The sequence below is a fragment of the Bicyclus anynana genome, chromosome Z (assembly GCF_947172395.1).
Source record: "Bicyclus anynana chromosome Z, ilBicAnyn1.1, whole genome shotgun sequence".
NCBI classification, from domain to species: domain Eukaryota; kingdom Metazoa; phylum Arthropoda; class Insecta; order Lepidoptera; family Nymphalidae; genus Bicyclus; species Bicyclus anynana.
Genome location: NC_069110.1, coordinates 17,127 through 305,484, shown reverse-complemented (window position 1 = coordinate 305,484; position 288,358 = coordinate 17,127). Strand labels below are relative to the sequence as shown.

At 39.6% G+C, this 288,358-nt stretch overlaps 10 protein-coding genes across 20 annotated transcripts in view; 4 read left to right on the top strand and 6 right to left on the bottom strand.

Annotated features, from left to right (window-relative positions):
- LOC112053753 (GRB10-interacting GYF protein 2) overlaps positions 1–8,682 on the top strand; it is a 62,653-nt gene extending 53,971 nt beyond the window's left edge. For all 6 annotated transcript variants that reach the window (XM_024093292.2, XM_024093296.2, XM_024093295.2 and 3 more), the window contains one exon: positions 841–8,682. In XM_024093292.2, the coding sequence (XP_023949060.2) occupies positions 841–957 (117 nt within the window). In that variant the 3' untranslated portion in view covers positions 958–8,682. The remainder of the gene's footprint in view (positions 1–840) is intronic.
- A 1,462-nt stretch (positions 8,683–10,144) lies between these two features.
- LOC112053749 (cubilin) lies at positions 10,145–21,821 on the bottom strand. The gene is made up of 4 exons (XM_024093286.2): positions 21,662–21,821; positions 13,235–13,369; positions 12,702–12,827; positions 10,145–10,284 (listed from the first exon to the last, which is right to left on the bottom strand). Exons 1-4 carry the CDS (start codon positions 21,795–21,797, stop codon positions 10,226–10,228), a joined length of 456 nt encoding a protein of 151 aa, XP_023949054.2. The 5' UTR covers positions 21,798–21,821; the 3' UTR covers positions 10,145–10,225.
- A 5,149-nt stretch (positions 21,822–26,970) lies between these two features.
- LOC112053746 (phytanoyl-CoA dioxygenase domain-containing protein 1) lies at positions 26,971–52,274 on the bottom strand. Of its 2 annotated transcripts, XM_024093281.2 has the most exons (6): positions 52,020–52,267; positions 34,196–34,342; positions 33,425–33,541; positions 29,007–29,157; positions 28,361–28,606; positions 26,971–27,852 (listed from the first exon to the last, which is right to left on the bottom strand). In XM_024093281.2, the coding sequence occupies exons 1-6, from the start codon at positions 52,041–52,043 to the stop codon at positions 27,665–27,667; spliced, it is 873 nt and encodes a 290-aa protein (XP_023949049.1). In that variant the 5' UTR covers positions 52,044–52,267; the 3' UTR covers positions 26,971–27,664. The 2 variants fall into 2 exon arrangements, with proteins under 2 accessions (XP_023949049.1, XP_052746508.1); XM_052890548.1 differs by lacking the exon at positions 33,425–33,541 and having other exon boundaries at positions 52,020–52,274.
- Positions 52,275–70,285: 18,011 nt separating this feature from the next.
- Positions 70,286–169,484, top strand: LOC112045523 (otoferlin). Its single transcript, XM_052890549.1, has 29 exons — positions 70,286–71,314; positions 80,990–81,048; positions 86,710–86,901; positions 113,648–113,901; positions 135,289–135,471; positions 135,871–136,050; positions 139,642–139,825; positions 142,753–142,815; positions 145,793–145,877; positions 147,093–147,193; positions 148,132–148,187; positions 148,455–148,641; positions 149,152–149,338; positions 149,390–149,392; positions 149,730–149,853; positions 150,147–150,412; positions 151,186–151,379; positions 154,045–154,242; positions 154,616–154,732; positions 155,841–155,993; positions 157,363–157,563; positions 157,963–159,345; positions 159,463–159,597; positions 160,785–161,212; positions 161,761–162,050; positions 162,520–162,718; positions 163,399–163,637; positions 164,955–165,234; positions 166,070–169,484. Exons 3-29 carry the CDS (start codon positions 86,839–86,841, stop codon positions 166,248–166,250), a joined length of 5,934 nt encoding a protein of 1,977 aa, XP_052746509.1. The 5' UTR covers positions 70,286–71,314; positions 80,990–81,048; positions 86,710–86,838; the 3' UTR covers positions 166,251–169,484.
- Positions 130,784–132,665, bottom strand: LOC128199707 (uncharacterized). Its single transcript, XM_052890546.1, has one exon. It carries the CDS (start codon positions 132,515–132,517, stop codon positions 130,784–130,786), a length of 1,734 nt encoding a protein of 577 aa, XP_052746506.1. The 5' UTR covers positions 132,518–132,665.
- Positions 169,485–170,434: 950 nt separating the features above from the next.
- LOC112045526 (insulin-related peptide 2-like) lies at positions 170,435–183,180 on the bottom strand. 2 transcript variants are annotated; one of them, XM_024081734.2, is made up of 3 exons: positions 182,861–183,180; positions 171,691–171,787; positions 170,435–170,735 (listed from the first exon to the last, which is right to left on the bottom strand). In XM_024081734.2, the coding sequence occupies exons 1-3, from the start codon at positions 182,921–182,923 to the stop codon at positions 170,509–170,511; spliced, it is 387 nt and encodes a 128-aa protein (XP_023937502.2). In that variant the 5' UTR covers positions 182,924–183,180; the 3' UTR covers positions 170,435–170,508. The 2 variants fall into 2 exon arrangements, with proteins under 2 accessions (XP_023937502.2, XP_023937503.2); XM_024081735.2 differs by lacking the exon at positions 182,861–183,180 and adding an exon at positions 173,140–173,467.
- LOC112045525 (Y+L amino acid transporter 2) lies at positions 175,837–198,117 on the top strand. Of its 4 annotated transcripts, none has more exons than XM_024081731.2 (9): positions 175,837–176,138; positions 177,301–177,403; positions 177,626–177,741; positions 178,377–178,502; positions 192,098–192,197; positions 192,289–192,658; positions 192,879–193,028; positions 195,561–195,732; positions 196,661–198,117. In XM_024081731.2, the coding sequence occupies exons 1-9, from the start codon at positions 175,934–175,936 to the stop codon at positions 196,720–196,722; spliced, it is 1,404 nt and encodes a 467-aa protein (XP_023937499.1). In that variant the 5' UTR covers positions 175,837–175,933; the 3' UTR covers positions 196,723–198,117. The 4 variants fall into 4 exon arrangements, with proteins under 4 accessions (XP_023937499.1, XP_052746883.1, XP_023937501.1 ...); XM_052890923.1 differs by having other exon boundaries at positions 196,272–196,803; XM_024081733.2 differs by lacking the exon at positions 195,561–195,732.
- A 364-nt stretch (positions 198,118–198,481) lies between these two features.
- On the bottom strand, positions 198,482–234,145 carry LOC112045524 (carnitine O-palmitoyltransferase 1, liver isoform). Its single transcript, XM_052890925.1, has 17 exons — positions 233,911–234,145; positions 228,799–228,973; positions 224,819–224,955; positions 224,232–224,340; positions 221,517–222,014; positions 219,944–220,065; positions 218,947–219,145; positions 218,032–218,231; positions 217,201–217,379; positions 213,451–213,584; positions 212,175–212,200; positions 209,309–209,371; positions 207,592–207,971; positions 204,762–204,967; positions 204,102–204,300; positions 203,558–203,718; positions 198,482–202,736 (listed from the first exon to the last, which is right to left on the bottom strand). The coding sequence occupies exons 2-17, from the start codon at positions 228,937–228,939 to the stop codon at positions 202,644–202,646; spliced, it is 2,847 nt and encodes a 948-aa protein (XP_052746885.1). The 5' UTR covers positions 228,940–228,973; positions 233,911–234,145; the 3' UTR covers positions 198,482–202,643.
- Positions 234,146–240,072: 5,927 nt separating this feature from the next.
- Positions 240,073–244,780, bottom strand: LOC128199725 (WW domain-containing oxidoreductase-like). The gene is made up of 6 exons (XM_052890704.1): positions 244,772–244,780; positions 242,017–242,136; positions 241,423–241,676; positions 241,160–241,339; positions 240,802–241,069; positions 240,073–240,373 (listed from the first exon to the last, which is right to left on the bottom strand). Exons 1-6 carry the CDS (start codon positions 244,778–244,780, stop codon positions 240,146–240,148), a joined length of 1,059 nt encoding a protein of 352 aa, XP_052746664.1. The 3' UTR covers positions 240,073–240,145.
- Positions 244,781–245,011: 231 nt separating this feature from the next.
- Positions 245,012–266,631, top strand: LOC112045512 (ubiquitin-conjugating enzyme E2 G2). Its single transcript, XM_024081712.2, has 5 exons — positions 245,012–245,346; positions 252,281–252,362; positions 256,351–256,469; positions 257,999–258,139; positions 261,536–266,631. Exons 1-5 carry the CDS (start codon positions 245,301–245,303, stop codon positions 261,658–261,660), a joined length of 513 nt encoding a protein of 170 aa, XP_023937480.1. The 5' UTR covers positions 245,012–245,300; the 3' UTR covers positions 261,661–266,631.
- Positions 266,632–288,358: the final 21,727 nt, after the last annotated feature.

Sequence of the window (288,358 nt, the reverse complement as noted above, 5' to 3'; positions counted from 1 at the left end):
AGTTGTGCGTAGCCTTAGTTGTCGAGTGAGTGATAGGGAGACCGATTTTATTTTTGATTTACTTTATCACGCATCTCTTGCTGCGTAGTAGGATTTTTTCGACTAGAAAGTCCCTTAATTTATTTATAAATGCAATTTATTTTCCTCATTTCGTGTATGATGTGGTAGGTTATTGTAAATTGACATAACATGGAGCTGTGGAGTATTAATTTTGAAGAAGGGTAAATGAGTTTATTTTATTTGTTTTCATGGAAACGCCGTGGTTTATAAAAATATTTTTTTTTGTAACAAATTTGCACATTTCAAAAATATGTAAGCAGGGTAGGGTCAATATTTTTAGTTGTTTAAAACACGAATGGCGTGATTCAGTCTTTTCTATATGCGCGAGGATACGTGTAACACTTTTTTTGAAGTATAAACAAATCTTGGACGTCAGTGCTATGTCCCCAAAGGATTACCCCATAACTTAACGACGCGTACCCATAGGCATAATATGTAGCTAATGCAGTTTTCGTGTCAGTTCTGCTTCTTAATTCTAAGTCCGTATACAACATTTAATAGTTTATTATTTGTTTCTTGTACATGATTTTTCCAATTAAAATAAGTATCAATTTGAATACCTAAAATAGTAGAACTGTTAACACATTCTGTATTCATGTCATCATAGGAACATTTTATATTCAGTTCTGTTTTTTGATTTATTAAACTGTGATAATTCATCCATACATTATTTAATACATTATTTATTTTGTCAAGGATTTTCGGCAAGTCATTTATAATGATGTAAGAAAGAAAATTTATTTAAAAAAAACATCGAGTAACGGGTCGTATCCTTTACAGGGTAAAGGCAAGAAATCAAAAAAGAATAAAATGCTCAAAGTGGACGCCCGTATACTCGGCTTCTCCGTCACAGCGTCCGAAGACCGCATCAACGTAGGAGACATCGACACCGCATAGTGCGCCGCCGACGCGTGCGCACACGCGGCGGCGCAGTGACTGCCTCGCGGTCGCCGCTGTGACTACAGTCGCATACGAACAGTTGACACCATCAGTTAAGTGACACCATTTAAGTTTATTATGAAATTAATTAATTATATTTACAACAATAGGGTGGTTGACTCATATCAAATTAAATTTAAACAATATTAATTTCGTATAGTACATAAATTAAGGGTCCGAAATGTATCTATATTAATTAATATAAGTCAATAGTTTCTTATGAAACTTAATTTAAAAATTATGTATTTTTATTTTCCAAATGTCAAAAACGCTGTCGTCCATTTTGTGATGTCACAATGTTACTTATTAGGGATGCAACATCGATGTGCAAAAATATCAATGATAAGGGCGACATGTCGATGTTATAATAACAATAATAATTGTTTATTGATTCACAAGTATCTTTCATTAAATCATTAACATCCTAGTGTGGAGATCACGGTAGATCCGTGATCTCCGTGAGTTAACGTCACTTTTGACACGTCAGTTTTCTTTAAAAATATGTCAACTAGCCTATTATTTTAATTGAATTATTTTAATTTTATCGATTTCAATTTTATTTTATTTACTTACCTACTCAATGTTATTATTTTAAACTGCATCAATGAATTAACCAATATAAGTTGAATAATTTCAAGATAAAAATTATTAATATTTCTATAAAATTAAATAACAAGAGCAGTGATAGCCCAGTGGATATGACCTCCGCCTCCGATTCCGGAGGGTGTGGGTTCGAATCCGGTTCGGGGCATGCACCTCCAACTTTTCAGTTGTGTGCATTTTAAGAAATTAAATATCACGTGTCTCAATCGGTGAAGGAAAACATCGTGAGGAAACCTGCATACCAGAGAATTATCTTCATTCTCTGCGTGTGTGAAGTCTGCCAATCCGCATTGGGCCAGCGTGGTGGACTATTGGCCTAACCCCTCTCATTCTGAGAGGAGACTTGAGCTCAGCAGTGAGCCGAATATGGGTTGATGACGACGAAATAACAAGACAAGCTAAATTAGGAAATCTGTGTAAAATATTTTAATTATATTTAAATGGGTATATACTCGTACATATATTTTATTTATTTTGTAACTTTTAGTTAATTATTTTAATTTACAATTAAGTTTTAAAATATTTTAACTGTTTTCAGTTTAACTTCAATTATTTCAATTTTTGTTTATTAATTCCTGTAATCCATATTAATCATTTACTAAGGTTATTATTTTATAATACACCAACGAATTCAAAATTATGAACTTCGATTGTAAACTAAAAGACCGATATTTTTGGACCCAGCATGTTATGAAAAGAAAATCTTTTATGTTATAATAAATCAAACCACCAAAAATTTAATTTGTCTTTTTATTGAAATAATGCTTTTTTTTAAACAAGTTTAAAAGTGATATAAATAAATGACAAAAATTTTGGCATTGTAACATTTCATTCATCAAATCTGGGCCTATCGATGTGTAGTGTTGTTGTATAAATGTTTAGTAAAATAACTTGTTAATATAAATTTTATATTAGGTACCGTTTAAAATTGAACTATATTTTATGTTAAAGAAATGAAACAAATCGATATAGTTATTGTGGCATAGGATTGTCGGTTGTATTTTGACGTAACGCCACAACTTGCCGTGTGCGTCACCGCTAAGGAACGTCGGCCAGTGATGTTAAATACTATTAGATGTGTTACAAGATCATGAAAAATGAGGCGATCAAAAGAGGAAATTTCCAAATCTCAATGTTACTTGTGGTCATCAAAGAACGTTCATCATCTTCATCTCCTTACCCTTATCCCACTTAAGTGGGGTCGGAAAAATATGTCAATCTTTTCCATTTGTCTCTATTACTCGTCAACTCATCATCCACTCCTTTTACACACATGTCCTCTTTCACACAATCCAAACATGTCTTCTTTGGCCTTCCTCTCCTCTTATGTCCTTCCACTTGCACATTCAACGTTTTTCTAGTAATATGACTTCTACCTTCTACTCCTCAATTTTTCTGTCACTGGCGCCACCTTCAGACTTCCTCTTATATACTCATTTCTTATTTCACCACACATCCATCTCAACATACGCATTTCGTTCACATGCATTCGTTTAATATCCGTCCCTTTCACCGCCCAACATTCTGATCCATACAGCACGACAGGTCGTACAACCGTTTTGTATATTTTACCCTTAAGTCTAAAAGGCATTTGCGGGTCACATAGTACACCTGAGACCTGTCGCCATTTCATCCATTCATTCTACTTTTCACGTCTCGGTCCACATTGCCATCGTTTTGTAAAAACGACCCGAGGTACCGAAAATCGGAGCAAGCTGGTAGGGTTACACCAGTTAAGGCAATTTTGGAAGATTGAGATGTGCCGCCAAAGTCCAAGAATAAATATTCAGTTTTCGTTTGACTGATTCGTAGGCCAACACTCCAATTTCTCCTGCCATTTTCCCAGTCTGCTCTGTACCTCAGATGCGTTTTCTCCGACAAGCACAATATCATCGGCAAACAGCATACATCAAGGTGCTTCTTCCTGTATGTCTGATGTCAGAGCATCCATTACTAGGAGAAACAAATAGGGACTTAAAGCCGATCCTTGGTGTAAGCCCACCTCCACTTGAAACTTGTCAGTAACATATACACAGCTTAAAAATACTGCAAAAGACCGGAAGAGTTTTCTACACATGACCGCCAAACTTCAGCTGGAAGAAGGCACCTAATGATGATGATGAACACCAGCTTCTGACCGTATGCTCGTGCATGCATCTCTATACATTTCTTTCACTATTCTAACATACTTCCCAGGTATTTTCTTCACGTTCATAGCCCACCATACAACCTCACGGGGTACTCTGGTCATCAAAGAACGTTATTTAAACAAAATAATACCTAAATATCGCCTACAATGTCGAGTTGTGTGTTCAGGAAGTGTAAAAACTATATATACATAAATATATAATGGAATTAAAGAGAAAATTGTGCATGTGTGCGCTCAGTTTTGTAGCCTATTGTTCGGATCACTTTTTTGCGGTGATTTTGTAGGGAAGTAACCGATCTATAGTATAAAATGATCATTGACGTCGGCACAGCTGAAGTGCGTTGTTGAATTGTTATAGTGCGTGTGGCATAGGTAGCAACCATGCACACACGTGATCATTATAAACATATTTCTGTTTTGCTAACATTTCTTCAGTTTCACAAAGTGACGCGACAGTCGAACGCCTGTCTATTACATATACACAATAAAATGTATGGACTAGCAGACACCCTGAAATAGAATATCTATCACTGAATTTGTAAATTTATTCAAGTGTAAATATTATACTGATAAATACAGTAAAACTAATTACTTTTAAATTATGTAGTTACTAAAAAAACATTTTATTAGCTTTATAAAATAAGTAATAACTAATATATACTTGTTTGATCGTTAATTTTCAATGTGCATGATTGTGATGTAAATCTCTATGTGATGTAGATATATAACAGATGTAGCTCAAATGATAAAACTTGGAGGCTTATATATTGTAAACTTTTTTTCACTAACTAAATTAAATTTGTTTTATAAATTTATATTTAATTTATAGTATTAATGATATTGTAGGCCGATTCGGCGGTGAAGTGATGATGCAATCTAAGATGGAAGCGGCCAGACCTGGACCAATTAAGAAAACCTCAATCGGCCCAGCCGGGGATCGAACCCAGAACCTCCGTCTTGTAAATCATCGCGCATACCACTGCGCCACGGAGGCCATCTAAATGTGCATGCAATATATCTATATAAGCTTAATTTAATTAATAATATAATAATGAGATTGGTGTTTTAGTTTTGCTGTATTTATTTAATTTTAATTTAATTATTAATATTAATATATGTGTATGAAAAGCCACATCGCGTTATAAGTAATGGTATGTTATTTTGTAGTATAGTAATGAATGTCGGTAATCCATGTACATTGTATAGCTAGGCAGTGCCTTTGTTGTTACGCGAGTGAGAGATATTTTCTAGTTACTGAACAAAAATATCTGATTGTCTACATCGGTAGTTAACGTCTATTTTTATCGATTAATGAATTCAATTTGCAGTTCAGGAAATTGCGTGTTGAAGTCGATGGAATTACAAATATGCGCCCAGTACCCGATGTAGCGCAATACTTTAGAAGCAATAACGATGTGTTGTATTTGTTTTCTTCTTACTAGGTTTAGTGTATGAGCAATTGAAATATGAGATAAAAATGTATTTATTGATACAACGCTATGGTGGTGGCCTCTGGTGTGCCTGAAATAGTTCAAAACAGGGCCAAGACTTAAAGCTGTTCTCGATACTCCACTTAATGATACAGTTTCATTATTTCAGTGATACAATATTAGAAGACAAATGAAATGCTCACCGTGTGGTGATGTTTTGTCTTACATTACATACACATTGCGTCTTCTGCGGTCGTGTTGTTGGAACGGGCGGTCGGGGAATGACTTCGTGAGGCACGACGTTCACAGTGACAGTGAAGTACTAATCGCTATCTTAATATTGTAGGATGCAGCCCAATGTTCTGTTACATCGATAGAATATGTTTTAGATAGAGTATCTATAGTAATACGGTAACAACTTACTATAGTCGCACATAATTTATTTTAACCTGGCGTGTGCAATAATTGTGACATAAACTTATTCATAACCGTACGTCGTACCGGTTTTATTTGTATGAAAAATGTTGGTGAATGAAGATGATTATTTGACGTCAAGGGCACAATATGATTACGCGCTAGGTGTAAATAGTTTATCCATTCTGTATATTTTCCTACGCATATTTTAGTCAAAAAAGCCTCCCCCGATAGCTTCGCTTATGATGTGTTCCAATAATCCGACCAGTACTGGACGAATGTGTTAATGTTGCGATAATTATAATGATGTCAATTGTACACGATTACCTGTGCACCTGTGCGCTGCTCTTGTAGCGGGCCACTGTCTCGTGGTGTGCTGGAGTGGTGCCGGGGGGCGGGGAAGGTGTCTCCACACGCCGTCACCTGCCGAGTGCACAGTGATGGCGGCGCGTTCTCTATCGCTCGTCATAATATTGCCATCTATTTACGTACTGTTATATGTTAGCTATTTGTAATTATATTTCTTGTTATATTAATAATAATTCGATAAATAATAACATGCACTAATGTGTCTGTTTTCAGAAGGAAATGTAAATACAAATAAATATTTAACAATTAATAAATAATAATAATAATTATAATAATAATTTTAATTTCTGTATGGGAACACCTTAGTTGGGTGACGTTGGTAATTACTTTTATTGTTGTTAATTTTAATTATAAGTTTTTAAAAATGTCTGTGGGTAATTAAAGTAGAATATTATTGTACAGAATAACAACTTTTGTTTGTGTTTTATGCAATGTATTGTTGTGTAACCATTTGTAAATACTCCCAATAGCTATTGATGACTCATGTTTTACTTTGTAGTCAAATGTCCTAACAGATACCTGCTATGCAATATTAGGAGTTAAGTTAAATGCAAACGACAGGTTCCTTCCATCCGAACCACTCGGCCCTTCAAACAACACTGTACCTCGTTCGCACGGACCTTGATGACCATTGTTTCGAACATGTTATCGCGTGCCGCTTGTATTTACTTCTGAATGTATGTGGTTTCTATCTCTTCAGGGGCGTGGCTACCGCCGCATAAGCCGTATCAATGATAAATTCGGAAAACACGGAGAGTCACCTTTGGGCGGTGGGCAAACGTTTAAGAGGTAGCCGATAGAGCTTCAGCTTTGAGAGCTCTCGCCAAGCCTAGAATGCTACGTGCGATGGGTCGAGCGGTCTTAGCATATTGTCCCATTGTCCGTTACGGAGGCGTCCATCGTCTCTGGAGATTCCCGAGTAAGCCTGCATTTCGTCGTGTCGGTTATTCTGATTGTTTTCTATCTGTATCACATACCAGTGTCTAGTATCAACGAGCAATCGAAATCGATGCCGATGCACAAACGCACGAAAAACCCAAATGGTGCGCTGACGTCCGTCCGTGTGCCGGCGCGCTCGCACCGTGACCGCACTAGTGCGTCAGCGCACGCTCGCTCAATTTGTGAATAGTCATGCGAAATTTTGACGTTGACTTACGAAGGTACTTCTTGTTTGCATTTATTAAATTTGACCTTTCTCACATACGCTTTTATTTTTAATAGTAACATTCTCTTTGTAGTTGACACTTGATTGTAGTATAGTTCGTCTGCTTTGGAAGTCTGGCTTTGTTGCCAAGCGTTGGACAGTGGACAGTTGACAGACCGTTGTGTAAAGCTGAAGGGACGTTCTTGACAAAACGTTCCGTCAGTTTACACTCACAGCCGCGTTGATTGGCCGAGGCTGTCGGCTGTCGTTGGACGGAGTTTCCGAAAAAGACAACTGTACAATAATGCCGGTAGGTATATCTAGTAATAAGCTAAAGTGAATTGGTGTGAAATCTGTTATTTTTGATGTTGAAATTCATATTGTTAATGTTAATTGTTTGTCGTAGATGGATTCAGCAAAGTGTGTACTCTGAAAGTAATTATCGCAAACTATATAGTTGTAAAATAAAAATGTCCTCATCATGTCTAATGAATTTGTGTCACGAGTGAGAAAGGATAAATTTGTAAATAACATTATTATAATTATAGTTTGTGTTATGTTGTGTAGCTACGTACATAAATATAATGTAAGTACGTAATGTACGTTACGAAACCAGATGTCAAACGTTTGCACCGGATGTTTATTGATTCAAAATGGATTATTTGTTTCAAGTGCGCTTACTGTAGGCACTTGGCAAGTGAAAAGTGAAGTCGGTCTATGCAGAGACATCGTTATATGCCTACTAGTATACAACAACAATATGTAAATTTAATAGTGTAGTAATGAATGTTCAAGTAAACACTAAACACTCGCTGCAGATGTATGTACTCTTGACCTTTCTAGTGTTCTCCACAGTGACGCACGTAACATAGCCCAAGAGCTGGTACACTTGTTTGAGTTTTTTAAGCACCGTGAAAAATTATTTCATACTTCTGACATATGTGCACAAATGGAGACCAAGTAAAAAGTTTTTAGCAACCCTTTAAAGTTGTCACTCTGGCTAAATGACCTACTTGAAATTGTTTTCTAGTTCTCCTCTACTGCTATAAGTTATAACATGACTATTTAGATAACATGACATGAGTTATAAACTTATAACTTGTTAAATTTTAACTTCCTTTATGACTGAATGATTAGTGAAAAATCGACTTATTTTAAAAACAGCACGCTCCTGTTTAAATTTCATTTTTTATCACAAAAATACCAGTGAATAGTTGTCACTAAAATCAAATCTAATTAAAACTGCATATACATATACATCTGTCAATTTATATTTATCACAAAATGACTAGAGAAAAATCGACTCTAAATAGAAATCTAATTATTAAAAATAGCACTTATGTAAATAAGTGTGTCCACAGAACTTGTGTCGTGTTGCGTTTACCTCTCGGAGCTCACAAAGCGTTTGAGCGGCTAACATTAAGATATAGTGACTAATTAATTTTATTATTATTGTAAATGATTTGTTTTAGAATCGTTGTTTGTATAATGAATTAAAATTTTCTCATCATCAATGTAAATGCTTTAGTTTGAATAAAGTAAAAAATGAACGATATAAATTCTTAATGTATAAATCATTTTGTTTTATTTATTACCGACTGCACCATTTCGCCGCTAAACCGGTGAACTGATTTTGATTAATTTTAGATCAAAATAACTTTTTTCGTTGAATTTTAAATAGTAATGTTCATTTAGAATCTGTTATTTCTGTACTAGCTATGGAAGAGCGGAGCCTTCTAATACAGAGGTAGTTTTTACTACACCTCAAACCTCGAAAGAAGGTTTCATACTTGCACTAATTTATCTAAATTTAGAAACAACTAAACGATTTTTTTTATAAAGATTTTAAAATTTTGCGGGAAAGTTAATAAGGATTAACTCGGACATTCCGTGAATGTCCAGGTATTTAATATGAATTCTGTTATATCGATGTCTAGACATTTCCAATGTGTTCCTACAGGTATACACACTGCACTAGAAGGAAGACTTGGCTGCGGCCAATAGCGACGCCCAGTCCTTGGAACTTCTACCTCCCAAAGCTACAACAGATAGTTGCCTACCTAGTACCTGCAGTGCTTGCCTCTTTGCCTACTCGTATGACGAACTCTGCTAATAAAAATATATACGTAAATTAAAACATTGGATACCTACACAAAATATATACTTACATATATGATTGATCTATGATCCATTCAGGAGGTTCCGAGCTGGCGAAAATTAACAATTGCCTGGCGCTGTACAGGGCTGTTATAATAGGACAGATTTGGTATGCGCGTAGGTACCTACAGGCTACAAGTAATATGGCTGTTGGTAGGCTAAGTTTAAAATATTCTTTTCTATATACGTTTTTCTGCACTTATGTTGCGGTAAGTTACATTAAACAGCTCTTTCGAAACTATTTCGACAGAGCTGCCGTCCATCCCAACCAACTAGTTGTTGAGGCCTGCAACTACACTCCCAACCTTAACGCTAACTTCAAGCAGAGGCGTCCCAAAAACGTCCTTTACGATCCAGACGATGACAGGACGAGCGACAATGCTTCCCGGGCAACACAGCGTCTTCGCCGGCGAAGACGAGGTCCCCGATATCTAACGTCACCCGGACGTGGGTTTTCTAACTCACGATCTCGGTGGCGTTCGGACTGATTCACTCAGGTCACGGTTACACCCTCCCGAATGGCCCTCGTAAGCCGAGGTCCGAGTCTCATAGAAGACGTCCTTAGAGAGTCGTTCCGTTCTCTATCTTTATTTTAGCCTTCGGGTCTCATCAGGCGATGCTTCTGCGCTCGCCCAAACCCCACGAAAAAAAAAAAAACATTATGTTGCGGTAGGTATTCGTTTAAACGGTTTATTCAATACGTCCTGTGAACGCTTCTATGTCCAACGTTTGAGCCACAATTTATTCTCTAAGACGTATAACTACTGTAAAAACCGTGCAGGCGTAAACGTACTATGTGAATCTAGCCTTAGTAAAATCAACCATCTTTTTACATTATAGTTTTAATGACAAACGCCTAAATAAGTATAAAAAGGAACATTTTATGGTACTCATTGTTGTATTCATAATAACAGTGATTCAGGTATATAATCTAACGAATAATTGCTTAATTTATTGACTTCAAATGACGATACATTCGTGAGGAAATTCGAGTCCGTACACCGCTGCCGTGGGGCAAGCTGTAACAAAACAGAGCATTACTTAATTTAGCTTAATCAGCTTAATCTCTATTCAAAATATATGGCTAGTAGGTACACAAATAATGGTGGTTTACAGGAACTCAAGAAGATATAACTCAGACTATTTACTTAAGGACTATTACAAATTCCAAAATTATCTATCATTTTCTGAGGAATACGAGCTTAGATTTGGCTATATTACTAAAAGTTAGAGCCCATTTTTACATCACTCACACAAACTACATAAAAGTATTTTTACGTAACTCTTTAACTGACGAACACGACTGGGTGTTGTACCTACAACCACCACGTACAACTATGAAATATCGATTCTATAGAGACAGTTTTCATAACATATTAGATATTTGATCATATGCTTTGACAGAAAGGTAACTTATTAAGCGAGGCAGGTCCTTAACTAATTAGTCTAAGAATTTTGAAAAAAAAATTTTCATTTTAGATGACGTCTCTGGCGTAGTTGGTAGTATTCTTGTTCTCAACGGAGAGATCCGAGGTTCGTTCCCACCTCGGGTGAACGAATTTGAGATTCTATGTAAAAAATGTCATCCGGTCCTCACTGGATATCACGCAGTAGGTAAGTGACATTTTGTGAATTGATTTGATGTTTATTTCAATAGGTTAATGATAAAGACCAAAATAGTGAATAGGCCAGCTGGTGTCAGTATGAAGTAAAAGTATAAATGAATAATATTTTTAAATTTGGTGGTAAATTCGTTAGTTAAAATAACACCATCTATGAAAAATTTAATGAACTATTCTACTTTATTGAAACTGCAATAGATGGCGCTATGGTAACTATTTTCAACTTGTGCTTCATGAAATATGCAATCGGGAAAATCGTTACACAGCCTACGGATACGCCTCCATTCAATACAACTCTTATAATGTATGGACGTCTCGCTCATTCGTATTGAAATCGTAATATACCGCAGTCCATCGGCGGTGCAGTGATAACTGCTTGCTGGTGATCTATCACCACGTAGTAAATACCTTCGACCGAGTATCTTAATGCGGTGGTCAGCATTGGTGCGGCAGCGACAGTTTACAGTTTATTGTGATCTCTGTCCACCTTGTGTTACCGCTGCTATAGGTACTCAGCTCTGTATGGACTATGGAAATGGATGGAGTTTAGCGGGAACATCGTAGTAATCACAACATGTAGCTCTCGTTTTATTTTTTATTGATTTGCTGCATTTTAGACAAAGTCGAATGCATAAACGGCAAACAAGCCGTGATTGCCCAGTGGGTACGACATCTGCCTCTGATTCCGGAGGTGTGGGTTCGAATCCGTTCCGGGGATGCATTTCCAACTTTTCAGTTGTGTGCACTTTAAGAAATTAAATATCACGCATACCAGAGAATTTTCTAAATTCTCTGCGTGTGTGAAGTCAGCCAATCCGCATTGTGGCAGCGTGGTGGACTCAGGAGTGAGCCAAATATGGGTTGATAATGATGAATGATGAGGACGAAAATGCATTTCATTCAATAAAATGAATATGTAAAGGTGCACAAATGAAGTGGAGGTTGAACAAGAGTGTTCTATGTGATTATTTCGATTTTCTCGATGCACTCTATCAAAAGTTTTAGTAAAGCCTTTGCCGTACTGAAGCATGACATGACTTGACCACGACTGACTGCTGCCACGTGCCAGCGATGGACGATACTTTCGTCCGAATAGTGCAAATTATTTAAAACAAATTATTACGTCTTGATGACTGGCTATGGCTAAATGCATATTGAAACAAAACAAAACAGCTGTGTACAAACGGTTGGTCTATAAATTATTTCTTTTTAGGTAACTAAGTCCATTCTAGTACAACACTGTTCTGTTATTTCCATTAAATATTTACGCCCTTCGGAATTCACCTAGTAATATTAAAGAGATAATGTTTGAGTTTTTTGTATGTAGAGGTAATCTCTGACTCTAATAAACCGATTTTTAAAATTCTTTTACCACGAAGTATGTGAATGCCCTATGCATATTTTAATAACTATTGTGTATATATTATAACGCGTAATATTACTATATAACGCGCCACCGACGCGACGCTTTCATTAAAGATAGTTAGTTTTGCTAGTTATCTACTCAAAGCTAAATTCTATATCATAACATAAAACTAAAACTACGAGGGCAGACTACTGACGAGGGTGCCAAACGAATTCCGCTAGGTATTTTATTGTCTTATTTTTTAATCCCTCAGAGTAATTTTTATCCAGGGCTCGGAATTATCTAGTCATCAAATCGGACCTTGGATCTCTTGGATTTGCGTCTGGCCCTTTAAACGTAGGTATCTATAGCAATTGATGCTTTCACTATACACTGTCTTTCGTCAGCTGAGTTGATAGAAAAGGTTCAACTTGATAGAGAGTAAAAGAAATGAGTATTTATGAGTCACCTTTCTCACATCGCTGGCCGTAATACCCTGAGCCTTCGCATTTGCAGGTGAAGCCTGGGTCCTGTGTAGTCTGGCTACATATGCCTCTCAGGCACGGCGTTCTGGAGCAGACGTTGGCACTGCGTTCTGTGAAACAATCGTTACGACATCTGTCGGGCGTCTGCTGCTGGACATAGGCTGGGCTCCTAGACTTAACATCCTTGAGCAGCCTTTGACCAGCGGCTCCGTGCCACTCATATAATATCTGTTCACTTAATTGGTGAATTCACCATTCTCTAACCTTGGGACCCAACACCAGAAGAGCTCTTTGCGACAAAGTTCGTCCGCGGAAGGACCTATAACCCTCCTTACTTCTGCCACCAAGCACCACTGTTTTGTTCCGGAGATGGGTCGTTTGTGTAGGTGCTTAAGGCGTATATATTAATCATCACATTTACGACTCAGGTTGATAGACAAAAAGGGCCGCATTTTAGGTCATCAGGTGGGCCGTTTGCTCGGTTCGTCAATTATTATTATCTACTATAAAAAAATACCTCTCAGCGCATTAAGGCAGATTCTCCTACTCTTGTAGATAAAGTCGGTCTTGCACCCGTAGCCGCAAGAGCACGCGTTCCCGTAGATCTTGCACCCATGCTGCGTTTGGTTAGGTTCACATGCCTGGACAATGACTGGAACAGAAAAGCGTGCATATATGTTCAACGAGTCACATAGGACGGCTCAGCGGACCTAGCGGGCTATGCTCGCAGTATATCTGCGTGATCTAATCAGACATTATGTAATTCGCAGAGTAATCAAAGTTACTGACATAACCCAATTTATCAGTCGCAAAGCTGAAGAGACAATGGACATGTGGTAGTTCGAGGAGGATTTTTTTCAAAGTGATTGAAATCTCCGATGTTAGGTACTATTTTACTGGCCTGCGTATAATCAAATCCTGCAAATAAATTTGACATGGTTTCCGTTTGGTATGTTACGAATTACAATATTATGATGACATGGAGCTGATCTGGACTACGTCGACGGATCGAGTTTGGGTATGATTCCTCTTGGTAAGTACTTTGATCCTAGATAATATTCGTCACATAATGAATGTGAATTACATATTTGAAGGAAGAATATGGTGAACACGTGCTAGGGGCAGAATGGCATGAGGGTGTACAACCATGTCTTATAGCTAAACGTTGCGCTTCAGGATACCAGTGCGAACTTTGTTGTCCGTTTGTCCAGAAATGTGGATTGGTTGGAGCGATTTCTGGAATCTTTTTCTGCGAGATAAACGAAATTATTGAGCAACATGTACCTAGGCTACTTTTTATCCAGATCCACAAATCCTGCGGTACACGCAAAACCAAAAAATCAAGTTGGGCTATTCTTGCTAAGCTTTTCGCTATCAGAAAATGAAAATCACCGAACTTTTTAGATAAATTTATATTAAGAAAAATAATAATATGACGATGTTTTCTTCCTACCACTAAATGAAGTTACAGGTAATTTATTTCATGAGTAACCAGTACCATACCATACCATAATGCATTCGGCTTACGCCTTTTGTAAGTTTCGATAGTAAATTATGTAGATGTGCCTACTCACTCATATAACTATCCATTGCACGATTTTAAAAAGTTTTCTTAATAAATTATTTAACATGTAATGCCGCATGCTAGAGACGCAATTTTACATCGAAAGAGGTAAAGTTGTGTTTTTTGCATGCGGCTCGCGAGGTTGCCGACACCTGAACTAGACAGGTTAGTAGTTGGCCATTAACTCGCTGACAATTCACTTTGAATGCATAAAGCCGGATTTACATTCGTCTGACGTGTCATGTTATGACGCATCAGAACAGAATCAGTTTCATACATTTTGTGTGCGCACATCAGAAGCCATCACGAAATGTCACAACACATAAGTGTAAACGTACGTTGCCGTACAAAATGTATGATACCGATTCTGTTCTGATGCGTCACGACACGCCATGTCAGACAAATATAAATCCGGCTTTACACTTTTACGAGTAGGTAGGTATATCGATATCGACCGATGCCATATTCCTTACTTCGCAAATGTCTTCATATCTTGTACATACATTATGAATACACCAACCTACGAGTATGTTTTGTCTGCGCGGGCTCACAAACCTACATTTAGTGTAGCTCTATACAAATAGTGCTCTTATTTATTTTTTGGATTGATTAGAAATCGTAAAAAATTGCTAGTTATAAAATTAGATTATTATTTTTTATGTAATAAATAATATGAATTAGTATCGTGGTGTTTGGAACTCCCTTCAAATCGCCCTTGTCCGGCCCTTGTCCGGCCGTGGACGTCCGTTGGCTGATATGATGATGATGATGAATGAATATAATTACTGTAGCATTCGATAAGTCACATTGTAAACAATATTATACAATAAAACAAGATAATAATTAACGGTAGTATGATGTAACCGTAGTTCCGCTGGACGGTGTCATCCACAGAACATTGATCTATGGTCAGTGGTCAGTGGTCGTCCCTGGAGTACCTGTATTTAAATATATTATATTATATACAAAATTACAAAACACTGTTAAAAAATAAGACAAAAATCCAGTTCTCCCGGTACGGCTTTTGAGTGCACAAATATCCGGTGACTAGAGCTCTAGAGTGAGGAACATCTTCAATAATTATGCGCTGTTTTAAAGCTTTAGTATAAAAGCCTTCAGTACCCGACCCTTCATACAACAACCAAGCGAAATTAGTCGAAGCTTTTCGTTTTTGTTTTTGGCTGAAACGACTATCAGAACAACAGCGGTCGAGTCAACATGCCGTCATGCTCTTCTCGTTACTGTTGAAGTTCTTCAGTTATAAATTTACGACGAAATGTGGCGTTGGTTTTTATTTCAATACCTATTTTGACATGGTTATAGCAAAAATATTGTCTAATGGAGTTTGTTTGAAGCTTTTCTCTAAGATGTGATTTGTCGGTTGAAAATTAACTTTTAATAAATAAACGTAATTCAACTTCGACTAAAATAGGCTTCTAAATTGTTATTTCTTTTCTCCTATTTTTGTTCTTACTTACCAAATATATATATATATTAAAAAGAAACGGCTTTACTGAATTTTATTACGGATCTTTATTACTCACACACTGGTTACAAGTTACAAGTTACAATGGCGGACACCGGAAGAAGCAGAAAGAATGAAGATTGACAATAGACTTAAGCATAGATTATATATACTCGGAGGATACATAATTTAGTGAGTGTTTATTTTGGTGATACCAATTTCTAACACCCCAACTTCAGCAAATAAACTAAACTCATAATTAAACAAATTCAAATCTGACATAGTCCTAAACCCCCCATACATTTATAGTGTTTATCTATACTTAAAGCCTTTGTAAGAAAATCAGCAGGCATGGCTGTTGTTGGCAAATATTCCAATTTTATAATTTTTTCACAAACTGCATTCTTAATGAAATGATATTTAATATCAATATGTTTACTTTTTCTATGATATGAATGATTATTTGCCACCAACTTCTGCGCACTCTGGCTATCATTATATAAAATTACAGAACTTGAATTTCCAGTTAATTCATACAACAAGGATCTTAAATACATAGCCTCTTTGCATGCCTCTGCTATAGACATATATTCAGCCTCCATACTTGATAAAGCAACAGTCTTTTGTTTCTTACACTCCCAGGAAATAGCCGAGCCTGACATCACAAAACAATAGCCAGTATAGGATTTGCGGTCTATGATATTACTAGCCCAATCAGCATCAACAAATCCTACAAGATCAGCTTTTTCCTTAACATATTTTAAACAATAATTTTTAGTATTCTTTAAATATCTTAGTACTCTCTTTGCATAATTCCAATGAACACTAGTATAACACTTATTAAATTGACTGAGAAAACTTATACAATAAGTTATGTCAGGTCTTGTAAGGACTGACAAGTACATGAGACTACCTATTAACTGTTGAAATGGAATATTACTATCAAAACTTTCTGATTTATTGATATTTAACTTACATTCCATTGGAGTACTAGCTTCTTTACAGTTAATCATGTTAAATCTCTCTAACAACTGCTCAACATATAGCTCTTGGTCTAAGGTAATAGAATTAGAATTTTTATCAATTTTAACTCTCATGCCTAAGCATTGCTGAACCTGTCCTAAATTTTTAATCTTAAAGTTAGAACACAATACAGAAATTAAATTATCAGTCTCTTGTTTGTTATTAGAATAAACAAAAAAATCATCCACATACAATGCAATAATAATTTTACATTTATCATTCATTTTTGTGAAAACACATGGCTCTAAATTACTCTTTTTAAACCCCAATTCACATAAACATTGCTCTACTCTCTCATACCAGGCTCTAGAGGACTGCTTTAACCCATAAATTGCTTTATTTAATTTTACAATATTTACCTTTTTATCAATATCACAATTTATGTTTGGTTGAACCATATAGATATCCTCTTTGAGATAACCATTTAAGAAAGCTGTTTTCACATCTAAATGAGTGATTTCTAAACTTAATTGTACAGATAAAGCAAATAACAATTTCAGGGTAGAGTGTCTTACCACTGGTGAAAAAGTTTCATCATAATCGATACCTGGCCTCTGTGTGAAGCCTTTAGCCACTAAACGTGCCCTGTAACGCACACTGTTATCACTATCAACTTTTCTTTTAAACACCCATTTACACTTCACTAAGGTTTTATCACTGGGTAATGAGTCCACGGGGACCCATGCATCATTTTCCTCAAATGCCTGTAACTCCTCCTTCATTGCATCAATCCAATAGTCTCTGTCAGGTCCTTTTAAAGCCTCCTGAACACTAATGGGATCACAACTCATAACTGGAGGTGATGTGGTAGCTAGGTTTGTATAACCGTAGCGCTCTGGTATTTTTCTTGTACGCTTTTCAACTTCAGGGCCTTTATCTTCTGCTTGCTCATCAAGCTTCTGAGATTGCTCTAAGGTGGTATCCAAATCAGTCATAGCGTTAAGATATTCTGACTCCGAAGAAATATTAAGATCTGGATTCAACGTAGATTCCTTCTTAATTTCTATGTCTATACTCTTAACATCACTGCTCGACTCCTCTGTTTGGATAATATCCCCAACTGAAACTAGTACATATGAGTCCTGCTGATTTTCTATATTCTCATGAATAATTACATCTCGACTCGTAGTAATACATCTTTTACTAGGATCATACACCCGGTAACCTTTGATATTATCAGCAAATCCAACTAAAATTTGCTTTTTGGACTTGGTATCCCACTTTAGCCGCTTCTCTTTTGGCACGTGAACCATCACCTGGCTGCCAAATATTCTTACATGACTTAAATCTGGTTTTGTATTTGTCCATAGCTCATATGGCGTTTTATTATTTAAGCCTGATGCAACTGACCTGTTTCTAAGATAGACGGCAGTATTGGCTGCCTCTGCCCAAAACTTTTTATCTAGATCTGCATCAAATAATAAACAGCGAGCCCTCTCAACAATGGTTCTGTTAATACGTTCACTTAAACCATTTTGTTCAGGAGTATATGCATTAGTCTTCTGATGAAGAATGCCGGCCTGCTTCAAATAGTTCTCAAATTCATTGCTACAAAACTCTAAGCCATTATCCGTTCTAAAAATTTTAATTTTTTGGTTTTGTTGGTTTTCTACCATCGCCTTATATTCTTTAAAGTATTTAAATGACTCACTTTTCGCCTTAAGGAAATAAATATGAACCATACGTGTATAATCATCAACAAAAATTAGGAAATACCTTGCTCCACCAATCGAGATGGTCTCCATCGGCCCACACACATCTGCATGAATGATATTTAAAGATGCACTGCTCCTTGTTCCTGTATGGCCAAATGGTAAGCGAGATTGTTTTCCTTTACAACACACTGCACATGTATTCATATTTATATCTGACTTGTCTGTATATGACATACCTGTCACTGCTCCGTCTTTCATTTTGTTCAGATCGTTTATATTCAAGTGACCCAGTCTCCTATGCCAAACTTGACTACTGACTGCTGGAGTTGATGTAAACAAACATTGTTTATGTTCTATGGCTAACTTGTATACACCATCTATCTCATTTGCTATGGCCACCAAATTGTTGAGTTTGTTGTAAATATAGCAGCACTTTTCTTTGAATTCCACTCTGTTGCCATTTTTGATAAGTTGACTTACTGATATTAAGTTCGTAGTGAGGTTAGGTACACATAAAACGTCTTTTAAAATCACTTCATATTTACATTGTGGAGTCAAAGTAACTATTGCAACGTCACCCGAACACAACACTGGCATAATACTTTGATTTGCTGTAATTATCTCTTTTGTGCTAGGTGTAAAACACTCATTCTGCACGATGTTTACATCCGTGGTCATATGCGTACTCGCACCGCTGTCTAAATAATAATCATATTTACTGTAGTTTCCATTTAAAAACACTGCGGAAAACGCGTTCGTTTTCTTTATTGGTTGTTTCCTGCACTGTGATTTATAATGTCCAGGCGATTTACACCGAAAGCAAATGATATTACTTTTATCGGATTTCATAGATAATCCGGCATCTCCGGCGCCATGACGGTTTGACATTTCATTGCCTTGTCTGACAAATTTTTTATTAAGTTGTCGGCCATGTTGTCCTATATTTTTATTATAGAATGCACTTCCGGCCACGCTACTTTCATTGTCTATGTCGATTAACTTGGTTTTAATGACATCGGCACTAATGGTGATTCCAGAATGTTCTATCGCCATTATCATGGGAAAGTATTTTTCAGGTAGCCCTGCCAACATCAAACATCCTATCCACTCCTCGTTAACAGTAAAACCGGTTCCGGACAATTTCTGAGCTGTTTCCATTATTTTTGTAATGTAATTTGTCATTGAATCAGAGTCATCCAGGCGTATAGAAATTAAATTCCGTAATAATGTTATTCTTCTTGAAAATCCTGAATCGTCAAACATGGTTTTCAGCTTCATCCATAGGTGCCTTGTGCTGGAAGCGTCCTTAATATGGACATATAAAGATGGATCTATTGTTAAAATTAACTTAGCTTTCGCTTTTGCATCTTCTGCGGCTACTAATTCTGGACTCTCTTCTTTAATGCACTTATCCATGCTCTCCAGAACAAGAAGATTCTCCGCTGCAAACGCCCATTCGTGATAATTCTCGCGTCCCTTCAGCTTGGGCACGCTAGTCAGGAATGAACTGGAACTCGAACTAGCCATCACTGTTAATTTGTATTCAATTACTTTATACGTTTTACTTTAATATTAATTTCGGGCTTACTGTGCCCATAACCTATTAAAAAGAAACGGCTTTACTGAATTTTATTACGGATCTTTATTACTCACACACTGGTTACAAGTTACAAGTTACAATGGCGGACACCGGAAGAAGCAGAAAGAATGAAGATTGACAATAGACTTAAGCATAGATTATATATACTCGGAGGATACATAATTTAGTGAGTGTTTATTTTGGTGATACCAATTTCTAACAATATATAACCGTAATTGAATAATCAGTAATGATAGCACTGCAAAAATTCGCAAGCAGGCATACAATTAAAAATTCGCTTAATTATAACATTAATTCAATAATCATGAAACAAATTGCCCACAGTATTATTATTATTATCTATACTAATATTATAAAGAAGAAAACTTTGTTTGTATGATTGTTTGTTTGTTTGTAATGAATAGGCTCAAAAACTACTTGATCGATTTTAAAAATTCTTTCACCATTCGAAAGCTACATTATCCACAAGTAACATAGGCTAAATTTTATTTTGTAAAAACTAGGGTTCCGTAAGATATTTAGGTTTTTCGGACACAAGGTGTAAAAAACCAACCAGAAAAGTAGGGTAGGGGTAGGTAGGAGTAGGGTAGGGGTAGGGGTAGGATAGGGGTAGTTGAAAATTTACATCGAGTTTCACGCGGACGAAGTCGCGGGCGTCGGCTAGTTAATACTATAACATTTGCACTACGCAGACGAGTGCAGGAAACTTTATTTTGAGCTTCATGACTTCCCGGGCCGGACTCGCCCCTTGGACCAGAGTCGTAGGAAGGTAAGCAGTAGTACTACCAATATATTGGTTATATTTAAAAGATACGACTAATATTTTTTATAAAAAGTGTGCTATATATTTTTTATCGTTTTTTCAAACTGCAATGAAACAAAAATAATGATTAAACGGTTGAGAACGACCAATTATACACAAACCTTTACTGTTTTATTTATAAAGTGACAAAATATGTTCATCTCCAACTAGTCGGAACGAGAGAAGTTAGGAGCGAGCGGATTTGGAACCGATGACCTCTCGGTGTTTCGTTTGGCCTCTTTACCACGGAGCTCTTGAGGCTCCATATTATAGTTACAACTATGTGGAACAACATGCGATAGTGATTAAAGCATCATCGTGTTAGTTCGTGCGAGGCAAAGATAACAAACACTGCTTTGAAATTGAAATATTCAATCAAAGTGTACTCGTATACAGAAAATATTATAATTCAATCCGAAAATGAATTAATATATGGCAGCTTTTGCTCAGGGTATAATTTAGTATTGACTTTGCTTTATTGAACCATTTATTTCTGTAGTCATTTATATCTAAATCTATTAACAATTCGGATTTTTGCTTTAATCACCTTATAAAAAGCAAAATAAATTGAAAATTAAAGTTTTTCTACTTTATTTTGTATTCTGTCGACCCGTCTGTCTGCTGGGTGAACCATACTCCTAGAGGGCGTATATTTTTTGGAAATGTTTTCTTTTAAACTTTAATTTATTACCATTTCGATCAATGAAATAGAAAATAACAATCTCATTGCTTTCTCTGGATACAAATGCAACGAATGGCTGTTGAAGCGTTGGTAATACTTGTAGTATTGTCCCTATGAGGTTGGGAGAGGAGCTGGAGAAGAAGGTGAACTCACCGCATACGCAGACAGCCGCTGTGAGCACGAGCAAGGCGCCGCTTCCACTCATGGTGTCTCCGACGGTGTGTGACTGCCGACTGGTGAAGCACGGCCCGCGAGTGACGGCTCGGCAGCTCGCTTCGATACGCTGCATCCTTTGATACGAGTGAATGTCCGCTGTAGCGGCCTATCGTTATCAGCCAGGGCTGTCGGTTTATAAACAATTTGTACTATCACATTAATATTATAAAGCGAGTGTTTGTGAGCTTTGTTGTTAGGTATTCATTGACGCAGCGACTGCTTTAAGCTGATAAAATTTAGAATGGAGATAGGTTATGCCTGGCTTGACACGTAGGTAAATATGATGGTTTTCGCGTGATTTATGAAAATCAGAATAAGTATCACATGAACGGAGTTTCGGGCGTTCGCTATTTAGATACTCGTGTCATTAACATTGAATATTATTCAATTATTAGTTTTTTTAAATTTTCATCAATGCATTAATGCATCAATGCATTATACATTTGTTTCACAACAAATAATAATGAAAATGTATTAAAATATCTGGTTCTCATGTTAACACTGTTTGTAGTTTATAGTTAATATTTTGACATAAATTTGATTCTAAAGTCTACATATTAATGATTGATACTTTATATAATTATGTTAATTTACTCTTTGTTCTAGATCTCCATTAAATAAAGTATAAAAAAGAAATTAGATTTAAAAGTTAATTTAGTACACGACAACGTAAAAGTGTAAGACAATGTAAAATGAAGTATTTAATACGGACAGCGCAGTAGCCCTACGTCGTGTAGAGTAAAGTGCGACCTCCCCGTTACCACAAGAGTGTTCGTTGTGACCATTTTTTCGGTGAACGATTATCTTTCGGTAAACATGTTAGTTATTATTTGTTTTATCGCCACGAGTACGAGTACGCGAAGTACAACAAGCTCGTTGTTTGTGAACAGAGTCCCGTATGTTGCATGTCCAGTTCAGAGTGAACGATGAACCGCCTCGTTGGCTGGAGGTATGGAGGCCCAGGATTAAAATAATGTTTTGCTGCTATATACCACTTTCATCTATATAAAAATATAACGTATGAAATGGTTTTAAGCGCAAGTTACGAGTACGGCTGGACCGATTTAGCTAACTATTTTTTAAGAATATTTTAATGGTAGGGTAGAGGCAGGCTAGGGTAGGGGTAGGGGTAAGGGTAGGGTATGTGTAAGGTAGGGGTAGGGAAGTCAAAGTAAGTCAAAGCGAAACTTGACCGAGTCCGCTAGTTCATTATACATTCATAGGTATCTAGAATATTTTACTTTATATTTACCTGTTCATACTAAGTTATCTCATGAAGAAACTACGAGGGCTTCCTTGTTTACTACGGAATCCTATAAAGACATGGCATAAATATGTTAAACAATTAATTAAAACTTACATAGATATGTGTTTTATTGCACCCTGCCGGCACCCATGATGTGCACATTACCCGTAGGTACCTCGAGTTGACGCTTAAGTGACAAATGACGAGATCTAGGTGAGATGTGCATGTGTGCAGACAGTACATCCCTGCCGTCGGATATCATTCATTAATTGTTATTGGCGTTAGTGGGTCAAATGTGCACAACGGACGGCATCGCACAAATTGCAGCCGTGCAATATAAATGGTTTAAGTTGCTCGCCCACCAGACCTGTCACCTGAGAGAGATTAATATAAAGAACCACTGACTCTAGAAATTACGCCGTCTTCGTCATTTCAAAGTAAGAAAGTAACAGTAACTTGTGAATTAGATACTAATCGGAATGTCGGCACTAAATTCTTTATCATTATATTTTATCGTTTTTTATTATTATATGTATTATACAAGTTAGTCCTTCACTACAATCTCTGCTGATGTTAAGTAATGGTGCAATCTAAGATGGAAGCGGGTTAACTTGTAAGGAGGATAAATATCTACCCCTCTAAAAATATACGTGTTTGCCTCCCACCAGCCAGACCTGTACCAATTAAGAAATCCCAATCGGCCAATCCACCGTGCGCCACGGAGGCCGTCAAAAATATCAGCCTACATTAACGTCTAACTACAGGGCTACCGGCCGGACCTCTCTCCTTATTATGAGACCGAATTTGAACCTTAGACCCATCATAGTGCATAAATGCGGATGACGCTCTTAGGGTGGTTATGTTTGATTCTGTAACTATCAGATAATAACAGAAACGAAGGCTTAACGTGGCCTCCGGGGCACGTGACACGAGGTGTAACACCACACAAGTTCTAAATGAAGAACGACGACAGAACTGATTCCTTCATAATCTTAAAACCCCCTCGAATAGTACCTGAAGCTTTCGATGCTGAACCTGACATTCGCCAGTCGTGTCGATGCGTTGTCCAATCGGACTGTGAGGATGAGGGAACAGACTTGTGTCTGCGCGTCGGTCAGTCGGTCAGGAGTATACAAGGCTCCCACCTATACGAGGCATCCACCGCGCCTGCTGCGGTGGAAGGTCGGCCTTATTTCACTCCGATATTCAGACAGGCGTCTACGGTACCTTAAAGGTTACCAAGTGTTCTATTTATAGCAGCAGAAAATCGTTATGGCCTACTTACGATAGAATATTTTTACAATTATTCTTCGTTTATTTATATTAAAATTTGTCTGTAGGCTATTCAAGATTATAATCTATCTCTGCGCCAAATTTCATCCGGCTGCTGAGCTTCTAACCTGCTCTTAGTCACTATAACCTAGAGTTTAGGAGTCATTAAATCAGATTTAACTTTTCACAAGCAGCTCAAAATAAATTTCTAATTAAATTAAATAAAATTCATTAGAAGTCAAAGTATTTTTTTGAAACCAATAACGTTGACATACCTACTCTTAGTCTCGGAAACAAGCTTCGGAAAGAGCTCACTTTAAAGTCCCGAACAGGGACTACAATACTTACATCGATGGCACAGTTCTCGGCGGATCTACGTTTTTAATCTGTGCTGTAATGTATAATATTACTAGCGGACGCCCGCGACTTCGTCCGCGTAAAAATCGATGTCAATTTTCAACCCCTATTTCACATTATATTTTGCACCCTACCCTTACACAACCCTTAAACTACCCTACCCCTACCCTACCCTACCCTACCCTATACCTTCCCTATCTTACCCCTACTCTTAGCAAAATCGGTCCAGCCATATGAGCGTGGTGCGATGACAAAGGGAAATAGAGACTTCTATGCTAAAATTATAATGAGGTAAAGTTTGTGTGGTTGTCGGAGGTAATCTTTGGATCTACTGGACCGATCTGGAAAATTGTTTTACCAATAGAAAGCTACGTTATTTGCGAGTGTCATAGGCTATGTTTGATCCCCATATTCACACGGGAACGGGAACTACGTAATTGAAAGTGCGGGGCGTCATGTAGCGGAATTTCTGCGTCTTTTAGAAACTTTGTATTATCTTCGAAATTATTTAATTAATTAACATACTATAAAGGGCAAATCTTATCTCCATAATATCCTTGTGATTATTAAATAATTTATTTTGATAAGGATTTAAGTTTAGTAGTATAAATAATGACGTAAACCTAAGTATATAAAATTAATAATTTTAAAAACACAAAAGGTACTATATCTGCTAATATATAGAAGATAGATATATGGTGTCGCGGACTTTTTTGTAGAACTTTTAAAGATACATAAAGCCTCCATTCATTAATTTCAATTTTACACAATGGTTAAGGCAGCGCATGCGAATAAGTCTGCTTAAGAGGATTTTCGGGCCGACATGTATGACAAAAACTGTGTTAACTCGGCGAATATATATCATACTAATATAAAATATAGCCTATACTCTCCCGATAATGTAGCATTCTACTGGTGAAAGAATTTTTAAAATCGGACTAGTAGTTCCGAAGATTACCCCATTTAAAAAATGTGACAAACTTACAAACTTTACCTCTTTATAATATTAGTATAGATATAGATTAGTATAGATAAAGAGGAAAGATTTGATTTGTTTGTTTGTATGTTTTGAATAGACCCCGGAACTACTGAACCGATTTGAAAAATTCTTTCACTGATGGGAAGCTACACTATCCCCGAGTGCTCTAAACTACATGTCATCCCAATATTCTTGCGGAAACGGGACCATACCACACCATACAGATGAAACGCGGCGTCAGCTAGTCTATATGTAATATCGAAAGTTTATAACAAAATATAGAAAAGCGCTTGATGTACAAACATGACATCTAGCAGGCTGGTGAAGTTACCAACGCTTCCGTTAAGAACGGATTTTGTGACAGCGGCTCGATAAAAGTAGTTCTAAGACGCGGGCGTCCTCTGTTTAGAGATAAAATCAAACACTACACTGAAGAAGCAGAGACGCCTAGCTTATTGTAATAATTAATAAAGGATCAGATCAACGTTACAGCACATGAACATTAGACGTACTAGTACTACCAAAACATAGTTTATAGAAAGCGTTTGGTCTACTTTCTTTCAAACACTTGGACACTGATTATTACCAGCTGCTGGAGATTATAATGCGAAACACACTGAATCTAAAAAATATTTATCACATCAAATTTAGGGGAGTTGTTGAAATCTATCGAGGGACTAAGTACAACTTGACGTTGCGTCTTCAGGAGAACCAATCTTATGGTTTTGGCCTTCTGATTTATATAATAAACCAGATTGTTCACAGCTGACGTCATAGATACAAAAGATGTATCTGGTTCTAATACAAGATGTTTGTCCTGATATGATTTAACCTCTTATCACTCCCCAAAGAAAAGTATAAGAACTTAAGCTGCAGACGAAAAAACAAACAAGATACAATTCAAAGTGATAATATAGACAACTCGCTTGAACTCTGTTTTTGAAGTCAATCAAGCAGTTCACGATCTTACAAAGAAGCATCAGGTTAGTAAAATGGCTATCTAGAAAATATCCACCAGATCAATTTGAATAAAATGTCTCTCCTCTATCTCTCTGGAAAGCAACTAAGCAATCGAAAAGATCAATTTGGTCGTTAATCTCTTATAAAAAAGATGACGGAAGCTACCCGTAGGCCAATAGTGACCGAGATAGTATATTTTTTTTCGAAAAATTAATCTGTAATATTATCTACTGCTCACGAGGCTCCGTGGCTCATGAGGGTTTCTTTTCAACTAAACAAAATAAGAAACGGTAATTAAACAACAACAAGCAAATTAATACTTCGCAGCTTGCAAGCTCTGTTATAAAAAGCTCTACTGATGGTAAAAATGACGCAACACTGCCCACCCACAATGACCGTTGGTGAAGCGTGTATTAAAATAAATAAACAATATAATTGTTTGATATTTATTTTATAAGAATATCACAATATGTATCAATATAATTTGGCAGATTCATCTTTCTCATATAAGCGTGGGACGCCGTAATTAAACATATGTTACGCTCAAAGATCGACAACGCATAATGAGCGGAAAAACTTCGATCAGTGCCTGTTTCCTCAAACTCACGTAGGTAATTTATCGTAAAACACTTCTTTTTTTATTCGCCATAATTGGCGCTGACATGAAAATTCACTCTCATATACAGAGAAGAAATGAATAAAATTGATGTTTAAATCGTTGTGACCTGTTTTCCCGCTTACTGAGCGTTCTTGATCTTTGAGCGTAACACATATACTCTTAGCAAGTTTTATACAATCTTAGCAACATATCTTACATAACGCTGTTTATTTTATTTAAATCATCGGAGTATCGTCCCATTAGAGACGATACTCAGCATCATATTAATAAATTTGCATATTAATGCTAAATCAGCAAAATCTTAATTTAATCAATATTTTATTGATCATGTCACAAGATAAATTATGTCAAATATTAAATAAAATAGGTAATACAAATGAATGTATTTTACTTTTTTTTAATTGTATAGTTAAAATCTCTATGATTGTGACAAAGACCTACAAAGATTCGCAAGAAGAATCTGCGGGGTTTTTATAATGAGCTGCATAAGCGGGCAGTAAAATGTGTTTATTCCATTTGCGGCGTGGTGTAAAGGTTGACAAAGGGTGCCCCACGCCCTTCTTGCAGCCAGTTGTCCGCCGAGTACGAGTTGTTGTGTCGTTCCACGACGTGGAAGGTGTAGGCGTGGCGACTCTTGTCCGACTTGTTGTGCGCGCTCTTGTGGACCACGTGACCGTGTATCACGACGCATGTACCTGGATCGAAAGCATACATTTAAACTAATTCAAATTCACAGTATGTAGTTTGTAGAAAAAAATATGTTGCAGCAAATTTGGCGAAACTTATCCTACTATTATAGAGACTATTTGGGGAGGACACAATTATACCGGAAAGGGATTCACAGTTCAGAAAGCCTGGATGTCAAGTACGGAGGGCAACAATTTGCTGTAGAAAGGAGGCGTAACACGGTTGTGGAGTTACTAAGCACACTCTCGAAAGTATATTCAACTACAAAAACCAACAAGCGCGGAATATTGCGACGACTACACAATATTACACCGTTACCGATTCATCGTCAATCTGCCTGGCGATCGGTCGAGTCTATTGCATCGAGGTGATATTTGACATAATTATCCCATAGGTGGTTACAGTACTCTACGTTTGTTCGAACCTGAGCCTAGTAAAAGATAAGAAGTTGTTTGACTTTGAAGTGCCGCTTAACCTAAGGATATTTGTTATCTTAATTCAGTGCTATTGTAATACCTTTAGTTACAGGAACTGCTGAAAACGCTGACTGCGGGTAAACTGGTGCTGCTCTGTCGTATACCAGCGCTTGTTTGGCATCTTTGTCTGGGTTGCGAATCAGTCGTCTGTGCACCCCCGACTTGTGTGACCCGGCCGCCATCCAGAGACAACCGTTTTGAACTGTTGCGTCTTCCAGAGCTATCCAAAGGCCGACGGGGGGGATCGGCTCCGTGTATAAGTATGAAGCGTCTTGGTGGGCTATCACTGCAATAGGAACATATTTTTAAAATGAACTGTCATCATTATTAACTCTTGGGTTTTTGGTTAGGTAGTTTTAGCTGAACCTACGTTGATTTGATGACTTTAATAAAAAACAGCTGGATAGGAACTCTCACGAGTATTAGTCTCATGCGATTAATATATCTTCTATCGATCAACTATCTTAGTACCCATAACACAAGCTACTGTATGCTTACTTTGGGGCTAGATAGTGATGTGTATTGTTTAAGTATATTTATTTATTTAAAAAAATGAAATTTTATGTAGAAACTTACCTAGCTCTTATAGTGGGTAGGCAAATGGCTCTCAATGGAGCTCAAGTACAAAAGATCCAAAAGTAAGTTTACTGGAACTTTAATATAAAAACTTTATGTATAGTGTATACCTTCACCGCCAAGTCCTGGGTTCTTGTAAATGTACATGCTCTGCACTACGGACGGCTCCACCAAGTCCAGTTCCCGGCACACGGCCTTCACCCTGTCGCTGAACGTGTAGCATCTGAAGATCGGATGCAGCAGGTGAAGCGCGTGTCCTACCTACGAATTACAATTTCTTTGAGTTTACTACTACTAGCTAGACTAGGATAAATAACAATATTATGCCCCTGCCATCAAGTGGGGTGTCAGAACCAGTAATTTATTTCAAATTATTGTGTATCTCATTTATTAGTACCTTTACTGTAATATGAGTAGAAAGTAAACAAAGGAAAATGTTCAAGATCGGTAAAGCCGCTCTCGTTGTTTTCTTCGAAGAGAACTTTGTGCAAGTAATTTTTATGATAAGGTAAATAAAATAAACTAGAACTCATCAACTAGAAGCCTTTGATGGTAGAATGAAATTACAGTTAGGAACTAGGTAGAAATAAATATGAATAACGCTTGGTGGGTTGCAGACATTGTGAGCGAGCCGCGAGGGGTTGATTGGAGATTATATTATGATTGTCGATGTTTTTAAGGTTCCTTCCCTAGATTTGATTTGTTCAAGTATTATACTTATCCATGTTTTCGTTATTTTATGTTATTGTTTGTTGCGCTTTCACACCTAAACCGATATTAAAAATTCTTTTCACCAAGGAAATCTATATCACCAGCGAGTAAAATAGGCTATGAGTCGCATGGACCAACTTATGTTACACCTCTCACTGCGCTTCAATGCGGGTTGATAATATTTTTACTCTTGCAACGACGATTGTCAGATGTCTATGATAAAGACCAGGACTGACGACTTTATCTTTAATGAATTCTTTGTGGTCACAGAGTAACCAGAGTGTCTTTACTAGCAGCGTGGAGAAGCCGGCGAAACCCATAAAAAAACAAAAGTCACGCGTGCGTCTGCTTGACATCCACAAAATTTGTAAGGATCTAGCGGACGCCCGCGACTTTGACCGCGTGGAATTCAGTTTATCACAAATCCCACGGGAACCATGGATTTTTCCAGGATGCTTATGTATTAATCCAGAGTGAAATCTAACTCCATTCCAAATTTCAGCCAAATTGCTTCAGTAGTCGCAGCGTCAAGGAGGAATAAACATACACACAAACTTTCGCCTTTAAAATATTAGTGAGATACCGGTGCGAAGCCGGAGCGGGTCGCTATGTTTTTATAAACAACGTTCACAGTTTTTCTGTAGTGTATTTAGTATCAGCATTGCACCCTTATAAAGCCGGGGCGGGTCGCTAGTTATATTTATAAACCTTCCTATTTAATCACTCTATCTATTAAAAAAAAACCGCATCAAAATCCGTTGCGTAGTTTTAAAGATTTAAGCATATATAGGGACATAGGGACATAGGGACATTGGGATATAGGGACAGAGAAAGCGACTTTGTTCTAAACTATGTAGTAATAATTATAAAATATATTTTTTTTTCGAATCATGTTAAATATTAATAAGTGTGTACTTTAGCAATTTATTTATGTCAGATAACTACATGATGAGTGTATATTATATTTATTAGATCTATCTATACCGGCTAGATGTTAGAATAATAAGAATATATCTAAATATAAATGCGAAAGGTTTTCATTCATCATGAAATCTCGAAAAAAAACGAAATTTAGCAGGGAGGTAGTTTAGGTATAGCTAGTTTATAGTAGGTATCTACTAAAAACGGATTTTGTGATTTGGCCGGACTAAAGAGGTCTAAAAGCTCTCGCAAGTTTGTATGAAAGTCCTTCATTTTCAATGCTACAAACTTGAAATTTGACAGGAAGGTAGTTTGTAGTTCGCAATCGACCATTACGAACCAATTTTGCGACAGGGCCGGATTAGGAAGCTCTAAGAGCTCTCGCAAGTTTCAATGAAAGTCCTTCAACTTCCATGCTAGAAACTTGTAATTAGGCAAAAAAGTAGCTTATAATGGGTAGATGTTCTTTACAGACCAATATTGTGACAGCGCCGGATTAAGGAGGTCTAAAGGCTCTCGTAAGTTTGTACGAAAGTCCTTCATTTATTATGCTACAAACTTGAAAACTAGCAGAGAAGCAGTTTACTGTTGGTAGAGCTCCGTTAATAATGAATTTTAGCCAAGCACATAAAACGCGCGCTAATTCCTCCGGCCGTGTTCGCCTGCCCAAACTTTGGCCGAGTCTGGTACCTAAGTACATATGCGCGGCCTCCTGTCCGAAAGATAAATAATTATTGATTATTGCACTGAAAGCTTCTTCTACTAAACAAATAAAACATTGACGAAAAATGCCGTCTTATGTATAAAACCACAAGACGGCATTTTTCGTCAATAATATTTGAAATTACTGCGACGTTTGAACAATGCGACACTTTATGACTTCGTGTTCTACTAATTCAAGTATGTATCGTTTTTCTTCTTACAATACGCATACAACGTTGATTTTGAATTTTGTATTTGGAGCGGCTACGACACCGTCGTATTCCGTACGCTCCATCTGTATATTATAGATTAATCTGTGTTTGTGGTACGGTTTACGAGTATGTTCTAAAAGACTCGACCTCTTCTTTAGGACTCTTTGTTTTTAGGCCACTTGAAGGCTTAAAGACCAAATAGCTCTTTAGCCTCCTTAGCCTAAAACGGATTTTATCTTCAGTAGAATTAAAAATCGGTATGATGCGATGCGTCAGTTACGTGACGATCAGTGGACGCCTACCATTAGAGCCGGGAAAATTGGCACGCGACATTGTACGACAACAAACGACATCGCTCGTTATTAGTTCTATAACAGTATATATAAGAATAGTTAAAGAAGTAAAAAGGAAAGCTTTCATAAGAGCTTACAGTGTGTAGGCTTTGCTCGCGTGTCGGTAATACTCTGCGAGTACCTATCGGCGACAACTACGGAGTTTTACGCGTGCTCTGATGCGCATTTGTCCCATATTTATTTTTAATACTGCTTTTTTACTGAAAATATTATTCAGAAAAATACGAGCAAGGTTTTAAATTACGAAAAATATCACTATTCTCAACACTCACTCAATGCATTTAGAACTAAACCAGCAGATTACATATTAAGTAATCCACATCAGTTTAAATTATGACTGAACTGTGCATTGAGTGATTAAGAGTCAAAAATATGATGGCGAAGTAATGTAAGTTAAAAATTATGTTCTCATGTTAGCGGTTAAGCCGTTTTTATAAGAATAAATATCATCTTAAACCCTATACCTTAAAAATATTATATTAAATCCTCGTTAGTTATTTCTAGTATACAGGAAGGTAATCGATATATATAAATTTAGAAAAATTGTATTGTACTTGAAGGATAAATGTCAGAGTGGAAACCCAGATAATAATAAGAGCGCATTTACATTAAACGAGGGAATGCTCATTCTATCCTGACTTCAAATTAATTTCGTGTAAACAGAGGTAGAACATTCTCTCGTTGTTCGGGCGAAGTTCACGTGATTATGTGGAACACGACTGCTCGCTCACTTGATGTAATCGATAGTGAAGCGGGCGAGCAATTGCCTGGAGCGATATTTTATTAGAGAGTAAAGCCTCAAACAATGGTCGGTATTTATCTTATGTAATGATTGATGTCAACTTCTTTAATGAATGTCTACCCGATATAATGATGGTAGTCTTCTTATGCAATGATCCTTCGCAGCATTATCATCATCATCATCATATCAGCTGATGGACGTCCACTGCAGGACATAGGCCTTCTGTAGGGACTCCCAAACATCACCATACGAGCCACCTGCATCCAGCGAATCCCTTGATATCGTCAGTCCACCTGGTGGGGGGTCGACCAACACTGCGCTTTCTAGTGCGGGGTCGCCATTCCAGCACTTTGGGACCCTAATGTGTATCGGCTCTTCGAACTATGTGCCCTACCCATTGACACTTCAGCTTCGCAACTCGTTGAGCTATGTCGGTGACTTTGGTTCTTCTGCGGATCTCCTCATTTCTGATTCGATCACGCAGAAATACTCCCAATATAGCTTGTTCCATCGCCTGCTGTGTGACTCTGATCATAGGAGGCCAGGCCCATAGTTAGCGACCAAGTCTCGCAACCATAGGTCATCACTGGCAACACGCACTGTTCGAAGACCTTTGTCTTCAGGCACGAAATTTCGGACGAAAAGATGTCGCGAAGTTTCCCGAATGCTGCCCAGCTGAGTTACATCCGGCGGTTCACCTCTTTCTCGAAATTGAATCACCAAGCGATTTAACGTTCCAGTACGATGTCGTGTAGAAGCCGAAAGGGGTACAACTTTCAAGTAAGCCAGCTTCCATCTTAGATTGCATCGTCACTAATCAGGCGAGATTATAGTCAAGGACTAAGTCGTAAAGAAAAAAAGAACCTTATTAAATGTTTAATGCCTACCTTATTCAGCGACACGCTTGGATCCACCTGCAGCTTGCCATCGGAGCCGACAGCACCAGACTCGAAGAAGAATCTAATCTTGTCATTGCTCTCCAGGAAATATGAATCCGATAGTTGCTGGAAATATTCATCGTTTATATAATTGCTATCGAGATACTCGTACCTACTTAGCTTCGTGGCAACGCTTCACCGGGCATCGTCATAGGTATAAACTTTAAAGCCAAAAAAAACAGCAAATGGTTCATAAAGCTGTATGTCTTGTGACTGACAATATGGTTTGTCATTATTATTAATTTCCCAAATCCATCATACAACTAACCACAGAACGAGGCAGATAAGGCCCATAGTGGCCCGTTACAACTATACAAATAAGAAACAGAAAGAAGTTTATTAGATTAAATAATTACAACACAAATAGAGAGAGCTATGCTTGGAGTTTCGCTGCGTGATCGAAGTAGGAATGAGGAGATTCGCAGACGAACCAAAGTCACTGACATAGCTCAGCGAGTCGCGAAGCTGAAGTGGCAATGGGTAGGCCACATAGTACGAAGAGTCGATGGACGTTGGGGTCTCAAGGTGCTGGAATGGCGATCTCGCACCGGAGAGTGCAATGTTGGTCGACCCGCCACTAGGATATCAAGCGGGTTGCAGGGAGCCGCTGGATTCTGGCGGCTCGAGACCGTTGTGCTTGGAGGTCCAAGCAAGAGGCCTATGTCCAGCAGTGGACGTCTATTGGCTGATAAGGTATGCTGAAGATATTTGGTTATGTACCTGTTTTTCTCCTTCCAGAGTGGAGAAGACTGACTTGTCCGCAGCATGCGCGGCTTGCTGCGCCAGCTCCCGGCCCGCCGCCGCCAGCTCGTCGCACTCGGCTGGGCGGAGGAAGTCTTCCAGCACCACGTAGCCGTCTTGCTCCAACTGGAACACGGACGTTACCACATATACTTACAGATTATACATAACATATGTTGTACTTGCCTTGTTACCAAAAAGGACAGTCTGTGATAGCCATACCTACAGCATTTTATGGAACCGACTTCAAAGACGTATTTCATTTATTTAGACTGTAAAACAAAATTATTAAACCGATTTTCATGAAATAAAATGGGACCAATCTGGAAGGATTCTTTCAAAAAAAAAAAGAATTTTCAAAATTGGTTAATGAATGACGTAGTTATGAGGTGACAAACATTAAAAAAACATACGCGTCGAATTGAGTACCTCCTTCTTTTTTTTAAAGTCGGTGAAAAAGCTTAAAGTGTTCCTAAAGCTACAGTCCCTTACCTGTGGCTTTAGGAACATTTTAAGGTTTTTCACAAGTCCAGAATCTTCGACGCGAATGTACTGATTCCCATAAAAACTCAACAAACAACAAAACAAATAAACAAACTGTCATGACCCATCGACCCCTATATTTGGGGTACTGGAATCAATAAGGAACCCTATAGGGCATGTGCGTGTCCGCCCGAGGCTCAGCTCAGAGATTATTAGTACTAGAAAGCTGTGGTTTAGCATGAGTATGTACATTAAAATTGTGGACTAAGTTGTACAATAAAATTATTAAAAATGTTTTTTATGGTACCTACCTCCTCCACATGTAAAGTGACGATGTTTTCAGTTACGGACAGGTTTAGCTACCCACTGAACATACAAAATGCTAAATATATATCGTCATATTATCACAATTTAACAATAGCTTCACTATACGCACCAAATACTCACATTATAATACAATCATACAAGGACATCGCAATATTTAATCACTAGCAGACGCCGCGCGGTTTCACCCGCGTGGTTCCCGTTCCCGTAGGAATACGGAGATAATATATAGCCTATAATTTTCAACTATTAATGGGCTATCTAACACTGAAAGAATTTTGTAATCGGATCAGTACTTAATTTCTGAGATTAGCGCGTTCAAGCAAATAAACTCTTCAGCTTTATAATATTAGTATATAGATATGTATTTCATTATGTAACTTTTCCTCTGCTAGCGCTGATGGCCAGAGTCGAGCACATCTCGCTCGTCTTCCCACGAAGTCTATTTCAGACCAAAACATAACAACACCCTATTCTTAGAATATTTCACCTACTCACATTTTGTGCGCTGTGCAATGATTATGGCATTAGATAACTGCATAGATTGCACTCATCATTTTTGTTGCATCACAAGTAAATAGTAGTACCTAGTTTAGTATTGATGTTTATTTTTTCTTTTTGTTAATAACAATCTGAAAAGATGAAATTTCACTTGTGAAAATTGCGTGAAAATTTCGACACTTTAATTGCCACAGAATAAACAGTCTAAATAATTTTATCTTATCTGTATAATAATATAATAAAGTATATAATTTTGATTATTTTAAGCCTCAATAGCTCAACGGTTAAGGGGCCTGACTCAAGTCGAAAGATTATAGGTTCGAATCCAGCCCGCTGGACTATTTGTCAAAACCTCTACTAGACAGTTTTTTCCAGACCAATTGGAGGGGAACGGGTATATTAGTCATATTGAAAATATGTGGCGATTGGTCTTAAAAAAAGATCTATCTACATATTTACCTCATCAAAGGTTTAAGTTATAATAACATGGTACCTTGCTTATCAATGTGTTAACGTTCACCGACTTATCGCGGGCCTTGAATGAACAACGAGCAACAGCTAGCTGCTAGCTAGCTACAGGAGCTAATAATAATTGTTGTTATTCCATACATTTCTACACTCATATGGTATATGGATGGTCTTATATGGTGTAGATGACAAAAGCGATGTCGACTGAGTACGTAAGTCCCTCTGATTCACACGGCGGTGTCTGTATCCGTTTTGTATTGTACGATCTCAATGAACTGAGAGTGGCAAATATATTCCCTTACCACTCACACGACGTCTCGTCTTAGACGTTTAGTAAGTATACGTTAAACGACATGCAGGACTTTTCTATATGGACGTATTACAAGCTGTGTGCATCCTAATAAAGGCTACATCTGACATAGGATAGCATACCTATTGTATGTCTGATGTATTAGCCTTTTTTAGGGTTCCGTAGTCCATAAGGAAAAATAATTTCGCCGAAATATATTGTTACATTTAAAATTGGAAAAAAAGCATTTTTTGGGTTTCGCTTTATGCAAAGTGACGATGATTTTTTATCGCATGGTGTAGGGGATCGTTACCGGCATTATTGTGCAATAAATAAGAGTTCATACTGCTATAGTTAGTTACTAGTTACGGAACCCTATACTGCGCGTGACCCGACATGCACTTGGCCGATTTTATCGCTCTTTAATTTAGATAATATATCGCCAAGTTACAATGTTATATGAGTCGTTATGCCGCATATCATTAACGAATCCAATGAATTGGCAAAATATCGTATTGCGTCAGTAAATTACTTCTACATCAAATAAACCGTGTGAAAAAACTTAGTACTTATGTTAGTACGGAGTTGGGATGTTGGTTATGAGTTATGTCATACCGCGTACATCGGAGAGCACTATCGGTCGTTATCATCAACATCTATAGTAATAGCTAAAGAGGCGACCATCATCACCAGTCATCCAACTCTCATTAGATCAGTGTGGACGATCTAAGCTTCACTGAAGGGAGGCCTAAAATAGCTTGATAATGATGGGACTGATTGTATACGCTTGTTAAGAATGCAATAGCCTAAAGTTAGGTTTATCAAATGAATATGCTTCGGCCGAGCGCATGAATTACTCGTAATTATTCTGTTGTATTTTAGGTTCGTTGGTGAATCTGAAATTCGACTAAATAATCGCGCTTCACAAACTGAAATCCTTGCTAATTTGGCTGTGCAATTAGTTCACTGGCGGGTAATATTATACGTAGAGAGATTATTGTATTTATAGACATATACACCCTTTTGAACGTTTAGTTTGGTCGAGAACAGCCAAACTTGCGAATATTCCATAGAATGGAAGGAAAAATAAAACGACACAAAAGACAATGGGCGTCAACTAACTTTAATAAAAAGGAGGAGGTTTCTCAATTCGACCGTATGTAGGATGAAAGGAGATTTTCTGAAGGTGGGTACCATGTACCTACCATGATAAGGAAATCAGGATCTGAAATTGACATGAAGAAATTGAGGGAAACTTTCAAAAATTGTAAGAGTGGCCAGTGTGTTTATCAACTTTATCATGAAGTATTTTAAAGCACTACAACTTATTGCAGGTCTAGAGTCGATCTGATGATGGAGCTGAAACACAGACGAGGGAATTCGTCAACGATTTACAGCAGTCACCTTGTGCTTTGGTTTGATTAATTTATATTATTGACAATTTTACACCAAGATAGGTTGTGAATGTTATTAGGAGTCTAGTACTGGAGACGAGGGATAGTTGAGGGAACTCCTCAAGGGTTTACAGTAACTACCTTTCGTCTGGGCTTATATAACCTGCATTGTTGTGAACCTTAAAACTAGTTGTGTCGTGACTGTCATTAGGAATCTATTAAGAAGAAAGTTAAGAAAAGTACACGTTTTAAGTTATATCACATGATGTTTTTCTACAATTATTAGAATTAAAATAGAAACATTCCGCGAAATGGTAACACTAAGGTTTCAAAATAAGTAAACCATATTTCACTAATGGACGCGAATTTAGAAGTGCCCAATGTCCGTTACAATTTCACTGACAGTATTATTTATCGTCAAAAATCCCAGGCCCTATTTTACAAGCTTTTATTTAATTCCACCTGTCCCGTTCTGTCTGTCTGTCGGTCTGCAATCAAATTTCACTTGTTATATTTGATCCACTTTTCGGTTTTCGAGTGAGCTGAAATTTTGCATGCATGTATGAATCGGATGACAATGCAATATTATTAACACATAGAGCTGATGTGATGATGGAGCTGCAAATTCGCCATCGAATTTAGGCTTATTTGATTTGTCTTGACGAGTACTTTGATACCTTTTGATCTGATGATGGATTTGGAAGGTGGCCATAGGAACTCCGTAATTGAACGACGTTATAATAAAATAATTTCATGGTAGACTTGTTACAATTTTGGTTTTAGATTAAGTTACGATAATACGGTAGTAGTAGCTGACAAGGAAAAAGTATCATAATACAATAATTGGACCTTCCCCACGAGTTTAAGTTTATTTTCAACCTGCTGAATTTGAAAAGCCGCCGTACCTAAGCTTTTGAAACTAATATGAAACTTTTCATTAATGTTTCACAAATTGAAGGTGCACTTTTCGAGAAACGTCAATCAAATGCTTTGAAAATTCATTAATAATGACCTACTGCCCACATCGAATGACGTACACATACGGTACTAGCGGACGCCTGCGACTTCGTCCGCGTGAAATTCAATGTAAAATTTCAACCTTTATTTCACCCCCTCTTAATGTTATTTTCGCATTTTTTATTGTTTATTCCACTAATCATTTGACAAAAATAAAACAAAAACGATTTCTATTAAAAAAGCCCACACCTTTTTAACCTCTAATGGGTAGAATTTTGAAAGATCTTGAATTACATTATTTTAAGTACCTATTGTTCTGGTAGTAGGTACTCATCAATTTTTACAAATATAACTTTCTAAATTACCCCTATTTCACCCCCTTCTTATTTTCTTTCCGCGACAAAAAGTTCCTATAACCTTCTTCTTATTGTGGTCTCAAGTGCCAAGTTTTAGTTGAAGTCAGTAGTTTTAGCGTCGCAGACAGGGCAGAACAGGGCAGGACAGGGCAGGACAGGGCAGGACAGGCCAGGACAGGGCAGGACAGGGCAGGACAGGGCAGGACAGGGCAGGTAGAAAGACAGACAAAAATGAAAAAAAAAAATGGTTTCAGTATCTGTTCTACAACGCCCCCCAAAAATTTTCAAAATATCTTCAATATACAGAATTGGACCTGTTACAGTTTTTACCTTTACTGCGTCAGAAGGAGGCTAATGTTTTTCGAGCGTATGTGTGTGTAAAAAATTTTATTTAGATATTGTCATACTTGTTTTTCTCTTTTCAGTTCATTACGCTGAACCAGGCGGAGTTTTAATTCTTTAAATAATGTTGTTTATTATAAGTAGGTATAGATAAGACATAAGAATAGGTAAGATAGATACCAAACGCAATATTCCAAATCGAAAGCGAAATCAATAAATCCGTTTCAGTTCCATATACAAGTAATGCAGTGCGCAGACACACAGAGCGGTTGGGTGCAGTAACAATAAGGGAGACCGAGACATACGAGTAGTAAATCCATTTTACAAGAAGATGAAAAAGACAGCTACGAATGGAACGTATTTTTTATTCAGATATACGATTAATTGAGCTTTTACTACTCTACTTGCGCTAATAATCACAAGACCGACAAAATAGGGAGCGGTGGGTCGGACGAGCGGCGCGCGGCCTGCGGCAGCACGAGTAACATGTTAGGCGACGTCGGCCTTCCCTCGCCACTCGTGCATTGCGTGGCGGGCCCGTTTATTTATTTATTTATTACGTTTATTTACTAAAACAATAATATTTAACTAAATTATAATTCAATATAAGTGTAGTGGTTATTTACAAACAAACACAACATGGAATTAAGAAGAAAAGTAAATAAAGATAACTTAAATAAAACATACATATTCAATTAAAACGCAAAAATGAAAGTAAGAACGAAAGAAAATAAAGTAAAATGAGCAAATTTAGTCACAAGAGTTTCAAGAGATGATTTTTTTCCGAAAACTACGAAAATAGAGAAAATGAATCACACTAATATTATTTTAATATTATTTTAATATTAATTATTTTAATATTAATTTAATATTATTTTAATATTATTATTAGTCACAAGAGTTTCAAGAGATGATTTTTTTCCGAAAACTACGAAAATAGAGAAAATGAATCACACTAATATTATAAAGGCGAAAGTTTGTGTGTGTATGTTTGTTCCTCCTTCGCGCTACTGAGGCGATTTGGCTAAGATTTGGAATGGAAATAGATTTTACATTAGATTATCACATAGGCTACTTTCATCCCGGACAAATCTATGGTTCCCGCGGGGTTTCGGAAAAACTCAATTCCACGCAAACAAAGCCACTTTGCTTAGGGCGTTTGTTTACTATGTCTTTACTGACTATAGGTACATCCAAGTGTTGAAGTGTTTGTATAAAAGCACCACTATGTCATTCCATATACAGGGACAGACTACGAGGCCAATTGAATTGCAGCGAGGAATGCGGCAGGGAGATGTCATCTCTCCGAAGCTATTTCCCGCCGCATTGAAGATGTTTTTAAGCTTTCGACCTGGAACGGATTTGGCATCAACATCAATGGTGGGTACATCACTCAACTACGATTTTCCGACGATGTGGTCATAATGACAGAGACCCTGGATGACCTTATGCTCAACGACCTTAACAGAGTTTCTCAACGTGTGGGTCTAAAATGAGCATGGATGAATGTACCGCTCCACCCAGTTATTGTTGAGGACTCAGCGCTCGAAATTGTAGACGAATATATGTTCCCCGATCCCGCACCGGAAAGCGCAGTGTTGGTCGACCCTCGACTAGGTGGACCGAGGACATAGAGCGGGTTGCAGGGAGCCTCTGGAGAGTCCCATCGGCTGATAATGGTGATGATGATGATGAACTACTACTTGCTCTGATTGCGGCGTGGGCTTTACATTGAATATCCGAGTATATGCTGCGACTTCCAAATAATACATTTACGTTAGTATTGGGTACACTCGACCTACGCTCATAGCAGTACGTAGTGTGTGTTAACAGTTATCTGTAATTTTATTAGGAAATGCGATTTGCTGAGTAGGGTTGCTGATAAAACTCAGTTTCGTGATTTTACCCAAATAAAGGCATCTCCTAACATGAGCAAAAGAGCGAGCTGTAGTGAGGTACGTTAATTGCTGCACGGGAGATATTTATTTGGTCTGTATGTATTTTATTTGTATTTGTTACGTAGTAAATATGAACTTATTCTGACCAAATAAAAATTACTATTATTAATAACGTACCCATATGACTGACATAGTCACTGCTAGACTAGTGTATTTTAGCTACTTTCACTGCATTATGTCTGGTATTTTACTATGGGGTAATGCTGCTGATATTGATAATATATTTGTTTGGGACCTAGAGAGTAGTTAAGGGAGAAATTTAAAGATATAAAAAAATTACTGTACACAGTCAGTAGGTATATATTTGAGAATTTAGTGTATGTACATAAAAAACATGGCAATTTTAAAAGGTGTGATTGTATTAATATTAATGTCAGACATAAAAATGAAATTGTTGCACACCACACTAAGTTACAAAAAATAGTAATTATTTTAAGTAACCAATATTCTCCTTTTTCACGTATTAGTTGTAGTGATGGTTGTCGTGTTAGGAGTGGCAGGGGGCAGAGGGCACGACAATAGTCTAGCGGTGGGGACACAACCGATGCGCTAGCTTGTAGCGCTGTTCTGACACCGATGGCCTCTCGGCGTTAAGTCCGCCCTCACCTGGACCTATTGAGGCATTCATCTATACTTATAATAAATCTGTAGACGTCAATTCTGTACAGGAAATATATTTCCAAAATGTCTATCAGGGGGTGATTAGTGATCGATACTGATGCCAAAAATGCAATTAGTAAAATTTTTGTCTGTCTGTCTGTATGTTCGTTACAGAAACAAAAACTACTGAACGGATTTTAACGAAACTTGGTACAATTCCTCTACTTAATCCTGGGCAGGTTATAGTATACTTTCACATCACGCCAGGATCAATAGGAGCAGAGCAGTGAAGGAAAATGTTGAGAAAACGGGAGAAGTTAGTCCATTTTTTTAAGCTTCCGTCACGTGTGCAGCCTTAATGGTCAAAGCTACAAGAAATCATGTATGACGGAAATGTTCTCCTTAAAGTTATATAAAAAAAAACACAACAGCATATATATATATATATATATATATATATATATATATATATTTTATGGTTGACTCACAATAACACGTGTAACTCCCGATAGCTTAGCAGTTCGGAGCTTTCTAATTATATTTGACTACTCTTATGTTTATAACACTCATCAATTTAACATTATTACCTATTCAATAAAAAAAGAATTATATAAATCGGTAAAGAAACACCAAAGTTTATACATGAAATACGCGAAGCCATTGCGCGTGAATACTGATTCATGCTAAAAGGATTATTTTTGTGTAAAGGTCGCCGCGCTCGACGCGACTCGCGGCGGGAGGAATAAATAGGCGGATAAATAAAGAGGTGCAGCTTTAATGGGTAGGGTTGCGTAGGGTAGGGGTAGTGTAGGGATAGGGTAGGGTAGGGGTAGGGCAGAGATAGGTTAGAGTAGGGAAGGATAGGGGTAGTTGAAGGTTTACATCGATTTTCATGCGGACAAAGTCGCAGGCGTCCGCTACTTCCAAATAAAATAACAAATAACTGCATGTTTTGGAAATTTTTCCTTAAGCGCAAATGTTAGCAAATTCAAGAATGACCGGACGCCGTATAATTTGCCGGACGCAGAATTCTAGCTCTGTCTACGAGTATATCCGGAAGCGTGGCAACCCTGACAGTGAATACAGCAGGGGGTGTGTTATTGGAAAATATTTCTTGTAAACTGAATGTCATATTCCGATATAGAAATACCTTGAGTTTATTTCTAGGATTCAATTCCCAGTTAATCTGAGAAGAAGCTTATTAAATAGAACCTTTGCAAAAGTCAGGAAATCAGATAAATTATTTACTTACCTAGCTTTTCTATATTTTTATAAATATGTTTACTGGAATTCAAATGGAATCAGACTTTTGCAATAGGATAATAATATAATTATATGGACGAATGAAATAGTGAATCCTTACTTACTCGTAGTTTTTCTTCAGATTATTATTTACCTACTCGAGAGTTGTTTGGGTCATCTATTCATGATCCAAGAGCTAGTGGGAAATTATATTTTGTACAATCTACATTGGATCTACATTAAACCTATATTCCTCCGAAACGGTTGACCGATTTTGATTATATTTTATAAATGTACTAGCGGACGCCCGCGACTTCGTCCGCGTAAATTTCGATGTCAACAGTACTACTACCCCTACGAACCCAATTATACCCAGGTGTATAACGAAGGATCTGGTTAAATAATTGGCTTAATAAAATTATGTTCCTTGAGGAAAAATACAATTTTTATATCACTCTTCCAGGGCAAATTGTTCGCCGGTGTACCAAAGTAGCGAAGTAACATTTGAACTGTATTATTTTTTTTGAATTATTTCTTTCTGTTACCAACAAGCTTAACAAACAAGAAAACAAATAAAAAGAACAAACAAACCAATCATAAGCGGGGGGAGGCCTGGCTCTACAATAAAGGTGATGACAGCTTTTCTTAATGTATATAAATTAGGAGTATGCTAACAGTAAAGCAACTTTGTAAAAGTTTTTTTTTTTATTCTTTACATGTTAGCCCTTGACTACAATCTCACCTGATGGTAAGTGATAATGCAGTCTAAGATGGAAACGGGCTAACTTGTTAGGAGGAGGATGAAAATCCACACTCCTTTCGGTTTCTACACGACATCATACCGGAACGCTAAATCGCTTGGCGGTACGTCTTTGCCGGTAGGGTGGTAACTAGCCACGGCCGAAGCCTCCCACCAGCCAGACCTGGACCAATTAAGAAAATCTCAATCTGCCCAGCCGGGGATCGAACCCAGGACCTCCGTTTTGTAAATCCACCGCGCATACCACTGCGCCACGGAGGCCGTCAAAAAAGTAACAGTATCTGCGATTATTATTTTCAGAGCTACAGGGATTTAAAGGGCAGATTTGCGGAGCAGCCGTGGATCCCTGAAAAACGCCCCGCCGTAGGTCATAATGATCGTTAGATTTGTATGAGCGAGCGTTCAAACAAAGTTACTAACATCTTTGTTATTTGTACCGTGCGGGTTTATATTTATAGTTCATTTATTAAAACGTGTCACATTTTATGTAAGGAAGTAGATTTTGAAATTTTATAATCTTATTTATTTTGCCAATATCCAGATATTATTTTTTTATGTATAAATTAGTTAAAACATTGACCTTATTTACCCGAATGTATAATAAAAATCAATATATTCAAATCTAGTCATCGTCCCTTGGCTGTTAATAGTAATGATGACTAATGTCTTTATTGTGGATTCCAAAAAGAAATAAAATATTTTTAAATGTAACAGCGCTATTTACAGAACATTCGCATTCGTCGTCAATCCAAGTGCCACAAAGAAGTGAAGCAGATGTCGCGAGTCACGACATGTTCACAGGAACACATCTCGAACGTGCCGCAGCTCATGTGATTTGTTCAGGACCGTGGGAGATAAACAGATGTCTTTAAAACCTTGCGTATGCTACATACTTATTTGTGTAAGCCACAACAACTATTTTATTTACAATATTTTGGTTTATTTATTTAGTCTTGTTAGCATAAAAAAATTATATGTCGTCTTGTTAAGAATATCTATATAAACAGTTAGTCAAAACCAAAACATTATATTGCATTGATGATGTAAATTAATTTATCAAATAAAACACGGCATACAAACATAAGTACAGACATTAATAAAAACCATGATTTTGTAAGAAGATTCTAAATTGCGAACGACCAAAGTGCGAGTGATTCTTGGGCAGTAGCAAGTAGTTTAGTACCTACGTTACTCGACTCAAATGCTTTTTTGCAGACAAGCAGGCACGTGAACTATTGGATGGTGAGTGACCAGCATTACGGGCTTCGCCTTCTAGACGAGTTTAGAAACGTGTCTAGAAGTATTACCATGACCTTACGATTATTCTAATAATAATTATATTAGCGAACGCCTCACGGTTTCTCATCTAGTACGAAGTACCAACGAACAAAAAAAAAACATTTGAAAAACAATTGGGTAAGTATTCCAATGCCCATAATGTAGTTACCTAGCGAGTATTTTTTTTTTTTTGGGAAAATGGTAATTAGTCGCATATTTGTCGCACACAGCAAACACACAGCCCATTGAAGCGAATAAGTTTGCTATTTCCTCATATAAAGACTCTGAAACCTCATAAAGAGAAATTAGGCTTCCTCACAAAAATATGGATTGGTAAACACTGGATAATTCTAAATACAAAAGGTAGGCAGGTAGATTCCTACAATTCGTACAATACTCAGCCCGGAGTTTGAAAGTTAGTGGTTAGTTGTAGTGGTGTAACACCCGTGCTCCGGAGAGCATGCTGTGCCGTCAATTCCGGTCATCACCATTAGCGCTCGATAATGTATTTCACAGAATCACTCCGAGTCTGAGCCCACCAACCGGTATTAGAGTAGCGTGGTGGGTATAATGACAGTGATGATGTGAGGCCTCAAGGATATTATGAGAAAATTTTGCGGGAACTAGCAAAACATAAATCAATAGGTATACAATTACATGTAGGTACAAATTGTAGGTAGGTACATCACGAGCATTCACAAATACATGTATAATTAAATACCTAGGTTAAGTATATTTATAGTTAATATTTAATGTATAACAAATCAATCATTCGCGAAATGCTAATAAATACACCCGTCACCCATACTGTCTACATCATTCGTACTTATAATAATAATTGTTAGATTTTTAATTATTTAATATGTATAAATACATAAGATAACATATAAAACTCCTTCTTCCACATAAATATTTTAATCTGTACTGTTTATTAATGATTATGGTTTTATTCTGAGGTTTGGTGGGGTAGTTGTTGTCTAAAAAAAGAATGATGACATGTCATGTGGTGATAAGTTAAATTGAACTAATGTAATACCCATATAATAAAGTAACGATTTGTTTAAGAATGAGTAATAAGATATTTGGAATACAGTTTAATCATTTCAGCTTGTGTTTTTTTATGTCAATTTAACATAATAACATAGGTACTTTTACATAATGTATCAAATGACATTTTTAAATATATCTATAACCAATAAATTACTTAATTAGGTACACACGCGGTTGGCAAGTCGGTAATTGCTTTCGAATGGAGAATCCATTTTTCAATCGGCATTCTGTAAGAATAACAGACAGAGCGCACGGAACACAGCATTCATTCGTAAATTCGAAATGCAAATTCAACAAAAAAAGAAGGAAATTGAACAAAATATTCAAAATCGGCCCATAAATGACAAATTATCGCTGGACATACATAAAACTTGTCGCGTCAGTATTTTCCAATATTAATCAAGAAAAATGGCGACTTATTTTTTTTTAAACTGTTCATAAATACTGAAAATTAAGATGGGGTATTTATTAATAGGTAGTTATTTGATTATTAGTTTATCATGATATTAATTTACGTACCTAATTGTTGTTAGTGTTATAGGGTAAATGTGTGTCCCTATTATATAGGCTGAATAGAAAGTCCAGTAGAAGTTAAGAAGGAGCGAGAAATGATAGTGATAGGCACGATAGAAGAGTTTATTGCACAAGCACAGATATAGGATATAAGTATAAGAGTTCACAACACAAGAGTACACAAATACGGAAGTAATATTGAAGACAAAAGTTTTATAATAGACTAATTCGTTCGCGGTTAAATTGTCGCCGACTGCAGCAGAGCGTAGGTACTGGTGCGGAGTGTCCGCCGGGCGGCGGGCGATCGGCCGCGCGTACCGCCCGCGGCTTGCGCGTGTGTGTGTCTCCTCGTACATGACTACGCACACTAATGCCGCGCGCTAATATTTTAAATATTACATAATATAATATGATATGGGCGAGAGTAGCCCACATCACTCCCCCCCAAGAGACCTGGTTAAGGTCGATGAGATAAATGTATATTTTTTAAATTACAAATCCCTTGACTGCAGTCTCACCTGATGGTGAGTGATTGCATGGTGCTAACGTGTTAGCTTACTATTACCAAAACTTAACGGATTATAAGACTAAAGATGATACAAAAAATATAAATTTTAAAACTACATTGAAACAAATGAGTTGCAAAAAAATTGATAATTATTTAAAAATCTAAATGAGAAAAAAAATATTGTGAAAGCGATAACACAACTCAATACCTATTTGCAGATCAAAACATGTAACACAGTAATTTATTACCTAATACAAATTAAACTAAGTAAAAAGAAATAACTAAATACAGTTAAATTAGAACATGATTACTACTACTATAACAAAATATAAGAGAAATAATTTATATTTTAACCGAAAAACGTCACTATATGTAAATAATTTGCGAGCGTAATAACAAAGTTGTAGGTAATGAACTAGGCGCTCGCTAAAACATCGAAACAGCGAGCGCTGTGCTTCACCTTATCTATAACCGGTTTACCGGTGCAACGGCGAAGTGCGTTTCGATTGCTCGACACTTGTGAAATAATATTTAATTATTGTATGAAATTATATTGGTCTGTAAAAATTAGGAAAACGTACTACGCGTCCCGAACGCGTCTTTTTGACGTTTTCTTGAGTCGGAGTGTTTTGTTTATGTTGTATAGGGTGTTCTGTGTTATGTTGTATAGAGTGTTCTGTGTTATGTTGTATAGGGTGTTCTGTGTTATGTTTTGTTTTGTGTTTAGGCTTTGGTAGGGGATTGGAATTAGGTTTAGAAGGGGGAGGTTGGGTAGGTTTGGGTATAGGAGAAGTGTCATTTTGTATGTAAGCAGGTTTAAGGCGATCTATAGATACGTTGACACTTTTACCTCTAACTGAAATTGTGAAAAATTTATCGTTACGCTCGATTATTTGGTGGGGGCCGGAATAGGGTGGTTGTAAAGAGCCACGCACTGCTCCTTCCCGTAAAAATACGTGCGAAGATGTATTTAAATCTTTAAAAATAAATATTTTGTCTTTGCTGTGCCGTGCTGCAGGTGATGGTTGTAACCTAAGAGTAAGTTGACGCAACCGAGTGGTAAAATCAGTAATGTCGGTGGACTCGGGAGCTGTTGGCTGGAAAAATTCTCCAGGTAGCCGTAACGGCTCGCCATAGACCAACTCGGCCGACGACGTCTGTAGGTCCTCTTTATATGCGCTCCTTACGCCGAGTAAGACAAGCGGCAGGGAGTCAACCCAATTCACATCAGCATGGCACATTATAGCCGCTTTTAGCTGTCTGTGGAATCGTTCCACGAGGCCGTTGCAAGCTGGGTGATACGCGGTTGTTCTGCGGTGTCTAAATCCAATCACTTTTCCAAGGTATTGGAAAAGAGCAGATTCAAACTGTCGCCCGCGATCTGTGACAACATCCGTGAAACATCCAAATCTGGATATCCAGGATATTAGTGCCTTCCCAACTGTTTCGGCAGTCATGTCGACCATTGGTGTAACTTCAGGCCAGCGTGTGAAACGATCCACTATGGTGAGACAGTAGCGGTATCCCTGTGAAATGGCGAGGGGGCCGATTATGTCGCAGTGAATGAATTGGAATCGGGCACGAGGGAGTTCGAATGTGCCCAACGGAGAGGAGACATGCCTTGTCACCTTTGCGCGCTGACAAGCAAGGCAGTGTTTAGACCATTCTCTGCAGTCTTTACGCACGCCAGGCCAAACGAAACGTCCAGCAACCAGTTTGGCGGAAGCGTTGGCGCCTGGGTGGCTGAGACTGTGAAGATTCTCGAAGAGTTGTCTCCGAAAGGGTTTGGTGATGAATGGCCTGGGTGTCGGTGTACTGATATCACAGTACAAAGGTACGTGACTCCCAGGTAAGTTCATCTTCTTGAGACGTAAGGATGTGTTGTCCTCAAGATAATTAGCCAACTCTGAGTCGTCGGCTTGAGATTTTGCCAGGTCTGCGAGACTAATTGGAGCTCCCAGTTCCTCGATGCGCGACAGTGGATCGGCGACAACGTTGTCTTTGCCAGATATATGTCGTATATCGGTGGTGAACTGGGAGATAAAGTCCAAGTGACGGAACTGCCTAGGCGAACAGTTCTGTTTCTTTTCATGAAACGCGAAACTTATCGGTTTGTGGTCCGTGTAGATAGTAAAATGTCTCGCTTCGACCATGTGGCGAAAGTATTTTATGCCCTCGTAGATCGCTAGAAGCTCGCGATCGTAGGGTGAATATTTTTGTTGAGCTGGACTCAGCTTGCGGGAAAAGAAACCTAGAGGCTGCCATGCATCATCCTGTAGCTGTTGTAAAACAGCACCCATCGCAGTGTCGGAGGCGTCTGTTACCAGTGATAACTTAGCTTGACAGTCTGGATGTGCTAAAAGAGCAGCGTTGGAGAGGCTTTCTTTGGTCTCTGAAAATGCCTGCAAAGCATCGCCGGTTAGGTTGACGGGAGTGGAACCTTTTGCCGTTCCCATGAGAAGGGCGTTAAGGGGAGCCTGAGTCTGGGCGGCGTTGGGCAGGAATCGCCTGTAAAAATTGACCATACCCAGGAAGCGTCTCAGTGCCTTAATGTCCTTCGGCGGAGGAAAGTCGCGTATGGCTTGGATTTTCGTGTCCAAGGGTTTGGTTCCGGCCTCCGAGATGCTGTAACCTAGGAAGGTTACCTCGGGCGCACCGAAAACGCACTTGGACACGTTGATCACCATTCCGTAGTCCCGTAGCCTGCTGAATATCTGCCGCAGATGGCTCTCATGTTCAGCCTCGTCTCTGCTGAAAATTAGAAAGTCATCTATGTAGCAGTAGATGAAGTCCAGCCCACGCGTCATCTCGTCGACGAACCTCTGGAAGGTCTGACCTGCATTTCGGAGACCAAAGTTCATGTAGGGGAACTCGAACATCCCTATCGGACTTGAAATCGAAGTTTTAGGGATATCTTCCGCGCAGACCGGTATTTGATTGTAGGCTTTCACCAGATCAATCGTGCTGAAGACCTTGCAGCCAGCGATACTATGGGTAAAGTCGTGTATATGGCGGATCGGGTACCTGTCAGGGATGGTCCGGGCGTTCAGTCGCCGATAGTCCCCGCAGAGCCGCCACCCATTGTCCTTCTTCGGGGCCAGGTGAAGAGGAGACGACCACGGGCTATCCGAAGGCCTCGCAGTACCGTTGGCGAGCATGGCTTCGAACTCCTGCTTAACGATCTTCAGTTTGTCTGGAGCGAGGCGTCTGGGTTGGGAAGAGACGGGAGGGCCTGGTGTTGTGCGTATGTGGTGTTGTGTGTTATGAGGTATAGTGCGATGAGTGCCGGCTGGACGAGTGATGTCTGGAAAATCACGTGCCAATAACAAATGGTATCGTGATTCTCCAGTGACCACTTTGACAGAAACTATATCCCTGAAAGAAGAAGAAATACATGCAGTGGTTGATAATGATGTAAGATTATCAATAAGTTTCTTATTTTTAACATCTACAACTAAGCCGTAATGCACTAGAAAGTCAACACCAATTATGGGTTTAGTTACGTCTGCTACAACGAAACGCCACGGGTATACGCGTCGAAGTCCTAGGTTCAGCTCGAAGTAAGCGAAGCCGTAGGTCGCGATCGTTGAACCGTTGGCTGCTGCCAAGGTGTAGCCCGTGGGTGCTCGCTTGTCCTTCAGGCTTGACCGTGGGAAGACGCAGAGATCACTGCCGGTGTCCACCAGGAACTGGGTCTTCGTTTTGCGATCGGTAATGAAGAGGCGACGCGACGACGAAGGGCAATCGTTTGAGGCCACTGTCGTGTTTACCGATATTTTGTACTCGCATGGTTTTTTACATTTGCGTGCTTCGTCACCATATTTATTATGATAATAACATACCGGGTTATTCTGCTTGCTCGTGTTAGATTTTATGCTTTGTCGCGGTGTATTTTTGTGGTGTCGGTTGTGAGATCTGGAGCGGCTGCTAGAACGATATGACGGTTCCGTGTCGTCTTCAAGTTTTAGGGTAAGTTGCCGCACTATCCTTTTTAGTTCTGCGATTTTTTTCGACAAATCTTGTACCTGGTTGCTCGTTGATACGGCGGCGACGGTCTCTGATGATATTGTATCATGCACTCGGTCCGCTAAATCTGCCATCGGTTCTGTATAAAATGGCTGCGATGTCCGTACGTGACCGCCCGTTGAAGCGCGAAACTTGTTTGCGCACCGCGTGGCAATGTGGCAATCGTATTTCTTTCTTGCTGGTGCAATTTTCGTACCGTTGTCACTCATTGTTGTTCTTAATCGGGGTCACCAGTATAGGGTAAATGTGTGTCCCTATTATATAGGCTGAATAGAAAGTCCAGTAGAAGTTAAGAAGGAGCGAGAAATGATAGTGATAGGCACGATAGAAGAGTTTATTGCACAAGCACAGATATAGGATATAAGTATAAGAGTTCACAACACAAGAGTACACAAATACGGAAGTAATATTGAAGACAAAAGTTTTATAATAGACTAATTCGTTCGCGGTTAAATTGTCGCCGACTGCAGCAGAGCGTAGGTACTGGTGCGGAGTGTCCGCCGGGCGGCGGGCGATCGGCCGCGCGTACCGCCCGCGGCTTGCGCGTGTGTGTGTCTCCTCGTACATGACTACGCACACTAATGCCGCGCGCTAATATTTTAAATATTACATAATATAATATGATATGGGCGAGAGTAGCCCACAGTGTTATATCTTATGGTATATAGTAACTAGGTACAAATATAATAGATAGCCTTATAGGTAGGTAGGTGCTACTTTTTAGATTAATATATAATTTTAAAATCGTAGGTACCTGACTACGTATTGTACTGGGCATGGCGAATGTTATCGAAGACACTTCTCTTCAAAATAAAACAAGTAACAACTGTACGTTACAGAACACGGGCCACAACTGTCAACTACTAGTAGTTAGTTAGTACTAAACTAAGTACTAACTACAACAAGATGTCACGATGAATCGAAAACGAATACAATATACATCCCATACTGGAGCCGAGCTACCCGCACACTGAATTTTCGATAAATAATCATACAACGCTTGCCAAATTTCCAAGCAATGAGTAACTGTTCTTTTGAAACCCGAATTGGATATGACATACATGTATACCACCTTGTGTACATATAGAAAGTCCGGAGCGTGTGCGCACGATGCTCGATGACGCAGCGCGAGCGGGGGCGAGGGCGATACAACTAATGTGTATGAAATCAGTCGAAGTTTTTATAAAATCCACTTTAAAGTTATGTACATGAGGTTTGATTTGCAATGGGAGACATAAAAGCAAATATGGACGTGAGACATTAGCTACGATATTTACTTTGATAGCGATGTTTAATTTATTTATTTGATGCTTACTTTGTTATTTGTATTTGGTACTAAGTAATATTTAACAATACAGTTAGACTAAGTAATAAATAATTACTGAAACGATAGAGATTCTTGTCTTCAAAAGCTCGTCCAGCTTCCACATTGTTGCAATCAGCAATCAGCAATAAAAGTAGGTATAACTTTTAGCTACAAGTTTGTACGGAACCCTCGGTGCGCGAGTAGTAGTCACACTTGTCCGATTAATATAATCTTATAATTAAGTATAATTATTCACTCCATTTTAGGAAAGCGTAAATAACTTCACTTCACAATGCTCGTAACTAGTGGTCCGGCTCGCGTATTTTGTATAAATAACGTTTTTCTAATTGTAATTATTATTTTTAATGGTCATGATATATAATTTTATAATCCTTGTAATGAGCCTTGGTTAATTTGATATCGATATCACCGTGTTTCTTTTATAACTTCACCTATCTATATTCTAAGAACACTTGTGTTAGCAAGATAAATCTGACGATATCTGGAAGAGTCTAGTTAATGAGAATATTGCATAGATACGAGTACATAGGTACATACTAGATACGCGCGAAAAACATAACCCTCCTTAGCAGTCAGGTAATAAAAACACAAAGAATCTTTTTAATATTTTTTATGACCGCCTGTCCGTTTGTCCGGGCTAAATTTTGGAACGGTTCAAATCGATCAAACCGATTTTATTCGATTTTTATATCGATTATATTCGATCGATGGTACGTTCACGGGAATTATATAGAGGAGGTTTAGGAGAGGAAAAATTCATTTCTCCCGCGGGATGAGAACTGAATTTTACGCGGACGATAATGATATAGTAAACGTATTCAATTTGTACCTACTGTATGCTATGTATTACAGAATTGAAATAACGCGCTCAACAAAATATCAGGTGTGGCGCTGCTGCAGGGCCTGAGAGGGGAGAGGACAGGGGGAGCGGGGGCGGGCGACTGAGCGGGGGCCGGGGCATCTCCTTACTTATCAAACAGATATCTGGTAAAAATCTTCATCACATGTCTGCCGTCACATTCACAAGACATCCAATCATGTTTTTATTTTTAAAGAAAGTGAGTAAATATCTTATGCACTATTACTTGTGACGGTCTCTGCACTAATTTTTAGTGAATTTAATGGATATACCTACACATACACAACACTTACCTACTATTGTACCTATGTAGCTATTGTTAGTAGAAGTCACGTGATTTCGTATTCGTTATTTATTTAATGCTAACTGGTCAAAAGTAAAATTGTAGGTAAAACATGTCATCCGGTGGCTATTGACAACTATTCCAGAATGCTGCGTTACCAATGGGCTTATCGGACATTTGTATTTTGTCGGAATCACGGAATACGAAAAATGCAGATGTTATTGATTTTATGCTATTTGTACTAAATACGTCAAAGTTACTGAATAGGCCAGTTTTACACCCTAAGCATATGTTTTATAATTTGTATAGGTTTTACAGATTAATCAATGATATACAGATGGAGCGTTCGGAACACGACGGTGTCGTAATACATTCTCGAGTCAGTGCGACACGGAGCGCCGCATCAGTAACTTTCAATTTTATTCCAGAAAAATATATTTTTAATTATTTTAAAAACTGTTCGCAAAATCTAAAGAAATAAGATGGAATATTTTTTATTGGTAATTATTGATTATTATATTAATTTACGTAATTTTTATTAGTGTCAAATTTTGAAATACAAATTATGAAAAAGGTTTGTATGTGCGGTTGTCAAGGAGACGCGTGACGTTTTTTTTAATGGGGTTCACCGGCTTTAGTAGTTGCTTTAAGGACTCACTTCATTAGGTTGCCTGGCAGAGATCGCTTGTAGTAGTAGTAGGAGTAGTAGGAGAAGTGGCTACGACCGACTGAGCGTGTCGTGCCTTTTTGAACTGTTTTCATCATTTTTGTATTCTATGTGAAATGAAGCTTATTTATATTTCATTTTAGACTGCTACGTAGACAAAGTAATAAAGTAAGGTATTACGAGTGTATGGGTTTCACAGAGTAGCGATACTCTCTACTGTACATTTGCTTTTAAATTATGGCAGGCGCTTAAAGATTAATTATGTAGACAGGCTACGGTAGTAAAACACCAACCGACTAAACGAAAACTTTTGAGAGTTGTTTTGAGTTCAGTGAAAAAAAAAATTATTATTATTATTATTATTAAAACATTGAGAAAAAAAAGATTATTATGCTACTAGCAGACGCCCGCGACTTCGTCCGCGCGAAACTCGGTGTAACCTTTCAACTACCCCTACCCTGACCCTAATCTACCCCTACACTAGGCCTATAGAAGCCTGCTGCAGACTAACCCACTTACTTTGACGGCCTCCGTGGCTCAGTGGTACGCGCGGTGGATTTATAAGATGGATGTCCTGGTTTCGATCCCCGGCTGGGCCGATTGAGGTTTTCCAGTCAGGCCAGTTACCACCCTACCGGCAAAAACGTAGGTAAAAAACCGGCAAAAACGTACGATGTCTTGTAGAAACCGGAAGGGATGTGGATTTTCAACCTACTCCTCACAAGTTAGCCCGCTTCCATCTTAGATTACATCATCACTTACCATCAGGTGATATTGTGTTCAAGGGCTAAGTTATAATGATTTAAAAATTAAAAAAGAACTTTGACGTATGTTATTTGACATATACGAAATTGAGATTGTATGTAAATCTTAAATGGTGAAATTGTCATTTGAATCATTAAATACTTAATAAATAATTTGCATGCCAAATTGGCAAATACATTTACCATCTACATCTACCGACCATCTGTATTGTATGTATAATGCATGTATCTGCAAATAAATAAATTGATTGATTGATAGATAGATTGATTGATTGTAACAAATGGTCATCCGGTGCCTACTGACAACCCTTAGTGGATATCACACAGTAGGTAGATGACATTTCTCAAATGATTTGATGTTTATTTTAATAGGTTGTTAATAAAGACCAAATTAGTGAATAGGCCAGACATGATGATAATATCAATAACATTTAGTTTATTTCAGAAATCACTTTAGCAGTTTAATCTTCAAAAAACCTTTAACTGAAGCTTTTAGGGTCAGTGGTATTATTTAGGGTTGTTACAGAGTTGCTATTCCAATGTTCACCGCTGCACTTTCTACCTTCTGCAATATTATATAATACCTCATCAATGCAACTCAAGGGCCGGGGATTATTTGGGCGAAAAGCTCTTCTCCCTCTTCCCGAAAGCTCTTAGGGGCTTACATTAATAGTTTTGATCATAGATTTACGAGTGTTGTGATATAATAACAATAATGAGTTAGTCGGTCCGTAACGAGGATTTATTTTATATGCGATCAAAATGAGAGTCAAATTTTCCTAAAATATTTTTACAATAAAGAGGCATTCTACAGTAACTAGAACATACAGCCGAAGACGTGTATTAACCTCGTCCGTATGTGCATTTTTTTAAATTACAATCTCTTCAACGTTTGAGTTACTGAAGCTGAAATTTGGTAGAGGTGTATGCATCTACATGCACAAACGAGGATGAATTTTTTATCGTCTATCGTGTCGGGGTATCGTTCTAAATCCATTTTTATCAATCGTGTAATACCGAGATATCGATGATATCGAAGAATACTTTGAATGAAATCGGTGCAGTGGAAAGAAAGTTAAAAAATGGCATTTTTTAAATAACAACCTGCACGTATAAAACAGGCAAAACGTTAAATATACTCATCTATAGATGGTAGAGATTTCTACTAATTGACTGTAAACTGATTAAAAGAACTGCTACAATAAAATGGCTAGTCTTGTTCCAGAAGACCGGAGTCTAAACAACTACAAAACATCAATACGAGTATTTTTTTAAGGCCAAGGTTTAAAATAGACTCCTAATCTTAAACATGGGCTACAGGGCTCTAGTCTTTTGGAACCAAAGCTCATTAAATCTGTATGTATAGAGACTGTTGCCCCAGACTCTCTTTCTTTTGTTAATTAATTAACACCTTGTATTGAGACTGTTCTCGATATCATTTGTTAATAATTTATTAAATACATAATAAAAAATGTAAAATTATATTTTTGACGAAGACCGGAGATTTAATATGTACATAGAGAGCCGCCGCGAACAAAGGGAACTACTTAGAAAGCTATTACAAATATTTTGAAAACATGTTTAAACTGAACGGATCTCATCTCATCTGATGTAGCGCTGGTGCATACAAACTGCTGTTTGTTTGCTTTACGTGAAATTCAGATTTTCACAAACCCCACTGGAACCACAGACAACATATGTACAAGTACAGAAGATTCACTCCGCAACGTCATCAGAACAAATAGCGACTCTCGCTACGACACAATACGGCGCAATTCAGTTCGAACTAAATTATTAGCGAGCCGTTTTATTTACCTTCAGTTTTTATTTTTATTATATTTGCTCAAACAACGTTAGGGTTGTCTTCAAATAAAAAATCGGCGAGCGACGAGCGGCGAGCGTGCTCAGACATGTACCTGTCGGTAGCGCTGTGATCTCAACCTGGGTCCAATTTCCTGCAAGGGTTAGTTTGGGCGTCGGCCGTGGCTAGTTACTACCCTACCGGCAAAGCCGTACCGCGACTTAGCATTCCGGTACGATGCTGTGTAGGAACCGTCAAGTAGCGTAGAAGTAGTAACTCTTACATCTAATGCTAGCCATACTCACGTTGCTGCAGCGCTTGCCGCAGCGAAGACATTTCATGTATGCGTCAAGTCGTGTCGTCATACACGTAGCGACAAACAAATGATCAATTATAGCCGTAGGTACTGCAGAAACATGGATTTACTTGATCGTCAATAGCTAGTTAGTTACCACCCTACCGGCAAAGGCGTGCCAAGATATTTGGCGTTCCGGTTCGATGTAGTGTGGAAACCGAGAGGGGTGTGGATTTTCATCGTACTCCACCTTTTCATTACGTTGCATCATCACTTACCATCAGGTGAAATTGTAATCAAGAGCTAACTTGTAAATAATAAACGAAATATTACATTGCACTTCTGATTATTGTGCGTTGCCGTAAGATGTTTCATACAAATAATACTGGATAGCCAAATTAAGTTGACCTTTACCTGCAAAATTAAAAACACTGCGCCAAAAATATTTCAATTTAATAGCAATCATAAATAATCGAGCTTCAGAGATGTATTATCATTTCATCATTCACCAGCAGGAAACTAATCTCAAAAGTAGGCTCAGCGCAGGCGTAGGCCACAACGCTAGGCAAGAAAGGCGGAATTTTATTGCATAAAATAACACGTAGAATAGACCTACAAAATACCAAACCTAAATCAATATCAATGAAAAACGAACTAAGTTCTATCTACAAACTTATTAGCAAGTGTATAAGGACATGACTACAATGCCCACCGACACCAACCCATAAAGAGACACCTCAACACATCAGGGAGCTTAAAAAGAGCATACAAAGCATTAAAACCACATAAGACGTGGATTAAGGGTCTCAGCGAATCGGATAGAGTCACACAAAATAGAAAAAAAATACTCCATAATATAGCCTCTACGTTTTATAAAACCTTATACGATGCCCCAGAAATAGAAAACGCAAGCACTCTGCATTTTCATGTCTCAGGAAAAACATATTAACACTACTGAAATCAATCCAATAGAAGAAACAGAAATTAAGCGCCTTAAAGTAGATAAAAGTCCAGGGCCGGACAATATGAAATGTAAAAAAGTGGCTTGTATCTTTCTTGCCATACCGCGGATGATTCTCTTCAATAAAACACTAGACACCTCTATTTCGCCTCAGCAGTGGTCAGAGTCGGATATTATATTGTTATATAAAAAGGGCAACCCCAACGACATAAGCAACTACAGGCCCATCAGCCTTCTGCCGTCGCTATATAAACATTTCTCTTCGGTATAAAAAATAGAATAAGCTCTACACTCGATTCACACCAGCCAATAGCACAAGCAGGCTTTCCGAAAGGATACTCTACAGTCGATCACATTCTCTCGGTAGAGCTACTTATTGAGAAGTACCAGAAATTCTAACGACCGCTCTACATAGCGTTTATAGATTACTAAAAAGCGTTTGACTGTATACTACATTCATCAATATGGGAAGCTCTATACTCGCAAAAGGTAGAGGCCAAATACATCAAAATGATAAAATACATTTATAAAAACAACACCAGTAGAGTAAAGCTAGAGTCAACGGGAACCCCCATTCCAATTAAAAGAGAAACCAAACAAGGCGACCCGCTGTCACCAACGATTTTCATTGCGGTACTAGAGACCGTTGTATGCAAGTTAAATTGTTAAAAGTAAACGGAAATTATATTAACCACCTGTGAGAATCGCTGACGATCTAGTCTTGTTCTCTGAACAAGTCTGAAAACAGCGTAGAGCACATGATTTACAATCTACAACGATCGAGCCGACAGTCTGGCCTAGAAATCAACTTCAATAAAACAAAATTGAATGAAGAAAAGAAATTTAAGTTGAAAATACTTCAATAGAATTTTTCGATACGTAGGCACACTTATCTGGCAAACAAGTCTCTTTAGATAACAAAAGCAAGCAATTGAATAAAGGATAAAGGGACATGGAAGAAATATACATTTTCGTTTTGTAACAAAATGATAATGTACAATATTAACCTATTTTTACATATTATCACTATAAGTTCTCTATGTATCATTTACTTATGTGCGAAATAAAGGGCTTTTTATTTTTATTATCTATAGTACATCACATCATCACAATTTCTAGAGCTGAACCGCGAGGCCTCTCCAAATAGCAATGAAACACCCTTGTCGGTCAGCGTTGACATGAGAGCCAACAAAATTAATAACCCGGATACCTAAGGTCGGTCAAAGTGGTATAGATCATGACGGACATCACTTAGTGGGACAACGTTATAGAACCAGAAGAAATACCCATATTCTTGGCAGATATATTCGACAGTCTAAACAGGATGCTCACCTGATGGTAAGTGAACAATCATCGCCTTTAAGCAGAGTAGTCCACAACATCTGCGTAACGCGTCCTACACATTGCCGGCCGCCGCCGCCGCCTGCGGAAATTAGGAAAGAAAAGAATATAAATTGCTTTAAAAATAATTTATATAAATACCTAACTCAACAGGCATTCTACAGTGTAAATGAGTATTTAACTTAATATTATTGTTATTTTCATACATATTTTAATTGTAAAGATGTAAATTTTAAATGGTGAAATTGTCATTTGAATCATTAAATACTTAATAAATAATTTGCATGCCTAATTGGCAAGATACATTTACCATCTACATCTACCGACCACCTATATAAATAATGCATGTATCTGCAAATAAATAAATTGATTGATTGATTGATTGATTGATTGCGAGTATGTCCGGACACATCGACACACATCACAACACGTCGCGGAGCTTCATGTGCCTGCAGTACACCGTACACCAGCACCCTCACACCGGAACAACAATGTTGCTCGGCGGCAGACATAAACGTCACAAAAAGAGCTTTGTCACAAAAAGCTGTACTACTAATAAATAAATCTGTAGAGAGGTAAATTCTGTACATGAAATATATTTCCAAGATAACTATCAGGGGGTGATTAGTGATCGATACTGATGCCAAAAATACAATCAGTAAAATTTTTGTATGTTCGTTATAGAAACAAAAACTACTCGACGGATTTTAACGAATCATGGTACAATTATTCTTCATCACGTTACGATCAGAGCAGTGAAGGGAAATGAATGTTGGGATAACGGGAGAAGTTACTCCATTTTATACAGCGATACTACTGTAATGGTTTTATTAAAGAGGTCTAAGGGCAAACGAAGTCGCGCGCGTCCGCTATTATTTTATAAAACATATTTAAGGACAATAAACACCCCCCCAGCCCTCAAGTAAGCGTAGCTTGCGTCGTAGCACAAATATTTCCCAGTGGGAATGGAACTCGCGACGGCTGCTGCGGCAAACGGCGCCAGCCACTGCTCCAAATGTCCGCGCTAAAGCCGGGCTAGATCCGCAGAACAGCCGAACTGCAAACATAAAGTAAATACAGTTGATATACGCGCTACTCACTCGTACATTTGTTGGCATATCGTCGACATGGCTCTCTGTACACGAGTATGTACCTTCTACCCGAATGATTCTGCAAACAGATTCCACACTGCGAATCACCGATATTAATTAAAGCTACGGATATGCGTTTCACAGGGTCTAAATCCTCCTTTACAGTGAAATGAGAAAGCTTAAATGTACTGGGAAATGGTAGTAATAATATAACTGTGAAAGTTTGTATGTTTGTTTAAAATTTAGTCACACAAAAGCTAATGAACGGATTTCGTTTATTCGGCATCCGAAATGGTTATTTATTGAAATAACGCATATAGTTATATATTTTCTTAACTTTTTGGCCAATTTATGTTTTCAAGAATTTTTTGAACGGATTATAATGAAATTTGGTAAGGAGATAATGATAATCCTTGTAGCAGTCCATAGCTACTTTAGATCTCGGACAAATGCACGGTTACGCAGGATTTGTGAAGATCCAGTATTAGACGCGGACGGAGTCGCGGGCGTGTGCTAGTCGACGTGTTGGGTATGTATCATCTGCACAGTTGCACACATTGAACAACAAAAATGCACACAAAGATATGTATTTATAGTTGCGTGGGTTGATACAGAGAGGTTTATATAAAAGTAGTGGGCGATGTTCACATACAAATGAAGAGTAAGCTCTGTCTTTCTGTTTGTAAAGGTTTCACGCTTAAATTACTAAAATTGTTACAAATATAAAACTAAAGGGGTGAAACGGGGGCGAAATTTGTACGATGAATTTGTAATTTTCAACCTATTATTTATGATTTTTTTGGAGATTAAACTTTATTGATACATACAATAATTTAATACAGTATTTGTTGAAGAGTGTAACTCACATAATTGGAGATTTGTTATTTAAAATATACTACTATCAAAAATTGGGGAACTGACGGAAATCGAACCCTGTCTTTGGGTCTCACGGCCAGGAGTTTAAAAAAATTATTTACATTAGATAACGTAAATAAATGTGCCGACGGATGAACAATATTAAGGTTAAAAGATGTATAGGTCAGAAATATTTCGTTTGGAAAATGTTAAATGGAAGCAGACAGAGTCGGGTGCATCAGTTGGTATTTCCAGGAACAGCAGTGGGCGGACGCATTCGAGGGCCTGCCCAGGCCGCCAGGGGTTCGGGGCAGGTGTAACGGAGTTTAACTGCGCTTCAACTCGAGAAATCCTACACTCCGTCCGCGAGTGGCATCGTGAGCTGAGCTGTCACTGCGATGCACTACTAGTGTCAGACTCCGAACTCTTAGAGGCACTTATCTGAATACTTTTTTGGGGTAGTGTTAAACTTAAACAGTTAATCCATCTGTAATTGTTCCGCTGAATTATCTACTCGTACTACAATGTCCTTATTCGTTCAAATAGAAAAATATAGAGTCCGAGCGCCTGGGTTCGGCCAAAAGTTTGCTGAAATTAGCTTCCGTGGTAAGTTTGGTGTCGTGTTAAATGTATTATTTTTTTCATGTAGCTTACTGCGCATCGTTTTAATTATTTTAAATATAATTTTTCATATTATATCATTATTGTTGAATGTGATGTATTTATTGTTGAATCTTTATTGTCTATGAATAATCAAGGCTTCATTATTTTGATGTGTTAAGTTTATTGATGTTGTGGCGAATTTCAAAGAGCTAGTGGTAAAGGCGCGCGGCATGTGGTTGGTTGCGTTTGTTGAAGAGCAAAGTTCTCTTCCCGCGAACTTCGTAACGTAACTTCTCGCGAATTCACAATAAAATGTGTAATTAAATGTAATGTGCAACGCGTGCAATTTAAAAATGCAATTGTATTTAATTTATGTATGTAAAAATTAACTTTGGTGTTTTCGACGCGAGGCCTTTTCCTTACAACAACAAGCAACACTGACATGTTACAGAAATGCAACAAAGACGCTAACCACGAAAGTGCAAAAAAAATAAATGTTTCAGTCTAAGTCGTAATTTTTTATTGATTTCCCGTCATACCTGCTTTCAATGATACAAGTCGAAGATATGACATCTAATGTAACGATGTATTGCTAACATAATTATAGATTTCCGGTTCGAAAAGATACCATACAGGAAACTAATAAAATGATAAGTACAACTCTGTTGGATATTTTTATAAAGAGATCTATTACTGTAACGAAGAATTTCAGGGAAGAATATCGGTTTGTGCGTATCTCTAGCCTTCCAGTACACCTGAACAAGGAACAGAAATTATTATGTTCTCAACTCCGGGCAGCTAATAAGAACTTCTTGGAAGAAAAACAAATTGACAGCCTTTTTTTTTAATTCTTTACAAGTTAGCCCTTGATCACAATCTCACCTGATGATAAGTGATGATGCAATCTAAGAGGGAAGCGGACTAACTTGTTAGGAGGTGGTAACTAGCCACGGCCGAAGCCTCCCACCAGCCTGAACCTGATCTCGAACCCAGGAATCTATGATCCAAAGCACTAAATCGCTTGCCTTTACAGTCAATTATTGTGTAAATATTAGTGCAATTATTCATCTAGATCTATGTTTGATGTTTGATGTTTGATCTGAGAGGTTCTGACTTCGGTAGCCGCCATTCATCATCCAAAGGTCTCTTGTTTATTGTAGCAGAAAGGAAATATTGCACAAATTAAATAAAAATAATATTTCATACTTGAAAAATATAAAATAGCTTTCTATTATAAATATATATAAATCTATTGACCAGTTACAAACTCGGAACCTTACAACTCAAGACTTAAAATTGACGAAATGGCAATTCACACACAAAATTACAAATTGAGCTATTCTTCTTTCTCAAATTGACCGGTAGGTTTTTTTTTTCATGATCGATTACTTGAAGACGCCTGAACTTACTTGAAAAATCATTTATTTGTTTTAAAGGTAATCCCCATGTGGTCCCATATTCATCATGTCAGGATCTGATGATAGAAATCTGGAGAAATTGAGGGGAACTTTCAAAAATTATATGGATAACTAGTGTGTTCGTTAATTTTTTCATTGAGTATATATTATTTTGAGTATATAGTATTTTTTATAGAGTAATATTTTTAAGCACTACAATTTAATGAAGGTTTGAAATCAAATAGTGGAGCCAAAATACAGACGAGGGAACTTCTCAACGATTTACAGCAAATGCCTTGTATTTGGGCTTGTTTGATTTGCATTGATGAGATCTTTCCATCTAAATTGTGATTGTGATTGTTATTAGGGGTCTGGTGATAAAGACCAAGGTCAATTAAGAGAACTCCTTAACAGTATACAGTACCTACCTTGTGTTAGGGCTTGAATAATTTGTTTTGATGAGAATTTCCACCTAGATGGGTTGTGACTGTCATTAGGGGTCTGGTGATGAAGACGAAGGGCAGTGAAGGGCACTCCTCGTCGGTTTAGTAATGTTCGAGATTTAGCTATGATTATATCGGGCTTTCCTTTTTTTTTCGTGATTAAGTATTGTGGTTTTCTATTTATTTCGAGTATCGGTATGAAAATATTGAATTTTTGTATTTTTTTGTGGTCGGGTTATGAAAAAAATATATTTGACTTTTTTTTCGAGGTTCGGCTAACTTATTTTTCAATGTTGCGGTGCTATGAAAAAAATAAGTAAAGTAATAAGGTTAAAAATCAAGTCGAATATAATAATATCCGGCATTGAGAAGTTGGCGATCTCCGTGCCGTGGACGACTCGTTTGCCGTCGGTCCTGGTTATTGTTAATATAAAGTCAAACTCACAAACTTAACGTATGAGTACCAAGACTTCAAACTCGAATTTGTGATAATGTAGCGTGATGGGGTCAAACTTCAAATTTCGTGTTCTACACGGTGGGAGGCCTGCAACGATGGTCGGCCATGGAAATATGTTGATAATGATTATATCGTTGTCTATTTTAATTAGAACAACTATTGAGTTTCGCGCTTGCTCTTATTAATAGTACCTGCCTTCCGAACCGGTAGTTGAATCGCTTAAGTTGTCAGACATGAGATTTTATTTAATACAATTCGGTATAAATGAATTAAAATATGATAAGGACTATATACGAGATTCATTATTTTAGCTTTCACAATAACGCCTACGGGGTATCTGTAAACGCCGGCGGCCTGACATGTGCGACCGCACGCATGGAGCTTTCACAATAAAGATTATTAGTTCGTATGATGTAAAACATCAAAAATATGCACGTAAGGCTGCTCACACACAATCAATATTATTGTTTTCAATATTATTGCCTGAAATTGTACCACATCGTGAGTCGTACAATATGAAACACGCAATCGTTTGTACATATTATGTAAAACTTTGAAACCGTCCAAACCATTTCACTACAAAGCGAAGTTTTCTCGTAGCTTATTTTCTCATGTTAATTTTGTCAATCATAAATGTAAGCTAATTATAACTAGAATATTTTTATGGCATTTGTTGCAGTCTAGTTCTTTATTTCTAGATATAGTTATGCTTTTGTTAAGTTTGATTTGTTACAACTGCTCTTTTTATGGGTTGAGCTCTAACAACTCAAACTTAACAAACTAACAATATTACAGAAAGTTTACTTTTTTAATATAAACTAGCGGACGCCCGCTACTTCGTCCGCGTGAAACTCGATGTAACCCTACCCTACTCCTACCCTACCCCTACCCTACCCCTAGCATACCCTACCCCTACCCTACCCTACTCTACCCCTACCCTACTCCTACCCTACCCCTACCCTATCCCTACCCTACCCCTACCCTACCCTTACCCTACCTCGACCCTACACCTACCCTACGTTGAAATTTTTCCTGAATTTTCTTTGCTATAACCTCACGGAGCCCGAGACCTTTTCAACGAATGCAAAACCGTGGAAATCGGTGCGTGCGTTCTGGAGTTATATCGTCAGGAAGGAATTCCCGACTTTTATTATTTTTTTTTTTCATTTTTTTTTCCTGGCTCTAAACTACCTACCTGCCAATTTTCAGCTAAATCGGTTTAGCCGTTCTTGAGTTATAGCTGGAGTAACTAACACGAATTTCTTTTATATATATAGATTTTCATAACTATTGGTTGAGTTTTTAACGAGTGAACATAGAAACATACATTTTTCTTTGTGGTAGGTATTAAGAAATACATACCAGAGCATACGCATATTACAACTATGTCGAAAGGCCGAGTGAAGACAAAATATTCATCTTGCTATTATTTGCGCCGTCGTTGACTGAATAATCATACCTTTACCTACATAAGTAATATAAAGCTTTTATTATTTTTTACTGATCTATATCTACTTAAAGTTTGCGGCATTCTTGGGGTAATCTCCGAAACTACTGAACCGATTTTGAAAATTTGTACTTAAGCAGTATTCTAACGAGAACAAGAACTACGCGGGTGAAAACACTGACTAGTAAATCTATAATACAAAAATGAACCTTGAATGTGCTCCTGAGCGCATATCTCGAGAACGGCTGAACCGATTATTCTAATTCTTTTTTTAGAATATTCCTTAAAGTACGAGGATAATTCTTTAAAAAGTCTAATAAAAAACTTTTCTATATATCCGTACAAACAATTTTTAATAACAATACTTAAATGTCAATTTGAACCCATGTGTCCATAAAGTTCAAGTCATTTGCCTTGCCTTGCCGGGTGAGTTAGGGAGAATTAGGGTAGGGTAAGAGTAGTGTAGGGTAGGGTAGGTGTAGGGTGGGAGTAGTGTAGGGTAGGGGTAGGGAAGAAAGTGCACACAAGTCAAAGCGAAGCTTGAAAAACAAAATAATTAGCGTAGTATTACACATATTTCGAAGAAGTTTGTTTAATTATTACGAGTTTAAACTTAACTCTGTCAAAGTTGAAATATTGGTTGATATTTCAACTTTGATGGAGTTCAGACTATGCATTGCAATTATTGCTTTAAATATGCAACGTGCAGAACTCCGTATGCCGTTTTAACAACAACTTAGCCATAATAACCGGGATTGAAGAATGAATTACAGTTTTCCTAGACGCTCTCAATTGTCAACTATTTACATTATTTGTGACGTTTTTATTATTTCTGACTCACCCAGACTTCAAGGACTGCAGCCGAATGTTGTGGCACCGGGCGAAACAATTATTTTCAAAAACCAATATTTTTTTATGCATTTGACATTGATTATATGCATACTGGATATAATGCTTTGTTTTGAGGTCGGAATTTCACCTAATGCTAAGTGTACAGTGGCAACTTTAACAAAGCAATATCGCAGGGCAAGTGCAAAACGTATACTTATACTAGCGGACGTCCGCAATTTCTTTCGCGTGGAAATCAATGTATACTTTCAACCCTTATTTCACCACTTTAGGAGTTGAGTTTTAAAATTTTTGAATCATATTATATTTCGTAATTTTTTCATGGTTTATGAATAAAGTTTTAAAGTTGTGACTCTAAAAATTAACGACTTTCCAACTACACGTTCGAAACTTTCAACGCCGATTTGACCCCCTTTTATTTTTATTTTAGGGTCAAAAAGTACCCTTTGTTTTGTTCCAAGGTCCCTATTACCATTATACTAAAATTCATCTTGATCGGTTCAGCCGTTTAGCTGTGAATAGGCAACAGAAAGACAAACAGACAGACTTACTTTCACATTTATAATATTAGTATAGAATAAGCAACAGTAGTATTTAGCCGGACAAGTTCTCTCGGTAAAACTCCACTCTTGAACTTCGGATACACTTTGGCGAACTGAAGCTTCCGCTTCCTTGTTTCAGAAGCGCTTCATGGCAACATTGTATTCGCCGAGGGTTAGTCACTTGCTCGGTTGTTTTGATTTAATTTTCACTTGAATTTATTTTCACTTTATTTAAAATTTCCTTTAGAATCCTGATTTGATGTTTAGTGGTTTTCCATTGAAAATATACTAAATACACTGATCTTAAAAATACCGAGATAATATTTCAGCTGGCAGTTTGCTTTAGAAATAAAGGTTAAACACTTGGACTGAGAGATATATCATAGTTTGAACGCATTACGTGGTTCCCTGCGGCTCTACGGGCGCTCCCAGTTATTCCAGCGAATATTCTACCGTATTAATATTAAGGCTGTGTGGTTTTCATTATGTAGGGTACTTACGGGAAAAAGCAGCTGCAGAAAAGCTTTTTTACACGGTACGATTCGATCGCACATATGTTTACTTTGTATAATTTTTTTATAAGTATACATTTTTGAAGCTATAACTTAAAAACCTATATGCAGCAGAACAATATATGTCATCTATAGTATAAGAATACAATTGAAAAGAACCAATCGTTTATTAAAATTAATTAATTAATTTAGTCTAATTTCCTTTGTGTAACTTTTATTTTAATTGCAGTTTTCTTTGTTAATGACCATGCTTGTGAGCCAGAAAGTAGTTGATAACTCTTCCTTTCATATCCACTTTATTTATTTTTTTAAAAATAAATTTCAGTGATCAAAATATTTTCCAAGCGTTTTCTGCACATGTACTATTCCATTCTTATCTGTTCCATATTATTGTTATCGCTTAGTGTCATAGTTTGTCCTAAATTTATAAATTCACCTTTGTGTATAATATCAAATTCACCTATGATTTGAAAACCTGCCAATTCGTCACGCATATGAGCGGATGCAACAGACTGAGATGCCAGATGCCAGGGGCTTCATTGTTCTTTAGCTTCACTAATAAAACAGCCATTTTGGAGACAGTGGATGGGTTTCAATATTTAGTATAGGAACTGGCGCTACTACAGGACCAAACGGCAAAGATGGTAAGACCGGTGTTTGATTTAGAATCTCTCAAAGTGTTCACGCCATCGGACTAGTTGTTGTTAGTGTACGATAGGCGTGCTTGACAGACTTTGACGAAAAACTGTAATCGTAAGCCTTTATAATGATATGATCTATTTGGTTTTTGTGTAACTCATCTGGATGCTTCCAAGTTTTCTTATGACAATCTTTATTAGGAAAGAATGAGCCACCGATCGCCAGGTCACGGTTAACACAGAAATCAATAAATCTCTGTCCATTGTCTATTCTACTACCCAAAGCATGCTTGTCCATAAATTCTTCAAAACTACTATTTATTGTCACTACTAGTTTTGGTTTCTTGGAAAATTGTTCCTTGATAGCACTCGATGTGCTGTCAGCGGGTGCGTAACCTTGTACAACGCTGGCCTTATGAGATGTTTAATCATGATTCTCTCTGATATTCTCTGATGTTATGGCTTCAAATCCAACAAGCATTTACAAAACTTGGATGAAAACAGTAATTTCACATCATAATCTTTTCTATTTGTCCAGATTTTGCTTGCTAGATTAAAGCAAGGTCATATTTCTTTCAATCAATCAATCAATTTATTTATTTGCAGATATTCTAAGATAACAAAACATTACCTTTGCCGCTGTTAATAGCTTATGCGGTTACCAAAGCGCCAGTATGCGACAAAAGTTTATTATCGATCGGATTTCTCTTTACAATTTTTGTTCCTTTAATAATTAACTATTTTTTAAAGATATATGTACACAGCACTCGAGTCCACAGGTGGCCATCTAGAGGCTTGCGTACAGGCCGGGCCTAGGTAGGTCGTCACCTAATGTAAACGAGGCCCATCTCCCCGAGCAAAGAACTTGATTTTACAGTGGCAGGTCTTATTTGCCACTGATATTTACCATCACCGGGTTGTACACCGCTTCTTGTAGGACTTAATTTTATTTATTTATTTACTACTAGCGGACGCCCTCGACTTCGTCCGCGTGAAAGTAGACGTAAACTTTTATCTACCCCTACCCTACCCTTACCCTGCCCTACCCTATTCCTTCCCTACCCTACCCTACCCATTAAGGCTGCACACGCGACTTTATTATTTACGCGATTAAAAAATGGAGTAACTTCTCCCGTTTTCCCAACGTTTCCCTTCACTGCTCTGCTCCTATAGATTGTAGCGTGATAAAAAGTATACTATAACCTGCGCAGGAGTATGAAGAACGATTGTACTAAGTTTCGTTAAAATCCGTCGAGTAGTTTTTGTTTCAATAACAAACATACCACGCAGCAAAAGCTTAAAAAATTGAGTAACATCTCCCGTTTTCCCACATTTCCCTTCACTGCTCTGCTCCTATTGATCGGAGCGTGATGAAAAGTATACTATAACCTGCCCAGAAGTATGAAGAATAATTGTACCAAGTTTCGTTAAGATCCGTCGAGTAGTTTTTGTTTCTATAAAGAACATACAGACAGATAGACAGACAGACAGACAAAAATTTTACAGATTGCATTTTTGGTATCAGTATCGATCAATAATCACCCCCTGATAGTTATTTTGGAAATACATTTCATGTACAGAATTGACCTCTCTACAGATTTATTATAAGTATAGATTTGGACCACCTAGTTTAATTTTTTTTTTTTGATACTGTTTATATTTGTTATATAAACAATATCAAAAATAATTTAAACTAGAACATTGACACACACATAACTCTTTATAAAGGTAGCCACATCATGCTTACAAAATTAAAAAAGACATTTACATAAATAAACACTAATTAATAAGCAGAAAAAGAGAAAAAAGCAGCAATAAAAATAAAGAATAAATTTAAAAGGAAACTGTACATTTCACAACTCTAAGGTTATTATTTTTAGTAGGTAACTTACAGCTAAAAGTAATATAGCTAAACTTAAAACTAAAACTAAGAATTAGATGAAACACGGGTAACATCTCCCTGTGACACTACCGATGACAAAAACCAGATTTGATGGGCGAATTAGTAAACAGAACTCCCCTTACAAGTATTAATTATTTTTGATTTAAATTTATATATCACAAAAAATATCAATGGACTTATATTTGTAAGTCAGTTCCCTGTATAGTGTACCCAGCCTGGGTACCATGGAGTGATGACCGAGGTTTGTTCTATGAAATTTGGGTCTCAGGAGGTGAACCCGGTACCGTGGCGTTCGACGACGAATGTTAAAAGATATCTGGCCAACAACTCTGCATCTATAGTCCCAGTTACAAGCTTGTAAATTATATATGTGTGGAGGTATTATTCAAACGAAGAAAGACAATAGTCGAGGGACAAATGAGACGGTTTTCACAACAAATGCTCTGAGTCTCTCCTGTCTAGCTTCATCAGAGGTCATTGCTCTAAAGCTGAACTTCCCGCCGTTACATCGGGAGCAGTCGGGTCGCAGCCTGTAAGGTAGTTGTAACGACGAGTTGGGTTAAGGTGGGGAACGCTGCGCGGTCTCTCAGAGCTTCCAACCACCCCTCACTCCGGTGTTGCTGTTTCAGTGCGTGCCACGTTTCACTGCCCAAACTGCGGGAACTTGGGCGGACAAAACAAACGGTCTGTGCAAAAGTTGTGTGAGAAGTGACGATACGATCTTACTGCGGGACGTTAATAAAATGACATTAGACTCAGTGTTGACCGACGGAACGCTTGACCGATCCGCAGATCTGTAGAAAGAAGTTTGCGACGTTAAAGTGTAATGGTGAAACTCTACTAATCAATGTGTTTTTTTAATTTATCAATAGCTTTCATTCCTCTTTTTTTGTGCAAGAGCGACTGTAATAATAGTTTGGATGTTTTCATTTGCCATTTGTGCGTATTGGAGTGATTACTTGCATGTGCATTGTGCGTTGTGCGTCTGTCTGCATTGAATAACAATATAAAAGCGTAAGACTGAATTTATTTTCTTTTTTATTACTCTATCTTAAAAAATATTTCTAAAGTCTTCTTAAATCCACTTGAATTTGCGAATAATATTTTATACTATTATTGCTCAGCGAAATCTAGATAATAGTTGATAATATATATAGTCATTGGTAATCTGCAGTATTCAGTTGGCACTTTACAATATGTGTGACATTTTAAAAAAACAACTTATTAAATAAACAAAAACAGATAACATAATATGGAATTACACAAATACAACGTATTATTATTTTACGGGATTTTCAGTTTATTATACATATAATTATATATTTTTTTGGTTTGTACGTTTTCATTTTCTTTAAAAAAATTGTCTCTACTATCATATTTACCTACCTTCAGGAATATCTATGTAAGTAAATTTTTTTATTTATTTTATTTGTTTTTTGCGTGTTTTCGTTTCATAAATATATTTTTTCTGAGCTTATTCCTTAAAATACGATTTTCATATGAAGCAATGTATGTATGAAAATTATATGAGGAATAAAATTCGTTTAAACAAAGCAAATACTGGCTATATTGTATATATTATATGAACATACTATTGCGAGTATGTAAAATACGCATTATTTTAATTGTTAAAAATAAGTAAATAATGGAAGTATCTTTTTATCAATTATATGTATTTTTAATAATATACACTAACTAAAACAATAATATCTAACTAAATTAAATTAGTAAATAATAAATTCTATTATTTGCTATTACTAATTAAACCTACTATTATTTGCTCTCATTCATTTATTTGTATTTTTTTTTAATTTTTAATGAAATACAAAATTGTTATGCCCTAACTGTTTGTCAGGCATATACAATTTCACTCGAGAAGTTAACTCCAGCCGTTCGTCGGAACTTACACAGACACACTCTTTTTATTTCGCCTTTGTTATTTATTCTTGTTACGTATAATTTAGAATAAAAGCGGGGTATATTTGTAATTTGTAATAATTATAATTATAAAGTTATCCATTTTTCAGGTCCAGGTTCAGTAAATTTGAAAATAATTGAATTTGAACGTTGAATCGCAACCGTTTATTAAACTGTAATCGTATCTTATTATCACTTAGACCCCTGGCATTCGGTTGTTGTAAACATGCCCACTTGAGCTGTTGTGCATTCTACACTACTAAATAATTGTAATTTCGTTTATTTTCACTCGAAATGCACTATTGCATAGAAAAATGTAAAAAAAAAATATTTTGTGCGCTCTCAATTTTTTTTTACTATTATAATTACTAATTTTTTGAAGTTTGAAACAAATATAAATGAAGGAACCATTGATATTTGTTTCACCCGCGTTGTTATTCTTGGAATTACATTAAAATTAACGAGTAAACATTTTCCAAATGTATAATGGAACCATTTTTGAAATAAAAAATAAAATCAGACCACTCAAAAGTTATGCTTGGTTTTAAAATATAATTAATGGGAAATAAATCAATCACCCCTTGTTTCATGCCGATTTTGATAATTATTTTTTAATTGGAAGGAATTTAATTCGAAGATGATGTTTTACCTTGAATGAATACATTATTAACTTGGTAAGTACCGCCTTCAAACTGATCACAAGGTATAAGTAATACCGTGATATAAGTGTAAAAAAAAATATTCAACATTAACTATAAGTCCTTTGCTCCTATTTTCTTATGATTAGTACCTCAATACCATCAACCAAACCAATTTTAAAAATACTACTTACTTTAATCTTTACTCGCAAACATCATTCGCCCTTTAGGTACCCCTACGAAATATGTAACATTAAAAATCTTCTTTGTTTGTTTACCCGTCTAGATTTATAGTTCTTATCAATATAAATTAATGAAACCCAAACACAAGGTAGCCAGTGACTGTGAACCGTTGAGGAGTTCCCTTAACTGTCTTATGTCTCCATCATCAAATTGACACCAGACCTTCATTGAATTGTAGTGCTTTAAAACACTTAATGTAAACATTAACAAACATCCCATATCCCATCCTCATCACATAGTTATCCCTATAATATACGAAAGTTTCTCTCGATTTCTCCTGGACCCTATGATCAGATCCTATAATGATTAGGGACCAACTGGAAAGCATACCCTCTCAAAAGAAAATATAATTTTTTAAATCGGTGCAGGCGCCTTCGAGTAATCGGTGAACATAATAATAATAATAATAATAATAATAAAGCTTTATTGAATTCCATATAAATCTTAAAAACTAACACACAATCTTAAATAACATATCTAAAATAAATTTGATTTTTTTTTTTTTTGTTTATATTTACACGTTTTTTATTTATTTATTTTTATATGGACCCCTAAGGGTAAAAGCCTCCTCCAATGTTTTCCACCTTTCCCTATCTTTAGCGGTTTATTTCCCTATCGGTGAACATACTCGTACATAAAAAATGAATTGAGAACTTCCTCCTTTTTTGAAGTCGGTTAAAAAGTTAAGTTAACACAGTCTTTTACATGATTATTCTTACACCTACCCTCATAACACCCGACCCTGAAGCGGACTACCCCTGTAGCTACTGCCGCCTACTGCCGCCCACTGCCGCCCACTGCCGCCCTGGGACGCGCTAATGGCTGTCATGGTAATTGTACTTGTAAACCTTCAGAGGACAATAATTACCTTCGTGCCATTTGAAGCAAGCTTTACACATGCTTCCGTAAAACAATTAGTAACCTAAGTATACATTACTTAGGATACTAATTGTTTTACGGAAGCATGTCAACGTTAAGTAACGAGACAACGATAAGCAACAAACGGTCTCCCCGGAATATATATTGACTAAGGAGGGGTATGGGAGGGGTAGAGTAGTGATATGGAAGAAGTGCACAAAAGGCTCTTGGCTGGTGGGAGGCTTCGGCCGTGGCTAGTTACCACTCTACCAACAAAGACGTACCGCCAAGCGATTTAGCGTTCCGGTACGATGTCGTGTAGAAACTAAAAGGGTTGTGGATTTTCATCCTCCTCCTAACAAGTTAGCCCGCTTCCATCTTAGATTGCATCATCACTTGCCATCAGGTGAGATTGTAGTGAAGGTCTGTAAAAGAATAAAAAAAGGCAAAGCGAAGCTTGATTAGTATTATTAATTTTAATAAAACTAATTAAGTTTTTGAGTTATTAACTCCTTGCCATCCTCGATCGTGATGAATGACCTGTCGCTTTTATACATTGATTTATATGTATAAACTTTTTTAAAAAGAATATTTGCCATATCTTAAAAAATTTAAATATTTATTCCGATTACCCTCCAACTAGTCGGGAAAGACTGTGCTAGGAGTGGGTACGACAATAGACCAACGGGGCGGGGATCGAACCACCACCCCTCGGTGATGAGTCCGACCGCTCTTACCGTTGAGCTATTGAGGCTCTATATAATTAATTATTACTTTTTGTTTATTATTGAACAGTAAAATAAATAAATAAAAATTAAAGTATTTGTATATATTAGTAAAGACAATTTTAATAGAAGTAGCGAGCGCAATGTAACTACATATACTAGTAGAAAGTATAGTGGTTACAGCCATCAGCTCGTTACATTAAAAGCTTTATCAAAACATTCTTGTTACAATCTTCAAACGCGAACTATGCATTTAAGAAAGTAGTCATCGTCATCTGCTGGACATAGGCCTCTTTCATGGACCTCCAAACACAACGGTCTCGAGCCGCCAGCCAGCGGCTCCCTGCAATCCACTTGATGTCCTCGGTCCACCTAGTGGGGGGTCGACCAACACTGCGATTTCCGGTGCGGGGTTGCCATTCCAGCACCTTGGAGCCACTTTAAAAAAGGAGGATCAATGTGTCAATTGCGAGAACTATATTCGCTCAACGAGTCACACCATAATATATCGATACAAAAGTTTTCAACATTGTTGCTAGCTCCTGTAATCTTTGTCACAATAAAAAAACCGGCCAGTGCGTGTCCGGCCACGGGCAGTGTAGGGTTCCATAGATTAAATTAGCACTTTAAACCTTTATTTAATACACAACAAAACCGATAACGATACCCCACAACTTTGGGTTAGACATTATAAAATCATCCTCACTTTGCATGCATGGAAAGGGGGTTCCTTCCCTACGTGCTGGTTAATGAAAAGACAGCCAGACAAAAAAAAAAGAAACATAATGCCCTAATTTTAAAATTTTCTAAACGTCTTCAATTATATTACATTAAGTTACAATTTTATATTTTATGTATAGAGAAATAAGGCCTCACACGTGGCGACGCACTGCTCTGCTGTGTGGATGAGCCCTTACAGCCGAGTAGAGCCGAGAGTAGAGCAAATAAATCGTTAGGTACGTTTCGTTTCACAGCCTCGTTTGTATTTCATTATTCCCCTCGGCAAGCTTTTGCCGACTCCTATAATAAGAGTCATTTAAAACATATTACACGACTCATTGTCTACATGTACATAAGTTGAAATTCTAGAATAGTAAAAGAATAGTCGAAATTATTAAAATGTATACAGTACATTTTTGCAAATACAATCCATGGGTGAGTATGTACTAGGCTTAACGCTAATTAAATAATAAAGACATGTTCAATATTACTTTTCATTCTTCTATTTAATCTTAATTTTTGCGAATTTCATATTTTGAACAGTCAAGTCTATCTACAGAGATCGACTACCGCTTCCAAATACAGATTTGACTAAAAAGAGCCGCTAAGGTTTTTCGGTTAATCTCTCAAAAGTATGATTTTTCGCAGTTTACGTCGCATTCTTATTTCATTTGTATCTGAATTTAAATAGTTATTTGTTCAACAAGGAAGCAAAGCTCGTTCTCGCTGCGAGTGCTGAGTTTGAATCTTGAGCCTTGTGAGGGATTCAAAAGCGTAAAAAGCTAAATACTTTGCTCTCGTGTGACACATAGAATTTTTTACTATACTAGCGAAAAATACAAGATGTTAGAAAAATATATTTTTACTTTTATAAAAATAATAATCTTAGATCATAATAATCATCCACATATCTAAATAGTTTTAATTTACAGTTACAGTTACAAATTTAAATTTGTAGAATAAAAAAATTACTAAAAATTGAAACAAAATAACAGAAAACCAAACGTTATTTAAAAATTATTTATAAAATTAAACAATTATGGAATTCAATTAATGTTACTTGTTTTATTTGAAACTGTTAATTTATTGGTTAATGTTTGCGTCATACATTATTTCTTTGTATTTTTGCTGATCCTGGGAAAGGGCATCATCGCCTCTGGTTTTGGGAGCGGGTGATGTGGACGACGTTCGTGGAATAATATTATTACAATTAACATGCTTTTTAATAATAATAATATATAAAGATTGAATCGAATCTTAAAAGTTCTTGAATCAGATTATATTTCGTATTTCTTTATGATTTATGAACAAATTTACTACTAATACTGTAACTCTAAACATGAAGGACACAATGCAATTTCAACCCTTATTTCACCCCCTTCTAAATAATGTAAATATATAAAACAGAAAATAATATTTATTCTTCTATTTTTTTAAGTTTCTTTTTCTCTGTCATAGTGAAAAGACAAAAGTGTTACACCGTACATTCAAATAAAACTTTTTATTTTTAAGATCGGATTATTGCTACAACAGTATAATAAACAGTACAATAACAACAATTAACACAGCCTATGTGTTACTTAATCCGGAGTAAAATCTATTTCCATTCCAAATTTTAGCCAAATCGCTTCAGCAGCCGCAGCTTTGTCTGCGGAGGAGGAGCAATAGCAATAACACACACATACACACACACTTACACACACAGTGGTCATCTCCTGACGAGAGCGTCGTGGGTACGGACCTCGAGACTTGGCCTCCTTGCTCGAGTAAGACGCAGGGGAACTAGCTCCTCCAGTGATTTTTTCCAGCCCCTCTCGGGGCCGAGGCACTAGGGCCTATGACTCAAATTGCCCCTGCACGGACTGCGATTTCTCGTCATCGGGCACTGGAGTGGTGTCATATACGGTAGTTTGCCCCGTGCTGGTAGTGATGCGGTGGTCGCCCTGCGCTCGGTCGGTGGATTTTTGAGCTAGAGAGGTGAAAAACATATTATACTAGCGGACCCCGGTCAAGCTTCGCTGTGACTCATTCCCTACCCCTATCCTATTCTACTTCCACCCTACACCTACTCTACCCTACCCTACACCCAAGCTACCCCCACCCTACCACTAGCATACTCCAACCCAGCCCTACCCTAAGACCTTCCAAAATTATTCCCATATTTCGTATTGTACCAGCCAGCCAGCGACCTACTTACCTAACTCAGACCTCTCGTTTGTGGATCCGGCCCATAGCCCGACCGGCTCAGTGGCCCGAAGCTACGAGAGATGCTTAAAAATTTTATTGCTTTCATTTTGATATCAAAGACATAGGTACTTAATTTCCTACTTATATTTCTTGCTGCCTATCGCTTGGTATAATAATGATCAAAGTATACATATAAAATTTAATATCAGAAATATTGAATTTTATATAATGCTTTCTTTTTATTGGAAAATTATTTCTCCTTAAAAATACGAGCACTGGGAAGGGAAGCGTGGCCAATAAAGATGAAAAAGTTTCTTCAAAGAAAAGATCCGCTTTCCTTATTTTTTATATTAAAATAATCCTTCAATACATTCTAGAAAATTTATTGTAAAGCGCACTATTATTATGAACACTTAGATGGATTTATACTCCTTTCTTAGAAGCTCTTCTTGATATTCGTATTAATTTTATAAGATTTTTAAAGAATATAATTTTAAAGCTAATTTGAAAAAAATTATGTATAAAAGCTATAAACCGACGTATAAAGGGGTCTAAAAAGGACGTAACAAGGCAATATTTCTGAAAAAATAGAGAAATGCTTAGGTACACAAATGGCCAATGTAGAGCCGTGTCACACCCACTGTATCTACTTACCATGTGCCTGTGTTTCATGAAGGTATTCCTGACATAATACAGTAGGTAGTAGTTACACAGTAGAAGCGACCACTCTCTCACACAGCTCTGCCGGGGACATTTTTGAACCATGCATGCATTTATCTATTTCTATCTGAAATATTTTCTTGTTTCCTCAATATTTACTTTTTCGGGTTATAGTTTATATACTTTATTTTTAACCGACTTCAGAAAAGGAGGAGGTTCTCAATTGGCCAGAATCTTTTTTTTATGCATGTTCACCGATTACTCGAAGACGCCTGAACCGATTAAAAAAATTCTGTTTTCTTGTTGGTCCCATAGTAATCATGTCAGGATCTGACTGAATATGGGTCCTGGAGAAATCGAGGAGAATTTTTGAAACTAGTGGGTTTGTTAATGTTGTCATTAAGTATTTTAAAGCAATACAATTCAATGAAGGTCTGATGTCGATCTGATGATGGTGCCGCAGCACAGACGAGGGAACTCCTTATCGATTTACAACAGTTATCTTGAGTTTGGACTTAATTTGTTTCGATGAGGATTTTACGTCTACATAAGTTGTGACTGTCATTAGGGATTTGGTGATGGAGACAAGGAACAGCTAAGGGAACTCCTCAACGGTATACAGTAGCTACCTTGTGTTCGGGCTTGAATAAGTTCTGTTGATGAAAACTTTGGTTTGGTTGAAAAAAATCTTTTGAAAACTGGTGATAGAGACGAGGAACAGTTACGGTTACTCCTTAGCAGTGTACAGTAGCTGCCATGTGATGGGGCTTGATTTATTTATATTGATGATAAATTTTCACCTATATGGGGTGTGACTGTCAACACAAACAAAGAAGATTTAGAATTTTCATTGGTGTAAACGAGGCAAATGTATGTAATTAAAGTATTATTTTTAAAATTGGTTTGGTTGGTGGTACCGAGGTATTAATAAGAAGAAAATAACGTCGTGGTTTAAGGACTTTTAATCAAAATGTTTAAAAATTTTTTTAACTTATAACTTGGTATCACTAAAAATGGAATAATATTTTTTTTAATAAAAAATACAACTGGCTTCAAAATCATAATTTTTTTTTTACTAAAGGAAAATTTAATAAAAAAATACAATCGACTTCAAAATCATAAAAAAAATATTATTTATCAAAAAAGCGAAAAATAACATCGTATGTGCTACCTTCTGATCCGTTTGAAGGCGAAGCGAGGAAGTTAGTGATTTTCAAGCCGTTTAAATCATAAAGATTTAGTATTTTCTGACAGTTCCTTGAGAAACGGCTTTAATTAACACGGCGCTAATATGGAAGGTACAAACACATTCGATGTTATTTTTCGCTTTTTAGTTAAGTAATAAAAACATTTATATGATTTTGAAGTCGATTGTACTTTTTTTATTAAATTTTATGTTTTTAAATTTTATATTTTTTTTATTTTATTTTATTCCTTTTATTTCGTTTATAATTTTTCGTTTCCCAATTAGTGATACTAGCTGCACAATGATCATCGTCGCTTTCTTATAAAGGTGTACTGTACTTACTTACTTATTTTTATTTATTTATTCTTTACTAGTACTTTTTTATTTATTCTTTATAACTAGTTCTTTGCAACCTAAGATGGAAGCGGGCTAACTTGTTAGAAGTAGAATGAAAATCCACATGCCCTTTCGAATTCGACTACGATACTCGACATCGTACCGGAACTATAAATGGCTTGGCGGTACGACTTTGCCGGTAGGGTGTTAACTAGCTACGGTGGAAATCTCCCACCAGACCTGGATTAATTAAGAAAAACTTAATCGGCCTACCTGGGGATCGAACTCCGGACCTCCGTCGTGTAAGTCCACCACTCAATCGTACACTACAGCAATAGGTAAGTGACAGACTTCAGCCTAGTGCCTGTTCATCTTCTCCTTCATTTGGAACATCGTACCTTAAATCGAGTTAAAAAAAATGTGTTTCAGCTCCGATGCACGAATGGAGTTTACTCTTTTAGATCGACTGTCTAAATAGGTGTATGTTGCCCCGCAGCATGCACTATGTAAGTCTCAATACTTACGCCTGAGAAGTAAAAAGGTGCGCAACCGAGTAGCAGAAGACCGCGACATTTGCGCCCGTACGCATGTGCGTGCTGTTGGCGCCAGCGCAGGGTGAAAGGTGCTCAGAATAGGTTGCGCACAAAAAACGTAACGCTGGCGTTCGTTCTTCGAATTTCACTGCTCATATTTTTTTCATACCGGGGGCTATATATGAAAAATTGATTCTTAAGGAGTAAACTCCAAAAACTTTCGATTACAGTACAATTAAAAACTTGTCTAATATATAAAAGTTTGCAATTCAGTTGTTGATTGTCGGTCAATTTAATTTAAACAACAAGCTATAAGTCGTCGGGCACGATTTTCGCTATTGGTCTACCTTGTTCAGGTCTTTATGATGTTATCGAATCGTTGTGACGACCTCTGGCGTAGTCGGTAGTGCCGTGTCTCTCAACAACGAGGTCCTGGGTTCGACTCCCATTACTGCTTCCGTCCTATTACGGTGTTCAACTAAGATGCAGTTATCGTTTATTAAATGATACCTAGGTTTATTTATTTTACATCTTTCTTTTTTTTCTTATATTTTTTTCTAAACATAAAATTCCGTTTGTTAGAAAAGTATTTTATTATTCCTATCATCTAACCTACCAAATAAATAGAATAGGTCGCTTGAGTAACTGAGTATAATTTGGAACTAAGTATAATGTATTGTTCACAGGCTTGAGTGAATATTCAGCCCCGGAGCGTACAGACCTCGATATCGCCTATGTGAACGGAGTAAGTAACTAATTCTATGTAAACTATGTACATATTATATGCAAATGATTTCCTATTTTCCTTGCTTACGCCATTCTTCAGAAAGACATAACCGATTTCCTTCAATTTTATTTAATACTATGTAGAAAGTTTTAAAGCTATCCATAACATAACTAATATATTATATCCTTAACGACAGGACAATATTTGTTGAGACAGTTATAGAAATTAATGAATAGCTTAGTTTAATTCCATTTATAAGAAGCCAACATTAATACGTACATAACTATACACTAGGTATATTCGTTTACATGTAATAATATGTTTACATAAAGGGATTTACCGTCCTTAGAAGAAAAAATGACTCCTCAGATATTTTTAGTCTGTGTGTCGCTGCCACAGATAAGATAAGAAGAAGGTTGTCTATGTCGCAGCGAAATTGTTATTAACCATTATTCACTATTGTCGTAATGTTAGTTTTGAAATAAAATATTATTATTTATTATTATTTAAAAGTTTTGCTTGGTTTTATATTACAATGAATAGGAAAGCAATTAATCATCCTCTGTTTTCCCACCCTTAGGGTTGGAATTGGTTTTCGGAATTTATATGGGACCATTTTCGAAATATATTTATTTTTTTAATAAAAAAAATACCAAAATCGGATAACTCAATAAAATGTTAAGCATATTTATAAAATAAAAGTCTTAGAAACGCATGTTTTAAATGAAAATTAAAGTTCCTTTTTTTGTATATAAATTATTAATAAAAAGTTATTTAAACCGGGTCGGCCAATATTGTTTTTAACTTTTTTTATTAGAGGTTTTATACAGTCAACCACTTGGTATTCGGATTCATTGATTCGGATTCATTGGTCGCGGAGTCCGTGGTTTTACCAGTTATATGCCTATCGGGCTACGGCACTCCACTCATTCAAAATGTAAATGAGCCAATAAATACGTTTTTTTTTTTGTTATTTAAAGTAGTAATGTAATGGTTCGCTTAATATAAAATATCAAGGATATAGAGTGTATTTTTGCAATAAAAACATTTTTGTATTAATTTTGAAGAAACGAAACCCTGGCGTGCATGCTCGCGTGCATGCTCGCGTGCATGCTCGCGTGCATGCTCGCGTGCATGCTCGCGCGGGAAGCGATCAGGGGTCAACTTTATACGCACCTGACTATGACTAGGACAGCAAAATTTAAACAAATGACTAAAACGAATGTATCACATTTCCACTGCTGATTTTCTGAGAAATGTAATTAAAATATATTTGTTTGAATTTATTCGTTAAAATGTAACGTTGAAAAATTGAACGTTATATTTCCGTTAAGTTAAACATGTCCCAATTCTGTGTAACATCGTTTAATAAGTTTTTTATGAAAGTTCTGTGACTGGTGACGTGCGGGCTGTATGATAACGAAGCCCTCAAAGCTAATGAAGCTATTTTCGAGCGAGAGGCATAAACATATTCGCATGCGAGTACCACAAGTAGCTCGGTGCCGCATTCTATTATTTTGCGAATTAACATGCGAGTGTTGAGCCGAAATACAATTTGTCTATTAAATACATTTTATGCTCCGCGCTTGCAGTCCGATGCTAGCTCGTAACAATATTATTTTGTTCGTATATTATTTTTTATAAAATATAAATAAGTTTCGATGTACATTGTCTGTGTGTTATGTAAACACTGTCTCGTGTCTCCTATATCAACATATTAATGTTATGTATTGCCGCCATTTATCTGCCCAATTTCTAGTATTTTGCCTTGTTAATGAAAGGCAGAAAAACCTAATTTTACTCTCTAAGATTTACCGACTAATGGCGGTATAACCATTCGAAACAGGTTGGATTTTTATAAATGGCACAGGCTGGTGTCGGGCAGCAGCGACACCGGTGCGACAGAATCCAGCCCTGCGAATAGCCAACCTGCATGCCCAGCGTGGTTATATATTGGGCATTAAACCTTACATGGACACATCACACAGCCAAAAACAAACAGCCCCTAGTCCCCGGTGGCCCCACTATTCCCTGCTCTGGCAGCTCTTGTGGTAACGGCGAGGCAAGGGGTGTCAAGAATCTCCGGGGGAGATTCCACTGTCAACCCCGACAACTAGACCTGGCCACGTTTAACCCACGCACTTTGAGGAGGGGGAAGTATTGTATGAGGACATATCAAAAGCCATACATGCCTCGCACTCCTTCCACAATATTGTGATGGGGGATTTCAATGCAAAGCTCAGCGTGAGGAGTGGTTCAGAGTTGAGAGTGAGGTAATTTGGTTATGGGCAACGGAACCAAAGGGATCAAATGTTGGCTGACTTCATAGAGAGTCTCTTTATGATGAACTCCTTTTCCAGTTGCCACAGAGGAAATGGACCTGGATGAGCCCTGATGGTTCCGCGAAAAACTAGATGGATTTCATCTTTTCTACGAGACGGCATATATTCAACGACGTTTCTGTGATCAACATTGTCAAAACCGGTAGTGATCACCGAATGGTAAGAGGCACGTTGAATATTAACCTACAGCTGGAACGGCACAAACTGGTAAAATCTACGCTCCAACCTACTCGTGCCCAAATTCAAAACCCCGATAGCTGTCAACTGGAATTACAATTGCCTAGCGTATTGCGTTGATGTCGACGGTCTAAACAACAGGCTTGTGGAAACTTTCCATACGGTTTTGTCTAAGTTTTTCAAAATCCACCGTACAAATAGAACCAATAAGTTCTCGGACAATACACTCAAACTCATGGAGGAGAAACAAGAAATGAGATTACAGTCTTCAACAGACGCATTAAAATACCGTCAGATTAATAGACAAATCTCTAAATCGAAGACCTGCGACTTGATACAAACGAGAAAACTCGAGGCTTGAATGTGTTCGCGAGAGATCTGTCTATTGGACGAAGACAGTTGACGCGTTTGAAGACCGATCAGGACAATATCATTTCTTCGAAGCCCGAGATCTTGGTCACCCAAGATTCGATCGAGAAGTTCTACGAACGGTTATACACCTCTACTCTACAGTTATACACTACTACTGTTGACAATTTGGCCAAAGATCCTAGAGCCAAATTGACCCGACACTGTACCGAAGATATCCTGGACGTCAGCTTATACGAGATTAGTATGGCTCTCAAACAAGAACAACAAGGCACCAGGTGATGATGGAATCACAGCAGAACTTCTGAAAGCGGGTGGAAAACCTATACTTAAGGTCGTTCAGCGATTGTTCAATTCCGTCATTCAAGAGGTCAGCACACCCAAGGCATGGCACAGGAGCGTAGTGGTTCTGTTCTTCCAAAAAGGTGACAATACCTTGCTGAAGAACTGCAGACCCATCTCAGAGACTGTTGAGTCATGTCTACAAGTTGTTCTAGAGTGTCATCACGTATCGTCTCGTTCGTAGATTTGACGACTTCCAGCCGCCCGAACAAGCCGGTTTCCGAGCGGGCTTTAGTACCATAGACCATATCCATACGCTGCGGCAGTTTAAACAGAAGACCGAGGAGTATAACAAGCCACTTTGTTTAGCTTCTGTGGACCATGAGAAAGCCTTCGATTCAGTGGAAACTTGGGCTGTGCTGAGGTCTTTGCAGAGATGCCGGATCAACTACATGTACACCAAAATGTTGAAGTGTTTGTATGAAAGCGCCACTGTGTCAGTCCGTACATAAAGGATCATACTACGAGGCCAATCAAATTGCAGTGAGGATTGAGGCAGGGAGATGTAATCTCCCCGAAGCTATATACCGCCGCATTGGAGGACGTCTTTAATGACTTATGATAATGTTTCTAGACTGGAACGGATTCGGCATCAACATGGCAGAGATTCTGAATGACCTTAGCAGATGACCTTATCATGCTTAACGACCTCAGAAGAGTTTCTCAATGTGTGGGCCTTAAAATGAAAATGAGTAAGACGAAGATCATGTCTAATGCTTATGTACCGCTCCACCCAGTTTTTGTTGAGAACTCTGCGGTCAAAATTGTAGACGAATGTATATACCTAGGACACACAGTCCAGTTAGGTAGGTCCAATTTCCAGAAAAAGGTGAATCGCCGAATCCAGCTCGGCTTGGCAGCGTTCGGAAAACTCCGCGACATATTTTAGCCCGAAATTCCTCAGTGCTTGAAGACGAAGGTCTTCGAACAGTGCATGTTGCCAGTGATGACATACGGATCCGAGACTTGGTCGCTACCAATGGGCCTTATTAGCCGAACTAAAGTCACTCAGCTCAGAGAGTCGCGGAGCTGAACACCCACAAGTGGGCCGAGAATATCAAGCGGGTTGCCGAGAGCCGCTGGATGCTGGCGGCTCGAGACCGATGTGCTTGGAAGTCCATGAAAGAGGCCTATGTCCAGAAGTGGACGTCCATCGGCTGATAGTGATGAAGATTTACAGCTAAGTGTGACGATAGGAGAAATATTGAGCCGAAGCAAATTAAAAGAAAAAGAAAACGCTGAGATTACCTGCGCGAGGGTCAATGATCCATAGACCATAGACAAAAGTTAGCCAGCTTGGTTCAGAAACCATAGTTGTCTACCTAGCTTCTAGCTCTAGCACTGAATTCGTGTAATCTATACTAATATTTTAAAGCTGAAGAGTTTGTTTGTTTGTTTATTTAATTGATTGAACACGCTAATCTCAGGAACTAGTGGTTCGATTTGTAAAATACTTTCAAAGATTTAAGATATTATAGAGATAAGCTTTGCCTTTTACAGTATGTCAATTAGTCATATTGTTTCGGAGATAATACAAAATTTGTAAAAGACGCAAAAATGCCGCTAACAGACGCCCCGCGATTTCACCCACATAGTTCCTGTTCCCGAAAGAACACGAAGTACAAACATTTTAGTAATCGGTTCTGTAGATCCATAGATTACCCCCTACAACAACATAAACTTTACCTCTTGCAATCCTACTAATATTATAAACGCGAAAGTTTGTATGGATGTTTGGATGTTTGTTACTTTATAACGCCGCTACTACTGAAGCGATTTGGCTGAAATTTGAAATGGAAATAGATTTTACTCTGGATTAACACATAGGGTACTTTTATCCCAAAAAATGATGAAAAAAAAACGGATGAAGTCGCGGGCGGCCGCTAGTATTACTATTAAACAAAAACCCGACTGCTTATGCGTAATAAACTGAAAAAAGAAAACCAAGTATCACAATATGTATTTAAGGATCTGATTAAATTCTTTGTGGTGCTGCAGGCGGGGACTAATAATACTTTCTTACTGGCAAAGAATGAAATACCAATGTTTGTCACCGCATGCGGCAACATAAAGAATTTGGTCAGAACTTTATATAGATATTGCGATACTTTATACTGTATACTAAAAAGTTTACCCATAAAAATAACTGCTGATGATATATTTTTTAGAGGAAACTTTTATAAAAATAATGCAAGTTTAAGTCTCATAAATACATGGGGAGTGTCATAAGAAATGAAAAATTAAAAACGTGTACAAAGTCATAAAATAAATATTTTATGACTTTGTACACGTTTTTAATGTTCATACTCAAGCTAAAATACTGCTTTCCAGTAGTAATAGTCACTGCGATAAATCGCGGACGGACGGACAGACAGATGGACATGGCCAAATACCTTGTGGACTACGGAACTAACTACTATTTACTTTCTAATTTGGGTTAATTTTGCAGGTATTGGAGTTTCCACTGAGACTCCCGTTCACGCCCGTGGAATCCATAGTAGTACGAATATGGCTGCAACGAAATGCTTCGTGGGAACTCTTCTGCGCCGGGAAATACGTCGTGAATCTTGGCGCCCTTATGTACTCTCGGATAATTACTGTCAGTGACTACAGCGAACACCAAATTTATCCAACATTGAAGGTAAGTGCAACTATTGTTGGCTACCCATTGAAGACAAGTTTATTCAAATCAGAAACTGTACCACCTCCCAAGTGCGACCTCCCAAGAAGTCTCGATTTTAAATTGTAGTGTTGATGCAATAAGCAGATAGCACTAAGTATGTAATACGTCTACAGTGCGCCACGGCCACGCCAACAATGACAGCACTCGGTCAGGATTCGTTCCTTGGCCGGCTGCCCAGATGACCGGCATCTCTGTGGCGGCAGTAGCTTGCATGAGCAAAGCCACGTGTACTATGTATAACATCATATCATCAGTCTGACTTTAACTTGACTGTAGCTAGGCAGACCAGCAGTGCTGGCTAATTCACTAATGTGGTCTTTATTATAAAAAAAAATTTAACTGACTTCAAAAATATAAAACGTACCGACCAAACTAAAAAGCGAAAATTAACATCGTATTATGTTCTACCTATTGATCAGTTTGAAGGCGGTGCTAAGCCGGTGTATTAATTCAAGCCATGACAGAATATCATAAAGATAAAGGTTTTTCAGATTGTGTTCTTTCATGTATCTCTTGAAACGGCTTAATTATGAGTATCAAAAATTAAATTCATATGCTCCCCCTATGAAAGTCGAAATTTTCGCTAATGCTTTCTCATTGCTAATACGCTACTCAGCAATCTGCATTAGACTCTGTGAATCGACACTTCTATAAACACTAATATTACAGGTAAAGTTTGTGGTGTTGTACAGGGTAATCTACTGAACCAAGTTTAAAAATATTAGAACTAGAAAGCCCCGTTATTTGTAAGTGGCTATATTTCACCCTTGTATTCTCACGGAAACTGAAACTACGGGGATGAAACTGTAAGGTGTCGGCTAATGACGAATATATCACTCCTATTTCCCCACCCTTAGGGTAGATTTTTTTTTCAAACTAATATGGGACTAACTTTTAAGTCCTATCTAATAAAAAAGAATTATCAAAATCGGACTAAATAGTGTAGTGATTGTATACCCATTAATTGTAAAGTAAAACGCGTGGTTTTACTTTACAATTATGAGTATACAATCAATCCTCTTCTATTTTCCTTCAATTATTTCTAATTAAAATAAGTATCGAAATCGGATCACTCAGTAAGAAGTTCCACGTGTTTTGTTGACCTTCTCCACGTTGTTCGTCGGTCGATAACGAAACCTGTTTTATGAATCGAGTATTTCACATTTTGTCTCAATATTATCAACATTAGTTTTCGCCTCTATTCAATCGTAATACAGATCGCCTCCGGTGTGCTATACATTTGCCGGCATTGCTTGAAATACCAGATTATACAGATTACCGCTGACTTGCACAACTTGGACAAGGTCCCCTTAATTTACTTTGACATGCTTTTCTTTGATCGCGTTCACTTAAAAGCTCCCAAAAAAAATATTTGATATTTTGTTTAAAAACAATAAAAATTTTAATAAAAAAAATTCAACCGACTTCCAACTTAAAAAATAACTTTAACTAAAAAGCAAAAAATAACATCCTACCTATGTGCTACCTTCTGATCAGTTTGAAGGCGGTGCCAAGCCAGTGATGTTTTAATTAAATACGTTTAAACTACAAAAATTCTGTGGTTATTCCAGAAACAGCTTTAATTAAAACACGACACTGGCTTGGCACCGCCTTCAAACTGATCAGAAGGTAGCACATAGGTAGGATGTTATTTTTTGCTTTTTAGTTAAAGTTATTTTTTAAGTTGGAAGTCGGTTGAATTTTTTTTATTAAAATTTTTATTTTTTTATTTTTAGTATTAGCATACCCACTGCGTGTGTACAGTCACAATCTATCTAAGTGGAAAGTTCTTATCAATACAAAATTATCAAGTCCAAACACAAGGTAGCTACTGTGAGCCGTCGAGGAGTTCTCTTCACTGTGCTTCGTCTTCATCACCAGACCCTTAATACAGTCGCAATCCATCTAGGTGGAAAGTTCTCATCAATACAAATTTATCAAGTCCAAACACAAGGTAGCTACTGTGAACCGTCGAGGAGTTCTCTTCACTGTCCCTCGTCTTCATCATCAGACCCTTAATACAGTCACAATCCATCTAGGTGGTAAGTTCTCATCAATACAAATTTATCAAGTCCAAACACAAGGTAGCTACTGTGAACCGTCGAGGAGTTCTCTTCACTGTCCCTCGTCTTCATCACCAGACCCTTAATACAGTCACAACCTATATAGGTGGAAAGTACTCATCAATACAAATTAATTAAGCCCAAACAAAAGGTGACTGCTGTAAATCCTTGATTCCATCGTCTGTGTTTCGGCTCCATCATCAGACCAACTCCAAACCTTCATAAAGTTGTAGTGGTTTAAAATACCTTATGGAAACACTAACAAACGTACTAGCCGTCTCTACAACTTTCGAAAGTTCCCCTCAATTTCTCCAGGATGCCATCATCAGATCCTGACATGAAAAAAAAGGGACTACCCTGGAAGTAAACCCTACAAAACAAAAAAAGAATTTTCAAAATCGGTAAATAATTGACGGAATTATCGTTGGACATACATAAAAAAAAAACATACATACAGCCGAATGTAGAACCTCCTCCTTTTTGGAAGTCGGTTAAAAAAAAACTTTTGTGGCCTGTAGGTTTGATTCATATTCATATTTTTCCAATTGTTTAAACGAAGCTACCTAATAAGCAAGTAAACGAGTAGGCGTACCTAGGATTTAATTTAATCTTGTTGGGAGACGTGATTTCCGTTTATTATGAACAACATTACGTTTAATGGTATAATATCATATTGTCAGATGCGGTTTGCGAGCTAAGCGTATCGTGTTTGATGCTGGATATGGTTTGATTGATAACTACAGTAGATGTCACGCTCAAACGACTGACCGCAGTATACCACATACATACGCACTGTACGAGTATATTTGTCACCAATGCTCATGATTGGTGTTAACTTGTAATTAACACAATTAGCCATGTGCAAAAACCTGTGTGAACGTGACCTTCCAAAAATTAACCAACAATTTATTTGTATCATTCAAAATTTCACTACAAAATACACACCAATCAGTTATCGGCGATTTTGAGAATTATTTACCGAATTTTTGTTTTCATTCGTCATTTGTGTGAAGTGCATGTTGTCAGCGTATATTAAAGCCTCAATTGATAGGACAGACAGAGGGGACATAGAGCTCGAACCCATTAGTGAAGTGGTCGCCGGGTTAGAGTGATATTGTAATTATCAACATATTATGTTAATGACAAACCGGGCAGCGGACTGCGGGATCTCTCTTTCATTTGATGTGTCACAACATGCAGTTTGAATTTATATTCAAAAATTTCAGAATTTTCAAGTTTTCCGGAAATTTTCAAGTAGAAAGCTAATTATTCGTATTTTTTTCATAATTTATGTAGTAGTTGCGGAGAAAAAAGGGGATGGTCAATTTTCGTCTATTTGTGTAAATAACTTGAAAGTTATTTATATTAAAATTCCAACAAATAATTAAAATTTCTCTTATCACGTTCTTTTATTTTGATGTCTCACACGATGAAGTTTGCAAAAGGTTTTTCTTCAACTTTTCATCTTACCCCTCATATTCCAACACCTGTTCAAGGTACATCACTGCCTTTGGGTCACAAGAATTGATATGTGTACTACTGTCAACTGAATCGGTGACAGTAAGTACATTCGGAGAAAACAGACAACATTAAAATGTGCGCGAGTGATATTAAAAGGGTTCCGTTTTTGTACTACGTACGTTGGGATCCAAAAAATTACGAATGTAAGTTCAAAAATATAATAGCAGACGCCCGCGACTTCGTCCGCGTGAAAATCGATGTAAACTTTCAACCTCTATTTCAGAGCATTTTAAAGAAGTTAAAGTATAATAAATAGTCCATTTTACATTTACAAATGCACTTAAAAACTGAAGAAAAGCGAAATAGGTCTGTCCTCGAGATTTGCGCTTATCAACACATTCAGTGATTTATTTATGTAGACTATTGTAAGAGGTAAAGTTAGTGTGGTTGTAGGGTAATCTCTGGATCTACTATTTTTTGTTCCGTGTTCTTTCGGGAACAGGAACTATGTGGATGAAACCGCGGGGCGTCTTTTAGTGGCATTTTTGCGTCTTTTACAAATTTTGTATTATTTCCGAAACTATATGACTAATTAACATACTGTAAAAGACAAATCTTACCTCTTTAATATTATTAACTAATTCATTTTGATTCCTTCAAGGATTTAAGTTTAGTTGTGTAAATATTGACGTAAACCTTAGTATATGACTTAAATAATTTATTAAAGTGCAAAAGGTACTATATCTGCCAAAATATATATAGAAGATGGATATATGCGATCGCGACACTTTTTGTATAAAAAGATGTGTTCTGCAAAGATGTAGTATATTGTTTTATTCTAACATCAATAGTTTTTGTAGCGCACGTCATGTAAACAAAACTTTTGTACACTTTGGGTTACATTTGCATTTATTTAGGTTATGGTCTATAGCCTTCCTCGATAAATGGGCTATCTATCACTGAAAGTATTTGTCAAATCAGACCAGTAGTTCCTGAGATTAACGCGTTCAATAAAACAAACAAACTCTTTAGCTTTATAATATTAGTATAGATAACTAAATACACAATGCTTAAGGATAATAAAATCACGCCATACAAGCCTGAGAAAAGCCTCTATTAAATGCTGGAACTATGACTACAAATCTGCTTCTGTAAGTTATTAAATAAATCACAGACAGACGCTTCAATTTTATTTATATGTATTGATTACTTCGGAAGGAGAACAAAAAACTTATCGGAGCATCGACTATATTCCACTTCTGATATCGGCGGAGTTGTAGTCTAAGAGCAGGTTCTAAGCTTTAAGTGTCAAGGATGGCAGATACACAAAGTAACACTATCAATCATCACCGAATCGATCATTTAACTTACAACTACAGGTCTACCCTCTAATTACACCCGATCAAGTATAGCGCTGATACTATCAGATGTAAACCAGGATTAAACTAGCGTACGGCAGTAAGGCAGCCAAGAGTGAAATCGCGGGCTGGTAACCGCTAGTAGCAAGGTTTAAGTATACTAATACTCCCTTTCTCCACTCGTGTTGCCCTCCAGCTAAGTAACTAACAATGCAATGGTCTTACTTCTATTAACTCACCCACTGAAGTTCCGAAACACTATCACTATTTTAACACTGCACCATTACTATTTAACAAATGGAAGACGAGTATCCATTCCGAGATCGCGATTACAACTGAGTTACTCAACTAGCAGGCTATAGTGGAGGAGGGTGCCCCACTCTTAAGCGTACCGGTCACCCGCCATATTGGACGCAATGCTATTGGACAAGAGTGACGTGATCATTTCCTATTGGTCGAACACCGCACGTCCGGCATAGTGGATACCTTTTACAGTCTTATTTATTTAAACAGTAAATAATTAAAACCCAATTACACGAAAACCTGATTCGAATATTATCACAATGATTAACGTAGATTTTGCTAACCGATCAAATAACTCATTCGCCGGCAAACTGGTTAAGGATGCCGTTTAGTACCAGTGGCACTGCCACGGCAAAAATAAAATCTATTCATTTTTCAAAACTCCCGGAAAACAATCCAGGTAACCTCTATTTATGATCCCAAGTGACTGTAAAGTGTAAGGGGCAGATTATATAAAAAATCAAAGGAAGTTCAAATTGCTGGGCAATTTGTTCTAAAAAGACTGCAACAATCTCGTCTTCGTAGTAAAGAAAAACACAAACGCAGGTAGTTCAAGGCAAGATCGCCCCGGTATGACGGGCAATTTGCTCGCTCGAGTAACAAAGGGTTTTCCTATTATATTATTTCCTCGTAAGCTTCTTAACTTTACGTTATTCTATTGCTAAGGTTAGTTTGTTCGCACATGCAACAGGATTGTGAACTAATAGGTACTTAGGTATGATTTTGTCATCATCATTAACAACCCATATAGATATTTGATTGATTGGTAAGATCCTTTTAGAGCAGCTTTGGATACCTGTTCTAATATAGAACTTGCTGCACTTCTAGAGAGACTTCTTAAAAAAAAAGAGAGATCTTTAAACAAATTAATTGATTATGAAACACGGCTAAAACTCACGTGATATTACGTCGGAGTATGCCCGACTAGTTTCGAACCCATACGGAGCCCTTAGTCATGAGCTGGTTCTTGCATCGCGGCACGATTCAAACGATAAAAAAAATCTTTAAACAAGTTATAGAGAGAGAAATTTTGCTGGCAATCCTCTCGCACCTACTTCTATGGCGTACAGACTAACTACATAGCCATTTTTAGTTAGTTCATTTGTTAGGTTATAATATTTATTCACTTTTATAATGTGGTCCTTTGGAATGTTAGTCTCCCACAGCACAGTAAGCTCAACAAGTACTTCGCTTAGTTTGTTTGAAAAAATGGAAAATGTCTGGTCTAGATCTTGACATAGCGACATCCTCTGGGATTTTATAATGTTTTTCATACGAATCCATTAGCAAAGTCTAATCAGGTGCAGAACCTAGGATTGAATAGGGGTTACTAGAGTTGACGAAGTTAATTTGTCTTTTTGTTGTAGTCAATCCTTTTTGAGCTCTAGCTAATGAGAGGCTTATAGCTTCACGTATAATTTGAAGTACTCTATCATGACGACGTGAGTAAAGACCCCTATCCAGGATCACCTTGCATCCAACCAACAAGTGCCTTGCTGTTCCTATTGCCACAAGTATAGCAAGATTTTTCAGTGGCTTTCCCCCATCGTACAAAGTTGCTCTGATCTGGGAGAGTCATTTGAAAGGCATTATGGTAGAATTTTAATAAGGCAGGAGACCAGTCATAAAGCAAGGAGCGCCACCTTCGTGCTACAGGGATACAGAACTCACCTAAATTCATTGCATGCACTTTGTAGCTGTCCTTTTCATCTTGTTGTAAAAAGGATTTTAATATGTCTCGCTCTCCCTTATTCTTACTTGCACCCAGCAATTAAAAATAAGGGAGAGCGAGACATAGTAAACCCAGCTCTATCAGTCTGTGCGCCTGCCATAAATTGTTTATGGAATTGAAGCCTTGAATTCAATTCACTGGTACACTCATCTTTTGGGAGTGACGCTACTAAGTCTGAGACTTTGCCAGGACATGCGTTTTGGTAACTCTAAGGTGTTTGTAGAGTTCCGATGGCTTCTTCATTTCAACCCAAAACTGTTGTGAGCCCTGAATAAGTTGAGGGGTCGGCCGGGTGTGCCAGTCCAAACCAAAACATCAATGTCTTTATGACGTTTGCATCCAATTTAGCTGGAAGGGTTTTATTAATATCATACACAAGGAATGGCCAAGTCAGACGTGAAGTAAGATTGTTATCGTAAATGAACCTACGAACCGCCGCAAACCCTACTTCCCGCATTTAAGTCTGTAATATCTTTGAAAACATTCATTTATATCAGATGCTGTAAATTGCCATGTAGATCTATATTAAAACAAAAATATTATTATTTTGGACATCACAATAGAAACAGTAATCAAAAATAAGAGTATTTCTCCACTATTTAATGGATGTTAACATACCTCTAGAATCACTCTATCTATTAAAAAACCGCATCAAAATTCGTTGCGTAGTTTTAAACATTTAAGCATACATTGGAACATAGGGACAGAGAGAGTGACTTTGTTTTATACTATGTAGCGAAAATGTAAGTACGCAGGTACATAAAGCAGAATTGCTTAAAACAGCAGCTTGTGTATGTGATAAGATAAACATTTCGAATTATGTTCGCAGGTATTTATCTCGTCCGCTTGCTTAGCATTCAACGCACGCACGAAGGAAATAATAAATTTTGCGTAAAATAACCAAGTACGCGTACTAACGGACCCAAAAGACGTTGCGTTGGCTAAACATTGTTAACTCTCGCTCTTGGGTGGAGTGTACTTAACAGCAAGATCTCTCACGCAGTTATGGAGCTCGCAATCCATAAGTTTATTAGTATTAGCCAGTACCTTCTCACAATCAGTATCACATCAGTTGAGATCGCCGTTAACTTTCTTGTCATTGCAATAAAGGAGGATTACACGATTGATAAATTTCTTAGTGACCATCTGCTTCCTTAATATTCGGCTTTCATTGTTACGCAGGAACTAGAAGTAATAATAAATTGTAATATATTGAAGTGTCAGTACACTTGGTATTGAGACAAGTAATATGAAACAGATAGTCAAGGTACACTTCTTAAGCCGCTTGAGAAAAGTCCTAAAAAGTCTTTACTCAAGGTGCGAGCCTGCAACAGCTTGGTCATGCTCTTACTCACTAACACTTCTATAAAGTGAACTCGAACTGAACCGGATTCCCTGGACTGTTATGTCCGCTAACTGTAGACCCCATGCCGCATGCATCACCCCCGTTCATCTGTAAATATTGTTGTGGTTGGTTGTACCTCCCACTCAGCTCAGTCAGCTGACTATTGGTGTTCGTCAAGTTACAACTATATTAGGCTAGATTATCATCATCATCATCATCATTATCATTATCAACCCATAATCGGCTCACTCCTGGCTCTCAGAATGGAGGGGTTAGGCCAATAGCCCACCACGCTGGCCCAATGCGAATTGGTATACTTCACACACGAAGGAATGCAGGTTTCCTCACGATGTGACGTGCGCATTCCACTACCTACGATATTTCCGCCGACTAATTTTTTTATGCAACATATATGGTTAATAACTATTTCCTCTGGCTTGAAGATTTACCAGACCTCCTCAACCCACTAACGGAATCGCAGCTGACTGTTGTTGTTGTGGCTGCATACTACAACACAGACAACAAAGCCCATTATATACTTCTATGGCTCTAGCGTGGGTTATATTGCTCACATTAAGATTAACTTCCTCAAATGGACTTGATATACAAATACTTGTAGAGTACATAGGTACAAGAGTATCATATTCAGTACAAAGTTCCGGTACGACTTGTCCATAGTTCCAAAGTTGGTTACAAGTTCTAATTAGTACAAATTGTATTGTTCATTAAATTAGAGATATGCTTGATACACCCCACCGCATCAATAGCCTAGATAGGTAGTTAATACGAGTAACTATCTACAACAAAGCAAAGCATATTGGCAAGACGCAAAGCTTTGATTGTTGTTGTTGATTATACCGTTGTTTATCGAACTTCGTATTGGAATATCTGTTATACCCATAGAGTACTTTAGACTGAGGTTTATTAGATATGTCACTGACGCGACGAAACTGAGGCGCACAAAGGTAGCTAATCTTGATTTCATTTAGTCGCTTATTAAACAACGAAAGTATTTTCAACAAATAATACCTAAATATTGTCCATAATGTCGAGTTGTGTGTTCAGGAAGTATAAAAACTATTTATTATATATAACGGGGAAAAATTAAAATTAAATTGCACTTCTGATAACGGAGAAGCCTCAGAGCAGGTTCTAAGCTTTACGTGTCAAGGATGGCAGATACACAAAGTAACACTATCGATCATTACCGGAGCGATCGCTTAACTTACAAATACAGTTCTATCCTCTAACTTCAATATTGATCAAGTATAGCGTTAACTTCAATATGATTTTGTAGTCAAGTAACATACTCGTATCTATAATTTAAACTATCGTTGGTAGTAGGTACATTATTGTGAACTCGCAACTATCGGTTAGCCGGAATAACGCTTTGACGGTAGTTAATTTGATTTCAGAATATTCGGATTTGTAGTTTGATTCAGTATTATCGTAGTTCATTACAACGAAAATGCCTGCGGGCTCACTAATTTGGTCTTTAATATCAACCTATTGAAATAAACATCAAATCAACTGAAAATTCTTGGTCATCTACCTATTGTATCATATCCACGAAGGGTTGTCAGCAGGCACCGGATGATGTTTGTTACATACAGCGCCGGCCCGAAGTAAATTTTAGAATGGCGCCTCTTCTGTTTGCTTCTAATAATATGTACCTATACCAATTATTGTAAGTGCAAAGTAAGTATGGAACGTGAAGATCTCGAACGCACTCTGGAGTGACCAACGTTCTTTACCATTTAGAGTTCTAGGTACGGGCCACAGGCGGGTACATCGATTCCTTGTTGTGCAACAAATTGTCAGCAGAAGCCCGAAGTTGTGCAGAGTAGGTGTTCTCAGTTGACGTGCAGAGACATCCTCATAATATGTCACGCAGATGTCATCTGTGCAGCGCCGGTGCCGATCTCGCCGTTGATATTTGATAGTGATCGATTGCATTGGATATTTCTCTGCGTCATAGAAATCAAAACATCAAACTTTTTAACCTTCTATAGAATCTTCAGGTCTCCTAGTGGAGGGTCTGCCTCGGCGGACGCCGTTGGCTGGGTTGCGGAAGATTAACTTTTTGTCCCCGGAACACGACCGTCAGGCGAGGTGATGGAACATTGGTGGGTTTAGTGAGTATTCTGGCTGACTCGCAGCCGGTGTGTTGTCACACATACTCCAACGGAAATCGTGCCAGCTCATGCCGTGCCAGCTTATGCGTAAAAGCATTTCTCAGCGTTAAAAAAAAACAAAAAGGGTATGTGTAGGGCGACAGGGGTAGGGAAGAAGTGCACATAAGTCAAAGCTAAGCTTCGTTTTAAAACATGTATAATATTCTCTATATTAATCTGAAATGCATTTAAGCTGCTCATGTCGGTCACATGAGAACTCACCACTGCGGTTGTGAGATCAGTAGGTACTAGAAAAGCAATTATAACTTTACAAGTTCTCCAGGCGTTTTGTGTAATATGAAACTAAACTCGTTTCTAATTACCTGGATAAGCTAGACGTCCTCGGTGGTTGCAACGCTAATATGTACCCATCAAACTTTGGTCAAAGGGAGTTTTAAATGACGGTATATTAAATTTCTCTGGAATGTGGTTTCCAGTGGGTGCTCATTGCGGGAATGTTTTACAAGTATGCTCGACGATACTCTCCGAGGACAGGCAATCGTGCACGGACATTGTACATTGTGGACAGACAGTATAAGTTTTATTGAAACACAAATTAATTAGTCGCTTCTACTTACATCGGCGGGAGACAAAAGCTGACCGCTACTGTCGTCCGGATTCAATTATAGCAAACGAAGTCTATTGTTCGGAACGTGGGGATAAATGTTTACAAGCTCGAAATAACTAACATTTTAATATTCGGGTCAGGCTTCTGTAGAGTTGATTTGTTTGAGTGGAGAAGCTTGTCATCAGTGCGCGGCTGGTAGACAGAAAAATTATTTCCGCGTTAATAGACAAATAGTTACGTTCATGACACAATTGCCAGAGGTCATGGCTTCGATTCCGGATTGTGTTGGATGGTCGTACCGTTCTTTAAGAGTAAGATTTATGATTTTAGTTTTTTGTACTGAAAAATATTGGCTCGGTGGATTCTATGATGTTATAAAGCCTTTTTTTTATTCTTTACAAGTTAGCCTACATATATTACATATTGAACATTATCTCACCTGATGGTAAGTGAAGATGCAATCTAAGATGGCAGCTAACTGACTTGTTAGGAGGAGGATGAAAATCCACGCCCTTATCGGTTTCTACTCGACATCGTACCCGAACGCTATATAGCGTGGCGGTAAGTCTTTGTCGGTGGTAACTAGCCACGGCCGGAGCCTCCCACCAGCCAAATATTATAGCCAAAGGTAGGATTGAGATTAGGTTGAATGCATCCCTATCGTAAATCCCTTTATTTAATGGCAGAACGTCTGTCGGTTCAACAAGTCCAGTTATAAATTAAGAATATTTTACCATGAGCGAGCCACGAATCAGATGAAATGGCAAAACATATACATATATAGATAGAGGCAAAAACTGTATACGTTTTGAATCTGTGTGTGTAAAAATTTGATGGAAACTAAATAAGTGCGTGTAGCGATCGTGCACGTACAGCGGGGCGCTACAGCACACACAGAGGGCGCATCGATCGCCGCCGCCGCGCGCCGCCCACACGACTCTCGGCTCTCTCACTCAAAAAATAAAAACGGGGCTCTGAGCTCAGCATCTGACCTCCGAGTGTTTGCATTCATATTATAAAGAGGAAAGATTTGTATTTTTGTACGTAACAAAAAAATTAAAACAGTTTGTTCACTAATAGAAAGCTATATTATCTGGGAGTAATATATGGGCTATATTTGATCCCCGTATTAAAAATAATAATATGTCTTTAATTCAGGCTATAAAACCATTTAAAATATACAAATAAATTAATTAAATAATAAGTCTACAGTAAAGTACCGAATAATATAAATATTAAACAATTTGGTATGTTAAAACATTACTCTAGGAGAGCAAACATTTTTTATTACCTTTTTTTGTACAATATAGGCTAGCGCTTGACAACTAAGCCTGATGGTAAGCATGAATGCGGTCTAAGTTGGAGCGCGCTTACCTAAAAGATGCCTGTCCTCTCTTGCTTTGAAGGTGTTCAAATTATAAGCGTGAGGAAACACAAACGCCGGAAGGGCATTCTAATTTTTTGTTGTACGAATTAGAAATGTGGATGCAAATCGTTTCGGCCGAGTTGCCTGGACATCCACAATATATGGATGCCACCGTTCGCGACGTCTTGCTGTTCTGTGGTAGAAAGGAGAAGGAGGAACTAGATGGTGAAGTTCCTGAGCACACTCACCAAAGTATATTCGGTAAAAAACCGACAGACAAGCTGCATTGCAATGTTACAAGGTCTGCAATTTCGCCTGTGTCATGGGTTCATTACCAATTATTAATAATAATTCCTGTTCCAGTCGCGATGCACGGTGTGGGTTTTCAGGGCACGCGGAGCGTACACTGAGGATTTCAATTCGAGAATTTCGGAGAAATCTTGTAGTATGGCGTCGGCAAACATACGATGCACTACAGTATTTAGGCAGTTTCATCAGAATGCGGTATGCGTTATTATACTGCACTATCTATATTTTTTTCTAAACAATATGCCCCGCCAATAATTGCCCCTTCAGCTTTGCGACTAATAACTTCGGATCCCTTCATCATCAGTATCACGCAAAGAGACTCCGACCGTCGCTCGCTCCATCGCCAGCCGAGTGACTCTGAGCTTTCATATGAGACTCAATGGTTAGCGACCAAGTTTTGGATCGAGAAGTCATCTCAGACAAATTGCTCTATTCGAACATTTTCGTCTTTAGGCATTAAGGAATTTAGGAGGAAAATTTTTTTTGGAAAAAGGAGGTCTAACTGATTGTTCAATTCCGTCATGAGGGCACAACGTGCATCTTTTACATATTTACTTACGTATTACTTACATATTGTAAGTATTGGCGTTTTAGTTACGTTGATTTTCTGTGTAGTTTTTGTTTTTTAAACTTGTTCTCAATACATCGTAGGTGGGACGTCAGCTTTGCCCGAAACCGTTTTTCCAAATCCGGGCTCCTTTGTGCTGACTATTGTGCTCACTGTTTGGTATCCTGTGATATGTCAGTGACGTACACTCGTAGGATTCCGTCCGACGCCGCGTCTCTATTGTTCTTACGCTGGTGAACACGGCGTTCGCAAAGGCGCCTATGCCTTTGACGTGTTCTGACATTCCGCAGTCGACGCTATTTCGCTTTTGATGTACAAGTATACGTACAAAAATCGTACTTTTTGTGTCGTAGGCTAATCTAATCTCTCTAATTTCTTTAAAATTTAAAGTTCGTTGCTGGTGTATGCAATAAGATGGATTTGACTGTCGAGTTTTTTTTTATTAGCTAGCTGACGCCTGTAACTTTGTCCGCGTGAAATTGATTTACGAGAAAGAATTACTAATTGAGTGTAGTAAGCTCTAAAGATAGATTGTCATCGCGGACTTTTCTGTATATATGTATATAAAAAAGAGGAATAACCCATTATACATTGTTATGTTATAGCAATGTCACTAGAGAACAGTACCTTTGTACCTAGAGACAGGCCAGCGGCTTAGCGAAAAATATTTTTAATTTTTGATGTACTTACCTCTAATTTTTGAATCACAATGTAAATTTGGTTCCAAAATCAAAATTCAGTAGTTCAAAATTCGGATCCCGACCAAAGGTGACCCGTTGATCTGGGTCCAGAGTTAGAAACCTACTTATAACCTCAAAATTTTTTTTTTTTTTTTTTTTTTATTGGTTTGCTAAACTGGCACAAATACTTAATCTAACATATATTAAAAAATAGCTTCTTCTCATCCTCACGTAATTGTGCCTACTTGAAGCAAACACAACATGCTTACATAGGGTACAACGCAAATTATTTGCTTACTGTAATCAAAAAGGAAAAAAGACAAAGAAAGAAAAAAAAAAAAGACACACAACAAAAAGTAAATGCGAAGAAGAAATCCATTTAAGGAAACCTAGTCTTAATACTGCTAATTGAGTCACTGAAGATATCTATACGGTCTCGGACACTGTTTGCAAAAGATTGCATGCGGTATATTGGACTATGCTGACCAAGATTGGTCTTAGTACATGGCAAACAAAACGTTTTACGGTTATGTAGGCGGCTTCCTCTGCGAGGTACTATAAACTTTAAGCGTTCAAGCAACTCTGGTGCATCAATGAGACCTCTCAAAATCTTGGCCAAAAAAATTACGTCTGTAATTTTTCTGCGCTCCATGAGTGATCTCATTTTGTAATGCTTAAGGCGAGAGTTGTAAGAGAATAGTTGCCTACATTTCAGGTCCGCGTATGACAAGTGATAAAGAAAACGTTTTTGGATGCGTTCTAGTTTGTCACTGTGCACTTGATACCCTGGACTCCATACCGTACTACAGTATTCCAGAATACTGCGAACAATACTGTTGAAGACGAGTATTGACAAATTAGAATCATTGAATATTTTCATTTGTCTATATACCAATCCCGATATCTTAGATGCCTTTGATGTTATGTGTTCAACATGTTCACGAAAATTTAACTTAGAATCTACAATGACCCCCAAATCCCTAATACTAAACACTTCTTTAAGAGCAAAATTATTAATTTTATAAACATAATTAGTTGTTGTTTTCTTTCTGGTAAATTTAATGTGGTAACATTTATCTATGTTCAAAAACATGCCATTTCTAGTGCACCAGGAATAAATCATATCGATATCGCCTTGTAACTTATCTGCATCGTCTTGGCTATCAATAGTTTTGTATATTTTTATATCATCTGCAAACATTTTGAATTTTGAGTTTAAGTTTAAGGCCAAATCATTTATAAATATTAAAAAAAAGGTAGGACCGAGATGTGAACCTTGAGGAACACCTGATGGAATATTACTTTTGTAGGATTTATAACCATTGACAGCAACAAGTTGCGATCGATTTTCTAGATAAGACTCGCACCACCGTAATAATGAACCATGTATACCCAAGTACTCAATTTTTTTAATTAAAACACTGTGGTTAACCATATCAAAAGCTTTGCGAAAGTCAGTGTAAATTGCATGTACTTCTCCAGCAGCGTCAACAGTTTCAGCGACATCGGATATATAGCTAACTAGGTTAGAAGCTGTAGATTTATGAGGACGGAAACCATGCTGATGTGTATTTAAGCAAGGAGCGATATGGTAATAAATCTTTTTTTGGACAATACTTTCTAAAATTTTTCCACAAATAGATAATATTGATATGGGCCTGTAATTTTTAATATCTTTGGGATTACCAGACTTAAAGATCGGTGTGATATACGCAATTTTCCACTTGGTTGGGAATATACCGGATTGTAACGAACAGTTATATATATGGCTCAGTGGCTTAGCTAGCAGAGAAGCGCATCTTTTAAGAAAAAATGGAGCAAGAAGGTCTGGACCAGGTCCTCTGTTTGAATCTAGAGTAGATAACTGCTTTAACACTTCATTTTCAGTGACTCGACAATCACTAAGTGGTGCACCGGAAACAGTGTTAACTAAAAGTGGCATAGAGTAATTAACAAGTTGAGAGGTGCATGATTCCAGATATACTGATGCAAAATTCTTAGCAAAAGCGTCGCATATAGCTTGGCCTCCTTTAGCTATATTACCACTTTGCATCATTTCATTTGGAAGACTATTAGAACCATTTCTTTTTTGTTGTTTGAAGTACCTCCAAAAGTAGTCTGGATCTTTACGTATATTTTCTGCAATGCGTTTTTTAAAATTATCATAACATACTTTAATCATAACTGAACAACGTTGTCGCAGTAGCTCGTAGGTAACTTTATCCATGGGGTTCTTATATTTCTTCCATTTGTGATGAATTTTTGCTTTTTCTTTTATTGCTTTTAATAAAGGAGCTGTATACCAAATAGGGTAGTGTAAATCGCGTGGTTTACGCATTGGCGTATTTTTATATACAATAGGCATTATTGTCTCATAGAAAATATCTAATTGGGCATCGACTGATTTTTCATGATATAATAATGAGTACCAGTCAACTAGGTTTAGCTCATTAAATACACTATCATAGTCACACAAAAAGAAGTTGAGAAAAGGAGTACGGGACAGTTTCATATAACATTCATTCTTGGTGATTAGTAACTCAATTTCTAACGGTGGGTGATGATTATCGGGTGTAACCAAACCATTTACTTCCTTACATTCATTTATACAACTAGCTTTATTTGTAAGAATAAGATCTAAAATACGGTTGTTTGTGTTTGAAATTGAATTACATTGTTTAAGATTGTTAAAAGTCATATATTCAAGAAACAAGCTGTCGATATGACTACTAGTATGATCAGGTACTAAATCACGACTGTTATCATCTCGCACCCAGGAAAGGCTGGGCAAGTTGAAATCCCCTACGATAAGAATTTTTGATTCTAATATTGTTTTATTATTAAATATATTGGTAATATTTTTGAAAAAGCTTTCAATATATTCTTCTTTAACCGGTGGTGGGAAATAAACACCGCATATATATATGAAAAAACTATGACTTATTTTGATAGATAACCATAAGTCCTCACAGGCTGATTCCCACTCATATTTCCTCGTAACTTCATATTTTTTATTGATACCAATAGCTACACCACCACCATCTTTTTTTAAATTAGTAAGTGAACAAGAACTGCGATCTCGTCTGAATAAAACATACCTGCTATCAAGTATTTCATTATCAAACACCGTATTATTCAACCAAGTTTCGGTCAAAACTATTAAATCATAGTCATGCTGTAGGACCGCCGAATAGATATCTTCAGTTTTAGTGCGCAAACCACGAACATTTTGATAAAAAATATTTAACAAGAATTTTATTGTCAAACAATGTTAATACGTGCTTAACATAAATAGTAAATAAAATTATGCTACTTAATATTATTTAGTGTTTCATTGTTTTTTATCCACAATGCTGCGGCTTCATTATTTTTACGAACAAATATTCGACCATTTCTAATCCATACAAATTCATATTTTTTTTCTTTAGCAGCAAGTCGTGTGGCAGCATGTAGTTTTTTATTTTTTAAGGACAAATGTTCCAAAACGTATATCGATTTCTTCTCTCCAGCAATACCTATATGAGATGTATTTAACTTTTCCTGTGGATGTTTCTTATTGAATCGTTTCACTGCTGCCAGTAGTTCATCTCTTACCCTGGGGCTCGATAATTTTAAGACAATACTTCGCGGCCGCTGGGAGTGCGTATCAATTTTAGCAACTCTGTGGTAGTTTAGTATACTCCCCACCGGCAGGTCGCAAGAGACAACTGCAGCCATCTGCTGAACAATGTTAAGGATGTTCTCGTTTTTATTTTCCGGAATACATTGCAATTCTATGTTACAATCCCTAGCCTGTTGTTCGAGTAGATCCAATTTACTATTAAGTTCGTTCATTTGAGATTGTAATCCTTGATTTTCAATAGAGAGATGAGAAATTGTTGTTGCAGTATTTTCGATAGACCCTTTTTGCGTATCATGAGCATCAGACAGGAATTGCACTGATTTGGTTAGCTCATCTACATCTTCCCTTAGGGTGCTAAACTTTCCTCCAAGAACTCTCACTTCCTTTTGAACTTCAGATAGTTTGAAATCAAATTTATCCAGGCTTGCTTGCTGATTATCAAAGTGTTCTTTCATTTCCCGGCGTAAATTCCTAATTTCCTGTATTATAATACTCTGATCCGAATTCCCCACACCTAATTGTGGTAGTGGTAAAGGAGTATTGTCAGGAGACTGCTGTCTGCGAGTTTTGTTTTGAATGGGCGTATTAGAATTATCTTGTTTAGGTTTACTCACTGAACAGGACGGACAGATCCATGTAGCTCGACTAAACGAGATAGTGTCATCATAATTAACACATTCATGGTGGTACCAAACAGCACAAGTGGGTGTGGAACACTTAATCCTCTTCTGAGTAACAAGTACATTGTTTTTACAAGCACCACATATGCCAACCATATTGAAAAGTTCCGCTCACCTTGCTTATATTTTATATGTTTAATTTGTTAACAAAACTTTCCTTGCCAGGTTTAGACCATGTACTCATTCAGATCACTGCTGGCCACCAGCTCGGTGCGCCCTGAGAGTTATAGAAAATGAATAAATTGACAAGTAAGTCTCAAAATTTACTGCTTCCAGTAGACCCTAATGCCCACGGCTCGATAACTATTATCAAGCCGGAGGACCGGCGAGCGCGGAGGTCGTACTCACGAGATTGCCGCCATAGGGAATCATGAGCCTATAGTCAGACAACTGAAAAGTTAGAGGTGCATGCCCCGGACCGGATTCGAACCCACACCCTTCGGAATCGGAGGCAGAGGTCATATCCACTGGGCTATGACGGCTCTCTTTTTAATAGTATTGTGTATTATATTTAGTATTTTATAAACATTTTGAAAAAGTATATCCAAAAATAGCAATTTGATTGTTAGGCAAGCGTTCGTATATTTCGACTGTTGAGACACTTTACTGGCTCACACGAGAAGGAGCTGCACCCCGCTATCGATCTACCCTCACCGAGACGCGCAACAGGTCTGAGTACTCTACTTGAGCCACGTTATGATACCTCTAAGATCTTAGGCAGCGTTTTCTATGAAAGCTCTCGTACAGCTTAGCTTTCTACTCTCTTGGCTCTTCCATACACACTTCCAACAATTTATGTAAAATCTTATCAAATAATATAGCTAAAACGTCGTCGTGATCACCTACCTATTGCTGCAGATGTATCCATCCCTTGCCCACTCGTTCAGTGTTTGAGTTTATCGCGGACACACTGACAGACATACACGGAACACGTCGTGCACTCAAAGTGCTATGAAGCCCATCGCCCTGAGGCATATCGTCGTCGTCGAGCAGCAGTACTGTGCGATGTGCGATACATGCCGGAGCAAACATTTGCCATCTAGTGACGGCAAATAAACCGTAATCCATACCTGTGTGTTTTAAACGAGAATGTGAGTTTGTTTGTCACACTTTGAAACCTAAACCAGTGAGTAATATTGGCTATATTTTATCACCAATACCTACGGGAACGAGAACTACGCGACTGAGACCGCGAGTGTCACCTAGTCGATTATATTTATCTGACAGGGATGTTGTATCCACTACTGGGACCTGAATGTTCTCGCCGGCGGTGCGGACCGGACCACAAACTTTGTATCGGCGGCCTGTCGCCAGCTGACGGAAGAAAAACACGAAATGATGTATTTTCTTTGTCCGTTGGGCATTGCTATAAAATACATCAAACTAGAAAACATGATCAGGATGGTAATAGCAACATCTCTTTGATAGCATTATTTGTGGCTAAGGAGAAATATTTTCGTTCCGTCCCTAGAGGCGAAGTTACGCGAGGGCATCGAGCAATAAATTTTCTTTTCAAACACATCTTTTTTTTACTTACTTACAATATTTTTTCGTTTATGTTTATATATCATTTATATTTAGCACATTACGTCTAATTTATCTTATACGAGCAGACGCTGTGGCTTCACCCGAGTAGCTGCACTTCCTGTGAAAATGTGGAGATAGAATATATAGTCCATGTCACTTACAAATAATGTGGATTTATACTGATAAAAGTACTCCTCCTTTTTTGAAGTCTGCTTCTAACAGACTTCAAAAAAAGAGGAGTACTTTTATCGGTTCTCAATTCGACGAGTATGTTTTTTTTTGTTACCTCATAACTTCGTAATTTCTTAACCAATGTAGAAAATTCTTTTGTTGTTTGATAGAGTATACTTCCAGATTGGTCCCATTTAATTTTCTCCACTGGCTTGGCACCGCCTTCAAAGTGAGCAGAAAGTACCACATACGATGTTATTATGTACAGGCAAACGAGGCAATTAGGTTAGGTCTTTAAATTAAGAGGCATATACGTCATTGCTCATTTGTCTTTACTTATTTGCAAATCGATAACATCTTGTAGCACCCCTGGGATGTTGGTCGATACCATCGATACCATCGATACCATCCGTAGCTTACCTCAGCAAACCTTGCAAGGTAAGCTACGGATGGTATCGATTTGTGTTGAAGTAGAGCGCAGTCGTTCAAGGTTCAAGGTGCATCCAGCAGATGACGTCGCTGGATTGCCCACACCTGATCCGATAGTCGCTGCGCAGTCACGGTCACTGTTGGTTCAAGAGTCTGAAACAGAGACATCATCCTTGACCGGTACGCAGTAAGGTTAGTTTCCCATTTTGTCACCCCATAGTACGCTCGCATGACGCTCTCATTGAGCGGGCGAGACCATCTCATGCGGCGCACTACACCACCGGTAGCGGCAGCACTCACCGGAGCCCGCAGTCTTGATCCAAGCTCTCCGGTAGTGGTATCTCATCGACGTCCTGCTGGTGTTGTTGTTGTTGTTGGTGTTGCCGTCGTCATGTGGTGACACTCCGTTGAGTTGTCCGCACTGCAGTGGTTGTCACATCCCCCGCAGATGTTGGCGGGGTCTTAATCTCGTCCGACGACGACGGCGACGTCGACGATGATCTAAAGTTGTTGTTTCGTGCGCTTGAGCTTTGGCCGCCGACTGGTCGCATATTTTCTGGATTTTCTAATATTGTTTGGATTCTGGAATTAGAAACAGTACAATGTACTGTTTGTTGATTTGGCTTGTGTGTAGCGTTTATATTTAAATTATTTTAATTTTATTTAGTTGTTTGAAAAAAAATATGTCGCTCCCGACGGACGGCAGGCGTCAAATTTTCTTTAATTATTGTGAAAAATACTGGTGACCTATCCTAGACCTATCCAACGACACCCTACACTATGAGATGGCATGAGATTGCGGTCAGACAGACGGACATGGTGAAACTATAAGGATTAATTGTTAACTACCGAACCCTAAAAACAAGAAAAGTGGAAAATACGCTTACGTTATCGAATGCCCCGTTAAAGACACTTGTTGCGTTGCCGACAGTCAATGGCCCGGTTTGCCGGGTTGGCGAGTTGCCAGCTCAGACTAGAGGCACCCTTCTCTCTTGCCTCTTGTGTACGGTTATTTCCTCACTACAAATTTAATGTTCACAATCGAAGCTAGTAAAAGTTCCATGAGATATAACTAAAAACTGCGATGTCCTCCCAGATGAACCTACCGACCCATACATGGGTTCGTAAAAATAAAAAAATCTACCCTCATTATATTTTGATTTATTTAAACAAAGTTTCACATTTTTTAGAAGCTTTAGCCTATAACTGTTCACTGTAATGACAAGTCACGCAGTGAATTGATTATTTTCTTGGTGTTTCACGTGATTGAATATATTTTTATTGGAAAATGTACTACATGTTCTCAAAAAGGTACGTTTATACTTTTAAAAATATAGAAGTAAAAATAGAAACTAAGTAACATTTTAGTATTTATGTTGAAAATAAAATAATAAAAACCTCAGTTATTGTCACTTTTATATAAATGTACAACCATAGTTTGACAAAACATTTTGTTTTTTCCGGTTTCAAATCAAAATCTTTATGTGTCGAAATTTACTTCAACTTTAAAGAACAATGAACTATTAAATTTCGCCAAAATTGGCACTAATCGATGCGGTTTCCTGATGTTCAGAGCTGATTAGTTTTTTGAATCGATCTATACAGCCATATGAAAGTTATTAAAAAAAACAATTCTTTAAATTTTTCTTTTTGAGATTTCTCTAAACAGTCTAAACCAATAACACCGAATTTAGAAGGCTTCAAAATTTACCAAACAATCAGGGCATTACTTATGTACCTATGATGATTCTGTTAATAAAGTTTTATAGTAGGCTAGTACTCATAACATACAAAAATTAAAAAAACTAAATTACTTTAGCCCCTAGAGGCTGAAATGGTTATTTAGCCCCGCTGTGGTAGTGGTAATATGACAGTGTTTTTAGTGAAAACTAATTTAATAATCACTTGAGCTTTTGAAATATTTTTTGTTCAAAAGTAATAAATAAGTTTTACTAAAATAATAATAATTTCTTTAAAATCGAAATTACAGCTAACGCATCGCTGGGCGTTTTGGTGTTACGATTGTGTAGCTAGTTACTTTGTTACCTTGAGTACTCACGACGGGTTTAAGATTTCATCTTTCTCATAAACACAACTTGTAATGAAAGCTCTGAAGACCTTACAGAAATCTGAAACTTAATGAGTTTGTTTACTTATTTATTGCCTTCGTTTTCGTTAACTTTCCTCTTTTACAGAAGCGCAGAATCCTTTGGAAGTTTAATTACTTTCTTAATTGCAGTAGGTATTTTAGTTTAACTTTTGTATTTAATATTACAAGGCTATTTGCATTATGTATGGACGTGTAATTGTGGTAATTGCGGAGCCGTGATAGCCCAGCGGATGTGACCTCTGCCTCCGATTCCGGAGGGTGTGCCGGTTTTTTTTATCTTACTCTGGTGTAGGTACGTGAAGAGGGTTTATTTATTAGCAGTATTTAAATTTTATCAAGTTTTACAAAAATATTAAAACTACGTACCTACATATCTATAACATCATATTATAAACATTAAAAAGGAAATATACTAAATTTAAATTATATCTAAAGGCTCGGGCGTCGTAGAATTCGTCCGAATCGACGATCATTGGTAACGGCCCAGAAGGCTGGCAGTATTGCCACGTTGTATTGCAATACTAAACGTATGTGAATGATTAAAAACCGCTGTTGTATTCAAAATCAGATCTTAATGAGTACTAAATATTTTTTGAAATACCTACCACATTTTTCAACAATCAGCTAATCCATTAAATCGACACAAAATTCCCTCGATGCTCCAGTTGAGCCCCATGGGCTCCTCCAGAGGATCAAGTTCAATATAACATCGGCAAACAGATAAGATACCAGATGTAGGTATATTCGTCTCTCTTTCGTAAGCCCACAGAACACTGATCTGATATTCAGTCGTAATACCGAAGGCCTTACGTGCTCTCTGGAGCATGGACAGGCTTAGTTGAGCGGCTGGGGCATTCAAATCATGGAAATCTCGGATTTCAGTAGCAGTACATAAAACTTAGTAAGCAATTCCAAATGGAACGTTGTGCTGAAAGATATGAAAATAATGGTCATTTTGTACGAAATTCATTAAAAATTTATTGGTCTCTGTGTTAACTAATTGTTCTAGATTACAGACTAGCTAACGCGCTCGACATCGTTGGTGTTATATGTTGAATCACTTACAACTTACTTTAAATCTATACTAATATTATTACCTATACTAATATTATAAAGCTGGAGAGTTTGTTTGTTTGTTTGTATGATTGAACGCGATAATCTCAGGAACTACTGGTCCGATTTGAAAAATATTTTCAGTGCTAGATAGTCCATTTATCGAGGAAGGCTATAGGCTATATTTTATTTTCAAAAAAATTGGGGATCCTTCCTGAAACTCCAATGATGTAACCCAAGGTGTAAAAAAATTTAGTTTACATGGCGTGCACTGCAAAAACTAATGATGTTAGAATAACATAATGTACAACAACTTTACAGAACACATCAAATTCTAAAAAAAATACGAAGTCGCGGGCGACTGCTAGTTACTTAATATGATAAATCATGTCCCGGGTCACAACTCACTTAATGTTACAAATTTACGAAAACACTAAACGTTCAAACTTCTCTAAAAAGGCATGAAGCTCAGCCACTGGCAATTAGGGACATCATTTCCCAAGATATCCCGTACAAATTACTTTTGATACTTGGACAATTGAGGGTCTGGACCGTTAAAACCTGCTCCCTCCCAGAAGTCCGACGAAGCAGCTCCATTGTTGCCTGTTCCACTTGTCTGTCCTTGCCTATGGCAGGTTAAGCAGCATTAAAAAATACGAAAGTATAAGACCATTACAGGTATCTTTTGTGCAATATGTACTACGTAGCGTTGGGATAGCAGCTTAGAGTTGGAAAGTTTTTAGCGTCACATACCTTATACAGGGTGCTCGGGAGTATTTTCCATAACTTCAAGTCGTTGACGAGTCCACTTATAGGAGCCGAACTGCATAACTTTTTTTTATCTGAAAAATAAAAAACTTATTATGTTTTCATACAAAGAAATTCAAATAATTCCGACTATCCAAATTCAAATTCAAAAATTTTCAAATTATAATCCATGTAACATGCGCTTTTATCCTTTCATTTTTAACCGACTTCCAAAAAGAAGGAGGTTCTACGTTCAGCTGTATGTATGTTTTTTTTTTTTATTATTATTATGTATGTCCAGCGATTATTCCGTCAATTATGGACCGATTTTGAAAATTCTTTTTTTGTTTTGTAGGGTTTACTTCCAGGGTGGTCCCATTTTTTTCATGTCAGGATCTGATGATGGCATCCTGGAGAAATTGAGGAGAACTTTCGAAAGTTGTAGAGACGGCTAGTACGTTTGTTAGTGTTTCCATAAGGTATTTTAAACCACTATAACTTTATGAAGGTTTGGAGTTGGTCTGATGATGGAGCCGAAACACAGACGATGGAACTCGTCAAGGATTTACAGCAGTCACCTTTTGTTTGGGCTTGATTAATTTGTATTGATGAGTACTTTCCACCTATATGGGTTGTGACTGTATTAAGGGTCTGGTGATGAAGACGAGGGACAGTGAAGAGAACTCCTCGACGGTTCACAGTAGCTACCTTGTGTTTGGACTTGATAAATTTGTATTGATGAGAACTTTCCACCTAGAAGGATTGTGACTGTATTAAGGGTCTGGTGATGAAGACGAGGGACAGTGAAGAGAACTCCTCGACGGCTCACAGTAGCTACCTTGTGTTTGGACTTGATAATTTTGTATTGATAAGAACTTTCCACTTAGATAGGTTGTGACTGTACACACGCAGTGGGTATGCTAACACTAAAAATAAAAAAATAAAAATTTTAATAAAAAAAATTCAACCGACTTCCAACTCAAAAAATAACTTTAACTAAAAAGCAAAAAATAACATCCTACCTATGTGCTACCTTCTGATCAGTTTGAAGGCGGTGCCAAGCCAGTGTCGTGTTTTAATTAAAGGTGTTTATGGAATAACCACAGAAATTTTGTAGTTTAAACGTATTTAATTAAAACATCACTGGCTTGGCACCGCCTTCAAACTGATCAGAAGGTAGCACATAGGTAGGATGTTATTTTTTGCTTTTTAGTTAAAGTTATTTTTTGAGTTGGAAGTTGGTTGAATTTTTTTTATTAAAATTTTAAAATAAGTAATCGTAATGATAAGACTGTCGATATTGACGAGATATTGCAACTGGTACCTACTCCGTATTTTACTGGTAAGCTACTTCATGGTATTTATCAATAAATAAGTTTGGCTAAATCATAATATAAGAATACGATATAAGAGACACTATTTAAGATCTATTTACAAGAGACATTACATTTTCCTTAGACATTTTTAATTAAGTTGTGGGAAATTCTCCCGAGTACCCTGCAATAAACGTTATAAATTGAACCTAGAAAGTTCTATCGTCAGTGACAGATTTGTAATCTTGGCCGCCCTAAGCCTGGGCCTTCTGGGTCTTGGGGTACATCCACCTCTGTCTATCGCCACGCCGCTACATGCCATGCAACATACTCGTAGCTGTGTTCAGTCTACATACGAGCTGCACACCCGTGTCTCCCGCTGATGTACGTTGGACTCGGGGCGGCTCTCTGTTGGAGGTTCTGCTGAACCACGTTTGTCTCGACACCATGAGATGGTTCATCTGCTCGTTCCATAGATTATTACCTAATATAAAAAATATTAAGTTAGTTTCTGTCATTTTAACAAAAATCCGTAATGGTCATTACAGAATCAAAACTAATCAATACCGAAAGAGCTTGAAACGTTCTTCAGTTAATGTTTCATTCAATGTTTCAGTCTGGGATTGTCACTTTGATAACATTGCCGTGCGTTGAAAATTATGAAATTCGTTAGTTGTTGTTAGTTAATTTTATCCTTAAAGGATAAAATTTCCAAAAATGTCTTGACGTCATATTGAGTTTCCTATTCAATCCAATCAATGATTTTTAATATTACGCGCTTGACTACAATATTGCCTGGCGGAATGCGACGATGAGGTCTAAGTTGGTGCGTCCTTGCCTAGAAGATGACTATTCACTCTTGCCTATGAATATTATGTAGATGACAGATTGGCAGGTGGCAGGTTTCGGCCGTGGTTAGTTAAAGATGTACCGCCAAGCGATTTTGCGTTCCGGTACGATGTCGTGTAGAAACCAAAAGGGGTGTGGACTTTCATCCAACTCCTAATAAGTTAGCCCGCTTCCATCTTAGATTGCATCATCACTTACCATCAGGTGAAATTGTTACGAAAAAAAGATGAAAGATATTGTAATTGAGTAATAAAAAAGTTTTCTCCTTTTCCACAGGCAAATGTATATATGAAACTTTTCTACAAACCGCATACTCAACGACGCCACTCTTCGCAAGAGGAAATGCAACCCCGCTGGCGGTATTTTCAAAGTACCCCGTTGAGCCACATGCGAGCGAGCGCTCCGCCCCAGGAGCTCAGCTCCACGCCTACGAACACGGAGGATCAGCCCGGAGATGTCCACGAGCAGGCGCAGAGCACCCGCCGCAGGTCGCACTCCGAGCCGCGGACGACCACTCAAACATCTAGCAGGTATGGCTGCCAGTGCTCACTCCAGGAGACCGAGTCATGTACGCCTCGGTTTGCCGTTAGCGTTTCGCCCTGCACAACCTGCCCGCCGTCGTCGAGTTGCCACTGGACCCGCCCAGCTACCAGTGGCATCATCGCTTCATCCTACTATCGCTACATCCCACTTTCGCTACATCCCACTATCGCTACATCCCACTATCGCTACATCCCACTATCGGTACATCCCACTATCGCTACATCCCACTATCGGTACATCCCACTATCGCTACATCCCACTATCGCTACATCCCACTATCGGTACATCCCACTATCGCTACATCCCACTATCGCTACATCCCACTATCGCTACATCCCACTATCGCTACATCCCACTATCGCTACATCCCACAATCGGGTGCAGGCACCGGAGATTTGCAGCTTCACCGCGTCGGCCAGCGAATCGCCGGGAAACGTTGGGGATAGTATAAAACAGAATATTATTGTAGAACTCTAACAAAGGAGTGAGTCATGTATACTAGAGTCATTATACCAAAAATATCGGGTAGAAATGCAAATGAACCTAGAAAGCTTATCTTCAAATTATCGACCAAGATTTCCTGTGTGGCTTTTTCGCATGAACTACTTCTACATTAATCTATACTAATTTAATAAAGAGGTAAAGTTTGTAAGTTTGTAACATTTTTTAAATGGGGTAATCTTCGGAACTACTGGTCCGATTTCAAAAATTCTTTCACCAGTAGTATGCTACATTATCGGGGAGTGCTATAGGCTATACTTTACATAGGTATCACATATATTTTCACAGTTTTTGTCATACAGGTCGGACCGAAAATCCTCTTAAACAGACTTATTCGCATGCGCTGCCTTAACTATTGTGTAAAATTGAAATTAATGTATGGAGACTTTATGTATCTTTAAAAGTTCTACAAAAAAGTCCGCAACACCATGTATCCATCTTCTATATATTAGCAGATATAGTACCTTTTGTGTTTTAAAAATTATTATTTTTATATACTTAGGTTTACATCATTATTTATACAACTAAACTTTAACCCTTATTAAAATAAATTATTTAATAATCACAAGGATATTATGGAGATAAGATTTGCTCTTTGCAGTATGTTAATTACTTAAATAGTTTCGGAGACAATACAAAATTTCTAAAAGACGCAGAAATTCCGCTATATGACGCCCCGCGCTTTCATTTACGTAGTTCCCGTTCCCGTGTAAATATGGGAATCAAACATAGCCTATGACACTCGCAAATAACGTAGCTTTCTATTGGTAAAACAATTTTCCAAATCGGTCCAGTAGATCCAGAGATTACCTCCTACAACCACACAAACTTTACCTCATTATATTATTAGCATAGAAGTCTCTATTTCCCGTGGTCATCGCACCACTCTCGAAGGGCTGGACCGATTTTGCCTAAGATAGAGAATTTATAGAGTAGGGTTGGTTACGGGTAGGGAAGTGTAGGGGTAGTGTAGGGGTAGGGCCGGGGTAGGGTAGGGGTAGAGGTAGGGTAGGGGTAGGGTAGAGGTACGGGTAGGATAAGGAAGTGGTAGGTAGGGGTAGGATAGGTGTGAGATAGGGGTATGGGTGGGATAGGGGTAGGAAAGGTATAGAGTACTGGGAGGGTAGGGGTAGGATGGGGGTAGGGTGTGGGTAAGGTAGAGGTAGTGTATGGGTAGATTTGAGGTAGGGTAGGGATAGGGTACTGGGAGGGTAGGGGTAGGATGGGGGTAGGGTGTGGATAAGGTAGGGGTAGTGTATGGGTAGATTTGAGGTAGGGTAGGGATAGGGTAGGGTAGGGGTAAGGTAGAGGTAGGGTTGTGGTAGTGGTAGGGTAGGGGTAGGGTTGGGGTAGTGGCAGGTTAGGGGTAGGGTAGGGGTAGTAGTAAAGTTGACATTGAATTTTACGCGGACGAAGTCGCGGGCGTCCGCTAGTCAAATATAATGTCATTGACATCAATTACTCGTGCCTCACATCAACTTGAATCAAATTTATCGATCACTTGCAGTAGCTTGCCCATAAACTTGCCCATAAACTTGCCCATAAACTTGCTCATTTACTTTCACAAAATTAACTACCTGTAAACACAAATAAGATTACAACTACCAGATATCTATTCACCATATTAAATACATAGACTTTCCTGTGGTGCGAAGGCCGTAACTTTTATTCGGTTTATTAATAAAGTTCGGCCTCCGCTTATTACGTAGGCTCACTTCACGTCGGCATGTGCCGACACGGGCCAAGTCATGTTGTTCCGACGATAGGCGAGCGTTGCGGTGTTTTGTCCAGTCTACACTTTTCCAACTTGGCCACTCCTGACAGTGGTTCGCCCTTGGGCCTGGCACCTCGTGAGAAACGACTGGGACCACCGACAATCCTAAACAAGCAATCCTTTGCGTTTGCTATATACATCACCAGAACAATGATGCCCTAGAAGCGGCGCACGTTAGTGTTGGACGACTGGCGATGGAGGAAAACCTCATATGTAAGGACCTAATATATTTTTTGTCTCCAAGAAGTATATATACTCTGTTGAAAAAGTAAGGTGACTTTATAAAATAAATAATATTTATTTTTTATTTATTCATCAACATTTATATTGTAGCCTTTATAAATAATTCTCCTTTACACAATGCTCTTTATACAATGCACTAGTGCCGACGCTTTTTCTAATCTTCAAAGCACTTCTCCTGCACTTGCACAATGCACCTATTGGTATAGCCTTGAGCTCCTCTGGCGCTTTCAGTCTTGTGTCTCCTGGGTGCTTTCATTGGGATGATTTGACTTTGGTTTGGATGTCATAATCTTAAACTCGTGATTCCTTTTCATCACCAGTTACCCTTTTGAGCAAACCAGGATCATCACTGATGTCATTCGAGAGCTCCTGACGTTGCGATGGGACGGTTCTTATGATCAAATGTTTCGAAACAAACCTCGCCGAACACGTCTCACGGCTAAAACATCTGAAAAAATTTTATAACGCGAACCGACTGATATGCCAACATCCTCAAAACTTCTCTTTTACGTAATTCGACGATTTTCAAAAACAATTTTCTTCACAGCTCTGAAGATATCTTTTGTTGTTGATGTGCTGAGGCGTCCAGACCGAGGCTCGTTGTTGGTATCTTCTCGGCCATCTTGGAAAAGTTTGTACCATTTGTAAACATTTTTTTTTACCAAAAGCGGACTCACCATGCGCCATTGTCTACATTTCAAAAGATTTTGTGCCTTTGATTCCATTTTTGATACGAAGTTTGATACGAAATCCGCCCACTTTAATAAACTTGCGTATAATAAAGTGTGCGGATCAACAGAAGCAACCAATGACATTCAAAAATCGTATAAGTCTTATCTATACTTCTATACTAATATTATAAAGAGGTAAAGTTTGTAAGTTTGTAAGTTTGTCACATTCTTTAAATGGGGTAATCTTCGGAACTACTGGTCCGATTTTAAAAATTCTTTCACCAGTAGAATGCTACATTATCGGGAAGTGCTATAGGCTATTTTATATTGGTATCATATATATTAGCCGAGTTATCACAGTTTTTGTCATACAGGTCGGACTGAAAATCCTCTTAAACAGACTTATTCGCATGCGCTGCCTTGTCCATTGTGTAAAATTGAAATGAATGTATAGAGACTTTATGTATCTTTAAAAGTTCTACAAAAAAGTCCGCGACACCATATCTATCTTCTATATATTAGCAGATATAGTACCTTTTGTGTTTTGATAATTATTAATTTTATATACTTAGGTTTACGTCATCATTTATACAACTAAACTTTAATCCTTATTAAAATAAATTATTTAATAATCACAAAGATATTATGGAGATAATATTTGCCCTTTACAGTATGTTAATTAGTTAAATAGTTTCGGAGATAATACAAAATTTCTAAAAGACGCAGAAATTCCGCTATATGTCGCCCGGTGCTTTCATTTACGTAGTTCTCGTTCCCGTGTGAATATGGGGATCAAACATAGCCAATAACGCTCGCAAATAACGTAGCTTTCTATTGGTAAAACAATTTTCCAAATCGGTCCAGTAGATCCAGAGATTACCTCCTACAACCACACAACTTTATCTCTTTATATTATGACCGATTTTGCTAAGGGTAGGAGTAAGATAGAGAAGTTATAGAGTAGGGTAGGGTACGGGTAGGGAAGCGTAGGGGTAGGGTAGGGGTAGAGCCGGGGTAGGGTAGGGTAGGGGTAGGGTAGGGGTACGGTTAGGATAGGGAAGTGGTAGGGTAGGCGTAGGATAGGCGTGAGATAGGGGTACGGGTGGTATAGGGGTAGGAAACGGATAGGGTACGGGGAGGGTAGGGGTAGGGTAGAGGTAGGGGTATCGGGTAACATTTGTTACATAATCTTATCATCTCATCTTAATTTCATATATGTCAACTAACATACGTCAAAGTTAGTGAATAAGCCTGCTGACCCTTTCATTAAAAAGGCTATTAATTATGCCTAGCCTTTATATAAAGCGCCTAGTTCAATAAGCCGCGCGAGACTACGTTGCTACGCAACTCACAGCTACAGACGGATTGTTCTGGACGATGTACGAGTAGGTAAGTACTAAGCTGAACGCGTTGATATCTTTTAGACCACGTTTTGTTCGTCAACGGATTATCAAAGACGTTCGGACATGGAACTTGTGTATATTTGTACATATTTTCAATCAATCTCTAATTAAGAGTTTTTTTTTTCTTATGCGCTTTATTTTTGCACCCTAAAACTAACTAAAATAAGAAAACAAAGTAGGTACAAAAAGAAGTATACTTATTGTATGTATGCTAATCGTAATAGGATTTTGTTTAAAGAAACAAAAATTCACATAAGAAGAAAAAAATACGAGTTTTTTAAGATTAATTTTTATTTAACTAGCTATAATGAAACTAATACAAACAATTTTGTTTGCAAAATATAAAGAGAAAGTAAGTAAAGCCAAATTTTAATGGAAACCGCCATGCATCATGTAATTCCCCTAAACAAATAGCAAAACCAATAGCAGCCAGTGGCTACGGTCGATTCGTCTGAGGTACAAGAAACCTCTGGGAAATTACTACAGTAGGTTTATTAAAATTGAACCAAACAATTACTTCAATAAACTTCTACATACAGTGTACGTTTAAAGTGCAAACATTATTGACCTTGTAAACAGGCTTCTATTTACTAACTCTCTCAAGGGTCATGCAGGAGAATTGAAGGTAGGGATTTTTGTTTTTTGTACAAAATACAATATTACTTAAAAACCGAAAAAAATCGGCTAACATATACATTGCAGTATTTTAGTAGGCCTTGATGTCAGCTATCATCCTGTAGAGTATGTCGTACTGTTTACTTGTACATCCTATATAAAGTAGCAAGTAAATGTAAAAAAGAGATTAGACGATTGTGTTCTAGGTACTTGACATGCTAGCTCTGAAAGTGACCACGGTCCAAGCTTCATTATTGGCTACCGTACTTACCTTAGATAAGAGTATGTGCTGATACACTTTTAGCTTTTATAAAATGACGAATATTTGGCTGTCCCTGCCTCTTAGACTATAAAAGGGCCGGACTCATCACCGAGAAGTGATAGTTCGACCTCCGCACGCTGGATTACTATTATTATATATTGCTCATTTTAAAAATGATAATATATTTTTATTCTCTATGACGATAATCTGGTTAAAGCCGAAGAGGGAAAAAATACCAAAATACTTGGACCTTGCTCACGAGATAACCGCCATGCGGAATGTTGAGTCAACTATTATTGTTCTGATAGTTGTTTCAGTCAACGGTCATATAGCGAAAAGATTCGACCAACACCATAAAAGCTTTCGTTTAGCTGTTGGATCAAGAGTCGGATACAGAAGGCAGTGTTTCTTAAGACGGCGCGCATTTTGAGGAGATCTCTCACTCTGGAGCCGTGACCACCGGTTGCTTGGGTACTCAAATGTCCCGCAGCGGTAGGGTGAATGTTTTTTATAAATTTTTAATAGTGTGTTGTTATAATGTTTATATTTTGTATTATTAACATTGTTAAAATTTAAAAAGGACAATTAAATAAATGAGAGAACAAAAAATAATTTCTTGACCCGTAGAAATTTTGTTGAAGTCGAAGTATGTCCGGCTAGTATGTATATATATGTATATATTGCAGACTAAATTTACATGAAACATGAAAACCTGATTCTAATATTATCACAATAATTAACGTAGATTTTGCTAACCGATCAAATAACTCACTCGCCGACATATACAATCCGTGAAAGCGTCAACACATTGCTAGCTAGGAAAAATGAAGATCGAATCCATTTTTTTGTTACAGACAAAGTAATAAAATTGATTTCAGAAAGAACTGAACTTAAAGGCAAAGTAATAAAAACAGACTTGGAATAGAAACGTTTAAATAATCTTTATATACAAAGTAGGGAAATTCTAAAAAAGAACAAATACAGGTTAAAGATATTTTGAAGAGGAATGTAATAAAAAGAGATCTGTAAAACGATATACGCTTATACAATACTAAAGAGTAGATACCAACTCCAAAAAGCTCATCAGGCACGACCGCTACAAATAGAAATACCATTATAGAGAAGCTACTAAATTTTACCAAAATTTATACAATACGCCAAATAAAATGGAAATCAACATGAAAAAAAGTACCTAATGTAGCAGAGATCCTTGTTTTTCTAGATCGTGAAATCCAACGCGGTATCAAGTCCTTGAAATGTATGAAAAGCCCAGGTGAAGACAACATAACAAATGATACTCTCAAAGCAATAACCGAGCCACTAATTCCTATATTAACCGAATTATTCAACGATATTAAGAAACAAAAAAAATACCTGAACAAAGGGAAACTTCTGTCATAATATTACAATATAAAAAAGGGCAACCACCAGGATATTATAATAACTATCGTCCTATTAGTCTATATACAGGGGCTTTATAAGCTATTTACAAATATAATACTCTATACGCTAAAGGAAGAGTTCGAGATTTACCAACCCCGAGAACAGGCAGGCTTTTCGAAGTAAATACTCTACCTTGGATTATATCTTTACTCTATGAAATGGGAGTGTGGGAGTATGGAAAAAAAATGTCTAAGGAGTATGTGTCTGAACTCCAAACTAGAACTAAATGGAAGAGTCCAAGTCGAGATATCACCGAAGACATGTTAGTCCTTATAAAAGAAGATAATTCTCCACCCTTGAAATTGCGTCTTGGAAGAGTCACTAAAGTCTCAAGAGGCAAGAATGGAGTAGCTCGGGTTGTCTTTATTCGCACATCTGAAGGTATAATTCAAAGGGCTTGTTCGAAGATATGCCCCATCTTTCCAGAGAACGAGGACCCTGAAGAAGAAGACATTGGAAGAGCTCTTCTAAGGCTGGGGACATGTTAATGCGCAACACAAAACACAATTAAACGTCAATGTCAACTGTCTGTCAAGTACAAGTCATTTCAACGTCAACTGTCAACTGTCAACTGTCAACTGTCAACTGTCAACTGTCATTAAATGCTATGTATCTGTAATTTATTTTCGCTAACTGGAAAAGTGAACGCTTGAAAAATTAAATCGCATAAGTTAATCCTGATAAATTTATTAAAATAATCACCAAATAAACAAACAAGAGATAGTCACATTCTCCTCAACACCAATTTACATAGTATTTATTGATTACAAAGCCATTATTCTAATTTTTTTACGAATCCTTATGGTGCGCTTTGAGAAGTCCAAACATTGCCGAAAAATGTATAAATGTCTCAAAGAAATATACACGAAGAGTAAAGTGATAGTGAAACTGGAAAAAAGAGGATAAATCTTCGAAGTAAAATGCCAACTCTTTTATACGGCTGTCAAACGTGGCCAATTACTAGAGACATAATTGATAAAATACAGTCCCCCGTAGCCAAGTGGCACGTCGATTCTCTTTCTAAGATCGCTAACGCTTCGAAAACTAGAGACATGTATGGGAATGACAGATCTTGATCACGTGACCTGTCGATAGCTAATGTCATTCCCATACATCTTTCATCAAGGACAAAAATCATAGACGCGGCAAAACTGGCATGTCTCCTTAAGTGGCGTTGGGCTGGACACATATCATATTGGCGACAGGCAGGGACACATGAAAAAAAATGGAGGAGGCCTATGCTGCTAAAAGTGGGTGTTACAAAAATTAATGACATTATAAATGAAAATTATAATTGACGAAATGGACGACTGAGAAATTTGCTTTCTGAGTCAAATTATAAATTGACATGTTAATTATTTAATGGAATGAAATGTTAATGATTTTTTGTATTTTTGTATTTACTTGGAAATAAAGGCTATATTATTATTATATTAAAGTGAGTATAAATACATAAAATGTAAGCGTTTGCCACCCGGCGGCATCGCATCACTACGCGACACACTCGCAGGGTCCACGTGTATTGAGTACATGTGATGTTACAAATGTCGGATGGGGAGTGAGAGCTTTCTTACTCAGATGTTGTAACATTTTTCAGCTGAGTTGAGCTGGTCAATGAAATAACTGACTGACGTTTCTAGGGTAAAACAAGACTCCACGCAGATTCAAACAGTTACGTCACGTCAAATAGTAACTGTAAAAAGTTGGGCTTTCTTACCATATAACGTTAGCAAGACTTGACGTGTCCTAGTTAACTCCCCTCGATTAGGTTAGTTAACCTAAGCATCTGGTTGTGTTGCAGCACCTAAGACGGCGTGCATCAGCTTGCGGCGTAGGTCAACATCAAAGCTCTACGATCTGCTGGAGAGTTCTGCAGAAAAAAAATCTTACTTTAAAATTTAAAATTTCATATTATTTAATGTTCACTATATTTGTGATCTTTATCATCATCATCATCATCAGCCATCATCCTGCTGGACATAGGCCTTTTTTAAGCAGCTCGATAATTTTATGGCTTTTTGCATCCAATGGCAGCCATCTTCCGGATGTCGTCGCTCCACCCGCACACCGCCACTTCAATGTATTAGCCCTGAGGAGAGCTATGTTGGCTACTTTTGTCCTTTGGCGAATCACTTCGTTCCGGAGTGAAGTTCGTTCACTCAAAGAGACTCCAAGCATAGCTCTCTCCATAGCACGCTGAGCGACTTGGATTTGTAGACTAGCCTCTAAGTAACTAAAAGTGTAAAATTAAAAAAAAAAAACAATTAATAAAAAAAATTAAAACCCGACAGCATTAAATATGAGTAATAAAACTAAAAAGATAAAACTGAAAAGAAATAAAACTATTGTAGAAAGCAATCATAAAATAGTCAGGACCTATTAAATAATATAGTAGGTAGACTATAATCAGTCTATCCAATATTGGTACCAAATACTTCTGGTTACAACTTATTTCATTTCTTTTCAGTTTTTATATTTTATGCAGTCGGGGTTTTTAATTTTTTTATTATTTTTTTGGAGTTTACTCCTTAAGAATCGAATTCGCATATATAGCCCCCGGTATGAACAAAATATGGGCAGTAGAATTCGATGAACGAATGACAGCGTTACGTTTTTTGTGCGCACCTTTCACCGTGCACTGCCGCTGCCTGCTGCTCCTTGCGCACCTTTCACTTTCAGGCGTAGGTATTGAGACGTATAGTGTATGCTGCGGGGCAACTGCAGCTGTCGACGGTCGATCTGAAAGAGCAAACTCCATTCTTGCGCCGGAGCTGACACACACTTTTTTATATTCCTGCTCGAACTATGTTATATTTTCCGTCCTCTTTTCGCTTCGAATTACATAATATTAATAATATTATGCATAGCTCTTATTAATATTTACTTAAATGTACATTCAATTATATCAGTGTTCTTTAATACTTAAAGAACAGTGATACAACTGGGAAGACGGTTTGGGTGGGATGTACCGATGTACGAATGGTAAGTTGTTTTGCAGCTGTTGTTGGTGCATTGCCGTTGCTCTAGGTCACACACGCAAATGACATTAGTACTCACTTGTACATGCACAGGGAATCCGTCTTCCTAGAACTAATTGCGTACTTAAGTACCGCATTCATAACGAAGCTTCATAGAAGGATTTAAACTATTGTTAAAAATTTTAACCTTTAACCAGGTAATGGGAAAATACTTCTCATTAGTTACTTAGTTTTGAAGCACGCACTACTCGTAGCTAGGTTTTGGCAAACACTCTATTTCTAAATGACAAAAAAAGCTAGACAAATACTATTTATCCATGAATACACAAAAAAATTACAACTTGGAACACAACTCTTTATGAAGATAGTTTATTCCGGGACCAGGCGACAGTGGGCTGTAGTCTAGTCAAGAGCGAGATTTTTGATGAATTTTGACGAAACGCAGATAAATATCGAGTTTTCCTAATGGTGTGTGGGAATCGAACCCACGACTGTGTATGGAAAAGGCAGGGTATCAAGTTGGAGTGTACTCTATAAGGGGCAGTCAGATCATGGTTTCCCGCATAGTTTCAGTAACATTTCAGATATTTATTTAACTATTTCAAAAAGATCGGAACAATATTTCAGTCATATTCAAAACCAGCTGCAGTTCTCTTGGTCCTGGTTAAGGGTTAATAAATAAATATTTTAGATATTTGATCATATTTATGTATTTATTTCAAAATACAAAACTGTTAAAAAAATATTGGTATTAGAATCTATTTTATCGCATGTTCTCAATGTTCTAATAATATAATGAAATGAATTTTTAATAGTGTTATGTATTATATTTTATTAACATTGTTAAAAATTTAAAAAAGGACAGAATAAAATAAAATAAAATGTATACGTCTTTCATTTGTAAATAAAACACGTATTTTACATTTGAAACGCTTGTTTGTTCTATTAGCCCCCATTCGCACGGGAGATGTTTAACGGCGTTACGGCGGTTATAGCATGAATACTAAATGAATACGATAAAAGTGCTCATTCAGTCACTGCTCGAAAAAAAGCGTTGTGTTTTAAACGCTGTCGTGTGAACTGAACTCGCGTATACTTGGGAATGTATTTGTTTTATTTGAACGCATTTTTAAGGACCGTTAAAAAACTCTCGTGCGAATGGCTTAGTTTGACTTATTCATTATTTATTATTATTATTAATTATAATTAAACGTGCTAAAATTAGACTAATAAGTCAAACTAAGCCTTTTGTCAGAGAAAGAGGATTCTGAGAAAAATAATTCTCAGAATCCTGACTAAAGTCATTTTTCCCTTAATTCTAGCCCTGCTTGTAGTAAAAAATAAACTACGGGATCCAGACCTCCGTGATTTCCGGTGAAAACACAGGATAGTGCAGCCTGTGCTACCTACACATACAATCAGTGTGGCTTTCTGTTCATCACCATCGTATCAGCCGATGGACGTCCACTGCAGGACATAGGCCTTTTGTAGGGACTTCCAAACATCATACTGAGCCGCCTGCATCCAGCGAATCCCTGCGACTCGCTTGATGTCGTCAGCCCACCTGATAGGGGGTCGACCAACACTTGGGACCCCAACCTCCATCGGCTTTTCGATTCACTCGAAATTGTAAACGAATACATATTATACCTATAGTAGGGGAGCCGAAGAGGATTTTTGCAGTTACTCGAGCGCGGCAAATGATCATATGGGAGTATACCTTGAAAATCTGATGTTTTGAGCGTAACACCAAGGAATACAACCCTTATATTTCTATTATCGAGCCACGCGCGTGGTTAATTATTTACTTATTTTGAATGAACTAATCTCTTGAATAATCGCTCATGTTTCATAAAAATTGTCATTAAATTCTGCAGTTTTTTTCCCCACCGCTGAAAGCGAAAAAAGTATATGACCTTTTATTCTTCCTCCTAAATGTAATCGATTCCAATGGCGCTTTAATAACTGCAAATTTAGCATCCCAGGCTCCCCTACTACTAGGACGTATGGTCCAGTTAGGTAGGTCCAATGTCGAGAAAGAAGTGAATCGCTGAATCCAACTCGGCTGAGCAGCATTCTGGAAACTTCGTAATGTCTTTTCATCCGAAATTCCTCAGTGCCCGAAGGTAAAAGTCTTCGAACAGTGCGTTGACAGTGATGACATATGATTCCGAGACTTGGTCGCTAATTTATGGGCCTCATAAGTAGGCTCAGAGTCACACAGCGGGCGATGGAACGAGCTATGTTAGGAGTATCTCTGCTTGATCGAATCAGAAATGAGGAGATCCGCAGAAGAACCGAAGTCACCGACATAGCTCAACGAGTTAGCTGAAGTGGCAATGGGCGGGGCACATAGTGCGAAGAGCCTATAGCTGGGGCTTTCTATTGGTAAAAGTATTTTCAAGAATAGTTCACTAAACCTTCTTAGCTAATCGACTTTGTTTATATCTATTGTTTTAGTTATTTAAAAATCATTATAGTCGGAAAAGATATCTATGTGTTTTATGGGCATGCAATGGACTATTCTTGAATAAGTATTTTCAATATATTTTTATATTTTTGCTATATTTTTCACTTATCCACCATTCTGTACCTGCTGGTGTTACGCTCTTTATTGCCTGTCATGCGCATGTACCATTTTTGTATGTTACAATTCTTCTTTATTATTTTTACTTTCACGAGGGGTTCAAAGTTTTAAAATGACATGTAGGTACTGTCACGTCGTGCTAAGCGGAATCGTGATAAGTTCTGAGCCTTACGTACAGCGGAGCGATCTGACAACACACACACAACAACAACACGGCCCGATACGAGAGCCCGCGGTAGCCAGACGCACCTCACTATGCGCAGGCTGAGCGAACGCGCTCACGTAGAGTTCCTCGGAGCGATCTGACAACACGGCCCGATACGAGAGCCCGCGGTAGCCAGACGCACCTCACTGTGCGCAGGCTGAGTGAACGCGCTCACGTAGAGTTCCTCGGAGCGATCTGACAACACGGCCCGATACGAGAGCCCGCGGTAGCCAGACGCACCTCACTGTGCGCAGGCTGAACGTTCGTCAGCCCATGTCCTGCCAGGAACAGGTAGGTAGTGGAAGGTAGGGATAGCGTAGTGGTAGGGTAGGGTTAGGTTAGGGCTAGGATAGGGTATGGTAGGTGTAGCTTAGTGGTAGCATTGGGTAGGGGTAGCCTGGGAGTGGAATAGGATAGGGGTAGGGAATAAGTCAAAGCGAAGCTTGACCGGGTCTACTAGTAATAATATAAATAAACAGCAAGAAAATGATAAAGTATAAAATACTTGAACCTTGCTCACGAGATTACCGCCATGTGGAATGTTGAGGCAACTATTATTGTTCTGATAGCCGATTTAATCAATGGTCTTCCACCAACACCTTAGCGAAGCTTTTGCTTAAATGCTGGATCAAAGATCTCATACAGAAGTTATTGTTAAGACAGTGCGTATTGTAAAGATTTCGAGTTTTAAGAGTTTTGTATTGATGTACACTCTCAAGCTCTGACCACCGGTTGCTTGGGCACTCAAATGTCCCGCAGCAGGAGGGTTAAATTTTTTTATAAAATGTTAATAATGTTTTGTATTATATTTTGTATTTTATTAATATTGTTAAAAATTAAAGAAAAGCCAAATAAATAAATGTTATTAAAAAGAAATAAGCAATATAGATTTAATACAAATCGAATCAAGTAAATTTTATAAAAATAAAAAATAAGTCATACAGTAGGTCCAATTCTGTGCATTGAAGAAGATTGAAAATTATTTTGAAATTTTTTTGTCGGAGCCTAATTTTATTTATTTTATATTTAAAGAAATAGTAGTCAGAGACGCATATGACGTCGCTCGATCTCTTTTTTTTTTTTTTTTCTGTCTGAGTAGGTGCCGATAGCTCCCTGCGGAACCACTACGGCGTCACCGGGGGGGGGGTTGGGCGAGCGCAGAAGCATCGCCTGATGTGACCCGAAGGCTGAAAGAAAGATAGAGGACGGAACGGCTCTCTAAGGGCGTCTCCTATGAGACTCGGACCTCGGCTTAGAAGGCCATTCTGGAGGAGGTAACCGTGACCTGAGTGAATCAGTCCGGACGCCCCCAAGATCGTGAGTTAGAAAACCCACGTTCGGGTGACGTTAGATATCGGGGACCTCGTCTTCGCCGGCGAAGACGCTGTGTAGCTTGTGATTGTGTTACCTGGGAAGCATTGTCGGTTGTTATGTCATCGTCTGGATCGTAAAGGACGTTCTTGGGACGCCTCTGCTTGCAGTTAGCGTTTAGGTTGGGAGTGTAATTGCAGGCCTCAACCACTAGTTGGTTGGGATGGATGGCAGCTCTGTCAAAATAGTTTTGAGAGAGCTGTTTCATGTACTTAGCTATTGTCGGTAATTCTAGATCTCTATGGAGGTCATTATTGCGTAAAAACCACGGCGCGCCCGTGATTTGACGCAGAAAACGATTCTGTAGGGTTTGAAGCGGCCTAAGGGTCGCTTTGGGACGGTGGGCAAACACTACACTAGCGTAGGTTAAGATCGGACGGATCGTAGTTTTATAAAGCGTTAGCTTTGAGCGGAGGGACAATTTACTTTTCTTATTTATCATAGCGTAAAGGCGGTGCATTACGTATGCGGCCTTTTTTCTCGCTTTGTTAACGTGCATGGAGAAGCTCATGCGGTTATCGAAGGTAACGCCTAGGTACTTGGCAGTACGTTGCCAGGGGATGGGTGCTCCGTAAAGGGAGACTTCTTTGAGTCCGGACTTGAGACGGGAGACCGCTTTGCCGGTGAAAAGCACGGCTGCGCTTTTCTCTGGGTTGACTTCTATACGCCAAAGGCGGAACCATTTACCTATAATGTTTACCGCCTTCTGGAGGCGGGCTCTAATGTGGACCCGGTTTACTGCCGTCGCGTACAGTGCGGTGTCGTCCGCAAACTGGGCGACGTGTACGCCCGGGTGGTCGGTGGGAATGTCGCTTGTGAAGAGCGAGTATAAAAGCGGGGAGAGCACGGAGCCCTGAGGGACTCCTGCGCGAATCTGTCTGGGTGAAGAGAGAGTGCCGTCTATACGGTACCTGAAGGTGCGGTTGGACAGAAAGCTGTGTAGCAAGCGTACCATTTTGTTTGGTACGCCGAAACGGTTTAGTTTGAATATCAAGCCTTCGTGCCAGACGCGGTCAAACGCTTTAGCTACGTCAAAGAAGAGCGCCCCGGTGGCGATGGGGTTATGAAATGTATTAAAACCGGTTAGAATGTGCTCCGTGAGGCGGTGCACTTGATGAACACATGAGTGTTTACATCGAAATCCAAACTGTTGTTTGATGAGAAGTTGCTTTTCATCGCAAATGGCTTTGAGACGATTCAAAATGATTATCTCATACACCTTGCCAATGGTGTTGAGAAGACTAATTGGGCGGTAGCTAGTCGGGAGGTCGCGGGGTTTACCAGGCTTGTGGATGCCAATGACCGTGGCTTCTTTCCATGCGTCTGGGAAGGCGCAGTGAGCTAGGAGAACATTGAAGATGTTCACCAGGAGGTTGATTATCTGGACCGGGAGAAGCTTTAAAGCTTTGTTGCTAATCGTATCAGGCCCCGGAGCCTTCTTTTTGCGCAAGCCCTTGATAACCGCAGAGACTTCCTCGCATGACGTAGGGGTAATTTCGACTCCGTCCGGGGGGCGAGATAAGATAGAAGTGAGTTCGGACTTCACTTTTTTCGCGTGTGATTTTACAAATGCCGTAGTGCTTGGAGTGCACTGGGCTTCCAGACTGTCGGCTAGGCATTCGGCCTTATCGATGTCCTCGATCGCGTTTGGGAGGCCAGGGCGTTTTAGAGGTGGGGTGGCTGCGAGGCGGTCGGCTTTGAGATATCTTGCCACGTCGTAGAAGGCTACGTGCGATGGCTCGAGCTCTCTCAGTCGGTCGTCCCATTGTCTGTCATAACGCCAGCGCAAGCGACGCTTGCACCGTCTTCCGAGAGTCCAAAGTAGACTCGCGTTTTGTCGGGTCGGTTCAGATTCGTAGCGTCTTTGCTGTGCGTTTCTATCCGTTAGTAGGGCCCGTAGGTCCGACGACAAGGGGGCCTTGCTGAAGGCAGGGACCTCCTTGGTGCAATCTTTTATTGCTTCGCGAATATGGCCATTTAGGTTCGAAGAAGCTGCGAGCGCTTCGCCTAACGTTTCTATCTCGTCAGGAATTTTATCTAGGTGCTGTGAAGCCAAGGACTTGAGACGCTCAGACAGTCTCCCGTAATTAATTATAGTTTTGGTCGGGGGGGTCGTGGAGGGCGGGGGGCCAAGCTGGAGTATAACTGGTCTGTGGTCCGAGTCCGAGGCCAGATCCGAGAACACCTCCAAAGGACTCACTTCAAGAGTGATGTTCTTTAGGAGTGCCAGATCCAGTACGCTCGGAGTTTGGTTTCGTGTGTCCGTCAGTCTCGGGTAACGTGTTGGTTTGTCGGGGGTGAGCAAAATGAAATTAGCATCGTCGCGGTCAGTCAGTCTTCTTAGAGTGTTGCCGCTAGTGTTATTATAAGCGTTGAGCCAACTTGTATGTTTAGCGTTAAAGTCACCGGCCAAAATGACGGAGTCACTTAAGGAGAGGAGTGTCTGAATGTCACTCTCTAAGAGACGTTTACCGCAGGGTTTATAAACTGAAACCAGTGTGATCGGCGGATGGCCGGTCATACTGACCTGACATACTGAGACTTCCATGTTAGTAAGCTCGGGAGGATCAAGAGGAGTGCAGTGAAGAGCCCTTCTGTGATATATAGCTGTACCTCCCTTCCTTTGGGTGGTCCGGTCGTTTCTAATCATTAGGTAATTCCCTATTTTGGGATCGCGAAGGCTAGGTTTCAAGACGGTCTCTTGCACCAGAAAGATGTCCGGTTTGTGGTCGCTTATCCATTCGCGGACCTCGAGTAATTTATCGGTGAGCCCGTCTGCATTGAAGAAGCCGACAGTCAGGGAATGTGGTTTTAATCTACCGTTGTGAGCCATTTAGAAAATTTTTATAGTTTTCGATCGCGCGGAGCATGATACTGTGCTCGCCTATTGCCCTTAGGGGGTCTACTTTATATTTCTCAATGAAGAGATCGTATTCTTCCATACTGAATACATCCGAGAAGGAGTGAGTCGCGTATGAAGGTTTGGACGAGGCTTGAGGGGCCGAGAGAGAGGGTTGGGCCGCAGGAGCGGCCCTCGGGGGCTGTTTGGCGACCGGAGAAGCCGGTGCCGCACTAGGAGCGTTAGGCGCTCCGTACAATGGCTTGTTCCAAGCGTTGGTGGTAGGCACCGGCGCTGGAACAAACCTGTGAGCGGGCTTTTTGGGTGCCGCCGGTTTGCGGCCCGCTGCCCTGCCCCTTCGCTTGCCTGGCTGTGGGGCCTTCCGGCATCCGCGATAGTTCGCGGGATGGCCGGCTTCGCCGCACAGCACGCAGCTTGGGGGCACTTCAGCGATCCGTTCCTTGCGGGGACAATCTATCGTGCCGTGATCTCCCAGGCACTTAACGCACCTGGGACGGGCAAAACAATTCCTTTGGGAGTGTCCATAGGTCTGGCATCTATGACATTGACCTATGCGGCCACGGTTGTTGGGCTTCTCAAAGGAGAGGCCAGAGAGGTGGCATATCGCCTTCAAGTTGTATATCCTCTTGCCCTCAGGAGAGAGCTCGAGGATCACTAGACAGAGGTCTAGCGGCTCTTTTGAGCGTGATCGGTACATTCGGTGTACCTCCTGGACGGGGAGATCCTGTTTAAGCAGGTCGGCTTTGATGAGCTCAGTATCAAGCTCCTTGGGGAGACCGCGGACTACTACGCGGAGGACTCGCTCATCGCTCAGAGCGTAAGTGTGATAGCCTATTGAGTTTGACCTCAATAAAGCTGTCAGACGCCTATGGTCACCGGATGATTCGCATTCCGCACGAATACCTAAGGTGGTAAGCTGGGCGTTTGGAATAGGGATATTGTTTTTTATTAGCATGGGGACAATTTTGTTTGCCCATGCGTCCTTGTCCCTAATAAACATTGGGGGGATCTTCTCCTTGCGAGGTTCCTCCATAGGAGAGTCCTCACTTTCGGAGTCTGAATCGGATAAGGTTTGTGACCGAGCTTGGCTCTCGGTCACAGTGACCTTGCTAGTGGTAGTGGGCTGAGCGTCGGTTTTAGTAGCCTTTCGCCGTTTTCGATTACTTACGACGACAGTGAAGCCATCGTCAACTGGAGCCGGTGAGCCCTGCGACTCTGGGATATCGCAAATGTCCATGGCGGAAGGCCTATGGACCGTGTTGGTCGGAGTGCGAGTCATAGATTCGCGGGAGGGTGGCAAAGTGCCCTTTGGGTGGGCTGAGGGCCCGGGGAGCGCGTTAGGCGCGCTAGGCCCTACGGACGGAGCCGGAATCGGTGTTGCCGGGCGACCCGAGGCCGAGACACGTGGGTCGCGGGCCGCGGATTGGCTGCCCAGCGGCGGGCGCACTACCTGAGCAGGTAGCACGTGGCGCTGGGTCACGAGTGGCGCGGGGGTTGCGGGGATAGCGGGGGACGCGGCGGCATTTCCCGGAAGGGGACTACCTGATTGGGGTTGACTTTGAGTCAAAGTCACGGTTTGAGACGCAATCGGTTGCGAAGACATAAAACTTTCCAGATAGCCTGGAAATTTAACTCGGAGGTCCTTGAAGAGGGCCTCCAAGTACGGCGGCGGAACGGAGTTGGGGTCCATAGTGGACCCCGGAACTAACAGGGCCTCCCCACCGGGGCGGGGAGGTGAGTACCTACTGTGTGGCCCTAGTGGTCCACGCCTTTAGGTGACGTGGGTGTACCTACTCTTATTCTAGTGTACTCACGGACCGGAACCACTTAACTACACTAGTACAACGCAGAACACAACACAACACAGCACAACGAAATCGGTGTTCAAGACAGTACTAGAAAAACTAGCACCCTCTCAAAAGAAGAACCAATATTGGTGGCCTCCACCGTGGGATCGAAAACCTGCATAGGCGAGGACAGACGACCGCACGGGACGGCTGCCAAGATCGGGCGCTCGATCTCGTGTTGGCTCGTGCCGACGCTAGGTGGTGCGTCTTGTTTCCGTAAAGAGTAGAGAGTTAGAGCGGGGTAGCGATCGGTCGGGCGCACGCCGTACGGTGAATTCTATATAGTATTTTAGTGGCGTTCGAGCGGTTGACTTGACTTGACTTGTTGTGTAAATATTTATGGGTAACTTTTATGGGATAGACGGGGAGAATAGCTTGAGCAGTGAATGGTGAGTGTTGGCATGTCGGAAGGAATCCCTTAAACCTGCAACCGAAATCACAAACTTCTGCTACTGCTCAAGGTATTCTCTTCCATTCTAAAAATATAAATTATATTAACAATATAAAAATAGTAAACAAATTATTATTAAAAAAATTAAGATCACACAAATTATTTTTTTCATAATTGTTCTATATACAATTACAAACACATTCCCAAAGTTTATATAAAGATTCATTGACTGGCCCTGGATGCCGAGATCTAAGCGCACGGCAGTGAGCAGGCCAAGTTCCAGCAAGAGGCCGCGTGGATGCCGACCAGTATATACACGAACCGTTTCGATCCACTATTGACCCCCCTGTAACTCAGTGCCTTTTGCAAGTATGAAGATGAAATTACACCTACGTAATCACATACTAGTACTAAACCGATATGCCAAATTCCATAGATATAGCTCAAGTAGATCCTGAAATATGACCCTGTGAAAATAGCTAATTTTGGCCCTGACAGACTCACTGACTGGTAATCAAAACCTTTAGGCCACTTCCAACTGCCCTAGCGTTATTACATTTGGCACACAGGTCGTGTGTTGTGTGTAGATTAAAAAAAATATACATATTCGTCTGAAGAAGACGTATACACATCACGGTCCTCATTGCAAGTGCAGGAACTGTAATCCTCCCAATATTGCACAAAAACCTGCCAACTTCTAAGTATCATAGTTTTGTGATTACGATTTGAAAGAGCATCTTAACTTTGGCATTGGATTGGACAGACACCTTACGGCACTCCACCACTACGAGTATGCACTTGAAAAAATACAACTATTTTGAAATTACAGATATTTTTAACCGACTTCCAAAAAAGAGGAGGTTCTACGTTCGGCTGTATGTATGTTTTATTTTTTTTGGTTTTTTATGTATGTCCAGCGATAATTCCGTCATTTATAGACCGATTTTGAAAATTCTTTTTGTTTTGAAGGGTTTGATTTCTGGGTGGTCCAATATTTTTCATGTCAGGATTTGATGATGGCATCCTGGAGAAATTGAGGGGAACTTTCAAAAATTGTAGAGACGACCAGTGCGTGTGTTAGTGTTTCTACAATTTTATGAAGGTCTAGAGTTGGTCTGATGATGTAGACAAAACACAGACGATGGAATTCGTCAGCATTTACAGCAGTTACCGTTTGTTTGGAGTTGATTAATTTGTATTGATGAGAACTTTCCACCTAAATGGGTTGTGACTGTATCAAGGGTCTGGTGATGAAGACGAAGGACAGTAAAGAGAACTCCTCGACGGTTCACAGTAGCTACCTTGTGTTTGGGCTTGATAAATTTGTATTAATGAGAACTTTCCACCTAGATAGTTTGTGACTGTATTAGGGGTCTAGTGATGAAGACGAAGGAGAGTGAACTCCTTGACGGTTCATAGTAGCTACCTTGTGTTTGGACTCGATAAATTTTATATTGATGAGAACTTTATACCCACGGGGTTGTGACTGCATAAGCGATTTGGTGATGAAGACGGAGGACAGTTAATACCTTTCCTTATGAGTTATAATATCTTTCACGTTTTTGTGGATATGCATATTATTATCAACACATATTCGACTCACTGCTGAGCTCGAGTCTCCTCTCAAAATGAGAAGGGTTAGGCCAATAGTCCATCACGCTGGCCCAATACGGATTGGCAGACTTTACACACGCAGACAATTGAGAAAATTCTCTGGTATGCAGGTTTTTTCAAGATGTTTTCCTTCACCGTTTAAGACATGTGATAATTTAATTTCTTAAAATGCACACAACTGAAAAGTTGGAGGTCCATGCCCCGGACCAGATTCGAACCCACAACCTCCGGAATCGGAGGTAGAGGTCAAATCCACTGGGCTATCACGTAGTAGGTTTGCTAACACTAAAAATAATAAAATGAAAATTTTAATAAAAAAAAATTCAACCGATTTCCAACTCAAAAATTAACTTAAACAAAAAATAACATCTTACCTATTGTCCTACCTTCTGATCAGTTTGAAGGCGGCGGTGTCTTTGAGTTGGAAGACGGTTGAATTCTTTTTATTAAAATTTTTATGATATTATGCCATCACCACACTTACGCTGCGATACTTATATCAATGAATATTCTCGTTATATTGAGCATGAATACAATATTGGGTACTATTAAAAATTCCCATCCTTTAATTTTACTTTACTCTAAAGTAACGTTTTCCCAACCCACCAGGCGCAGTTCCGTGAAGTTCGTCAGAGACTGCATCGACAGGGCCAGGAACCGCGTCCCTGATGAGGAGCAGGGTCTGCTGGACCCGGCAGAAGTGTCCGAAGAGCCCGTCGCGTCGACCGTCTCGGCGGAGCAAGCGAGTGTGGAGACGCGTAACCGCACACCCACGTCTTGTGTGATGCCAGCGTAAGATTTGATTTCTTTCCTGTCCTATCTTTTTTTTTTTTGTCCTATCAAGAGTTCCGTACCCGAATTTAAGATGAAACTAAGGGTCTCAGCGAAGGGTTGCCATGAAGATAAGTACCTGGCGATTGAAGATAACATTTCTCATATTATGCCGATAAAAATATAAAAAAATACACTTTACACTTAGACAATTGAGGGTCTGGAGCCTTGAAAGCTGCTCCATAGTTGACTACCGTCCCTACATACCTACGGTAGAAGCATGAGCTGAAAAACTTTCAGCTTTTATTCAACGATGAAGGTCTGGCGGTCGCTGGCTCTCCGACTATTATGGAACTGTATATAAAAGCGAAAAGTCACTTATCACGATAATATCTAAGTAATATCTTTCCCACCCGCCAGGCGCAGACCCGTGAAATTCGTCAGGAACTTCTTCGACAGGGGCAGGACCCGCGTCCCCGATGAGGAGCAGGGTCTGCTGGACCCAGAAGTGTCCGGAGAGCCTGTCGCGTCGACCGTCACGACGGAGCAAGAGGTCGTGGAGACGCGCAACCATACACCCACGTCTTACGTCAAGCCAGCGTAAGATTTCTTTTCTCATTCTTGTCCAATCAGGAGTTCCGTAGTCGGTAAAGTTGGATCTTATTACTACACCTCCGTCCGTCCGTGATAGTCAGACTGGTGACATTTTCACAGGTGATGTATTTCTGTTGCCGCTGTGACTAATATATAATATATTAATAAAAAGAAAAATTAATTAAAACGTAGTTTAAAAACGATAAAATAATTGGAAAATCCCCGAAAGAGAATATCCGAAAGAAAATATCCGGATTCAAACTTTTTGGAATTTCTCCATCGCTATTCTCTACAGAAATACTTATTTATTGAGTTTCGTATGATGTTGTAGCTGATAATAGGTATATAGTACAGAAATATATAAGATATTCGAAAAGCGGAGGCAAAGCGGCTGCACTGGTCTACAGCTGCGTTATGAACTTTGGTGTCGCAGGCTTGTACTCGCACCTACAGAATGAAAACGTTAGAACCGACAACGCACGTGTCCCGGTGCATGCCTCTGGAAAGTGGAACCGTCAGAGGTATATACATACACTTGTGCGTCTGTCGAGTGGGCGCATACGTCTCAGCGACATCTCTACTCGTAAGTCAAGGGTTCACTTGTCATTCAATCAAATATACCTAATTTCAAAACACTTTACAAAATATTATATTTTAGTGATATCTTATTTAATTAATTTATTCTATACAATATAATATAGCATATAACCACTTGTAAATATGTTAGCAGGTTTTGTAAATTCCCCAATAAAATGCTTATTGTCAGCGGCTAAAAGTTCTTATATAAACATTCCCATTGTTCCTTGACTTGACAAAAACCTTTTGTGACACCCACGTGAGTTGCATCAAACGGTTGACAATTCAAATAATATCTAAATAAGCTTGTTTGTATTTAGCTCACAGCAGTAGGTATTACGCAGCGAGTTGCTGATAGCAAAGGAACAATGCCCCTTTGGCATTGTCATGTTCAAGCTATGATTTTAAAAATGGTTTTGCTCTCTACCATTCTTAGAAGCTCGATCAAAGAGATTTTAAAAATACGAGAACTGTAGTATACCTACATAATATTATATAACCAATTGTTTATTTAATCCGTAAGAAACATACCAGCAGTAGCCTGCCTCGGTCCTGGACCCTGATCCAATTAGTTGAGGGCCCAAATAGCGTAAAGATTTCTTACTGAAAACTAAATTATAAAAAATACGTTTACAATTACTTAAAACTTTATTATTATCAACCCATATTCGGCTCACTGTTGAGCTTGAGTCTCTTCTCAGAATGAGAGGGTTTAGACCAATAGTCCACCACGCTGGCCCAATTCGGATTGGCAGAAACTTGAAACTTAATAAATAAATAAATAATATGAAAAACAATTCATAAATTCGCAGAACAATCCATAAATTCGCAGGCTCCAAACATGTCACGAATTCCGTAGATTATATAATTTGAATAATATCCAAAACCACAAACACAAGAACTAAAACCAAAACTTAATCTTCACATTAATGTTTTAATAATTTATTCTAAGAAGTAGTCGCCATTGACGATCATTTATTCTCACGTTTCTGCAGCACCCACAACTATAACTGATCGTGTATTGGTGGCTGCGTGCATGACGGCTCGACTTATGAAGCATCTTCGCTGCCGTTTGCGCTGCAGTAACGTGAGAATAATTGACCGTCAATGGCTGACTTTGCAGGTCATTCACATTGTCGAACATTGTAACCAACGGCCCTCGCTAGCAAGAATTTTTGTAACAGATTCTAAAATAATTTTAACGTACAATGCAAGTGCTTTTGTATTATATTATTTAATTGTATTTTTAATAACAATTCAGATAATAAATGAATGGAAGGATTTCTATATAAAAAATGTTAGGAAAGTACGAACACGTAGTAGATACAAAACAAAGAGAACCACACACACATGGTTTAATATGTTAAACCATGTGTGTGTGGTTCTCAACAATAAACATACGTGAGAAATAAAAGAAGGCGTCAGTATACGTACGTCGGTCGTACGCGCAGTATCACAGAACACAATTGCAGTCTAATGTTTGAATGAAATACCATTATTCAGTGTTTCCACGCGCAAAGTCATGAACGTTCGCTAATACAATCATAAACATATCTTACACATACATGTTATAAGAACCGTGATAGCCTGTTGATATGTCATCTGCCTTGGATTTGAAGAACTTATATTCGAACCCGGTCCGGGGCGTATACCTCCTACTTTTCAGTTGCGTACATTTTAAGAAATAAAATATCACATGCCTCAAACGGTGAAGGAAATATATTGTGAGGTAACCTGCTTATCTGAGATTTTTCTTAATTCTCTACTTCTGTGAAGTCTGCCAATTCTTATTGGGTCAACGTGGTTTCGAAAGTGCTTGTAATCTAAGCCTAATTGAAACAAATTAATATTGACTAATAACTAGTACTATGCCTAACCCTCATTCTGGAAGAGGGCTCGTGGTCAACAGTGAGCTGAATATGGGTTGTCAATGAATGATTGAATATATTAAATAAGATAAAAGTATACGCAGTATACTGTATAGCGCCCGTCACACACACACACACACACAGCCGGTTGTGTCATCAAATGCATGGTCTAGCAGGCTTAGCATTGCCGGCCCGGGGCGGGCGGCGCGCTGTGAGAGCTCGTCGCTCTATGAGTATATTACAGACTGTGTTTGTAGCCGATGCGGTCATACGTGCCTTTGCTTTAGCTTTCAAATGTACGCAAATACTGCAAACGTATACATCATTCATTTCATCGATACATGTTATTATTGCTTAGACTGTCTGATACCTTTTCTAAGCTAAGCTACGAAATTAATTTGGATGAAATTTCGTATAGAGATAAATTGGTCCCTGGAGCAAAACATATCTACTAGCAATCCTGGAAAAATAATGGTTGCCAAAAGATTAAAAATATCATAATTAGACGCTAACGGAGTCGCGGGAGACCGCTAGCGTTCTATATTATTGTGTATTGATTATTTATGTGTGTAAATAACTACTATATCTATACTAGTACCAGCTGACGCCGCGCGCGTTCCCGTAGGAATACGGGGATAATAAGTAGCTATAGCCTTCCTCGATAAATGGGCTATCTATCACTGAAAATATTTTCAAATCGGACCAGTAGTTCCAGAGATGAGGGCATTCAATTAAACAAACAAACAAACTCTTCAGCTTTATAATATTAGTATAGATTTTAACGAAGTAAAGTTCGTGAGGTTGAAGCGGATCTTCTACTGAACCAATTAAATTTTTTTTACTAAGCCTTATTACTCGTATTTATGAGTTTCTACGGGATCGGAAACAGCGCGGGTGACACCACGGGGCATCTGCTAGTTTGTTTATAGTTTGACTAGCGGACGCCCGTGACTTCGTCCGCGTGGAATTTAGTTTTTCACAAATCCCTCGGGAACCATGGATTTTTCCGGGATAAAAAGTAGCCTATGCGTTTGTACAGACAATCAAGGTGATTCGGTTCATTATTCGCGGCGTGAAAGTGTAAGGAACATCCGACGTTTGCGTTTACACTATCAGCTGCACCTAGTCCAGTGTCGCTCGCGTCGGCTCGCAGGCGCAGCAACGGCGAGGCGGGCCCGACGGCGCTGAAGCCGTGCGACCTGCAGGTGTGCATCACCATCGTCGAGGCGCGCCAGCTGGCCGGCCTCAACGTGGACCCGCTGGTGAGCGTGCAGGTGGGCGCCAAGCGCAAGTGCACGAGCGTCAAGGAGAGCACCAACAACCCCTATTACAACGAAGTGAGTCAACTTATTATTATTTTCCTTTAACTTATTATTCCTTTTGATTTTCTTTCTTTTCATTTATTTTTGTTATATTTTCTATCCAGTTATATATTTTAAGTTACTGTATTATATTATTTAATTTAGTCAAATTGGTATCCAACCGTTATCCTATCGTGTCGTGACGCCACCAAAGGTTGCGCCTGAAGATCAGCGCTGCAGTTGCAAACACTGCAGCGTTATGCTGAGGCAGTAACCTTTTTAGCTGATGAAACTTAATGATTATCTGTATAGATTAACATGAATGTAAGTAATGTAGATTTATTAATTGTAACATAAGTGTAATCTAGATATAAGAAGAGACCGCACGCCTGACGCCAGGGAGCAGAGCACTACCCAACGTGTGCACTCACTATTTTGTAAATTTTTGTCTTACTTTAATCATGTGTTAAATTTTATCATTGTTTTTTTTTATTTATTTCATATTGTATGTTTGTGTTGTACTCAGCTAAATAAAACATTTTATTATTATTATTATTATTTTTTACCCGACCGCCAAAAATGTTTATGTTTTTCACACGTATCTTGTATACATAAATGTTACTATGCAATATTCTATACCTGACATCTACTAATACTACTAAAGTACAGGAAATGTAGAAAAAATCTTATAAGATTTGTAAAAGAATTACATCACTTTTAACAATCGGTAGGGAGCAACCTCATCTGAGGGAGCAACCCGACAAGCTTGAGCACATCGACCGCCCCCTCCCCTCCAAAGCTCAGAAACTCAAAATGTTTTTGGATAGCGGTTTTCTCATAAACTATGAGTTTCACATTAAAGTTACAAAAAATGTAAAGGACATTCTCATCTACCATTAATGTCATTGAGGTACTATCGTACGACTTTAAATACAATTAGTATTTCCTACATCTCCTGTATTACAAGCGCTGAACGGATTTACGTAATTATCATATCGTTACATTCGTCGCAATAATCCAAATGTTCTTCGAAGTGAAATTAAAAATAATAAGACGACTGTGAGACGCTACTGTAGACGCGAAAAGTCGGAACTTGTTTTTAGGGTTCCGTAGCCGACAAGGAACCCTTATAGTTTCGCCTATCACTACTAGAAAGCTGTATATTACGAATGTGAACAAAGTCGTACAACAATTTTAATAAGGTAGCTTTTCTGCATATAAAGTGGGGGTGAATTGTTTTACACTCTCTTATATCACCATCCGATAAGCTCACATGCCTGCAGCGCTAACAGCTTGACGTCCTATAAAACTGATCGTGTGTTGGTCACTATGTGCATATGACGTCATGCACATCGGATGGTGAGTGGCTAGCATGAGCAGCGCGTCAGCCCGCGTTAGAGTAGCGTGGTAGTTCTAGGCTCTTTGTCCCGTCCCCTACAGTAGGCGAGTCAAAGAAAACATTAAACAAGCACATGCAGGAAGTCCTCAGAAACAGCTCCAATTTAGATGATTTTTTTTTAAACTCTTGTTTTTTTATGTTATTTAAAATCAGAAATGTTTTGGTGCGAGGACGAAATGATTTATATTTTTAAAAAAATATCTATTCTATTTATATAGTAAAACAATAAAAAAAAATACTACCGACTTCAAAAAAACAAACGTATTCAGAAAACTAATAAGCGAAAGAAAATATAATATTTTCTATCTATTGATCACTTTGAAGGCGGTGACAATGGTCCAATTAAGCAGCCATCTACCGTTTTCCTACCTTTAGGGTTCGAAAAGCTTTTCAGATTTATATAAGACTGTCTTCGGAAAGTACTCGTTATAATAAAAAAAGAATTATCAAAATCGGACTACTAAATAAAGAGTTATTCTTGGTTTTACACTAAAATTAATGGGTACCTAAACAATCAGTCATCCCCTGTTTTCGTAATGTAAAACCAAACATAACTTTTGTTGTAACTATAACAGTTCTTTTTTGAATGAAAAACAGAAGATGACTGATTGTTTTCCCATTAATTGTATTGTAAAACTATGCGTAACTTGTTACGAAGTGGGCCGATTTCGATAATTCTTTATTTTTTGTAAAGGGTATATTTTGAAGTAGATTCCACGTAAATTTGGGAAAACAATTCCAATCCCAAAGGTAGAAAAAGAGGGTACCATTGATTGTCTACCCATTAATTGTACCATAGGCACCGGCTTTAAAGTAATCAGTAGATAGAAAATATTATAATTTTTTCTTCTGCTTATTAGTTTCCTGCATAAGTTTGTTTTAGAAGTCGGTAGTGTTTTGTTTTTTAATTATCCCTACTAATATTATAAATGCGACGGTAACTCTGTCTGTTACCTTTTCACGGCTAAACAAATCAAGATAAATTTTGATATAATGCTAAATGGGATCTTGGAGCAAAACTATACTACTGTTAACTATATAAACTTATACTTATACTTTTTATATTTATATTAAACTTATACTAACTATATTACTTTTAGACCCTAAAATATACATAGAAGGGGGCAAAATAGGGCTTGAACGTTTGTATGGAAAGTCTTTCATTTTTAGAGTTACAGTTTTAAACATTTGATCATAAATCATAAAAAATACGAAACATAAAGTGATTCAAGAATTTTTAAAATTTAACCCCTAAAGTGGTGAAATAGGGGTTGGAAGTTTACATTGATTTCTACGCCGACGAAGTCGCGGGCGTCCGCTAGTTTATTATATAAATAGCATATATATTGTTTAAATAATATAAATCATTCCGTGCCCACTCCAAAAGGTTTCTGATTTCAAATAATATCAAGAAACAAAGTGAACAAAAACAACATCTAAATCGGAGCTGTACCTGAGCAGGTCGAGGAAGTATGCTCTGTTGATTCCATTAATGAGGACAGGGGCCTTTAATGCGCCTTCCAATTATGCTGATAATAATAAATGTATTATGTTTTGGTGACAGTATTTCGTGTTCGACTTCCACGTGGCCCCGATTGTGCTCTACGACCAAATCATCACGTTGGCGGTAAGTACCTAACATACGCATTAAGTTTCTAATACGACTATTTAGCGTATATTATAAAGACTATTTCAAATATATTCTACTAGCCGATGCCCGTGACTTCGTTCGCCCTTAGACCTCTTTAATCCGGCCCTATCGCAAAATCCGTTTTTAGTGGATACCTACTACCACTAAGTATAAACTACCTACCTACCAAATTTCCGCTTTGTGTATCAAGCGGTTTTCGAGATTTCGTGATGAATGACCTTTCGCATTTATATATTGAGATAGAGCTCGGTTATACATACGGGAGCTGTCACTCCTACGCATTACGCATAGATACTTGTAACTTTAATGCAAATTTTTACCTAGTCAAAATTTTAATTGCCAGTGAAAATTGGTTAGTTAATTTATTGAACAGTTGCCGGAAAGGAAGGAAAAATTGGTAATTGACAATAAATTAACAGTTTTTTTGTACGTTTGTAAAACTATTTACAAAAATAGGTAAGCTTACAAATGTTGGGTGTGTTGTTATTTCTGCGGTCGTTGCTTCGCTCATCCGATGGCCCGAAGCTCGTGACTCGTGTTCTTTACCCGCGTCAATATTTCTTTTTTTATTACATACCAAAGCGACAGTACAAAGTAAGAAGGCCTTTTCGAAATGCGGAAAGCAGTTTTATTACTGTTTTTTTTTAATAATATTGGAATGTTTTCAGTCTCAAATAAATAAAATAAAATATTGAGTGGTATTTGTGACTAGCCCTTAGTACGTATGCATGGAATAGAAAAGTGTTTGTTCAGTGAAGAAGACGACACCAGTGAAAGTCTCGCCAATCGAATGAAACAGAAATCTCATTCGTGCTCGATCCCGGCTGGACCGGTTGAGTTTTCTTAATTGGTCCAGGTCTGGCTGGTGGGAGGCTTCGGCCGTTTCTAGTTACCGACAAAGACGTACCTACCGATAAGCGATTTAGCGTTCAGGTACGATGTAGTGTAGGAATAGGGGTGTAGAATTTCATCCTCGTTACACCGCTTCCATCCTAGATTGCACCATCACTTACCATGGTGTGGTAGTAGTGGTAGGTGATATTATAGTCGAGGGCTAACTTGTGAAGAATAAAAAAGTAATTCAGTAGCCGTCAGCTACAAGCTAGTAGTATTTAAGTATAGAAGTACTCGTAGGTGGTGTAGTGAATATCATATAGGTGCGAGCGTCGAGTATCGCAGCGCGGGTTCAGTTAATTGGACGTTGCCAGGCGCCAGCGGCTCGTGCTAGCGTGCTCTCGTACTTGTAGTGCTAATGACGCGCACACAACACAACGCCGTCTACGAAACTTTGATCGTCTACCAAAATATATTCTACATTAAAACAGCGTTCTAAAATTAATTAAGTACCTATACACATGACGTTATAGACCAGTCGATATGGTCTATACCTCTGCCTTAGATTCGGGCATAGGTTCGAGTTCGGTCCGGGGCATGCACCTCCAATTTTTCAGCTATGTGCATTTTAAAAAATGAAATATCACGTGTCGCAAACGGTGAAAGAAAACCATTGTGAGGAAGAGAGAAGGAGAACTGCATACCTGAGACTTTTTTTAATTCTCTAGGTGTGTGAACTCTAGGTGCCTAGCCCCTCGGCTACCCCAACTAAAACAATCAGCCCAGCCGCGAATCGAACCCAGGACCTCCGTCTTGTATATCCACTGCGCATACTACGTACTCGGAGCATGTAAATTGCATACACATTTCATTGTCAATTAATTAAATAAAGTTGTTAGTATCTTACTAACAACTCATAGTCTGTTAAAACTATAAAGCTGAAATTTGATATATATATGTCACCGTTAGATTATAAAATACGTTTATAATCTCACTCGTGATATTATAATTTGCCGTTATATTGTAAGGACGACCAATCAGGGGCAAGTTCGGACAGTTGACGTTTTAAGATTGCAATTTAACGGTTTCACTTCCGACAGATTATAATATTATGGAATAGACAAAAAAAACATCCCAACTTTGCACGTAGGATAGAAATCCCAAACACTCTTTTAATTTTTTTTATCACTTTAAAGACATAAGTCATATATATGTTGCCGTTAAATTGTAAAATACGTTACTTTATAACTCAGACCAATTATAGAAGGACCTGTATCACACTCATAGTCACGAACAAAATTGTCTGTCATTTTCTGAAGAAAACGAGCTTAGATTTGGTACATATCCTATACTAAACTAGAAGTTTTTGCCCGTTTTTTACACCATTCAATTACACAAAAAGATATTTTTACGGAGCTCTTTAACCGACGAACACGATTATAACTATGAAACATCGATTCTGTAGACACTGTTTTTATAATCGCATTAGATCGTTGATCATATACTTTGACAGAAAAGGAACGTCTAGCGAGGCAGGTCCTATACAATAATTGGTCTGAGCTTTATAAATAATCTATTTTATGTTATTTATGCTGGGTCACTAGACCTTGGTGTTTGGAAATAAAAAATACGAGAGGCCTATGTCCAGCGAGGGACGTCCGTCGGCTGATTATGATGATGATTTCTAGTACTTCGAGCTATCATAATGTTTCTCGTAATCGAGTTTATCATAATGATCAAATAACAGAGCTCCGCGAACCTAACTGTGTCATTGGCTCAATTGCTTTGGATTAAGAGGTTCTAGATTTGACAATAAAATATTGAGCTTTTTTCTAAGAAATTCTCAGTAACAATTCTCAGCCTGGAGTTGGGTAGCTACAAGAATGTATATGTACTTAGGTAAGTAAGTGTAACACACGCGTGCCTCGGAGAACACGTGAAGCCGACGTTCACGGCCATTGTGATCGTTACAAAGCTAAACCCCATCACCCTGAGTAGCGTGGGGGGTCCAAACCTCTCTCCTAGGCGTGCCCGTGTGTAGTGAGCCGTTCAATAATGATAATGATCACAACGGTGAACATTAGCCCCTGAATCCGATGCATAACGACATCTCTTGCAGGTTTACCAGTCCCGGAGCATTTTGCGGCCCGACCTGATGGTGGGCAGCTTCAAGCTGGATGTCGCCACCGTCTGGAAGCAGCCAAGTACTTAGTTTGATTACATAATAACATATCCTAACCTGACGTTTCAAAAGTGCTAAGCCTACTATTAATAAATGAATTTTTACTTTGAATTAATAAGTATTCTTTATGAACCGACTTTATTAAAAGAAGATGATGTATGTTACTCGATTACTCGAATACTACTGGAGCGATTTGAATTTTTTTTCGTTTGAAAGGGTAGAGGTGGTCCCATTGTCATCATATCAGGATCTGATGATGGGATCCTGGAGAAATCGAGGGGAACTTTCAAGAATTGTAAGATGACTATAGCGTTTGTTAATATTTCCATTAACTACTTTAAAGCACTACAATTTAATGAAGGTCTGGAGTCGATTTTATGATGAAGCCAAAACACAGACCAGGGAACTCTTCAACTGCTAACAGTAGCTACTTAATTGTGATTGGGCTTAATCAATTTGTATTGATGAGAACTTTTTACTTAGATGGGTTGTGGCTGTTATTAGGGATCTGATGATGAAGACGAAAGACAGGTAATGGAACTCATCAACGGTTTACAGTAGCTATATTGTGATTAGGCTTGATTAATTTATATTGACGAGAATTTTTCACCTAGATGTCTTATGACTATCATCAGAGGTCTGATGATGAAGACAATTAATGAAGTTCCTCAACGGTCTACAGTAGGCACCTTGTGATTAAACTTGATTAATTTGTATGGATGAAAACTTTCCACCTAGATGAGTCGTGACTGTCATTAGGGGTCTGCCGATGAAGACAAAGCACAGATAAGGTACCTTCTCATCGGATTACAGTAGCTACCTTTTTTCAGAAAACGCTGGATGGAATCCATCTCAGGTTTTAATACGACTCGTAGCAAGTTTCCTTAATCTCTGTGTATGATTAAAAAATGAAAAAATTTAACCGACTTCAAAAATATAAAACGCACCGAGTAAAATAAAAAGGGATAAATAACATAGTATTTTGTTACTGTTTTGGACTCGGTACTCGGAACTCGGCGCAGCGTTCTGCTGAGAAGAAAAGTAAAATACTCTGCAAATTCTGTAAACTAAATATAATTTTATATTCAAATTCCCGATTTTTAGATGATTAGTTTTAATTTATGTTTGTGCTTTATCATCACTCCATTAGTGAAAGTGAAGGGCGTGCAAGTATGTAAGTAGTGCCGCATACTGTTATGTTGTAACATATAGTGATGTTGCCGTTTGTGATGTGCAGGACATGTGTTCTACCACAAGTGGGCCGTGCTGACGGACCCCGACGACCCGCACGCTGGCCCCAAGGGCTACTTGAAGTGCGACATCGCAATCATCGCCAAGGTGGATAACATGGAGATATTTAGAGCACGTGCGGATAACTTGGCACCTGGCTCAAATGATGTTTTTACTGTGTTCATATGGATTTATTTGGTAACCAGGTGTCAGGTTGATGCGCATATAATATGCGTTAGGTTATACATAAAGATCTAATTTTTTATTCAAAATAACGTTAACCTAATTTTACAATGTTAAGTCAGTAATCTTCAAAGTCTTATTCGACTGGAATACAGTCAAATAAGAGTTTGAAGGTTACAATAATTCCCATAGAGCAAAAAAATGCTGTGAATGTTCAGAATACCATTATAAATGAATTGTGAAAAGTCTCCATCAATCCCTCTTAAATTATTGATGGTGAAAGTTTTCAAAAATAGATTTTTCACGTTTTTCAGCTAAACGGCGAGTTTTGCAGCAAAAACAGTTCAGATAAAAATTGAAGATCATCCAATTTTCAACAAAAAATATTTCTATACTTTTTTTTCATAAGTATTGCCATTTCTGTGATACAGTGGTTAAAAGAATTGAAAAAAAATATTTATTGACTTTTGCGCACTCTTCACTATCCCTACTCTACACTACTGAGCTACTCCACCCCTACCCTAGCCTTTGACTCTTAATCGTATGTATGGGAAATAGAAAACGGTTGTTTTTATGGTTTTTCCGGAAATTATTCTAATTTTTCTCAACTTTTAAACCTTCCCTATACCTCCACGGACATTTCAAGACCAAGATAAGATAAATCCGTTTAGCCGTTCTCGAGTTTTAGCGAGACTAACGAACAGCTATTCATTTTTATATATATTGATAATATTATGCAATCGTGTATCACTTTTAGAACTTTAATTTGACTCGACTAAGACGTGGATAAATAAATTATATATTCATGATGAACTTCCGCAAAGTAACGCCTGCTTCTATCTAATAATTCTATCTCATTTTAGGGCGAAAACATCAAAGTTCCTCCGAGGAGTGAGAAAGAAGATGACGACATTGAAGCGTAAGTTACATTTCAAGTTGTTGCCATGGACCTATTATTGGTTGTTGAACATTTCGATAATTAAGAATGTACATTTTTCATTCATTAACATTGAACTTGTTTTCTCGGTTTGGCGATCTATAACATGGCTATTTTAACGAGAAAACGTCAAATAAACATTCAAAAACATGAACCACTACATTGAAAAGCATTTCCGCTAGATGTAGTGGTCGATGTGTTTGAATCGTGCCCCGCGGCACTCATTGACCCTGCGGCCATCGTTGACAGCAACCTGCTTCTGCCGGACGGCATCGGCGCGGAGCGACAGCGCACACGGTTCATCCTGTCGATCTACAGAGCGGACGGCCTGCCCAAGATGAACTACACGATCTTAGCCAACATGAAGAAAGTCATCACGGGCGAGAACCAGGACGTAGTCGACCCATTCGTCGAAGTCTCGTTTGCGGGAATATCCGTAAGTGATCTCGTACGTACGAATCGAGCGACAAAGTTTCGTTATACGTTGTCAAGTCGCTCGACTTGAGGAGTGAGTTGGCGAGAACATTATGGCATTTTAAAACATGTTGTATATTAAACTTTCAATAAATGGCGTTCTAAGAGAACTTTGAGACAATCCCTTTTTGTTCACCTTAAGACGAGTTGCGATGCAGATATGTCTGAGGCGCTGTGAAAAAAAATTTCTTCGGTCGTGTGGTTTACAGAAACTCATATTTTTTAATTTCAAATCTTAAATTATTTTACAAATATGCTGACAATTTTGTTTTTAATAATTATTAGGTACATTAGAAAGAGTCGCGTTATTTGTGAATATCATAGATAATATTTGATGCCCGTATTCTCAGTGGAACACAAACTATGTGGGTGCCGCACGGCGTCGGCTATGGATATGGATAAGTTGACATAATTTTCTACAAAGTTGTATAAAAATAATAGTTATGTATTTAAATAAATACCCTATTCCCAGGGTTGCACATCCACTAAGAAGAATTGTAATAATCCGGTGTGGAACGAGGAAATCGTGTTCACGGAGATGTTCCCGCCGCTGTGCCAGCGCGTCAAGGTGCAGCTGCGAGACAACCGGCCCGTGCAGCCGGTCACCATCGGCACGCACTTCATCGACATGAAGACCATCTCCCACGACGGCGACAGAGGTAATGTGCCAGCGCAGCGAGGTGCGGCCGCGGGACGACCGGCCCGTGCAGCCGGTCACCATCGGCACGCACTTCATCGACATGAAGACCATCTCCCACGACGGCGACAGAGGTAATGTGCCAGCGCAGCGAGGTGCGGCCGCGGGACGACCGGCCCGTGCAGCCGGTCACCATCGGCACGCACTTCATCGACATGAAGACCATCTCCCACGACGGCGACAGAGGTAATGTGCCAGCGCAGCGAGGTGCGGCCGCGGGACGACCGGCCCGTGCAGCCGGTCACATGTACAAATATAAATTACAAGCTATCCTGATGCTACCTCAACTTCCTCCGCCGTATAAGGGCGACGCCCTTATTCTCGTATTTACCTATATTTTATTTATTGTACAGGTTTTCTTCCCACTTTCGGGCCATCCTACATATATTTCTACGGGTCTTCGCGAGATTACAGCCTGCTGGATCAAGCCTCTGCCCTAAATAATGGGTTAGGTGAAGGAGTCCAATATCGAGGGAGGTAAAGTGATAAAGTAAAGATAATATATAATTTATGATTTTTACTCGCCTAATAAGTCGTACATCGTGTCGTGTCGGAATAGCATATTTAGCTCTTGTATTTTCCATCTCGGAATGTCCAGAATTTTACAATTAATTTATCTTTACTAATATTATAAAGAGATAGAATTCGAGAAGTCGTAGGGATCAGAATTTCAGGATCTACTGAACCGATCAAGAAAACTATTTTACTAATTAGTGTCATTATCACACTGTACGTCGTGACTCATAGCTTACATGATGTAAATGTTTCAGATTGCTGATGGCGATCCGCACAGAAGTGGTGGACACGCCGGAGCTGCCGCTGTCGGCGGTGCTGACCGGCCCCGCGGCGCCGTGCGACGTGCCGCCGGACAGCACTGCCGAGATGTTGCTGTTCGGGGCCATATTCGATGTCAACATGATCGACAGAAGTGTCGCCGAGAAGCCGATTCAGTTTGAACTCAGCATAGGCAACGCGGGCAACTCCTTGAATGGCACCAGGGAATCACTACGGAAGCCGAGGGATTTAGCTGATTTAGGTTTGTCATTAAATGGAAATTTTCTTAGAAGCACACACAGGATGCGAACCCAGAAGGACTACGAAGCTAAATTATCCCAATAGTTATGAAAATCATGCCCACGTGAATTAGTGGAAATAATACTGGCTGAATTTTTCGAATGGACAGCCATGCTGATCCTTTGCCCAAAAAACGTCCTTTTTGTCACCAGTCTGTCACCAGTCGAGGCGACTAGCCGCGGTGAAGAATAATTCGGAGGTGTTTTTGGCACTATGCGCTTCATGATCTCCATGGGTCTCCACCGCTAAAAAAACAAATATGGAACACTCGGTCAGAGAGGTCACGCTCGGTCCACTGACTGGAACATCTATTGGCCTCATAAAAAGGCTCAGATTCACACAGCAGGCGATGGAATGAGCTTCGCTCGGAGTATCTGTGATCGGATCAGAAATGAAGAGGTCCGCAGAGTAACTAAAACACCGACATAGCTCAATGAGTCGCAAAGCTGAAGTGACAACAGACGGGGCACATAGTTCGAAGAGCCGATAGATGTTAGGTTCCCGAGGTGCTAGATCGACAACCCCCTATTAAAAAGCGCATCGTCGGTCCACCCTCACCAGGTGAATAGACGACTTCGAGCGAATCGCAGTGAGGATCTCAGGATCACGGTGTCGGGAAGTACCTACAAAAGGCCTATGGCCTGCGATGGATGTCCATCGACTGATACGATGACGGTTCATTTTATATTTATTAATAAGTGAATACATACCGTTGTTGAGTATCGGTCCTTCCAGAGAGCGTGAACTGCGACGCCGGCTACTGGCGCAGCACGACGCCCGCGGCGAAGGCCACGAGCGGGGAACGCGACCACGACCACTTCCTGTGCTACTGGGAGCAGAAGCCGTGCATGCACGTGCGCAGCGTGTGGCCCGACCTGCGCCGTCGCCTCTACAACGTCAACATGATCAACAAAATCATCGACAAATTCGTACGTGTGTTCCCTGTCCATTTCCCGCAGTTTTAGGTACACCCACACGACGGACGGGCAGGCGGCGACGCGACGTTGGTGCAGGGCGAGTCGTTAAGACTAAATCACACGGGCTGAATATCGGGATCTCGTATCCCTTGGATTGATGACGGAGCAAGACTAAATCCCACTTCTGACCATCGGAGACACCTATTGAACTGAATCTCACACACTGATGTCGTACACTGCGCACTACTATCGTGGTATGTCTCGACTAGGTCCTACGCTTCACGTCAAGGATGGCGAAATACACAAAGTAACACTATCAATCACTATCAGAATGACCAGACTTACTACTACAGTTTTAACCTCTAACTACAAACATAATTGATCATAATGGAGTCAGATAATACAAAAAGTAAGCGTTTTCAGGAAGTCCCCAGAAACAGCTCCGATTTTGATGATTTTTTTTTAAAGTCATGCTTTTTATGTTATTTCAAATCAGAAATGTTTCGGAGCGGGGACGAAATTATTTATATTGTTAAAAAATATCTAAGCTATTTATTATATAAAAAATAATTTAAAAATACTACCCACTTCAAAAATACAAACGTATGCAGAAAACTAATAAGCGAAAGAAAATATTATAATATTTTCATAATTAGTCATCTACCGTTTTCCTAGCTTTAGGTTTCGAATTTTTTTTTCCTACTCTTAGGGTTGAAATTGTTGTTTCAAATTTATATGGGACTATTTTAGGAATATACCCTTTATAATAAAAAAAATAATTATTAAAATCGGACTACTTAATAAAAAGTTATACTTGGTTAAATTATATACATCTAAAAAAATGGTCATATATACATCTAAAAAATCAATTTCAACTCTAAGAAAACAAAGTATGATTGATTGTTTACCCATTAATTTTAGTGTTAAACCAAACATAACTTTTTATTAAGTAGTCCGATTTTGATAATTCTTTTTCTAATAAAAAGGGTATATTCATCAATATCGGAGCTGTTTCTGAGCAGGTCGAGGGTAACGGTTCTATTGACTCTATCAAGGATACCGCTGATACCGTTCGCGCCAAGCAAAACGCATCCATCTCTTTCTACTCCAACGCATCCTCTATTTACCTCTCTGTCCCGCATAAACTCCCGTTATCTTCGTCCACGCCGCTGAAAACTTTTCAAAATGAATAGTCGCAATTAAACCATCATTACCAACATACGTATGCGCGCGCGCACCGCGACAAATTCGTCTGTTCGCTTTTATGTTAAAAACTATGTGATAAAATTTGGCTGTGATTGTGAGTGCGAGTGAAGATAAGAAGCAGACCACAGTAAGTCCTTCACCCCTCCTTTCCTAGCAAAGCCGAACGCGAACAGATACTATCAGATGGATAAACTATCGTATGGCAAGGAGGTAACCACGGAGGTAATTATTTATTTATTTATTTGGACCACGATCAAAATCATAATATGTAAATGGAACTAAATTGTCTTATATACTAGGGTAATACAAAACATATAATGTTACTTAAAGGTAGCCACATGATGCACAAAGGGTAGGTCGTAGGTAGGTAGGTAGTTGATAAAATTAAAAATAAAGTTACATAAATTTGCGTTAATTTAAAAAGAAGAAAAAACATAAAAAGAATCCCCACTCATGTTGCCTCCCAGCCAAGTGACTAACAATGAATTAGCAGTACATAACTGACTTATTTACTCAATTCACTAACTCACTATTAAATCAACTCGAGCCAACTCAACTGCTCAACTGAATTAACCTGACACTGAGAACTACCGCGCCTCGCTTTTTCAGATGTCAACTGACCTCTCCCGCTACTTCCGACCTAGCTAACGGAACACTTCGTAGTATCTCGGCTCATGACGAAACGAACCTACCGATCGAATGACTCACTCGCGCCGACAATTATTATAATCTAAATAATTATAAATAATAAAACATATATACAGCCGAACTTAGAACCTCCCCCTTTTTGGAAGTCGGTTAATCGATAAATCTCGTAAATCTCGAAAATCGTATAAAGTTGAAGTCTGAGCACAGGGCGGCATCACCAATCACCACAGCGTCGTGTTCCGTCAGCTGTGTGAGTGTGTGGCGAAACCTTTATTCAATAACATTTCTCATTATTTATATGTAAAGGCTCTATAGCTTTATAGCTCTGTCGCGCTCTAGTGGGCCGATTAGTTAAATAGACTAATAATTTTTTTTTCATTTTATTCTTAACAAGTTAGCCCTTGACTACAATCTCACCTGATGGTAAGTGATGATGCAATCTAAGATGGAAGCGGGATAACTTGTTAAGAGAAGGATGAAAACCTTTTTCGGTTTCTACGTGTAGAACATCGTACCGGATCGCTAAATCACTCGGCGGTACGTCTTTGTCGGTAGGGTGATTACTAGCCACGGCCGAAGTCAAAACGCCACATAATAATGCCAATGATAATGATGGTGATGATGATGACTACAACGATCATTATGAAATGTCAACGACCGGAACCCATGACTCACAATGCTCTCTAAGACACGGGGGGAACAACAACATTCCAAGTTATTAGTAGTTAATAGCTCGACCCGGAAAATCGAAATGCGAATCTCGGGATTCGAAGGCATAAAGACTTACCAATCGAACGACAAGTCAACAATTCGATTTCCCCAGGATGAGGGTCTGTGGAGGATTCAAAACGTGGCGGAGTCTGCGGAGGGGCCGGACAACATGAGCACGGCCGCGCTGCGCTCGCTGCTGGAGACGGTGAGCGACGCGTGCGCGGCGTACGCGGCGCGCTCGGCCGACGCGCCGCCGCTGGGCAGCACGCGGCTGGACCGGGAGCGGCTGCGGCTGTGCATCGCCGAGTTCGTGAGTAGTGCCACCGCCTTCGACACCTCTGACGTCGTCCGGAACGACGCCTACCACCGGGCCAGACCTGAGCCACTTTAAACAAGGAACAAAACTCCTGTGTGGGATCCAGGCGACCTGTACAAACTTTTTATGTCTACAACTCTAATTAATGATAGAGTGTGGAATGCCCTTTCGGCGTCTGTGTTTCTCGCAACCTATAATAATTCGAGCGTCTCATCAAGAGATGTGACCTCACCTAGAGTATCGTTTGGGCAAAGGAGCTTCAACGTAGACGTTTTCACTTTCCGTTACTCAAGCGCAAGTCATACTAGCCTGTCAGCCGGCTCTCTTGTAGTACAACAGTGCAATGCATCCAACGTCTGCTCCACAGGGCCACGCGAGCAGCGTTACGCACAACCTCAAAGGTCAAATAACGAAAAGGTCCATGAAGGAGAAGCTGCACACGGCTTTCGCGTGCCTCGAGCGGCTGAAACGCATACGCGAAGAAGTGAGTACTGGTGACGAGACAAACAGTATAGTAGGCCTCGTATACCTAACGTTCAGTGGACCTCGCACGACCGAGTCGACGTGGAGCCGATGTGAATGTGTTACAAAACATTCACTTGGTCGAGGTTACTACACCATTGCTGAGTTCCTCAATGATAAAGATGCTCGGTGGCCGTTGGATCAGCTTCCACCTTCACACAGGAAGTAAAATTGTAAGAAATTGTAATGTTGTCATCAATTGTAAATTATGATATTGTATGATTTTTTTAAAAGAGCTACTGTTGAGTTTCTTGCCGGTATCTTCTCAGCAGAATCTGCCTTCCGAACCGGTGGTAGAATCTTTGTAAATAGTCAACTGACCTATCAGAAGTGCTTGTAAACTGAGCCTACTTGAAATAAATGAATTTTGAATTTCGAAGGAGTTGGGGTAGGGTAGGGGTAGTGGTAGGGTAGGGTAGGGAAAGGGGGAGTAGTTTAAAGTTTACATCGACTTCCACGTGGACGAAGTCGCGGGCGTCCGCTAGTATATAAATATATTACTTACTAGCGGACGCGCGCGACTTTGTCCGCTTGAAACACGATGTAAACTTTCAACTACCCCTACTCTACCCTACCTTACCCCTACCCTACCCCTACACTACCGCTACCCTACCGCTACCCTACCGCTACCCTACCGCTACCCTACCGCTAAATATAAAAATGGAAATTTATAGAGATAGTGGAAAACAAACATAAAAATGACGCAAATGACGCCTAAGTAAAGACTTAACTTTTTTGGAAGTTTTATTATAAATTCTAAACACCGTAGAAATCTGCAACGCAATAGAATTTTAAAATCTCCTATTATGTATTATCGCAAAATTTTCCTCTCTTCTTTCCAAATCAAATCAAATCAAAAATCATTTATTTCAAGTAGGCTCAGTTTACAAGCACTTTTGACACGTCAGTTGACTATTTGTAAAGATTCTACCACCGGTTCGGAAGGCAGGTTCTGCTGAGAAGATACCGGCAAGAAACTCCAGCAGAACTAGCCTTCCCAACCGGTAGTACATGCACAGTCTTTACAAATAAGTCGAACTTGACGTTGAATTGAATGATATTAATTTCAGGCTCAGCATTCGTTGCCCGATGTGTTCATTTGGATGATAAGTAACGAGAAGCGCGTGGCCTACCAGCGCATCAACGCCGGGGACCTCATCTACTCCGAGCGCTCGGACGAGGCGGGCGCGCTGGGCGGGAGGGTGCAGACGCTGTTCCTCAAGGTTTGTGTATTCTCCGTACAAACCAAAGTGTGAAACGCGCGCTCTGAGGTGGTCCAGTACAACAGCGACGCGACTGTCGGCGTCGCGTCGCTGTGCGCGCCGGTGTCGCACACGCGAGCTGGTGTTGCTGCGCATCGCTCAACTTTAGGCCGCCTACTATAAATCGTTTGAAAAAAAATATATTTATAATTTTCTAATAAATCTTTAGAAAGTTTAATTCTGTACAAGAAATATTTCCAAAATATCATCAATATCAAGGGGTTACTAGTTATTGATACTGATGCCAAAAATGCAATCAGTAAAATTGTCTGTCTGCATGTTCGTTATAGAAACAAAAACTACTCGACGGATTTTAACGAAACTCGGTTCTTTTATATTTCCTACTCTTGGGCAGGTTATAATATACTTTTCATCACAGAATCATCATCATCAGCATCATTACAGAGCAGTGAAACTTTTGTGAAGTTACTCCATTTTTTCAACGATACTACAGTAAGGGCTGGATTAATAATTTACTGTTCGTATTTGGACGTTGGACGTGTTCGAAGAGCCGACCGCCGCCGACCGCCGAGTCGCTGGGACTCGATCCCTCACTAGAAAGCGGACGGACGAACAAAAAACAAATCCTCTTTATGGACTCTCCCGCAGTACAAGAGGAATATTATTAGCGTACCCACCCCGCTGATATAAAGCGGATTAGCTATGGTTGGTAATGTTTGACTTTATCGGATGTTAATGATAAAATCATCGGAACTAACCGCAAAATATGCTCTTCGAGACACGAGATCTGAGACCACCGACTCCACTACACCAGGATGAGGACGAGCTGAATGTTGCAGCTCAACTAAAGAGTCGAACCCGGGACCTCACAATCCGAAGTCACATCTCCGCCACCTAAGCAACGAACCAGTTAACTATAATATGTTGATGTACTATTTCACTGAGGTCCCGATAGCGCATACTCGTAGACTACCAACCGGGCCAGTGTCAGCCAGTGAGTGGCTCCAGATCATTAGCATCTAATAAAATCATCAAAAATGCAACATGTCCTTAAATGTCCTTGAGCCCGCCAATCCGTAGCAGCGCGGTGGGTCTACCGGCCAATCTCCTCTCCTATAAGGAAGGACCTACTTGTCTATTCACTAATTTGGTCTTCATTATCAACATATTAAAATAAACATCAAATCAACTGAGAAATGTCATATACATACCTACTGTATGATATCCACCAGTCGGCGCCGACATTTGTCACATAAAATCTAAATTTCGTAGCGTTAACTAGCATACGTGAATTATAGTGAATTAGTCTGGACAGGACAAGAAGCCGTTGTAATAGGCTATAGATATAGATATAATGAATATTTTACAGTGGCCTGAAAGAAAGACGGAACGCAAATCCTGGACAATACCGGCAAAGTTGTCCATATACTTGTGGCTCGGGACGATCCAGGACAAGAAACATTTCACAGACGAGCTCCCGCCCGGATACGCGGCAGATTCTCATCAGATCAGAGACGCTTGGAATCCTCACACTAGCCCCCCCATGCAATTGTTTTACAATGAAAAACATGTAAGTTTAATGTATATTTAATAAAAACCTATCAGCAATTTAGGACTCTCGAGATTTTTAAAAATTAATATAATGAAAGAAAAAACCTACGTTATGGAGGTAGGTGTTTGTTTTGAAAACCTCGACAGTCTTAAATAGCTGCTATAAAGAATGTACGTCGTACTTGTATCAAGTTTTTTCATTTGATACATTGGATACCCTCTCGGGTATATTTGAAAATATTCGGTTACCCTTCCACACTTTCACATCCATATCTTGTAAACGGCAAAACCGATAAAAAACAACTCGGTGCTACAAAATTGTATATATTAAGAGAATATATGGGATGTTCGTATACGATGATACTCAGACTCAGTCCGACTTCATTTTCGTTAAGTAATTCTATGTACTGTTTTTCAGAACTTCCAGTTGAGAGCATACATTTACCAAGCGAGATCGCTGATAGGCTCAGATACGTCCGGTCTGTCGGACCCGTTCGCACGAATAGTCCTCGGGGAATGCGCCGGCACTACACAAGTCATATACGAAACTCTGAGCCCCACCTGGGACGAGCTCATCGTGTTCCAGAACGTGCTTCTGTTCAGCACAGTGGACTACATCAAAGCGCACCCTCCGGCGATCGTGGTGGAAGTGTACGACCAAGACAAAGTAGGCAAGTCGGAGTTCATCGGCCGGACTGTAATATTGAAGCCTGTCGTCAAATCGACGGAAGACATTTCTAGCAATCGCCGATTCCAACAAATCTCTCTCGAATGGTACCCACTCACTAGAGGAGATACGGAAGCAGGAGAACTGTTAGCGCTGTTTGAGCTTCTGGAAATGCCAAACGGTCAAGACGCGTCTTCCTTACCGCCATTACCGCCACCGAAAGAAGTTTGTGGAAAAGCTCCGGTGAACGTCAAGAAGGACGTAGTCTATCCTGTGCCGGTCGGCATTCGGCCGACTTTGTCCAAATACCGTCTGGTAGTAATTTATTGGGGTTTGCGAGACTTGAAACGCATTCACCTGCTCAGCGTGGACAAGCCTCGCGTCGACATCGAGTGCGCCGGGAACACCATGTCTTCCACGGTCATTCAGAGCGTTCGCTCGAACCCTAACTTTCCTTGTCCCGTCAAATTCATAGACGTGGAACTGCCCGATCAGGATTTGTTTCGACCGCCCATGGCCATCCGCGCCGTGGAAAGTCGCACCTTCGGCCGAATGACGCTCGTCGGAACGCACACCATCAATTCTATTCAGAAATACGTGCACGCAGTGGACGCTCACGACAGATTTAAAAATGACTTGACATCCGAGAGAGTCAAACAGGCCCTGAGTCGGAACCAGGAACAAAACTGCAATGTCAACAGTGGCGCCGTTCCGAAGTCTTCTTTTGGACTACATTACAATAATAATAAAGAAAACCGTAGGGAAAGTAGTCCTCTTTTGACACAAGAAGGACGAGCTGTGGCTCTCTATGGCTCTGAAGTTAATAGACACCTGAGAAATAGTATTCTTTTAAAGAACAGAAAAAGAACGAAAAAGAGCATCAATGTTGTTGATCACGAGAGCAGTAAGGATTGGTGGACCAAATATTTTGCATCCGTCGAGAGTATGATAGATGAAGAAAAGAAATCAAAAAAGGAGCGTGAAGGAGATCAAGAAGATCGTATGACTTTAGGCTTTACCGAGGTCCGTGCGGCTCGACCCTGTCCGAGCCCGAGGCCTGGGCGCGTCATCGCCGCGAACGTGGTGACGGAGCCGGTCAAGTGTACTGACATACCGAAGGCGTCGCAGGCGAAGGTAATGACTGAATATAAACTAAAATCCGCCCACTGCTCCAAATTATATTTTTTATTGTTATACCTCTTTTTCATTAAGTTAAGTTTCTGCGCTTTAACAACTAGTCAAATATTACAGATTTACCCGCACGAGCTTGAAGCTGTGCCCGAATTTGAGGAATTCAAAGACCAGTTTCAATCATTTGAACTGTATCGCGGGAAAAAGACCAACGATGAACAAGATGATGGCAACCGAATAGTTGGTGTATTTAAGGTACTAACTAAAATTAAAAATATATGTATATAATGACAATTATTTCACATGAATGTGATAGTAGTAATAAAAGCTTGTTTGTGTTTCTATAAATAAAATATAATTGTTATTTACAATATTACGTTTTACATTAAATAATTAAATTAAATACTAAACTAAAACTTACCTATAAATAAAATATAAAAACAACATTCAAAGCTATTATTTACATTTACTTTATATTTTAATAAAAATTTTAATGTTTTGCTGTTAAGTCAATAATAATATATCGAATATTTCAAATGTGACAAATATATTTTTAATATTTCGGAGGAAGTTACTAGTCGAGATGTTTGTTGTTTGCATGCATAAAGTACAATATTGTCGGTTTACATTTTGAATGCTTTTAAAAATCCTAATTTTATTTTATTTGACTTGTTACATTTTTGAACAGCTAAATCCTTAATTAAATCTAAATGTTGGTTGTTACGTTGAACTACATAACAATCAATCAGAACAGAGAAAAACTACCATCAAACCGCCCGCACTTGTCTCGAGCGGGGTCGAGGCGCCATCTTTACTTTAGAGAGGCTGACGGTATTTGTCAGGGCAGTTTTGTGATAACAACGGATCGAGTTGAATCGTTAAGTGTAATTTCGTCGGTGAAAAGTAAGATTGGTGCCCTGAACTCGCTGCTCGGTCTTAATTGTAAATTTTTCTCGAAATTACTATAAAGTGTGAATGAAGTGTAAATTAAACTAGTGTAAAACCGTGACTATTGTGTTTTGTGCTCGCATTTCACCCCGATGACGCCCACAAAGCACAAAGAAATAACGATTTTCCGACATATATATTAACTAAAATAACAATTCTTTTTGTGAAGTGTTTTTTCAATTCATCGACATTTCAGTGACTTGAGTGTGGATTTTGGCAGAACTTTTGCGATCTCCGAACCCTCCGTTGACGCTGCTGCGCTCCCATTATAAAAGTCAACTATCTAAATTTCTGACGTAGTTTTCCTATATCTGTACCTAGGCACCCACTACAGACATTCGTCAATACTACTGAGAACGTTCGCGGGCGTACGCCGAACAACACACCAAAGTTTCATCAAAATTGAATTAAATATTTAGGAACGTCTAGCCGACAAATTTAATTTCATCACGTAGTGTTACGAAAAACATTTTGATTGACATATATTGTCGTAGGGTGCCATACAAGTGTACCCGATGGCAGCCGACGGCTCGGTGCGCGACGAGGCGACGTACGCGGACTACCTGTCGCGCGTGCCGAGCAACGAGCCCACGCAAGTTCTGGTCCGGGTGTACGTCGTGAAGGCCACGGATCTGCACCCGATGGACTTGAACGGAAAAGCAGACCCCTACATAGTACTGAACCTGGGATCGAGCAAGATCAACGACAAGGACAACTATGTTTCCAAGCAATTGAACCCGGTCTTCGGGAAATGTTTCGAGATCGAAGCTACTTTTCCTCAAAACTCAATGCTGACAGTGCAAGTGAAGGACTGGGACTTGCTGGGCTCCGACGATCTGATCGGAGAGACAAAGATCGACCTCGAGAACAGATTCTACAGTCGTCACAGGGCCACCTGTGGTTTGTCAAGAAAATACGAAGAGTAAGTACTGACAACTAAAATACCAATAAATTGACGTTTCCTACAAACCATCAATCGTAATCTTAATAATTATGTTATAGCGAAAGGTCACGAAATCTCGAAAACCGAATTTTTTTAATTACTGTTTAACTGCTTCGTTGGTACAGTGGTTAGCCTGTGTGGTTTCTTATAACGATGTCCTTGGTTCGAATCCTGACTCAGTTAAAATTATAAAAAAGTTGCGATGTTGATGGTGTTACACCGTGCTTCGGAGAACACGTCAAGCCGTCGGTCCCGCAATCATTATCATTAACATCTGTCAATGATCGTCAATTACCATTATCATCCTGAGCACACCAACAAGCGTGGTGGGTCTAAACTCTATATCCCCTGTCCTGTGCGGAGAGAGGCCCGGCCTTTTAGTGGGCCGTTAAAATAGGCTGACAATGATGATTATAGATGAGCTGCGCATTAATAGCTTTTTATTAATTTTCAATGACCATCATTTAATAACTGATAATTAAGTTGATTGATTACAAAAATAACGATCGCTTTTTTCAATAATGAAGGCAGGGATACAACCGATGGAGAGATTCAATGAAACCGTCGCAAATATTGGCGAAACTATGCAAAGACAACAGACTGAGTCCTCCCACTTACGGCTGCCGCTCCATCACGGTCGGCGACCACTGCTTCGAGATCAACATAGAGGACGAGGAGCTGTTCGGCGACCTGCAGACCGTCGAGGAGCAGATGGCGCTGGAGGTGCTGCACCGCTGGCAGGAGCTGCCCGCTGGCGGCTGCGCCCTGGTCCCGGAGCACGTGGAAACTAGATCCCTCTACAACCCCAGAAAACCGGGCAAGCGAACATTTCTTTAATCGTTTATTTTTAAGAAATATTTGGAAAATCCTGAGCGGGTGGGAATCCTAACCTCCCCGCGACCGCCCCTTTACAATGAAGCTATTGAGGTCTATTGAGGCCTAGGCCTTCGGTGATTCGAGCTGGGCGGTGTTCTCTGTATAAAAACCATAGCATTACCTGTTGCGCCAGAAAGGTATAAATTAGTTATGTGTAGGCCCTCGAGGCGCGAACGAAGCCCAAATGCCGCGTCCGCGTCTATCTGTCATAACTCATAACTCAAAAACTAATGAACGAATTGCAGTTTTCTTTTCGGCAATAAATAAAAAAGTTCGTGAAGATCGTAAAGGTGGGATGTAACTTGTCGAGGTTTTGTTCCTTATCAAAGTATAAATCGAAAATAACCCTACTTGCAGTCGGGTAAGTAGTATTTCCATGAATGAGTTTTGTGTGAATGTTGAACTTTCAGGAGTAGAGCAAGGCAAACTACAAATGTGGGTGGACATGTTCCCCAAGGACGCCACGGGGCCCGGCCGACGGGTCGACATCTCGGCTCGCAAACCGAAATCTTTTGAGTTGAGAGTCGTCATATGTAACACCGAAGACGTCATACTGGAGGACGATGAATTCTTTACCGGAGAAAAGATGTCTGATATCTACGTCAAAGGGTGAGTGAGTGAGTCATCCATAGAGAATTGTTATTCTGCAAAATGAATATTATGTTTGTGGTTCTGTACAGCCCGTCAAAACCTACACATAAACAGCAGACTAAAATCATTTCCTGTATTCCTCTTGAGCTCACCAAGTCGCATTGAAACATCTTAGTGGTCTCGGCTCGCATCAACGGACGTCCAGAGCACGTCCAGAGCACGTCCAGAGCACGCACACGAGCGTGTCGAGCTCCTCACCACGTGGGCCACATCAATGAACATCGCAATTGTTATGATATCAACTTCAAGTTCAATATTGTGGAATGTCTATTGATACAAGCATTCGTTCTAAATCCTCATTCCCCGAGGGAGACTTGACGTCTTGGCAAACTTTTATTTTTTTACTCAATGACGTTTGATGTGGTGATGATGATGATGTTGATAATGATCTAAAATGACAAATTGAAAGATTCGGCCCATTAACGTCACTAGTAATATAGAGAGGAAAGATTGCACTGTATTGGTTTGCTTTGAATAGGCTCTGAAATTATTGAACCGATTTGAAAAATTCATTCACTAGGGGAAAGCTACAACACTCGTTGCCGGCGGGCGAGTAGCAGGTGCTATATTCTATTACCGTAGATGCATAGGAACAGCGATGTGTATAAAACGATGTCAATATTAAAATTGTGTTTAAGATGGCTGAAAGGCCCTGACGACTGTCAATGCACGGACATCCATTACCGATCGCTGACCGGAGAAGGCAACTTCAACTGGCGTTTCATATTTCCTTTCAATTATTTGGAAGCCGAAGAGCGCATCGTGACAAGTCGCAAAGAATCAGTTTTCTCCTGGGACGAGACCGAGTGCAAGATACCCGCGCGACTCGAGCTGCAAGTGTGGGACGCCGACCACTTCACCTCTGATGATTTTCTAGGTGAGGCGTGATGATCATTGGTTTGTCCGGGGTAGGCATCGTCCCCTGTTTTCCTAACCTTAGGGTTGGAATTTTTTTCCCAAATGTATATGGGACCAATTTAGATATTTTTATACATAAAAAATATACGCGTTGAATAACCTGTTCTTCGTTTTTTCGTTTGTTGCAAGTGCGTAGCATAGTGCCGGCTTACGATACGACGTAGTGTGTACTACGTCGTATTGTAAGCCGGCACTATGTTGTACACAAGCTTCTTTTGTTTGCACCATCAACTAAGTATATCCCGTAACGAGTAGTAATTCTTACATAAGTAGATCATCTAAGGAGCTTATTCTTGTCAGTGTGCCGGCAGAGACGCACCGCCAAGCGAGTTAGCGAGGGTAGAATAAGCCTGCGTCGTTTCTTAACATCAGGCGTAATGAGCACTCAAGGGGTAAATTGTCAATCTATACTAATACTAGCGGACGCCCGCGACTTTGTCCGGCCTTAGACCTCCTTAATCCGGCCTTCTTGCAAAATCGGTTCACAGCGAACGCGTACTACCTCCCTGCCAAATTTTATTTTTGTAGGTCAGGTAGTATTTGAGATTTCGTGATATTAAGATTACAAAGCTGAAGAGTTTGTTTGTTTGAACGCAATAATCTCAGGAATTACTGGTCCGATTTGAAAAATTATTTCAGTGTTAGATAGCCCATTTATCGAGGAAGACTATATATTATCCCCGTATTCCTACGGGAACAGGAACCACGCTGGTGAAACCGCGCGGCGTCAGCTAATGAATGATAAAGAAATATAAAACATGAATAAAATTGAAGTATCTTTTTGTCTAAAGTGTTATCTCAAACTGTTTTTTAAGTGCTTAACAGTAACACAATGTCAAATAATATTTTTTAATTTTGTGGTCAGGGTGCCTGAAGATTTAACTGAAGATATGTTTGTACAGGAACGACTTATCGATTCGAATGGGAATATTAGATAGAATCAGGCGTTACTTTGCGGAAGTTCATCATGATTATATAATGATTTATTTATTTTGTTATCATCCGCGAAAAGTCGACGAACTCATGCGACAACGTCACCCAGGTCCGACAAAATACTCTCTACGTACGTTTCACCCCGAAACCGGAGCATCCTCAGGAGATGTTGACTCTACAACGTGCAAAAGTTTTGCAATTGCACGTTGTAGACCTGGGTGACGTTGTTTCATTTCACTAGAAGATAGAGGAACCGACATAATATACATATGCTATTTTTTATCCCGGAAAATATGTGTTATTGCCAATTAATGCATTGTTTTATCTCCTTGACATGTTTCAGGCGCAATAGCATTGCCATTGACGCGTTTCCCGCGCGGCGCAAAAACCGCGAAGCTCTGCACACTTAAGATGCTCAGCGGAGACGGCTCGGTGCCTATGGTCAACCTGTTCAAACAGAAACGCATCAAAGGCTGGTGGCCATTTTACACCAGGAAAGACAGTGACGAAATTGAATTAACTGGAAAATTGGAAGCCGAAATACATCTGTTGACCAAAGAGGAAGCTGAAAAATCTCCGGCTGGGTTGGGACGCGGCGAGCCGGATGCGTTGGACAAGCCTAAGTGAGTACAGAATGTTAAACTCTGTAAATATGTCTACTCGTACGTTGCATCGTTGTTCGCCATTTAAATGCCCCACTGACAAAACTTACCTACACACACACTACCTCTACATAGCGTAGGGGTAGCGTAGGGGTAGCGTAGGGCAAGCGTATGGTAGGAAGAAGCGCACATAAAATATTCCAATGAATAAGCCTTTTTCATCTAAAGTTTGTAAAAAATTCCGCTAGGGGCAAAACCATGGGGGTACTAATGTTTTGAATGTTCTATTGAAATCACCATCAATTCCAAAGAATTTTTTTCATCATTATCTACCGTTTACAATGCATTCTTCGATTTGTTAATTTTTTTAGGTATCATCTTCCGTAATTATATACGTTTCACGTTGTATTCAATAGAAATTTCAATTGAAATTTACTTTTTATCGCTGGATTAACGTAACCGACAATTTACACGAGAAGATTTTTTACGTTGTATTAGGAATTCCATCATTTTATTACAACAATTCTGCTTAAGTAAAGTATATAATAATAAACTTATTTTAAATTTTACCTTTTGGAAATGTGACTTATACTAAAATTGCCACTTGCGATAAAAGAGTCGCTTACTATAATTTGTCGGTCATAATATGTACCTACCCCTGTGCTGGTCCTAATAGTTTTTATTAAAACATTTGAAGTCATTGCTCAAGTTAGGCGTGCATAAAGAAGTTTTATTTTAGTAACAACAACTTGTTTACTTTATTTGTCTTAAATTCGGCTCACTTTTTGCGGTGATTTTGTAGGTCCGTAACATGTCTATAGTATAAAATGTTAAGTAACATTGATCTCACCAACAGCCGGCCGGACGCCTCCTTCATGTGGCTCATCAACCCGCTGAAGTCGATTCGCTACATCCTGTGCCACAACAGCAAATGGTGCATGTTCAAGTACGCAGTCATAACCTTCGTGGCGATGTTTCTCTTGGTGTTCCTGTACCACGCACCTGGATACATTGTCAGGAAAATACTCGGAGACTAAACTTCGTGGCGATGTTTCTCTTGGTGTTCCTGTACCACGCACCCGGATACATTGTCAGGAAAATACTCGGAGACTAAACTTTGTGACGCTGTTCATCTTGCCGTTCTTGTACCACGCACCTGGATACATTGTCAGGAAAATACTCGGAGACTAAACTTTGTGACGCTGTTCATCTTGCCGTTCTTGTACCACGCACCTGGATACATTGTCAGGAAAATACTCGGAGACTAAACTTTGTGACGCTGTTCATCTTGCCGTTCTTGTACCACGCACCTGGATACATTGTCAGGAAAATACTCGGAGACTAAACTTCGTGACGCTGTTCATCTTGCCGTTCTTGTACCACGCACCTGGATACATTGTCAGGAAAATACTCGGAGACTAAACTTCGTGACGCTGTTCATCTTGCCGTTCTTGTACCACGCACCTGGATACATTGTCAGGAAAATACTCGGAGACTAAACTTCGTGACGCTGTTCATCTTGCCGTTCTTGTACCACGCACCTGGATACATTGTCAGGAAAATACTCGGAGACTAAACTTTGTGACGCTGTTCATCTTGCCGTTCTTGTACCACGCACCTGGATACATTGTCAGGAAAATACTCGGAGACTAAACTTCGTGACGCTGTTCATCTTGCCGTTCTTGTACCACGCACCTGGATACATTATCAGGAAAATACTCGGAGACTAAGCATGTAGCCACCTATGTCGGGACCAACGGAAGCCAGAGTACAGAGGTGCTCCGATAGCATATTGAATGTAACTTGAAAATTTGTTTAGTTAAAAATATGGTTTCAACTTATTTCGATGTGATTTTTGTAAATAGACACTTATTGGCTAAAAAGAGGCCTCTCTGGCCATGTTACACATCGATCATCTTTCTACAGTCGCTAACGTTCCCAAACGTTTGATATGTATAGGAACGACGCATCGGTAGGTGTAAGTATCCTCGTAGCGTGGTCAGAAGGGAAGTATTACCCTTTACTATTATAATATATTTTGTGTTATTGCTATTGCATATGTTTATGATATTGTTACATTGTAATTAGCGGACACCCGCGACTTCATACATTTCAACAATAATTAATGTAACAATTACTGTGATTGTAATCGATCGTCTAAATACCATTTTTTGAAATGTATCTTATAAAATTGACGATTTATGTTTTGGTACCAGGTTTTCAACGAGTTGCAAGATTACAGGGTGGAATTTGAAAAATTATTGAATCACTTTATATTTATCTTATCATTTTTGCACCAAAAAAATTAAGGACTTTCCTACAAATTTTCCACCCCTGCGACGACAAAAACTTGAAAGTAACCTAGGAACTTCTCTTAATATATTTGACTTTAAAGCCCAAATTATTCCTAGTAAGTTAGCCCAGTGGATATGACCTCTGCCCCCGATTCCGGAAGGTGTGGGTTCGAATCCGGTCCGGGGCCTGCACCTCCAAATTTTAAGAGATTAAATATCACGTGTCTCTAACGGTGAAAGAAAACATCATGAGGAAACTTGCATACCAGAGAATTTTCTTAATTCTCTGCATGTGTGCAGTCTGCCAATCCGCATTGGGCCAGCGTGGTGGACTATTGGTCTGACCCCTCTCATTCTGAGAGAAGACTCGAGCCTAACAGCAGTGAGCCGGAAATGGGTTGATAACGTAACGTAAGTAAGTACATCAAAACCTATCAGAATCGGTTCAGCTGTATAGCCGACAAACAGACTTGCTTATTTTCTGCATTTTTAATGTTAGTATAGATTAATATTCGTTTAATTATCTACGAGTATATATTTCTATATATTAAATCAGTAGGTAATCTTATACATTTTTGAAGCTATCTAGATCATTTTTACTGTTTATAAGATTATATTTATAATATGAATATTGAATATTTTCAAATTACGGTATTCTTCAGAAGAAATATATACAGAACAATTGGTTTTAATGTTACTATCATCATCATCATCATCATCATCATCATCATATCAGCCGATGGACGTCCACTGCAGGACATAAGCCTTTTGTAGGGACTTCCAAACATCACGATCCTGAGCCGCCTGCGTCCTCCGAATCCCTGCGACTCGCTTGATGTCGTCAGTCCACCTGGTAGGGGGGTCAACCAACACTGCACTTTCTAGTGCGGGGTCGTCATTCAGGCACCGCGGGACCCCAACGTCACTTCGGCTTCGCGACTCGCTGAGCCCAAGTGACGGGGTCTCGCAGTCGCGGGATCTTGAATATGGGCACGAGTAGGTCGGAACGTACGCTTCACCAGTCGATACCGTTCCCGCTGAACGTTGATGCTCAACGTGCCTCTAGCTTTTCGGTGATCATTGCCGATTTTCACCCTGTGGATCACTGAAACATCGTTGGATATTTGCCGTTTGGTAGACAAGATAAGGTTTTTCGTGGAGCCGTCGGGGCTCATCTAGGTTCATTTCCTGTCTGGTGTCTTCTGGTGGTTGTTGAAGAAGGAGTTCGTCATAAAGAGTCCCTCGCTCTCCATGAAGTCGGAAAACATTTCGCTCCTATCGTTCCGTTGCCCATACCCAAATCGTTCTACTTTCAACTCTGAACCGCTTTGGTTCGTCCAGCTTTGCGTAAAAATCCCCCATCACAACATTGTAATATAACTTTGAGGCATGTATGACTTTTGAAATATCTTCATATAGTACCTCTACCTCCTCAACGAATACCGTTTACTAATTCGGAAGACAAGATACGCTACCCTGCTCGGCATCGAATAGAACCTCGGCATTACATCTACTAATTAGTGTTTGATATAAAAACTTACCATAAAAATATGAATGTGTAACGTATTTTCCACACACTGAGATTTATATTTTATAGTAAATATTTTGCTCTGCGCGGGCGTGCCTCCGTTCGTCGACTTTGATGGATGATTCAGTTGGAACGACTGCTCGGTAGATTACTCGCCAGTGGTTGTATAACTTGTATAGTACAATAAAGTTCACGGGACAAAGGTACAAAGTTTGCTTAAAATAAGAAAGTTAATTTAAAATTTAGAAATATCCAAGATAAAATGTAGTCGACACTTTCTGACTTCTTTCATGCATGGTGTTACGTCGTTGTTCATTAATAACATAGGTACAATTTCCGTTATATCGAATTGTTCCGTATAGTAGTAGACATAAGAGTTACGTATGTTTCATTTTAAGTAGAAAAGAAAATATGTAATCACTTGTTTCATTTTAAAATAAACAAACCATTCAAATTGAATAAGGTTTCTCATTTATTGCCCGCCGCGGTCCCCTCCTCCAGCCGTGGCCCATGGTCCTGAAGGAGTATTGTAAGTCCTGGGTTCGAGTCTGAGGTTGAGCTGTGAGAAGAAGAGAGAAGTGTTTCTTCTAAGAAATTTTTAGAACAAACAAACAAAGTTGGGAAGTCGGTAGTGCCGTATACGTGCCTCGAGCAGCACAGTAAAGTATCTGACCTATCTGAGTATAGATAGTGATCGTCACAACATCGAATATATTCGACCTAAGCAGCGTCGTGGTGCTTGACTCGGCTTTCTACAACTCTCGTCTTGATCTAGAAGATAACGATAAAAAAAATGCTGATAATGATGATATTTTTATTCTGCTACGTTTATAAAAAAAGTCGATAAGAGAAAAAAGTAAGTACATTTTTGAGAATTGAATGTATGTTCATAAAAACATAAGTACGATGATCAACTGTAGTTTCCCTTGAGTTCGTAGCAAAAAAATGTTTTCACATTGCTTTTATTGTAGCTGTTAGACTAGCTAACAGCTACAATAAAATCAATGTGAAAACATTTACTTAGTCGAGGTTACTACAACATTGATGAGTTCCTTAAAGATAAAAGCGCTTGGAGGCCATTGGATCAACTTCCACCTTCACACAAAAAGTAAAACTATAAGAAATTGTAATGTTATCATCAATTGTAAATTATAATATTGTATGATTTTTTTAAAAGAGCAACTGTTAAGTTTCTTGTCGGTTTCTTCTTGACCTGCCTTCCGAACCGGTGGTAGAATCTTTACAAATAGTCAACCGACGTGTCAAAAGTGCTTGTAAACTGAGCCTACTTTAAATAAAGGATTTTTGATTTTGATTTTTTACAGAGAAGCAGTGGATCTGTTGTTTGCGACGATGAGTATGATTTTGATTTTATGGTTTCATAAATAAAACAAGGATAAAATGATTACATTTATATTAGCGGCGTCATACGAACGCAACGCCGCCGACGTACGAGTACACTGTACGGGACGCTCAGCAGTACGCCATCAGCTGCTCCAGAGAGCACGGCTGCTCGCAGCACTCCGCCACCACGTGGCGCTTGCTCCGGGCGCCCTCGGCGGCAGCGGCGCCCGCGTCGAAGGCGGCCGGCTGCGCGGCGCGCGAGGCGGCGCGCCAGCCGCTCTCGCAGATCAGCTCCAGGGCCGAGGACAGGCGCCGGCCGCAGAACGTGGATTGGGTGGACGCCGCCGTTGCCATCCCTGCATAGTTGCATACACAAATACAGCCTCAGTGTCGGCCGAAACCGAAACTTCCACACAAGGGCAGTTAGTTAAATAATTGCAAAAAACTTCTTTGAATATCTTAAAACTTGGTCTGAAGCTCCAGAGAGCGCTCCTCTAGGGCTCCCGCTGCACCTCGCTACCGAAGAGTAATAAATATACTGGTACTCGTACTCGCTACTCACACCCAATCTGTATTATATGTATCGTGTCAGTTACACTATTTAAAACTCAAGAACCGAATTGACTGAAAATTGATGGAGAGGTAGCTCAGAGCCAGGTGACGTAGTAGGTAGGATAGAGGTAAGGTAGGGTAGGGTAGCGGTAACAAAATAAATGCACATAAGTCAAAATGAAGCCTGACCGGATCCACCAGTATTATGTATAAACATCATTATAAATTAATAAAATAACTAAACATCTCTATCTTAAAAAGATGAAGCGACGGACTGCGGGCTGCTGTGCGGTGAGGTCGGCTAACCGGAGACCGCAACTACGCGTCAAATCTATTCTGTCTAGTCTATTTTTTACAAATCCGTCGAGATCTTTAAACATTCCCGAAATAAAAAATAGCCTATATCTGCTCCAAGGTCCAATTTATATCAATACTAACTTCCATCCAAATCGGCTCAGTGGTTTGGCCGTGAAAAGAGTTGTGCTTCTCGACGAGTCGTCGTCGTCGTCTTAGAAGTCGAATCGGGGGTTCGATTTCTAGCTCGGGTCATTTTGCGATTTCATATGTTCTAAATTGGCTCTGATCTGTTCTGGTAGCGGGCTACGGCCGTGGCTAGCCGCCACCCCGCCGGAAATAAAAACTTGTACCTATTTTGAGTGAGCCCGTTTCGATCTCGGACTGAACGCAGTCAAGGGCTAACTTGTCATGGAATAAAAAAAAAATGAATAGGTAGTATAATATGCCTGAAGAAGTGCTCACCCAAGCAAGCCAGGAGCAGGAGTATCGTCTGGAGCTTCATCGCCGGTGAGCCGGTGCTATGCTGCGGGTGACGGAAGGTGAGGACTGAAGGTGGACCCTGGAAGCACGAGTTGCGGCAACTTTTATATTCGTTTCACTAATATTCACACCCGGAGTCCATTTGCTATTGCCAGCCGCTAGTGGTTCCGGCGCTCTGCGTCCGCCGGTGGTGATGTGATTGGAGTGCGAACTGCCGTCGGTCGGTGGACAGTCTAGCTACCTACTTTTCTTTCTTCTAATATATTTTCAGTAAAAACTCTCAGCCTGTAACGTGACCGAGTGAAGAGAAGAAAAAAAGAATTAAAGTAGACAAAATTTCATCCAATGGTGGCGGAGTTGTCTTGGTGCCATCTCTTTCGTAATAACTTCGATATATATTTTTTTTAAAGAATTTATTTTTATTTTTATAATATGACCAATAGCCATATATTTTTATTTTTATAATATGACCAATATTCCCATTCAATATAAGCTTAATATTTTATAAAGGGATCCCTAAATCGAGAAATAATGGTAGAAGACCAAAGAAGTGTCCAACAATATCCCCACACGATGAAATAATCGAGTAAAATTACAAGTACAACCTCACAAGCTTTCACAAGATTAATTATGACTAAAAAAGCCGTGCAAACTTTTTTTTTCACAATTCGCCCCCAACCCCTTAAAAGAGGGGGTGAAATCTTTTTGCAGGTTTTGAGGTAGGAAGCTAAAAAAAGATACATAGACTCTTTGTTACCCCGAATTTAGCGCGGGCGAAGCCGCGGGCAAAAGCTAGCAGGTAGATAATGAATTTGTCTTGCCTATAAGTTTTTATATTATTGTAATGATTGATATTTAGAATGATAACCTAATCATGAACTCGTAGACTGTCATCAATATGTTAAATATAATAATTATGTAGGAACATAATATATGAAATCTGTATCTATACATAAGATGAATCTGTAGAGAAGTCAATTCTGTACATGAAGTACATTTCCAAAATCAGGGGGTGATTAATGATCAATACAGATGCCAAAAATGCAATCAGTAAAATTTTAGTCTGTCTGTATGTTCGTTACAGAAACAAAACCTACTCAATGGATACTCTTGGGCAGGTTACAGTATAGTTGTCATCACGCTTCGATCAACAGGAGCAGAGCCGAGCAGTGAGGGGACATGCTGGCAGTACGGGAGAAGTTACTCCAGCGATAATGATAATGTTACAGCGATCATAATAAGGTCACATTTTTAGAGTAGGTAATTCAAATTATATATCGAATTTTTAATATATATTATTTTATATATATTAAAATAAATATAAATAAATAAATAATTGAATAAATTTCATTTAAATTTATTCTTTTGCATAGATAATTTTGTAGATAAAATAATCATGCAATACAAGTAATTAGGTAATTATCTTCTTACTTTACTTTTCCGTTTGATTCTACCAGCACTCAGCAGTCGCCCCTGACAAACGACATTCATGTGGTTCCTGTATTAGAATGTGAGCCACAACATCGATAGGTATAATAAATGGCTATGGATTTTGATTTAATGTTTCGTTTAAACGCTTATTGTCTCTATTATGCGATTAAACTAAAGTTTCACTTTCGAAAACACAATTTTTCAATGCTTTATATTATTTAGTTCACAATTTAAGCCAACATTGTACATAACACTTATTTCTTTTGAGACAATAATTCCTATTAGAATAATTATTAAATTGAGTAAATTGACTTATCTTTAGTTATTTAACCCTAGAAAGATAATATTATTATTCTGACACGTAAAAGATAATCGAGCGTAAAATTAACGTGAACTTTAACCAACTATAAATTGTTTTATGTACTACGTATAGTACGTATAGTACGTACATACATCATTTGATATACCTATTACTGTTAAATTTGAATAAATTCGTATTTAGTCAAATTTATTAATTAAATAGCATTATATAATATACGGAGTCATAGATCAGCTTTCGCCTCGTCCCAAAGCCCGCCTCTAAAAGCACCTGGCCCAAAGGTGCCCATTAGGCTGGCGGCATTGCCTCTTTGAATAGCAATTGACAACTTTTGAGCCAGCGCCAGGTACTCGCACATCGTGGTCCCTGTCCCTTAGGCGTCGACCTAAGTCCACCAGAACTCCCTCGCGTCTCTGCCCCAGCAACCGGAAGTCTCCACCGATACGGGCACGAAGTGGCAGCGGTCCAATAGTGGGGCGTATTTGCTTTTTTTCCTGGCAGCGGCAAAATCTGCAGCAGCCCCTGCTTCGTGGGATTTCCGGGTAAGATGGCTTGGAGCAAACGTGCTTACGCATGTCGCGTCCCATAAAAGGCATTTGCCCTCTCGCCACGGGACAAGGTTTAGGTCATCCGGACGCCTACCGTGCGTGCGGGCAAACCTGGAGGTTCCAGCACGCAGGGGACGTTGGCGGAGATAAGGGCCCGGCGAATAACGTCATTCAGGGCGTGGTGACCATTGGCCTCAACGGCTGAGACACAAATACATCGATGCGGTTCACAAACATCGCAGCCCGGCCGGAAACCCACTGCCACACGCAATGAGTCGTCGTCTAGAAGAGTACCCAGATCAGGAGAAGGAAGGGCATGTAACCACGCGCCTTGATTCTTGCAAGATCCGGCTCTGTACTAACGAGACGCTGCACAGTAGCCGCTGCGCCCTCGTCGTCCCGCTGTCGCTGAGCACGAGGGAGCCAGCGGAGCGCTAGAACCCGGATTGAGATCCAACCAACCATGCATCGGAAGCATAGGGAATGTAGACCGTGTTACTATTAGTAGGAAGTATACTAGCTACTAGTTCAGCAACCCCATGCACCGACGCAAGGAAAGCCGGCAGGCCGACATCCTACAAGCGCCTCACTCCCAAACAGCCTAACCGAACAGGAAGAGAGGCTTGAGTCCATTGATCCTCTTTTAAGCTACGTTTAATATGGATTCCAAGGTGACGTTATCAGCATCATCGAAACAGGAAATGCAGCCCGGGAATAACCAAGTTGGAGAGGTTCGCAAGAGGTATGTAACCTTAGGAACAGCAAAGCACGGCCGCAACAGAGTCAGAGCTACATGGGCGGACAGTTCTTTATGACGCTCCCGAGCGATCAGTAACAACAGCTGTTTCCTAGCCTCGATAGCTTCGGGAATTGCCAAAGAGAAAAAGGAGAACTCAGCAAACAGAAGTTATTTTCGTCTAATTCCTTTAAGCAGGGAAATAGACCTTCAAAATGCCATAATTGACGGTGGGACTCTAAGCCACGAGGAAGAAACTCGCATTTCGATGTGTTAACCTCGAGCCCCGGTGGAAGGCAACCTTACTAAAACTTTTGAGATCGTTCACCGGGAAGAACTAATTAATCCCTAAAAACAATCTTGCTCAACCTTCACTTTACTGAGCACCTCTACAGAATTATATTGAAACTAGCGGACGCCCGCGACTTCGTCCGCGTGGAAATCTATGTAAACTTTTAAGCGCTATTTCACCACTTTAGAGACTGAATTTTAAATTTTTTTTGAATCACATTATGTTTCGTATTTTTTCTATGATTTATGAACAAATTGTTAAAACTATAACTCTAAAAATGAAGGATTTTACCCCCTTCTTATTTTATTTTTGCAATAAAAAGTATCCTATAACCTGATCCGTAATATGATCTTGAACCGTGCACTTTCACTTGAATTCATTCAATAGTTTCAGCGTGATGTCCGGCCACGAAAATCACAGACAGACAGACAAAAAATCGAAAAAACTTATTTTTGGCTTCAGTATCGATTATTTATTGCCCTAATCTAACAAAAATTTTCAAAATATCTTAAATGTAAAGAATTTGACCTGTTACAGTTTTATTATAAGTATAGCTACTGCATTCTACTTTAAGCAATATGAATGCAGCAAAACAAAGAAAATAAAACGAGAACTACACGTGGGTCCTACAATTTTCCCGCCAAAACTCCTTTAAAGCAAATCAATGTCTATGAATTTATCTTTCTAAGATTCAGACGAAGTAATACGTATTCTATGACCACGACTTGACAATGACAGTTGACTATAAAATAATAAATTACTCTATTATCTATGTATCTAAGCTCTCGACTCTCGAGGGTCTACTCTATGCCAAATGTCATGTCGAATAAAATATAAATAGAGTACTATTTTTACTTTCACACACAAATATCTGAAAAAATAAAAAATAACATATTAAAATGGTTGAGGAAAGAGTTAAAATGAGAAAACAACTAGGACTTTTGGAAGGAGTGGCAATCATATTGGGAATTATATTCGGTAGTGGTATTTTTATATCACCCAAGGAAGTAGTAGAGAAAACCGGGTCTGTGTGGGGTGCTCTAGTGGTGTGGGCTATGTGCGGAGTCCTGGCGACTCTTGGAGCCCTCTCCTATGCGGAACTGGGTACGTAAATGATATGCTATACTAATCTCCAAACACGGTTGCAGTTGATCGTAGAAATAGCCCAAGTTGTAGTCTATTTGCTGATCGTGTGATCACCGACTGAGGAATTAACATCAAAAGCTAAGTCTTTTGACCGCAGATGCTATAGTTTACACACTAACTTTGTGTTTTACTTTCTGCGTTCCTCATAATATTTCATTAGCACAGTCCAGACAGCTTGGTCTGATTGCATGATGAGCAGTGAAATAAAGTCGATACTATCAAAACAAAACTTGTAAAGTCTTACCAAGGGGGGAAGGGAGAAATGATGAATATCTTAGCAATACATGGATTCACCATGCGGGTGCTGAGTCCATGGTGTGGCAGAGAGAAAAACTCAATAATGGATTTAGGACTAAGGAATTGACAATCAATTGCCACTCCCCTTCTTTGCTCGTGTTGTTCTCCCTGCTTAACCAAATTTGGTAAGATCCTATTAGAGCAGCATTGGATACACATTCTAATATAGAACTTGATGCAGTTCCAGAGAGACCAAGGTCCTTAAGCAAGTTATAGAGAGATTTTGCTGGCAATCCTCTCGCACATACTAACTACATAGCCATTTTTAGTTACTTCATTAGTTAGGTCATAATATTTATTCACTTTTATACTCAGAATGTTAGTCTCCCATAGCACAGTAAGTTCTACGAGTACTATTCGCTTGGGTTGTTTGGAAAAAAGGAAAATGTCTGGTTTAGATCCCAAAATAGCATCATCTGCTGGGATTTTATAACGGTTTTCATCCATTAATAAAGTCCAATCAGGTGCAGAATCTAGGATTGAATAGTGCTTACTGGACGTAGAGAGACAAATATCTTAGCAATCCATGGACTCACCAAGTGGCCGCAGGATCCTTCGCTTGGTACAAAGAAATACCAATTTGAATACTGAAAGGGTCTGACCTGGCAACAGGGACGCTGGCTTAAGATTAAATGAAACAGAATGTAAGCAGTCAGATATGGGTAGCACTGAGTATAGGAACTGAATTGATAGCCATAAAGGCAGACTATCAATTAGCTTGTGTATCAATAGGTATGGGTTGTGTCTCAGTGCAGTTAGCCTCAGCTGTACAGGTCGCAGATGGAGCGGCAGGTTAACATGTTGTGTGTTGGAATGCTTGCAGGCACAACGCTAGCACAAAGCGGAGGGGATTACCACTACATCAATGAAGCGTATGGTCCGCTGCCAGCTTTTCTCTACCTTTGGGATGCTAACTTGGTCTTTGTGTAAGTACATAGGTGTTGACATTTATGTTGTTTTAAATTTTTATTTCGATTTTAAACTTTTTTTTCATTGTTTAATAATTTTATTGAGAAAAATGTTAGAATATGTTTTGACAGTCGGTGGATGAGACATGATCTCTCTGTGCAGCGCGCCCTACGCTTCGTGTCTCCTCTCCTGCCAATCACACTGACGTGATGGAAATAATTAGAATATTTGTTTTCCAGGCCGAGCACGAATGCGATTATGGCGTTAACTTTTGCAAACAATATTCTGCAACCGATATTTCCCAACTGCTCAATAGATCCTGTATGCAGGAAGCTCATTGCAGCTGCAACCATATGTGAGTGATGCACTTGTTTATATTTATCAATTCGTTATTAATTTGTTGATTACTTTGTATGTATATCTAAACTAGGGGTAATATATTAATGGGAATCCATTTTTAGTTTATTTTTTTTACAAATTTATTACACCACTAGGACACTACATTATCAGCGAGTAACATATGCTATATGTTATCCCTTTATTCCCACGATAATGGGAACTATTCGGACGAATTGGGGGTTCCGCTAGTCTATATCTGTAGTAGTGTCTGTAAAGTTAGTGAGTTGTAAGATGAATGTTATAATTTTGAAAATTCTTTTACCCATAGAAAGCCACATTATTTGCGAGAGTCATAGGCCATATTTTATCTTACATATTCGCTCATAATTTAATGTTTGTATAAGATCACCAATGGGTTGGACCAAATCAAAACCGCTCGCAATGGTTCGCTCCACAAATGCACTAAAACAGCCCTCTCGAGAGGAAGGGCGACGAAACGTAAAGCGGGCACCGCCCGCGGACTGAGAGCCGCGACCGGTTCGTCGAGAGTGTAGCGACGAAGAAGAGGAATGAGATCTCGTTCTCGCCTACTCTCGCGAGGGCCGACCGTCGCCTGTGTGCTGCGAGTGCTGATCGCTCGGTCGGTTGCAGGCCTGCTGACGTTCGTGAACGCCTACGACGTGCGGCTGACGACGCGCGCGCAGAACGTGTTCATGTTCACGAAGCTGGCCGCGCTGCTCGCCGTCGTCGGCGGCGGGCTCGCGTGGGTGGCCGCAGGTACGCGGGGCTACTGTTACTGAACTGTAGGTTTGTTTCTTTAAGAATATTCCGTCGGTGCTAAACACCAGAAGGCTTATCGACTGCTCGACTGTCAACTGAACGCTCTGTGCCGGTCTCAGACGAATTATACGGAGACCTGCCGCTAGACAAAGTATAAGATCAACGCGTTTATAAAAAAATTTTTATAGAATGTACGTCTCATTGTTGTAATCATTTTCGTCGTATAAAGAACTCCCTAAAAATTATGGTTTATGAAGTTGAGTGGCATAAAAAATTGTCAACAACTTCTAGTTTACTAAAAGATGAAGTTGCGTTTCATTTATAAGAAATTCTTATATTTCAAATTTGTAATAATAACAATATATTAAAATAATCGATTCTTTAACCGGAAGCACAGAAAACATATGTTCCTACAAGCCAGAACAGCAAAACATCGATCAAGTAATCGAATATTCTGTATGATTTCTCACATCGCTCATACTTCCTATCAAATTGGCTAAGTAAAAATTACATGTTGTGAATCAAATTTATAGATGTTTGTAGTGTTAGGACACAAAATATAATTATTACTGTTAAATATTTTCGATATGTTAACAAACGTACGTAAAATATTCTCGTCCCCTTCAAAAAACGGCAGACAATTTGTGAATTTGGATGCCATACTAGTTGTTCCGTAGACTTTTCAATTTCATAGTGTCATCACAAGTATAGACAATGTATAGAATCTTATATGACACAAATCAGGAAATTTGTTCCGACGTCTCAGTAGTAGTATTTAATCTGAGGTACCAGCACTTACTCGCACACTTAAAGTGCCGCAAACTTATGTGACGTAAAAGTATACGAACTATAATCGCGGCACTCGCCTTTTTGTAAGACATAGTCACCGGGCCAGATAAGTTGGTGACACTATGCTGCATTGAAACTATACTATATATACTAGGCCGAGAGTCCACAGCAAATGTATGCTTGGAGTAAATAGCCAAAATGTTTATTTTAATTTGGTTATTAAAGGGACAATAAGTTTTGGCAGAGTTGCAGATAAAAATGTTTTTAATTAAATTTATGTTCATTAAGTTTTTGTTAAGAATTTGACTTTTCTAAATGTTAATGGTGTTTGTAGACAGTGGTCTGAAACGGACCATTTCTTTTACAACTTTCAGTTCAGAAAATTCAAGAATACGTAGGTATATGAAATAAAATTAAGTATTATAAACTCATGTTTGTCTGTTTGAGACGACTTGGCTATTTTAAATAAATTAATTTTAAGAAAAAAATAAATATATTTAAATACACTCATGAGCATCACTATCTCCAAAGTGAGTGTAGCTGATTTCATCCCATCAATGTATATACTACATATAAATACTTATATTATAAACAGGTAAAGCTTGTGAGGATGACAACGACAACAGCAACTAACATTATTTGTTTGTGTCATATTTTATCCGCGTATATCCACAGGAACGGGTAAAATCGCAAAGCTCCTGCTAGTATCTTATACAACGATTGCGTTATTTTAATAGGCATTCAATAAAAAATTACCAGGTATTGTAACTAACATAATATTGATATGTTATCAAAAATTTTACGATTTTAAAGTAATCACTACCTTCAGTGCAATTTAGTCGTACTTTATGCTGAAAAATTACTTATACCTTACGGTATACGGTAATTTTTTTTGAATAGCTGTTCCAAGTAATGAAAGTTTAAATTTTCCTACTGCCAAGAATAATAATTTAATTGTTTCCATAAAAACGGGACTAATGTTTAACGATTTTTTTGTATGTACTCTGACGGTCACATTGTATGTATTGGGCAAAATTATACATCTCGCTTATAAACACTTGTATTTAATAAAGATTCAAATTATGTAAAACGTCGGTACGTTATTTTCAAAAACTTCGTCACAAATTGTTATGTTCGTTCCAAAACGGGTTGATCATGTAAAACATCGTTAAAATTTGTTCCTGTCACTTGAATTCACATTGAATATTAAGATAAACTGTTGAAATGACAAAATTTACATAGAAAGTGTAATAATTAAAAAGACGCGTAGCTTAAAGAAGCTTTTAAGCTATAGTCCATTTACTCATTCCGTAGATCTCTGACATTTCTATTTCCGTTTCCGGTGTTTTTATAATATGTAAAACAGTTCCCATAAAAAAGATGACAAGTTCAACTAATACGAAACTGATTCTTTCGATACTAAAACTGAAATTTATACAGACTTAAATTTCAATTTAATTATAAATCAATATAATATTATCTTAACTTTACGTAATACAATTTGCAAAATATCAAATTCGATAGAAATGACGTGGGGATAAAATATCATCAACTAGCCAGACCAGGGAAGAGGGCAGATTTCACAAACCTTTTGATTGCAAATGAAGCATTATTTGCATTCGACTATTTATAATTTCATACTAATTGAATTTAAGTCCAAATGCTATGGAAATTCCATAGCTTTATAAACACCATTAACAGTTGTCTGTGTGCTGCAGAGGCACCTGACTGCTATTTGTTGACTGATTTTCTATAACTATTTAAAAAAATACAAACTGACTTCAAAACATTAACGTACCTACAAAACTAAAAAGGGAAAAATAACGTTGTAATATGTTCTACTTAATGATGACTTGAATTTTCCTTGAATGGTGATAAGCATTGTTAATATTATATTAATATTTCTTTTAAGTTTGGGTAAAATAAATATTAAACCACTCTTCAAATACCTATCCATTAATTTCAGTATCTTCGATTTTTCTTTGCTTTCAAACAACAACAAATTCCCTTTGAGAAATCTTTCTTCACTACTGACATTGGAAATTAAATTGAATTAATTCAATTGAAATGAAATTATTTATAGTCGAAATGCCACCGCAATGAATGCTTCATTTTATAATGAAGGTTTGTGAATCTGAATCTGCTGTCTCCCTGGGTAATTGATCACATTTTTCCCTTTCGTCATTTTCACGGAATTTGACATTTTGTAAATTGTATTACTTCATTTTATGATAATGTTATTGATTTTAATTAAATTGAAACTTAAGCCTGTGTAGTAAACTTCATTTTTAGAATCGAAAGAATAAGTTTCGTTTTAGTTGAATTTGTCATCTTTATCATATTTTATAAAGGTTGAATAAGAATAAAGAACTGTTTTTCTCATAGAAACACCGCAAGCGGAAATAGAAATGTCAGTATTCCACCGAATTAGTAAATGGACTATATAGCTTTATATAATCACTTGATGCTTATTTTTTTCCTTACTTTAAAGCAAAATAAATTTATTAATTATTTTGCTTTAAAGTGTGCATTATTTGGATTTCGCTTATTTAAATTACTTTTCCGTAATAAATTTAAGTAATATCAATGTTCATAAATTTCAATGATTTTAAGCTTGGTTTGATGAAAAAAAACACGCAGAAAAAAGGTTTTGTGACAACTGAAAATACAAAAGTGACTGACAAATGGGACCGGGAATGGACCTGTCAGAATTCTACGGAATTAAAAAACAGACTATAGATGTACAATTTTGCCTAGTACAGAATTTTCAAAAGTAAATACAAAAAAAAAATGTTAAACATAAAAAAAATAATTAGTCCCGTTTTTTGGAAAAAACTAACTTAGTAGAAGAAAATACTAAAGTTTTATTAGCTGAAGCAACTATTCAGAAATAATTACCAAGTACAAAATCAACGCTTAAGTAATGCGTCAGCACATGGTAGGACTAAATTGCGCCGAAGGGAGAAAGAGGGGTGTTATAAGTTTGACGTGTCTGTCTGTCTGTCTGTCTGAGGCACCATAGCAGATGAAGCGATTTGTTTTTTTTTTGTATGAAAGGTGACTTATGTGCGTGGCGTGCGTATGTGAGTGGGGAAAAATGACCGAATGTCTGCAACTATACTCGAGAGGAATCTCAAATGGAAGCGCACTGAAAGGGAATATTGATGACTCGATCGAGAGTGTAATTGACAATTTCACGACCTTCGAGGATTTTTAATAATTTTCAATTTTATGTTATGTACAAAAATCGGCCATTTTACATTTTATAAAACTTCCATAGCTTCTAGCGACAGGGGCCGGCCGCGACGCCGAGAGGTCGCCGGTTCGATCCCCGGTGGACCGTCGTACCCGCTGCCCCCTCCTGACGGTCTCTCGGACCGATAGGACGACAACGGAAATATTGGAGATATTTAAAAGACGGTAAATTTTCCTCAATAAAATGTGGAAACGCAACTTTTTGGTGGCTTTGATTTAATAAAAAAGAGATAGAATTAGCGAATAGGTCGAGTGAGAGTTAGTGAATGGGACCTGAAGAGTGAGCACGATTACAGAATGGGTGCACTTACAGTGGTAGTGCGCGCGCTGGCCGCCGGCCGTGGAATAGAAAATTGCAATGAAAAGCTCGGCATTAAGTAGCGATCCGATCGCTGACATGGAACATGGCGCTGGCGCGGGTCAGCGCTCGAGCTCACGGGTCACGACACCATCTATGTATCTATCCCATCAATGTTAACGAGCAGTTCTTGTACATTTGTGTACAGTATTTTGTTTATATGTGTATTTTTAACCGACTTCAACAAGGGGGAGGTCCTCGAGTTGACCGGTATGTTGTTTTCTAGTAAGTGTAGTAGTTAAATAAGTTTTTATACCATGAATTTCCCAAAATAAATAATAAAATTATGTTAAAAAAGGATGAATAAAATTATTATTAAAAAAGGCATCACACAGACCTCGAGTTAAACTCGAGGTCTGTGTGATGCTTAGATCAGGAAAAAGGGTTTCAATCATCGATCATCAATTATCAAAAAAAAATCATCATTTACTCCCACAATTGGCTCACCATTGAGCACGAGTCTCCTCTCAGAATGAAAATGGTCAGGCCTTAGTCCATCACGCTGGCCAAATGCGGATTGGCATAATTCACACACATAGAGAATCAAAAATATTTACAAGTATGCCGGTTTCCTCACGATGTTTTTCCTTGACCGTTTGAGCACGTGATATTTAATTTCTTAAAATCCACACAACTGAAAAGTTAGAGGTGAACGCTCCGGATTCGAACCGACGCTCTCTGAATAGAAGGCAGAGGTCATATCCACTAGGCCATCACGTATCTCTAAAAATTAATAAACCAAAATGCATACATACACACCACTACGCCTGTTTCCCACGTGGGGCACAGCGGGCCGCGGGGGGCACAGGGGGCCACGGGGTGCACAGGGGGTCACAGGTAGACAGGGACCACGTCCGTCCACTTGTTACGATCCTTGCGTATATCGCTTGCTTCTTCCATTCTCATCCATTCTGTCATACAAGTTTCCCCTTTGCCCGTCTTTTATCATTCATCCTCTCTGCTTGCTTCGGGAACCTGTCTATCACATACCTTCCTCCATTTTTGTCATTACATCTTCATTTTTACCCGACTAAAGCGAAGCCAAAAGGAGGAAGTAATGATATTCGCAATCAATTGTGTCACCATGGTGCCTAAACCGATTTTAGTGAATGACGTGTCAAAAGATTCGTAATACCAGCCCGGGAAAATTGATATAGCCTATATATATATATAGGCTATATCAATTATCAGATTATAGCCTCAAAAAAAAGCTGAGATATTCGTCACTATGAAAATACCTTGAGTACCTGACCCTGTCTCTCTAGACGACCTACCTACTACCTGCAGTACCTGACTCTGTCTCTCTGGACGACCTACCTACTACCTGCAGTACCTGACTCTGTCTCTCTGGACGACCTACCTACTACCTGCAGTACCTGACTCTGTCTCTCTGGACGACCTACCTACTACCTGCAGTACCTGACTCTGTCTCTCTGGACGACCTACCTACTACCTGCAGTACCTGACTCGGTCTCTCTAGACAACCTACCTACTACCTGCAGTACATGTCTCTGTCTCTCTAGACAACCTACCTACTACCTGCAGTACCTGACTCGGTCTCTCTAGACAACCTACCTACTACCTGGAGTACATGTCTCTGTCTCTCTAGACAACCTACCTACTACCTGCAGTACATGTCTCTGTCTCTCTAGACAACCTACCTACTACCTGGAGTACCTGACTCTGTCTCTCTAGACAACCTACCTACTACCTGCAGTACATGTCTCTGTCTCTCTAGACAACCTACCTACTACCTGCAGTACATGTCTCTGTCTCTCTAGACAACCTACCTACTACCTGCAGTACATGTCTCTGTCTCTCTAGACAACCTACCTACTACCTGCAGTACATGTCTCTGTCTCTCTAGACAACCTACCTACTACCTGGAGTACCTGACTCTGTCTCTTTAGACAACCTACCTACTACCTGGAGTACATGTCTCTGTCTCTCTAGACAACCTACCTACTACCTGCAGTACATGTCTCTGTCTCTCTAGACAACCTACCTACTACCTGCAGTACATGTCTCTGTCTCTCTAGACAACCTACCTACTACCTGGAGTACCTGACTCTGTCTCTTTAGACAACCTACCTACTACCTGCAGTACCTGACTCTGTCTCTCGGCTGCTTGAAAAATAATAATTAGTAGGTATACCTACTCAAAGCTTTTCCTACAACACTAAGAAGTGTTTATTTAATAATTAATTTAATTATATATAATAATTACAATGATAAAATTAAAAGGTGCAAGCATAAACTTGATAAAGTTTTTCTGCGCGCCCTGCGCCGTTGACAAAGCAGTATCTAAATCTATTAAGAACTTAAAAATAATGAAAAATAAAAAAAGAAAAAAAAATCTAATGTTACAATTAAAAATACACATAAAACACTACGTTTAACCTAGTATAACAATCATTAGAAACAAAAAGTAAACAAAACCAGAAAAGGTGGGTATGAAGTGAACATAGCTGACATCTGAGTGATACTTGTTTATACAGGCTGTTTACCAAAATGGAGTAGTTCTACATATATTGGTCATTTAATCTATAATATTTAACAAAAATCTTAATTACAGCAGACAAGATTTTAGTATGGAAAATCATTAAAAAATTCAAATTTGAAACATAACTTGATCTCCCTGCGATTTTGTTTTTAGGGTTCCGAACGTACGTAGTGCAAAAACAGAACCCTTATAATATCACTCGTGCGCATTTTAATGTCTGTCTGTTTCCTCCGAATGTCTCAGACTAATCCTAAGAACCTATATAGTACCCAACAAAATTCACCAACAAAATTTTCTATAAATTTTCGAGGGAGATGGAGTGGTCACTCACACATGGAATTTATTTAACACCAATAAATATATTGTTTTCTTACACTATAAATTTGATTCACAATACACACGCGAGTAATTTTTACACAGATTAACAAACACATCGCTTAGATTTGTTACACATAATATTCGATTACTTGATCGAAATTTTGCTGTTTTGGCTTAAAAATCGATTTTTTAGATATTTTTTTTATTACATGTTTGATATAATTAATTTAGAAATACTTAAAAATGAAACGTAACTTCATCTTTTATTAAACTAGAAGTTGTTGACCGTTTTTTATACCCTTTAATTACCGAAACTGGCATTTTCATTGAGCTTTTTACACGACGAAGACGATGGCAACAATAAAACAACGAACCTATAGAAACGGTTTCTATAAACGCGTTAAACCGTTGATTCTTGATTTTTGACTGAAGGGTAACGTCTAGCAAGGCGAGTCCCTATGTAATTGGTCTGAGGTATTTTATAAACGTTTTTTTTTCTATAATAATGTAATATATCGAAACTTCTTTTTGTAAGCATTGAGAGAATCAAGAAGTTTAAATGTTTTTCACTCATTTATATATCGTCGTAATCAACCCATATTCGGCTCACTGCTGAGCTCGAGTCTCCTCTCAGAATGAGAGGGGTTAGGCCAATAGTCCACCACGCTGGCCCAATGCGGATTGGCAGACTTCACACACGCAGAGAATTAAGATAATTCTCTGGTATGCAGGTTTCCTCACGATGTTTTCCTTCACCGATTGAGACACGTGATATTTAATTTCTTAAAATGCACACAACTGAAAAGTTGGAGGTGCATGCCCCGGACCGGATTCGAACCCACACCCTCCAGAACCGGAGGCAGAGGTCATATCCACTGGGCTATCATTGGCCTAACCCCTCTCATTCTGAGAGGAGACTCGAGCTCAGCAGTGAGCCGAATATGGGTTGATGACGAATATCATTTATATATATATAAAATATTTCCTTTGGTAATCGCATCACGATCATTTTTTGCTAATTTTTATTTTCTGTTTATTGTCCGGAGAACGATCTTTTGAATGAAAAAATAAGAAAGTTGCGCGAAACATTATCAAATTTGATTATAAAAAGGTTGCGAGCGTTTTAAAATGAATTTTCATCAATATGATGGACGATAGTAACGGACACTAAAGTTCGACGTGCGTTGGTCGATAGTCTAATAGAGGTATACTGAGGGTTGGGTGGAAATATCGTATGGGTAGAGTTGGCGTTGGGAATGGGTAGGGCAGTGGTATGGTAGAGTGTATGTATGATAGATGTATGGTAGTGGTTAAGTAGGGTAGGCATAGAGGTCGGGTAGATGTATGACAGGGAAAGAGTGAATGTATGGTAGAAGTATCGTAAGTTTATGGTAATGATATGCTAGGGGTAGGATAAGGGTAGAGTAGGCCCGAAGTAATGTTCACATTGGTACCGGGATGGATCGGTGAATGTAGGAGGTTTTAGTCCGTAGGGCGTTTCCTCCTACAATAAAACAAAAGGGTAGAGTAGTAGAGTAGCGTAGTGGTAGGTACCCCTAGTACCTAGGTACTAGGGCTAGGTAGGTAGACAGAGAACCTTAAAGTTAGTTTATTTTTAAAGTTGATTTAATATTAAAACTTTGTAGTTTTAATTTCCTATATTTATTTAAAAACAACAAACGTGCTTTAAAAATCTGTGCCTTCCTGTGTCTTTAATATTCCTTGAGAACTAATAACCACAGAAATAAACCTATACTGTGTGTATGAGTCACATTTCACCCGAGCAAAGCCGGGTTTTCACCTAGTATTATACATAATTTTCATTCGAACTGGTTCAACTTTTAAGAAAAGATAAAAAAAAATATTACAAAATCTAACCCGACTACGGAAAAAAACATTAAAAGGTAAGAAAAAGATGAACTTTTGCTATTGTTGAAGTGGGTTTACATCAAGCATATGTTAGCCGGGCATTGGGCAACAAGATACCTTATCAAAACCGGATGAATAGTTTAGGCGCTACGGAGACTCATGCGTACAAACATAGGCACATAAAGTGCAGTCGCGCGCGGCGGCTAGTGCTGCGCCCGCGCCGCCGCCCGCGCCGCGCGCCGGCCAGCAGCCCGCTGACGCAGCTCCGGTCCAAGGAGCACTTGTGTAATCTTACACGCTCTCGGCGCGACACGTTTAGCCTGACCCGACACCGACACTTTGTAATCACTGTGCTAACCTCAGCTGTTTGCTTTCAGAAGCTGTTTACAAACTTTTCCGTTTTGAACCCCTGACTTTATGCTATTACTTTACTAACGATATTACTAACAGACGCCCGCGGTTTCACCCGCGTCTTCTCGTTCGCTTGGGAATACGGGGAAAAATATAGCCTACGACGCTCACAGATAACGTGGCTTTCTATTAGTAAAACAATTTTAAAAACGCTTCAGTAGATCCAGAGATAACCCCCACGATCTCAGAAACTTTACCTTTCTGTAATATTGGTATAGACACCTACACTTGTCTCATCACTGAACTCCTTAAATATATATTATTTTCGCGCTTAAATATTTACGTCTTCGTCCGCTAGAAAATCTGTTTCATTGTAAGTGAACATTTTTAATAATTTAAAAAGTAAGCTATCTTCAAATATACATATATGTATAATTGTATATGCAATCGCGGACTTGTTGTAGCGGTTTCGATGAAAGCTGTCAGGCGGCTTGACTTTGTCTTAAACTGCAATATATCAGTAAAAATTCATACTGACAGTATGTATTTTAATAAATACAGTATCAATATACGAGTCTCGGCTGAAATATAGCCCTCGAATTCTTCCCTGAAAAGTATACATTTACAAGTCGAAGCCCTTCTCATTTTGTAAAAGCTGAAGGTTTGTCAGCTCGTGCTTCTTCCATCATAAGTACGAGTAAGCAGCTTGCACTGCGGCTTCAGTGGGACCCTCTACTGCCCTATAACTAACTATACGACGTTTTAAAGAGGTCGTGAGATATCATGTCCTTTCAAGAATCGAGAATAAAATTCTTTATTTGCTAAATAGATAAAAAATATTATACAATGTATCATCGACCATCTCTGGCATGCAAATAAAATAAAATAAAATAAATTAGGAACAAATGAATTTTTGTGGAAAAATGCCGCATTGGGCTTGTAGTTTAATATTAATCTATCCTTATTTCTATTTGGTATTTAATTTACGTCACCTGCTTTAAAGAAGAGGTCACTGTGTTTTTTAACAAAGAGGTATATGTTCAAAATATATAGGCATGGCAGTGGCGAAATGAGTAAATTTACAAATAGCGGCAAGAATCTAAACATGATGCTCCTGTTATTGTCCGGACACACCTTCTTCGGCTGTGAATGCTTTTTTGGACTCAGTGGAGTTTCCCCATAGGATAAGTCCACACTGAAGCACTGAGCTACATAGCCATTATCAAGTTTAATCCTTAAAATATTTTTCTAAAGGACCACTCACTACAGTACCCAGTGACCGGTGGCTTGGAAGTTGGGGCCTCAGGCCGATTTGGTCTGAGTTTGGGACACGTTTTTCTTATCATGTCGAGGATATAAAAAGTACGCTTTACAGTTGGACAATTGAGGGTGTATCCTCGACAGTCCGAGCCACCGTTACAAAAAAAGTAGCTATCTAAAAATTTTAGTCTCGAAGTTGACCAGAATCGTACAGTTGTTATCTTAAATCTGCTCAAACTAAATCACAGTTTCTAAATGATTACAATTTACGCAATTTTCAACACTCGGATAGATTCGTTATCGTTGTTTGTTTGACCCGCGGAAAAGGCAGGTCTGACCCCTCACCGATACCCATACATTGTAGCGGTGGCACGCCGGGTGCACGTTATTAATAGAAGTAAACAACAAACCGATACGGCAATACAAAGTAGTCCCTCGACACGTGTCGGCCTCTGGCAGCTCTGCCGACGCACTGCTCGCACTCGCCGGGCGCCGCTCGCTCCGCCGAGGAGTGCTCGAGGACTGCAGGCGCCGCGCACCACTCCGGTGCATACATTAGGCTAAATCAGGAATCGCTTGTCTATAGAATATTGAGTCTACAAATTGTTCGCCACGGACTCCGCTTATATTTTACTAAACCAATAATTTCTGTTTGAACGTGGCTCGCGCGAGAACCCCGTATTGAATGACGTTCGCTGACTGCAGCCGATGGGTCTTACTTTAGCATTTCGATCAGAAATCATATAATGTAAACGGGCATCGAACCCGTGACACTCCGTTTACGTGTCTGCGTTCGACGATGTTTTGGCTTTGACTTATCGACTATCAGATTTTAATGATAACAATCATAACAGTCCAATATTCTGAGAAGAAACTACTGAGAAAGAAAAGCTCAATATTATGTTACTCGTAGCTCACGCTGAGACGTGAACTCGGGACTTCGGGACCTTAGCCGTAGCTCGTAGGTTAACCAATGGTTCAACGAGACAGTTAGATGATTATTATGGTTTATGATTATCACAACGAGAACCTCTTGTACTTGGTCGCACTCTTCATTACCGAAGAGAGTGTCTGCATAAGTCGTCACAATCCCTACGTTGGGTAGTCACAATCTCTTCGTTGCGTAGTCACAATCCCTTCGTTGGGTAGTCACAATCTCTTCGTTGGGTAGTCACAATCCCTTCGTTGGGTAGTCACAATCCCTTCGTTGGGTAGTCACAATCTCTTCGTTGCGTAAAGGGCACTGGGAGACTTGTTGGTGACTTCACCTGCTGGCCTATTCACTATTTTGGTCTTTATTATCGACCTATTGAAATAAACATCAAATCAATCGACGACATTGAAGCGCCGGTCGTTTGTATCGCCACGGCACTATCAACGATTCCTTCCTTCCTGGATGAGCTTGTTTTATGTATTCTTTGACTCCCCTATTGATGGTGTTGATTTCAGTCGTTACTACATGAAAGAAAAAAATAATATCTGAGAAACAAAAACCTTTATGATTTAAGCCGCCTTGAGTTAATAGATCACTGCTTGGCTAGTGATCATTATGTAGAAAATATTACAATGGTACGTTGAAGCTTGCAATGTACTTTAATGTAAAGTCAATAGTATTTTTTTTAATAATTATGTAATGCGATATTAATTTATCCTACTAATAATTATAAACACGAAAGTGTGTATGGATGTTTGTTAGTCTTTAACGTCGCAACTACAATACCGGTTGGCTGAAACGTAAAATGAAGATAGCTAATACCCTCGACTAATACATAGGCTACTTATACTAGGACTAGGATAAAATCTATGCATTGCCGAGATTTGCGAAAAATCACTTACGCACATCGCGACTACTGAACCAAATTATCGGAAATTACGAATGTAGAATGTAGATACATAATAATTATCCAGGAAAAATTGAATTACGAGTGGGTACATATTATAGTTACTTTTCAGGGGGCGCAGCTAGTGACTAATATTTTATAGGGGAAGAATATGTTTGTATGTGTGAATGAATCTCTTAAACTATCCCATCAAACCCAATGAGTTTGTGTAAAGTCCTCATCGATGTCATGTTAACCAATGAGTTTGTGTAAAGTCCTCATCGATGTCATGTTAACCAATGAGTTTGTGTAAAGTCCTCATCGATGTCATGTTAACCAATGAGTTTGTGTAAAGTCCTCGTCGATGTCATGTTAACCAATGAGTTTGTGTAAAGTCCTCATCGATGTCATGTTAACCAATGAGTTTGTGTAAAGTCCTCATCGATGTCATGTTAACCAATGAGTTTGTGTAAAGTCCTCATCGATGTCATGTTAACCAATGAGTTTGTGTAAAGTCCTCATCGATGTCATGTTAACCAATGAGTTTGTGTAAAGTCCTCACCGATGTCATGTTAACCAATGAGTTTGTGTAAAGTCCTCATCGATGTCATGTTAACCAATGAGTTTGTGTAAAGTCCTCATCGATGTCATGTTAACCAATGAGTTTGTGTAAAGTCCTCATCGATGTCATGTTAACCAATGAGTTTGTGTAAAGTCCTCATCGATGTCATGTTAACCAATGAGTTTGTGTAAAGTCCTCATCGATGTCATGTTAACCAATGAGTTTGTGTAAAGTCCTCATCGATGTCATGTTAACCAATGAGTTTGTGTAAAGTCCTCATCGATGTCATGTTAACCAATGAGTTTGTGTAAAGTCCTCATCGATGTCATGTTAACCAATGAGTTTGTGTAAAGTTATTTGCACACATATTTAACCCAATCGTCACACATTTCACAATTTTAATGAAACGACGTCTATAACTTTCATCTAAATTTTCAACTTAATGGGAATTTAAGGTAACTTTGAGGTGAAGTAGATTGCGCTAAATGTTAATTTTTGTTGTTTTAGGGGGCGTAGAACATTTCGAAGACGGCTGGGCCGGCACCAGGACGTCGCTCAGCGACTGGTCGGTCGCCTTCTATTCGGGAATATTTTCTTACTCGGGCTGGTGAGTTGGCACTCGTCTCATCGAATCGTCCGATACGGGTGCGGTCACTCAACCTCCAACAGAACACCGTTGACCCGCTCCGTCCGTGCAGGAGTTACCTGAACTTCATGACGGAGGAGCTGCGGGAGCCGTTCGTGAACCTGCCGCGCGCCATCTACGTGTCGCTGCCGCTGGTGACGGGCGCGTACGTGCTGACCAACGCCGCCTACCTGGCCGTGCTGGGCCCCGCGCGCGTGCGCGCCAGCGACGCCATCGCGCTGGACTTCGCGGCGGCGGCGCTGGGCGCGCTGCGCTGGGCCATGCCGGCGCTGGTGGCGCTGGCGGTGCTGGGCGGGCTGTCCGTGCACGTCATGACGTCGTCGCGCATGAGCTTCGCCGGCGCGCGCAACGGCCACCTGCCGGCGTTGCTGGCGCACGTGCACGTGGGCCGCCTGTCGCCGCTGCCGTCGCTCGTCTTCCTGGTACCTGCTCACCTCAGTATCATAGTATACAAGCGGACGCCCGCGACTTCGTCCGTGCAAAAATCGATGTAAACTTTCAACCCCTATTTCACCCCCTTACGATCTTATTTTTGCAACAAAAAATTTCTCAAAATGTTCAATGTACAGATTTGGACCTGCTCAGTTCAGTCTCAAGTATAGATTGTACAGCTGACAACAAGCGCGGCCCGCTCGTGTTCAGATGCTGATGTCGCTGCTGATGCTGATCCCGGACAACCTGACGACGCTCATCACGTACTGCACGGTGGTGGAGGCCTTCTTCACCACGCTGAGCTGCAGCGCCGTGCTGTGGCTGCGCCACAAGCGGCCCGACCTCGCCAGGCCCATCAGGGTGAGTGCGCGCGCGGGCCCGCCCTCGCCAGGCCCATCGGGGTGAGTGCGCGCGCAGGCCCGCCCTCGCCAGGCCCACCGGGGTGAGTGCGCGCGCGGACCCGATCCGCTCGAGGCAGCCGTCCAGTACGGTTGCTTCAGTGCCCCGATCTGGGTGGATGGGTGTGTTCTCGCTCGACCGCCGTTGTGCGTTGTGCTGTATCGTGATAGTGTTCTTGTTTTAGTGTAGTTAGTCGTTCCCGGCCGTGAGTAGCTACACTAGAGTAAGCGTAAGTACACCCTCATCACCTAAATCTGTAGTCTCATTAGGGCTACATACCAGGCTTCAGTCAGTCCCGGGGTCCGCTATGGACCCCCGTTACTCCTGATTTTCTGGGGGCCCTCTTCAATGACCTCTAGACTATGTATCCAGGCTACCTGGATTCATTCACGGCCTCGCAACCGGTTATGCCACATCTCGTTCACCTCTGCCCCGAATTCTCGCCTTCGCCTGGCGCACTCCGTGTTCTAGCGCAAACGTACAGGTACACGGTCCCGTCACCCGGGGTGACGTAAACAGGCGAATGTCGCCGCTCGGATCGGACGCTTTTGCACACGCTGCGCGACGTGAATCGCCCATTCGTTATCGTTCGTCGTTCGTAATATTATTGAGCAAAAAAAAAAATGGGAAAAAAATATTGTTGTGCATTTGGCTGTCTAAATAACAATAAGGATCGGAGACTCGCGGTTTTCAAACTTCCAAAGGATGTAGGAAGGTAATAAAAATATATATATTTTTAGTAGGTACTTAAATAATATCTACGGAAGAATAATTACTTCGATTATCTTGTTTATGTTAGGTATGTTATTAATGTTCAAGTACGTAGTTAGAATAAATTGTAATATTATCATATATCAGGTATAGTTAGGTACCCAGCTACCTCCCAACCGATTTTCGTTTATGAAGTTATTAATATACCTAATAATATAAGTTGGTTATAGTATAGGTAGGTAGGATGTTTTAACGCCTATTTGAATTGTATAGTGATTTTGTTTTGCTGGGTGGGACAAGCACAATAGTATAGTAAATAACAAGTAAAGATTGTGCTCTCTGTGACGGCATTATAAAGTATTAATAATATTATGTAGTCTGTTTATTAATTCGGCGGAATTCTGACATTTCTATTTCTGGTTCCATTTGTCAGTCACTTTTGAAGTCAGTTGTCACAAACCTTTTTTTTGCTGTTTGTTTCATCAAACCAAACTAAAAAATCAAATAAAAAATATTATGAAAATTGATTTCACCTAAATTTATTACAGAAATAAATATTTAGTAATTTAAATAAAAAAAATCCAAATAATGCACACTTTATAGTATAATTAAAATATTTTAATTTGCTATGTTAGGAAAAAATAAACATCGAACAAAAAAATAAACAAGAAGTAATTATAGAAAGCTCTATTTATCAATTAGCATCATAGTCGTCGCCGTTATCGTCTTTTTCATCATCATCATCATCATCATCATTATCCCCAATATTAAACGTAAAAAAATCAACATTATTAATTAGGTGGTGGTCTCGCCACATGACCCGTACCTTGCTAGACCCAAACCAACTCGATTGAGTTGAGCTTGCAGTGAACTGTACAGACTCGCAGGGGTTAAACGAAGAATAGCGATACTGTGCTGTACTGCTAAATCTATGATGAATTTATTATGTATTTATGATGATGATTGAACATCGAATTATAGTTATAGATTCCATGTGGGACAAAAGTAGTCCAACGGCAGTTCTAAGTGATGTATTTAAACCCGCCGCAGGGCTGCTTTTGTCCCACGTGCTTATAATATTTTATCATCAGAATGCACCCGAGTAGTTTCCGTTCTCTTAGGAATAAGGAGATCAAATTATGGGAATTTAGCTTCCAAACAGTGAAAGAATTTTTCAAATCGGTTAAGTAATTTTGGAGCATATTAAATGCAAACAAACGAACAAACAAATAATCAATTCTTTCCTCTATAAATATTAGTATATATATTAAATATTATTGTTTTCAAATTAAAAATATAATAAAATGCAATAAATAAGTATTGTGTGCATTTTAAGAAATTAAATATCACGTGTCAGGGCCAGCGTGGTGGACTATTGGCCTTACCCCTCTCATTCTGAGAGGAGACATAGTATTAAGTATTTTGACAACCCAAACGTTGTTTGAATAGATTTAATAAAGATAAGAGCTGTAGGTAAATAAAACGGCTCGCTAATAACTTTGTTCGAACTGAATTGCGCCGTATTGTGTCGTAGCGAGAGTCGCTATTTATTCTGATGACGTTGCGGAGTGAATCTTCTGTAGTTGCGTGTGTTTTCTGTGCCTTCGCCTGCTCCACTCCCGCTTGGGCACGGACGCGCCTCATCGAGCCTTGCGGCACGGATCACCTCCAGGTCCGCAGGCAGCACGTGGTAGAGGACGCGCCGCGCAGGATGCCGAATGCCCCGGGAGGGTTCCGACAGAGTCGCCCCCGGCTCGATGATCTGTCTGTGGTCTGCGGCAGGTGCCGCTGTGGATGCCGGCGCTGTTCGTGTCGCTGAGCGCGCTGCTGCTGCTGGCGCCCGCGGCCAGCGAGCCGGCCGCCGTGCTGGGCGGCGCGCTCATCACGCTGTGCGGCGTGCCCGTCTACTACCTGCTCGTCGCCGCCGAGCCCGCGCTCGTGAGGCGCGCGTCCGGTGAGTGTCTGACGCTGCAACCGGCGCCGTGCTGGCGGCGCGCTCGTCACGCTGTGCGGCGTGCCCGTCCACTACCTGCTCGTCGCCGCCGAGCCCGCGCTCGTGCGGCGCGCGTCCGGTGAGTGTCTGACGCTGCAGCCGGCGCCGTGCTGGGCCGTGTGCTGGGCGGCCACATAGCATAGCATAGCGCGGGACTCACGAGGCGGCTGCGAGGAGCGCGTGTTTCATTTTACTTTATTCAAAACTTACCTTAAACGTTAACAATAAGTACGTTTATACCTATTTTTACCGCGGTCGTAATTTGACACGCCGCATGACGCACGCGCGCCGCCCATTGTTGCGATGTACGGCACGTCTGCTGTAACGCGATCTGCAAATCCCTTTTGGTGCGAGCCGTGCTGTTGCTACTTGTGATTTGTTTATATCAAACAAATAAGTACAATCGACCGTCGCGGTTGTGAAATGGCAGCTTTCAACCTTCCCTCCGTTGTCTGAGAACAAATTACGTTTTTATTTGTATAACTCTTGACCACCCGCAGCGCCGCGCACCTCCAGCTGCAAACTGTAGGTACTTCACTCGTCTCCGCCGGGAGCACGCCGCGCGTGACGAGACATCGGGCGGGTCGCGGGGGCGCCGGCCGCTGGCGTAGCGTCCGGACGTCCACACAGAGGGCGTATGTGCAGCGGTGAACGTGTATAGGTACCTGAATATTGAACTGGCTCAGGTCCGGTCTGTACGGGCACCACTCTACCGGCAGAGACAAACCGCCGAGCGATTTAGCGTTCCGGTACGATACCGCGTAGGAATGGGTGGAACACACTTGTAGCTCTTCTCGGTGAGCCCGCTTCTATCTGCCAGCTCCCTCGATAGCAGATGAGATCGCAGTGGAGCTGACGACGCCGCAATGCGCTGTCGCGTGTGTTGCAGACGCGGCGACGCGCGCCTGCCAGAAGCTGCTGCTGTGCGCGCCCGAGGACCGGGACGACTGACGCGGCGCCGTCGCTCGGGGACGCGAGTGTGAAGCGCGGATGCGGCTTTCCATTGCTGACACGACATTTGAAATCGATCCAAAAGTTTCTTTACAATATTAGTTTATACGAGCGCCTCTCTATCTAGTCTGTTAGGTATATAATGTAAAACGCATTACAGAGTACAACTCTATTCTGTAACACGTTTCACATTGCAAAGTACCGACAAACGTCCAAAGAACTAACGAATGCCAAACGACTTACATTTCTCGTCTTTTTACACCTACTAATAGGTTATTATAATTAACTTGTTCATAAATTAATGAAAATAATTTTGGTTAATGAGCTTAGAAGAAGTTAATATATTTTGAATAACATTTTATGGAAAATACATAATTTAAAATAAATAAGTTATGTAATGTCATGCGATTTCTGCCTTCATTTGTTGGTAAACAGTGCACATCGAGTGTGGCTCTGGTGTTTTGGTTTTATACACAATGTATGCCTTCGAGTGAACCTATTGTTTTCATAACTTTATATAGAACTTTAATTAGGATAAGAAAAACGTTTGTACTTTCTCAATAATTTTAAATTGAATTTATAAATATCGTTTTAAGGACATTCTTAAATATAACAAAGTCTTAAAAGTGTCAAAGTGAGATATAATGAGTCTCTTTGTATTTAGTATTTATAGTGAGTGGACGAGTAGGGTGCGGCTCATTGATGATTACTATTTGTTTTTACACGTATAACTGAGTGTCTAGTTAGTTTGGTAGTTAGTAGAAGTCTAAGTGTTAAAGGTTTTGTTAACTTTTTTTATGAAAAAATCGAATATTAAAAGTAACCTTATGTTAATGTTTTATATAGACGAGTGAAAAGTATCTGATACTTACTTTTAGTTGATTGCGGTCTGCGAGACCACACCTCCCCGTACTCTGCCGTAGACCATTGCAGCAGACGAGTACGGAGGCGGACGGTTAATCTCCAGTTTTATTGTTTTAGTCTTGCTGTGTTAAATGTAATACTTCATCGTCATCATTATCAGCCGCTGGACGCCCACCGCTGGACAGTCCTTTTGAATCGACTTCCAAACAAAACGGTCCCTGCAATCCGCTGGATGTCTTCGGTCCGCCCAGCGGGGGGTTTCCAGCACTTTGGGACCCCAACGTCCAGCGGCTCTTCGAGCTGTGGGGCCTGCCCATTGCCACTTCAGCTTCGCGAAATGTATACTTACCGAGTGTTAAATGTATTTTTATACTTACAACACTACCACTGTTGTTTTTGTAATTAAGAGTAGGGATTTTATTTATTTTATTTAAGTGTTTTAACAAATTTACATTATGGTTTTACACAATTGTTTGAAAATATAACTGATTTTTGTAACTTTTTATATATAATAAAGTTTTTATTAATCAACCTACTCGAGTTTCCAATTAAAATCTTTAATAATCTTGGATTCCGTACCAACTCTTACATCTGCGCTCGACTGATGACACTGATATCTAACGTTTGTGGTTTTGTAGGGATAATCTCAGGGTCTAATGAACGGATTTTGAAAATTCTTTTACCACTCGTAAGCCACGTTATGTGCGAGTGTCATAGGCTATAGTTTATGTGATCTCACGGGAACATGGCATCGGCTTCCCCATACAGAGAGGCGTACGCACAAGTCAAACAGCTGGCGCAGTGAACGTCCAACCACTACCGGAAGCTGTTTACGAAGTCTGCATCACAATATCTCACCAGCCGGTTAAGACAGACAAACAAAACAAAACAAAAATTAGAAGCTTCATAATATATTTTGTATTCAATATTTATTTACAATAAATTGTTGTAAAACTTAAGTAACAAAGTGTTGTGATCCAGTGTACATATTATATATTATATTATTTACATACTAATATATTATCCGAGTAGTGAATTAGCAACTTGTGGTTTCGTCACCGTGAGGCGTAAGTGTGATCGTCGCAGCGGCGGCGGCGGACCACTTCCGGAACAAACACTACAAACACAGCCGCCGCTTACATGCATACAGCAATACTCCGACTGAAACGTCACTCAAACCGCTCGCTCGCAAAGGAGATGCTCCATTACAGGCCCACTCTTGTACCCGTATCATTCAAATTTAAAAAATACAAGGATCTTATTAAAATTTATTAAAGTGAATGAATGTAACTAAATAATAAGAAATAAATAAATTAAAACCCAAGTTTTTGAGTTACATTAAGATGGCGCCCTTAGAGCGACTGTGACATGACAATTGACAGCAAACGTCAAATCGATTACTACATTGAAATTATCACCCTTAATAGTGTTGCATTTCTTGGGAGATAATGAATATTATTTTGAAAGAATTAAATTCGTAGATTTGTATGATCAAAAAATATTTTCTTTTATTTCCGCTAGGGTACAACGACTGGACCCGGGCTCCAGACAATTTTGGACCATCCCCTTTGTGACCATCACCACACGAGGCGCTTCACCACCTTCTGATAAGTGTCCGATCGTAACTTTAGTCAATGTCTTACTTTATGTGAAATGGCAAAGACAAACTGTGACACCTCGGGAGATGGTGAAGACTCTTGTCATGCGAGATGACGGGGTTTGGATGCACGGCCGTCGTGTGACGTCACACTGCGGGCGCTCGCACGCGTCGGCGCGCCACAAAGTTTCGACATGTCCATCGCAACATTGCATTGGTAATTTTTACATGTAATCCTAGCTGTATTTAGGTTCGCTTTAGACTCGGAACTATTCACAGAGTAATTCTTTTATAACATTCCGGCACAATACAAAATGTTATACAAAAATATACAACGACGAGTCGCTTACATCTTTAAAATAGAACCGTAAAAATATATAAATATAGACATTGATTTAAAACTGTCATTGACGTGACCGCTTACAGCTAAAACATTAGCAGACTACTACCGTCAGGGGTGTCAGGGGTGTCAGGGTCGGTCCGCCGCGCGCTGTCAGGGGCGGAGTCGCTGTCATTTGTCACGAGTGAAGTGACGTTTAGGCTATCCGACACTCGGCAGAAGGTGGCGAAACCGACGCTCACATATATAAATACAATCTAAATATTGTGTCCGACGTTTAAAAATGCATATAAAAGCACGACACCACGCAAAAATAAATCGCAATAAAACACAAGGTGTGACATCGGCGACCGGCGCGCGTCCGGCGCACGTCCGGCACACGGCCGGCGCACGTCCGGCGCGCGGCCGGCGCACGTCCGGCACGCTGCGCGCCGACGAGTAGTGTGCGCGAGGCGCCGCGTGCGCTCGTTTCCGTATTCGTTGTCCGAATCCGTTGTCCGTGTTCGGAAGAACGACTGCATGAAATCAATACAAAATACGTTAAAATTAAGATTTTTTCCGAAAATAAGAAATTCCGCTCGTAAGTAACGAATGCGAGCCCCTGCGACGATTCCGAATGAAGATAAACGTATAGTCTACGGAATTGCTAATCGAAATTACGCATTTGGTAAACGAATACGGAAAACGAGTGTACACTGATGAGTAAATGTCGTTCGTATTGAGATCAATACTCGCGCACGTGAGAATGATCACCCTAGTTGGTTCACACCGAGTGCAGTGCACGCAGCAGCATAAAACATATGTCATAAAATACTTTAAAACAAATGATACAACATCAAAGCTTATAAATGTTTACTATAGAAACAATAATATCAAACAAACAACCAATATATCTATCTATAATTATAATACAAATTATAAACGACTCGCATGAGGACAGTCTATACACATACATATATCGTACATTGTATTTCACCGTGTAGACGTGAGAGCGGCTCTAGGAGCCGATGTGTGCATGTGTGCGCACGAGTGTAACATCTGATACTATATTTTATTATATGGATAAAGAAATTCATAAGTAAATAAATTATATATTTTATTTTAATTTACTATTTCATATATATTATATTCATTTAATTTATAATATATTCATTTTCTTTTGTAGATAAAAATTCAACACGTCTAAGCGAAATATTACCTAGTATAATTATAACTACCGTCAAAATGACCGTTAACTAATTGAGATTAAATGATAACAAACAAACGATATCTGTAATAAATCGCATTAATTGTTACAAAAATAATAATTAATGATTGTTATGAACGACACCGTCCGGCGCAGTCCGCACCACGAGCGCACCACGAGCGCACCACAACATCAATCAAATGGCGCACTAACAAAGTAAACATGTGGTCTGACGAACGGACCCGAGTCAGACGCTAGGAGCTCTCGTCAAACAGTAAAGTAAAACAATAACAACCGTATACACAATACAATAGTAGAGATAAATTGTATTCCGTTTCGCCAAGTGTACATCACAATATATTTCTATGGAGTTTTTAATTGTTTACGAGTTTAATTGACGGTCGTTTCGCTCCGGGTCGGCTCGTCGGCACACGCTGTGGCGACAATAACAATAACTAGTTAACAATTCATTCACAATTAAACTAAATAGATGTCGTGTTACGGGCCTCGATTACAGTTTACTATTTTTCAGACTTTGCACTCACTGTAGACAAAGAAGCACTGTTTTCCTTAGCATAAATAGTATTTTAATACAAATGTGATTTATGAACGATCGTCCGACGTCGATGGGCTATTCGAGTGTGAACTGGTAAAATTATATATATGGTATGATAATGAAGTTCATTTCGTTTGAATTCGTGCACTCGCCGCACGCGCGTCGACTGTGTACACACTGCGGTACGGTGTCGAATGCGTACACACTGCGGTGTCGATTGTGTACACACTGCGGTACGGTGTCGCATGTGTACGTACTGTGGTACGACACGTTGTATCGGTTCAAAGGGAATCGCCTCGACGACCCGACGATGGAGTCATAATAAAATTATCCAAACTGAACGATACAAATAACTAAAAATATACACAATCAAAATAAATTATAAGCAAAATATACACCTTGACCCAATCTAAATGTATGATTGTACTATCTAAAAATTATTCTCTATATAAATAAAAATATAATGTTCATAAAGTTAAATAATAAACATTACATAACGTCAACACCAAGTCGTGCGCTGCGACACACACACGAGGCCGCGGTGAAGCCTTCGACTATTGCAATAATACATAAAACTTACAATAAATGATCATGTCATGTAACTTGTACAGTGTGTGCGTACAGAGCCGGGCTACAGATGGCGACACTTCTGAATGTAACATGAAAAAATGACTTTAGTAAAATTTAGTAATGCGAGTATGAAAAATCACGTTACTCCTAATAAAGGAAGGCTGACTTGGGATGGGTGACATGGGACTTGTGACTTGGGATGGGTGACGTGGGATGGGTGACGTGGGATGGGTGACGTGGGATGGGATCCAACTTGTAAACGCGTATTTGGATGAGTTCCACACAATAGCACAGGTACGTGTCACGTTCAATTCATTAAAATGAAAACGCGAAATTAAAAATGTAGGTGTTGAGAGTTCTTTACGTTACATTAAAGTGACAAACGACAAATATAAAAACACGTTTATGTATAAATATAAAAATACTGTGATTTAATTGTAGTTATGATTACAGTTTACACATGTTTCCGTATGTTGCTACATGTTGCCACATGTTGCCACATGGTCAAAATGATCGAGTGCTTTGTTGTGAATGTATAATTTCGTGTCAGAGTCAACAGAGTCAAATAAGAAATAATGGAACACCACGACTACGGTCACGTGTGCGTGTGCACAGATCTCAACAGAACGTGACACCGCTCGCGAAGCACAACGACACAGCACGACATAAACATATATTATACTCATCAGGGAGAGCCGCGTCGTCGCAACGGAGCGACGAATCGTATTCCACATTTACGATGCGACGACAGCGCGAGAGGGGGCGGCACACGCCACGCGACGCGACGCACGCCGAGGCGGCAGCGGCGCTACTTGCGCAGGTTCATGTTCCGGTAGTCGGCGAACAGCTGGCGCACGTCGCGCAGCGAGCGCTCGATCTGCCGCACGAACTCCGACGAGCTCTGCAAGCGAACACACACTTCACTCCGTTGTCACAGAAGCCTCGTTAATATCGTACTACGGCAAAATAAATTAAAATAGTAGATTGTTATACAAGGGGCTAAAAAGACCCATTATATACGAGGTAGTTTTAGGGCCCGAGACGAAGGCGAGGGCCGCCTAAATAGAAACCGAGTTTATAATGGGTTTAGCCCCACAAATTACACTCTGCTTTTCACTACGATTGCGAGAAAATAAAATAGTTTAGTACAATATTCAATGATTTATTTTAATTGAAAATTAAATGTACAAAGTCTACAATTTTGGATATTAAGGGAGATGCTTTTACCCGGCAACATAATTTCCGACTACTGTGAATATGAATAATGATAATAGTTTAAAAACTCCTTTCGTAAGTGAATCCATTCGTTGTTGTTTTCTCCACTTTACCTAGGTAGGTATTTAAGTAAATGCGTCTCGACTTTGATGGTAACAGATTGAAAATTTCATCCATCTCCAAATTAGGATCACCATTCTTACTAGACGAAGACAACAATAACAATTAATGTTGGACAAAATACAAGTTACCGTCACAAATTTACAATAAATTTATTGTATTATTCACGCCAATTGTTTTTTAAATTCTCGCTTTTTAATTTAATTTTTTTCACATGAGAAAAAGGCAAAGGTATTACACCGTAAAGGATGTCCCATGTCTTCAAATCTCGCTCTATTCGCAACTCAATAAAAATTAAATAAAAAAATAAACGCATTCCACAGACAAACGGCCGCCGCCACGGGGCCGAAGAGTTCGGAGGAGGAGAGAAGCACACGCAGCACGTACCGTGACGGGGCAGTTGAGTTTGCTGGACACGTGGAAGAACAGCGTGTCCTCGCCCGCGATGATGTACGACACGCCGTAGCCGTCGTCCGCCACGGGGCCGAAGCCGCCGCCCGCGCTCACGCACTTGGGATACTTCTTGAGGTCCAGCAAGCTCGTTTGACCTGCGGGTTAGAACAGAGTCGTAGGTGATCTTCTTGATTCAGTTGAATTGTTATAAAACATGTACAGAACCCGTCAGCTCGCAGACAGCAGACTGCGTCGGCCGCAGGAGTCATCGCGTCCTACGTGAGCCGAGCCCAGCATAGAGCGGGCACGTATGTGGTGATAGTTTGGCGGTTCGTAGGTCTACTCGGGTCTCAAACATGCGCAGAGTAGAAGTAGGCGTCACCCACTGACGGTCCGAGTCTTCAGTTGTTCGCCGAGGTGTCCGTGATGACCAGCGGATTCAGTCCGAGCGATCGCGAGCTGAGTCCGATGTCGTCGCAGGAAAGGGAGCCGCGCGAGACCGCGAGGGACAGCCAGAGTACACTGTGCGGTACGTTACCGTGCGGCGTCTGGCTGGTGGACAGGCGCCAGGGCTCGTTGAACACCTCCTGGAGGAAGGGCGACTCCAGTTCGAGGTATTTGGAGACGACGTAGAGGCAGAACAGGTGTCGGTCGATGCCTCTGCCGGCCATGGCGTCCTGGTAGCCGAGCTGGTGGCGCGCGGCGGCCACTCGCAGCAGCTTCACGCGCTCTTCCACCTGCGACACCGAATGTATCATTGCGATGCGACTGTCTGCCGTAACACCGCGACTGTCTTGTCGCTACGACATGTAACAACGTGATGAACTGATTCATAATGTTGCCACAATAGGAACCGATTTGTGAAAAATTGCGCACCATAATCGAGCTGGATCTAAATTATACGATATACTCCACTTTTAATTTTATGTATCGTTTTTTAAAGTTAAGTTTAGGGCACAGTGGGTATGGTATCCCTGATTTCTGCATCCGCATTCACAGCTCTCTAGTCTCGGGCCTCGCACGTGAGGCGCAAGCGGAGAGTCACACAACTCACGGAAGAGGCGGGGTCCTGCATGGCCTGCACCCAGGCGACGCTCTCCAGCGTGCACGAGCGCACGATCTCGGTGCGGCCCTCGCGGTACAGGCGCGTCACGGACGCCTCGCACGTGAGGCGCAAGCGGAGAGTCACACAACTCACGGAAGAGGCGGGGTCCTGCATGGCCTGCACCCAGGCGACGCTCTCCAGCGTGCACGAGCGCACGGTCTCGGTGCGGCCCTCGCGGTACAGGCGCGTCATGGACGCCTCGTACGTGAGGCAGAAGCGGCCCGCCGCGCGCCGGTACGACAGCTGCAGGATCATCTGGATGAACGCGTCGGGCGAGATGCGGCAGCTCTTCATGAACCCTGCTCGGACACAACAGACGTTAGCTTCCACGTTTCGAGGAAGTGCTGAATTACCCGTTCGTATGCGATCAACTTCACGAGTATTACATCGGGGCTTTTACGGTTGGTTGAGTATTTATTGTCTGCGCGAAAGTATAATAATAATAAATAATAAAGCCTTTTATTTCCCGAAATATAAACAGTAGCTAATAAATACATTACAAAGAATTTAAAATTATAAGTACATATGAAAGAATGCTTGGTTTGATTACTTCCCTTGCCTATGTATTTGCAGTATTGTTACTATTGAGTTTTTTCTGAGATGGAGTGATTGGCGATCCTGAAATCTGTCTCTTCCTATTTTCGCAAATGGTGGTCCCTGGTTTTTTTACAATTAGTTTGTCTTATTTTATAAATTCTATGTTTCCATTTTCGCTTTCTGCTTCCACTTTTGGTTGTAATTGTTTGCGTATTTCCAGAATTTCCTTGGGAAAGTCCTTTTTGATATATACATTTGTGGGAAGGTTACGCTTGTTTCTCAAAATCATTTGTAGTTAGAGATATTATCACTGGACGATTTTTATCAGATTGTGTTCCAATTCGTTTGATGTAACTTATTTCTTGGCTATCAAAGTGCGTTCCCGATTCCACTATAATTTTCTTAACATAATCTAATCTTAACATAAATCACTAACTCTATTTCTGTCTTTCCCTTTTCTTCGATGCCGAAAATTACTAAATTATTCCTGCGTTTTTCCTTTTCCAAGAATGTTATTTTTTGTTCCAAAATTGTGACTTTGTTTTTTAGGTTATTATTTTCTTTTCTAAGGATTTTCATCGAACGCTTCCATTTGTTTTTCCATTTTCATCATTTTCACGTCCACACTACATTTGAAAAATCTACGAGCAAGCATGTTGCTCCGAACCGAAAGCGCCCTTTTCTCTCTTTCTATGTCTAAGTCATCCTCAAGATCACCCGTGAGGACATGACCCAAATATTTAAATTGCTTCACTTCCCGAACTGCAGAACCATTCAAATAAACCTGAGGCACCCTCTCCGGACCTCTTCCAGATCTAAAGACTATCATTTCAGATTTAAGACTTTGTATTTCAACCCGTGGTCGTTAGCATAACGACCGCAGATTGAAAGGAATTTTCTTAGCCCTCTGATTGAAGGGCTAATAGCTAAGATTGTTTACACAAACGTTTTCGAGATGGCAACCAATCTTAGTGCTTCTCAGCTCTCCTATCAGATCGTTTATGTACACATTGAAGAGATCCGGGGAGGTTAAGCCACCTTGGCGAACACCACAGTCTAGTCTAAACCCACTAGACAGTGTTTCACCCCACCTTACATGGTTAATCTGGCCACCATACCAGTATCTCAACAGACCTACTATTTCGCTTGGCACCTGAGCCGCATGCAATAATGCTATTACAGTACCTAAGGATAGGCCGGTAGTTACTAGTAGCGCTCAAATTACCCGTTTTATTCCTAACAATAGGTATAACTATCGTTTTCATAAGGTCAATGGTAAATATGAATATCTTAGACACAAATTAAATAAAGAACATAGCTTTGAGTATAGACCATTACCTGCGCACACTATGTGCTCAATACTCAAATTGTCGTGACCTGGTGACTTGCCTCGTTTAATTTTATTTACTGCATTTTTTATGTCGACTGGTGTAAGCTGTACATAATTTCTAGAAAGGTTTTTGGACGAGGGCGTTCCATCTTTAAGTGCTTCTGTATTTAAAGGCTCTAATTTAAATTAAGTTTTTTTTTTTAATTTACAATACTGTAGTTTCACTTTATGTTATTGTTTATTAGCACGATTACACGCCAGACACAGGAAAACATTATCTAATAACTTTATTTTCGCAAGTTATTCGAGTACAGTGTTTTGTTTACTAAATTTTCGTTGGCGACTATAAAGCGTTTGTTTTTGCACTTTTTCACTGATTTAGCCGTCGAATGACGCTAATAACACTTTCACTTGTGTATTGTCCAGAGTTCTATACGTATGTCTTGAAAATAAGCATAAACTTGCAGTTTTATAATTTGAAGTACACTTTTAACACGGAGCCTATGTCACTGTCATCGCACCGCAGCTCGGTAATCGCGCAAGTATATCAGTGTGTTTATGGCATCACAGCTCCCAAACGCACCGACTGACTTTGTTTTTGTTTGAAAGGTGAATTAGTTGGGAGTGTTTTTAGTTACTTTTTTGATGAATTTCAATCAAAGATGACCGCCGTCACAAAATGGTGGATTAAACGATTTTTCGCTATTTCCTCAACATGGACATCAAATTGAAAGGACTTGACTAGTAGAATAGTATACAGTTTGATAATTTTCAGATTCAAAATGGCCAAGAAAAATTGGCTTTTTAAATTCAATTTAATTTCGTTTACTTTATTATCGTTTGTATTGCAAATACAAAATTGTAGTCCTCCGAGTGCACATTAGAGCGATAACGACGCGTTGCGTCGTGTTGCGTTGCGTCGTGTTTACGCTTTACGTGACGCATTCACCGGCAGCCGGCTCAGTGCACGAGTCGAGCGTGCGCAATGCAGTCGTGCTGACCTTTGCCGGTGAACACGAGTGTGCGAGTCGTGCCTGTGGCGAGCGATGTACTGACCTTTGCCGTAGTCGGTGAACATGAGTATGCGCAGGTCGAGGTCGCGCAGCAGCGCGTCGGCCACGCCGTGCGACGCGTCCACCGCCGCCAGCAGCGGCGCCGACAGCTCCCACGCCAGGCGCACGGGCGGCGGCGGCGGCGCGCTCACCTCCCCGCGCGCGTCGCCCTCCGAGTCGTGCCTGTGGCGAGCGATGTACTGACCTTTGCCGTAGTCGGTGAACATGAGTATGCGCAGGTCGAGGTCGCGCAGCAGCGCGTCGGCCACGCCGTGCGACGCGTCCACCGCCGCCAGCAGCGGCGCCGACAGCTCCCACGCCAGGCGCACGGGCGGCGGCGGCGGCGCGCTCACCTCCCCGCGCGCGTCGCCCTCCGAGTCGTACCTGTGGCGAGGAATGTATACCCTCATCTGTTATTTATTTGGGATAACAAATAAATGATTCGGAATGACAAAATACTCAAATTTACACATTGCAAACAGTTTGCCTCGGTAGTTCAATTGCGCCCGATGAGTAAACTTTATTTATTTTTTAGACAGACAGATTTGGCAGATAGAAATTTCAAACTTAAAAACAATATTAGCTAGCTTAAAGAGATATCGATCGAAAAACTTGAAAAATATGTAATGAAGTTTGTTTTTTATTATTTTCCTTTTATCTATCACGTAGTCACGTATCACGACGTAAAAATGAAAAAAAATCGCATAAGAAATAATAGTGATATCAATGCGAGTATATGGGCTAATCAAGCCCTATCACATCCACATCCACATTGTCTAATCTAGTAACATACGTTGACTATCTGTCTACTCACGTAGACAGAAACATACAGGTAGATAGTCTATACACGGATTTCTCCAAAGCTTTTGATGTAGTAGATCATAATGTTCTTATTAATAAATTAAATGCTTATGGTTCTATCGGTAATATCCTGAAGTGGTTTACATCGCACCTATCACATAGGCATATGCGAGTGGTGTTAGGTGGATTTGAATCATCAAAGACTTTTACGGCTTACTCTGGTGTCCCTCAGGGGTCCTTACTTGGACGGATATTTTTTAATATTTTTATTAATGACTTTGTAAACTGTTTTATAAATTCTGAAGTCCTTCTATACGCTGACGATCTAAAAGCCTTTAGTGCCATTAGGTCTACAAATGACTCAGATCTTTTACAGGAAGACCTCAATCGTTTAACTCAGTGGTGCTTAACTAACAAAATCTCATTGAATCATAAGAAATACCTTTGTGTTTCTTTCCATAAAAACTTTCAGTTTGTTTATAAAATTAATACTTATAACATTGAAAGTTTACATTATGTAAGAGATTTGGGTGTAGGTATTGATACTAAATTAAGTTTTATTCCACATATTGATAACACCATCCCCATACTCCAGCTCTGACCACATGACGTACTCCCACAGATGGTCCATCACCGACGTGTCCGCCAGTATACAATAAGTCAACTCACCCATACTCCAGCTCTGACCACATGACGTACTCCCACAGATGGTCCATCACCGACGTGTCCGCCAGTATACAATAAGTCAACTCACCCATACTCCAGCTCTGACCACATGACGTACTCCCACAGATGGTCCATCACCGACGTGTCCGCCAGTATACAATAAGTCAACTCACCCATACTCCAGCTCTGACCACATGACGTACTCCCACAGATGGTCACCGACGTGTCCGCCAGTATACAATAAGTCAACTCACCCATACTCCAGCTCTGACCACATGACGTACTCCCACAGATGGCCCATCACCGGCGCGTCCGCCCTGGAACGAGTCATTCGCATCACACACTTATTTATACTTTTGTTTTATTTGATCTGATTGTTTGTTTGAATTGAGTACGCTCTGAAACTACTGGATCAATTTAAAAAATTAAATTTGGACTGAGTGACCTAGAGGCGCTAGACAAAGGAATAGAATAAGAAATTCATAAGAAAACTGAAAACATGTTTTGTAGATAATAAAATGGTTGGGGAACCTGTTTAATATCAAATAAATATATATATCTTTGCAGATATACTTATATATAAATATATAAATTGAAGACAGCAACTTAGCTACCAAGTCCTACAAGAAGGTTCTAAAGAAAGCTCGTTTCTACCGCAACAACGGCATTGCAGCCAAATTAGCTTCTTATCCACAGCTTAGCAAAGCTTTTTGGTGTCTCGCGAAACGAACTACTGCCATCTTTCTCTTCTGCCCTTGCTGAAACCGGATGGACCGCTGGCTTTCACCTCAAAACCACCACACACCGCTACCATCTTGCGACACTGCTATGAGAGACAAATATTCGCTTACGCCAATGTGAAGTTTTGAAGGTGCTCCGCAGCTTGGATGTGAATGAGGCCAGTGGTCCTGGTGGAATACCAGCATTTCACTGAAGACATGTGCCCCCGAGTTGTCTCCTGTTGTAACGCCGGTTCCGTCTCTCCCTGAAGTCTGCTCAGGTTCCGAAGGCTTGGATGGTTGCTAATGTACAACCAGTACCAAAAAAACCGGACAAGTGCGAGTAGAACTCGCGTCACGAGGGTTCCGAACGTTCCGAACGGTCATTATTATCGTCGTATCGGTAATTTTCGTCGTTTTTTAAAAAAATAACTTGGAAATTATTCATTTTAAAATTACAAAAAAAATATATTTGAGATCCTCATAATAAGTTTTTGCGTTTTATTTGTCACATGATGCAGTAAGAACTTTTTTTTTGTGTTTTCCATCTTGCCCCCCAGAAGAAAACCTTCATATTCGAAAATTTCATATTTCTGAGGTTTTCCGTAAATCTTCAAGTAGAAAGCTAACTTCTGATTTTTTTTTTAAATTTTAGGTTTGGTAGTTTCGGAGAAAAGGGGGGGGGGAACGGTCTATTTTCTTGAATAACTTGGTAACTATCTATTCCAAAATTACAATAAAAATATTTTTAAAATCCTCTCATTAAGACATTCCATTTGATGTATCACATGATGCAGATTGAACAAAAATTTTTTTGAATTTTCCATCTTGCCCCCCAAAGTGACCTTCATATTAAAAAATATCATACTTTCAAAATTTTCCAGAACTGTTCAAGTAAAAAGCTTATTTCTTTTTTTTTCTCAAAATTTTAGATACAGTAGTTTCGGAGAAAAAGGGCATGGTCAATTTTCGTCTATTTGTTTAAATAACTTAAAAGGTAATTTTATTTTAATTCCAAAAAAAATATTTTTGAAATCTTCTTATCAAGACCTATCATTTGATGTATCACACGATAAAGTTAGTGAAAGTTTTTTTTTTCAATTTTCCATCTTGTGTGCTCGTCACAAAATGTGCGCGAGGCGGATTATAAGGGTTACGTTTTTGTACTACGTACGTTCGGAACCCTAAAAAGGATCTCCTTTCGGACCATCAGTACGGTTTTCGTCGCGACCTTTCGATAGGTGATCTTCTAGTGTGTGACATTTACATCTGGGATGAAGCCATTGAGTAGCATGGTGAAGCGCTTGCTGTTTCACTAGACGTCTCGAAGGCTTTTGACCGGGTCTGGCATGATGGCCTTCTAAGTAAGCTTCCTGCCTACGTGATACCCTCAAGCCGATACGATTTCAGATTTCCTGAGCGAACGATCATTTCGAGTTGTCGTAGACGGCAGCTCGTCTGATCCAATGGCAATCAATGCCGGAGTTCCTCAGGGATCAGTTCTCTCCGCTACACTTTTCCTGCTGCACATAAATGACCTGATTGAACCAGGTTTATTTGGGTATGCCGACGACAGCACTGTAACGGATAGATATATGTCCATTGTCCAATCCCTGCGCTAGTAGGGCTGAGACCCTTGAGCAAAGAGAGACATTGGTAGAACGTATCAATGTAACCTTAAACAAGGGGACTGGGGAGACGCCAATCTAGTAAAATGTAATACTCCCAAAACGCAGGCGTGTTAATTCACTGCGAATCCAGCTTACTCCTACTTTCCGGAATAAATCGGTTCCTATCACCGACAGTATTGAGCTTTTGGGTATTACAATATCGTCCAAGCTCAACTTCTTCAGAAACAACTGAAAAAGCTCGATATCCTAAATAAGGTGAAGCAACTTCACGCCGGAACGGCTACTTAACCTTCACAAAGCTCAGGTTCGTTCGTGCACGGAGTACTGCTCCATTTATGGGATGGGTCAGCCAAATATCAGCTTGCTGCTATAGACTCGGTGGATCGCCGAGCTAGAAGGCTCATCGGTGACGAGGCGCTAACTAATGCAAAATTGCAATCATTGTTGAAAAATTGTCTGTCTGTCGGTGTTTCAGTGTCAGGATTTATTGAGGAGTGCGCTCAGGAACACGTCACCTTCGTTCGATCCGCGTGTTAACTATCTTTCTCCACTACAAAGCCACGTTACTGGTGAATGTCATAGGTTAAACTGAACCCCCGTACTCTCACGGGAACGGAATGTACGCGGTTGAAACCGCGGGGGCTTCGACTAGTGTAATATAATGTGATATAATAATATGATAGGTAGAATAGTGTTTTAAAGGAAAAAGCACAATTTTCTTTGCAGCAGTGTATGTGTGCGTGCGTGCGTGTGTAGTATGATATACTCACCACGTGTGTTCAGTGTTGAAGCCGACCTGTAACGAAATTATATAGAATTAATAAGGATTTCTTAAAAACCTGAATTAAAAAAATCATGTCTTATCAAATTTTTCAAGCGCCAAAAACGCTGACGTCCATTTTGTGACATACAATGTTCCGTGATGAACTAAACGTCAAACTAATTGTTAAGTAATATTTTTGTCAATGCTCAGGTGTACAGGTAATGTAATGTTTTGGTTAAGGTTTTGTAAGGTGATCGTGACGTCATGAAGCAGTTGTTATATAGATCATCATAGCCGACAGCGTCGTAACGCAACGCAACGCACTGATGGGGCACCGCTCTATGTGTACATATCCACTCACGGAGCCGTCGGTGCTGAAGCACAGGTTGAAGGACTTGTCGAACCAGCGGTCGTGGCCCGCGCCGTGCAGCAACACGCGCCCGTACTCGTCCAGCCGCGAACGTCGCTCTCGTCGAACGACGTGACGCAACGCAACGCAACGCAACGCACTGATGGGGCACCGCTCTATGTGTACATATCCACTCACGGAGCCGTCGGTGCTGAAGCACAGGTTGAAGGACTTGTCGAACCAGCGGTCGTGGCCCGCGCCGTGCAGCAACACGCGCCCGTACTCGTCCAGCCGCGACACGTCGCTCTCGTCGAACGACGTGACGCAACGCAACGCAACGCACTGATGGGGCACCGCTCTATGTGTACATATCCACTCACGGAGCCGTCGGTGCTGAAGCACAGGTTGAAGGACTTGTCGAACCAGCGGTCGTGGCCCGCGCCGTGCAGCAACACGCGCCCGTACTCGTCCAGCCGCGAACGTCGCTCTCGTCGAACGACGTGACGCAACGCAACGCAACGCAACGCACTGATGGGGCACCGCTCTATGTGTACATATCCACTCACGGAGCCGTCGGTGCTGAAGCACAGGTTGAAGGACTTGTCGAACCAGCGGTCGTGGCCCGCGCCGTGCAGCAACACGCGCCCGTACTCGTCCAGCCGCGACACGTCGCTCTCGTCGAACGACGTGACGCAACGCAACGCAACGCACTGATGGGGCACCGCTCTATGTGTACATATCCACTCACGGAGCCGTCGGTGCTGAAGCACAGGTTGAAGGACTTGTCGAACCAGCGGTCGTGGCCCGCGCCGTGCAGCAACACGCGCCCGTACTCGTCCAGCCGCGAACGTCGCTCTCGTCGAACGACGTGACGCAACGCAACGCAACGCAACGCACTGATGGGGCACCGCTCTATGTGTACATATCCACTCACGGAGCCGTCGGTGCTGAAGCACAGGTTGAAGGACTTGTCGAACCAGCGGTCGTGGCCCGCGCCGTGCAGCAACACGCGCCCGTACTCGTCCAGCCGCGACACGTCGCTCTCGTCGAACCCGTACGCCATACAATCTGCAAACCGTGCATCCATTTTTTATATCTGAACAACATGTGAAAAGTGCAAAAACAGTTGTCTATCAATTAATCCGTTGCTGAGCAAACAATCATATATTGTATTTTATTTTATTAGGGTACCAACAGGTCAACAACACAACAACAACACAACAACAACACAACAACTCTCAAATACAATATAGATACGAGCAGTACAGTAATGTTACAGACCCACTTATTGGTCACATCTATTTGCAACGTATTCAATTAGGTTGAAAACAAAAGAAAATAATACACTCGAGACACTGATTACAAGTTTTGAGATGAAAGGAGAAGACCGAACAACGAATAAATAAAAATAGAATTAAAGCAACTGAACAACTCAACTGAGTCCTCCTGTCAAAAGTTTTACTACGGCCGAAGTTTTGAGAGCTATAAAACATCTCGAAAATAGAAAAGCACCAGGCTTTGATTTAATAACCGCAGAAGTCCTTAAAAATCTCCCAAAAAAAGCTATTGTCTTTCTTACAACTCTCTTTAATGGTATACTTAGATTGTCGTACTATCCACAGATATGGAAAATATCACAAATAATCATGATTCCAAGACCTGGAAAAGATCACTTCTTAGTATCATCATACAGACCTATCAGTCTCCTACCTTTGTTGTCGAAGCTGTTGGAAAATTTACTTCTGCAACGATTAAAAACGCACATATCAAAGGAAGCTCGCACACCAGACCACCAATTTGGATTTAGGGAAGGTCACTCGACTGTCGAGCAAGTACATAGAGTGGTCAATAAAATAAGACAGTCTCTCGAAAAGAAAGAATATTGCTCGGCGGCCTTTTTAGACGTTCAACAAGCTTTTGACAGAGTGTGGCATAAAGACCTATATATAAAATAAAAATGGACTTCCCACACAACATTTACACCCTGCTTAAATCTTACTTGGAAGACAGAATATCTCAAGTCGTGGAGGGCGAAGACAGCTCTAAGTTTTACGAAATCAAAGCAGGTGTCCCGCAAGTATCAGTGTTGGGACCTATACCCTGTATACTGCTGACTTGCCTGATATGCCAGGTATCCTCACAGCAACGTTCGCTGATGACACTGCGGCGCTAAGTAGTACACAAAACAAATCCCAAAGTGGCATCACAAAAGCTTCAGAACCACCTAGATGACATAGACCAGTGGATGCGAATTTGGAGAGTCAAAGCCAGTGCATCCAAATCTACTCACGTCACTTTTACACTTAGACCCGAAAACTGCCCAGAGATAAAACTTGGTAAAGAGACTCTACCACAGAGCAACGAAGCTAAATATCTAGGTTTTCATCTAGATAGGAGGCAGACCTGGCAGGCTCACATAAAAAGAAGAGAGAGGAGCTCCGTATTCGCACTACATCCTTAATGTGGTTACTCGGCCGCCACTCTAGACTGTCACTCAACAACAAGTTACTCGTGTACAAAAGTGTTCTAAAGCCGATCTGGACGTATGGCTTGGAGCTGTGGGGCACAGCCAGTCACTCCAATATTGAAATACTCCAGAGATACCAAAACCTAGTATTCCGCACAATACTAAACGCCCCCTGGTTCACCAAAACAGCAGACATGCATGAGTATCTTGAAATGCCGACTATCAAGGAAGAAATAACAAAGAACAAAAGCAGACTACAAGAACACACAAATAGTCTTGCCAAATTGCTTATCACGCCTGGTTAGACCAAAAGGCTATAGCGATCCACTGTGGATGGAAAAGGACCACAACACGGAGAGTCGCTTAATGGAGTGACCTTTAACTAGAAACATGATCTGCTATGAAAAATTCAGTTTATAGTCAAGCGACTGATCACTGATAGATGTAACTGAACACAAAAAAAAAAGAATTAAAGCAAAACTACAAGGAATTTCCTTTTGTACACGGGGCTTGTTTCACCGTCTGTGAGCCGCCCAACATATGTTAAGCGTGTGAAGTAGCTTGAGGTCAATGTTGAGGTCAATGCGACCTCGAGCTACTTCAAACGCTTGCGAAATAAAATAATTAAACTTCCTGTTTAATTTTGTTTGGTAATGAAGTTATTGAACCTATTTTAAGCCCCGCCTCAAACAAACAAAATGCAATACCATAAACATTTTAAATTTTATTTCATCAGTCACACTGGAACGCTCAAAGCGGAAGGACTTTTTGCGCAATAGGAAACATGCACGTTCTTTTTTTATTTTTTAAATTAATCAATCACATCAACATTACATAGAAAAATATTTGTCAAAGTGCAATTGAAAACATTGAACAAATTTGAACATGGTCTTGGTCACGTGCGCCCAGTGCGAGCGCTCGTCGCTCAGGATCTGCCGCAGCCGAGGACTCACTCACCCAGCGACACGTGGAAGGCGGCCCGCTCGATGCAGTGCAGCGACGTGCGGTTGTGTCCGCGCTGGAACATGGTCTGCCGCACGTGCGCCCAGTGCGAGCGCTCGTCGCTCAGGATCTGCCGCAGCCGAGGACTCACTCACCCAGCGACACGTGGAAGGCGGCCCGCTCGATGCAGTGCAGCGACGTGCGGTTGTGTCCGCGCTGGAACATGGTCTGCCGCACGTGCGCCCAGTGCGAGCGCTCGTCGCTCAGGATCTGCCGCAGCCGAGGACTCACTCACCCAGCGACACGTGGAAGGCGGCCCGCTCGATGCAGTGCAGCGACGTGCGGTTGTGTCCGCGCTGGAACATGGTCTGCCGCACGTGCGCCCAGTGCGAGCGCTCGTCGCTCAGGATCTGCCGCAGCCGAGGACTCACTCACCCAGCGACACGTGGAAGGCGGCCCGCTCGATGCAGTGCAGCGACGTGCGGTTGTGTCCGCGCTGGAACATGGTCTGCCGCACGTGCGCCCAGTGCGAGCGCTCGTCGCTCAGGATCTGCCGCAGCCGAGGACTCACTCACCCAGCGACACGTGGAAGGCGGCCCGCTCGATGCAGTGCAGCGACGTGCGGTTGTGTCCGCGCTGGAACATGGTCTGCCGCACGTGCGCCCAGTGCGAGCGCTCGTCGCTCAGGATCTGCCGCAGCCGAGGACTCACTCACCCAGCGACACGTGGAAGGCGGCCCGCTCGATGCAGTGCAGCGACGTGCGGTTGTGTCCGCGCTGGAACATGGTCTGCCGCACGTGCGCCCAGTGCGAGCGCTCGTCGCTCAGGATCTGCCGCAGCCGAGGACTCACTCACCCAGCGACACGTGGAAGGCGGCCCGCTCGATGCAGTGCAGCGACGTGCGGTTGTGTCCGCGCTGGAACATGGTCTGCCGCACGTGCGCCCAGTGCGAGCGCTCGTCGCTCAGGATCTGCCGCAGCCGAGGACTCACTCACCCAGCGACACGTGGAAGGCGGCCCGCTCGATGCAGTGCAGCGACGTGCGGTTGTGTCCGCGCTGGAACATGGTCTGCCGCACGTGCGCCCAGTGCGAGCGCTCGTCGCTCAGGATCTGCCGCAGCCGAGGACTCACTCACCCAGCGACACGTGGAAGGCGGCCCGCTCGATGCAGTGCAGCGACGTGCGGTTGTGTCCGCGCTGGAACATGGTCTGCCGCACGTGCGCCCAGTGCGAGCGCTCGTCGCTCAGGATCTGCCGCAGCCGAGGACTCACTCACCCAGCGACACGTGGAAGGCGGCCCGCTCGATGCAGTGCAGCGACGTGCGGTTGTGTCCGCGCTGGAACATGGTCTGCCGCACGTGCGCCCAGTGCGAGCGCTCGCCCGCCGTCAGCGCCGCGAGCCGCACCTCGCCCGGCGCCGCCTCCGCCTCGTCGCTCAGGATCTGCTGCAGCTGGCTGACCGGCCGCGACGATATCGATCATTTTTATTTATTTATGTACAACTGATTCTCGTTCCTAATTGTAACCCAACGAGTTCCCGGCGGCTCCCCTTCTCCCGGCTACGGCGGCGGCCAAAGGGATAGCGGGGCGGGGGACGTTAAGAATCTCCGGGTGACGACACGCTATCGAAAACGACTGACCTCGGCAACGTAAAATGGACGGACTTTAATGCTCGACGAAAGCATAACAGTCAAAGGCTGAACTGGATAACGTAAAATGGAATATTTTAGGGTTGTGCGAAGTCCGCAGAGAGTGGAAGGACACCCAGACACTAGAATCAGGCCACCTTTTCTATCACAGTCAAAGGGACAGGGCGGCGTTGGATTCTTTGTCAATAGGGATCTCGTTGATGACGTCATAGAAATATCCTATATAGTGTTTCTTCACGGGTCGCGTATCTATTAACTAATATTATAAAGCTAAAGAGTTTGTTTGTTTGATTGATTGAACGCGCTAATCTCAGGAACTAGTGGTCCGATTTGAAAAATTCTTTCAGTATTAGATAGCCCATTTATCGAGGAAGGCTATAGGCTATATATTATCCCCGTATTTCTACGGGAACGAGAACCACGCGGGTGAAACCGCGTGCTCCAAGTCCGGCACTCACGTCTGTATCTCGGCGGGGTTGAGCAGGCGGCCGCGCGCGTACACCAGCAGCTTGTAGTAGCGGCCGCGGTGGTGCACCGACACGTGCGCCGAGTCCTGGTAGTGCACGATGCGGTCGCGCTCCACGCCCGGCACGCGCACCGTGTTGAACAGCCGCTCGTATTGCCACGAGCACAGCGGGACCATCCCCTGCAGCATTATCTGCGCCCGACGCCCGGATGGAATATATATATACAATAGTACAGTTTATGTAAGACTAAATATTAATTTGTACAAACGAAAAGGAAACCCACGTATCACTAGACACGGGCACAAGTTAGTTATTTCTGCATATCGTCTCCAAAGAGTAAAAAAAATCTTTTGTAGGTTCGGGTGTACTCTTCTATAATAAGATCCCCGAGACTGTGATGGTCCTGCCGATGCATAGCTTTGAGCGATGTGTTAAAAAACATTTACTCAGTCGAGGGTACTACGACATCGATGAGTTCCTCAATGATAAAGATGCTCGGAGGCCGTCGGATCAGCTTTCACCTTCACACAGGAAGTAAAACTATAAGAAATTGTAATTGTTATCAATTGTAAATTATAATACTGTATGACTTTTTCATTTCAAAAGAGCGACTGTTGAGTTTCTCGCCGGTATCTTCTCAACAGAACCTGCCTTCCGAACCGGCGGTAGAATCTTTACAAATAGTCAACTGACGTGTCAAAAGTGCTCGTAAACTGAGCCTACTTGAAATAAAAGATTTTTGATTTTGATTTTGAAATGATTCATTTCTTTTTTAAACGTCTTTATTGTACATGTATACATTGGAACGACAGACTCGTAAACGATTCTCACGTCTGCCACGCTACGGTCGTTCGCCTGCGCCCGGACGGACGAGCGACCGCAGCGTGCACGTCCGCAGACACTCACCGGCTCCAGCTCCTGGCGCTCGATGAGCCGGCGGAAGCGCAGCGCGAAGTGGATGACGGTGGCGGCGCGCGCGGCCTGCCGGCGCGTGGGCCGCAGCAGCGTGTCGGTGCCGTAGAAGTTGGAGTTGACCATCAGCGGCGAGCGCCCGCGCAGGTACACGTACTCCTCCCACCAGTCCGACACGTAGTTGCTCGACCACCTGCGCACCACCGTCCCGTCATCGCCACACGCTCGCGCTCGACTCGAGCGACGAGCCGTGGCGCTGCAGTCGTACCTCACGTTCCGAAACGCTCGGGTCTTTTGGTTTTTTTTTAATATTATCTCTGTTCTTAAGGCCACACGAAGGCTCAAAGGCCAAACGGCCCGGGGTCTGAATACACTTGAGAGTCTTCGTTTTCAGAACTTCGAGCCCTGATATGAGGCTAGCTTTTTAAAAGGCTCGCGTCTTTCGATAAAGGCTAAAAGGGCTCTGAAACCTCGCGCAAAGCCCATTTAAAAGTTTAGGTATTTTCTGATCACTGCGACGCTCAGCTGTTCTACGATAAAAAGGTGAAGGAGGAACCGAACGGACAGTTCCTGGGCTCACTCTCCGAAATCGATCTTGTAGCGAACGACGGAGAGGCAACCCATCGGCGACGCTCCGTCGTCTGCGATTGTGTGCGAGATGATGCTTCGTCAGCCCGGGGCTTCGACATCGGCGAGTCATCATTTCACACAGTGGGGCGAGGCTTCTCGTCTCGGAGAGGCGTCTGGAGCTTCACCTCACAGGGTCATCGACTCTGTGACGTCACCACCGGTCGTCACAGCGGCGCCGAGAGCAGACAGAGTTCCGCAGAGGTCTGCGTTCTGCGCCGAGAGCGTGAAGCGCGATGGGACCGCTCGCTGTCGCTCTCGGTCTCGGCCGTCGGTCACTCGCAGACTTTGGGCAGACAGCGGAACTCTCGGAACGCCTAAATATTCTGTAGTAGTATTTCCCAAAAATAAAAAGGTTTCATACCACGATTTGAGAACCAGATATCTCTGCAGCTTGACCGCTATGCCCTCTTCGAACTCTTTGGCGAGCCCTTCCACGCGCCGGTAGTTGTCGTCGTCCAGGAGGGGCCGGACACTCAACAAGTACTGAAATTAAATGACAATATATTGGCGTTCGCAGAGTCGTCACAATCGGGGGAAACAGTACGGTGCAACGGCTACATTTATGTCGACCCAAAATTCAAAGACATCAAAGAAGTCTGAGCGGCCATCGCTCACAGTGGAGGGGAAAGCGCCGCAGGTCGCGGTGAATTGTCTGTGTTTCGACATTTAGGGTAGGACTCCAGATATTTAGTGATTTTATCTTTTTTAAGACGTGAGATAATTCTCAATTAGAGTTGAGAAATTGGTAGACTCGAGCCCTTCGGCCCTCGCGTTTAGGACTCGGAGTCTTATTATAACGGTCACGTTAGCTTCACCAGTAACTATGTATGTAAGAAAATCTTGGAATCCTAATTTGGCCCACCTCCCAGTCTTCGATTAGGATGAAATTGTGCACACGCTCTGAGTTCTGATGACGATACACGACTAGCTAAGAAACCTTATTACAAATCCAAGATGGCGAACTGGTTGTATGATCCACCCCCATGATATGGGTATCAAATGAAAATACGAAAAATTTCCATTTGTATTTTTTTTGAGAGTGCTAAAAGCGTGTTTTATAGTTTTTTTAATTATTATTTATAGCTCCGCTGCTAATGGAACGGCTTTTGAAAAGACTCGAGTCGTGAAAAAGGCCCGAGCGCTTTTTTAGACTCGAGTCCTATTTTAGAGGTTAATGTTTTGTAGTCTTAGTTTAGACTCTGGCCTTCTGGACTAGTATGCATTTTCAAATTTCTTATTCCGGCACCAATTTCATTCAAACTTATCAAAATAAAAAAAAAACCTTAACCTCTTAGACAGGATCGAGGCGCGAAGGCTCAGAGCCCTTTCTGCCTTTAGCTTTTTAGCCTTTATGAAAAGACGCTAGCCTTTTCAAAAAGCTAGTCTTATATTAGGGCTCGAAGTTCTGAAAACGAAGACTCTTAAGTAGAATTAAACTCAAGGTAAAGAGCTATTTGGTCTTCAGCCTTCAAATGGCCTAAAAACAAAAAGTCTTAAAACAAGTCTACGCTTTAGCAATAGAGCCGTGATAACTCAGTGGATATGACCTCTGCCTCCGATTCCGGAGGGTGTGGGTTCGAATCCGGTCCGGGGTGTGCACCTCCAACTTTTCAGTTGTGTGCATTTTAAGAAAATAAATATCACGTACCTCAATCGGTGAAGGAAAACATCGTGAGAAAACCTGCATACCTGAGAATTTCTTAATTCTGCGTGTGTAAAGTCTGCCAATCCGCATTGGGCCAGCGTGGTGGACTATTGGCCTAACCCCTCTCATTGTGAGCTCAGCAGTGAGCCGTATATGGGTCGATAAGGACGAATAGACGCGCCAAGGGTGCGGGGCCCGCGTATCGTCTTATATGGAGATTCACCACGCTGGCCCACAGCACCGTGCGCGCTCGTACATCAGCCCTGCACATACGCTTGGTCTCTCTCACCCGGCGCATGGTGTCGGCGACGGCGGGCAGCGGCAGGCGCGGCAGCGAGCCCTGGAAGCTGTAGAGGCGCGGCTTGTTCCAGCCCGACAGCACCTTCACCACGCTGGCCCACAGCACCGTGCGCGCTCGTACATCAGCCCTGCACATACGCTTGGTCTCCCTCACCCGGCGCATGGTGTCGGCGACGGCGGGCAGCGGCAGGCGCGGCAGCGAGCCCTGGAAGCTGTAGAGGCGCGGCTTGTTCCAGCCCGACAGCACCTTCACCACGCTGGCCCACAGCACCGTGCGCGCTCGTACATCAGCCCTGCACATACGCTTGGTCTCTCTCACCCGGCGCATGGTGTCGGCGACGGCGGGCAGCGGCAGGCGCGGCAGCGAGCCCTGGAAGCTGTAGAGGCGCGGCTTGTTCCAGCCCGACAGCACCTTCACCACGCTGGCCCACAACACCGTGCGCAGCGAGAGCTTGGAGCCCGGCGCGCGCGACTCGTACATCCAGCCCTGCACATCCCGACACCGGATGATCGCACACTTCCAAGCTTTTAACATTTATAAATTGGTGCAAAACTCGCATCTCCTTCTTAAGGTAACAAAGATACCACCAGAAACTTATGGGAAGCACTGACTATTTCATTTAAGAAAAAATATACACATGTGATGCTATATATGGTAGTATATGTGATGGTACATATGACGGTATATGTGATGGTACATGTGATGGTACATATGACGGTATATGTGATGGTACATGTGATGGTACATATGACGGTATATGTGATGGTACATGTGATGGTACATATGACGGTATATGTGATGGTACATGTGATGGTACATATGACGGTATATGTGATGGTACATGTGATGGTACATATGACGGTATATGTGATGGTACATGTGATGGTACATATGACGGTATATGTGATGGTACATGTGATGGTACATATGACGGTATATGTAATGGTACATGTGATGGTACATATGACGGTATATGTGATGGTACATGTGATGGTACATATGACGGTATATGTGATGGTACATGTGATGATACATATGACGGTATATGTGATGGTACATGTGATGGTACATATGACGGTATATGTGATGGTACATGTGATGGTACATATGACGGTATATGTGATGGTACATGTGATGGTACATATGACGGTATATGTGATGGTACATGTGATGGTACATATGACGGTATATGTGATGGTACATGTGATGGTACATATGACGGTATATGTGATGATACATGTGATGATACATATGACGGTATATGTGATGGTACATGTGATGGTACATATGACGGTATATGTGATGGTACATGTGATGGTACATATGACGGTATATGCGATGGTACATGTGATGGTATATGTGGTGGGTGCGAAGGGCACACTACTCGTAGCTAAATCTATACGTTGTTTAAACTTCTTGACCAAACTTGGCTGAGCGGGGAGAACGACACGAGCAGAGAAGGTGAGTGTTGACATGACACCCGCCGCCGTCCTACGCGACCGGGGATGTCTGACATCTTGTAATGTACGCGCAGGTCACACACAAAGTACGCTAAAACAATACGCGTGTGGCGACATCGGCGTCCGAGAGGCGCGCGCGGGGTCCCGCCGGGGGTGCCGCCGCCCCTGCGTGCTGAACGCGCGATGTTCGGAAACGTCGTAAACATTGGATCCGAATATACTCAGTTGAATTAAATAAAAAACTCATTGTACCTATACTAAATATTCATTACTTTATTAACTAAATCGTGTTTTTAAATTCGTTTTACATCAATCTCAAAATAACAAAAAGAACTCACTGAACGGTTCAAAGTCCTATGATTATTTAATTCATGACTTCGCATAATTTGATTATTGGTTTAGCATAAAGTACTATTAAATTCGAGGTCATTATACATTGGTGAGTTCCATAATACTCATAGTAAGTTTGGGAGCAAAATTACCTGCTTTAATCTTAGGAAAAGATTGTATATATGTATAATTAAAAATATAAAATTGCGAAGATTTTTGATAAAGAGACACTGCTCAGTTCGTTGTTGACTTTTGTGTCGCGCCGTATAGAGGTGTGGGGGCGAGGTTGCAACTGTGCATTGTGTCGCGCCGTATAGAGGTGTGGGGGCGAGGTTGCAACTGTGCATTGTGTCGCGCCGTATACAGGTGTGGGGGCGAGGTTGCAACTGTGCATTGTGTCGCGCCGTATAGAGTTGTGGGGGCGAGGTTGCAACTGTGCATTGTGTCGCGCCGTATAGAGGTGTGGGGGCGAGGTTGCAACTGTGCATTGTGTCGCGCCGTATAGAGGTGTGGGGGCGAGGTTGCAACTGTGCATTGTGTCGCGCCGTATAGAGGTGTGGGGGCGAGGTTGCAACTGTGCCTTGTGTCGCGCCGTATAGAGGTGTGGGGGCGAGGTTGCAACTGTGCATTGTGTCGCGCCGTATAGAGGTGTGGGGGCGAGGTTGCAACTGTGCATTGTGTCGCGCCGTATAAAGGTGTGGGGGCGAGGTTGCAACTGTGCATTGTGTCGCGCCGTATAGAGGTGTGGGGGCGAGGTTGCAACTTTAGATTAAAGCGTTTGCATCGGAATATGGAGTAATTGAGTGAGTTTGGAGATGATCTCTGAGACTAAATTATTGATGATAATAAATTAAAAAATTGGCTAATAATTAAGGGTGATTTATTTTTTTTGAATTAGCGGTGAGCGACTCACCTTGTACATGAGCAGCAGCTTGAGCGCGTAGCGCATCAGGAAGATGACCGACAGCCACATGGCGAGCGCGGCCAGCAGGCAGGCGACCACTTGCCACGGCGTCGACTCGCTGCCGAACATGTTCAATTGTGGAACTTCAACATTCACCAGATAATAGTAAATAAATTGCGTTTATTTAAATTTTCATATGTACGGACGCCGGCCTTTACGACTCAACACTCGTCTCGCCAGAGCGCCCCCGAGCGAGAAATAAGTAATTATACAAAAATAAGTAATATTAAATTTAGCACATCCGACAAACGGCACGTGTCGTCGCTAAGTGAACCAGACGAACTGAATCTTTATATTATCACATAGAAATCTCGAACGAGTGTTTCTATGTATTTAAAGGAGATGAGAGCAAACAATACAGGCATTCAAGTCGAAAATAACCTTTCTGGTATCATATGGCACATCTGAGGTGAGCATTGTATTCTGGGTTAACGAATTCACTTATCGCGATTTACGACGTGACGAACGTGTATTGAATGAAACATAAAGGAATCGTTGAATAAATTAGCTCGATTTGATCGTCTGTGTCACCTCACCTGGGAAGCAGGGTCAGGGCTTTCTGCACCAAGCCGAAGGGTATGTCGAAGCCGGCGAAGTGCGCCGCCGCGAGCACCGTCCACAGGAAGTACAGCGACTGAAGGTGGCCGGGGTACACGCCGTTGTGGATGCTGTTCTGCGAACGCGACACAGAGACGGGTGAGACATCGGCGCTCGGACTGCTTCCACTGCATCTCGACACACTCGGAAGTCTGCGACATCCACCGTACTCGTGAAGCCAGAGGCGGTGAAAAAACGCTTTCGCTTAATTCATCGCCTCTCGTCCTCTTACAGGGATAAACCGACTTCTTACAAAAACTTACAAAAATGACAAAATAGGCTAGGTGACACATTTTTGAAATGGTCTGAATTTTTTTCTTTCGTTTGTCTATATTTCAACTGTTTCATGACGTCACTATAATAAATCCCTTACCCACCGGTTTAGCACCGCCTTCAAACTGATCATCAGTTAGAACATAATATGATACATAGAACTTATTATGAGGTTTTTTTTTGTACTTTTTAGTTTAGTCAGTATGTTTTATGTTTTTGAAGTCGGTTGATTTTATTTGAAATTTTATTAAAATTCATTATTTTTCTATTTTTAGTGAAATCATCCTTGATATTGATCTAGCGCCAAAGGTATGTTGCAATGAGTCGCGATAAAACATTATATGGAATAGCGACTGACTGACTAAGATTCAAACATATTAATGAGTAGGCCGCACGACAGTCACAACCCATAAAGTTGAAAAGTCCTCATCAATACAAATAAATCGAACCCAATCGCAGGGAAGTTACTGTAAGCAGATAAGTAACTCCATAGCTGACCTTCATCATCAGACCCAAATGACAGTCACAACCCATCTAGGTGGAAAGTCTTGATGAATACAAATAAATCAAACCCAAACACAATGTAGCTACTGTAAAAAGAAGAGGAGTTCCATTACCTGTCTTTCGTCTTCAACATCAGACTTCATAACCCAGATAGGTAGTAAGATCTCAGCAATAGGAATCGATCAAGCCCAATCACAAGGTAGCTACTGTAAATCGTTCAGGAGTACCGATACCTGTCATTTGTCTTCATCGTCAGACCCATGATGATAGTGATAACCTATCTAGGTGGAAAGTTCTCATAAATACAAATTAATCAAGCCCAAGCACAGGGTAGCTATTGTTAACCGTTGAGGAGTTCCAGAACCTGTCCTTCATCTTCATCATCAGACTTCTAATGATAGTCAAATCTAGGAGGAAAGTACTTGTGGACAGAAATCAATCAAACCCAAACACAAGGTAACTGTTGTAAACCGTTAAAGAGTTCCCTCGTGTGTGTTTCGACTTCATCATCAGATCGACTTCAGACCTTTATTTAGTTGTAGTGAGGTATATGTCAAAATTTAATTTAAGCTAATCGTGGTAATAACAGACGAAAACTTAAAATTTAAGTTACGAGGGTTCCAAACGCGCCTTGGTCCGAGAAAGCAGCAAGTACTGGCTTCAAAGAGTAAATATAGGGCTGGCTTTGTAAAATAGGGAGAGGGAACGTTCCGTCGGTCGGGCTACATCGAGGCCCGAGTGACGGCAGATGACGTCGGCGTGTCGTCATGTCGTCGTGGCGCCATCTGCCGGCGCCGAGGGTCGAGGAGATTTCTCGAAATATGGTGTAAAATCAGTGTAGTTTTGTATTTCTCCTAAATTCGTACACATTGTTACAGTTCTAGGTCGTAAATAAATATGATGAAAGTTTCAACCGTGTCTATGGTTTGTGCGGAGGGAAATCCATCGGTAGCATGCTGTCCTGTGTTTTATATAAATCGTCCCGTTAGTGTCGAGCGTTAAAACATGCCTTTGTTTCAGGACGGGAACTTTAACAAATTATGAAATCAACAAATTAAGGAAATTAACAAATTATTAATAAAATCAAGAATGAAAATTACATAAAATTGAAAACTTTAAAAAAACCTTGAAGGTCATGAAATGATTAATTACACTCTCGACCAAGTTATCAATAGTCTCTTTCAGTGCACTCACATTTGAGTATATTTGCAGACATTCGGTTATTCTTACCCACTTTCCCCCCTCCAGAATCTTTAAATGGCACAACCGATTTTCATCAGACATATCTAAGAAAACTCGCCTATAAATCACCTGTCATACAAAAAAAAAAACAAAATTGCAATCGCTTCATCCGTCCGGGAGCTATGGTGCCACAGACAGCAGACAGCAGACAGACAGACAGACAGACGGACAGACAGACACGTCAAACTTATAACACCCCTCTTTTTGCGTCGGGAAGTGTTTGAAGAATATTTGTGACTAATGAGAGTGATAATAATTTAGCTTCATACACGACGACGTAGTCTGATGTTCAAAATGGCGGATGCAGGGCAGAGGCGAACCGTCCAGACCGGAGCGACGGTTCGGCCACGGCGCGCGTCGGCCGGAGCCGACCGTACGTGACTCCGGGGAGGCGGTCGGCGATAACAAAAACCGAGTCGTTTATTGTCAAATCTTTAGTAATCGGTAAACAAAATATTGTTGGTGAGGCGCGGACGTACCACGTGCAAAATTGAACGGAAATTTGATGATTGACGTACCACGGAAATGGAGCGGAGGCCGGGCATATTCTTACATCGAGCGCGTTGTACTTTCGAACCTACTCAAAATGTAGCCGTGGCCGCTGGTTTCGATCGCGCAAATCAAATATTTTTTTAAATATCACCGTTATGTAGGTACAAATGATATATCGCGCTAGTCTGATTTGGACCATCTTTTAGACACGACGCAAACACGAGGAGCGCACGACCGAGCGGTGGCCTCGCCGGGCGCCGGCCGCCGCGTCGTCGTCGGTCTGTCGGCGGGCGCCGCGGGACTTCCTGCCGACACGACGAACGCGGAGACAACGAAGAGAGGTCGCGACGCGAGGACGGCTCACTCCGTCTCGGGACGTCCCAGACCGTTCGGAGCGCCCGGCCACCCTACAGGCGTCCCGTCGACGACACGAGCGGGGAGCGCTCGGTTAATCTAAATCCAAGGCGTACATCAATCAGAGCGCCCGGACAAGGTTTCGCATGCGCCACAGCGAGCCGGCCGACCGCGGGCGCTGGATACAAACAATGATATTACAAGTTGAGTTTCATGAAACGTAGTGTTTTCTTCTGCATAGTCACACATACACACGGGCCCGCGTAGTGATCGTGTGCCTACTCTTTGTACGGGCCTACGGTCGAATACCGAAACGTCAATTGAATCATCCATTTGAAGCCTGTGTACGGTTATCTCGGTGTACGGTTCTAATATTGAGTCCCTACATCGATCTTAGGGTTCCGTAGTCATCTAGGAACCCTCGAGAGTTTCGCCACGTCTGTCTGTCTGTCTGTCCGCGGTTCAGCGCAAAGACTATCACTACAATAAAGCTTTAATTTAGCATGAGTGTGTACATTAAAAATGTCGACAAACTCGAAAATAATAAAATTAGTCGTCGTATATAATAAAATTATCGTATATAAATATATAACAGCTGAGTGGCGATTGTAATTTTATGATTTATAGTCATACAAAATTCAAATAATTGTTAATAAATTAATAGTTATTAGTGAGATAACTCAGTCTGTTGAGACTAGAAAGCTGAAGTTTGGACTGGTATATAATATACATAATATATTGATCACGTCTGTAAAGTGAAATAGAAAAGAAAAGTTTTAAAAAATTTCCCTTGCTGTAAGTAAAGTGAGGATGATTTTTATCCCGTGTATCCCAGAGTGTTGTGTAGGATATCGGTGTCGGTATTTCAGTGCATTATGAGCGTTTTAAGTGCTAATTTAATCTACGGAATCCTACACTGCGCGTGGCCCGACACGCACTCGTCCAGTTTTAGTAGGTACATGTTGCGACAGCGCCGCCAGAAATGCATCACGTTCACGAGATACGGCCCGCTCGCCTTCGGGTACGGAACCCTACGACGAGGAGCGGTGCTCACCCTGAACCTCGCCAGCCGCTTCTTCCAGGAGCGCAAGCCGGACTCCCACACGAGGTACAGCACCTCGCGGTCGAAGTTCACGTCCCAGCCGTCGTGCGTGATCGCGAACGAGAACGCCACGGCCGAGTGCGCCTCCGCCATCTCGAGGGGTCACCGCCCGCCGCCTGCCGCCGACCTGCGAACGCGTGCACCACACATTCACATGGCTACAGATATGTCGAAAGTGGGGACTTTACCTCATAAGGTACCAATATGTTAACTGCAAATATTGATTATTTTTTGTAAAGCTTCTATTTTTCTTGTCTATGACAAAATTGTATATAAAGACAAAATTACTTAAATAATAGCGAAAACTCCGCTGCGAAAAATCAAAGAAACCGTTTCTATCTTTCTTCTGCTTTCTACTTTCCTGGAAAATTGATAGTTTTAAAATAAGTGAATTATTAAAGATAAACCACAAATGGAAAACTCGCAATCAATGATTCCAATCCCAGCATGTGTTTGTGTAAGCGTATGCGTATGCGTTTGTGTGTGTACAGGCGATATACTGTTCAAACTTTACAATTCAAACCATTCATTTCTTTATTATTTACTAATTAATAATATGTTTGAAAGTAGAATGGTGAGCTGAACTCTAACTAGCTGTAGCTCGTAAAGCAGTGGAGGCCTGAGCCCAACGCAGCGACATCACGTGACACAGTCGGAGGCTCGCAGCATTGCTGTGCATCGCCACTACGAGTCGTCGCAAGCGCATCGCCCAGCGGCCGCTGCAGCTAATGATGTCGCTAGCCTCTATAACATTTCAATTCGCTCTGCTTCGCAAGCTTCATTATTATTGTCATCAAAAGCATACACAGTCGAACATAAAGCCTCCTCCATATTGGAAGTCAGTTAAAAAGGTAGAATCAGTTCGAAATTTAATATACATGGTAATTATTGTATGTGCAGTTGCAAGATAACAAAATACATATTTATAGCAGTTTTGCCGCACAATATCAATAGTCCTGCCAAAAATCGTTAGAATGGACAGAAAAAAAATTAAGAAAAATATTAACTATAAAAAAGTATCATTCAGAAGTATGGCAAAACAGTTATTGATAAATGTTGCGATAAAAATGGGAATCTGCAAGTTTTTCGCCGAAAATATAGAATAATTTCAAGACTTAAAGGAATCGACTACCGGCGACCAAATATCTTTCTTTGATCAAAGAATTACTTGATTCTAAATTTACTATATTTTTCGATGCTCAGTTTTTATAAAAATTAACTTGAAAGTTTATTAATGAAATTTTAAAATTTCTACTTTAAAAAATGTATTACATTTGACATAGTTAAAAACATCCTTTTTACTAAATATGTTTCGAAAAATTTTTGAAGAATTCCAAAAAATTATTTTTGCTATTTTAAAAATATTTTTTTTATAATTACTTAATATTGACCTCAGTCTGTATATTTTTTTTTCTTGAAAATCATTATCTAATATTTTTTATAGACTGTGTAAAAAATATTTTTGACACTAATTCAAGAATAATGTTACTGGGTATGCAAAATTACTTGAAACTTTGTTACAATAAAGCTATTTTATATAGAGATACACTAGTTTTAGTTTTAGTTATAAAATGAAATTGAAAATTACAGTAATCAAAAATCAAGTCATCAACATTCTTTCAGTGAGCTTTCATTTGAGACCCCCCTCGAATATGTTTGAGACCCCACTCGACTATGTTTGAGACTCCGCTCGAATATGTTTGAGACCCCACTCGAATATGTTTGTGACCCCGCTCGAATATGTTTGAGACCCCACTCAAATATGTTTGAGACCCCACTCAAATATGTTGTGAGACCCCGCTCGAATATGTTTGAGACCCCACTCGAATATGTTTGCAGACATTTGTTTATTCTTCCCCACTTTCAACACCCAGAACTTTAAAATGGCTCAACCAATTTTCATCAAACATGTCTAAGAATACTTGCAGTAGGTCACCTTTCATACAAAAAAACTAAATTAAAATTGCTTCATCAGTTCGGAATCTATGGTGCTACAGACAGACTGACAGACAGACATGTTAAACTTTTTGCGTTAAAAAATACCAAGTAGTTGTGATTTTACATGGATAAAAAAGTTCGCATAAGTATAGGCTCTCGCTAACGATGTATTACATTTTTTTTTTTATAAAAACTGCAATTTTGCTTGCAGAAAATAAAAAAAAATACGCCTCTTACAGAATGTTATTCAGAGTTGAATGAGCTATCGCTTGTATTTTTCCTCCTCTACATTTTTCTTCAAAGTCTATTTTGGAAGTCTGTTTCGCAACTTACAAATGGCATTGTCCTGCACTTTTTGTATGGTATATGTTAAATAGTGGCACATGAGATTATGTTGTTCGTAGATCCGTTTGCATGACGTTAATACTGCAATAATACAGTATTATAAATGTTCAGAAATACTTATAGTCACTGTTGATAGTAATTAAACGTTCAAACCTCACATAAATAAAATTATAAAATTACGATTGACAACTATGGGTGAAACAAAACATCAGTTCATGACTTGGAGGAAACCGTCATCTCCAATTCTTAAGAAATTTAAGGCAATGCCATCCACCGGCAAGTTTATTGAGATTTTTTCTGGGATAGCTAAGGGGTAGTGAGGTGATTGAATTTCTCAGTTGTCGAGCCACTATTACGGGGTCTTTATATGCAGGACAAATGAAAAAAATGTGTGATGAAATACTCGAAAAACAGCCGTTTTGATTCACCAAGATAACGCCCCCCGCACAAGTCCCAAATTGCAATGGCTGGTATTGAAGATACTGGCTTTGGATTGATAGAGCACCCACCGCATGTCGCCCCTAGTTATTCTCGTCTCTTTCCGATAAAGGAGCACCTCAGAAGTCAGAAATTTGATGATGATGACACAGTGATTCTTTTTAAGAGATCAAGACTTCTAATAATTTGTCTTCAAGACTTATAATAATTTGTGTTGCAGTCAATGACAATTTCTTTAACGATTATATGTTTATGTTTAAATATAATTATAATTTGTTAATAAAATTGCAATGTCATTGGTCCTTTAATTAACGAAGTGTATAATATATGACAAAGAAACTGTCTTTAAATTATGTACCTTCCTAAACACTTTATTAGTAGTTAATATTTTTTGAGCTCTAGCTACTGAGAGGCTTATATCTTCACATGTGATTTGAAACACTCTATCATGATACAACTAATAGTAATTTTAATTAAGTAGCTCATATGTACAATAGTCCTAAAAACCTCATTTTTAAAAAATTAACACAAAGGAGGTCTTATTTTTGCAATAATGCTTCATAGCATAAATTAATGATACTTAATTAATTATAAATAATAGTTAATTAATGATACATTAGGCATTGTTAAATACCTAAGGTATAGTTTGAAGAAAGCATTAACATGTATCTCAATTATACTTAATCACCTTGAAACTTAAAACTTAAATGTCTTTAGTGTGTAACATTTTAAATTTTAAAAATGTGTATTCTTGTTTTGACAAAATACACTGTGACGTCATAGCATGGTCACATGTATGTAAATATATACACACTAATATTGTTGTATGACTTAAACCCTGAGAATGCCTTTCTGGAGGTGTGAGGAGCGTGTGTATGTAATGCAAGAGGTGGAGGATGCCAAATCATTTGACTTTACTGACAGTATTAGTCAGTGAATTCATTTTTGAAAGCACCATGGGAAAGAACTGTCTTTAAGTTAATGCTATGTTGGCTACGCCTTCAAAGTGATCAGAAGGTAGCACATGCATATGTTATTTTTCGCTTTTTAGTTTATTTTTGGTGATTTTGAAGTTTTTTTTTCTGTTTTTAGTGTCTCCTAGCATAGTAAACTATAGCACCACAGTACGGTAAATGTAGTTTTTTTTCATATGAACACAAAATTACTGAACCGATTTTCATGAAAATTAAAAGGGACCAATCTAGATATACTTCTTCAAACAAAAAAGAATTTTCAAAATTGGTTAAGAAATAACAAAGCTTACAAACATTTAAAATAAAACACATGCATTGAATTGAAAACCTCCTCCTTTTTTTAAGTCGGTTAAAAAGAACGAAGATTGAATAAAATGTATCAACTGGAGGAGGCAAATACATAACGAGGGATTCTTAACATTATTACTATCTACTAAAGTAACATAAACTTATAACCTTCTAACACTTATTTAATAACAAACAATAAAATAAACAAAAAATATATAAATAATAATAACTAACTCACTAACACAAATAGTATAGCACAAATAAACTTGAGATAACTATATCATTTGTTTTTAATTTTTGAAACTTGATGAAGTGCTGGATTAGTGTGAGACATATGTATGTACAGGTTTCCAAGCGACGTGTGACGGTGAGCCGTGACCCTGCCTTCTACGTCCAAGGCTGATGGGTCCATTTTCTAGAACTGGTAAATGTTTATACAGATTACAGACACTTGAGTTTTAACAAAAAATATCACTTGAAATTTTGATATTTTACAAATGGATCCCTGAATCTGAATAATAGTGTTTCCAAACCGACTATATTTGCAAAGACCTATCCAATGATAGCCCACACTATCTGATAAACATCTAAAAAAAATATCCCCACTTTACATGTATCTACTCTAAAAAAATTTTTTCAAGATTTTATTTTACGAAGTTGACAATATTTCTAATGTGGACTAGGTAACCTGCAAGGATTCTATACACTTTGGAGTGAAATAAGTCCAAAACATTCGCCTGACCCACAACCCTGTCCACACTACAGCAGTACGCAAACATCTGCTACGCACACACACACACGCACAACTGGTGTCAAAGTCCAATCTGAGAATGCTTATTTAATTTAACTACTGTACTGTTGATATTATGGTCCCAAGAAAAGGTTCACATTACTTTATCAGTTATTTCGTTTGATTTCAACATCATAATTACCTTAACGATAAAAGACCAATAATAACCACGTTTTATGAATACGTCGAATTGCTTCCTTACATACATTTTAAAGTTCGAAATTTGGTACTTAAAACTGAGCAGAGTCCTGTCATGATTTTTGAGTACTCTTAAACAAAAAATAGCATTACCTTTACTTCACGAAGTGATGTTAATAGCTGCCGTGCGTCGTCGACTCGTCAAATCACTGGCATTAACAGTAGTGCACCTGTGTCCCGTAGCCTGTAGCCTATCTTTGTAGTCACTTCACTGTGTCTGTACCGAGTCGTGTTATTAAATATTATTAAACAACGCTTTGACCAACATACTGAAAATTAGTGAAGATCGATCACATAAAAAATGTTCTTGATTAATCAATCATAGAATTTATGAATGTAGAAATGAAATACAAGCATGAAAGTTGCACAAGCAGTCAAGCACAGATACTTATGGTAGTGTATCTATTAATCTGTGCACAGATTAATAATAGATACTACGTACTACTACGTCACAAGTATTTTTTTAGGCGTTTGTGGTCACAAGCACAGACCACAGTCACAAGTAGCCAACCACAGATTAATAAGCCAACTAACTGCCAAGTGCCACAGATGGCCACAGATGACAAAACACAGATATTTACATATCACAGATTAATTTATGATCCTTTCTATTCTCCAAGTGCAAAGATTATTAACTACTTTTATCTATGGTATCTATGCTCCACTTAGACCATTAATAACAGGACTTGGTTCGCCAACCGTTACCCCTCTGGCAAAGATCAAAATTCTATGATCTAATGAGTTTTAAACTGTTGCTACAGAATCGATGTTTCATTGTTGTAATCGTTTTCGTCGTGTAAGCCGGTTTGTGTAGTTAAATGACATAAAAACGGCCAAAAACTTGTAGTTTAGTAAAAGATGGAGTAACGTTTCATTTGAAAGTATTTAAACCTTAATTTTATCAAATTTTTAATATAAACAATTTATAAAAATAATCGATTCTTTTGACGTAACAGCCAAACATCGATCAGTAATCGAATATTCTATGTATTTAATCTGTGGATAGTCTAAGCAATGTCACAGTAAATATAAATACAAGCAGTAGTTTGACTTCATACTAGAGGTCGAAACGCGAGCTATACATACGCACCTTGAACTCAGGGCGTGCGTGGAGTGCAGACAGTCATGCCGCAGTGACTAACGCACGGTGCATTGGATTTTTAATTATGACAACTAGGAAAAATAGCCTCGCAAATGGTGGGCTATTATACTTATTAAGTTTGTTTAACATTTTGTATTCCAAAAATATCGTAAATCTATGGTTTCTACCACAGATTTACGATTCGGTACAAGTCTGTACAAGTACCTCTACCATTACTTGTACCGAATCGTAAATCTATGGTTTCTACAATTTGGTGCATTTGGTGGTTTCAAAAAAATTAGTTTACTGTTTGTTAAATTTAATTGTTATTGTTAACTTGTTATCTTTAAACAAAAAGTATAGTTAGAAAAAAAATTGTATATTTCATAAAAAATTATTATTATGTTAGGAGTTTTATTTTTCACTCAAATAATAATAAGCTGCAATGTATTCAGAATTCATTTATTTCAAGAAGGCTCAGTTTATAAGCACTTTTGAAACGTCAGTTGACTATTTGTAAAGATTCTACCTCCGGTTCAGAAGGTAGGTTCTGCTGAGAAAAACCAGCAAGAAACTTAACAGTTACTCATTTTTAAAAAAAAAATCATACAGTTTTATAATTTACAATTAATAACAATATTACAATTTCTTATAGTTTTAATTCCTGTGTGATGGTGGAACCTGATCTAATGGCTTCAAAGCACTTTTATCATTAAGGAACTCACCAATTGCGTAGTAAACTCGACTAAGTAAATGTTTTTTAACATATTGCTTAAAGTTATGCATTGGCAGGTCCATCACACTTGTAAATATAAATGCAGTCAGAACCCATCTAGGTGGAAAGTTCTCATCAATACAAATTTATCAAGTCCAAACACAAGGTAGCTACTGTGAACCTACGAGGAGTTCCCTTAACAGTCCTTCGTCTTCATTGCCAGAGACTTATTGCAGTCACAATCTAGGTGAAAAGTTATCATCAATACAAATTTATCAATTCCAAATACAAGGTAGCTACTTCCTTCCTTCGTCTTCATCACCAGACCCCTGATGCAATTAATCTAGCTCAAGCAAAAGGTGACTGCTGTAAATCGTAGACGAGTTCCATCTTTTAAACTGCTAAAGAGATTTTTACTTGAAAAGCAGATTGAATTCCAACATCATGTGGCGGAGTTTTCTTTCTTATAGGTAAATAATTGTATAAGAATTGCATAAATTTGTAAATACCTTTGTATATATGATATAATGTTATTTTTAATATTTTTTCTTCTCACGTTGTTATTTTTTAGTATGGTATTTTATTGTTTTTCCCTTTTTATTTTAGTTAATTGTAATGTACTATTTTAAGTTTAAGTTATTATTATTGTTTATTTTAAGGTTGTTGTGTGCTGTGTTTGTGGCGGCATCTGGTCAACGGTTCCAACTGAAAACCAGCGCTGCATGCTCTTTTTATTTAAAGAGTATGTAGCATTATGCTGAGTTGGATCCATTTACTGGGTTGTGCCACACATCGCAGGATATTGTTCAAGAACAAATTGTGTTGTGTGGCATAATTCACTAATAAAGCTTTTTTCTTTCTTTCTTTCTTTCTTCTTTTGTGTTTCGGCTCCATTCTTAGACCGACTCCAGATCTTCATTAAATTGTAGTGTTTTAAAAAAACTCAATGTAAAAAATAACAAACGCACTACTCGTAACCCTACGATTTTCGAAAGTTCTCCTCAATTTCTCTAGGCTGTCACCATCAGATCCTGACATAAATAACTAGGACCACCCTTAACGTATACCCTTCCAAACAAAAAAAATATTTTCAAAATCGGTTTACAAATATGACGGAATTGCAAAAAAGACATACATACACCCGAACGTAGAACCTTCTTCTTTTTGGTAGCCGGTTAAAAATGGCTCGTCGCTACTAATGGGTCGTACAGACTACTCAGTTAGTAGTTTAGTTCCTTCGTACTCGTCTAAAATACTAAAGTAATCTGAACTAGGCATAAAAGTTTAAGGCTAAACTGTCATACTTTTAGGTTTGGTAAAATGCAAAACTATAATATTAAATTTCTGTATTCTGAGAAATCTATGGTATTATGAAGTTAGTCGGTTAGGCCTAGTTCCGACTACTTTAATATTATATTCGAGTACGAACGATTTTTGGGCGGCAAATCCAAAAATTGTTCGTACTTGACTAAAATACTAAAGTAGTCCGAACTGGGCTTAAATAACTAAGTAGGTAGTTAATAATTTAGAATTTTTTAGTGCAAGGAATTTACAATTTCTTTTCTTTAGGTTCGGGTCTGGTAGTGAAATATATTAGCTCCACTAGATCGTAGTCACATCAGCGTTAAGTTAATACGTATTTATATAAATACTAGCGGACGCCCGCGACTTCGTCCGCGTGAAACTCGATGTAAACTTTCAACTACCCCTACCCTACCCTTATTATTATGATTAGTTCGAGGTGGAAATCGTTTATTAAAAATGCTCACACACTTCCTGGAGCTGATTGTGGATCAGATCACCAACTTCTGATAGCGAAAATTCAACTTAAGCTTAAAGCTGCTAGGAGGGTTGAGAAGCTAAAAAGAATACAGCCTACGAACAAACATCAGTTTGTGGCAGCAATCCAGCAAAAATGGCAACAATGGACTGACTTAGATACTCAATCTGCTTCCCCAGACCATCTATGGGATCATATTAAAGAACTGCTAAAAACTGCGGTAATAGAATCAAAGTCCTCTTCATCAGCTCGCAAGCGTCAACATTGGATGACTGCTCGAACGCTTGCCCTTGTAGAAGAAAGAAGAAACATGAAAGCTCAGGGAACAGACATTAACAACTTAAACTCAATGTCTGCTCGTATACAGGAAGCATGTAGGCGGGATCTTAATAACTATTTGAACAACTTATGCGCAGAAGCTGAAGTTCACGCTAATAGACACGAAACTAGCGACCTACATCAAAAAATAAGATCAATTACAAAAACCCTCTCTTCTAAAACTTGGGCTGTAGAAAACTCACAGGGTGAATTACATACAGAAATAGGTGCAATATCTGAGACCTGGAAGAACTACTGTCAGTCGTTATTTGAAGATCCTCAAGCACACAACTATCTCTCGACGGAACCCACAGACGAAGAGAGAGAGCCACACATATTAAAAGACGAAGTACGAGCCGCTATCAGACGACTAAAAAGCGGAAAAGCTACAGGGAGGGACGCTATATCGATCGAAACCATCAAAATATCCGGAGAGTATGGTGTTGATATATTTCATACCCTGTGTAGCAAAGTCTGGGAAACAGGTACTTGGCCCCAAGAATGGACTCACACTGTCTTTGTTCCTCTACATAAAAAAGGTTCCACCAAAATATGCAGTAACTACCGTCTAATGCCTTGATCTCACACGCAAGCAAGATTCTGCTGCATATTTTAAACGAGAGATTGAAGTCTTAATTATCGAAGGAGATTGCTCCTGAGCAAGCTGGTTTTGTAAAAGGAAAGGGTACTCGCGAACAGATCTTGAATGTACGCCAAATTATTGAAAAGGCCAGAGAGTTCAACAAGCCGACCTATATTTGCTTTGTTGATTTCTCAAAGGCATTCGACTCAGTAAGGTGGCCAGTACTTTGGGAGACCCTGTTGGCTATGGGAACACCAAAACATCTCGTTCACCTTCTTAGGAGACTCTATGAAGAAGGTACAGCTTCGGTGAGAACAGACGACGTGTTGTCGAGTAATTTTCATCCTAGTGCCGGAGTTCGTCAAGGTTGCATCTTATCACCACTTTTGTTCAACATCTACACGGAACTCATTATGAGAATATCACTCGAAAAGTGGACAGACGGAGTTACTATTGGAGGCTATAAAATATCCAATTTGCGTTATGCAGATGACACCACATTATTTGCAACTAGCATCGAAAATATGGAATGCTTACTGACCAAAATGGAGCAAGTTAGTCTTGATTTCGGTCTAAAGATAAATCGCAGCAAGACAAAGATTATGGTTATCGATCGAGCTAATGGCAATTCGCCCGAAGTTACTAAAATTGCGAATTGCGACGTTGTTCAATCATATATCTACCTCGGGGCACTAATATCAAATAGTGGTGGATGCGCTGATGAGATTAAACGACGGATGGCTATTACACGATCTGCCATGGATCGACTCAAAAGGATATGGAGAAACAGGAACATCACAAAGGCCACTAAAATGCGATTAGTCCGGGCATTGGTGTTTCCCATCTTTCTTTATGGTGCTGAGACGTGGACTCTGAGAGAAAGCGAGAAACAAAAGATAGACGCTCTAGAAATGTGGTGCTGGAGAAGAATGCTTGGCATATCCTGGACTCAGTTCCGATCCAACATTTCAATCCTCCAAGAACTGAGCATCAAACAGCGTCTTTCTTCAATAGTCCAATGTCGCATACTGACTTTCTTTGGTCATATTACAAGAAAAGATGACACGTCCATAGAGAGACTTGTGGTGCAAGGAAAGGTGGAGGGCACAAGAGCACGTGGCAGGTCACCAATGCGCTGGACTGATCAAGTAAAAACCGCTCTCCATGGATCGCTCCACGAATGTTCTAGGAGAGCCACACTGCGGGAGGAATGGCGACGGATAGTGAGGCTTGCCACCGCGCCCAAATGACGACCACGACCACTCTGTCAAGAGTGTGACGACGAAGAAGAAGACCCTACCCTACCCCTAGCCTACCCCTACCCTACCCCTAACCTACCCCTACCCTACCCCTACCCTACCCCTACCCTACCCCTACCCTACCCCTGCCCTACCTCTACCCTATCCCTACCCTACCCTACCCTACCCTACCCTACCCCTACCCTACCCCTACCCTACCCTACCCTACCCTACCCTACCCTACCCTACCATTAGGGGTATAAAAAATAGATGTTGGCCTATTTTCATAGATAACGGATAAGCACAAAAAATTTCATCCAAATCGGTCAAGCCGTTTCGGAGGAGTATGGCAACGATAACTGTGACACGAGAACTTTATATATTAGATTCTCCTCCAATTAGAGTGTTAGGCGAGGTGCGACAACAGTCCAGCGGGCGGGAATCGAACTACCACCCCTCGGTGATCAGTCCGGCCGCTTTGCCGTATAACTATTGAGGCTTCAAAATAATTACTTAGTAAATTTTTTAATTTTTTAATAATGAAAACTAATTATTATTAATTATTTATTTGCTGCAAATTTTAAATTTTAAATTAATTTTAAATTTTAAATATCTACACAGTTTTACTACTCGTAGACTTAAAGTCACTCAGTATATTATCAAAATCAGTTACACGTTCACGTAATATTTCAATAATTAAATCATGAACTCTATACGACATACAAAAGTTTTTAGCGAGGTCACTCTCGTCACAGGGTTTGCAGTCCTTAAAATACGCCGCAGTCGACCCTTTGAGTTCTGGAGAGGTTGCACAATAAATAATCGTACTGGCACCCTGTACCTAGAGCGGTGAATGCCAATGAATTGTAAGTTAACATATTCCATAATATCTGATAACATGAGCATCATCATAATTAATAATACAATAAATCATCATCATCAGTAATAGTCAAGGGAGTCCACTGATGGATATGGCCCCTCGTGAGGATTTCCACAGGAGCTGCTGGCGTACAGCGGCTCCCGTCACCCGCTCGACATCATCGGTCCGCCCAGTGGAGGGTCGACCGGCACCGTAAATGCTTTGGGATCCCGACGACTATCAGCACTTCTGAATACTCATATGCCCTGTGCCGTACACGCTCACTTCAACTCGTTCAAGCGAGTCATTGAGCTGTGTCGCTGAAAATTTCCTCAGTCCTGGTTTAAAAATCAGATCATTGACGAATTAGTAATCAATAATAACACGAGCGTTATAATAATAATACTCACAATAGACTTAGTGAACGGAAGCATAGCAAAGTACAGCATTTCATAGAACCACCAGTTGCGACATAGACCGGTTCTGATAAACGAGCCCGGGTGCGCACAGAAGACAGACCTCTCAGTACTACTCCAATGGTCGCTCAAATAGTGCACGAGTAGTATGCCGCAAAGCTTCGATATATTGTACGATTTTATGGAAGTGTACTCATATTTAGGTAATGACAGGTCGTCGACATTAGGAATCGGCATATCTTTATTCGGCCATTTTATGTTTCTGAAAGGAATGCACAGGAATAGCGATAAAAGTGTATTTCAAAATCGCCACTCGCGAATTAAATGGCAAACAACGTAAAATGCCACTGACCTATGAGACTCGGCCGACGTGAACACAACGCGCGCATCGGGAGCGAGGGTCGTCGACAGAAGGAGTAACAAATAATACTGACTCAGACAATTCACTTGGAACGTGGTTTCAAGTGTATCCTCCGTCAAGGACCACGGTATACCGAACGTCGCTGCGTTTAGAATGACGATGTCAATTTTTCTACGAACAATAATCATATAACATAATCATATAAAGTTATAACAAATGTTAAGTTTATTTAAAATAACTTCAAAGGAGATCACTTTTCATTTCGACGTATACGGTTTGCACATTCTTTTACAGAGAGCAGGGAAGCTAGATTCAAATCGTAGAAAGAGAGTCGTTCACTCTTCTCGCAGAAATCTTTTGTATCTCGCGTGGCTTTGTAAATGTTTCGACAGGCCATGAGGACGTTGCAATCACGTAAACTCAAACAACGCGTCAACTCTAACCCGACACTGCCATTTGCGCCAGTGATAAGACATGTCTTATTTTCTAAATTAATATCCTTGACTATCTGAAATAAAGAGAAAGTTTGCTTCTATTAAAATGTTTGAAAGTTTGCAGTTAAACTTCATTGCACATCTTTTTTCATTATTGGCACATAAATATAACTGAGCATTAAATTGAAAAAAATAAAATTACTTCCTCTGCTGATGGTCCGAAAAACGTTTTCAGTTCTGTATTTCTTGGAATTTGTTTGAGATAGTTTTCCACGATGTTGTCTTTCCAAATTATCGTACTGATATTATATTTGATAATATTATAAAAGGAAACTTTACTGTAACGAATAGGCGCAGTGACATTAGACATCCAGAACAATGATTTTATATTATTCGCAAAAATGTCGCACCTACCGAACGGAATAATTGATCCCATTGATTGATTTTATCATTTTCTACATCAATGTTTCCAGATAAATATGCTAGTATATTAGTTCTAGTAAAGTTGAGATGTATTTGTATTTTTTGTTGAACCTAAAACAATTTATAAGAATAAAACAAACTTCTAACACTGCCACTGAAATGCCGTCAAATTTCGTTAGAAATTATTATGGTAGCTATGGTAATTTCATAAGTTATATATTCCTTTAGTTTTTATATTCCTTTAGTTGTACCTTTTTACATAAATTAAAACGATTTGATATTTAATAAAATCGGTTTTATTTTTTAAAATCGCTTTCATTTTGTAAAAAGGTATCAGGCAAAAAGATCCTGTGTGTTTAGATTGTCGCATTTTGTCAGATTTGCGTCAATCTAATATCTTCAAATATTCCAGTGTATAGCCATCGATCTAAAACGAGAGCGACCTTCAGTCCTTTAGGGGTAGGGTAGGTGTAGGGTAGGGTAGAGGTAGAGTAGGGGTAGGTTAAAGGTAGGGTAGAAGTAGAGTAGGGGTATAGTAGAGTAGCTGTAGGGTGGGAGTAGGGTGTCTCAAGTAAGGTTTTATTAGCAACTTTCTTGGAAAGCATAAATAACTTATAAGAAAGCTGATTTAACCTAGAACACACATATTCAGTATGCGTTTTCCATGAAAAATGTTTGTCAATATTTAATCCTAAAAATTTCGTTTCATAAGTTTCGTCAATTCATTTGTCCAAATATTTAATGTTTAAATCATTAATCGGTATTGCTTTTTATATTCTGAAAATTCATTATTTTTGTTTTATTAAAATTTAACATAAGCGTATTATCGTCCAACCAATTCATAGTATCTAACAGACTGTTATTTATAGAATTCTCGTGTTCAGTAATGTTCCTATTTATATTGATCACCGTGCAATCATTTTTTAGTGCTATTTGTTTTCTATTTATGGGGTATGTTAGAGGGAAATAGACAACAAGACAACAGTCAAACACCCCAAGGCCTACGGGGCCTTAGCAGTAAGAGCGCGCGATTTAAATACAACTATTTTTTATCCAGTTTTCATATTACAAGTGTAAAATAATGTGTGTTTGGTAGAACGACTAAAGTGGTACAGTGCAATGCCTGGCTGTTAATCATCGAAAGAGAAAACCCTCAAAATTTTACTTTTCACGTGTCGTCAACCCATATTCGGCTCACTGCTGAGCTCAAGAGGGGTTAGACCAATAGTCCACCACGCTGGCCCAATGCGGATTGGTAGACTTCACACACGCAGAGAATTCAGAAATCTGGTAAAATATTTCTGGAAATATTAAAATAATTGTTGTTGATATACTCGTAATTGTAATACTACATAATAGGCGAGTTGATACTTTTTTAATGTACTTAAATAGTTTATTATCGATAGTAATGATAACAATCAGTGCACGGTGTACTTAGACCATTAATAACTGGACGTGGTTCGCTAACCGTTACCCCTCTGGCAAAGATCAAAAATCTATGATCTAATGCGTTTATAAAAACTGTTGCTACAGAATCGATGTTTCATTGTTGTAATCGTTTTCGTCGTGTAAGGAGCTCCCTAAAAATGCCGGTTTGTGTAGTTAAATGGCATAAAAAACCGCCAAAAACTTGTAGTTTGGTAAAAGATGGAGTAACGTTTCATTTGAAAGTATTCAAACCTTAATTTTATCAATTTTTTAATAAAAACAATTTATAAAAAGAATCGATTCTTTTGACGAAACAGCCAAACATCGATCAGTAATCGAATATTCTATGCATTTAATCTGTGGATAGTCTAAGCAATGTCACAGTAAATATGCAAGCAGTAGTTTGACTTCATACTAGAGGTCGAAACGCGAGCTATACCTCAATTTCAATTTCAACTTACTAGTTAAATAGATTTTATTAATTAGAAATAAGACTAACTCACTAACATACTAAACTTAAAACAGACACACTAACAATATACTAACATAGAAAAAAAATATTAAAACTGTTACTCTTATTAATTGGATAACTTGTTTAATGTAATAATGTAAGGAATAATAAAGGCTTTGAAATTGAGAAAAACATAAGGTTTTAAAGGGCTAACATAATCTACGGTACCCTACACTGCGCGTGGCCCGACACGCACTTGACCGGTTTTTTAATATTTGGTCACGTGCCTAGATGGCATCACCAAAATAAACATATGAATACGACCTATCCTTCAAGGTCATCGATTAGTATCAGCCTTATTTAAATCTACCAATCAAAAAACAAAACGCATTTTATTGATCACTTCCTATTTTACTACAATTTACGAAATATTTTATTTGTTTAGATAAAAAAAGTACATTTACAATCACAAAACTAAATGGAAATACAAAGTTGGCAAATGTAATTAAAATGCTGGAGGCAGGCAGCCCTATCACATGTTTACGTACCGCGCGCTGTAAGTATTTATTTCAAAAATACGGCCGAGTATACTGCTTGTATATATTTTTACTGTGCACAATGTGTTTGTTAGTGTGTGTAAAAATTACGCGTGTGTGTATTGCGAGTCAAATTTATAGTTGTGTGTAGTGTATGGACACAGAATATACTTAATGGTGTTAAATGTTTTCGATGTGTGAGTTTACCTCGTCCCCTTCAAAAAATGACAGACTTTTTTGCTGGTGAATTTGGGTGCGAACCGCGTCCAGTTATTAATATAATGGTCTAAGACGGTGTAACACTAGCGGCTTGCACATGCACATTACACACATAGGACATAATTCTATAGTACTTGTACCGACTCTTAAATATATGATTGCACTCATATATATGTATATTCTAGTATATATGAATATCTATGGCTGCGCTTGTGACGCCCAAAAAAGTTCACATTGTTTCAAAAAAGTATGAACTCGGAGCCTGTACGGCCAGTTTATGAAAAAGAATTGCCACATGTGACTTCATGTCGTTTGTGTTTGACATTGACAATTTGACAATGGATTTGACTTTGACGATTTGACGTTTGTGATTTTATTTTCTGTTCGATTTCTCTTCTGATCAATTTCTATTCTTCGATTTTAATTTAATTTTATTGTAAATTTGTAAACTAGCTGTAAATATCACATTTTAAAATAAATTAATAACATAATAGATTTAGCTTGATCTACAGGTGACAATAATGGTAGCTACAATTACCAGAAACAAATAACTGTAAAGAAACAAATTGTACATAGTCATTCAATTTTGTTGATTATTATAATTTTAAACCCCATTAAATTGGACCAAATTCAAATTCCAAATGATGGCTGGGTCGGCGTTAAGAAGACTGATGGCCGAATATAAACGTAAGCATTACATTTATGTTCTCATTCACATACACACTTGTTCCAATAGTAGGGGCACAGAATACAATGTATCCCGAGATTAGAGAATCTCAATACAAAACGACCTTAACGGACCTGTCTACCAAATTAAATGTTTTTCTAACAAAATAATAAATACTTACAGTGTAAACTCCATGTAATGTCACTCGATGTAACGACAGCCTCGCTAAAGCGTCGACGTCACGTGGCTTTGATTGGTTTAGCTTGCTTTTCATACAATGATACACGCGGTGATTCGGACTTTAGTGCGGATATTTTTTTTCGTGGTTATGTATCATTAATAGAACATAAATCTACAAACAGTTCGATACATTTTATGTAATTTCTTTTCAATTTATGTCTCAGAAATAACAAAATAATGGACACATTACCAAACAAACTGCGCAACTGCTGGCGGCACTTTGTAAGACGCCGACAAAGAAATACCGGCAGTAGTCATATCGCTTTGGCTTCGGCTGACAGGGGTGGCAGGGGTGAGGGGATCGAAAAATCCCTGAGGACGCCTGCCGAATTGCCGATGGGCGGCCGGTGACAGACAATCTGCCGTTGCGTCTAACACAATGGACGTCCCACAGGGTTCAATTCTGGGTCCTTTTCTATTCCTAGTGTACATAAACGATTTACCACACCATGTTAGCGGCATCTGTGAGATAGTACTGTCTGCTGACGACACATCCCTAATTTTTAAGAGTGACAGAAGTAAAGATAATTTCGACGATGTAAACCGTGCCATATCGCATGTGTCGCATTGGTTCACTGTTAACAACTTACTTTTAAATGCAAAGAAAACTAAATATGTTGAGTTTTCATTACCAATTGTTATAAAATTAGATAAGTCTATAATGATCAATGGTGAAACACTAGAAATAGAGAATTCCACAGTTTTCCTGGGAGTGACCTTGGATTCTAAACTTCAGTGGGGTGCTCATATAGAAAAACTGTCAGGTCAAATTAGCTCAGCTGCATTTGCAGTGAGAAAAATAAGACAGTTTACTGATGTTGACACAGCTAGACTTGTTTATTTTGCGTACTTTCACAGCGTAATGTCTTACGGTATTTTGTTGTGGGGCAAGGCTGCTGATATACATTCCATATTTGTACTTCAGAAAATTTTAATAAAAAAAATACAACCAACTTCAAAACCTAAAAACGTACCCACTAAACTAAAAAGCGAAAAATAACATCATAATATGTTCTACCTGCTGATCAGTATGAAGGCGGTGCTAAGCCGGTGATGTATTAATTCAAGCCATGTGAGAATATCTTATAGATTTAGATTTTGCAGACAGTGTTGTTTCATGTGGTCCTTATTATTATTATTATGTTTGTTTTACACTGGGTTTTTACCTTTAAATAAAAACTATTATTATTATTATTAAAAGTGCTTGTATACTGAGGCTACTTGAAATAAATGCATTTTTGTTTTTTTTTTTTTGCGTGTGCATTTAAGTCGAATCATGCTTTAATGCAAAAGTTTGCATAATAATAATCATCTATTGTATTTCATTATTCCATTCGAAAGTTCATAATTTTTATTATTATTACTATGCATGCACTTCAGGCATTATTGATGGTCCTAAATAAAGTATGAAGGGAAAATCGGTACTCAACTCAAAAATGACGACCTTTAATCATTATAAAAAATAATAGGTACAAAAAGCAATATGGTGACTCTCAAATTCTGTTTAAATGTTTAAACTTTAGCTAACGATAACTTTGTTATTTTTGAGTTAAAAATAAAGAAAAAATACGTGAAAAATTTTGTTTATGTACAAAATATAAAAATATCGGTACTAAAAAAATTTTCTTCCTGTATAACATTACACCCACTCTCTATAACAACAACAATTAAGTAATAAAAAGTACATTTTGAGTTGCCAAAATTAGTGAAAACTGCTTAGCTGTGTACATTCTTTTGTTGCTTTACTATCCTAGCTTAGCCCGTAATAAACTCGATTGTAAGCAACGAAAATGAACTTTCTGAGAAATTTATTCTTTTGTGTACACTGTTGTTGACCATGGCTAATAAGTAGAAGTCATGGCCTTAATATGTTATCATAGAATAATCATCTTAAGTTGTACCCAAACTTTGTCACAGTGTATTTGATGAAAAAGTTTTACTCATATACATTGTTCTTCTTTCCATTTAAGGACAACTCTCTGTAATGCTATAAAATGTACAGTCCCTTCAGTGTAGTTATATGGAGTTTACACTGTACATCAATAAATACACTGCCAATGGGTTGCCTAACAAAGGAGATGTCCCAAAATAGACCCAGAATTGTTACAAGATTGTAAATTGAAAAATATCATGTCTCTCAACTACATATATCTAATAAAACTACTTCACAATTATCATTTAGAAATATATAAACAGAAGTCTGTGAACTAGAAGGGTATGAAAATCTCATTATAAACACATTTTCATTTCCTTTTAATGTTTACTGCCATTTTATTTACAGCTACAGCAGTGGTACGTACGATATATAAGTATTTAATATAATACTTTTTTTGATATCGAACATCAAATCACTACTTTGAATCTTAGTATCGCAGAAAAGTATTGAATCGATGTGCTGATATCAGTCTTTAAATAATTATGCATTGACCAGAGAGAGAGAGAGACAAATATCTTAGCGTTCCATGGATTCATCATGCAGGTAGAGAGTAAAACACCAAGCAAAGTCCAGGACTTGTTACCACTGGATGTAGGGTTAAGGAATTCCTCGACGATCGATCAACACTCCCCTACTCTGCTCGTGTTGTTCTCCCTACCTATTCAAATTTGGTAAGATCCTCTTAGAGCAGTTTTGGATACTCGTTCTAATATAGAACCAGCTGCACTACAAGAGAGGCCAAGGTCTTTAAGCAAGTTATAGAGAGATTTGGTTGGTAATCCTCTCCAACTACTTACCACATAGCCATTTTTAGTTTGTTCATTTGTTAGGTCATAATATTAATTCCTTGCATCCAACAAATATTTTGCTGTTCCCATTGCCTCACCAGATGCATAGCAAGATTTTCAGTGGCTCATCCATGATCCATCATACTAAGTTGCTCTGATCGGGGAGAGTCATTTGAAAGGCATTAAGATTTAATAAGGCAGGAAAATCTTAACTATGAACTTGAAGCCAGTGCAGGAGTAAAAATGTATGAGGCTTTTTAACCTAAACTACTAACTTATATTGACTGTACTAATATAATGTTAATTAGATTATCGATTTATGTTTTTCCCATCCCTAAAATATTATCAACTTTACTATCATTTCAGTGCAGTAGTGGGTCAATCTCAGGTGGGTCAGGGTGCAACGGGACACAAACTGCAAGGGATCGAGAATTATGGAAAAGCTTGGAAACCTTTGTCCTAGGGGACAATCAGACGAACTCTGAAGAAAGGCTATATTATTATAATTATTATTTTGACTCTCATTTATTTATTTGTCCTTTTTTAATTTTTAACAATGTTAATATAAAAATATAATACAAAACACTATTAAAAATTAATAAAAAAAAATCAACCCTTCCTCTGCGGGATAATTGAGTGTCCAAGCAACCGGCAGTCAGGGTCTCAGAGTGAGGAACCTACTCACAATACGCGCTGTCTCAAGAATCATTTGAAACGGCGCTTCCTTTCTTTGCCTTCTGTATCCGACTCTTGATCCAACAGTTAAGTGAGAGCTTCTTGAGATGTTGTTCGAAGCTTTTCGCTATAGGACCATTGACTGCAACAACTATTGGAACAATAATAGTTGACTCAACATTCCACATGGCGGTAATCTCGTGAGCAAGGTCCAAGTATTTTGATACTTTTTTCTTTATGGCTTTAACTAGATTATTGTCACGTGGAACAGTAATATCAACAATTATTGCACGGCGCACTGACCGATCTACTAGCACTGTATCAGGTCTATTGGCTACAATATACCCGACTGTGATAATCGTTCGGTCCCAGTAGAACAATATGCTGTTATTTTCAAGAACTAACGCTGGGTCGTATTATTAGTCAGTATAGCCTTACCACACTAAGGCATCTTAGAATCAATAAGGCTATACCGAAGAGCAAGCTGTTGGTGGATTATCTTGGCTACTTGATTATGTCTATGCAAGTATCCTTCGTTAGTAAGGTGAGAACACCCGGATACAATATGCCTGAGGGACTTCCCAGAACGATGACACGCTCGACAAATGTCTAGAGTGCCATCTTTCATACTATGTTTCCGGTAGTCTCAGGTATTTATAACTGTCTATAATTGCACAGACCAAACCCTCGGTTTCCTCAAAGAGGAATTGCAACCAAGATACAGATGTTATTTGATCTACGTCCGGCCCAGTCGGGGCCTTATAAAATTGTCCATGCAACTCCTTGCACTTCCGTATTACCTCACAATCTGAGTTACTAATTACTATAGGCTTGCGTAAGTTCTCTTTACCAAGGAATAACGGTGTAGGACCCTTGTCCTCTGCAGCAACATCCTGATAGATACTCGCATTCATCATGAGAAAATGATCTCTGTCTTTACAGTCCAGGGAATACAGTTCTGTTTGAGTTCACTTTAGAATGCCAAAAGTGTATATGAGTAAGGGCATGACCCAGCTATTGAACACACGCACCTCATTACCACTTGATAAAAGACTTTTTAGGACTTTCCAGACGGCCAAAGAAGCGGTCCTTCACTACCTGTCCCTGCCTCAATACCAAGTGTTTCTGTCATTCCAAGGTATTTATAGGTCTCGCCTTCATGGAGTGATCTGAGAATGACAGTTTCGGGGGCGACGAAGGACTGTCATGCATTGTCTCATACATGACTCAAGAAAAGAGCATAGTGTTGCATCAACCTTGTACAACTGTATGACCCTCATGAAAGGCACTGAATCATAGGCCTACTTGTAGTCGACCCAAGTAGCTGTGAGATTTTTTTCTTTTTTGCCGAACCTGTTGGCTAATAGCAGTGTTCATGAGGAGAAGTTCTTTTGTACCACAAGACCGGGCCTTACATCCATTCTGTGTTGGGACCAAAATATGATTTGCATTTTTATGTATCGTTAATTTTGATGACAGAATGGTTATAAGGAGCTCATAGATGGTGGGTAAACATGTAATCGGTCTATAGCTTTTGGAGTCTGTGGTACTTTCGGATTTGTGTAGCAGAAATTTATTATTATTATCGATTTATTATTATTATTAATTTATTGTGTAGCAGAAATGTATTATTATTATCATTAGTGCGTCAATATACCTTGTATTTACCTTTCCATTTTTTTAATCCAGTTATTGGATCCTTAAGCGTTGAGCGAAGCAAGAAAAAAGTGACATACGTCTCACTTCAAGGTATAAAGCAAAGACCCTATTGACACACTGGCGGGGCCAATAGTTAACAAGCAGCAATGTTTTTTAATCAAATTAGTGAAAACTTAGGAAAAATTAAATTGTTCATTAATTAAATTTTTGAATGAATTTTTTTTGGCAACTCGTTGGCAATATATTTAAGTAAGTAGATATTTAAAAGTTTTCATCAGGTTGGTGAAGGTCATGTTATACTCGTGTATCGGATCTTAGACTGCAATGTTTTGTTGACTTCCCATATTCCCAGCTGTTTATTACTTTATTTCTATCATAGACCATAGACATTGATAAATATTAAAAATCTATCTATAGCTTCTGTGTCCCAGCTTTTCTAGAGTTTTTAGTAGAAAGGATGTTAGGTTAATCGGCCTGAACTATCTTGATTGTGTGTAGACACTTTTTCTGGTTTTGGCTGGAAAATTACGTTAACCATTCCATTGGTGAGATGTATCTATGTGCCTTAAATAATAGCACAAGCCGCAGTGTCAGTCGTTCTGCACTCCACTGTATGAGTAGGAAGATTTCCATCAGTCATTTGGATTTGGATTGGCGATTTGATCACCCACTTTGACCTGTCTTTGGTTACTGTGCTGTTTGCTAAGTCCCAGTCGGTATCTGTCGGTGGGATGTAGTCCTCTTCTTAGACAGTAAAAGGCTTATACAGCGAATGCACCACCTCTCGTTTGCAGCGCACCTATCAAATAGTCATGGTTCGCTACATGGTATACTATATTCATATCTCCAAGCACGACACCACCTCTTTTACTTCTTACGTCATGCTAGTTTTGGCGACAACACTTACTGTAATGTTAACGCCTAGCAACTTTTCTAATTTATGTCTTACACTCACCCTGTCTGACCGTAGAAAACTTATGGATCTATCTTTTTTACATAATCTGTTAAATGTACTGTTGACTCACCGAATTTATTAACTAAAATATCAGTAAGAATTCCTAAGCCACAGGGTCAAATTTACTACTACTACTAACGAACTATTCTCGGCGTTTTGACGCCTATGAACAGAATTATCTCTACCATAATAATATATTTAAACGTAAAAGGATTTTACAAGCCAAGTACTTGTAAATTCCTTTTACATGCAATTTCATTAAAATATATAGTGGAGTGCCGACAAATTTACAAGTGATTACTATCCAGTTAATTTCCGTAACTAACTTTATCTTGATGCGACGCTCAAAAATTTCTGAGCGTCGGAACGAGACAATGTACCACGCAAGTTGTGAAACATTGTGGCTGCTAAGTTGTATAACTATTAATTAAGCAACAGTAAAAAAAAATCTGGTTAGTTACAACTTTTGGTAAACTACCCTCCTCCCAATTCGTATCTATAACGAGGTTATTAAAAGTAGTTACTGACCAGCTTTTACAAAAACTATTTTTTTCTGTATACTACTAGCGGACTCCGTCAAGCTTCGCTTTGACTTATGTGCACTTCTCTATCCCTACCCTACCCCTACTCTACCTCTACTCTCCCCTACCCCTACCCTATATCTTACAAAAACACTGTACGTGTCTTGTTTTTGCTTACAGAACTGACACTCAATCCACCTGAAGGGATCATTGCTGGTCCCGTTAACGAAGAAAACTTTTTCGAGTGGGAGGCTCTCATAGCGTACGTAATGGTCTAAGATTCGTCATTAGAAATATTAGAGTTAGTTTGTTTGATTGATTGAACGCGCTAATCTGAGGAACTACTGGTCCGATTTAAAAAATACTTTCAGTGATAGATAGCCCATTTATCGAGGAAGGCTATAGGCTACATTATATTTTCAAAAAAATTGTTAGAATAAAATAATGTACTACAACTTTGAAGAATACATTATTTTCTACAAAAAATGTCGCGACAGCATATATCTATCTTCTATATTTTAGCAGATATAGTACCTTTTGTACTTTAATAAATTATTTAAATCATAGACTAAGGTTTACGTCATTATTTACACAACTTAACTTAAATCCTTATCAAAATAAATTACTTAATAATCAAGAGGATATAATAGAGATAAGATTTACAATATGTCAGTATGTTAATTATAGTCATATAGTTTCGGAGATAATACAAAATTTCTAAAAGACGTAAAAATACCGCTAAAAGATGCCCCACGGTTTCACCTACATAGTTCGTGTTCCCGAAAGAAAACGGGGTAAAAACATTGCCTATGACACTCGCAAATAACGTAGCTTTCTATCAGTGAAAGAATTTTCAAAATCGGTTCTGTAGATCCAGAGATTAACCCCTACAACCACACAAACGTTACCTCTTACAATCTAAATGTATTAAATTCAAGGTGCGACCGACTGACATAGTGATCTATCAACGCACAGCCCAAACCACTGAACGGATCGGGCTGACATTTGGCATGCAGGCAGATGTTATGACGTAGGCATCCGCTAAGTAAGGATTTTGATAAATTCTATCCCCAAGGGGACAAAATAAAGGATGAAAGTTTGTATGAAACTTTATCAATTTTGCGGCGATTTGGTTGAAATTTGGAATTAAAATAGATTTTCTTAGATTAACACATAGGCTACTTTTCATCCCGGATAAGTCCATGGTTCCCGCGGGATTTGTGAAAAACTTAATTTCACGCGAACGAAGTCGCGGGCGTCCGCTAGTATAAAATATAGCCTATAGCACTCCTCGATAACGCATCATTCTACTGGTGAAAGAATTTTCGCAATCGAATTAGTAGTTCCGAAGATTACCCCTTACAAAGAATGTTACAAACTTACAAACTTTACCTCTTTATAATATTAGTATAGATTTATATGAAGTTGTTTGCCGCTATTTTACAAAAATCGGAATTAAAGTAGGCTTTTGAGGGCACCGATACCGTCATTGTGACCATAGCAATTGAAGAAGCGTCGATTTCAATCGTCTACCGATACATAGACCTCTGCCTCAGGAATGGGGTTGGCGACTGACTGACTGAGGGAATTAATTAAAACTCCGGTTTGGTAACGGATTTTTTTCCCAACGGTGACCGATACGTTTTCAGTTTTGTTTTTTAAATAACAAATGAGGAAAGTAGACCAAAAATTTTCACTTAAAAATTTGATATTTTTTTATTGTTTGGTCGCAATTTAACTATTTACCTAGGCAACCTGTGTGCCAAGATGCTACGTGAATAGAATCTTATTTATTTGCAATCACAATCCAATAACAGATGTGGGTATATAGTTCTAATGACGGATCTCTACCAGTGCAATACCAAATGCCATTTGTACGAGTGCCGATAGAACTGAAAACTTACATTTTTTTGTATTAACCTTGAAGTTTTATAATATAATGTTCAATTGACATTATCAACATCCTCAGAATACAGAAAACCACCAGAAGCCACGTTTAGATGTCATTCTATAGTGCGCAGTGTGTCCAAAAATTGTACACAACAGCCTGCACTCGTCGCAATTCTCACCCGCGTAATGTTGCTAGTACATGAGGCTGTTAAATTTTTCCCTATTTTGTGGTAAAAATTTATAATGTTAAAAGGAAAACAATAAGTGTACAGTTCATCACATTAAATGTTAACTTGTATGGTAAATAATAAAAACAGTGGGACCAGTTTTCTAGTGATTGCTAAGAGTCAGCAAGAAAATGAACTCTAAAAAATTTAAGACAAGGACAAATAAATAATAGATATAATAAGACGGTTATTATAAAACTTATCAACTAACAAACTAAAGATTTACATATTTACAATAATAATTTTATATATTCCATATAATTATATTATATTATTATTATAAATATGTATTTCAATCGTGTGCACAGTTATTATTATCTCGTCTTTTTTCTCTAATTTTTATGTCTCTTAAAATTCAAGTATAAATAAGGCCATTGAATTGGTTTAATATCTTTTAAGAATGTGTTTTGAAGATAAAAATATTTTATTTAATCCTCTTGCTCAAACAAACAAGCAAACAAGTAGGTACACAAACAAACAAAAGTCCAAACAAGCACACGAAAACAAACAAATGTGCAGACAAACACACAAACAGACAAGAACGAACGAACTTATTATAATATAACACGCCATTGTTATTTGTAAAATAAGCTTTAAGATTATTTTACACTTTCTTTATCTGCGCTGATTACCACAATTTTATTTCAACTTAATTGCCGGAACCTATGCCTACCTATTTAGTTGATTAATATTTTACATAAATAACAAATCCTTGAATTGAAATTAAAAGTAGGGAAAATCAAAACAATTACATTGGCAACACTTGAAATGAAGTCATCGGTTTCTATGACAACTAAATTCACGTAAAAATTATTCATTATTTTAACATAAGAATATTTATTTGTGCTACTTACACGTGAAATGTGATCCTATTCAGTTTCTTTTTTTTACCAACGGCATTTTTACACGAAGGAATAGCACAAGACGGCTTAATTTATTTAAATTTGTCACCTGTATAGCACGTCAAACAACACGACAAACACAGAGTGAGTAATCGTAAAATGTGTAGTTTAAATGGCTTCACTTCTTTGCGCTATCATTCCTTCTGGTGGTTTTCTGTATTCTGAGTCAACATCATTCTGGTTTTTACATCTATTGCGACTACGAGCAACAGATGTGCAAGTCAAATATATTATTATCATTTTTTACTAAAATATATTACTGCGCAATGATTCTTTAATTAAAATATACAAATAACAATAATTAAAATATACAAATAACAATAATTAAAATATACAAATAACAATAATTAAAATATACAAATAACAATAATTAAAATATACAAATAACAATAATGAACCAATACACTATTCCAATAATGTACAGTATATAGGTACATACTATTGTTTTCACTAAATCCTTTTAATTTCACTTCAAGATATGCACAGCACTATGCGTCAGATATATAGCTGTAAACATATAAAGTACTAAAAGTTTTCAAAGAAATTATTCAGTGACGCGAACCTATAAGATTTTCCTCTACCAAAAAGTGCCCAACGCGGCTAAAGAAGTTTTCAATTCAAAAATCTCAGAAGTAGTAAAGTCATCATCAGCCTATTTTAAGCCCATCACTATTTCCTTTTAAAAAGATCAATCAATCAATATATTTATTTGCAGATACATGTGTACAGGTGGTAGGTGGATGCAAATTGTATATTATGAATCTTGCCTGTTTGACATGCAAATTACTATGTGTTGCTAAATTACTTGAAATACTAACTAGACTTCATTTAATATTTACAATATACATTTTACAGAATTTTATTATTAAATAATTAGTGTGGACAATCCAAATGATATTCAATAGTAATAATAATAATAATCATTTTCATATGGTATAAACATTTTTTTGTTATTAACTACAAACATAAGTACTTCATAAGTTAGTCAGTTACCGTTAGTGTGTCTAGTTTTTGGAAGTACGGCCTACAACTGTCTCGTATACATAGTTGACAAAGTGCTCGTGTGCATCTTATTTGCGCTATCAATACACTGTTATTATTAACACCGTTTTCCCAGTAGGTATATGATAAGAAATCATTTGAGCTTAGAGCCATTGCTGCTCCAATGTTTGTTGTGCTAACAAATAAAGTTCTTCTATTCTATTCTTTAATCGTATTATTATCTTTGCAGAGGCCCGGAAGGCACATGTTTCGAAGGTGGCATATTTCCCGCCAAGCTCCTTTTTCCGCCAGACTACCCCTTGAGTCCACCAAAGATGCAATTCGTGTGTGAAATGTTCCACCCCAATAGTAAGTAAATATTTCATCAGCATCGGTACCTACCTAATACCTGAGGTTGGTTAATGTTGACTTGAGATTTTCAGTGACCACAGTGCTGGGTGTTATAGGTATATAGAATAGATCTCGGAGAGAATAGGTGTATGAGCTTTGACTATCGGTGCACCCCGCAGATGGACCGCCGAGGCTCTGGCGACCGACGAATGGCGATATATCCGGTCCGGCTAGATTATGAAATGCCTCAGGCCGATGTCGGACGCCGGCGCGAGTAATCTATCTCTGCGCTGACTGAGGATATTTCTAAAGACATCCTCAAATTCTTATTACAATGTTGTGATGGGAGATTTTAACGCAAAACTGGGCGAACGAGAGTACAGAGTGGGCCAATTTGGCAATGGGCAACGGAAGAATACATAAAAATGATAAGAACTCCTTCTACAAGAAGCCACCATAGCGGAAATGGACTTGGATGAAACCCGATGGTTCCACGAGGAACGAGATTGACTTCATCTTGTCTAACACGGCATATATTCAACGATGTTTCCGTGATCAACAGGGTGAAAACTGGCAGTGATCACCGAATGGTTAGAGGCACGTTGAATATCAACATTCAGCGTGAACGGTATCGACTAGTGAAGTCTACGCCCCGACCTACTCGTCCCCTTATTCAAGACCCCGAGCCCTTTCAACTAGAATTGCAGAACCGCTTTGATTGCCTAGCAGATTGCAATACTGTGGACGATCTGAACAACAGGTTGGTGGAAACTGTTCATTCGGTTGTATGTGAGTTCTTCAAGACACACCGTACAAAAAGAACCAAAAGATTCTCAGTCCAAACACTTAAGCTCATGGTAAAGAGACAAGAAACGAGATTTACAGTCTTCAGCAGATGCGTCAGAATACCGACGAATTAATAAACAGATCTCTTAAGTCGCAGCGACTTGCGAAAATTCAATAACGAGCGTATTAAAAATGCGATCGAAAACAATCGAGACTTGAAAGTTTTCGCAAGAGTCTATTGGAGAGAGGCAGTTGACGCGTTTGAATACCAAACAGGCTAATCTGATTTCTTCAAAGCCCGAGATATTAAGTGAGGTCGAGAAGTTCTATGGACAGTTATACACGACTACTCAATAGCCTGTTGACAATTTGGCGGAATCACATCAGAACTCCTCAAAGCGGGTGTAAAACCGATACTTAAAGTCTTTCAGCGATTGTTCCATTCCGTCAATTCACCAAGGCACGACGCCTAGGCGTGGCACAGGAGCGTGGTGGTTCTGTTCTTTAAAAAAGGTGACAACACCTTGCTGAAGAATTACAGACTCGCTAAATGTAGGGTGGGAGAAGGGAAGGGTAGGGAAGAAGCGCACATTAGTCAAAGCGAAGCTTGACCGGGTCCGCTAGTGATTTGATAAAAATTAGTTCTTGAGGGCTGGCTATAGTCGTAAATGCGCGAATTGTACAAAGCCACCGTGTAGAGAATGAGGTGTATAGATAGAGGCGTGTATGTGTGAAACTGAAGGAGTATCATTTGGTTGTAGTATACGCGGACGGCAGAGTTTGTATCTCCATCCTGCACGCGCCGGGAGACGACCCGACGGGCTACGAGTGTAGCGCGGAGCGTTGGTCCCCGGTGCAGAGCGTCGAGAAGATCCTGCTGTCGGTCGTCAGCATGCTGGCCGGTGAGCATTGCACACACCGTTGAAGCCTCAATAGCTCTACGGTGAAGGGGCCGGACTCATCACCGAGAGGACTATTGTCATACCCACTTCTAGTCTGTATCTCCATCCTGCACGCGCCGGGAGACGACCCCTAGGGCTACGAGTGCAGCGCGGAGCGTTGGTCCCCGGTGCAGAGCGTCGAGAAGATCCTGCTGTCGGTCGTCAGCATGCTGGCCGGTGAGCATTGCACACACCGTTGAAGCCTCAATAGCTCTACGGTGAAGGGGCCGGACTCATCACCGAGAGGACTATTGTCATACCCACTTCTAGTCTGTATCTCCATCCTGCACGCGCCGGGAGACGACCCCTAGGGCTACGAGTGCAGCGCGGAGCGTTGGTCCCCGGTGCAGAGCGTCGAGAAGATCCTGCTGTCGGTCGTCAGCATGCTGGCCGGTGAGCATTGCACACACCGTTGAAGCCTCAATAGCTCTACGGTGAAGGGGCCGGACTCATCACCGAGAGGACTATTGTCATACCCACTTCTAGTCTGTATCTCCATCCTGCACGCGCCGGGAGACGACCCCTAGGGCTACGAGTGCAGCGCGGAGCGTTGGTCCCCGGTGCAGAGCGTCGAGAAGATCCTGCTGTCGGTCGTCAGCATGCTGGCCGGTGAGCATTGCACACACCGTTGAAGCCTCAATAGCTCTACGGTGAAGGGGCCGGACTCATCACCGAGAGGACTATTGTCATACCCACTTCTAGTCTGTATCTCCATCCTGCACGCGCCGGGAGACGACCCCTAGGGCTACGAGTGCAGCGCGGAGCGTTGGTCCCCGGTGCAGAGCGTCGAGAAGATCCTGCTGTCGGTCGTCAGCATGCTGGCCGGTGAGCATTGCACACACCGTTGAAGCCTCAATAGCTCTACGGTGAAGGGGCCGGACTCATCACCGAGAGGACTATTGTCATACCCACTTCTAGTCTGTATCTCCATCCTGCACGCGCCGGGAGACGACCCCTAGGGCTACGAGTGCAGCGCGGAGCGTTGGTCCCCGGTGCAGAGCGTCGAGAAGATCCTGCTGTCGGTCGTCAGCATGCTGGCCGGTGAGCATTGCACACACCGTTGAAGCCTCAATAGCTCTACGGTGAAGGGGCCGGACTCATCACCGAGAGGACTATTGTCACACCCACTTCTAGTCTGTATCTCCATCCTGCACGCGCCGGGAGACGACCCCTAGGGCTACGAGTGCAGCGCGGAGCGTTGGTCCCCGGTGCAGAGCGTCGAGAAGATCCTGCTGTCGGTCGTCAGCATGCTGGCCGGTGAGCATTGCACACACCGTTGAAGCCTCAATAGCTCTACGGTGAAGGGGCCGGACTCATCACCGAGAGGACTATTGTCATACCCACTTCTAGTCTGTATCTCCATCCTGCACGCGCCGGGAGACGACCCCTAGGGCTACGAGTGGCTAAAAAATACTTCGTATAGAATATTTCCTTCATAATCATTACATAGTATAAAATGAAATAGTTTCCGCTGGATGTTCACTTAGACCTTTTAAGGAATTCTGATATTCAACGGATTTTAATGCAGTTTTAGCAATCTTTGTTTTGTTACTGGCATCTGATTTCTTGTCCTGCGATACTTACCGCTACGAAAGGTCGCACGTCACTGCGGCCACTCCCCGCATCGCCACCGCACGAGTCGGCCGCTCGCCGCCGCCTCAGGTTCTCTTTTTGCGATTGCAAACGCTTTGAAACTTCAAAAATATATAGGAATGAAATAAAGAAAGAAAGAAAATATCTTTATTGCTACCATTATGCCACACATCACAATTATCTTAGAATAATAAATACCCTGTGATATGTGGCATAACCTAGAAAAAGGTCCCATCATATTGCTATAATATAATTTTTTGAAAGTAAATTTAGATTTTTTTTATTCGTGGCTGAATATTGTTCCAGCATTTAGTAGCGGAGTAAGTCATCCGCCCAAGTGAGTTTATTAAGAAGATACATCGGTTTACCGTCTTTAATAACCCCAAAAAGTAAACACGCTAAATGTAACGTTCTTCTAATTCTCATTTTTATAACAGTGTTATTGTTCAAAAATGGGGTAATATGAGTTCTTGGCGGGACATTAAAACAGAAACGAGCACAAGCATTTTGTACTCGTTGTATTAAGCGCTCGGTTCTACAAAGAACTCCAAGACCAAACACAATCATGTCTGTCCACAATCTGCATGGTTGAGCTTTGACAGTACCAAAGATTCAACGAATTGCATATGCAGATGCATACTGAGAGAGGTAATCACGGACATTATAAATGATTTTTAGCCGATAAAAACAATTAAGTACTACCTGTGCCACATGATCCTCAAACCTAAGGCCAGAATCCATAAGTAGACCTAACTCGCGCGCTCGGGAAACTCGCTCCAAAGTGTTACCCCTAATAGAAATATTGACATGCTCCAAATTGACTTTATGTAATTGTTTAATTGTACCAAATAAAATAAATTTTGACTTTAAAGGGTTCCGCTATTCGATCAAATTAACGGCTTTATGAACATCTTCCGTCTTACAAACGACAAGATGACAATGACACTTTATCTAGTAAGATATAGCGTCGATTAAAGTTTCACTTGTTTTTGTAAAATGAGTAGGAGAAGATATTATTTGCGTTAACTGTAAATAACTAAAAAGGTGTTCAATTTAATTGATTTTGTGTCTTTATTACTTAATAAATTTATATTGAAGTCTCCCATCAAAATGACAGGATCATAATTAGAAAGCGGCAGAACATCTAAAAACAGATCAACATTTAGCCACTGGGGTCGATATGCAGTTCCTATAGCAATTTCAAGGGAGTTTACAGTCAGACCGATCCACATTTGTTCCACCGTATCATGCCGGGAAAGGAACGTGTCCTCGTCGTGATACCTCTTCTGCTATAAAAGGCAACGCCTCCACCGCGACCCCTCCGATCAGCACTCGGACGAGGAATATGTTCGAATCTATAACCAGGGACCGAAGGAGCCCGACCTTCCTCGCCAGAGCGCAGCCAGGTTTCATCGATCGCCACAATGCCGACTTTGAAGCGATCCATGGCAACCGAGAACTCATCGTGCCCTGTACCTAAAGATCGTGCGTTTAGAAACCCAAATTTTAAAAATTTCCTACAATTTGGTATCGACAGGTCACGTGATCAAGTCGTCGATCGGATCTGCCATTCTCATACATTTTTCTAGTTTTCGAAGCGTCAGCGTTTGTAGAAAGAGAATCGAAGTGCCACTGGTCTACACGCCCGGACGCCACCGTCGGGCTGTCGGCCGACTCGCTCGTGCGGTCCCACTGAACGCGGGGTGTCTGCCGGACGCGCGGGTCGACCTCGGCGTACAGTGAATGAGTACAATCGTTTTGCAGAACCGAACGACGAAAGCGGAGCGAATGTAGACGCAGCGAAATTGTGGAGGGAAGATCGCGAACAGTTCAACAAGATAGCAAAACGACTGGTTCGAAAGACGCTCGGCTTGCCTCCCGCCGAATAGCACCAAGTGGAGCGTCTCAATGTGACGACCTTCACCGAGACGGGTGTTGGATGAAAAGTTTTCATATCGCATCAAATACTCGTATGTCAATAAATATATTGGTCCAGGATCCGTGAAGCATTTTTACAGTTGTTTACTGTCAAGTTAATTTTTCGTGAGGAGCTCGAGTTCTGTAATTATACATAACATTCAAATATATAAATTACAGTTAGTAACAATGTTTGATATCCTCGTTATTGATACAAGTCGTTATTGTTATTTTCATTCATATGCTTAATGAAGAGTTATACAAGTTAACGGTCGCATTGTCGCTGGCACTGGTCTGGGTTATGAAATATTCCATTACGAAGACGGTGGTGTATATGGTTGTCTGTGAAAAGTTTTTAGTCAAACCATCTGAAATATATTTATCTAATCTCGTGTCATAATATTATATGTTATGAAATGAAAAAAATATCGTCATGACAGATTATTCTCATGCATGCATACTGTAATATAGATTAAAAATTTGGGTTGCAGCCCTTAGACCGAGCCCGTAGACTTAATATCTATGTTTTTGTATTCCGTCACAGATAGATAATAATAATAATAAGAATAATTATAATATAACTTTATTACTGTTGACCTCGGGGATTTTAGATTTTAAGACAAAAAGTCAAGCTCATGTCTATTTTCTACACAATAAAGTTGGGTTACACTGTTTAATAGTACATTATGACGTATAGTGCGGTAAGTTGAAAATTACAGCCGAGGCGATATTGCTAGCCAGAGCCGTAGGCGACAGCTAGCAAGGAAGCAGAGGCTGTAATTATCGAAGCGCACGTATGTCGTACGACGTTTTATGACATGTTTGCAAGGAAACACACCTTGAGCACATTTTCTGAAAATGAATTTACATCTTTGCTTGTTTTCCATGTGATGAAATTTTGATACGCTTGTAACGTATGCATCGGTCGATTTAGCGGGCACGAGGGCACACAATCTTAAAGTAGCCTTAGATATACAGAATACTTAGAGTATCCTTTTTCTTTACTTTGGGACTTCTAGCGATGTTGAATTAATAAATTCATCACTACTTCATATTTTAAAATTAAAATAATCACAGATAGCGAAGTGCACACACCAGCGTTTTTTTTTCTTAGGTCATTGCACCGAAAAACTACTAAACAAGTAAATTAATATTTTTGTGTTCTTGTTATAGATAAAATTGTTGTCATTTATTGTCAAAATTATTAAAATAAAAGAATTAAACGTTTATTTATTATATTTTATCTCACAAAGTTAATGTTATTCATAAAATGTTGAGCAATTTTCTAACTTAAAAACTTTGCCAAAATTTTAAAAAAATACCGTTCGTTTTTAGACGGCTGGTAATGGTGGCCGCTCACTGACAATTTTTAGTTGGCGGACTGTCGGACAACTAAATTGCAAACGTTTACAATTTAGTTGGACGAGTTTAATTAGTATAGGGTAGTGGCACCAAAAGTTGAACAGACCCCAATAAATGAGCGTTCGTGCTACAATCCCGAATGTAAAGTTAACTACCGTGCGCTACATGTTTACCCACAAATAGCAATGCTTTCACTATACGTGTGCATAAAATACCCAAATCTGAAATAAGGAATATCCTACTTATGGTTTTCGTTAGATTAACTGAGCGCAGAAGTATATTGGAATAAACTAGCTGATGACCGCGACTTCGTCCGCGTGAAATTTGTTTATCTGTTACCATTTCATGGCTAAACCACTGAACCGGTTTTGATAAATTGTGGTATAGACATTAAATTGGATTTTAGAGCATTTTTAACATGGGCATTTTAGGCAAACATGGGCATGGGCAAAAACATGGCATACACGACATCGTACCGGAACGCTAAATCACTTGACGGTACGTCTTTGCCGGTAGGGTGGCAACTAGCTACTATTTGTAAATCAAATATATCATTTAGACAAAAAAGTATTGAGTGTGGATTTTGTTTATGACACTTACTAAATTTTACTACTTATTATCAAAGAATCGTGATTTTTTTACCCCTGCCAACACGAATTAAAACATGGCTTTGGTTTTAATTCTATATTATGCAATAATCAACAATTAAGTGAATAATTATGAAATAATCAATAATCTCTTAATTGTTGATTATTTCACTAATGATGATTAATTTTTGATCTATGATCGTCATAATACGAAAATCATTAATAAATATACTTACTTGTAAATGAAAAACCCCTATATAAAATCCATTTCATTAAAAAAGGTGCGCGCTATTCAAACAATAGAAAATATTGAAAAGCATACCCAGCACTCGTGAACGCTCCGTTGAACAACGTCGCAGAAGGAAAAAGGCCGGAGGCCGTCAAAAATGTTTACATTTAAGTATTATTTTTTTACTTGTAAACGGATAACAACTAAATTTTCACTTTTTTTAGCTTTAGCTTTTTCGGTTACCTAATAATCACAGGATAATGCAATTTATAGATTGATGACATGGTATATAGATGATAAAATTGTTAGTACAACTATAGGGTTATTATGTTAGGGTATGACAAAACATCCATAATTGTGGTAAATTCCAAAATTTGGCAATCAAATTATTTTTTTTATAACTTATCGGTAACTTAACTTTCTTAACTTACATTATTTTATAACTAGGACTTTTTCATTTAATTTAGTCAAATTTAGATTTTATATTAAACTCAACAAACGTCTTTATTATTAGTTGGACGATTTAGTTGGTGAGATGGTCTGTCTGGGTGGGTCTGTCATATATCGCTATACCCGTTCTATACTCGGCCGATTTGGTCGGCCAACTAAAAGTGCAAGTGAGCGGGGGCTCTGAACCGTGCGGTTTACCGTAATGCCGTAATGTAATATTACGGAACAACTGCGTAATTAAATACATTACAATATTTAAATATTATTACTTAGCACATGGGGTTGGGGAGCTCTAAACAATTGTTATTTACTTAGAGCTCCCCATAATTATATACAAATATTCAGTTTGACAATTGATGACAATAGAAGCAAACGTTACGTACCCACCAAACTGAAAATAAAATATGTCCGATCATTCAGTGATGGTTGCCAAGAATGTACTATAAAATGATACCTTTTAATTTAAGCATTTTCTTTCATATTACAGGATCATTTATAACAGATAACAGTATAAAAGTATTACTTATGTAAATTTAAATTAATTTAAAAGTAAACTTTTTCACCTTTTCTTATTTGTACAATGTTTGTTTTTTTTTTAAATGAGTGGTTGTTTATATCGAGTTTACACCGAAATATGCTCTAGTATAGCTCTCCTGTTGAAAAAACTCTGCCTGTTATAAAAGAAAATGTTACAAACACAACTATCAATCTTTTACCCTTAAAGTCGTGGAAATGTACAACAAATGTTACCAAGTTTTCATGATTTGAAAAATAAATTGCATTAGGTAAAGTAGAGCACGAATGGTGGTTACAGATCCCGCCTTGTACATCTTACAAATGCACTCATATTTTAATGACTCTAACTATGCAAGCGTTTCATAATCTACTATATTGACATATTTATATATATAACATTTTTCTTTCAATAACCAGCTCGGTGAAGGTCGTCATTTGGGACCTTACACCAACACCGATAACAACCCCCTATAGTATATTTTATTTTGTTATAACATCTTGCGAGTATCCTACGAGTATATAATAATGGGACGCTAAGTGTTAAATCAAAATAACGTAACGGACGGACACCCGCGACTCCGTTCGTGTGAATATAGATGTACACTTTCAACCCCTATTTCGTCCCCTTCTAGTTATTATATATTTATATTTTATATAACAATTAGTGCACTAACCATTTCACAAAAATATAACTCATAACATGACCGATTTAAATTAAAAAAATTTACACCCCTTTTTAGCCCTTTAGAAGTAAAATGAAGACTTTCCATAGAAACTTTCAACCTCTATTACACCCCTTATGATTTTTTTTCGTGACTAAAGTATCCTACACCTTCTTCGTATTATAATCTCAAATCGTGCCAAGTTTCATTGAATTCACTCAACAGTTTCATCGTGTCAACAAAAATAAAGACAGACAAAAAATTAAAAAAAAAAATATTTTTAGCTTCAGTATCGATTATATTATTATCTTCCAACAAAAGGTATCTTCAATGTACAGAATGGACCTGCTTCTGTTTTATTATACCTAAGTAGATAAATTATAGTGTAAAAAATTATATTTATAAAAATGGTATTTCAGCAAACAATATGAATTATTATTTATTTATTAATAACAATTCATACGTAATATACAGGGTCACTTGAAATTCATAGCGATTCCTTTAGGATTAAGATTATTAGCTATTAAATTGCATTAGCTTATATGGGGCAAAAATGTACCGATTTCGAAAAATAATGGTGGATTATAAAATGAAACTTACGTATGTAGTGGTCGTTTTTGGTGTTATTAGTTTGGTAATAATCTATTACATAATAATAATAATAATACAAAAAGAACAGAAATGTCGTACTGTTTTTGATTCATGATTTAGAGAATCTAAATTTTTTCCATGTTTTTCTGTATTCTATGATTAAATGCAAATTTATTTCAAAAAATACCTAGTTACTTTATCATCAGCTTAGCAGTTTAAAAACAAGTGTGTTTTGTTAGCTATCCAACGAGGTATAAAAACTATAAATATGTTGAAAAATGGCTGAGTACATGTACACTGTACACAAACAGTAGTAAGAGAATGTTCATTACAATATATTCATATTTATTTATTAATTAATAAATAATATTTCATATTGTTTGCTGAAATATCATTATAAGTTAATTAATTAATGAAATATTAGTAATTATTATCAGTAACTATTTATTATGTTTTAACATTGTTAATTAATCATGCAACTTGGAAATGTTTTATATTTATATACATAATATACTTTTAATAAATAAATGAATATTTTAATACTTACACGGTAATTTTATTGGTGTTCTCGCGAAGCCAGTTGAACGAACAATACCCCATTGCTTATGACCGTGGACCAAATTAACACTAACTTAATTTGGTCCGCGAGTCACTCGTGATTGCTCAACACGCTGGAATTTGCTGGCTGAGCCAATTTATACGTGACGGTTTATGATTGATTTGATTCGAGAAGGTTACTGAGCGTGTCTACTGTCAAGGAATTATAGTGAAACAAGTCTGAGCTCAAAATGATATTTAATCAAAATAAGTTTAAGGTTACAGTGTGAAAATATTTAATATAATAAATTACCAGCAAAGCGGGCTACTTATTTACATATTATGTGAGGGTGCTCAGTTATATAACAATCTGCGAACTCCATTAAGGGGTTAAACAACATAAAAGCATTTAAGAAATCGACTAAATCCTACATCCTCTCATCTTCAATAATGCATGCTGTCTGCAAAAATGACTATATTGTAAGGTTGGGTCGGGTCGGGTCGGGTCGGGTCGGGTCGGGTCGGGTCGGGTCGGGTCGGGTCGGGTCGGGTTAGGTTAGGTTAGGTTTTTTTTTTTTTTTTTTTAACGTTGGTCAGAAAAATGCATTTACGCATCCCGTCCTGAAATAAGACAGGATTACTGTCTTATTTCAGGGCGGGTATGTGGGACTCGCCAGCCGTGAAGCGACTGGAATACCCACTAAAAAAAAACCAACGGAGTGGATGGTGTTATTGCAACACCTCAGTGCTAATGGGATACTCCGAGATGTTGCAAAATGTGTAAGATAGGTGAATGAAATAAGTGTGGAGAATTACATTATAAGTATAAGTGGAATGGATGACAGATAAACTGTATTAATAATAAAATAATCATAAGTGTTAGATAAAAATAAAAGATAATTAATAGAATATTACGGTACGATGATTATGTTATAATAAATAGAGTATAATATATATAAATATATATATACACCTACATACATACACACACATACACATATATACACAAATACCCATATATACGTATACACATACACACATATACTTATATATATACAATAAAACTATAAATAAAATAAGGCTAAAAGATAGTTATCTACATATTAGTTCGATTATAGAATCATTTATATGAACACGTGACACGTTAAGATACATTGTAAAATTATTAAAGTTATTAAAATTTTAAATGGTAAAATAATTAAAATTATTCATTAATTAAAGTGTACAAATGAACACATGAACAAAAATGGTCCCTACAATGAAATCAAAATATGTACATTAGTGAAATAATTGAACGTGAATGGAAAAGGTATTTACAAATGGATGATAATACAAAAATCAATGGAAAGAAATTAAATTAGTGATTAAGTACAGTTACACGAGAACACATGATTCAGCCAGGGCGTAACAAAAATGGTCTTTACAATAAAATCAGCATACATACATAAATTTTTTTAAAATTTGAAATAGTATAAATGAACACAAGAACACTTTAGTTAAATAACTGATTAGAGCGTGAGTGGAGAAAATATTTACAAATGAATTATAATACAGAAATCAACACAATTGCAGAGTATGCAGAGTATTAAACAGTCTGGTTGGTATTAGTTATAGCACTAGTTTAAGTTTAAGGGAGGGCAGACCGAAGGTTTTTTTGTTTTTTTTTTTTTTTTTTTTTTTTTTCCCCTTCACGGCCCAGCCCTCCCTTCCGTAGTATCAACATATCAACATATTTGCAATTATAACCGAAAAATTTGACCAGAGAGAATAAGTGAGTTCAAAGTATGTCGTTATTTTAGTTATATGCAGTTACAGTTTAGTTTTATTATATTTAGTTATATACAGAGACGCAAAATTAATAGTAGAGCTAATATAATTGACACAAGTGAATTTCGTTACGCATATACAGAGTTACAGAAAGCGTTTGACATAAGCGTAAATGGAATATAACGCGGCTATCCATAATCGATTTTGTCGCGCAGACGGTTGGTCAATTGGTTTATAAGTGGACATGAGTTGGAGGTGGCACTGTGGTTTGTTTTAGTGGGATTTGCGGGATCTTTACGTTTTTGTTGTTTGGAGCAATTAAAACAGCAAATTTTGTTTTCGTCTGTGTTGTTAGGGCAGTTGCGATAGTTGTGATCAGTGGATGAGCAGTGTGAGCAGATGAGGGTGTCGGACGTACACCTTTTTTGCGTGTGGCCAAATTGTAGGCATTTGAAGCATTGGAGAAGGGGAACGTATTCCTCGACGTGGACCCTCTGGTGGTCCACGTTGAGTCTGCCGGAAGAGACGATGGTGCGCCAGAGCATGGGTGTCGTAATGAAGACTGCATTGTAAAGTTTGCTGTTTCTATTGTTTCTTTTGAATTTGAATTGAAAGTCCTCATCATTAGTTATCAAATTTCTTATAGAGTCATTTTGGTGTAGGATGATATCCGTAAGGGATTCAGGAGTGGTGGATTTGGAGACGCCCTTAAGCAATAGCATAGGTCTAAGTTTTTTAGCGGGTTTAGCAATGAGTCCACAATTAGCTGATTCGATCTTGTGAAGGGTGATGTCCCGTTGCTCGCAGTTGTCGAATACTAAGCGCAGTTTCTTATTTGGGATTAACTTGACCTCGGCGGGTGAGAAATTGGTGTCTTTGAAAGTTACGCCCGATCTGAATGCTTTGAGGGTGTGCGAGGCAGTGGGAACGTCCCCGGCCGGAGCGACAATAATAGAGGGTCGATTGGCAGGTATGTTGGAATTGTCCGATGGTGTGCGAGCGGCGGCAGCATATGACCGGTTAGTCGATTTGACGGATTGAGTTTCTAATCTGAAGGCGCTGCCTATCTCTTCTCTAATTGACTCCTTCAGGCCAGCGGCTAAGGTAGTAGGAGAGGCCAACGGATGGGAGGCTAGCTCTCCGCGCAGCATGCGAATTTCCCCTACGCACTCGCTTAGTTCCTTCCTTAGTGTATCATCATTACTATTATGGCTGACAGGGTCGCTGACCTCCGACAGGGCGGCCAGAGTTGAAGGTGTAGTTGTGACCGTACGCAAGTATTGATCAATTGATCGTTGGGTCTCGGCTGCAGCCGCAGTAATGAGTCTCTTATTTGAAGCGGTGACGCTTTTACCTTCATTAATCGCCTTGATGGTGGTAGTTGATAGTATTCTAATCACCTTGGCGAGGGAATCGAGGTCCTTGACCTCAGCGGCAGTTGCAGGCAGCTCAATGTAAGCCGACGGAGGAGGTCGCTTGGCGTTAGCTCCTTTCAGAGTAGACTGAGAGATGAGGGAGGGATTACCTGTTACATTGTCCTCTCCAGGCGAGCTGGATACTCCCACCTCGGTGTCCATTGTGCACGACTGTTGTATTCACACTGTTCCTGGTCCGGTCCGGTCCTCGGTTCCCCGCTAGCACGGTCCGCTGTCCGGTCGTCGATCCGATGTCCGGTCCCCTAGGTCGGTCCGGTCCGCTGCTGGTCCGGTCCGCACCTCTTCGCGGGTCCGGTCCGATCTCCAGTCCCGGTCCTCAGACCCCTGTCACACCTCACGCCCAGGCTATACGCCCAGACGCGAGGGCATAGGGGCCGTGAAGGCCGCCCGCCGAAGACGACCGCTCGCGACGGCGATCTGCGCGCGACTGGTTAGGTTTTTTTTTTTTTTTTTAATATAATCCCCTTTTTTGTAGGGACGTCAGCTTTCTCTCCGACATGTATCGGAGGTATTTTTTACTGTTGTGCGTTGTTGTCTTTTATTTAGTTTGTGTTGCTATTATTTTTTTTTTTTTTTTTTTTATATACAAACGAATTTTTATCCAAGTAAATATATGTATTCTTAGAACAATAAATATAATACTATAGATCTATATTCTTGATATATAATATACTAATGATAACTCTTGCTTATTTATTTCTTTTTATGGTTTTTAGTGCTACTATTTTACAAAATTCTAAAAATGCTTTCCGATTATCTTTTTGGAGCATAATTTGTTGTAGTGTTTGTTGCTTGATTTCCCAGTTAATCATCTGTTCGGTCTCATACCGTTCCTTTCCAAACATCGGGCATTCCGTGAGTATGTGTAACACTGTTTCTTCTTTAGAGGGATCGCATTGGCAAGCCGAGTTATTTTTGCACTTAAATTTAGTGAGATATTTTGCGAACCCTCCGTGCCCCGTAAATACTTGTGTTAAGATAGGCGAAAGTCTTTCATTTCGTACTATTTTATAGGCACTAGTAACGTTTGAGAAGAATAGCTTTGTCCCTGAAGCCGTTTCACCTTTTAGATATCTTGTGTTCCAATCTTCTATAGTTTTTAATCTGATCTGACGTTTTATATATGACAGTGGGCACATGTCGTAATCAGGGGCAGTTTTCTTTTTCCTTGCTGCTTCTTTTGCAAGCTCATCAGCTCTTTCATTGCCCTCAATTCCGACATGAGCTCTTATCCAAAATAGCCTAATTATGTTGTGTTTCTCTTTAATTTTGACTAAATTTTTCCTAATTTCAAATGATATTGGATGGTGGAAGTTACCTGTGATCACTGTGACTGGTTAGGTTAGGTTAGGTTAGGTTAGGTTTTTTTTTTTTTTTTTTTTTTTAATTGTTCCACCGTTTGAGGAGGAACTGCTGAGTTTCCTCCGATAAGGTTGTCGGAGACCTTATTTAGCTGTTTAATAATATTGCAATGTAATGGTGTTTTATGTTTTTACCTTTAACTATTAATTATCTAGATACTTTGTGTAATCATTTTGAAGAGAGAATAAATAATAGCATCCTTTTATCATTGTTATGTATTATATTATTATAATATAACGACAACATATGATCTATGGCTTACTATTTATGATGTTTAACAATATTTTTTTTTTTTTTTTTTTTTCTTTTTTTTTTTTTTTTTTTTTTTTTTTATGTGTGTGTGTGAATATGTGTTTGTGTTCTATTTTTATATTTTATTGTTTTAAGTTTATTTCGTGTGCTTCAGATATTAATTACGTTATTTTAATAACCTTATTTTAATATCTAATTGTGTTTTTGTTGCTTTTGTTTTTTGTATTTTAACGAGTTTAAATTTTTCATATTAGCAGATTTACATTTTAAATAGTTCTTAGATGTTTGCTGGTATTTTGTGACAAGTTCTGTATTTTTGTAAACGAAAATTACATTTTTTAATATAATTTTGTATTTTGTTTTTCTTATTATTAGTTTTCCTATCTTTCCCAGAGTTTCGTTGATTTTTATAATTATCGATAATTGTGCGAAATATGGATAGCTTCCGTAAAATTTTGTTATTTTCTCTTGAGATTTGTGGTATATATTTATTATTCTTATTTTTATTTTTATTTTGTTCCGATTGAACTTTGCCACATTTATTTGCAATTTTGATTTGCCTATTTCTGCTAGAAAGACATAATTAAACTCTTCTTGAACCTCTGATGCACCTTTAGCAATAAGACACACTGGTCCTCGCCAGTCTATCCCATTTTTGCCTTATCGGGCATTCGTTGTCAAAACTGTTGTGGTTAAACTTTTCATGTTTTGCCATCTGACAGTTTCGACAACTAGCAGTATTTCCGGCTAGCCATTGCGGACAATCTTTGCGAAGGTGAGTCCCAGTGCAGTGACTGCACCGGTCCTCTTCCTCCTTGCAGTGTTTTTTACCGTGTCCAAACTCTAGGCATCTAGTGCACTGTATAAGGGGAGACTGGTCGAGGACTTGCACTCTCTGGAGGTCTATGTGTGCCTTTCCGACCTGTGTGAGGCTTCGCCACACTGGTGGGGATACCTGAAGGACAGTATGGCATTCGTGTGGGTTTCTTGCCCTCCTGCGATATCGCACAACGGCTCTATACTCTCCCTCTGGTATCCCCCCCAGTATGTGCGTGTTTTGGTTTTTCAGAGCATTGAGTATGTCGTCATCTGTATTGACGCTTAAGACGTTTCTAAGTATGACCAGGGGGTCCTTGTTTGTCTTCTGTTCTATTTGTAGAGTTGGGTTGCCAGATCTAAGTTGTTCCGCCACTCTGGCCAACTCTTCTTTGGTTTGGCATCCCAACACTACTTTTTGATTTCTAGCTTTTCGAAGTCTGTCCACTCGCAGACCCGATGTCTTCGCGCACACTGCGGATCGTATTTTTAATATTACGTCTTCGCTGGTGTCTGCTTCATCCGGCGATGACACGATCAGCGAGTGGACCGACTGCGATTCAGCAGAAGGGGCCTCTTTTGGAGTTGCCACGACTTTGGCATATGAACAGCCTTCTGTCGCTGTTCCAATATTTTCCACAAACCTGGTCATTTGTTCTTTGATCGCGCATATCTCTTCTCTGGCCGCCACCATTATACCCGTCTGAACATTTAGTGCGTCGGTTACCTCATTCGCCAAGTCAGCGTCACAAGCTGGGGCATCGATTCGAGACTGTGCGACATCGCAGAGCCTCATGGATAAGGTGTACAGTCCATTCAGACAGTCAAGCACAGTCTCCTTTATCGTTCCCTTTATGTTGCCGGACTGGTCCAACTGTAGCTTTGCGACCTGAAACAGCTGGTTTGCCACAGCTGGCAAGTCACTCAACGGAGCTTCAATTGCTGACCTGGCGTAAGAGGCGGTCTCTTTCGGGACTTTGACCGGTAATTTTGCTGGTTTAGGTGCATCAGTTTTAGATTTCATCGACATTTTTGTAACGGTGTAAATTAGATTAAGTTAACTAAATGTTTTTATTTAGGCTGTGTAGACCTAATTCTACCTAACGTAATTTGAATATTTGAAAGGTGTAAAGTGCCCTTCAAATCTGAAAATTTCAAGTTTTTAAATTAATTTGCTATTCTAGTTATTTGTATTACAAGTTATTTGGGAGGTGTAGATTGCCTCCCAAGTCAAACTACTATACTAACCTAATCCCTGACTTAATACCAAAATAATCAAATAATAAACAAAATTTCTTAATTTCCTAGCTTTATCTAAAATCTTGGGAGGTGTAAAAAGCCCCCCAATAGTCTAATTGTCAATTTTAAATTATATTTTTGTATAAAACAGTCCAGAACAATATTTGGGAGGTGTAGAATGCCTCCCAAGTCAATCTAGGTTTAATTTAACTTAAATTTCGTCAAATTCCTCAATTTAAGGCTCCAAATTTCGTGTCGCCCTACCCTTAAAGTGTACGTTTCGGATCCTCACAAGATGGAGAACCCGAAACGACAATAAAAAATTTTCCCCCAAAATCGACCCTCAGCTTCTTATATCTATATTAAGGGTGGGTGGGAGGGCCAAATTTTCGGTTTTCCGCGTTTTCCTCCCAAACGGCTGGACCGATCCGGGAGCGCGGCGGGTCGTTCGACGCGCCTTCGGGAGACGCTCCCGACCACACTGCGGGGGATGAAAATAGATTTTCCTGGAAGAAAATTCGCAGGAAAATCTATTAAATTTCACGGAGTTGTGGCCGGCGCGCGTTTAAAGTGTGCTCCTGGGGCGAGTCGACGGGCCGAAATGGTCCCGGACGGTGTATCCCGTTTTCCCGGAATGAGAGGAACACGCGGGAACACGAGGAATGGAGAAAAACAAAAGATTTTTAACAAAATTAGGCCGAAAATTGTGATTTTAACAAATTTTTATTGAGTTTACTCAATCGGTTAGGTTAGGTTAGGTTAGGTTAGGTTAGGTTAGGTTAGGTTAGGTTAGGTTAGGTTAGGTTAGGTTAGGTTATTTTTTTTTTTATTTTAAATCCCCGTTTTGGGTGGGGATGGCTGCACTCCTCCGACGTGTGACGGAGACCTTGGTATTATGATATTACGTTTTTTTACTTATTCTTTTGCATTTTATATTATTCTTACTTTGTGACACCCTGTGTAATTTATATTCATGTAAATTCATATATTCTTATAATATACAAAATACAATGAATCTTTATAACCAAAGTATGACATAGTAACAATATTTTATTATTTTTTTTCTAATGTTTGTCTTTATTTCTATTTATGACTATTTTTGCAACACTTTCACAAAATTCAATAAATTTGGATCTACTTAAATTGTTTTCTATTATTTTGCTTATTGTCAATGTGTTAATTTCTTGGTCTATATATTGTATTATTTCGAATCTTTTTTTGCCGAATATCGGGCATTCCGTTAAAATATGAATCACTGATTGCGTCTTTATTGGATCGCATTCACATGCCGGGCTTTTTCTTAACTTGAAACGGTTTAGGTAGTGGTTAAAACCCCCATGACCGGTAATTGTTTGAACCAAAATTGGGGTCAGGGTTATTTTTCGTAAAATAGTATGTGCTCTCTCTATACTGGGAAAAAATATCTTTGTGACTGCAGCATTTTCACTTTTGATGTACCTATCTTGCCAAATTCTTATAGAGTTTTTTCTTATGATACTTCGGATAAATGATACAGGGCACGCGTCGTAGTCGGGAGCTGTCTTTTTTGTCAGAGCTGCTTCTTTCGCCAGTTGGTCTGCCCGTTCATTGCCCTCTACTCCGACGTGTGCCTTGATCCAGAAAAGTTTTACGTCTTTTAGCTTTAGTTTTTGTTTACTTAGATTTCGTCTGATTTCAAACACTAACGGGTGATATGAGTTGATGTTTTTTATAGTTTCTAGAGACGACCTAGAATCACTGTAAATATTTATGTGCATGTCCTTACATTTGGCAGCAAATTCGGTGGCTTGGTACAGCGCGTAAAGTTCTGCCTGGTACACCGTGCAGTGTGACCCCAATAGAAACTTTTTCTTGCCTGCTTCTATGCCGTTCCTCCAGTACACCAGAGCGGCTCCAACCTTGCCACCGATTTTGCTACCATCCGTATATATTTCCAGTTCTACATTTTTACTTCTTTCAGCTGAAAGGTCATCTACGTCTTTTAATTTATTAAAACTTATTTCCGTTTCAAGCGATGGATGTGGTGACTCAGTAAAGCTTTTCCTTTTCTCAACTACTAGATCCTTTATCTCTCGCTGCGGCTTCCCACGTTTAGCTATAAACAAATTTGCAGCCTCTTGTACTCTCAGGTCAAGAGGAACAAGTCTTGCGAGCGCAAGGGCCGCAGTGAGAGACACTGTTCTATAGGCTTTAACTACTTTTAGAGCAAAGCCTCTTTGAACTGCGTTGAGGTGATCTTGTACGGATAACTTCTGAGTTGCTGGAGCCCAGGCACTTGCCGCATAGAGGACTATGGGCTCTATTACCGATACGTAGATCGTCCTGACTATTTCCGGTTCCAGCCCCCAATTTATCTTAGCTGATCTGGCCAATGGTTTATAGATATTTAGGACTTTTGTGCATACTTGTTTCACGTGACTGTTAAAAGTCAGTTTGTTGTCCAAAGTTAGTCCCAATATCTTTATCTCTTTAACCATTTCCACCGTGGACCCTGCCATGCGTAAGCGTGGGGTGTCATATTTGATCTTTTTTGTGACCACCATCGCGTTTGTTTTATGGGGTGCGAATTTCAATTTGTTTTGCACTACCCATTCATACACATAGCTGAGTACATCTTTTGCCTGATCTTCGATAGCGGAGGCTAAGTGTCCGGAAAAAACCAATACAATATCATCGGCAAAAGCCTGACAGTATATTCCTCTTTCTGATATTCCATCCAATAATGGATCCAAAAGGGCGTTCCAAAAAGTGGGTCCACTTATGGATCCCTGTACGCATCCTTTTGTTGTTTCAGTGACGTATTCTTGATCGGAGTAACGAACTCGCACCTGTCTGCCTTCTAGATAGCTTGTTACAAGTTTCCGGATATTGTGTGGACATCCCTTATCTGCCAATCTACATTTTATGGCGGGCCACCAAGCGCTGTCAAAGGCCCCCTCTATATCTAGTGAAACAACCACACTGATCAATTTGTTAAACAATTGGCTTCGTATGTGCTCCACCAGATCATATAGAGAGTCCTCCGTGCATCGTTGGGGTACAAAGCCGTACTGCCTGGTGTTCAATTTTGGTAATAAGTGCCATCGAATTCTACGCACCATCAACTTTTCCAGAATCTTGCCGAGTACAGATAGCAGTCCTATAGGGCGATAAGATTTTACTTGGTTGTAGTCGGTTTTACCCGGTTTTCTAAGAACTACTATCACCGCTTCTTTCCAAGATGCTGGAAAGTGATGTATCTCCAGGCACTTATTTAATATTGCGAGAAACACCTCCGCATTGGACAGTATCGCCTCGCCGCAAATGTCTGCAGTAAAACCATCCTGCCCTGGCGCTTTTCTTGGATTAAAACTGTTTGTTGCATGCAGAAGCTCCGACATTGTGAACGGTGGATCCTGTTTGTCATTTTCTCTGAATAAATCTACATTTTTAGCTTTGTTTCTCGTTTCAGTGTGATCTTGATTATCTTCGGCTTCCAAGTCTTTTGGAAAAAAGGTATTGGCCAGAAGTTTAACTGAATTTTCTGGACTTAACAGGATTCCATTACACGTAAGCGGTTGGTCTTCGTATTTACTAGATGTCTTCCTTATAACTCGATAGATCCCATCCCACAAGCTTTCGCGATCTTGGGTGCCGCAAAACTGTTTCCAGCTACTTATTTGTGCTTTTTTCGTTTCCTCCTGATATATTTCTTTTGATTTCAGATATTCTTCTACTACCCGTGGTCTACGCCTGGGAGCAGCGCAGCGGATTCTACACTTTTTGGTCATCATATCCCTCTTCAGCTTCTGTAGTTCTTCGTTCCACCAAGGTGAGTATTGTCTTTTGCTATTTTTTATTAATGGTATTGCTTTTTTGCATGCGGTTTTAACGCTTTCTATGTATTTAGTTACTATTAGTTCTAAATTTTCTTTGCTTTTTATATTTGTTACTACTGTTTCTGTAATTTTATCACTTTCTAATTCTTTAACTAATTCTTGCTTAAATTTGGCCCAATCAGCTTTTTTTGTGTTGAATTTCCTTGTAGTTTTAGTTAATCTTTTTTCTGTTGATCTTTTGAGCTTTATAGTAAACGTAATTGCATTATGGTCTGCACTGATCATTTTCTCATCGACTTTCCAGTTTTCTATATGTTCTATTAGTTTATCACTACATGCGGTTACATCCACCCTGCTTTTGTATTCCCGGCCATTTCTTATCGTGTAAAATGTGGGAGTAACTCCCTCGTTCAGGACGTGAAGATTCAGTTCCATCAGAACTCCGTGTACTTCTCTTCCCCTATGATCCTCCGCACTACTTCCCCACCATGGACTCCATGAATTAAAATCCCCCCCTATTATGACGTTTTTTAATTTTAACTTCTCTATTGTGGCTTTCAGTTTTTCTAAGTACGGCTCCACAGGAAGGCTATCTTCAAAATACACGGAAAAGACATTCATTTCCCATGCCCTGGTTTTGAGTGTCGCAACTGCTATATTTTCGGTTGTTTCTTTGGGATGCTCAACTATCTGTATGTCATTGTCAAAAACAGCTATAGCTGCTTTTACAGGTTTTTTTCGGTTCTGAGTTTGCTGAACTATCCTATAGCCGTTTTTATGTGTGATTTCTCCTTTTGCTCCCACATATGGTTCCTGAACGAGGGCGAAACCAAAACCACTCTTCTCTACTTCAATAAGTAGTTCTTGGAAGGCCAACTTACTTTTTTGTAGGTTTGCTTGGACCACTTTAAGATGAGATACTTGGGACAAAATTGGGACAACTTTAGCAATACGCTACATTTTGTCGAACAAGTCTGTCCCACTTGATTCTTACTGGACACTCATTATCAAAGCTATTATGATCAGTCTTCTCAAGTTTTGACGCCGTACAGTTTCGACATACCGGCCTTTGTTCCCCTTTCCAGTGTGGGCAGTCTTTGCGCAAGTGCGGTCCCGTGCAGTGGCTGCACAGGTCTACCGTTTCATTGCACGATTTACGTCCATGGCCGTAAGCTAGACACCTCGAGCACTGGATGAGGGGCGACTGATCAACAACTTGTACCCTTTGCAGGTCTATGTGGACTCTTCCTGCGTGTGTGAGTTTTTGCCATACCTTCGGTGATACCCGGAGGACCACATGGCACTCGTGCGGGTTTCTGGCTCTCCTACGGTAACGCACGACTGCTCTGTACTCCTCCTCTGATATTTCCCCTAGAATATGTGCGTTTTGCCTGCAAAGGGCACTAATAATGTCCTCGTCTGTATTTATATTGAGAACGTTTTTCATAATTATGAGAGGGTCCTTGTTGGCTTTCTCTTCAATTTTTAGTGCGGGTTGCTCTGAAGACAGTTTTTCTGTGAGTTTAGCCAGATCATCTTTCGATTGGCACCCCAGTACTACCTTTCCCTCCCTTGCCTTACGCAACCTGTCCACCCGAATCCCAGATGCCTTTGCGTTAACTGCCTTGCGGATTTTCACAATCACATCCTCACTTGTGTCGTGCTCTTCTATCGACGACACAACTATCGAGTGGACAGGCTGGGAGGTCGACGAAATTTTTTCCTTGGTAGCAGCAACTGCAGCATAAGTAGGTAGGCCCTCAGTAATTTTACACGTTTCTACAAATTTCTCTATCTGGTCTTTTTGTTGTTTCAGTTCATTTATGATATTCATTTCAAAAGCAGGTGTCGCTCTTATATTGGCAGAAGCTGTTTTGAGGCATGCTTTTAGTTTTATAATTTCTTCTGTATTCTCGCTCATAAGTTTCCTATGGTCTTCTAGTTCCTTCGCGAAGTCAGCCAGCACTTTGTTTTCCTTTCCTTCTTCTACTGCCTTTACCTTGTTTATCCCCTCTTCGGTCGATATTTGGATGGAGGTCCGAGATTTTGCTGATTCTGCCTCCTTCACCAATTGGTACATCCTTTCTACGGCTTGGATAACTTCGTTTTTAATCTCAGTTTTCAGATTTCGCGAGTTATTTATTTGAAGTTTCGCTTTGATAAGGCAAGCTTTAGCCTCTGCGACCCTACCTTTAAGTTTCACTGTGTCATGTCCCAGAGGACTGGCTACCTTAGACTGCGCCCCACCTTTCTTAGTGGTTCCGCTTTGTATCAGCGTGTTTTTTGTCCCTGGCTTGAGAGCAGCCTGGGTGTCTTTTTGTGAGGAACGAGCATGTTCTGTGCTTAGGTCGAGCAGCTCTTGAGTCTGTATTTGCGTAGGGTCACTTGTCATTCCTCTCTCCGGGGACTCAGTCACGATTTCAACCTCTGTTTCGTGTTGTTTTTTAGGTGTTCTGTATCCGCAGCCAAACATATTCACTTATAACGGTGTGAACGGTATTAGTAAGAAGCTGTAGGGTTCTTAATTTAACCACGAAATTGGGAGGTGTAAATTGCCTCCCAGTCAATTGTGCCTAACCTAAATTAAATAAATAATTAAAAAATAATTGCTTAATTTCTAGGTTAATCTTATAATTTTGGGAGGTGTAAAAAGCCTCCCAATCGTCTAGTTCTTACTTAAATAATATATTTATATAAATATGGTTAAAGTGTATTTGGGAGGTGTAAAGTTTCACCCAAGTCAAGCCTAACCGTGTTAGTAGAATTAATGTAGAGTGTCAATAGCAATTTACCTAGTTACTTATTTGGTTTAATGATATTGGTAGGTGTAAAATCCTTCCAATCGTCTGGTACTTTATTATGATATATTCGGTTAGGTTAGGTTAGGTTAGGTTAGGTTTTTTTTTTTTTTTTTTTTTTTTTTTTATCCCCATTCTGGAGAAGTTCTAGTTCCTCTGGCGGGTGCCAGAGTCCTTATTTGCTTTGTCGATTAATGCACGTTTAGTTTGTTTGATTTTATAGCATAATTTTAATTTTATTTAGCAATTTTATTATATTATACGCATGCTAATTTTTATCAAAGTAAATGTATTTATTCTTATAATAAATGCAATACTATAGATCTACATTAACCCATATAATATACTAAAATTTTCCCTATGTTGTTTTATTATTTTTAAAAGCTTTCGTCGCCACTACACTGCAGTATTTTAGGAATGCTTGTTGGTTTTTCTTATTGTTTATGATGAGCGATAATGTGTCTTTAGTTATTTTACTATTTATTATTTGTTCCGTCTCAAAACGGTCCTTGCCGTTTATAGGGCACTCGGTGAGGATGTGAATCACTGTTTCTTCGCTATTCGGGTCACATTGGCACGAAGGGCTGTCCTTACGTTTGAATCGGTTTAGATACTGTCCAAACCCTCCGTGTCCTGTCAATATTTGAATGTGAACTGGTGTCAGCTTCACCTTCTTTATTGCCCTATGAGCACTCATTACGTCCGGGAAAAACAGTTTGGTTACTGACGCGGTTTCTCCTTCTTGGTATTTTGCATTCCAGACTTTTATTGTATTTTTCCGAATTAGTTGCTTTATGAATGACAAGGGACACATGTCGTAGTTGGGTGCGGTTTTCTTTTTACTTGCATCTTTGGCTAAAGTATCGGCGCGTTCATTCCCTTCAACTCCAACATGTGCCCTTATCCAAAAGAGCCGAATGACATTTGATTTTTCCTTGATTTTTGTTAAATTTTTTCTTATTTTATATGCCAGGGGGTGAAACCTATTCGGATACAGTATGCTATCTAAAGCTGATCTTGAGTCACTGAGTATATTGACGATTGGCTTATTATATTTTAGAGCAATTTCTGTGGCTTGGTATAGTGCATAGATCTCGGCTTGAAACACGGTGCAGTAGCTCCCTAAGAGAAATTTACTGTTCCGTGTTTCATTCCCGCCTTCCCAGCATGACAGCGCTGCACCAACTTTGCCATCAATTTTGCTGCCATCCGTGAATATACTCAGTCCCTCTATGCTGTTCTCTTCGATCGTCTTAGTGCTTAAATCCTCAAGACAAGTGTAAGCCTCGACCGTCTCTCTTGCTGGATGCACTGCTTCCAGAAAGCATACTTTCGTTTCTATTTCCCTGTCTCCTAAGGCAAACTGCGGCTTTCCTCTTTTCGCTTCATATAACTCCATACACTCTAGGGCCCTTAAATCAAGAGGTATAGAGCCAGTAAGAACCAGAGCAGCATTCAGGGAAACAGTTCTGTACGCCTTGCACATTTTCTGTGCAAAGCCTCGTTGAACTGTATTCAGTTGTTTTTGAACTGATATTTTCATCGCAGCCGGAGCCCATACGTTGGCTGCGTACAGTATGATCGGTTCAATGACAGCTATGTACATTATCCTGATGATTTCGGCGGAAAGTCCCCAGTTAATTTTTGCGGATCTTGCAAGGGGTTTGTATATGTTTAATGCTTTTGTGCATACATACTTTACGTGGCTGTTAAATGTTAATTTGCTATCGAGTATTAGACCTAGGATTTTAAACTCTTCTACTAGCTGTATTTGGGCGCCACCCATGTGTATACGCGGGGTGTCATATTTCAGTTTCTTTGTGACTACCATAGCACTCGTTTTTTGAGGCGCAAACTTCAATTTATTTATTACGCCCCACTCATACACACAGTTTAGCACCCGATTTGCTTGGTCCTCGATTGCAGCCACTGATCCGCCGGAGAACACCAGAACAATGTCGTCTGCGAAAGCCTGGCAGTGTACCTTGCTCCTGTCTATGAGGTCAAGTAGAGGATCCAGAAGGATGTTCCAGAATGTCGGGCCCGCTATCGAGCCCTGGATACATCCTTTCGAAGTGGCGACGACACTTTCATTATCGGCATAACGGACGCTGACTTTTCTGTCTTTAAGGTAACTACTTATGATTTTGTTTAAGTTATCGGGACACTCCTTATCGATCAGCCGGCACTTTATCGCAGGCCACCACGCGCTATCGAAGGCACCCTCTATGTCTAGTGATACGACTACGTTGATAAGCTTACTATCAAGGTTATTCCGTATGTGTTGGACCAGATCATAGAGGGCGTCCTCGGTCCCACGCTGAGGCACGAACCCGTACTGTCTTGGGTTTGCTTTTGGCAACAAGTGCCATCGAACTCTCCTTATTATCATCTTCTCCAATATCTTTCCCAGGATCGGCAACAGTCCTATGGGCCTGTATGATTTAGCTTGACTGTAGTCCTTCTTTCCAGGTTTCCTTAGGACTATAACCGTAGCCTTTTTCCAAGATATTGGGAAGCACGATAATTCTAGGCACTTGTTGACAATTGCAAGAAAGATGTTCTCGTCGACGCGTATGGCATTTGAACAGATGTCCGCTGTAAATCCTTCTCCTCCTGGGGCTTTTTTAGGATTGAAAGTTTTTAATACATAGAGGAGTTCTTCTCTTGTAAAGGGCGGGTCTTTTTCTCCTTGCAATGTACTTTTTTCTATCTCCTTGGCTTTCTCCCGTATGTTTCTATGTTCTAAGTTGTCTTCGTCTTCCTCGTCTTTCGGGAAGAAAACATTTGCCAGATGATTGGTGGATTCTTTAGGAGACATAAATTTTCCATCCTTCACAAGTAGCTGATCCTCAAATTTTTTAGCCGTTCTTCTTATCACTCTGTAGATACCATCCCAGACGCTTTCTCGATTTTGGGTACTACAGAAGTCTTTCCAGCTTTTCTCCTGTGCAACGACTGCTTCTAATGTATATTTTTCTTTTGCTTGCAGGTACTCTTCGATGACGTGCTGTTTTCTGCGCGGTGCGGCACACCTGATGCGGCGTTTCTTCGTTCTCATATCTTTCTTTAGATGCTCCAGCTCCGTAGTCCACCAAGGTAAGTCTATTTTTACCCTTTTCTTAATTTTGGGTATGGCTGTTTTGCATGCTTCATTGATGCTATTTGTAAATTTCGTTATTAAATCTTCAAGTTCTTTTTCTGTATTTATTTTTGCTATTTCTTCTAAGGTGACTTTATTATATTCTAATTGCTTACTAATTTGCTGCCTAAACACATCCCATTTTGCTTTTTTGGTATTATAGATTCGAGTAGTTTTTGTCTGTCTGTGTATTTCTGATTTGTTTAGCTCGATTGTAAATGTTATTGCATTATGATCGGAGCTGGTGAGACCTTCGTCTACCGTCCAGTCCTTAATAACACCTAACAGATCTTCACTGCACGCCGTAATATCAACTCTACTTTTGCAAACTTGGCCATTTCTTATTGTGAAAAATGTTGGAACAGTACCCTCATTTAATATGTGCATTTCCATCTCAGCTATACAACCCGCAACTGCTTCGCCTCTATGATCTTCTGAATCACTACCCCACCACGTGCTCCAGGCATTAAAGTCTCCTCCGATAATCAAATATTTGCACTGAACCGTGTTCTTGATTTTTTGCACATGCGCAAGGTAGGGTTCAATGGGCTCATCACCCTCAAAATAGATAGAAACGACACATATTTCCCAGGAATGCGTCTTCAGGGTTGCCACTGCGATGTTTTCTGTTGTTAGTGTCGGGTGTTCGATCACTATCAGGTCTTCCTCGAACACTACAACCGCGGCTTTGACCGGTTTTGTCCTGTCGCGCGCTCCCTGGACAACCCTGTAGCCTCTTCCTTGAACAAGTTCCCCATGTGCACCGACATATGGTTCCTGCACCATTGCGAAGCTGACCCTCCTTTTATGACACTCCCACAGGAGTTCTTTTGTGGCCAGTTTTGCTCGTCGCAGGTTAGCCTGGACGATCCTGTAATCGAGCTTTGAAGCAGCAGCAGCAGCATTTATGTCCTGGGTGCCCGGTGCGCCTTTAGCAGTACGCCACTCTCGCTCTCGCCAGAGCGTCCCACTTCTTCCTAATCGGGCATTTTTCTTCGAAACAATTATGGTCCGTTATTTCAAGTTTGGCGCTCTGGCAATTGCGACAGATGGGTTTGTCACCAGCCTTCCACACTGGACAGTCTATGCGCAGATGTGAACCCGCACAGTGGCTGCAGGTGTCCACGGATTCCGTGCAATTCTTCCGTCCATGCCCGTATTCAAGACACCTGGAGCACTGTACTAGTGGAGACTGGTCTTTGACCTGTACCCGCTGAAGGTCTATATGTACTTTTCCTATCGCCACAAGGTTTCTCCAAACTGGTGGCGACACCTGCAAGACCACATGGCTCTCGAGCGGGTTCCTCGCCTTCCTTCTGAACCGCACGGTCGCCCTGTAGTCATCTGCAGGTATCGCTCCCAGAATGGCGGCGTTTTGCCTTTCGAGAGCGCCCAGGACATCCTCGTCACTGTTGATGTTAAGCACATTGTGCAAAATGACGAGTGGGTCTCTGTTGGCTTTTTCCTCCATCAGCAATGTTGGGTTGCCAGTCCGTAGCTTCTCCGCTACTTTGGCCAGCTCTTCTCGCGTCTGGCAACCCAACACCACTTTTTGCTCTCGCGCTTTCCTCAACCTGTCCACTCGTATGCCGGAGGTCTTGGCGCTCACGGCTGAGCGAATTTTGTTAATGACATCCTCGCTGGTGTCGTGAGCATCCACCGAGGACACGACCATAGAGTGGACAGGGCGAGTAAGGGAGGATAGGCCAACAGGTCTGGCCGTCGCAGCCACCGCCGCGTATGATATTCCGTCAGTGACCTTATATTTTTCCACATTATCACTGATTTTGTGGACCTGGTCTTTGACGTCACTCAGATCGGCCCTGACTGCGACAACCAATTCCCGTTGCTGCTGAAGCTCAACCATCACTTCTCTTGCAAAGTCGGCAGCAGTAGCAGTCGGGGCGGCAGGAGATGGTATACCGCCGCTAAGACGAAGTGTTATTGCGTAAAGGCAGGAGAGGCACTCTATGACCGTCTCCTTTATTGAAGCCTTAAGATTACCCGACTGCTCTAGTTGGAGTTTGGCCTCCTGAAAGAGTCGGTTTGCTACTGTTCCAAGTTCTTCCAGTGGGCCTTCTGATGCCGACTTTGCCAAATAAGGCATTTCTGGTGATGGAGGTTTAACTGGGGGCTTTTTGCGTGGCTCTGTTTCCATATGTTTCATGTTGATGCTTGCGATGTTTGAGTTCCTGGTGTTTGAGGCCTTCGAAGCCATTTGTAGTGTGTTAGATGGGTAATATATATGGGTAATATCGGTCTCCCAGTGACAGTCGTTAATAACTAGAATCTACACTAATAAGTACCTAAACCAATTGATTGGAGATGTAAAGTCTCCTATCAGTCAATAAATAATTAAAAACCTAACCTTATTCAATAAATATCTAACCTAAAAAGTTGGAAGGTGTAGAGGCCTTCCAACAGTCAACAATTTAACTAAGATAGCTGGGAGGTGTAAAGCCTCCCAACAGTCGAAATTATGGTTTAAGAAAGCTGGGAGGTGTAAAGCCTCCCAGAGTCAACAAACAATAATAATTAGAGATTCTTAAACCTAACCTAGTAGTATTAGGAGGTGTAAATTGCCTCCTAATGGTCCAATTTATAATCTAAACTATGTCTTTGGGAGGTGTGGTTAGGTTAGGTTAGGTTAGGTTAGGTTAGGTTAGGTTAGGTTAGGTTAGGTTAGGTTAGGTTAGGTTAGGTTAGGTTAGGTTAGGTTAGGTTAGGTTAGGTTAGGTTAGGTTAGGTTAGGTTAGGTTAGGTTAGGTTAGGTTAGGTTAGGTTAGGTTAGGTTAGGTTAGGTTAGGTTAGGTTAGGTTAGGTTAGGTTAGGTTAGGTTAGGTTAGGTTAGGTTAGGTTAGGTTAGGTTAGGTTAGGTTAGGTTAGGTTAGGTTAGGTTAGGTTAGGTTAGGTTAGGTTAGGTTAGGTTAGGTTAGGTTAGGTTAGGTTAGGTTAGGTTAGGTTAGGTTAGGTTAGGTTAGGTTAGGTTAGGTTAGGTTAGGTTAGGTTAGGTTAGGTTAGGTTAGGTTAGGTTAGGTTAGGTTAGGTTAGGTTAGGTTAGGTTAGGTTAGGTTAGGTTAGGTTAGGTTAGGTTAGGTTAGGTTAGGTTAGGTTAGGTTAGGTTAGGTTAGGTTAGGTTAGGTTAGGTTAGGTTAGGTTAGGTTAGGTTAGGTTAGGTTAGGTTAGGTTAGGTTAGGTTAGGTTAGGTTAGGTTAGGTTAGGTTAGGTTAGGTTAGGTTAGGTTAGGTTAGGTTAGGTTAGGTTAGGTTAGGTTAGGTTAGGTTAGGTTAGGTTAGGTTAGGTTAGGTTAGGTTAGGTTAGGTTAGGTTAGGTTAGGTTAGGTTAGGTTAGGTTAGGTTAGGTTAGGTTAGGTTAGGTTAGGTTAGGTTAGGTTAGGTTAGGTTAGGTTAGGTTAGGTTAGGTTAGGTTAGGTTAGGTTAGGTTAGGTTAGGTTAGGTTAGGTTAGGTTAGGTTAGGTTAGGTTAGGTTAGGTTAGGTTAGGTTAGGTTAGGTTAGGTTAGGTTAGGTTAGGTTAGGTTAGGTTAGGTTAGGTTAGGTTAGGTTAGGTTAGGTTAGGTTAGGTTAGGTTAGGTTAGGTTAGGTTAGGTTAGGTTAGGTTAGGTTAGGTTAGGTTAGGTTAGGTTAGGTTAGGTTAGGTTAGGTTAGGTTAGGTTAGGTTAGGTTAGGTTAGGTTAGGTTAGGTTAGGTTAGGTTAGGTTAGGTTAGGTTAGGTTAGGTTAGGTTAGGTTAGGTTAGGTTAGGTTAGGTTAGGTTAGGTTTTTTTTTTTTTTTTTTATAATATCCCCGTTTTGGGTGGGGATAGCTGCACTCCTCCGACGTATGTTGGAGACCTTGGTATTACTTTTATGGTTCTTTTACATTTGCATTTTATATTATTCCTACTCTGTGATACCCCGTGTAATGTATATCCATGTAAATTTATATATTCTAATAATATATGAAATACAGTGAATCTCTATTACCAAAGTATGACATAGTAACAATTTATATATTTTCGTATTTCTAATGTTAGTCTTTGTTTCTATTTATGATTACCTTAACTATTTTTTCACAATATCCTAAAAATATGTTTCTTGATTTATTATTTACCATAATTGTGTGCAATGTGTTTATTTCTAGCGTCTGATCTATGTTTTGTGTTAATTCAAATCTTTGTTTACAGAATATCGGGCATTCAGTCAAGATATGGACCACGGTTTGTATGTTCTGCGGATCGCATTCACAAGCAGGGCTTTCTCGTAGCTTAAAGCGGTGTAAATATTGGCTGAATCCTCCATGGCCGGTAAATATCTGGACTAATGTTGGGGTTAACGTTATTTTTCGCAAAATAGCATGTGCGCTTTCTAAGCATGGGAAGAACAACTTCGTGACTGCAGCTTTATCACTTTTTGTATATCTATCTTTCCAGAGTCTAATAGAATTTTTTCTTATGCTTCTTTTGATAAAAGATACAGGGCACGCGTCGTAATCGGGGGCTGTCTTTTTTGTGAGTGCAGCTTCTTTTGCTAGTTGGTCTGCTCGCTCATTGCCCTCAACTCCAACGTGTGCCTTGATCCAGAAGAGTTTAACAATTTTATTATTCAGTTTTAATTTAGTCAGGGTTTTCCTAATTTCGAATGCTAGTGGATGGTAAGTGTGAATGTTACTTATTGTTTCTAGTGAGGATCTTGAATCACTGTATATATTTATTACTGTATCCTTTAGTTTTGCAGCAATTTCAGTGGCTTGGTACAGCGCATAGAGTTCAGCCTGGTATACTGTACATTGCGTGGCTAGGAGAAACTTTTTCTTTCCTATTTCTTTGTCGTTTTTCCAGTATGTCAGGGCTGCGCCGACCTTACCACCGATTTTGCTTCCATCTGTATACATTTCTATTTCTCCTGTTGTGTTTCTTCTGGCCACGAGGTCGTCCATGTCGTTGACTTTGTCAAAATTGATTTCTATCTCACACGCTGGATGAGGCAAATCAAAGAAGCGTTTCTTCTTTTCGACTGCAAGTTCAGCTATCTCTCCCTGCGGCTTCCCGCGTTTCGCTATAAATAAACTTGCAGCTTCTTGAACTCTCAAGTCAAGAGGAACAAGTCC

Coding starts and splice junctions, on each gene's coding strand:
- LOC112045525 (XM_024081731.2), top strand. CDS start 175,934: ATGGTTGAGGAAAGAGTTAAAATGAGAAAACAACTAGGACTTTTGGAA. Junction 177,404..177,625: donor GATGCTAACTTGGTCTTTGT/GTAAGTACATAG, acceptor TTTGTTTTCCAG/GCCGAGCACGAATGCGATTA. Junction 192,659..192,878: donor TGCCGTCGCTCGTCTTCCTG/GTACCTGCTCAC, acceptor GCTCGTGTTCAG/ATGCTGATGTCGCTGCTGAT.
- LOC112053746 (XM_024093281.2), bottom strand. CDS start 52,043: ATGCCCAGTACAATACGTAGTCAG. Junction 33,542..34,195: donor CTCTGGAAGGAGAAAAACAG/GTACATAACCAA, acceptor GAATATTTCCAG/CAACTATCGGATTCATATTT. Junction 27,853..28,360: donor AGCAGTTCCTGTAACTAAAG/GTATTACAATAG, acceptor CTTTCGATCCAG/GTACATGCGTCGTGATACAC.
- LOC112045524 (XM_052890925.1), bottom strand. CDS start 228,939: ATGGCGGAGGCGCACTCGGCCGTGGCGTTCTCGTTCGCGATCACGCAC. Junction 218,232..218,946: donor AGCGCCAGGAGCTGGAGCCG/GTGAGTGTCTGC, acceptor CGTCGGGCGCAG/ATAATGCTGCAGGGGATGGT. Junction 207,972..209,308: donor TGGTCAGAGCTGGAGTATGG/GTGAGTTGACTT, acceptor TCCTCGCCACAG/GTACGACTCGGAGGGCGACG.
- LOC128199725 (XM_052890704.1), bottom strand. Junction 241,340..241,422: donor CGTATACGTCGAAATGAAAA/GTGATCTCCTTT, acceptor TATTGTTCGTAG/AAAAATTGACATCGTCATTC. Junction 241,070..241,159: donor ACGTCGGCCGAGTCTCATAG/GTCAGTGGCATT, acceptor CATTCCTTTCAG/AAACATAAAATGGCCGAATA.
- LOC112045523 (XM_052890549.1), top strand. CDS start 86,839: ATGTACTCTCGGATAATTACTGTCAGTGACTACAGCGAACACCAAATT. Junction 142,816..145,792: donor ACCAAATCATCACGTTGGCG/GTAAGTACCTAA, acceptor CATCTCTTGCAG/GTTTACCAGTCCCGGAGCAT. Junction 150,413..151,185: donor GAGGGATTTAGCTGATTTAG/GTTTGTCATTAA, acceptor CGGTCCTTCCAG/AGAGCGTGAACTGCGACGCC.
- LOC112045512 (XM_024081712.2), top strand. CDS start 245,301: ATGATGGCTGGGTCGGCGTTAAGAAGACTGATGGCCGAATATAAAC. Junction 252,363..256,350: donor GAGTGGGAGGCTCTCATAGC/GTACGTAATGGT, acceptor TTATCTTTGCAG/AGGCCCGGAAGGCACATGTT. Junction 256,470..257,998: donor TGAAATGTTCCACCCCAATA/GTAAGTAAATAT, acceptor ATTTGGTTGTAG/TATACGCGGACGGCAGAGTT.
- LOC112045526 (XM_024081734.2), bottom strand. CDS start 182,923: ATGCCGAGCTTTTCATTGCAATTTTCTATTCCACGGCCGGCGGCCAGC. Junction 171,788..182,860: donor CCAGCGCGCGCACTACCACT/GTAAGTGCACCC, acceptor TCGTGCTTCCAG/GGTCCACCTTCAGTCCTCAC. Junction 170,736..171,690: donor CCTGCTCCTGGCTTGCTTGG/GTGAGCACTTCT, acceptor GCAACTATGCAG/GGATGGCAACGGCGGCGTCC.
- LOC112053749 (XM_024093286.2), bottom strand. CDS start 21,797: ATGCAGCGTATCGAAGCGAGCTGCCGAGCCGTCACTCGCGGGCCGTGC. Junction 13,370..21,661: donor AGCGGCTGTCTGCGTATGCG/GTGAGTTCACCT, acceptor TTTCTGTTCCAG/TCATTGTCCAGGCATGTGAA. Junction 10,285..12,701: donor CGGCCAGCGATGTGAGAAAG/GTGACTCATAAA, acceptor GTTTTGTTACAG/CTTGCCCCACGGCAGCGGTG.
- LOC128199707 (XM_052890546.1), bottom strand. CDS start 132,517: ATGGACCCCAACTCCGTTCCGCCGCCGTACTTGGAGGCCCTCTTCAAG.